Consider the following 285918-nt stretch of genomic DNA (forward strand, 5'->3'; position numbering starts at 1 on the left):
CAGCATCACATTCAGTACTACCTACTAGTTAATAGACTGTTTTCTTAGTTGGGTTTTTATAGATTCTCGTACATTCTCAAGCAGTTACGTTTGGACTGTAGCATGAATAAAGAGTTTGTAGTTGTACTTCTGCTTGTAGTAGAATATTTTTAGGTGAATACCTGCACTTTTCCTCAAGTATTGAGAGTTTGAACATCTATCACAACTACGTAAAATGTAGTAATTTTTACTGCACTACATTAATTTATCACCAGTAGTTGCTTTTCAGATTAAGTATTTACATGAAAAATATGACTCATTTAATTTATGGGATATCACCAGTATGATACTAAACTAACAAAACCAGAAGTACAAGATAAAAGCTTGTTTGCATAAACTATTAACTTGCACAATCCCCCCCCCCCCCCCCCCCCCCCCCCCCCCCAAACACACACACACACACACACACACCCACACACACACAAATTGAGCCTTTGGACGTTATCCAGTAGAATTCAACTATGAAAAATAGCCCATTATCCTAATTTGTATATTACTTTTAGTACTTTAAATCAGAATTTTAATACTTATAACAGTACATGTATATGCTTATTTTTGTGTCTAATGTTTTCAGTATTTTGGTTTATATTGTGCTCACATGAGTGTGGCCATAACCCTTTTAATACTTCCCACAGCCCTAGAGGATGATTTTCACTGGCAAAAATAAACCCACAGTATCATAGATTCAGGATGAACATGTCCCATAATAGTCAAACTGTGAGTCACTGTGTGGGAAGTACAGCTTCAAAAAGCTTTGTGTCAGTTTTGCTAAATGTGAAATAGAGATTTAAACAAATGCTCCTGAGTAAAGGGGGCTATCAAACATAAATCCCCATAAGTGCTGACTCAGTCTGAGGTTGACAAGAAAGAAAGACTGTGCAAGTGAAAATATGAAGAATCAAAAACAAAAAAACTCCAAAGTGCTGTGCTTTGTTTGCAAAGCAATGTGTTAAATTGAGTGATACTGCTCATAAGAAATACAAGCACATAAAAGCTGAAATTAATACACAGTATATCTCATTTAAATAATGAGTATCTTGCTGACACTCTAAAAAATAGCAGCTGATAACATTCAAGTATGTTGTATAGTTATCAAATTCATAATTATCAAAAATGTTTATACTGTTCAACTATGGCCTGCTCCGTTCTGTGTAAAATTGTTGAACTTAAGGGGAAAAGTATGGAGCAAAGATCTGGATCAGAGTGGAGATGTGAGCAGAAAACCCAAGTCTGGACTTGAATTGAATTGAATATCTGGATGTAGGCTAAAAAAAGAAAGTAATAAAAAGGCGTGAGGCAGGAAATTCACCTCCTGCACAGACTCAGAGCAGCATGTAGTACTAGTACAACGCACCAGGGGGCACCACAAAGCAGATAAGACTGTCGAGACTACCACAAATACACAAAGCGATGAAGTGCGTTGTTTACGCCTACGCTAGGTTGAAGATGGCTGCTGGGGACAACAGCGGCAGGCCTCCTTGCCTTAATTTCTCCGGACCAGGTCCTTTGGGAAACAGCCAACCAAGCAATAGCGTTTTCTCTATGTCAACATCCAACGGCGGAGCGGTCGGTGCAGCCGGGGGAGCGCAGGGAACAGCCAGACGTCCTAACCCGCAGCTGGGGCCTGGCGGAGGAGACAGCAACGGTGTTTCGACCGGAGCTCAGCCGACTGCGCAGAACGCCCTGCAGCAACCCGCTGCGGCAGGTGCTGCGGCAGCCGGAGCGATGGCCACTCCGGCGTCCAACATGGCAACCACCGCAGCATCAAATGCGTCCCCGGCCGCTGCACAGAGCGCGACCCCGGCAGCTGCGTCTGTGCTGGTGTATCGAGAGCCCGTGTACAACTGGCAGGCGACGAAGAGCACCGTGAAGGAGAGATTTGCCTTCCTTTTCAACAACGAGGTGCTCAGTGATGTTCATTTTTTAGTGGGCAAAGGAATGGGGGTTCAGAGGATACCTGCACACAGGTAGGAGGATTCCCTGCTGTCTAAACACTTTAATAATTCTTTAGCTCCAGTCTGCAAAGCCTGATGACTGCTGCTTATTGTTGACGTTGTCAGGTTTGTTCTGGCTGTGGGGAGCGCCGTGTTTGATGCCATGTTCAACGGAGGGATGGCGACAACTTCAACCGAAATCGAGCTTCCTGATGTGGAGCCAGCTGCTTTTCTGGCTCTGCTGAAGTAAGAAGCCGAGCATGCACTTTACCCAGTGGTTTAAATGTGCTGAAATGTTGTGCAGGGGAATAAATTATTACATTGATTACGTGCTTACATGACATTTCAGTGCATTTATGGAATTCTTATGCTTAACACGGGTTATAAAATAGATTGTGTTGAGTAATAAACGTGCAATACTTTGTATAATTTGTGACTCTCCTGCAGGTTTCTTTACTCTGATGAAGTACAGATCGGGCCTGAGACAGTGATGACCACACTCTATACAGCTAAGAAATATGCAGTGCCAGCCCTGGAGGCTCACTGTGTGGAGTTCCTCAAGAAAAACTTGCGAGCAGACAATGCTTTCATGCTGCTGACACAGGTCTGCTTCCCTCAGCTCTGAATGTTGACATCTTCTTGTGTATGACTCCATCAAGTCAGATGTGCCGTATTTTAATTAAATAGTTTGTAGAGAAAAGTTTGCTTTAGTTTAATGACCACACAGCTGAAATATGACCGATAAGTATCAGCACAGTGTGCAACATCTCAGTTGATTCAACATAATTCCCCAGACACGAACATCAACATGGAAACAATTCACATGCACATATCCAACAACAACTAGAACATTAATTCCACATATTGCAGTACTCTCATAGGAAAATGGATCACAAAGTGGTTAAGGCTTTAGTGCCTTATATGAAGCTGTAACTAAGTTATCTACATATATAGAAGTGCATTCCTTACACTTTGTTGTAATTTCTTTCCAGGCACGGTTGTTTGATGAGCCTCAGCTTGCCAGTCTTTGTCTAGAAAACATTGATAAGAACACTGGAGACGCTCTTGCTGCGGAAGGCTTCACAGACATAGACTTAGGTAATGTGTCCTTGCTTTCTCTGTGTTCGCTTGGATTGTTGGATTTTGTCTTAATTCAGACCTGCTACTTATCAGACCACTGATTTTTGTCTGTAACCGTTTTAGATACATTGGTAGCAGTGTTGGAGAGGGATACTCTTGGGGTGAGAGAGGTACGTTTGTTTGGAGCTGCAGTGCGTTGGGCTGAGGCGGAGGCGCACAGGCAGCAATTGCAGCCCACACCTGAGAACAAACGCAAAGTTCTGGGAAAAGCTCTCACCCTCATTCGCTTCCCTCTCATGACCATTGAGGAGTTTGCTGCAGGTGAACCTGTAAACTAGCACAGTTTCATTCTTAATCCATTCATCTCCCTCCTAGCTTACAGACTCTGATCTTTGCCTTCTGGTTGTGCAAATTTTCCTTCAGGTCCAGCCCAGTCCAATATCCTTACTGACAGAGAGGTGGTAAGTCTCTTCCTCCACTTCACAGTGAACCCAAAGCCTCGAGTAGATTTTATCGACCGGCCTCGCTGCTGCCTCCGTGGGAAGGAGTGCAGTATTACGCGTTTTGGACAAGTAGAGAGCCGCTGGGGTTACAGCGGGACAAGCGATCGCATACGGTACGTGAAGCACAGAGCATTTTAAAAACGTAATCATGATAGTCTTTTTTGCAAAAATAGACTTAAATTTAATCAGATTTCATTACATATTAATTCAGTTTCATTATTTGTTCACTATAATAGTTGATTGTTAGCCTACTAACATGATATATATATATATATATTTATACATATAATATATTTAATTTTACACATTACATGACTTTCATCATTTAACCTGAGCACAAGAAAATATGAATTTACACATATTCCAACTTTCTCCAGACCTAAATGTGCATAAGTTAAGACAATGATGATAACATTATCTTAGGTTTAGTGTTAAGTTTACATCCCTACAGTGAAAATGCCTGTAAACTAAAAATGGTCAAATAGTGTATAAAAAGAAAGTTATAGTAAAATAATGGCAATAACAACCCCAATTCCAAAGAAGTTGGGGACACACTTAAAAAGAGTTGGAACAGGAGTAGCCAAAGGCTGGAAAAGTAATCGCCACTAATCAAAAACAAATGGAGGAGCATTTGACAAATAATTAGGTTAATTTGCAACAGGCCAGTAACATGAGATCAGTGCAAACGTTTGATATACAACCCCAATTCCAAAGAAGTTGGAAAAAAACTGACAGATGTGTTTAAAAAAAACAAAAAAAACAAGTGCAATGATTTGCAAATGTCATGAACCCATATTTTATTCACAATAGAACATAAACAACATATCAGATGTTGAAACGGAGACATTTCAGTGCAAACATTTAGGGGGCCTGGTGGTGCAGTAGTAAAGCATTGGGTTGGGATGCAGAAGGCCTTGGCTTTGAATCACACCCCATCAGGTGTGGCCCCACCTAGACACTAAGGGCAACCTTAGTGCCAGTCCCAAGCCCGGATAAAAGTGGGAGGGTTGCAGCAAGAAGGGCATCTGGCGTTAAAAACTCATGCCAAATAAACTCTAAATTTAAGGGGAATTCAAACTTTAAAAGTTTTAATTCCCCTTGATAAATTAATTTGAAATAACTTTATTGTCTGATGAAGGAACATTAGTTTCACAGCAAATATTTAGACGTGTCTAGCTACTATTAAAAATGCTTCTGCTCCACTTAAGAACCCGAGTAACCTGTCATGCCTTAGAACTGTTGCCATCAATTTTACTAGTTATACCCCTGCTATTCTTGATAAGTCAAAATGTCTAATGTGAAAATGGTCTGTTTCCCTACTGTGTGGGACAAAATAAAAATACCACTGCACAAACTGTTGTGCCCATCTTAATAGTTGCCTATTAAAACCTGTCTTTTCCTCTCAGGTTCTCTGTAAACAGAAGGATATTTGTGGTTGGGTTTGGCCTCTACGGCTCCATACATGGACCCACCGACTACCAAGTCAACATACAGGTACGCACCCAGGCCCTTCTGAAACATGGTGTCTGGTTTCGCAACATGTGGGAATGGTGTGTATCATCTTTCTGATGTGTGTGTCTGCCACTTCTTCGTACAGATCATTCACACAGACAGTAACACGGTGCTCGGTCAGAACGACACAGGCTTCAGCTGTGATGGATCAGCCAACACTTTCAGAGTGATGTTCAAAGAGCCAGTGGAGATACTACCCAATGTCAACTACACTGCCTGTGCTACACTTAAGGTCTGTGAAATGTTGGAAGTAACACAACCTTAATCAGCAGTAAAATTGTATAATTCTTTCCCTAATGGTAATATTTGATCACATTTCCAACTTTGCAGTGACTTTAACGTCTTTTCTCTGTTGCAGGGTCCAGATTCTCATTATGGGACTAAAGGAATGCGGAAAGTGACGCATGAGTCATCATCCACTGGCACAAAGACCTGTTTCACCTTCTGCTACGCAGCAGGGAACAACAATGGCACTTCTGTAGAGGATGGACAGATTCCTGAAGTCATCTTCTACACATAGTCACCTCCAACATCGCAACAATCTTCCATCTAATGTGACAACCTGACGCGAGCGCAGGGCCACACCTCAGCAGCCGTACTGGGGACTGATCTATCAGACATCCTACTGCTTCCTCCATATAGTGCACTACTGTTGGCCACATGAAAAGACCATGGATGTGAGGCATTGTAGGTCACTACATGGGGCTTAGCTTGTCATTTGAAATGCTGTCTCTCTCTTTCTGAGCACCTTCTTTTCATGTTGTAGTGATGCCAACCTCTGAAACAAACATGACTGTAACCAACAACAGAATGAGAGAGGAGCCTCTCAGATTATTCACAGTATCCAGTTACTGCTGTGGATTGATGGCCTAAGGCTTGACACTGAATTTTACTTAAGCTGTACGGTTCCCCCTCCTGCCCTCCACAGCATTAGTGCAAAGGAGAGTTGTAACTGTATGAATGTACAGTTTTGCCTCATCATTGTTCAGTAGATACCAGCATTTAAGTCAGTTTCACATCATTTATAACTTCCATGAACTCACTGGCCTCATAGGCTTTATGAACTCTTGGCAAAGTCCATAGTAATCCTAATATGATAATGATAAACAACTTTTGGTTTCTACATTACAGCACAATCTGTGATATCTTGTGTCCTTGCTTGGTAGTTCCCTATACCCAAGATACTTTGCACTTCTCTGCCTTGCATATGTTAATTTGTTTGTTCTATGGATGCACACTAACTCTTCAGATATGTTTCTTTTTAGCTTTGTTTTAAAAAGTGTGAGTGAGTGAGCTGTCCCTCTTGGTGCAGAAGTTAAAGGGTTGTATATTAAAGTGGCATTTATTAACATTATATATGTAACTTGAAGTAACTACGATTAAAGAGTGATAAAAAAAAATGTGTCTTGTCTTTTTTTGGAGAAAAAACTTCACAGAAGTAACGCTTAACGTTGAGTTAACATTTTGGGATATACAGTGGCTTTCTAGTAAAGAAATTGACTTAAATGATGGATGGCTACGGATGGATGTCCTCCAAAAACTTGATTAGCTTACCTTAGTGACGGCAACAAAATCCACCATAAAGAACCTGTAAAGCTCACTAATTAATGTGAATTATGTTAGGGACCTTTAGCCATTTCCTTTACTGAACAAACAAAATGCCACAAACATGCAGTACAGGAAATAAAGAAGCAAGAATAAAAATTAATAGTAAAAAATAAATAAAAATTGTATTTTTGTATTAGCCACTTATATATTAAGGCAAGATTTTCTAATATTTTAAAATATAAAACAAGAAATATTGCTTGTGAATTTACATTTACAAAATACTAATAAAATTATCACAAAACATGTTTTTATGGTATATCAAACACAATAGGGATATAACATTCTAGTGTATTTTTGTTATTTGTTTTCTACATGTTTTTAGCACTAATGTACAGGTTGGAAGCTGATTTTCAGGGGGAATATTTACAGTATATAATATGAAGTTTGCCTGAGGTTCTTAGTGGAGGTTAGACTGGTCACTAAAACTTGGGTTTCAGTCTTCTCATCTGACTTGCTGGCAGAAATCAATTACCCATATTTTACAAAATTTAAAACTATATATGTTTAATCTGTACCAGGTAATTAGAGAAATAACAATTCTAGGAGTCACATTTTCATCAGGTGTTTAATGTTTTTATTCATTACATCCATTGAACACAGCTCCAATCAAGGAAGTTTGATTTCTTTATTGTGATTTCCATGGTTTTATCTGGCCATGATCCATTTTAATAAGCATTATTGCAGCAGTATCACAGTGCACTTTACAGGCCCATCCTGGCAGATGAGTGGGGTCAAAAGGGGAGGATGTGGAGGAATAGAAGAAGGAATTGATAATACAACTGTTTTGATCCAATTGTTCCCCAAAGCCCTTGCCCTAGGCACTTGGTGTACTGTAGCTGTGAAATAGAAAAAGCATCACTGCTTCCACTACCCTACAACAAAAGCTTAAGTTTTGTTTCTGCTCCAGACTCAAAGTCAAAACAATTTGTGCAATGTATCTTTAAGCCTGTGCAAAGATTTTAAAGTGCCCACGGGGTTGGGTTTAAAGATTGATTTGGTGTTTCATAATCCGGACTCAGAGTTTACAGTTTGTCCAGGTAGTTGTCGAGGGCGGGTATGCCCTCTTTCAGGCCTTTGCGTTTCCTAATTTCAGCAACAACTTGGAAGGGTCTGGTGGCAGGGTCCTTGGGGTCTCCTGGGAGAATCTGCCAGTGGTCAAAGACACACTGAGGAAAGGCCTGGCCTCCAGTGTTACTGCGCAGGTCAGCGGTGAACCCTGAAAAAAGTCGAAAAAGAACCAATTAATGTAATACATACAACACAACTTAAAACCACTTCTTCACAGTAAATCTTCATGTCAAGAGATTTCAAAGATCCTGTTTGTACTAGTTTCCCCTTTCCATAATCTGTTTAGAATCATGTAACCTCTAAAAGACTCATTCAATATTTATTATTGAGCTACAGATTTCGATCCCACCACAACAGACACTCACCAAAGGACTCGCTGACAGGCAGGTAAGCTTTCACCACAAACATGGGAGTGCCCATCACTTGGGATTCCTCAAACACGTGACCTCGTTTCCTATTCAAAACGCTGTAGATCCCACCGACCACCATCTCTGGGCACTGCATGAACAGGAGGGATGGCAGTCAGACATGCAGTGCAAACCAGCATGTGGAAGTTGACATGAATCAACATCGAGCCAACCAATACAGATGTGACCTTTTCCTGTATTTGTACAGAATCTAAAATAGCTTAGAGACAGTTATTGTAAAACCAAAAACTTTGTAGACTGAGGATCATTTCAATCCTTCTTTTTATATTTTATGGGAATTATAAGATCATTTTAAGGCAACCCCCCCCCCCAAAAAAAGACAGAAAGACAGAAAGTTTAACAATTCCAAGATAGAACATGCAAAATTTGTTATATAATGACTTATAATAAATTTACAATTTACAGAACTTGGTATTTTTCAAATTCTTGTTTTTATTTTTACAGTTGTGTATGCAACAACCCTCCATATATACCTGTATCTCCACCAGATACACAGGCTCCATGAGGCGTGGCTGAGCAGTAAGCTGGCAGGCGTACAGGACCCTACGAGCTGTAGGAATGATCTGTCCTCCTCCACGGTGGATGGCATCCGCGTGCAGTGTCACATCATGAATGTCAAAGCGAACTGCGCGCATGTTCTCCTCACATAGTGCACCCTGCAGGAAGACAGCAACATTAAGCTTAGGACTAGCACAAGCTTTTAAGTAACTACAAAGTTAAACAAATACATTTGAAAACACAGTTACACATCTATGATGATTGCTACCCACCTCCTTAGTTGCCCACTGGAAACCAGCCACAACACTGTCCTTGATCTCATTGAGGTACTGAACTCCCTTTGTCATGTCAATCAGCAGGTTGGGCCCGGTTCCATCTGGACCAAAGCACCAGATCTTCCTGGCTTCCGTCACCTCCCACTCGTACTTGTCAGCGAGGTAACGTGCACGAGCCTTTAGCTCCTGCCGAGAGGAGACGTCGCCCTTCTCGATGTCTTCAGCCAGGCCATCTGGGAAAGGACGAGCTTTCAGGAAGAGACGATTGTGCTTGTTGGGGGACTTGGACAGACACATCTGATCTGATAACTCTGACACTGTCTCTCTATAAGACACGACTGGGTCCGATTTCTGGAAGCAAAGAAGTCCAAATTGAAAGTACAGGTGGTAATTCAACAATGTCAGGTTAAAATAAATTCACAGATTTTTAACCTCCTTCCTATAGTTTCTCATTGGTGTTGTATATAATTTGTTTTAGATTTTTCTTCGGCTATTGTTTATTAAAATCTGCCTGCTTCTAGCAGAAGAACTCCTCCAAAAGTCACCTGAAGGACTTTTCCAGTTCAGATGTTGTCATCTGTCTGCTCTTATTAAGAAGTTTGTAGTCTTTTTGAACCTGCTCCTTCAGAATTGATCCAAAAAAGATAATCTGGAGGAGTTAAAAAAACAAAATGTGAAGTCACACTTTAAGTTCTGGCAGTAGACTCTCACGTAATTAAGAGTTCTGTTTGTGCTTTTGGCTTATCCCGTGAGTTCAGGGTCGCAACAGCGGATCATTGTCTGGCACAGTTTTTACACCTGATGCCCTTCACAACCCTCCCCAATTTCTACCGGGCTTGGACCGGCACTGCACAGCTGGGGATGGGAATGGGCTGTTGGGGGTTCAGTGTTTTGCCGGGACTGGGGATCGACAACTGGCTTTACTAACTGAGCCACAGCCACAACTCTCTGGTAGTTAAAGTATCCTTTCTTATTTGCCTGCCTTTGTGCTCATAATGACTGACTGTATTCAAATGTGACCCATCAAGCTTTAACATTCTTTCAGACCAAACACTTCATGGAAATGGGTTTTTGTCATTTGGTGTGACAGCAACTGTTCCCAGCCAACATCTTGTAGCAGGAACATATGTTCTTGTTGCCTCACCTTCAGTGGAATGCAGGCATGGTCCTCCTCCAGGTCTTTAAGGCAGATCTCCAGGTGCAGCTCTCCAGCTCCAGCGATGATGTGCTCCCCGGACTCCTCGATGATGCACTGCACCATGGGGTCAGATTTGGCCAGGCGTTTCAGGCCCTCCACCAGCTTGGGCAGGTCAGCAGGGTTCTTGGCCTCCACAGCTACTCTGACCACAGGGCTGACACTGAACTTCATCACCCTCATGTTGTGAGCCTGTGGACAGAAGGACTGAGCTAAACAAACTTGTTGTAACCAGATGTCACCAAAACAAGCAACAATGTATTCGAACACCAGCTTATGTCCATACATCAGAAACAAAAGAATACTTTACTTGTTCATAAGTGGTAATGGTCCCTGTCTTAATCAGGAACTGATCTACTCCAACAAGACCCACAATGTTCCCACATGGGACATCTTCAATAGGCTCCACATACCGGCCCATCATCAGAATGGTCCTGAATGAGAGGAAAGTAATGTGGTGAGAAAAAATTTTAATTACACTTTGTTCCACCTACTACTACTGTTTACCAGTTTGTACATTAACATGCTCACCGCTGAATGGGTTTGATGTAGAGGTCCTCTTTCTTGCCAGGGGCGAAATTTGGCCCCATGATTCGCACCTTCAGGCCTGTGGAGACGCATCCAGAGAACACTCGACCAAAGGCGTAGAAACGACCTTTATCAGTAGTCGGCACCATTTTGGAAATGTACATCATCAGAGGAGCTTTTGGATCGCAGTTCTTGATACCTGAGGAGAGAGTTTAGATGGTAAGCCCTCAATCTAGTAAAGCAAAGACAAAATTTCCCCAAAACAAATTCCCCTTTTTGACTCAAAACTAGAAGTATGGTGCTATGAAAAGGTTCCACTAACCCATGGCAGCTTCATCATCCCCAGGCCCTTCATAGAGCAGCTCACAGCGGTATCTCTGTGCAGTAACAGGGGAAGGTAGGTGGATGGTGATCATCTGGAGAAGGGCCTCTCCAGCAGGGAGCCAGCGGCGCATCACAGCCTTCAGCAGGGGCTTCCCCTCCTTCTCCTTGTCCTCTGAGTCCAGTTTGATGTCCAGCTTCTCAATTAGTTTGGCTGTCTCATCCTTTTTGAAATTCATGATGGCATCAAACACCTAAGAGGACAGTGAGAAATAGCAGAAACGTGACATTTTTGTCCTGTACTTTCTGAAACACATTGTTAAATAGGAGTTTAATTTATTAATCACTTAGAAACACATGTACATTTAAACTGTTTGTTGTTTAAGTATAAAATACTTTATCCCAGTCTATTTCTTTTCAGTAACCTTAAAGATGGGGTCCAAAACAAGCTGGCAAAAGGTGCGAGGAAGTTTCTGACCATCAGGGCCGGTGGCAGTCTTACTGAATTTGCCAGCAGTTGGATCAAAATATCTGCAAGGAAAGAATAGGTTAGAGGACACAACATTCAAATATAGGTTAACATGATGATGTGTATGGTGATTTATTAACCGCACAATTTGTATTTGCAAACTAATAAAATCAATTCCAAATTTAACACCAGTTTAAATCCAGTTTGTACTGCCCTCTGGTGGCTACAGTCAAGTAGTAGTGTACTTCAGGGTGTGGTCTGCTCATATTACTTATGCGCCATTAGGGGCAAGACATTATATTTCTAACACCACAAATTATGATTAATGCAACAGCCTTAAAACCAGACACACACTTAAACACTGCATTTCAGTCCAATATTAACTTACTTTTGTACATCAGTTACACACTGTACATTACCCTACAGACATACACCCATCTTTACCTGTCTCCCCACAGTTTTTTCATCATGTCCTCCACTTTCTTGCACCTCTCTGCTGGTCCCAGCTGAGCATCTCCTTTAGCAGTGAACTTGGCCACATACATCTCAGCAAACTGCTTCAAGGTGAACGCCCAGCCGTGGAGCCCAGAGCCGAACCCAACGGTACCAATAACGGGGTCAATCTGAGGAAAAAAAGTCCAGAGTTCTTAGTAACCAAATATGTAATGAGACTTATAAACTGTACAGTAACATTTCCAAGCTATTTCAGTATAACTAATTAGGTGTTGTGGATATGCTGTACCATAATGTTCCCCATGGGTCCCCCCTCATCCTCTCCATAGGTGGAGATAATAACATTGACGTTTTCCACAATACGCTGGAAGGTCTGGTAAAGCTCGTCCGGCTTCAGCAGCAGCTCAAGCAGAGCCCGGTCCATCTTGTTCATCATCAGCACAGGCTTGATGCGCTCAGCGATGGCCTGACGCAGTACGGTCTCAGTCTGCACACACACACCTGTCAGAGAAAAAAACAGGTGAGTCTGGATGAAAAGCAAGAGAGTTGTGCACTGAATAGTGAGGCAATTACCTGAGACACAGTCCACGACCACAAGGGCTCCATCAGTTACCCTGAGGGCAGCAGTGACTTCAGAGGAGAAGTCGACGTGACCCGGAGAATCAATCAGGTTGATGAGGAAGCCGTTTCCATCTTTGGTCTGCTTGATAAATGCCAAGTCATTGTCTGCAAGCTCATAGTACATAGAGATGGCCCTGAGTGACAGAGTAGGAACAGTAAAAAACTTGGATGTGTTCACCATTTTCCTGTCGCCACCGGCTTGTCTTAAAATAAATTATAAGCAGTTTCACTGGTGCAAACTGCAATCACCATGGGTCATCACAATACTGGACTCTGACTTCTCTAACTTAATGAGGCAGACATGCTGTGTGGAGCCTTTCCACTTCAAATGCTGCAGACTGGCCTGACTGAAATCATTTTACTAAATATACAGTAGTGTGAGTCTGTGGCACTGCTGGTAGTGGAATCACACAGATCAGCCTGTGTGGATTTTTTTAACATGATATTTTAACACAGAAACTTTACTAGAAGATGAGACTTTTACATAGTTAGATGACAGTTTCTCTGCTTTACTTAATGCTGAGATTATTTGGCTTTTTTTCAAATTTGTTTAAAGCACACAAGCAAAATGTAGCAGGGGTTTTTAAAGTATAATACAATCTAGTTTTCTGAGTCACAGTCTTACTATGGATGATGTAGTCCTACATACACTTTTCTGTCAAAGTTAACAGTTTTGGTTTGACATGGGCAAGACGCAGTCAAAATAATGTCCTCACATATTTGTTTATCAGAATTTTGTGCGTTTCAATCAAACTGTGGGGTTGTTCATGAGTCTGATCACACCACAGGCAAAGTCCTGATGAAGGAGGTTCTTTATAAATCTGTAGTAATGTATACTTTCTTTCCTAAACCAACCCTATGAGCGACATACGTTGATTTGATGGTGATGCAGCGTTCTTGCTCATCCTTCCGTGTGTCTGTAAAACGGGTTTCTCCAGCACGGGATGAGGCAATGATCCCTGCCTTGGACACCAGTGAGTCAGTCAGCGTGGACTTCCCATGATCCACGTGGGCAATCACAGACATATTCCTGATATTGGACTTCTTGTCCATGATGGCACGGATTTGATCCACAGTAAAGTTCACCTGGTGGGTGGTAAGAGTAGGGAGGTGGGGGATGAGGGGAGGAGTTATAGGGAGAGGTTTATTAATCCAGTTCATTTTATTTGTCAGGTGTCTATTTATTTATGTCCACTCCCAGATCTGTACAGCCGCTTCAAGCAGGGTTATAAAAAGAAAGACATGTTTGAAACTGAACCCTTTGGCCCAGCCAGGACCAGTTTGTGCGCAGCATACACACTCAACCTTCTGGTTTTAAAACAGGCAACAAGATTTACTGAGTCATTACTCACATGCTGATGCTGATTGGGCCTAGAAGTACCATTTCACAATCACAAGAGAACAGCATATCTTAAATGTATACTTACATTTCAATCTGGGGTTTGAACACTGAGTTAAATATGTAATAATATGTATGTAAGTGTGTGTGTGTGTGTGTGTGGGGGGGGGGGGGTTCTCTAAGATTCGAAAGTAAGATCAAAGTCAGGCCATGAATGTAAATAAAATATGTTCAGAAATTAAGGGAATACTAGAGTATCTTTCATAACAGATGTCTGTCTCATAGTTTGATGAAAAAATACAGTATATATTAAAATCACTACAGGCCTTTATGAGATTTAATAAGCCTCTAGCAGAATAACTTACTAATATGAAGGAAAAGCAAATACATAGCAAATATTTTACATAATTCCAGTATGTTAAATGTAATCAGTCCACATATTAAACAATAATTATCCAAACACTTAATGGCACAACAAAAGCTCAATATATGAACATTATAGACTACTTTTAATTCATCTATCATTATAAATAACACTTTCGACCACGGACCACAGGGTCAGTGGTTCGATCCCCGGACCCGGCAACATGTCGAAGTGTCTTGCACAGAGACACTTCGACATGTTGCCGGGACCGTACATGTATTAACAGCCCTTTCCCCTGCCCAGCTGTGCTGTGCCGGTCCAAGTCCGGTAAAAATTGGGGCGGGTTGTGTCAGGAAGGGCATCCGCCGTAAAAACTGTGCCAAATCAACATGCCGTCACTGATCCGCTTTACCAACCCTGAACTCACAGGATAAGCCGAAAGGACAAAACTAAAAAATAAAACAACTATTAAACCTGAATTCCTATGTACTGCAACTCCCTGTGACGTAGGCCCATATGTAATAATATATTTGTGTCGCCACTTGCATGAAAAAGAGTGACGCAATCTCTTTAGTCTTATGTAAATCGTCAATTCCCGGTAATAACAGGATTCACAACATTTGTTTGGAGACTCTCAGGGCCGTGGACTGTCCTTCGCACGGGATATTACCACACGACATGTATGCAGACGCGCTACGGCGGCGCATTAGAGAACGGCCCTGCAGTGGAGGCTACAGCCCTGTTATATCAGCCGGCTACTGCGTAGGTTGGGACAGATAAGGCACGGAGCGCTGTCTGATCACATAACACCACCAGGCATCGGCAACCATGTCACACAGACACCTGACAGGCTCCATTGCAGCTTGTTGCACCGTTATGTCTATACATGAAGGTTATTCGCTCGCTAATTACCTCCTAAAACCAGACTCAGTGCGCAATCATCAGAACGTGTAACTCCAACACTAACTCACCATTTTGTCCGCAGGTAGTCGGGCTCCTTATGTGACCACTTATTGCTGTAAACACTGCCTCGTAGGACGCGCAGTCCCGGTGGTGTGAGGAAAGACGCTGCTTCTGCTTCTGCTTCTGCTCCTGCTGCTGCTGCTGCTGCTGCGTCTACTGCTGTTGCGTCTGCCGTGTCGTTGGGCAAGACACGGGCTGCTCCTGCAGGGGGCGCGGCTGCTGCACAATCCGCTCTCAGATCAGATTTCTGTGGATGTGTGTGTGCTGCAGCTTCTCCGGGGTGTGTTCATGTTTGTGCTTGTAAAGGAGAAAAACTAAAACCGTTTTCTCACTTTGACCATACACTTTTTTTTTTTAAATTTTAAATTAAATGTTCTCTCATGGTTCATTATATTAATATACAGGTACATACAAAGACAAAAAAAAATAAAAATAAAAAATACAAAACATAAAATAAAGTAAATAAAAACAGGTGGCTGCAAAACTGCCATTTACGTGTAAGGAGATGCAAAATTAGCCCTATATCTTACATAGCAATAGCAATGCAGCATCAGCTAATACAATTCTTTCATCTTACACTGTACAATGTAAAGCACTTTGGTCAACACAGTTGTTTTCAAATATCCTTAATAAATAAAATAGATTGGAATGGATCTTCAGGTTTAAAAAAACTAGTGAAGGTACGTATAAATGTCAATAATAGTAATGAAAATTACAATAGTGCACAGTTTCGCATTCATTTCTGTTGAAGGGACATTTGGAGTAATTAAATGTACATTAAATGTTGTGTTTTTTGTTTGTTTGTATGATTTATTCTGCCATCTAATGCAACCACAAGAGACACAAGCCAGTGTCTTCTTGTGCCAGTCCCAAGTCTGGCTAAATGCAGACGTTGTCAGGAAGGGCATCTGACATAAAACACATGCCAAATTAAACATTCAAATCATGACTCCCACACTGTATCTGACTTTCATACTGGATCGGTCGGGGCCCGGGTTAACAGAGACCGCCACCGTTGCTGTTGACCTACAGGGTGCCTGTGGAAATTGGGCTACTGTTGGTCAAAGAAGGAGAGGAGGAATGAGACTTCATAGGCAGAGAGAGAAGAGGAAAGCTAAGAATGTAGGACTGATAGTAGGGACTTTGAATGTTGGACTATGACAGTGAAGGCTAGAGAGTTGATTGACATGATGCAGAGAAGGAAGGTGGATATACTGTGTGTGCAGGAGACCAGGTGGAAAGGTAGCAAGGCTCGAAGCTTGAACAGGGTTCAAGTTGTTTTACCATGGGTTGGGTAGGAAGAGAAATGGAGTAGGAGTTATCCTGAAAGAGAAGTTTGTGAGGAATGTTCTAGAGGTAAAAAGAGTATCAGACAGGGTGAAGAGTCTGAAGCTGTAAAATTCAAGGCGTGATGATTAATGTTGTTACTGGATATTTCCCACAGGTAGCATGTTAGTTAGAAGAGAAGGAGAAAGTGAGTTAGATGAAGATTTCAATGGACATGTAGGTGAAGGGATCAGAGGTCATGAGAATGTAATGGGCAGGTTAGGTCTTCAGGACAGGAACGCAGAAGGACCGATGGTGGTAGAGTTTGCAAAGAGGATGGAAATGGCTGTAGTGAACATGAGCGGAGGTAGAAGCACTCAGGTGGACTACATCTTGTGTCGACGTTGTAATCTGAAAGAGATCAGTGACTGTGTACCCAGACTCTGGTAAGGAAGAAAAAGAGAACTAAGGTAGAGCAGAGGACGAAGTGGTGGAAGCTGAAAAAGGATGATGTGTAGTTTTCAGGGAGGAGATGAGAGAAAACTACAGAGGAATAAACATACAGGTAGAATACAGATAAATACAGATAGAGAAAACTAAAGAGGAATGAAGCTGATGAGCCATACAATGAAGTTGTGGGAAAAAGTAGTGGAAGCTGGGCAGAAGTGAGCATTTGTGAGCATCAATATGACTTCATGCCTAAAAAGAGTACAACAGATGCTGTATTTTGCTTGATGATGCTGATGGAGAAGTAGGGAGAAGGTCATAGAGAGTTGCATTGAAAAAGTGTATGACAGGATGCAGAGAGAGGAGCTGTGGTATTGTATGAGGAAGTCTGAAGCAGCAGAGAAGTATGTTAGAGTGGTGCAGGACATGTATGAGAGCTGTAAGACCGTGGTGAGGTTTGCTGTAGGTGTGACAGAGGAGTTCAAGGTGGAGGTGGGTCTGCATCCAGCCCCTTCTTGTTTGCTCTGGTGATGGACAGGCTGACAGATGAGGTTAGACAGGAATCTCCATGGACTATGATGTTTGCAAATGACATTGTGATTTGTAGTGAGAGCAGGGAGCAGGTGAAGGAAAATCTAGAGAGGTGGAGGTCTGCTCTGGAAATCGGAGGAATGAAGCTTAGCAGCAGTAAGACAGAATACATGCGTGTGAATGAGAGTGAGCCAAGTGGAATGGTGAGGTTACAGGGAGCAGAGGTGAAGAAGGTGCAGGACTTTAATTACTTAGGGTCAACAGTTCAAAGCAAAAGTGTGGAAAAGAGGCGAGTGCAAGCAGGTTGGAACGGGTGGAGAAAAGTGTCAGGTGTGTTGTGTGATAAAAGAGTATCAGCGAGAATGAAAGGAAAGGTGTTCAAGACGGTGGTGAGACCAGAGATGTTGTTCGGCTTAGAGACAGTGGCACTGAAGAAAAGACAGGAGACAGAGCTGGAGGTAGCAGAGCTTAAGATGTTGAGGTTCTCTTTGGGAGGGACAAGGATGGAAAGTAAAGGAGTGTTTTTGCACCCAGCTGTAGCTAATGAGATACAAGACTGTAGTCTGATAACTAGTAATTACTTTTTTCACTTCTTTGAAGTGTGACTATGTACAAGGAAAAGAAAGAAAACATTTTTTTTTTTAAATCTATACCAATGCAGTCCAGTGGAGAGTTTTAATAAGAAGACGTGGTTCTAAAGTTATGGCCACCTAATTTATAATTAAAGAGGTGGCCAAAAGTTTAGAATCACCAGTACAGCAGTACAAACCAGTACAACTCCACCACCCACTTTGACCTCAGTAATAAACAGTAGAATTGTCACCTTTCTGACAGTTTCAACATAAAAACTGAGAAATTCTAACATTGTAATAGTAGAAGTCACAAGTCAGTATTGCATTGCATTAGATTGAACATGTGTAATAAGTGAAAAAACCATCTGCTTTATTTTGTGTCTGTTGGATGACAGAGATTAGTGACTTCAAAATCGATGTATTCAATTAGAGCTTGCAGAGAAAATAACAACATTTTAATCATATCTAGTTGTGGATCATTCTGAGATATGTTTGTGTTATGTTGTTCAAAAATTATCTACTCCAGAGATCGTTGTATGACAAACACTGAACATTTATTGAGTCCCACATTCCAATTGAGCAGATAACAAAGTAATTCTGAAGAAAACGTTTCTCAAATAGATCCACAGAACAACGTAGGAAAGCGGTTTTAACTAACAAGTTATTTAAACTCACAGATATAACAGTAGGTTGCATTTGGAACTCTTATTTTTATTTTCCAAGTTGTGAAATGTGCCATTGACGTAACTAATTTTCTTCTCTTTCCACATTTGGGAGAAAACAAACATACACAACTTTGCCTTGTCTGGTGAAAACAGTAACTCAGCAATGATCAGTGGGAACCAGACTAACTGCCATTTCCCATTGTCCTGCACTGGCCTGCATCACAGTTCTAGCAGTTCAGGCAGACATCACAAAAATTATGACAAACAACAAAAAATGGAGTTGCTCCCAGTGTTAGACCTTTCCTGACTGTTTTTACTTGCTGAAATGTCCTCACCAGAAAGACAGATGTGGACAATTTTGCACAATGTGTCTCAGACAATATTTAAAATAAGATATTGAGTCACAATGCATGTAAATCAAACTAATACAACCCCAAAAAAAAAAAAAAAAACAACAACTAAAAATTACAATTTTAACTGTTAATATTTGTTCCACAAAATAATATTTAACTTAACCTTAAACATGTACCACTTCCCACTTGGTCCATAGTGTTATATTTTAATGATAATAATTCTCAGAGAGAAATTGATCCCTCCAATGCCACCAATGGTTAGCATCTCTTTTCTGTTGAGGCTGTTCTCTTGCAGGATGTTGTGGCAGTTCTGTACCAGCTGAGGGCAGAGCAGGACAAGACATTTAAGGAGGTAGAGAAATGACTACGGGCTGAGGAAAAGTAGTTAAACAAGGATTGTTGTCTATGCTTTCACGTGAACATGCACACGTGGGGGATAACAGGGTGTTTCCTAATACCCCTATTAAACCGAGGGAGAAAGTTACAAAAATCAATATCATGCACTGAGTTACTTTTTGTTGTTGTCCAAATTAACATTCATTACATCCGTCTTTAAAGTATGACTTAACAGAACGTGGCATCGTCTCTTTTTGGTCTCAGTTCAGCCAGAATAAGCAAACTGGATGAAAATTTAGAAGGAAAAATACAATATTAACACACAGGACAAAAGATAGATTAAACTTAAAGTTTGTGGTTTATGCCAAAAACAACTATTATTTCTGTGGTCATTTTAAGTGATGGTAAAAGTTTTCTTTTAATTCTAATTTCACTGGGCTGAGTGTCATGTTTTCACCAGTGGAGCTGACCTACTAAAACAGTGATGCTTGAAGCAGATGTAGTCTGCTTCTAGGTGTCTCCTGTGACTCAGTAAGATGAGAACAGATTAATTCATGTCTAAAACATTAAAATATATAAAATATATTTTAAAAAATCTCTTCTTATTAAACAGATGGTGTTGCTTTGGTTCTTCCCTTGGAGGATGTTGACTGTTGCTCTGCTGCTATGAGCAAAAAGAAGCTTTTGTAAACATCAAAAGATGAGAAACCTGCTCTTTTCAGTCATCATAAGACTTTAGAAACTGGCTCTCAAATTTAACATTAAAAAAAGAAGACAGGCAATAAAACCAGACTGAAACTTCAGCATTTAATAATGACATTTGTCATCATATATTATTGCAATATATTGAGGCCAACTTGTTTAATCTATCTTTATACTCCACAAAATGAGCCACCAAATTAACTCCACAAAGAAAAGTTCCCTTTTCTCTTATGTATGTGCCAAACTGAGAATTTCCTAGAAGATGAAGATATGTATAATATATATAAGATATGTGTATAATTTTGTCCATGTTAAAGCCAATAGACATGCATTTCACACTGGGTAGAGTGTCCGTCTAGAACATGCTCTTTGGTTTTCTAATGTCCATCTATGCAATAATGGACTCGGGCTGACTAATGTAGAAGCTCATTATGCTCATAACTCAACTGCCAATTCAGTTTGCAAAATGGAAATTCAATTCAGGTTAAATTATTTGAATTTAAAAGGATTTATAAAAGCTATATAATATGCATTTCAAAATGCCATGGCTTTTTGCAGTATTTATTCAATTGACAATTCAATTTTCAATTGGTAATACACAATGCAGTTTAGTCATGCAATTTTGAAATGCATTATTCAATTGCCAATTGAGCATTAAAAGTGGCGATTTGATCTCCAATTAGGTTTCAATTATTTTGATTAAACAAACTGAATGAAAGCTAAATCCACTGCATGTTAAGATAAGACCACAATGGTGGAGGCTTCTGGATGTGATGTTGTAGTAGTACTTACACTAATGTTAATAATAATCCCATGTGTAAATTCAGATTTCATACAGTTAATCTGGAGATGCTTTCACCACCTCCTGCCAAAATGCAGAATAATTCTCTGAAAGAGGTAAAGAACCTATAATTGATTGACTTTTTGAATGATTTTTTTTGCTTGTTTTGTACCTCACTTGTAAGTCACTTTGGAAAAAAGCCAAATGACTAAATATAAATGTATTATGTGGAATACTTCATGTATGGACAAAATCTGTTATTAACATTCAGTATTGTATTGTATAACATTGTATTACAATGTAAAATTTTTGTTTGAGATGATGAGGAATGTTGTATTACAGGACTATTTTATTTCGCAGCATTGGTTTTGGTTGAGTGGAAATGATACACACACCATCACATCACAAGTATTTGCACTTTTGATGTGTATACCGGCACAATGGAATTAAAATCAAACTATCACGATGTTAAAGCATAAGATTTTGTTGTCTACTATTGTGTGAACATTTAGCAACATGACATTATAGCATGTTTATGTATGACCTCAAATTTTTGGAGCTCAAGGGGATATGAACAAAATGGAGCCCAAAGGACACAACACCATGAGTGCGTCAGGGGCTCAGCTTGTACAGAGACACTGTCAGCATCCAAAGATTCCAAATGTGAATCATACTGGAACACGTAGCCCTCTCCAGGTTGTGTAGCCCAAGGACGTGAAGCAGTGGTACAAACCTGTAAGGGTCTCTTAGGTCCTCATTTACACATACAATAAGCAATAAACTTACAACACTGATTGCAAAGCCAAAAAAAAAACTAATAAAGAAGAACATTTTTACGTGGGAAAAGAAAATTACATTTAAAACATAAATAATGTTCAACTAGGGCCCTCTCTAACTAAACTAAAATCTGGCATAAGGTGTCATTGCATGTGAACCAAGAACTGAACCATAAACAAAAGTCTCCTCTTAGGTTAGCAATGCTGCTAGTGGACCTCTACTTGTGCCAGTTTGGAAAAATATTTCACATCCAATAAATGACCATTATTGTGCATTTTAACTGTGAACCGGAGGCAACTTTGTTTCTGTCATTGATTATTTAGCCATACTGCTAATGTAATAAGAGCAAGACATATGGCTTCTAATCTGTGGTAAAACTACAGATTCCTATGAGCAAAGCAGGAGGGAAAGAGAATTACTCTGCAATGCGACCGCAGGTGGTAAAAACATCTCCAGAAAATTGTTGCTCCCAATCTGCTTGAGAAGTCCTCCCTCAAGTCCCACCAGTAGTATGAAATCTGAAATTACACAAAGGCTTATGTCTCTCTTTTCCTCCTCAGTCCTGCAGGTAGCTGGAGGATGGAGCGTGAAGGTTGCTTGCCTGTCTATGTGGCATATGGGCAGAGACTCTTAAAGGCGTCAACGACAGCCATTTTGAGGCTGTATGGTTCTCCCTTCTCTGGAGCCTGGCTTTTTCTTCAGTCTACCTCCTTTGTTTGCTGCACCTTTTCGACACTCATCCTCCACCATATTCCACTCATCCATGCATCACATCTACTGAATTTTTCTCGACTAACACACCCCATCAGTTAGCTTAAAATATGTTTGTGGTTTCTTCGATTTAATAAACCAGTTTGGTCAGTATAAACGTGTTTGTGTCCTTTTTGTTGCCTGCTTTGACCCAGCTAATCTCCTCCCCGTTCTGATCTCCCTCTGTGCTGCCAAATCAGTACCACCTCACTTCAGGTGTTACCTGGCCCTCTCTGCCAGATCATCTTCCTGCTTTCCGTGAGTCTAGTTACCAGTTTCCACTGTGAGTTCGGATTTTGCTGCTTCGAGTTACCTGTTGTCTCTAGTTTTTTTTGTTTTGTTTTGTTTGTCTGGTCAGGGGATCAGTTTTCACCTGAGAGCCTCTGCTCTGCCTGACTTTTTGTAGTAAGCAATTTTTAGCTAAACACTGCTCCAGATGATTTTATGAGCGTTGGACTGTTTTTGGATGTAGCATACTGATGGTTTTTCTCCAGACACTTTTAGTTGATCCCTTGTTTTGTTTGCCTGTGTTGTTACCTTCTTCCCTAATTTTCAGATTGGTCTTACTGCTACCTTAAAAACTGCCAACTAAGAGTAGATGTTAGTACATAATGAAAACAATGATATTGTGCTATGATACCTTTTCATAAAACATCAGATGTTTTAAAGGTGAGTAACTAATAGAAATAAAAAGCCGGTATAATTAGCACTGACATTACACACAAAACAGTCCTCTTGTATCTGGAGTCTGTGGCCGCAGCAGTTTTAACAAGACAGTGGTAATTAAATTAATTAGGGTTTTATTCTTTCTTTTTTTTTGACAACAATGTTGCAATGGCGACATTAGCAACATGTGAAGCTGCTCCACATTTACACCTGTCCAGGACTCGTTCATTAACCAAACATTACTCCCTCCCAGGTGTGTCCTCGTTTGGTTCAATGTTGTGAACCCATGATGACCATGTCCGGCTTAAAGTCGGTTATGTACAGTAACTATAGGAGACGAGCTAACATTAGCTTCCTTGGCTGTGTCGATCGTGGTCGGATTGACAGGTTCTCATTGCTTAAATTGTTTAACCTGTTAGCTAAGTTGGCAGTGAGTAGGGGCGCGTCATACCAGGTGCAGCGGTGACGAGCGGACCGACACATTGCATTGCAATTTGAGTGGTGACACCAACAAGTAATTAAATATGCAAACAGAGGGGGCGCTGTTTGACTGCACATTTGAATATGGACACCAGAAAACCATCGCAATATGACGTGCAATTGATTTATCTTTCAGTTTGTTTTATCAAAATAATTGAAACTTAATTGAATTGCAACTTTTAATACTGAATTGTCAATTGCATAATGCATTTCGAAATTGCATGACTAAACCGCATGTAAAATTTTGAAATGCAATTCATATAGCTTTTATGTAAAATATTTATCCAAATAATTCAAACTAAATTTAGAATTCAATTGCCATTTGATTTATGAGCATAATACGCATTCATACTGAGCCAAGCTAATATTTACAGTTTACCTTCTTGTCAAGGAAATGACAAATGAAAAGATAATTTGTGTTACACCTGCAATTATATGCAGGTGTAATAAAATAATTGAAGATTTCATTCCACATTTATCTTTGTGATAATGAGTGATGTAACTCTTCTTGTCCTTCAGTAACATATGTATGTTTAAATGACAGTACAGCATTATATGCAGTTAGATGTGGCTTATTCTTGTTATCCAGAGATGTACTTAAAATGGGCAGATACAGTTAGATACAGCAACACTGGAATGTACTTTGAAACTGTGTAATCTGAAAATAGAACAATAAAGATAACAGAATTTGCTGTGATGGAATTACGCATATTAATCAGTAGTGACATACTGGACACTCTGTCATAAGAATCGGAAAACAATACAACAAATATATTTAAGAGGCATGTGCTCAGATGGCTGATCAAATGGAATTCATACATACATACATACATACATACATTCTTTTTTTAATCATTCATTCCTTTAAAAATGAGATCCTGCAATGTCCTGAATGAATCTATGAAATCACACTGGCTTTGAGCCCTTTCCTCACTTTTTAAAACCTCATATAAAGTTTTCTGAACACTGGAAATTCATAAATTGTATTTCTGACCTGTAACAAATATCAGAAAAGTCCAGCAGAGCTGAAAAATAAATATCTCCACAAACCCCCTATAGGTATGTCAGAGTTCGTTTATCCTCATTATCTGACATGTCTGACACATAATCAGAAAAGTTAGCAAAGAAATGGGTTCAGCTGTCTGTATAATAAACACTGAAAAGGTGTCTGTGGTCTCAGCTGTGCGCCACATAAAGCCCCAGGCCTGAGTGTGACCTGGGACATTTGTGACCTTAGCTCATCTTGTTTTTCTTCCCATTCACGTTCATTCTACTTTTTAACTTTTCAGTAATGGCGACCATGTCACAGGGAAGGGAAGCGGAGAACTATACCATGTCTTAGTCTGCTTTGATCTACTTGATGAAGGTGAAAATGTCAAAAGAAATCATCTGAAGAGAAAAGAAAATGGCTTCCAATTATTTAAGCTACCAGACATAGCACATAGGCTGATTCACTCTCCTCTGAGGCGTAGCAATGCTTTGAAGTTGAGGCAGTGATGGAAGGAATATGCTGATGATTTACATTCTGGAATAGTAGAAGACAGACTGTTGATTCTGCTTTTTCTTAACTGGAGATGGGAATAATTGCTCTGAAAGAATCTATTGCCCACTATAATGATAGTCAGATATGTTTTTGCAAATGTGCATGTTCCTGCTTAGAAAACATTGCATAAGGGCTCTGCTTTATGGTGTATATGATTCAAAATAGAATGAAATGGATGCTCCTAATCATGGAAATAAAGATAAAAAACTGGGAAGAGGGGTGAGGTCATTCTGCTTCACAAAAACAAATAAATGCTGTCATTCATATAAATGCTTTCATTCTCTGAGTCACAGTGTTAGTGTTAAGCAGGCATAATGTCCATGTTTTTAATTTAGCATATTAGTACATTATTGTTGGGTGCAAACATATGTGACTCTCTTGATAAATTATTTAAAAATCTCTTAATATTTTTTGAATTGATACTTGTACTACCTAATTGTCAATTAGCTATTACCCTAATGAAAAATAATCTTTAATTTTTTTGACATTTCAAAATAAGAGTATGCAAACCTTTGCACCCCAATGTATATTTCTGTAACGTCTCCGACTGATGTGTCTATCCATAGAGACATCAACTTATTAACAAATAAGAATACTTGAGTTGGAAACAGCTGTGATAAGGGACTGACTAAAGAGGCAAACACTGATTTTTACTCTCTGATATTCATGATGATTAATTATACACAGCTTGATTTCAAGCTTAAGCACAGGGGTCACTAAAGAATGGACCAATACATTTTTATGTTGTTCAGGCAAAATTCTATTAAAATAAACTTGAGCTCAGTTCACTGACAGTGACACCTGAACTTCATGGTCTGTCTCTCTTCATCTTCTGTTTTGAAAGCAATAAAAATTGTATAACAAAAAAGGAATGTGAAAGCACACAGCAGATCAATCCTGACTTGTCATGATAACTTCAAAGGTCAACTTTAATTAATCGGTAGTCAGGAGAGACTGGCTCTCTCACTTGTCTGCTAAATACCAGATTGGACAGTGATCAGCTGGGTTGGGGCAATGCCGTGTGTGTGATTTATGTGATATGGCATTTCAACTTTGTCCCTTGAAACAGACACATGCATTACTCACGTCTGCTGAGCTGATCGTGCATTGTTTTTATACCTGCTGCTTTGTTTCATTGGAATTTCATCAGGTGCTGCTTAGATGTTGGAATAATGACGCTAACTACTGACAAGGTAAGACACATTTGTAATTGGATCAGTGGGTCCAACTGCGGGTTTGTGTGTAAAATAATAACCCAGACTGACTCTGTGTGAAGCAGACGTGTATTCATTTAAGGAGCCTTTGCCAAGGGCTAGTGTGTGATTTAACTAATAAAGTTTGAAGATTCCAGTCATATTTTACCAAATCCAGCAGTAGGGACCCACAGCTTCTCTGAGAAATTGAACAGCAGCTCACCTTTAAACCCACTCACTGTGGTTACTCATTTCAGGTGCATGGTGGGATGGATCTCATTGACCTCCTGCTCAGTAACGCAGAAGAAACCACTGGTTGCCATAGCAGCACACCTTGGGCTTTCACAATTCGCGACGTGAGTACTATGGCTATTCTGCACAGTCCCTCAGGGGACAACAAAATCACAATTATGAATTAACTGATTCCCTCTCTACTAGTCTCACTGTGGAGTGTGACTGTATTCTCAACAAAGGTCGTGTGTTACTGAGCTGAATATTTGGATGTACAGTTGCTCATATAGAGTCTCACTGTATTCTCACATTTGACTACAACTGGCCGAGATGAGGCATGGGCTAAGCTCAACGAGTTGAATAACCCATGTGTTTAGGTTCTTGTCTGTGCTCGTGTGTGGGAATATGATTATCTGATTAGTGTTAACAGTGACATGTGATGATGAAAGCATACGCTCTTTATCAGACCCTGGGACCTGAGGGAAGCCCTGCTAATGACTTCCTCGATGCTCTGTTGGCTGGGAGAGACACATCCTCAGCCCCAACATCCCCACTGTGGTCGCCCTGCACCACAGAAAGCGACGTCACTGAGGAACACCTGACAGATCCCATAGACAGGCCTTACTCACCCTTCTCCATGGCCTTTCCGGCATTTGACACTCAGACTTCTTTGCAACCTCCACCTCTGTTGCCACTAGATGAAAAAATATCTAATGTCTCCATTGATCTAGGTGAGAATGTATTTGAAGTTCAAAAGTTAAAAACACTGGCATTTTATATGTGAAAAGAACAGAAAATTGCTTCAGGACTGAGGACAAATGTCAAGTTAATATTCACAAAAAAAAAGACAAGGTTGACCAGGGCATTAAACAACTGGGCATAAAATAATGTTAGACGTATCTATTTACACTTTCTGTTGCAGAATTATGATGGTTATCGATTGAGCCTCTGAGACTTAAGCACCCTTTCCCTTTAGACATTTAAATTTGTTTTGTAAAGAACAGCAGGGTGCAGCAGTCACAGAAGTTTCATTTCAGACATGTTGTTGCTCTGTTCTAATGGCACTAGGTGGATATTTTTTTCTGGTTTTATTGGTTCACTTTGCAGGCTGGGAGTCCAATGACATCCGGGAACAGTTTGGGATTGCATACTACCTCGCTGCGAACCAAGGCTCATCGTTATTGTCCAGTCAGGCGCTTACAGTAAAGGACCTGCTGTTATCAAACCTGGGAGAGAAAGTAAGAAGAGAAGAGTGAGAAGAATATTTATGTATAAGAGATGTGTTCACTTTCTAACAGATGGTGGTTTCAGCATTTAAACAAATAGAGATTGAGACAGATGTACAAATTTGAGACCAGATGCTTTCTTGTAACAATCTGTCCTATATACACTTTTAAAAAGAGAGAGACAGAATTCTGTGTGACTTTAAATAGGGTAGCTAAAACAATAAAACCACCTTTTCGACTCTAACCACATAGACCTCAAAAGAGTAGAATTATCACTTAAACTTAAAAAGTTTAATTAATTTCTCAACTTAAAAAGTGAGAAATTATTATTTGTAAAAGTAGAATTCATGGCAGAGCTGCGGTATTGGATTGTAATAGATTGTACAGGTGTACCTAATAAAGTGGCCAGTAAGAGTAGGTCCAACCACATTGAGGCGGGCTGCACAGACAGTTCCATTCCCTGAAATATTCTGTCCATCTGCTTCACAGTCACAGGGATTCCCCCAGGATTGCCTGCAGGAGCTTGTACTTAATGAGGATGAGAAGAAGCTTCTGACTAAAGAGGGGGTGAACTTGCCCAGCAAAATGCCCCTGTCCAAGGTACATGAGCAAGACACACACTTGGATGTAGGGCAGAACTTTCTACGCACAACATCCACATCCACTCAAAAGCTCAGGCATTTAAATCTAAATGTGCATCCCCAGTTACACAACCTCTGCCAGTAGCCTTCTCTAGACCCAGTTCCATCTTCCTCATTCCCTTTTGTCTATCCTCCCATGTGTTTCATCCCCCTGACAAGTTTGAAGAGAAGGTTTTGAAGAAGATCCGGCGGAAAATCCGCAACAAGCGCTCAGCTCAAGAAAGTCGAAGGAAGAAGAGGGAATATGTTGACAGTCTGGAGGGAAGGTAGGAGAGTCAGCTGAACTCAGCATCCTCACTTAACACGACACTATGGCTGCATCCTTTGGCCTAGAAAATTAAACTTTTAACTACAGCCATTTGTTTACTGTGACATACTTTATAATTAGTTTATTTTGTTGCATGCATAGTACGAAGCTACATTTAAAAACCTATTTAAATTCATGAAAACCTTTAGTAATTCATTTGTTTATACCTGGTGTTTATCATGTCTTTGATTTTAAAAATTCTTCTAGCTTACAGCAAATTTACAATAACTGTGGTTTCTTTGGATAAAAAAGACAAAGAGTGGAGCAGCAGTAGCTGTCATGGTTAAGCAAACAAGAAGACAAGTTACAGAGAGTCAAACTTTTGTCAGAGGAAATGCTTCACAGAGCTGGGCACAAAGCAAATTGATATCTGAGGAGTTCAGTGCAAAAGCAGCAAAGGAATAATAGAGATTTGTTACTGAAAATACATAAGCTTTGTAGCTATTTATCCACTAGAATTATACTGTAACCCAGCTCTGAAAATGAATTTTCAACAGAGTCTGTATTGTGTCAGCAAATGAAAGTACTATCTCAGTGTAATTAGTAAAATTCTTGCACTACAGAGCAGATTTTGTAATTACGAATTTAAACAGCTCAGGCTGCAATATAACAAAATTGAAAAAAGTGAAGGGGGTCTGAAAATGTTCTGAATGTTTTTGTCTAAATCTAAATCTGCGCAATGGTTGCCGAGATATTTAAGTCTGGACCAAATCAGTGGCACTGTGCCAAACTCACCGTTCAGTGAGTTTGAGCAACTCCAAGTTTTTCTAGAGGAAAATACATGTTGTGCATGTAAGATGAAACACATCAGGAAATAAGCTTCACTGTCCCTGTCACTGAAATCTTCTCTGGGCTCTATTGTCACATTCATCATAATTAACCTTGTAGTTTGTGGTGTTAAATTTAAACTAACCAAAGAGAAGGATTTAGCCACATAAAACATATATAACACAATATGAGAGAAAGAGGTAAGTATTCTAATAAATGAACCATCTCACAATGTGAAGGGTTATTCACTTCCTGTTTACTCTTAGTGAACAGATCATTGGAACACGTCCTAACCATCACAAACAGCAGTTTGAGCTGTGTGACAGTAATTTCTAATCTCTCAAACAGGGAGTATTGAATTAGTAGTTAGAAGAAGACAAAGGCTTTATTGTTATCATTGAGCACTCATACATGTTGTAAAAACATGTTATAATAAAATTCTTTCTCTTCATTTAACCCTTTCTCCTGAGGGAAGCATTGGGGCCACAGTGGTTGCCCTGCTCAGGGAGCTAGTGCTGTGTGTCTTGCTCAAGGACACTTCTGGTGCATGGGCTGGGATTTGATCCTGCAGACTCCTGCATTGCAGTCCAGCTCTACCCAATGAGCCACCAATCTGCCTTGAGACACAGGCGTGGACACTACTTTTTTTACTGTGGATATTTTGAGTCATTAATTAATGCTTTTGCACACTAAAGCATTTGGACACCACTGCAATATGGCAAAGACACCAGAGAGCGAGCAGGAAGTGGTTTCAGACCCATCCAATATTTCACACAAACAGCTGCTCTGCTTCACTTCTCTGTGTCTGATTTGGGGTCAGTTGGACAGAACACATTGGTCTGTTATGTGATTGCCTGCAGCACAAAGAGCAGCTGAACTGTTCTGTGCTGCAGTTGGAGGGAGGATCACACTAAAGCGGAGGATAACTGTTAGTATGTAGCAACTTCAAATAGAGGAACAGGACGTTTTTACGAAAAGGAGCTCAGTTTATTCTTCCTCCACCTCCCCCTGTTCACCCTCCTGTCCTCGACATTCAGGTTGTGAAGAATGAGCCAGCTGTTGTCACCAAATGTGTTAATGTTGCCTGCCTCACTAACATTACACCGTTGCAGTCAACAGGATGTGGTAGAGTTTGACATTAAGTTTACTGTACATGAGGAAATAGCTTGACAATTTAATGTTTATAAGAACCATAGAAGCACTGGCTCTAAGACTTGATGTCATTAATTAATCTCAGAACAGAGTTGTCTTACCCTTAACTAAAGTATAGACTAGTGTGAGAGTAGAGAGTTTGGTCTCCAAAGATGGATGAGATGAGACAAGGTTTCTACACTTTTGTCAAAAATTAATACATTGCTTTTGTTCCTAAAACAAAGGCTCAACATTTTTGGTCTGTAAACTCATACAATACTGTAAAACCCTCAATTATCTAATAACATCTAATAGTGTGCTATTGACATCTCATTTAGGCTCATCCCATTGCCCCTGGAAACAACAACAAAGCAAAGTTTCATGATAGCAGTGAGATTATCACTCCCACTGATCTGAATCAGCATTTGTTGATAATTAAGCCAGCAGCAAGCGGAGCATATCAACAGGGTCTTATTATCAGTTGTGGTTCAGCTCAGTCAGAGGGCCATAATAGATGGTGATTCACAGTGGCCCAAAGAAACAAGAGCAAGCAGATGAAGAGAGAGAGGGGGAGGGGTGGAGTCATTGGGTGGTGAATGGCGTGTGAGATAACACTCAGCAGACGGATATTGGCAAAAACACAAATGAATGGGGAAAACAGTGTAAAGTCATAACACAGTATTACTTGATAGCCGTCTTTCCTCGTCTTATCTATACTTCCTCCCCCTTTCTGTTGTTTGTTTTCTGCCTCTTTCCCAGGATGTCTGCGTGTAGTGCTCACAACCTTGAGCTGCAGAGAAAGATCCAGCAGCTGGAGGAGACCAACAGGTGAGTCCTACAACTAATAATTGTATTTGTTATTTATTTAAGTATGCATTACGTAAATTTGTATGCTTATTAAGTTACATAATATAGTGATACATGCTTGTCTCAAATTTGAGCAGGATTCTTCAAATACTGTACGTCAAAACAAAAGAAGGTCAAAAACCCAAAGATATTCAATTTTAAGCTGTTTAAAGATTTGCTGCTCAGACTGTAACTCATTGTGATAAATAAAAAGCATAAATAACTTAAAAGAATAACTTTATTAATCTACTCCTTTAATTAATCAGTAAATCAACTATCACACTTCTCTTGAATGACCAGCGTTACTGTCTTTGTCAAAAGCAGGTTGCTTATTTCCAGCAAGCAAATCTGCCTCACTAAAAATGGACACTGAATAATTTATGGTTTGGTTAAATACGATCACATTTAATTTAAAATGCTGTAAAAAGGGCTCTTACCTATTCACTTGATAAGTCCACGTGTGATGATGTGCTAAAATTGCATGATGAATGCTTTCACAATTACAGGAGGAAAGGCTTTTAGCAGGAGCACTAACCAATATGTTTGGTAAACACACACGTAACACCGGCTGGAGCCACTTCGCTCTCGAACACAGAAAATATGCCCAAATAAATATGTAGGCTATAAGCACTGCCGACATTTTAACCAGCTAAATTGTTTGTCTGAGTAATTTTTCGTTCCCTCTTTTTTTGCCTTTGTTGTGACTCTTGGACAATGTCTGTCAGTGCTTCGTTGATCTATATTGATTTTGTCCCCAGCCGTTCCCTTTCAGGACACCAACAGCTTAGTTAATAAAACTTGACACTTATTTCAAATAAGGACTGTGAATAGTCAGTGCAAACTTACCTGAATACAAAGGCCCTCTAATTTAAAACCTTACATGTTGACTTTCAATCCTCTTCATCCTGCCTTTAATTGCACCCTCTACGTACACTTCCCTGCCTCATGCTGCTCTTCTTTTTGTTGTTTTAGTTCTGAGTGATCACAAATGTTGAATTGTTTTTTTTTTTTTTTTTTGCCTATTTCTACAGAAACCTGTGGTCTCTCATGTGAACATTTTAGTCTCTTTCATCTTGCTGTGTGTATGTGTATTGCAGTGCTCTGTTGGACCAACTAAGCCGGCTACAGGCTCTCCTTCCTAACAGCTCCAGCAAAACAACACACAAAGGGACCTGCATCCTGGTGAGAACACAACATCACATCCATTTTACACCATTGAGAATTGACTCAGACAGCATAATCTGCAACAAATAAACAATATGCAAATATACTTATTATTGAAAATCACTGTCTGTGTTCCACTGTTGACTGCTGCTGTGTTTACATTTAAGATTTGATTCAAGACAAATGTTTGAACAACACCTGTGCCCACCTGTCTAAAACTGTATGTAGGTTATACATAACAACTTTTATTTCTCCTTGCAGTGCTTTCTGTCATTTCTTCTGTGCCTATGTTTTGCTTATGTTTGTTTTTCTATTTGTATCTATGTCCAGGTGTTTCTCCTCTCCTTCTCCCTGCTCATCTCCTCAAATCTACACCCAAACCCTCACAGCCTACTCAACCATGGAGAGTACACAGAGACCAAAGGTCTGTAGCCACATATACTCTCACTGTTTCTCTCTTTGACACACATACTAAAACATGCTCACACCTCTCCACCATTTCTCATGCTTCAGTGCCATCCCGCTCCCTGCTGTTGATGGATGAAGTACAAGAAGTTTCTCCCCCTTCTTGTGTCCTCCTCTCTATCTCCAGGGGCTTTGAGAACCTCTGCAGCCTGATGGAGAAGAATATCCGCACAGTAGACCTCTCATTCACTCACCATACGGCTCACAAGCATCAGGACCAACACTGATATCGTTAGCACTTTGGGAAAGATAAGTGCAGGCTCGCTTACAAGCACGGCATCCCAATCAGCAGTTTTATTGCTTTTGAGCATCTGTTTAACACTGCAGAGACTGTGTGAGGTGCTGTGTTTACTACCTGCTCCAACATTCAAAGAGCTAAATTAAAGATTTTTACTCACTCAGATGGAGGCGGGTATAGGTGGTCATCCACACGGACGAAGTTTGTTATTTTGGTGCCTCAGGGATCTGATGCTCTGATATTTTATTACTGATGTACTGAATTATGTATCAACCTATGATCTGTACAACACAAATGTACATGCATTGCTGTATTTTATTATTTACTTTAGATTGTCAAAAACTTTATAAAGAGAAGCTAGTTTCAGTTTGTAATCATGCTGACAAATCACATGACAATAAAAACACTGAGAATTTTGGAATTAAGCTGAAGGATTTATTTATTTGTGTCTAGTTTGGAAGATATTGGCATCCAAAATATGATGAGGCTATATTTAAAAAACAGAAATAATTTGCCCATCACGCTCCCAAAATAAATTACTTTATAAGAAATGTTGCTGGATGATTTCTTACTTCAAAAGAAAGTCCTAATAAGCTTTCATGACAGTATTCCAATATAAGAGGAAAAGCTTTTGTTGTTATTATGTTTACGGAGACATAATTATCTGGAGTTGATAGATTTGTGTGAAGGGCCTTTTCCTAGTTCAGTGTCTAATGCTGATGTTATCTCAAGGATAATGACTGAAGCTGCCATCTGTGGCAGGGAGTCCCTTAAACCCCCATTGCTTTCTTCCTGATCTTCGTTCCTGTCCCTAATACATCACATGTCCATTTTACATTACTGCCTGTGCAGTAGTTCAGCTCTAGATCTCTGTCAGTATACACCAGCACAGATACTGTACATGTAGTGTCCCAGCCAAACAATGAGGACAACATGAAGGTTGCATTTATTTTAATGTTCAAGCAGCATCTAATGAGAGTAAGAAAATGAGGTCAGACCAATCCCATAAGACGTGTTGGACGATAGCAAAATTTTCAGACAGTGCCTTAGCTAAAACTGAGGACACTGTGTTCCGTTATAATATTATTTAGAAATTTAAAGTATAGTGACCTGAAGAAGGATTTACAATCTATTTTCTTCTTCGAAACATGTGCCTCCCATCTAAGCCTGTCCTCTGCATCCTCTTCTCTCACACCAACTAACTTCATGTCCTCTCTCACTACATCCATAAATCTCCTCTTTGGTCTCCTCTAGACCTCCTGCCTGGCAACTCCAACCTCAGCATCCTTCTACCGATATATTCAGTCTCTTTTATGAACATGTCCAAACCACCTCAATCTGGCCTCTCTGACTTTATCTCCAAAACATCTAACATCTGTCCATCCTCGTCACTCCCAAAGAGAACTTCAACATCTTAAGCTCTGCTACCTCCAGCTCTGCCTCCTGTCTTTTCTTCAGTACTACTGTCTCTAAGCCAAACAACATCACTGGTCTCACCACCATCTTGAACACCTTTCCTTTCATTCTGGCTGATACGCTTTTATCACACAACACACCTGACACTTTTCTCCACCCGTTCCAACCTGCTAGAACACACCTCTTCAACTCTTTTCCACACTCTCTGTTACTTTGAACTGTTGACCCTAAATACTTAAAGTCCTGCACATTCTTCCCCTCTGCTCCCTGTAACCTCACCGTTCCACCTTGCAAATAAAATGGTTTGATATATAAATACAGCTGACAGAGCAATGTCCGATTCTGTTGAATGGGACATTTCAGCAACATCTTAATGAAATTTCTTTCACATCCACCTGGACTTACTGATTTTGGTGGTCAAAGTTCAGTGGAGATAGCTCAAGCTAAAAGGGGATCACAGGAAAATATCATTATTTCAGATCACCAGTGAAGAAATAAATAATTAATCCTGTAATCACAAGCCATACGTGTTGCTGCATCGATGACAACCACTATTTTTTTCAATATTTAAAAGTTCTCCTTTTATAAATGATCTTTCTTAAGTGATTTTTTTGCACACCCTCATACTTCCAACAAAGTCCTTGCTTGAATGAAACCATTTTTTTCATCCCCACTTGTCACTACTCTGAGTCAGGGACACAGTTAGAGATGGTGATTAGATCTCTGCCTTCTACTTCTTCTGTGTTGTATAATTTGCAGAAATGAGGAGGGAGCCATTCAGGCTGCGAATCAAATCACTTTGTCTGTAAGATGCTCTCTCCACCAAGGACTGACAAAGTGAGAGAACAGTGAACATCCTGATCAGCCACGAGTCCGAATCTGAATAAGTGAATGCAGGCTTGTGAAGCTTGAGTGTCTGATGACGAATGGTGCAAATAGAAGCTATTACAAAGAGCATATGCGGTTCAGTCCAGACCACTCTCATTCATAACAATCTCATATGAAAAAGTCAAACTGGGCTCTGTATTTCCACCTTAACATCCTGAAATGCATCTGTGATTTGCATGTTTTATGTAGACTTTAAACAGAATGGAAATGAAGAGGAGGGTCACTCAGTTCAAGTTGGTGCCCATCGCCTTAGTTTTTTAGGTTTGGAAACAAAGATAAATGAATGGAAATTAAGTTAGACATTTTTAAGTATATAAGAAAATGTCATTGGAATGCAAATGAGCAGCTTCATGAAGGCGATTCAGGTTCAGAATCCAACCAAATCTTTGTTTCCATCCATCTCAAACATTAAAGGGAAAAATACACTGCCAACAAATTACTGTTGTTTTTATTTGGACATGCCCCTGAATGCTCATATAATCAAACAAAGAAACAGTAATGAGAATAAACTGTCTTCAATTTTCTTGGTTGGACATTCAATCAGCAGTTCAGAGGAAACTGGTGAGGCATTGCAGTTTCCTTAGGGACAGGATGTGACACACTCCCATTTTGAACAACTTCTTTAATAAATCCAAAATGGAAGCGAAAGGTTTGTGCAAAATGCTGCTAAGTTTAAAAAGTTAAAAACTTTCAAAGTTAGTCTACTGTGGCCTGTTTCTAAAGCTTCACTTAAAAAATGATTGAAGGTCTTCTTTTCCTGCATCTGCTTCTTTTTTCCTCTCTAATGCACACAGCAGCTCACTGTGTGAATACCAACAGTGACCTATAAAAAATGCAAATGAAAACACACATCTCTCACACCTTCACTCTCACAAGAATGAAAGCCGTTTGAAATCTAATTTATCACTCCTCCGATATGCATCATTTCATATGCACATTAACAAACCCTTGTAGGCTAGTGAAACCTTTCTGAGAATACCATCCTGTATAATTTTGCTTCATATCATATGCAAGAATATAAAAGGTGATGTTTTGACATAACATCTGAGAGTGCAGCTCCATCAAAATTAATAAAAATTACAATAAAATGCAACCTTATGGCATACAAATAGACTACAGTAGACATAAGATGGTAAAATACCTGCAGCATATTTAAAGAAAGCTGAAACATTGCTATTGGCCTACACGTTTGATTGCTGCATTGAAAGTCCATTAGGAATTCAATTAAGAAATCACTGAATGCTTTGCTGTGTATCAGGCTGCTCATATATATCCCCACTATACCCACAGCCCAAGCCTTTTCCTTTTTGCTCACCCAAGATTTATAAGAATTGCGCATTAAAGATTTAAAATGCTTTGATATTATCTTTTAATGGAAACTGAAAAGATAAATTCCGTCAGCTACACCTTCAAACTTAAACTAGAAGTTGGTGTGGTCATTCTATGCCACTATCGCCTGTAATCATCTGAGTCTAGTAATTCGATTATTTAACAATAAAGCCTGCGCCACCGAGCGGCGGCGGAGAGCGTCAGCCAGTATAAAAGCCTCCGGTCTCTGGATGCTGTCAGCATCACCGAAAGAAGAGGCGGCTGCATCATGTCAGACCTTCTCCTGGACACTCTAAAGTAGACCGCTACAGACTTTTCAGCCAGAAGCGCTTTTCGAAATCACAAGGATAAAATCTGTAGCTCGGATCTCCACCTGAGACTTTGACCTCTAAATTGCCAACAGGTCGAGGATGTTGAGGATTTTATTCATCCGCCCCTGCGCGCCTCAACTCAGTAAGTTAGCCTAAGAGACCAGGGGACATCTGCGCAACTTAACTTTGGAGAGTAACTCGCCTTTTGAGCTGCGGAATCATGCAGAGCAACAGTAGCGCCTCCGGACCCGCGACCACTGCGAGTGTGTGCGGTGGAGAAGAGGATGAGCGCGAAATCTCAAAACTCGTCAGCCCCACAGGAGCTGCCTCTAATCTGGCAGCTTTTAACCTTTCACTGAACTGCTGGCTGCATATCCTCTCCGAAGAGTCCTCACTGGACCTGCATGGAGACAGCGCGAATCTGGCGGTAGGTTCAGAGTATAAGTAGCCTACAAACCCAGACAGATAAATACATTGTGAGCATTTAAAACGTGCTGTTTACACTGCAGAACATGTGATTGTATGTACCTGTGTGGCAGGTGCGGGTTCTCATTGCCCTGGTGTACCTAGTGGTGTGCGTCCTGGGGCTCGTCGGGAACCTCCTCGCACTCTTCCTGCTCCACTCCCGCCGCCGGGGCCACCACCACTCCTCCATCGACTGCTTCGTCATGAGCCTGGCGCTGACAGACCTCCAGTTCGTGCTCACTTTGCCCTTCTGGGCCGTGGACACGGTGCTGGACTTCCGCTGGCCCTTCGGCCGGGTCATGTGTAAAATCGTGAGCTCGGTCACCACCCTCAACATGTACGCCAGCGTCTTCTTCCTCACGGCCATGAGCGTGACCCGTTACCGCTCGCTGGTCACCTCCCTGAGGATGGAGAGCCCCAGGATCGCTGCTGCTCGAGCCAAGTGGGCCAGTTTATCCATCTGGGTGGTGTCACTGGTGGCCACGCTGCCTCATGCTTTCTACTCCACCACGGTCCAGGTTTGTTCTTCTTCCCAACATTTTGTAACTGATCTGTAGATCACAAAATCTCTCCAAAATATTTTAAAGAGAAGTAATTTTTTCACATCTACACCAGCCCTACAATGCACCATTAGAGATGACTGAACAGCTTTGTGTTTGTTTTTGTGCCATTCAGAAGAGGTGAGCTAAACAGCTGCTGCAGCTGTGAAGTGAAGTTTGTTGTTAAAAGATAATTAATTGCATTATCTACAGTCAGCACACAGATGGTAAAACCAACACGGAATCTTTTCTACTGCTTGTGCTCTCAGCCTGCAGCCTGGATTAGCCATAGACCTCTGTTGTACAAAAATATGAAAACACAATCAGCCAGACACAAAGCTCTGCTGGGAGATGACACATTTATTCGTGATCATTGTATTTTTAACAAATGTTGCCCCACATGCTCTGAACCAGCATTTCCTTGATTTTGAAGTTATCCTCTAAATGATCTCTTAAAAGCAGGGTTTGAATTGGGAGTGTAAGCCTTTTTACTCGTTTTCCAAATGTGCATTCCATCTTGTGTGTAGGGGGGCCTAGTCAGGTCCCCCTGTTAAAAATGTCTAGGCCCACCCTTGATTGAATCACCATCTCTGACTTGATATGATTTCTGTTGTTGTGTTCTGCTGTGCGTGCAGCCTCTGATACAGTTATTGTTCTGTTAACAGGTGTCTGTGGATGATGAGCTGTGCTTAGTGCGATTCTCTGACTCTGATTCAGGACACTGGGATCCTCAAGTCCTGCTTGGGTTATATCAGACACAAAAAGTCCTTTTGGGATTTGTAGTCCCTTTGATTGTCATCTCCGTGTGCTACCTCCTCCTTCTGAGGTTCATCCTGAGCCGGCGCGTTGTAGGCAGCATGGTCAGTGGGGTTGCCACTGAAAGTTCAGAATGTGAGAGGGGGCGACACCGCCGCCGCTCCAAAGTCACCCGTTCTGTCACCATTGTAGTTTTGTCCTTTTTCATTTGCTGGCTGCCCAATCAAGCTCTTACTCTGTGGGGCATACTGATCAAATTCGACATGGTGCCCTTCAGTAAAGCCTTCTACAACGCCCAGGCTTATGCCTTTCCCTTGACTGTGTGTCTGGCTCACGCAAACAGCTGTCTCAACCCAGTGCTCTACTGCCTGATTCGAAAAGAGTACCGAGCTGGACTGAAGGATCTTCTGCTAAGAGTGTCTCACTCTGCCCAAAATCTTCTTACTATGGTTCTGCGAGGGAGAAGGGTGAGGGAAGCACCATCCAGCCTGGTTATGATACACAAAGACACAAACATGTGATTTACTGTGTTAAAGGAAAAATTTAACATTTTAGGAAATATTTTTTAATGCTTGCTGAGGGTTAAAGTAGATGAGATGCCCACTTTCATGTCAGTATGGAGAATAAGTTGAATACAAACCCACAGCCAGCAGCTGGTTAGCTTAGCAAAGAGTCTGTGAATAGGAGCCTGGTTTTATATAATGCAGTCTGCACCTTTAACATTCACTAATTCTGGCTCACTAATTACTATAGAGCTTGACTAAAGCTACAACATGTAATCAAAATCAATGTAATCTGATACATTCAGCCCTCTCTCTTCCTGCATTGCCAGGCCCTTCAGGTATAGGTCATATAAAAATGTAAATGTACAAAAATGCTACAAAAGTTAACTGGTGAGGACGACATAATTAGCTGATCTTTGTGCTGGCAGAGGTTTTCAGAAGTCACAGAAGCCTCTTCACATTAAGAATTGTTACCCTGATCACATTCACACAGTTACACACACTCCCAGTCTGACCTGTGGCCACTCAGCAGCTCCATGGGGGAGTTGGAGTGAAGCTGGATTCATGCTCGATAGGGAGGTCGATGCAAACCTTGGATGCCCCGCAATAACTTTATCCAAGCATTTGTGGGGCCCTTGCTAGGATGACTGACCTCCTTCCAATGCACACCGATAATAAGATAATTCATGTGTTTCTGATGACCAAAAACAACACAAAAGCAAGTAGGACTCAGCACACATAATGTACAGTACTATGCTAACATACTGAAACTAAAGTTTTGACAAAGTACTTTAACGCTTGCTGTCGTCTTCCACAGCAGCCTACTGTGTGCTCCATTGACTCATCCACACAAATGAGAGCAGCGCTTGCATGAGTATTGATGCTTTGATTGTTGTGAATGGTGTGCAAAACCCCCATGGAGCGAGCTTGCAAGCAATTTATTTGCACCAAGCATGTACGGCTCCTTAAGGGCCTCACCGAAGGGCAGCATAGTGGTGTTGGCCCTTAGGAGTCCGTGATCACGCTGGCATGATTAAGACACACGCTCTCTTTAAAGAGAAGTAGCAGGAAGATGAAACGCTGATTTTTTACATGTCAAAAAAGCAGATGTCAAACTCTATAGCAGTTTTTGAATGGTGTTGAAAATCCAAACAAAAACAGAGTTTTGATAAATTGTTCATGTGTGTTCAAATGCGCAAATTAGGATCCATCTAGCGATGCTTCATCTCAAATATTCTCCTTTTTTGGAACATGGTGGTGAATCTGCTGATGTCAAACTCAGCAGGAAAAAGATTTCTTGTGCGGTTGTAGATCTAACGTGTTACACAATCGTCAAAACAATATGTCAAAATGAAAAAACTGTTACACAGGTAACCTCACCTGTGCTGAAAAAAACATACACCAAATATTGGCATGGTAAAGTAAAAAGGTGAAATACAAATATAAATATAAAATCAAAAGTATTCAAAAACAAGCAGATACAGGACAGGGTTATGCAGGGTTATACACTGGACTATTTCTTGATTGGGATCATTTAGTTCATAGAGGAAATAGAGGCTGTTTTCAGCTTGGTTTAGCTACTACGTTAAACGTGGTGCTTTAGAGGTGATTGTCACTTTGGGATGAACCTTTTTTATGCTAAGCTAAGTTAGCCATCTCCCGGGATGAGTATTTAATATTCTCATGTCACCTTAGCAAAGAGGCATACAGCTTCATTTCCCCAATTGTTACATTTTTCCTTTATTTTTTTAAGCTAAAAAAAATCTTTGAACATTGTGTGCCATATTTTCTGTGGTGCCATTTTTGACCACGTGTCTTTTCCGACCCTGTCATTCCTCGAGTGTATTTCACACACACATCAGTACATTCGCTTGATGCAGACAACAACTATATTTTAGCTTTTTTAAACACTTTTCGTGAAACACTTGCCTAACTCGCCTTTGGAAATAATTGCACATGGTATTTGTTAGTACACTGTTGAAGAGGATCAAACCCTTCAATCAGCTGGCTCTGAGTTACACTGTGGGCTGTCAGTTTTTTTTTTTTTTTCTCAAACAATTAAGAATTAAACAGTGTGTTGTTTGAGCAAGTCAAATTGTAAAGTGACTACTTTATATCTCACAGTACACCGACACACATTAACAAAGACTGTAATAACTGTTTAATATTTATTTGTATTACTGTTGCTAGCAGTGTTTGAGTCGAGCATGAAATTGTCAGCCATTTTCATGTGTATGTTTCTGGCTTGCTGTTCCACTGTAAATTGCTTTGTGACTGCACGTATGTTCTGTGAGATTAAATAAAGCAAGAGGACAAAAGAGCTGAGTGACATCTCAGAAAAGTTAATCTCCCCTCTAATGGCAACAGCCACACAACCACAAAGATGAGGTAAACGAGTCAGCTGCACAAAAGCCGCAGCACGTTTTTTCCCCTTTGCAACCTTTAAAATCTGAACATGGATAAACATCTTCACCTGCCCACAGACTGGGGCTGACATGGAAATACCAAACACACACACTCCACCACAGTCCCTCCATTGTGTGCCACTCTGGATGTAATTACTTCTCCAATCAGAATCACAAATGTATTCAGCAGTTCTCTGTGTGGGATGCCACCTAAAACACAGTGGGTCACCAAGGAAACTGGCATCTTCCAGCTGTGAATGGAAAACAAAGTGTGATTTCAAAACCGGCATTTGTCTGAAATTTCAGATAAGTTCTGTCATTAGAATTACTGCCAAACACTTTGTTATCAAAAAAGGCTCTTGTCCCTAACACCTGTCCCTGTTTTCTTTGGATTAGTGTTTTTCCTTTGGTTTACTACATTACTTCAGTTTTTTCTCATCAAGCCAAAAATGGACCTGTACTCACACCCAGGCAGCCATTTTTATTTCCCAGCCAGGCTACAGAAAACAAGCAACATCTGACCGGTAAATGTTTTGGAGTTTTGTATCCACCTCGCTATTCACCTTCATATACAAAGAGCACTTTCACTGAGCACCACTGATGAAAACCACTCGAGAAAATTGTCATCCTCACGTCATCGTATGGCCGTCTATGGATCACTAGTTTAAAGTAATTACAGTCTCAGCATGAGTATTTTCTACAATGAGAATATCAAACATGACAAGCATGGATTGCATGTAAAAAGGTAGAGAAACGGGTCAAAGTCAATCACACATGGAGGAGATATGGCAAGCACATGGTTTAAGTAATTAAACCATTTTGCATTTAAAATTTAGCAAATTTTAAATGCTACTGCTGAAGAAAAGTACAACAGAGTGTCTCTTTTATGTGTCTGCTGGTTGACAGTGCTTGTGGAGTCACAGCTGTTTGTTTGAGTGGTGCATTTGTGAAGAAACTCCAGTGTGCACATGATGGTGGGGTGTGTGTAACAAATACTTCACTAAGTACTACTACATACTACATAATGTAATCTGTAACAGTTCTCTTCCAGCTTTGCTCGAAAACTGTAGATGCTTGTTGTGGACGCTAAACCACTTCACACGGTATAAATCTTCAACAGCTCTGAACTACTACTCGTGGTGTTGAGTATAAACTTCGTCACAGTTTTCTTCAGCTGTGTTGCAGTGGTTATCTCCTGATCACCCCAAAGCTTCTGTAAGTCAGCATTACAACTGTACTTCATGGGGCTTTCCATCTTCTTCTGGACTGTTTCAAGTAAGTATAGACTTCATTGTGACCGCTGTGAGATGCTGATGAAGCTGAATCTCTCTGCCAGACATCATAGTAATTAGTTCAAACTGACTCCAAACAAACTCCAATCCACATATCCTATAATTTAATAACCAAATGCTTCTTTCTCTGCAGTTTTATGTGCCTGCTAGTGCTGGTTTAACCATTTGTTGAAATCAGAGAATAAGGCGATAAAATGTGTAAATGGTTTGCACTGACCTGCTGGGTACTGCTAGTTTCAGACAAAAACTTTTACTGGCTGGCAGCAATTTAAAAGTAAATATTCTGAGCATGTTTTGGACTGAAGTGCACATTTTGCTGCTGCACAAGCAAGAAGAACAAAGGCATGTCCCTCTCAGGAGAATTATTTCCATTGGTGACTGTTGTGATGAATCTGAATGTAGCTGTTAGCACTGAGACTCATCACAATTAAAATGCAAGTGTTTTTAAAGGAGCAGAGGCAGCGTCATGTTCTTCTTTCAAGAAAATAAAAAAGTGCCTGAAATTTCTGGGAGGTGATTTTTGGAGTAGCATGGGGTTAAAATGTAAAATAATGGGTACAGAAGGAAAGCTTGTGACATAATGGCTCAATTTTGAACACTTTACTTCCCATTTATGGGTCAGTTACCTAATTATTTTTCATTTTCTGAATTCAAATCTTCCTATGAGTCTGGCTTTGAGCATAGACGCTTCAGCTCAACCAAATTGGTTCTGAATGTTGATGCTAACTTTCTGAACTTCTGGCTTTATGCAAGTTCAGTGCAGTTCATCAGTTTGACGTAAGAGCAAAATAACTTGTCAGTAACTTTTTGAATCTGCTGCTGCCTTCATCCCAGACTTTGAGCACTGGTGTGATTCCACTTTTTCAGTCTCTGGAAGGAAATTAAGAGCTGATTGTGTGAAATTGAGATTGGATATAGAGTACACATTTTTTAAAAAGGAAATCTCACATTGAGAAAAAGTGTTGACTTAAAATTATTGCTGACATTGCATGAATGAATGACAACTCCATATAAATTTATTGAGATCTTTTTTGAGAAAAAGAGTATTTGACAAAATTGCATTTTTAATACTGAGACATCCATTTTAAGTAATAACTATCCAAATTGAATACTGTTTATAGGTTTTAAAATGTTACTGTGGATTCCACTTTTTTCTATCACGTCATCTGTCTCCTCATGTTTAAGCTGATCCCAGTCCAGGAGGTCTGTGATACTCACTGACCCATAACTCTCTCTGCACAGTTCAGGTTATGTTTTTGTTTACGCTGTCTGCCATCTGCTTTGGTGACAAGTTCTGGGAGCTAAAGTTCAGCACTGCTCAGGAATGAAATTAAGTTCCAGGAAATTTGCAGAGGGCAAAAAAAGAAAGACAATGGAAAAGCAAACCATACCTCACCATCTCGGCTCTACAAGTTCAGGTTATGAGAAGCCCCAAGTTATGAGGTCTGTAAGTTCCCACAGTTGGGCAGAAGAGCTATCTGTAGCAGTTTGGACCCTTTAGCTACATTCATTGTTCTTACTTTCTTCAAAAGCATCAAAGAACAGCCAGTGAAACGCTCTCCAACAGCATGAGCCCACCACCCCAGTGCTCAACTGCAGGGTTTGTCTTCAATGGTTAATGAGCTGCGAGACTCTGAAGCAGTCTGAATTACAGCTGAAGTGTTTGATTCTGGCTGCATCAGGAAAGAAATCTCTGATGCATATGTGTTGCTGCCACTGACACTCACTGAAGCCATTCTGCCATGTAACACAGACTGATGAAGTACTTGGTGAGTTTAGGAGGGTGAGCAGCTGCAGACACAGTCTTTCTGGTGCTATACAAGGTTTCTAACTTACAACGATAAAGTATGTGAACACGTCACAGTTTAATGCTGTTTTTCATTTCTATAGTTCCTCATTTAGAAGTACATGACTCAGACCTGGACATGAGAAACTTACTTTGTGTATTTTAAAACATTTCCCATTGTTTGAACTGAGCAGGTGGGCACGAATCAAGGAGACACTTAACCTTCATTACTGGTTAATCTGACAAAACGTAAATGCCTTTGTTTTACTACTCCCTAATTTACCTGAGTCCTCTGAGTAGAATGTAAGTTTTTTTTGGGACAGTGTTGAATGCTGATGTTAAATCTAGTTTCATTGATACACCACACTTACATTTAGGTATTTGGCAGATGTTTTAAACTAAAAGGACTTACAGGTGAAGACCCCATACACACCAAGGGCAACTTGAGCCAACATATTTGGCACGTAGACCAGGGGAGCCAGGGATGAAACTACAAACCAAGCAACTGGCAGACAACCTGAGCTAATTCCAGCCACATCCAGAAAGCAGTTAAGTCGGGAATCGTGTGCAACAAAGGAGTCGTGACAAGAACTTTGAAAAAATGTTCTTCACTTACCTTGGCAATTTTAATATATTTTGCGTGTCTAAAATAAGTCCTGCAAAAATGTCCAAATACATCCAAAATAAGTCATATCTAGAAATCTGTGTTTTGAACCTGCGTTGTACATATAAATGTGGGACATGGACCAACCGAAAGGATATAGACATCACATGTCTCTCTCATGTTTGGACCTTTGCTTGGTCAGTGTTCTCTCTGTGAAATTGTAAACATTACAACATTATATATAGTTTCCATCTAAAGTCATCAGACTGCTCCTCTATTAGCCTGAACCTATAGCTATAAATGCAAGCTATAAATTTGTGCAGCTTTGGACAATAAATAAATAAATAAATAATAAACATTTTTTAATGTTGATCTCATTTATTCTTCTTGGGATATTTTCTACCTCCAAGATGTGTGCACATCTTGCTGGAGACTCTTTTTTTTTTTAACCAAACACAAATTGTTATGCACTTGTATGTACTGAACGTGCCTTAGTTGATATTTTAATTTCCCCCCCAAAAAATTGCAATTTATAAAAAGACCAAACAAAAACATCTTGCAGTGTTTCTGACTTTGATGTATCTAGACATCCATGTGCTGTTTAACAAACAACATGCTGTATTTAAGGGTTTAAAAACTACCAAATCATAATGATGTGAAAGCAGCAGACAGAAGTCTTCAGTATTAATTTTAGCAACAAGATGAATATTCTTCTCAGCTCACAAACAAGTACAACCATGACAATAATACACCAGTGAACCTTTTGGCTTTGTTGCTGTGGCTTATAGTTGCTGCCTTAGTGTAGAGTTAGAAATCAAGTTCAAAGATAATATGACTTAACTTGGCAAGTATTTAAACACAGGGAATTAGTTCGATCTATGTCTATTTTTCTAGCCAAAAAATCTGCAATTTCTAATCTAATTATTGTAAACACTCTAAAAGTTAGGAAAAGATTTATTTGGATTAGGGGAAAATGAAATAAAAGGATTGATTCAAGACAAAAGCATTACAATAGAAGCTCAAATAAATGGGGGCAAGAAAAAGTATGTAAACCCTTTGAAATGACTTTGACATTTATTCATAGATTGTGATCGGATCTTCATCTGCTACAAGTACAGACAAGTTCAATGTGCTATCACTTGTTATTAAATCTAAACGCATACTCACACATACTTGGCATTATCACGTACTACTGTTACAGTTCTTACCACAGTACACTGCCCTGTCCAGTAAGATACTGTTGGATTGTTGTTCTTTAAATTACTTGAATCAAATCATAGCTATGAATACTACTACTGCTTTAATGAATAATATATCAAAGAAATATTCTATTTAAAATAATTGAGGGGACCAAAACCACCTCTTAATCTAATGCACTCTAGTACAACTCCACCACCTACTATGACCTCAACACTAAAAACACATGGTAGAATTATTGCCTATCTAACAGTTTAGACATGAAACGAAGAAATTACATTTTAAATGTAGACTTCATGGCAGAGCTGCCGTTCTACAATACATTAGATTGTATGGGTTTACCTAAAGAAATGAGTTTGTATAGATTTGCATATGATATGACATATCATGATATGCATATGACATTAACCATAACTGACACTGCACTTGCATCACTTGTTTGCTAACAAATAACAGAAGATAATAAAGATAGTTTTGCACACTATGTTTTACACTGCTCTAATTGGAGCCTGTTAGTTTTGATTAAGACAAAAAAAAAATTTTGTACAGGTCTATGTATGTTCTATTTTATGTATAAAGAAATGTCTGTACTTGACTAAACCAGAAATTGAAATACCTGAGAAGCTAAAGTGCCGCCCTGCAAAAATCCAGTACGGCCAAAAATAAAAGCCATTGATTTATGCAACCCATTGATTTACAGCTCCCAAAATAAAGTTTTTCTGCTGAAATTCAGTAAACTACATCTCTTCAGACTCATACAATTCTCCATAAGAGTGTTTTATTTTCAACCTTTTTTTGTAAACTGAAAAGGAATATTTAAGCACTTATAGTACAAAAGAATCTCTGAGAAATGTATATGACATCATATCACCCTCAACCAAACACTACAACATACTGAAAAAGAGGCTGAGCACTTTCCAGTGGCTATGTTAAAACACATAGCTCATTAGCACCATAGTGAGGAGACAATGAGCCCAAATTAATACAGATCACATCGACAGCAAGAGCAGTACTTAGGACAGTGTAATGACCCACTCACAGAGAAGAGAGTCTGACTCTCAGCATTTGTTTCCGTTGCAGCTGTTCCTTATAGTCCAGGTGCTAAACTTTAAATCCATATCGCATTGTCTGTGCTTCAAGCACATCAATTTATATAGATGTAAACCTACTAAAAATAAAAGTGAGACTGGGCATTTTATTGCACTGCCCATTATTTTGTTTCAAATTGAATGTGAAGAAGAGAAATCTACAAACACATCAAAAACAAACATCTGTCTTCTATTGCACAGTTGCAGCATCTGATATAACTGCTCATGTTCTTTAGTACCGTTTGTTTTTTGTTATCTATTAATGGTAATAAGTCTGGAAATAAACAACATAGTGGGACTTTTCTCCTCTCTTCAAATTGACATTAAAGTGAAAGTAGGTTTGATGACCACTACATCATTGGATGTTGACCTGTTAATGAGGGTTTACTGCGAACACAAGGAATCATACCACTATGACAAATTAACTAACACGCTTTTTCCATTTCCCTTCAGGGAACTTGTTTAATGACTAAACGTGTAAAGAAAAAATCTGACATTTGAGTACAATGCTTCTCTCCTGAGATAACAAGAGAAGATATGAATATGGTCCATTTACAGCCTATGAGTAACAGGTACTCTATTATCAAAAAGCCAGAAATATTTTTTTTTTTTTTTATGAGAATAACCATACCACAATATGTATGAGGACAGTCTTTTTATGGTGTTGGAGAAAAAGTGGACAAAATTTATTCATTTACCACACTAGAAAAATAAAATTCTGGTGCACCCTGGAATATCGAACATGATGTTTTTAAAAGGCAGGATCTGGAGCACATGGTTATAAATAAAGCTTTAATAATAAAAAGGTGCAGCAACCTTACTCACCTTTTTAAAAAACTTTATTTATAACTGTGTGCTCCAGATCTCATCTCCCCTTATCCAATATAGCACTGGCTCTCAAACTAAATTAAAAAAGTTGGATCATGCAAAAAGATCCCCTTATATTGTCCTTGCTCTGGTAAAAGGCAACAATTACATCACATGCAGTGTATTGGTGACAGAACCTTCTACAGGCTTAATTCCTAATGATACATAATCATAAATAAAAAGAAGATTTCCATGGAAACCACCTAATGTTAGGAGGACAGTTTGTGAGGCTGCACTGGGAGGTTTCACATCACTGAAGCGGTGATTTCTGTGAAGCAGACTGTAAGAAAACTACGATTAAAAAACTATTACATACAAGAAGAGTCTCTGCTACACCGAATGATAGAGGAGAAGAACCTCAGTCCTGTGTCAAACTGATCAATCCCAGCCTCCTCAGTTGTGAAGTTTGTTTCTGGATGGGTTTTTGCAGTGGGAAAAAATAACCTGAGGTTAATTCTTTTCATTCATGGTCACAGGGGAGTCGGCTCTCTCCTTTTTCACTGAAACTGACTCCCCATTCACACTCTCATCCGGTGTTAGCTGCGTTGCTTCTCTTTTCCTCTGCTCTGTAATGATGTCTTTTTTAATCTTCTTCACACCTTGTGCTGGTTTAACATCGGCTTTGGACTCAGAGATGGCTGCAGAGGTCTCGCAGACAGTTGGACCCTCCCACTTTGGGATGTCCAATCCCAGCAGTTCCATTAGCTGTTTCATGACCTCGTCCACGTAACCATGGATACGCAAGTATGCATGCTTGTCCTGCAAGACCGCAAATTATACTTATGAAATAATAAGTCTCAAAGATACCAGGCAGAGTTGGCATTTTCTTTATTTGATTTGTGCTGAGCAATACGAAGTGTCATTCCACATTTCTATAAATATGCGTGTGACTCACATGCTTCGTAGACTGCAGGTTGACAATAACCACTTTGCCTCCTTTGCGCTTGGTGAGGAGTGGAAGGTCTCCACTGGGTTTGATCTGCATGGATGTGCCGAGCGTCAGAGCCAGGTCTGCTTGCCTGAGGTTAACGTTACAGACATATGTCACACACAGATAAAAAGCTGTGTCTGTTTGGACATTCTTATTTACCTGATTTTGGGGGGATTTTTAGTGGTGAGTTAAGGGTCTGAGCTGAGGTACATCTCAGTGCTGGTCCAAGCATGATAGTGTTTCAATTATTAGTTGAATAATTTATGAGTACACTGAAAAAACATTTAGGATAAATCAATATATCTTTTCTACATAAACCAAAGAAAAACACAAACCAGAAAGCCAGTTTAAAGTATTTCCACATTCTGTGTTTCTTAAACTTCTTGTGTTCCTTTTTTCCCGATGTTGCTATCACTTGGTATTGGTACCATATACCTCCTCGTTCTGTTTGTGTCCAGTTTTTTGGCCATTAACAGTTTGTCAGTCAGTATTTCGAAGTCCAACAGGATCTTCGCTTTTCCATCACATTTGGAGGTGAATCCCATTTTGACTACGATAAAGGACTATTGTAGACACAGAATAAAGCTTTTTGCAGCTGAAAGACTGAAGGGCATTACTAGCACAAAAGTGACAAATGGCGGCAAATGGAAACATTAAAACTGACTGTGATTTATATATAGAGGTAAAACCTGAAAAGGTTTTCAAATAAAGGGATATATTTTGCATGTCCAGTTGGGAACAAAGGAGGTGAACGCATCATTTTACATTTTCCAGTTCATAGAGCATGTAAACAGGGACAGATAAGACAGACACAAAGCATAACATAGAAATAGAGCACTAACTGTTAGTCTGTCTTACCTGCTGGCATCATCTGCTTTATTCAGGTCTCTGTTAGGAAGCGCGTCCTCCCAGTCCAGTATAGTGCTGATAAGCTTCCCTCTGTTGTTTTGAAGTACACACAAATACACTGATATATCTCTGATGGTTTACTGTTTGTAGTTTCAAAATGCAGCATGTATGCAGGTGTTACCTGCAGGCTCTGAGTCCTCTGGAGCGAACCACATCACAGTAACGGCCTGTTGGTTTCAGCCCCATCACACCAATAACCTTATCTCTGACATACTGCCTGAAAAACAGTTTCAGTAACACATGATAATCTAGGCACAGTGGTCATTTTAGATAACTAGGTTATTTTAGGGGCTCAGAAACATTTAATCCCCCTGGTTCACTTTAATCCAAAGGTAATGGTTACGGTGCAGGTCACTGGACTAAAATGGAGTGTGTAAATTCCCATTTGAACAGGAGCAATTGGTGCAACTGGTGAGCAACAAAGCCATATCGTTAAGGCAACTCAAGTAAACACTTGAAATGAAATTTCACTACAGACCATTACCTTTGACACAAGGCCGGGGGGGATCAGGGATTCATACTGTTACTTAGTTTAAATTCGGACTCAGATTATGCTGTTAGACAAATCCCACCCAGTGTACTGAACTTGGCTTTTAGTGATCACATGTCTACTGTTGCATCTTCTTTTGCAGTAAATATGTGAATTTCTTTTTCTTGGTCAACTGGAGTGGAAACCAGGGATTTCTGGTGGTGCAGGGCATTTACTCAATACCTCTGTGTTCAATCGCTCTTATAGTTAATGCTCTTCTGGACATCTGAGTTGGCATCTGTATGCATGCAGCCTTCCTGTTATCCTAAACAAGCCTGGCCTTTCTTCTCTGACCCTTCCTTCTTTATTGCAGAACCTCTACAGGCTGCATATGATTCAAAAATAATTCTGCATAGAACCTGCAATGTGAAAATCCCAGGTGGGTGCTGGTTTCTGAGATGCTAAAAATAAACATTTGGCAACAACAATCATACCAGATGCACTGAAGTACTGTGAACAGCAACTGAACCTATTTGTCTGTTTGGACAAGTGTCAGCAGATCCGTTAAAGGCAGTAGCTCGTCAAACAAGACCTTAATGTGGGAGGTTGATTTGTGCACATACCTGCCACACTTCTCACACTCCTCCACAAACATGTTTCCGTGAAGTTCTGATAACATATCCCTAATAGAGTGGGAGGAAAAAAGATCACAAACATAATATTCATTCAGATCGTTGTCTCTAAAGTTATTGGTATTGCCGGCACTTTGGAATACAACTTTCTCCACAGTCTGTCTTTATGACCCCAACTCAAATAAATATTCTGAGCACATGTATAAACACTTTCCACCTGCCACCTGCACACATTAGCGTTAACAAGTTTACTTTACCAGTTTGCTTGCTGTGTCAATTATTTCCCCAGGGAACTACTGCAGAGAACTACTTTGAAATTTAAAAAGAAACAGACTGATGGAGGGTAGAGGGAGAGCAAAGGATTGGCTTCCAGGCAAAGCAAGTCTTCCGATATGTGGTGGATGTATGTACTAAATGAAAACTGGGTTCTTGGCCTTGGGTTAGTACAATGTGATTGGATATTCCAGAGTGGGACCAAATACTTTCTTTTATAGTGAGCATTATTTGAGCAGTGTTAAAAGACTTAGTCATTTCTGGTGCTGTTTGATAAAGCAGCAGCTTTAAATGATAAAACACTGACTCAAAACCCAACATGGCACAAAGTGGAGTGAGTATGGTTATTTCACGTAACTTATAATGTGGAATCCATTTACACTTTTTACACATTTACACGATATTACACAATAATGCTCTATTCCTAAAATGTCATTTATATTTGCATCTCGCTACTGTAGTTAATTTTTTATTTACTGTAGTTAGTGATATGGTATGTGGTAAAATTATCTAAATCTTATTATCCGCAAAGAAACATACACTTCCACACCTAATAATTATGATTTCATTAAAGATACTGAAAAATGTTTGTGAATGCAGGGCAGCATTACCTGGGAAAGCCAGATCGGACATGCAGTCCATCCACATTCTGGCTGATGAGATACTTGAGGTACCCAGCCCTCTGCAATCCCACTAGAGCCATGTGTGTCAAACTGGGGCGGGCATCTTCAAATGTGGTGTCAAAGTGAGGTGACTCACCCTTTTCTTCCAATGTCCACACACCCTTCGGACCCCTGAAACACAGTGACGAATACACTGTATCATTACGGATCTGCAACTGTTGTGTAGGTGGGTATTCATGGTATGGAGGAACAATAAAAACTGTGTAAATATTTACTTCTTAGACATTTGCTAAAAAATATTTATTAAATACAAATATTTTCAGTGACAAAGGGCAACCCTGACATAAACCAACACAGGAACCTGTTTGACTTATCACAAGAACATCTGTAAAGCTGGTAAATTCACAGTTTGGTTAATTATATTACCCAAAGGCATGAATTTCTCAGTCTCAGGTGGAGCAAGTGTGTGTATTGGTGTGTTCACGTGTGTGCAACTTGCACTAGAGGGGGGTATAATTTGCATAAGTGGACCTGATGGGTACTTGGAACTCCTGGCTTTAATATATTGGCATATTAAAAAGAAAAAAAAAAAATAGGAAAATTATTTAAGCTCTGTATTTGACGTTTCACAGCTCAGCTAATTGGGGCTAAATGTGCATTAACAAAGGAAATCCATGTCCTCTGATAAAAGGAAAGACAAAAAGGCATGATTAAATTCAGTGTGTTAATGTTTTCACAAACAGCTGGATTTATGGTAAGCGAGTACCACCCTCAGCTGCTCAAAAAGTGGTACTACAAGAGAACCAGCAGACTTGAGGTCCCATTTATATTTGCTAAAACAGCGAAATAATGATCAGTTCTGGTTCAGTGACAATGCAGCTTCATGCAGCACCACTAAACTGTGCTAATGAAGACATAAGGAAATGTATTTTTATATAATATAATGCTGGTAAATAAATAGTTACCATTTTTAACTTTCATAACATTACTTACATACTTATAGCAAGACTTCATACCAAATCACTGTACTAACAGATGTAGCCTTGTACCTCACTTGTAGGTTGTTTTTGGTAAAAGCATCTGCTAAAATAATACATGTATATGTAAAATTCACAGAATATAGATTTCCAATATAAGATCATAAATATTGTTGCCAAAGCTGGCAGAAACTCAGAAATGGCACCACGCAGTTACTTTTTTCTTCTCCTTTTTACAATTTATCAATTGTTTCTTCTGGATTAACATTTGCAGTAACAGCATCATATCATGTCCTGCTGTTGAGAGGCAGGACAATTACACTATTGGCCAGAATTCATACAAAAAGATTAATATACAGAAAATACATTGAAAACCTGCTCATGTCCATAAATATATATGAAATAGATAAGCGGTGTGTCTTTGGAAAAGGGTGATTTAAGATTTTTATATGCACTACCTGAAGTCAGGAATTCCTGCCGAGGTGCTGATTCCAGCTCCAGAGTGGACAACCAAGAATTTCGATTCTTTTATCAAATGAGCAAGGGTCTCCACCTTTGCCTTCACCTCATCAGCACTATCAAACACCTGCCACAAAACAAAATACAGCAAGTTCAAGAACAGCAGAAAGATATAAGGGCAGCATCAATGTCACAATGGTTTATACAGATTTCTAAATTAAAATGTGGCATCAAAAACTGGTGTAACTGGTTCAACAATCTTAAGTTGAAATATGTTTAGTTGTCATTAAATTACTTTTTTGACGGGGATAAAAAAGGTACTTCCAAAAAAGATAACATTGATTCAATAACAAATGAAAAGTTCTGAATAAAGCCATGATGGGAACAGATAACACTGTGAATTAAGATTTGAAATGTGAAATGAAATGAAATGTTAAGCTCATAACAGCCAGGGATGCCCTGGAGTGGCAATGGCTACCCCCAAAGTCTAAATGGCCACCCCAGTTGCCACCCCTGCCAGAGTGACTAGTTGGACCTGCTGTAGAGGTTTTAGCACAAGGAAAACTGGAAAAATCTGAAGCTGAAATAATCTACCATCCTCATAAATCTATAATATAAAATTATATTATGTACATTTAGGGTGGTTTCATATTTTGTTAATTCAGTTGCATATAGGCAGACTACTCAACAAACACTTGATTAATACTCCTGGCTGATCATTATAGTTTATGTTATTATTTATGTAAAAACAAAACTTTAAAACATTTTCTAAATGTGCTACACTTTTAATGAGTGAGTGGCCCAGTCTGGTCTCCCCAACAGAAAATAAAACCATCAGATTTTCACTAATTTCTTTAAGTGACTGGATATTTTAATTTTTTATGTGAATGGCCCGTTTGTGCATCGTCCATGATTACAAGTAATTATTTATTATTTATTTAATTTATTGACAGCAGAAAACAAATCCATTCCGAACAAATCCACTTTGCCTCCTCAGATTAACAAATTATCCATTTAAACAAAAGGTGTTAAAACGTCAAAGCTCAGCCAAGACACATGAAGATGTTTGGTTTGACGTGAATACAGTAAAGACACGTACATTTAAATATTCCTTCCTGCTACTGCGTCCTACTGTAACTATATTTACGTGCTTTTAGGATGGGATTAGTTTTCCCACCAAGTTACATCCTAAAGAAGCTCTCGGCTAACATGCTAACTAGCTAGAAACCAGAGTAGCCGTCTTTTACCTCAGGAAGTCCGCAAACACCTTTGTCTGCGTAGGGCGAGAGACCGGCAGCATAATTCACAGACATGCCTGCTGTCGGTATCGTATCTTTATTCTTTTTGTTTTTTTTAAATCGAGCTCTGTGTTGTCAGTGATCGTCCAGTCGGATTTTAACTGTTGTTTGTATGACGTCATCCCCGAGCGACGACACATACTGCATTCAAGCAGGTGGGAAATTGTTCAGTTCGAATCCCAGCATTTGTCTTTGCTTTAACGAACAGAAACCAAAATAGTCTTCTATGTTTTTTTTTTTTTTAATAAAAACGTGTTTATCTTAAATAAAATATGCCACAGAGTTTTGAAGATTTTGTGAGCACTGCTAAGTTCGATATAATAGCGTGGCTACCATCTTGAAGGGTTTTTTAATAATTTATTGGAAATATATTGTTAACATGCACTCAAGAATGTACACATGGGTTTGTATAACAAAACAATGTGATGTTTACATCTTCTGAACGATTGTACGAGAAATATAAATAAATTATACAACTCAAAAATGAAAAAGGTAGAGAAAGTAGCACAAGATGAATAACAGAAAAAAAACAAACATAGAAAACACTCTAAAGTGAATGATTAAGACTGAATAACATTTCCATTTCTTTAAATATTTTCCAAGATTTTGGATGTCTTAAAGGCTTTTTACTTTTTTTGACCATCACTAGGGAGTTAGCTAAGTTATTAAGATCAGAGTAACTCATTACTTTTAGCATTTGGTTTTAATGAAATAACTCTGGGTTTGTGGATGTGGAATTTACCTATTATACAGATACATTTCACTGCATTATATAAAGGATGGATACCAGAATTGCAGTATAAAAACAATACCATTTCATCTCTAATATCAAGTAACTTATACATGAAGAGTAAACTAGATACCGCAGCCCAAAATGACTTGGAAAAGAGGCCTTTAATGAAGAAATGAGAAAGAGATTCATTTTCAAGCCTGCAAAAGGACCAATCAGGGGATTATCTTTAATAAATTTACCTGAAAATAAATTACAACAATAATAATTATAAAAAAATTTAAGGATATAGTATATATATTTATATAGCATTTATTGATTTCAGTCCAGATCTTTTCTAAGCTAAAAATTGGAAAAGATTTGATTGTTATCTTCCACACATTTTCTGTAATACATGGACATTCTTGGATACATGGATGTGTAGTAAGAATCGTTCAGCATGTGAAGTTATTTACTTGTGACAATAGAAGAAGTCTGTTGTAAAACAGTGAGACACTATTGTGGCCACCTGCACCACTATAATACATGACAGACTTGTTTCTATACAAAACATATTGATTATTCCTAATATTACATTTATGGGGTGTAAAGTTGTTCAATGAGTGCAATGCCTGTTTATGGAAATTAACTAATTTCATGGGTAGTTTATTACATGTAAAATCACAGCTTAATGAGAAATGAAGACCACCACATTTGTCGAACACTACATTGGGGATAATAGACGAAGGAGAGTTGTCGCCGTCCTGTAGAAGAAAATGTTTAATCCAGTTCATTTTGAACATCAGATTAAAGGTTCTTTAGTCTGTAGCGTTGAATCCACCTTCTGAGTAGTTTCTTACTAGTGTGTCTCTTGTAATATATTGTTTTATTTCATCAAATAAACTTAAATAAAAGGGAATTAATTGAAGATGTTTATGTCAACATGAAGAAATAAAGCAGGGTACACCTCTCTAGAAAATCCTTCAGCCTTTGAGAGCAAAATGCGTCCTTGTATGGTGAGGTCTTTTTTTAAGCAAAGTGTTGAGGATCCATTTTTCCACAATCTTAGAGGTATTACAGTGCTTTTCAAATGCTTAGCCTAACAGGAAAGGCATCTGCACCCTCCCTTGCCCCTACTCCAAATTTGAAAACTCTGACCCAATTGTTTTTATTATTGTGATCTTTTCAAAACTCTGTTAACTGTGTTGATTTTGGCTATGCTTTAGTGCTTATGTGTAATTTTATTTCCAATAATAATAATAATAATTATAATAAATATACATTTTTAAAAAATGGCTTAAGTAGGGATGACTGCTACTATAAAATGTGAGAAAAATCCCATGTGACGTGAATGTAGCAATCTCTACATTGCTAAATGACTCCTCACCGTGGATTTCAACTGTAAACAAATTTAATATGTAATTTCGACACAGATACATAAACACTAACTTGACCACGTGTGATCAGTAACTATTGACAATTTTGAGTAGTATTCAAAAGTACACGTAACGTAAGGCGTTTTTATTTTGTGACCTTTTGTCTACTACAATACTGAAAATATTGTACGTTCACTGCACTACAAACGTTAAGATACTAATTAAATTTTGCTAATGTAGATATTACTTATAAAAATAAAACTGATTAACAAACCCCTGTATATTATTGTTGATTAACCATCTGTCTCGGATGAACGGATTTTATTCAGCTAAACCAGCCGCTGTTTTTGTCCACACCAAGTCTCAATAGTAAGGTTTGTTCTTATATTATTTACTATAATTACATTTCCCATAATGTTCACTTTCAAGTATTAAATCTGCGCTACACAAACATTTACATTATTAAACACAGTTTCTTAGCAAAGAACTTGAGATTATAAGTATGCACTTGGTACTACAACTTGTGTAAGGAATCTGAAGTGGTTCTTGTATGAGATACATTTTTATGTATGTGTTTTAACTGGAGTATTAAGTTTACCTCCACAGAAATACAAACATGACTTTGTGGTAGATCTACAGTATGTTGGACCCCCATATGTATTATGTATAATAAGTCAATTAATTAAAATGACCAAATGAATAACCAAAACCCCTTCAAAACTGTTTTTCCAATAAATCTTTATTTTTTTTATTTTTTTTAAATAGCCAAAAATAAAAAAATAAGCACAGGTGAATCAAACAATATGGTGAACGCCCATACAGCTACATGTGCATATCAGTTATGGATCCTGTTGACACTGTAAACCAACACTGAAGACCACCTAAACAGAAAACTAGTTGCTTGTCTTGTTTTGTCATATGTAATTCGTTATCCTGAGAAATTCAGCATGAAGTTCCAATTTATGTAAATGAAACAATCAATATTGCTGATGCAACAACAACAGAGTACACCCATACACACACAAAAAAAATTATATCAAAACTTGTCCCTTATAAACTAACAAACAAGAGAAATGAGAATTAAACATGTTGGCCTTTTTCTTCCCGTCCAAGCACTTCCGGGGTCATAACACTTCGATAAACTCAAGTCATACTGCAACAACATCTTTCGGTGCACTTTCCTACAGCAGCAGAACTACTTATCTTGTCACATAAATCTTCCTCAAGCAAAGACTGCAGGCATGTCTAACCAAAGACTAACATAACGCTTGCAAACAAAGACAAGAATACAACATATGTTTTGGGCTTTACACTGTTTTAGGTCTTTGGCTCCTTCAGGCCACTCAGAGAGCAAACCTGAGGAGAAATACAATTCTGATCAATACTGGAATATCTTGGTAATCATACAAAACCCTTGAATCTGAGCTACTTAAAATAACAGAACCTTACACTCAAAATGCCAATAAAAAAAAAAAAAAGAAACACATTCAACAGTAATCAGAAGAAACACAACACAGATTAATTTCATCTTAGGAAAAACGCTCACATGGAGATTTTCACCCACTGACTCAGCTTGGGCATTGAGTCTTCCATCGTCAAGTGTCTTTGTCATTAACGAGCTGACAACGGATCATGATCCAGGACAGTTCCCCAGTAAAATTGACAAAAAAAAAAAAAAAAAAGCTTCCAAAGATGTTCTGTCATGCACAAGAGAACACAGTCCTGTGACAAAGCATGTCCTGTCCTATTCAAGCAGGATAGACTGTGAAACCTGGAATTGTCAGATTCAGTGTATTTGCTGATCACTGCTTGAAGTCCTCAATTGTATGTCTGCCACTAAGACCAACCACAGTTGAGACACCCCCAGTTACAATTAGGGAAATACAGATATGCAGGAGCTAGGCTAAGAGAAGTTTGGAAGTGTTTGCACCAGTGCAAATGTTGCCATTTTTGTGGTTTTAACCTCTTTTACTGTAGAAGGAACTAAACAACTCAACAGGATTAAAAAGTTACATAGTTTAAAATTATTCTGTTTATGTGATGATGAAAAATGTAATAAAGAAATTTGTGACTTTTTTGCTGGTGCAAATCTCACCTTCGGACCCTCCCATAATGGTTTTTAACGCCGAAGAGAATTCAATGGCAAAGGCAAAACAGCTTTCATTGGTTTAGAAGTGGGAAGCGTCACACCTTCTCTTGGTTGTAGACCTAGAATATCTGACAACCTGGGCAGAAAAAAGGGCCAGCATATGTCAGCTAGATTTGTGGTGTTATTAAAAAGCATGTCACGACTCATCATTGCCCGAGTCGTCCTCGTCATAGCAGCAGTCACCATCCCCTCCCTCCACATCGTTTTCGTCATAGTAATAGTCATAGAAGAGGTCGGAGCCTTCATCTGGGGCTGGAGCACGTGTGCGGACGCAGTACTCTGCCAGAGTAGTGGGAACTTTCACACCGTCACGCTCTGCTTCTGCCTTGGTGGCCAAGACCTGTTTTCTGAGGGGAAACATAAAGAACATAAACGTCACTGACAGTAGAAAAACAACTTCTTCACATCTCGTGTGCTTTTATAAAGTGTCATTTATGATGATGTGGTGTGACATTTTACCTAATGATCTCCACATATTCCCGGTCCTTGCCCTTGCTGTCCCTCCATTTGCGGTACATGACGGAGGCGTCCACATTAGCAGGAGAGAAGGTGTTTGGTTCATTCAGCAGTGATATCACACTCAGCAAAATGGTCCTAGAAGTAACCACAAAATTAGAAAGTCAATATTAAACTACTTTGTCATCACAAACACACACACACAAACACACACCCTCCTGAAATTAGCATTACAGCCATTTTAAGCAAGGAATAATTAAATAAATAATTAATGTGTCCACCCTGTGGTTCAAATTTCATATATAATGTGTTTTACTAGCATTAAACTGAGCTGGTGAATTAGAGCTGCAAGCAAGGATTTTAGTCACTGTTTTTTCACTTAACGTTGTAGTTATATTATAGTCTGGAAAATCTTAGTAACTGACATAAAATTTCCCCAAGCCATTTAAATGTTTTTTAATGCCCATTTAACAATTCAAATCTCAAAAACATTTAGTTTATCATAGAAGATAAAACAACAATAGATATACACATTTGAGCAGCATAAACATAAAAATGTTTAATTGATAACCTTAATTAAAGATTCATTTTTAATCAACTAATCTTAACATTTTACTTTAGCACTTATAAGCAGTATATAAACAGAAGATGATGATAAAAAATTATAAAATAGAAGTAACAAATTTGCAATGTAAGCAATTTATGTTTTGGGCAGTGTTGTGTTGCAGTGTCATTGGATAATGTAGTTGCAATTAACATTTTTCAACAGTAATCCTTTTAATTGGTAATAGTGGTAATAAAACAAAATTAATTTGAGTATAAAATAGGTAAATTATTGAGGTGGCAGAGAGAAGTACAGCCATATGAACAGAAATAATGAGGGAGAATGCTGACCGGACATTCTGAGTGGGATTCCATCTCTCTGAAGGCAGCTCTCCACTCTGGGGGTCGTCCACTGGAGGGTGCAATATAGAAATACACACATCTCCATTCTAAAGCAGAGTACATAAGTTAAAATATCAGCTGCATTGGCCAACCACTGTAGTTGGTATATTAATTTTATACATTAATAAGAACAGGTACACAGGTGTGTGCACATGCACACAAACACACACTCTGAGACAATATTATGAGTTCAGCTACGATGCTATACCTCATAGATGTTCGGGTGCCACATCTTTGTGAGGAAACGGAAGGCAGGTGGAGAATATGGGTAGTCTATAGGGAACTTGATTCGGGCCTGGGAAGAGAAACAGGCCTTTATATGAAGACTGTGTTATTTTTAACAAACACTTGTTAATGCGGGTGTGTGGCTGTGTAGCTAATGCCCTTAACAGTAAACTTTGTTTTTCTTGTCAGTGTTGAATGTACTACACTACTGAACGCCTTTAGAGCAACCGCTACAATGTATAAGTAATCTCATATCACAATACGGTATAGTATGGCAACATAGACAGGAAATACAGGGGTCACCAGAAAACTAACTGCAGAAAACAGATTGCAAAAGAGGCAAGGGGAGGACAGCGGGTTAGCAAGACGGCTCTGTGCATCATCTCCCATTCTTCTGATTTGATAGGCTAAATTTTGTACAGAAAAAGTAATTTTTCTACAAACAATTTGCTTGCACATTTTAGAAACCAACATTTCCCTTCTACTCATGGCATTTTCTTAATTCTTGCAACTGACTTCGATTATTTGGGGTCCCACTATCTGTCATGTTATTATGTGCTGTGTGTTTTAATCACCTTACAGATATAGCAAAGACAATATACCACCATGGTGGACAACATACTTTTTTTTAATTTTATTCTATCCTTACCTTAAAATATCCCCCTTCATAATGAGTGTTGGGGGGTCCAAAGATGGCCACTTCCCAGTTGTATAAATCAGCTTCGTCCACCAGTGTGATTTTGAATCCCTCGACAGGCTCCTCCTGAAGGCTTTTCATTTCCAGCATTAGTGCTTTCTGTGAACTAGCTACATGAGAGGGGTCGTGCTGCGCCATATTGGAGAAGGTGGACAGCTGACGATTGTATTTATACGGACACGGATAAGTTAGCTTAACTAGCCAAACAACCCACAGACACTCACAACAACTTGGGATTTCAATGTTCGGAAACAATAAAACAGGCCAAACCAATCTTGCTGCGCATAAACCAAACAAAGGTTGCGTTGATTTGTTACCAAATCACATTAATTATTTACCAATGTCACTACTCAGAATGTGCTGAACTGACCAAACCATTGTGACTAACCAGCCTCTAGAGCTTTAGTTGATCTATCTGGCAGGTCAACCACGGATAGAAGTCGTAAATCTACTGATAGCTGCTAGCCAAGGTAAGCTAGCTACAAGCTGTAACGTTACTTTATCGACCAGCTAAACCCGTCGGACCGTGGCGCAAACTGTTCCTAGTAACCATTAGAGCCTGAACAGAAAAAAAAAACAGCGATCTGAAATGCTAATAAACAAAAGTCCTACCGATGACAGAAATGTTGCTGATAGCGCCCTAACAGAAGACTGTGTAAAAAAGAATATTGCTAAAAGAAGTACCTCAAAACAGGCAAAGGCGCCGTGCTGCGTGTGGTATTTGTAGTCTTTTTTTCAACCGCAAACGTTATCTTTTTAATGTAATATAAGAAAGAATCCTCATAATTATGTTTAAAAATGTTTGATTATATCAGGTTCAAATTAAAGTGAAACCGGTTAAGTTGTGACAGTTGTTTCTTGAATATATTCTAAAAGAGCTGATTTTAAAAAACTACATTTGCCAGTTTCCTGACGTCATGACGTCGCCAATGTTGTTTGTATAAAGCTGCTTTGACCTAGATTGACTTTCATATTATTTTAACACAGTAGCACATATAACTGTTGTTAATTTGTTTGTATATGCCCAATGTTATATAAAAACTGTAGTTAAACAAGCATTTGCTTTTTCATTTTTTTGCCTAGTTTAAGTTTTTTGCTTTTGCTCATGACGTCACGAATAAGCGCCATGAGGTAGAAAGTCCTTTTAGGATGGCCTTTTGCTGCCTGAGATATTTTGAAATCAGACGCTTTTAAGTATTGTTGTATTAAGGATACTCGATATCAAAGCACGATATGAGTATTTATGTGCTACATTGCAAATTTTATAAATCACAGAAGTAAGATTTAAACAGTGAAGACCTTAAATACTTTTCTTTGTTACCTCTTATTTACGCGACAGAAAACGATTTGGACCCTGTATCAGAAAGTTCGTGATGGATTCGAAATCACGATGTCGGTCCCGCTCCAAGTCCAGAGGTCGGAGCAGCGATCGGCGCATTATGTCCAGAGTGAACAATTCTCGATCTCCGAAGGAAAGGAGCGGTCGGTCTGCAGACGCGAAGAGAACAACCGGTGGCCGTAGACGCTCCGGCAGTAGGGACTCCAGCGATGGCTCTGTAGACCACCTTCGACTTCATCATAAGGATCGTGCAAGTTCAAAAAGCGATTCGGATAGCGACAGGAGGCAAGGAAAAAACCGCCCCAGGAGTAAGGCAAGGGGTCAATCATCCAGGTAACTGCATTTTGTTTCTGGAGTTACCTGATTAACGTTATAATCCTTTCACAAAGTTTTTCCTTTTTCCGGTTTACTCAGTTTCACTAGGATGTCATTAAAAATACTGCAGATGTATACAACATGTAACTATACTTGAATGTGGCACCAGAATACTGGACCCTGCAATTTTGGTCCAGTGTTCTGTGTACACTGTAGTCTTACAGTGCGTTCACAAAAATTGTTGCATTGTAATTGGGCTGCGAGCCAGGCCACATCAATTCAGTCGATGAAAGGGCAAAGCATTACATGTTTAGAGTGATGAGGACTTTCTCACTGACTTATATTGCTGCTCTGCTTATTTTGCTTAAACTAGCTTCCGGTTTTTGATGACATAAGTGTGGTGTCTCTTCCACTGTAGGCAGCAAACCAGTGTTCAACCTAAAATGATCAACTTGTAAACATTAACCCTATTGCTAATGGTCGGACAAGTGATGGCATTTAAATGATAGAGAACAATATATTCCTTTAGTCTGCAAAACACAGCTCACCATCAATTAGCAGAAATGTACTAAATGGCTTTCTTTTTCAGTTCTGATTCAGATGATCCAAAAGTGAGAAGGGAAAAAAGAAAGGAAGTGGAGAGCCGAGGAAGAGCATCTCAAGAGAGGAGGAGGGGAAGGTCTCAGTCCTCATCTGACTCCCGTGGAACCAATGACAGAGAAACAATACAACGAAGAAGTTCTAACAGAGGGAGTCGAGACAGAGAAAGACAGAGGAGGGATGGCGACAGAGGTAGAGATAGGTGTAAAAGTGGTAGCAGCGATAAAGACAAGAGCCGAGAGAGAAGGAAGAGGAGTAAAGACAAGGAGCGAGGAAAGACTGACCGAAGCATGGAGAGGGCCAACAGAGGAAGACAGCGCTCCATTTCACCTGAGTCATCTGATAGCTCAAGGTCTGGTAACGGGCATGGTGCAATAAGAGAAAAGGAGGAGAAGAAAAAACAAAAGGACATGTTGAAAGCTCTGGAGATGCCAGAGGAAAAGAGGGCCAGAAGATTGGCAAAGAAAGATGCTAAGGAGAAGAAAAGAAGAGAAAAGATGGGCTGGAGTGAGGAGTACATGGGATACACGAATGCAGACAATCCTTTTGGTGACAACAACTTGTTGGGCACATTCAAATGGCAGAAGGTGAGCTGAAAAGCAGCTTTCAGTAGCTATTGGTAAGGTTAATTCCAGAGGTTTGTATTTACTGTAATATTTGACTACTCAATAGTTTTGTGTGTGTGTGTTTTTTTCCCCCAGGCATTAGATAAGAAAGGCATTGGCCATCTTGGAGAAAAGGAGCTTAAAGAAAGGAACAAGTGCATACAGGAGGAGAACCGCAGAGAGCTGCAGAAGGTAGTTCCAAGGGGGTCGATTTCTGTGGCAGTGTAATGTTTGAATTAAGTGAAACACACCTTTTATTAATTGTCCTGTGTTTATATAGGTAAAGCAGCTTCGTCTGGAGCGGGAACGTGAAAAGGCCATGAGAGAGACAGAGTTGGAGATGCTGCAGAGAGAAAAAGAAGCGGAGCATTTTAAGACCTGGGCTGAACAGGAAGACAACTTCCATCTGCAACAGGCCAAACTGCGGTTAGTTTCAGAATGGGTTAATGTTTGTCCCTATTGACAGCCTCTCATTTTTATGTCACAGAACATTTCTGTTATGGTATGGTTTTATCAGTTAGTTTGCACATTTCCACCATAGGTCCATTGTTCTACAACAGGCCAGATCTCTAAGCAGTATCTGGTAAAAACCAGCCACTGCTTATTACCCGATCAATACATCCCTGTAGTGGACCATAGTTGTGTCAGGATCATTCAATTCAACTTTATTTACATAGTGCCAATTTACAACAAATGAATTTCAAGCCAATTTACACAAACTGTGTTGTGAATTGGTGTTATATAAATAAAGTTGAATCGTGCTCTGGTGGTGCATCTTATCAGAACTGAGAGAGGGATAAATGCAGCCAAATTGTAGGAAGTTCTGCTCCAGAGTGCATCTTATCACACACAGAGATGCCTGGAGTTAGCATTCTCTCCTATTTGGTGGCGATTGAATGGATCAGCCAGAAAGAATGGAATAAAATGCCCAAATACAGGCTATTAGAGAAGAGGTCTTAACTCTATTCTGAAGTAACTGCATGTTTCACACTGTTGTATTGTCTGCATAGGTCTAAGATTAGAATCCGTGATGGTCGTGCCAAACCTATTGACCTTTTGGCAAAGTACATCAGTGCAGAGGATGATGATCTTGCTGTTGAGATGCATGAACCTTACACCTTTCTTAATGGGCTAACTGTTACCGACATGGATGACCTGTTGGAGGACATTAAGGTTTGTTAGCTACGCTCAAGTGAAAATATTGTAATAATCCAATTCCTTTGTAATAATGTTGTTCAGTTGTATTTAATATCTCATTCTCTTGGGGATTTTGATGAAATTTGACTTGCTTATTTTAATAAGAAATTTTGAACAATGTGCATGTATAACAATTTACAATATGGTTACATGCAGATAACCATTGAGAAATGGTTCGGCCCCAAAAAATAACTGAGGTCATGTGTTATTAGTTTCTTTTTATTGTTTAAATGAACTCCATCTGTACATGGTTTGCTGCATGTGAGTGTTTTTGTACGGTCAGGTGTACATGGAGTTGGAGCAAGGCAAGAATGTGGACTTCTGGAGAGACATGACAACCATCACTGAGGACGAAATCACTAAACTGAGAAAACTAGAGGCTTCTGGGAAAGGACCAGGTGCACAGTTGGTTTTATATTAGCCTCAGAGAGTCTTCTGCTGAAATTATTACGTGTGAATTAACATTTGCACTTATTCTCACATAACAAATCGTATTTAATTTAGGAATAACTAATAATAGTAATATAATAATAGTAGCAGTAAAAATACTACTACTACTACCACTACTACTACTACTACTAATAATAATAATAATAAAAGCTAATAATAGGAAAACTATGATGGTCCATAGGTGCAATACACAACAACAAAAGTGAAAATTAATTTCCTAAAATGCAATAGGCAGTTCTCAATACAGAGTACATAGAGTTCACATTGCTTCTGTGGAGTTCTGTTTATATGGCTCTACATGTGTATACTTATATTGATTTGTGGTTCACAGGTTTTTAATATCCAATAAAATGTTTTCAGCCACATTTCAGCTCTAAACAGAGTTTTTGTCTTCCAAAAAGAATAACAATATGATTGTTAGTATATCGGTAGAAGTATGCTGAAGTTGGAGCATGCAGTGCATTCTGGGATATTTACATTTAGTGATTTAGCAGATGCTTTTATCCAAAGCAATTTACTAGTGAGGTACAATGCAAGGAAATATGTGTCACAAAGCATTTTCAATAAAATAGGCAGAGCAAGAAAAACTCTAGTTATTTGATCTGTACTTAACTTAATATGTATTTTGATTTAGCCAGTAATTGTGCTGTGACTGATGACATGTCACCAGTCCACCAGAACCCAAAGCACAAAAAAGAAGGCGTGTTGAGAAATGCATAATGACATTTTATCAAGGCATTTCAGGAAACTGGTTTAGAAAATATCAAAAATGCTTTATTTGGTTTCTGTGTCTTCTGGGATGTCAGTGTTTTGTGAAAAAAAATTTTAAAATTTGTTAACCGCTTGTTTTAAATTTTATCTTCAGGGGATCGTCGTGAGGGCATCAACACAGCTGTGAGCACTGATGTGCAGAGTGTGTTTAAAGGAAAGACATACAGCCAGTTGCAGGCGCTGCATCTGAACATTGAGACAAAGATTCGGGCTGGAGGATCCAATCTTGACATTGGTTATTGGGAGAGTCTGCTGCAGCAAGTTCGGGTCTACATGGCCAGAGCCAGGTATGAAAGTGGACACACCCACAGTGTTTCTGCCCTTGTCATAATTTAAATCTCATTTGAATGTCACTTTAGCATGTATCTAATGTAAATTTACAAAAAGGTTACACAGGTGGAGCTGAATGTATCTGGGCAGCCAGTGGTGGTGCACATATTAAAACTATAATTTTTATGTCCAAGGCTGAGAGAGCGACACCAGGATGTACTGCGTCAAAAGCTGTTTAAGCTGAAACAAGAACAAGGAGTGGAAAGTGAACCTTTGTTCCCCATCATCAAAGAAGAGCAGAGGAGTGAGGAGGATGAGTAAGTTACAAAGAAACAATGCTGCACATCCTGTAAGAGTGAGAGTCAGTGACTTTTTTTGGCTGTGATGTAGATTCATATTTCACATCATACTGACATCCATGAATTCTTTGTGGATGTATATTTATAAACTAATTGTGTATGCAATGACTTCTTACATAAAGTGATTGTTTTTGTGACAGCAGAGACAGGCCAGGGGAGCAAGCTTCATCCTTTACAAAAAATAAGAACAGAGAAAGAGAAGATGAAGAAGTGGCAGGCACATCCACATCTGCAAACCAAGATAAGGATGGAGAGGAAAAGGGGGAAAAGAAGGACGACGAAGAGAAGGGTGAAGTGGTGGAGGCCGTGTTGACAGAAGAGGATTTGATTCAGCAGAGCCAGGCCGAGTATGACTCAGGCCGCTATAGCCCGAGGCTGCTCACGCCCTCTGAGCTGCCGCTCGACACGCACACGATCACACCAGAGGAGGACTTACACAGGCTGCAGTTAGCACGACGTCAACTTCAAGTCACTGGTATGAAAATAAGAGTTTCTAAATTAGTCTCAAACACACATTGAAATACTTTCAGTAGTTTTAAAACTTTAAAATTAAATTGAATGAACAGCAAAGACAGGAAAGCTTCCAGACTTGTTCCAGATATGTTAAAATAAAAACATATCTTGAACACATGGTGCAGATATCTTGCCTCACCGTTGCTTCTTTTACATCTTTATCTGTCAGGTGATGCAAACGAGAGCGCAGAAGACGCCTTTGTACGTCGTGCCAAAGAGGGCATGGGCAACGACGAAGCCCAGTTCAGCGTTGAGGTTCCAGTCACAGGGAAAATGTACCTATGGGCGGACAAATACCGCCCCAGGAAACCCCGCTTCTTCAACAGGGTGCACACTGGCTTTGAGTGGAATAAATACAACCAGACACATTACGACTTTGATAACCCACCACCCAAGATCGTCCAGGGTTACAAATTCAATATCTTCTACCCAGACCTGATCGACAAGCGTTCAACCCCTCAGTACTTCCTTGAACCCAGTCCAGATAACAAGGATTTTGGGATTTTAAGGTTCCACGCAGGCCCTCCCTATGAGGACATTGCCTTCAAGATTGTAAACAGGGAGTGGGAGTACTCTCATCGACACGGCTTCCGCTGTCAGTTTGCTAATGGAATCTTCCAGCTGTGGTTCCACTTCAAGAGGTACCGCTACAGGAGATAGACCCACAGACCCAACACACATCAAGATGGACCAGGAGCCCAGTCGCCAGGGCTGTTATTTCGCTTATATAGTTTGCTTTGTTAAAATGTTTTAGCTGCTCTCACTGAAAAAAGGTAAACAAAGCCACAAATCAATTGTCTGAAAAGTCATTGTTGTTTGAAAATTACACATTAAAGATTGTTTTTTCTTTTTACTCTTGCACATTTGTAACATAAATCACATTTTCAGAGTTAGACTTGAAATGAAAAACAAAATGAGACCTCTAAAACTTGATCTTCAAGAGGAGACCAAATTTCCAGACCTGTGCAAAGTCAGTGAAGAATTGTTTATTTGTTACATTAAAAAAAATGCATGTACATTTTAGGCGACATTTGAAAAGTAAAACTTTGCAGCTAGTGGTTAGAAAATGTCTCAATTTGTTATTTTAGATTCTTAAATCAATGTTTACAAAATATTTAAATCTATAATATTTACAGACATTAGGAAACTAATCTACACGCACAACATGACAGTAGAAAAACAAATTTTTTTTTTTTTTAGAATATTTTTGGTGTGCCGATACTAAAAATTAGGTTTTAGCCACTTGGGAGGCTTTTATATTCCAACATGCTTCAATATTACAGCTAACCAATAATTCTGTCTAGATACAAATACTTTAGCTTTTACATTTATCTGTTAAACTGCACTCAGTTGGAACATTAATCAAATTACAGACTCATTATTAACACACTGCAGTGAGGGCAAGTTTATTCTGGGGGCATCATTTTCCCCTGCAGCACTGAAAGTTGCCTCCTCTGTGGTGTGGTTGTTATTACTACTGCCAGTTCCCAGCACCAGGGGCTTTTCCTCTACCACTGCAGTCCTCAATGCATCTTGGTGGCTGACATTGGTGTTAGGACCTCCGTCCTCATTGGCCTCCTGGCCCTGTTCGCCGTTTTTTTTTCCACACTTCCAAGGGATAGCTAAGTGGCCTTTGTAACAGTTCCAGGCCAAGAGAGCAAAAAGACAAAGCACAAGCAGCACGACTATGGCCTGCAGACTAGATACATAGTGGCCATCCGTCAGAGAACGGGGCAACACTGTCTCACCCTTGCCTGACACTGGTTGAGCTATTCTGACCTGGTACTCAGCCACAGTTGTTTTGTACGCTTTAGTTTTGGAGTGCTCCACAGACAGGCAGCGGTACAGACCAGCATCACTGTCTGAAGCATTGAAGATAAGCAGTTCATCCTTTAGTAGCTGAAGACGAGCTGAAGACTTCAGAAGGATGTTTTCCAGCTCCCAGCTGGTCTTTGCCAAGCTAGAAGGCAAAGGGCAACTGAGCCTCAGGTTTCCACCTTGCCAGACAGAATGATTCTTAGGTTTAACAGGATCTAAAAAAAAAAAAAAAAAATCCTTTCCATGAGCATTTGAGACAGTTGTACTGACCACAGTTAGATTCTCTGGTTAAACTGCAACTCACCAGAATCAGGGCAAAGAGAAGCATTTCCGTCTTTCACACTTTGGATTAGTTCTCTAAAGAACAATGTGTATGAGAGAGACTTAGTTAGTTAGTTTGGACAGAACTAACAACAGCGCTTGGTCTACAGGTTATTACAGCTCCATACCTTTGTGAGCTGGAAAGGACAATGCATTTCCTAGTAACTTTGTCCCAGCCACAGTATGGATCTCTGGCTAGAACACAGTCCATACAGGAAAAAGACCTCTCACAGGTGGCCAGTGATACCTGAGCTGCTCCATAGTCTGAACCTGCATAGAGCTGACCCTACACACATTGGATGGAGCAGACACAGAACAGTGTGTTAGTGTAATACACAATAAACTCACTGGAACAGTGATTTATTTAGTTGTACATTACCGTGATGTTGGATATTTTTAAAATCTTTATAGGTTTTGGAGGCTGGAAAAGTTGTATTTCTTCTATGATGAACATCTCTCCATCGTGGTTTAGTGCCTTCAATAAGGTGCCCTCAGCTTTTTGGATAAAACACAGAATCGTGAGATTTATATGCTAACAAATATGTTCGTATACATAACACTGATGTCTGTTCATTAAAATCACACACAGCAGCTGTGTGGAGCTTTGATACAGCCCTGCACGTACCTGTGCCTATAAACATGACACGGTGCTTCTCACCATCTGCAGCCATTACATTATCAACTATGATGCTTGTAAATGTGGCTCCCCTTCGCACCAGCAGAGGTTTCTGCCCTATTGGCTGGATAGCTTGGTCCATGAGGGGCCTATCTTTGATAAACTGAAGGGTCCGGTCTGGAAGGTCCAGAGTTCGATTTATATTCATTTTACGAGCCTCATTGTTTATACACTGGTGACAGAAGAGAGGAAGAAAAAGCGAGAAGAACAGAGTCAGAGTACAAAAGAAATCAGCTTCCTGCTGAGAGGAAAAAAATGGCTTTATTCCACCCACCCACCCAAACACACACCCACACACACACCCACACACACAGAGAAGAGTTGGAAGACTCACAGCTCCGGGCCTAGGGACAGGGACATCTCCGCTATACATCACCCACTTCACAAATGAGGTTTCTACAGGCACTGGGGTCTTGTATTTCCCTTCTGCAAAAACTCTGCTGATGTCAGAAACGCGGTAGGCACACACTGCAGACAAGTCCAATGTGCCCCTGAAACACACACATAAAAAGTGTGAGTCAAGTGGTACACCAAAGACAGAAAGTAACCCTGCTCACTCTAACACTCATTTACTGATTCAAACATACGACTGTGGTGTGAAGATGGCATAGAACAAACAGTCCTTCCAGTGCCGCTGACGGTCACACCAGCGGTAAGTGTCCTGGATAATGAAGGGCAGCTGGGATTCCAGTACTGGACAGTCCATTCTGGCCTTCAGGAAGGATGTCCACTTCTTCTGCAAGGTCCTCTGACCTCCAAGGTCCCCCTGTGTGCAGACATCATAATGCCACAAAAATCAAATGGAAAAACCATGTAGATAAAGGGGATATACAACCGTGCAGCGGAAACGGCGGCATGACTGCAACTGAGGAAGTGTTTTTTTAACAAATAAGCATTTGCAGTGTGAACGTCTCACCTTGCAGACACGGGCCACTCGGGAGACCACTAGTTTATTGTAGCAGTCACACTCCACAGCTGTCTCACTGAAGAAAAGGTAAATCTTGTCATCATCCCCGTCCTCACTTTTCTCACTTTCTGGCATCTGTGCCATGGAAACAAAGGTGGGCTCTAGCATAGAAAGAAGAAAAAAAAAAAACTTCAACTTTGACTCATTTACTAAGCAATTCACGGTTAGTTCACCTCAGCATAGAAACAGCAAGGTGTTTCCATGAATGTAGGATCTTAAAACATACATTGCATACTACTACATCTTACCATTAAGCCAGGAGCTCTTGAACTCAGTGCGTATGGCAACTGGAGAGCTGCCCATCAGGACAGGTTCAGAGCCCAGGAAGTTAATTGAAGTGGCTGAGTACAGGACATTATCTGATGAAAGGAAACAGCAAACAGACTTTGGTCATCTTATAAATTAAGATTTGGAAGGACAATTCATGTCACCTAATGGAGCAGTTTGTTTGGCTGATGTGCATTTGATTGTTTTGGGCAGATGTAAGAGAACAGATGAACAAACTACTTGTATGTAGAGGCATGTCATTGTTGAAACTACCATTAATTTCAGAAACGTGCATCCTTTACCCTTTAAACATTTAAGCAAGGTACCGTATTGCCACTCACCAACCATGATGGAAGCATATCTTTGGAAAGGATCAAATGGACACTTCCCTTTGCCATCCTCTACTTTCTTCTCAAGAGTCAGGTTTCCATCTGCATACGACTGAACAAAGACATTGTTTAATGCCAGAATAACTGGAAAAATTATACAGCAATCGATTCGGATGAATTGGTACAATGTGAGATATGGATCTGAATTCTCACCATGTAATCACACACTGGGTCGAATGCATGGGTTCCACACACATACATCCTGTTATCCGTCATCTTATGCAGGATCCTTATATAGTTCTTACACTCCAACTGAAATTGCATTAAAACAAAATTAAATAAAAATGACTCCATCTGATTAATATTTCATCAACTCTAAGTAGCACAAAAGTTGCCCACCTCAGAGTCTTTCCCTTTCTTTTTGCATTCTTTTTTTTCATCTTCCGTCACTTCCCATTTCACCTAGAATAGTAACATCAATTCTCGTGAAACACTTCACAGCTGTTGCACTCAAGTGTTTTTTGTCTTACAGATGGGTAAATGTGACTAACAGTTAAGAAAGCAGAGAACAGTTGAAGGAAGGAAGTACAGTTAAAAAAAACTTTTTAACTTGTAATTGGTTTTTATGGCCACAATGTGCTTTAGTCCATAACACACAAAAAAGTATAAACATATTTTTCAAAAACCAAACTTTTGAAGTTCTTGTTAAAGATGTAAGCGAACCCTTGGATGTGATGTGACAACTGATTGACCCTCTTTTGGCACCAATAACCTCAAACAAGTTTTTCCAATAGCTGGAAATTACACCTATTCTGACAAGGATCATATTAATGCCATTGATAACATTTCACAAATAATGTGTGTGAATGGGGAGCCAGTATAACTGCCCTTTTAACTTTTCAATATATGAGAACATTAACAAAAGTTCCATAGTAGCACTTACTGCTTAACAAATAAAATAAAAAATCCTTATTGCTCTGCTCACACACACAGCTGTTGTGTTGAACCAGGTTTATAATCACATATTTAGTAACTGGAGCTATTTTTTATCTGAAATATTTCAAATTAGTAACACTAAATGTATTAAAAGGGTTTAGGGGGATGTCCAGTACTGAGTAGTGTGTTTGGATGGGATACATGCCTGAGAGAAAGTCTGAACGGGTTCAATTAAAACAAATAAAATTGGTAATAAATTGGCAAAGCTACATCATAACTGGCCCCGATGTAAGACAGAAGTGAATTTAACCACATTTCTAACTAAAAACGTTCTTACTGAAGCAAGTTTCTTGGTGATATCTTTGAGGTCTAGAGCATACAGTGCCTCCCGGGCACCCAGCACTAGCAGGCCCAGGTCTTCTCTCAGTAACATGATGGAGTAGTTGAACACACCCTCCTCACGAAACAGGTGAGCATGATCTCCTACAGACCGTGTATAAACAAATAAACCATGTTTTCCAGTGAGTCACACTTAAACTGTATTAAGCAATGTGAGATGGCACATTGTACCCAAAGCCAAGGTTACACAAGATGTAGAGCAACACTCACCGTCAAAGGGCACAGATTTGCGGGGAACACAGCCCAACCGTAAGTTTTCTTCCAGCATCAAGGCCAGGGGCAGCAGCCAAAAGACACAGAGGGACAGCAGCGGATGCATGGCTCCTTTGTTCATGTTAAGGGGAATCTAAGGTTTATTGTTTCCCCTAACAGTCACTTATACAGGGATAGAACAGCAAATAGGATCTATGACGTGATAGAGTCTGCACTGACTGAAGGGTTCTGGCCCCTTTACTGGCCCCACTCAGCAGGTCATCCATGATAGATGGCACAGACCAAAGAAACAAAGCTGAGGAGAGCTGAAAGAGACAATGTTTTATGAATATCACAATCAATTCACCAAACGTGAGACTTGACAGAGAAAATGTTTAGCGTAAAGATGGCAAACCACTAAACTAACAAAGCAAATGAGAGAAGGGGACAACAAAGATGTGTTAAACACACAGTAAAGGAAACAAAGCAAAAAAAAGGTAAGGAAATGGCCAGAAAGGGCAGAGTGAGCTAAAGTCAGCAGTGCAGTAATTCTGTCAGAGCCATAGTGATGTTAATGCAGGGCCATGAAAGGCATTCAGCAGGGTGCAGAGATGTCAACTTCAGCACCAAACACAAGCACACAATGAGAGATTCACATCGAGTGCCAAAGTCTGCTGTAGACGAGAGAAGCTCGCACCACGTTTACACACGCACACACACGGAATAGAGACCACTACCTACTACTCATTTCCCGCTTAACCGAGGTTAAAAAAAACGGCACTTGCAAAACTCAGTATCTTCCTGTTTGAACAACAGTTGTTGATTTCAAAAAGTTTGTTCGTTAGTGTTACTACCACCAGTGATGTAGGTGCTCATTTCTCAACAGAGGTGTGCGGAGTTTTGCTGATGAGCCGTAGCATGTCAGAGAATGCAGCTCTGATAAGATGTTTCACATATTTGCCTTCCCCCCCCCCGGCCTGAAGCTCGCTACAGTTGTTCTGAAATCTGTATTTGCGTTAATAATGCAGTAGTGAGCGAGGGGTACTAGTGATATTTATTACTTTACTCCGCGTGCCTGGCTTTAAGTTTAATCTGGCACAAACCCACTGGCAAAGTGAAAAAAACGGCGGGTAACGTCAACACATTATCAAAAGTTTATCACTTACCTGAGCACCGACACGCCCAAAGCTGCGGGGGTTTCCATTTAAATACTCCAAACACCTGTTTTACCCTATTTCTAACACACTAGCTCTTCGTTAACTAGCAGGTTGATACTTAAACTCAGACATACTTTGTCAAAACCACAAGTAACGCGACGATCCGCGGACACGCGTCGCTGCTTCTTGACGCGCTACTTTGTCTCGTCCTTCAAGTTCAGGTTTGTCTGCACAGATTCTGAGCGGCAACTTCTGTCAAGCACCAGATAAAAAGCGCCTCTGGTTGTTGGGTCCTCTCTAAAGACCCAGCGGTTATTGTCCAAAGCCCCTCAGCGCTCACACCTCGTTGTATGAAGGTTCTGAATGGCTGCTGCTGCCGCACCTCCGGTGTTTTTACGCCGCAGGGTTTTTTTTCTATTACCTCTCTCAAAGTGACGCACAGACCGCGGACGCTGCTGATCTTTGGTCTGAATAAATTTTCATTGTTTCCTCACACTTGGATGTGTCTGCGGAGGACGCAGTTGATCCAAGAAGCTGGGGGGAGACCACGGTACGACCCGTCTTTTGTTTGGTTTAACTAAACGTGTCAAAACAGGAGAGATGAAGTAATGTTATAGTCATGTGGAAACAACGTCCCTCCACTTACTGACAAACCCGACACAATTTTTGTTTTGTAGTTTGTCTGTATGATTTTAAGTTATTTTTTTAATTCACGAAAAAAAAGCTCAAATAGAAGTAAAAATAAATTCATACACGCTCTAAAAAGGACTGTTAGCTCTACGCTCTTAGGGGAAAAATAAAAAGGATATTAGATAAATAGCTAAATTGCTTAAGGGGAAAAAAACCTGGTATCTCGTAAAAATTTATTTGGGCGCACTCCATTTCGCAACGCCGGTGTTCCGATCATTCAGTAGCGGCAAGGGCGGGGAAAGCCTCTTCAATTGAATGCAGGCTGATAAACAGCTGATAAAAGTGGTAGTAGCGCTTCTTTTGAGTTATAAACATAATAAAATTATTTAAAATGTGATGCTTTGGCCTTTTATTCAATTTTGATTTACACAATCGTTAATAACTGAACTAACCGACTATTTCTAAATAAAATGTGTTTGCTTAAAGTATTACTAAACTATATAAAACATACAAATGTTTATCAATTTCCGTTGGGTTCTACCCGACGTCGTGTGGTTTTTTTTTTTTTTTTTTGGCTTTCCGCATTGTGCCGTGAATTTAGGTCAACAGAGGTGGTATGTGCCAATTTCAAAAGTGTCGGAAACCAAGTAAAGTCAAGCCAATTACAAGTGAATCTATTACTACTACTACTAGAATGACTCATTTCTATAATAATGACTGTTATATATTATTAATGCAATATTCTGCGTTTAATGCTGCAGCTCGCAAATGTGCTAAATGTAATACTTTGCTTAATACTGAGTATATAAACTCTCCTCCTCCAATTAGTCCATAATATATACTTTTTTTATGTTCTTATAATGATTTTAATTGGCAGAGTAACAACTGTCAGATATATTTAGTGAAGTATAAAATATCATAAAATACTTACCAAAACAAGTGCCTAAAAGTACTTTACTTGAGTAGATACTTTTAACCACTTCTTATTGACTTGTAAATAACGTGTCACGCCACCCTGAGCACTTTCTTTGATAAAAGGTAAAAAAAACAACAACTTGAAGTAGTGCAAACCTTTGCTGACACAGTGTCTTCTATGTGGATCATCTTTAAAAAATAGTGAACAGACTGGCATGCTCGCTAATCATCCACTCACAATATCGATTTCTTTCATTCTAATATCCCCATTCTTCTATTGTCACAAAGACCTTGGGTTTTCAATTAAAGGCAAGGAAGAACAGTGACTCATGCGAAACAATTTAATACCCTTTATATCTAACAAACACTATTCTTTGATAGTGATCAAGTAGACACACAACACATCATGTACAAACATTCAAGAAACTGTCCACTGTATTTGACCAGTTTGCCAGCAGTACCCAGACGCTTCTGATCAGCAATGACTCGCGATCTGAAAGCAATGTCAAAAATTTGTTTCCCATGTAGAAATCCTTTTTTTTTTTTTTTTTTTTTTAGATCTGTAGTAAATTGTAATTTTGTTATTAAACAGTAGAGAGGTAGGGTGTGGAGTAATGCAGTAATAAACCAAAGGTCTACAGGTTTAATCTGCAACATCAATGGTTGATCTATGACAAAGAGGAGCTGTTAATGCCAAAAGACTGTGCACTGATAAGGTTCTACTGTTTAGTTGACAGCTTTTCCAATAGAGGGCACCCTTGCATATGAAGGCAATACACTAGTTTCCTTGAAGAGGAACAGAAATCATCAGGAGTTTCCACAAATGGGAGTACCATGTGCACAGAGAACAAGGAAACACTTCAAAATAAGCACCAAGAGTAACAGTTCAAGAGGTCAGTGAGCTGCATCAGTGTCAGTGAATAAACAATAGATTAACAGACTGCGGTGAGGGCAGCAGGCAGAGACTGTGCCCCACTGTCAGTTTCTGGCCTACTTGATTGTATTTAGTCAATTTCTTTTTTTCAGCCACGTAAGATGAGATGAAGTGAGCGTAGAGAATTATGAAGCTGAAAACTGAGCACACCTGGCTTATTTTACTTTCTGAGTAGATAAAGTGTCTCAGGTCAGATGTTAGTTACATTCTCCAAGTTTGTTTGTTCCTATAGTCTCCAGTTTCCCTGTGGGAAGATTAGCAGCTCAGCACAAAGACATGGGCTCAGACAAGAAAACATCAGGCTCAGTTGGTGGTCCGGTATGTGTCAGTGGTTCTTTAGGTTTTAGCTGCCAGTCACATCAGTTCCATGTTCTTGTAGGCTGTATTCTGAAGGAATACGATTGTTGTGGCAAATTTTTTTTTTTGCTCACAGGCAGTGTGTAAACAGCTTTACGTATGTGGACAGAGCACTACTGGATCGTTATTTAAATCTTATCCAGTGTTTTTTACCAAACAGTTTTTCTGTTAAAAAGCTATTCCAAGTCCATTTATGTATGTCAAGTCAAACAACCATATACTGAGACAAATATGAAAAAACCCAGAACATTACATAGCTCCTCTTGTGAAAGCGGCATTTGTAGTCCTTTGTCTTTCAACTAGAAGAGACAGGATAAGTACATAATGAGATGGGGTCTGGCACTGAATATGGAGTATGCTGTAACAGGAAATTGTTCCTTATGAGTAAGTCACTCCTGACTGGCTCGTCTCTTCTCCAGCTTCATTTTGAGCTCCTCATTGAGCGCTGTGGAAAGACAGAAAATGCTCTTTAAGCTGAAATAGAATGTTTCAACCACGCCTGACAAGATCTGCACCATCTACTCACACTGTGTAAGAGGTGAAGGGGAGAGAATCAGTCGTCTCATCGGGTTAGTGGGCGAGGCCGGCACTGGTGAGGTCAGGATGCGGCGGTCTGGAGCGGGAGACCTGGACAAGGGACTGCTGGACCAACGGTCTGCACCAGAATGAAAACAGTGATCATTATTGCTGTGTGTCTGTGACTGTGTGTAGTCTAGATGAAAGAAACAAACCTTGTTTTGGAGGCAGGGCAGGAGCCTTTGGCAGAGGGCTGGAGGGGGCAGTGTGCAGGATCCTTTCTCCATTTTCATCGTTGGCAGAAACATACGCTGTGGACACAATTAAAATGATATGGTTTGAATTACAGTTTGCTTGCAAGATTAAAAAAAACATAAATGGACATATTGTGCCTCACTGATGTTCTCCTCGTACGGCTCCTCTAGAAGAAAAGGCTGTAGTGTTCCTGCTGTCTTCTCTACCAGGGCATCAATAACCTCATGAAGTGAAGCACAGGGAATCTACAAAAGAAAAGTTATTGTTTTCATATCTAAAGCTTACATACAGTGTTCAGCATTGTTATGTCAAGGGATGAAGCAACATTCTCAGTTCTGCATTTCCCAAAGATCCCAAAAACCTCTTGAGAGATAAAAAAGACTTCAAAGAAATTATGTAAATATAAGAAGCTTAATCTGGATTTGTTCCTGCCAAAATTCTTTTTTTTTTCTCTGACAGCAAAGTAAAGCTGATGGAAAACTTTACCATTCTGTTAAATGTAAATGGTCTGCACTTATATAGCACTTTGCTACCTATTAGTGTTCAAAGCGCTTTACACTGCTTCTCATTCACCCAGTTGCTCTCACTCCTTCTCACACACATCCCGAGGGGGGAGCTGCTATGCAGCTGGCCAACACTCACCTGGAGCAACTAAGTTAGGGTTTAGTGTCTTGCTCAAGGACACTTCAACATGAGACAGGAGGAGCCAGGAATCCAACAACCATGGGATTGGTGGCGGATTGGTGGCCGACTGCTCTACCTCCTGTGCCACAGTTGTCCCAATATTGTCAACATCGTCCCTTAGAACATTTATGCATCAATCTAAAATGCCAGCCAGTTACAGTGCCATTAGGCCATCATGATGTGAAAAAACTATAATTACAATATTAAAAAGGTGAATATATAAATCAAGTATTGTAAAGATTTGGCCTGAACATTGTACAAACACACATTATGCTTTAGGATTAAACACTTACAGGATTTTCTACATCAATGATGTAACCACCTTGGTCCCTCTGAGTCACACGGTAATGTCTGAACACTGACCTAAAGCAAAGGAAACAAAGTATGTACAGTATGTTCCACTGAAGAGTGTGTATGTTTGTGGTTTTTGTAGCTGTGGTGACTGGAGGCAATTTCAGGAAGCAGGCTTAACAAATTGATGTTAAACCTGAACTCTGGGTTTAACAACACAGTCCAAAAAATATCAATGTGACATTAACGTAGAAAATTTTATTCAGAGTCATTCATTTTTTATTTAGCAGACTTGGATAGATGATAAAGTGCCTTTATCAAATGTCTAAATATTCAACTATAATCTAATAGGGACAAAATGCTTGTGACAGCAGACAAAGTAATGAATACCGCATGTATTTATATATAGATTACCACTGTCTCTGAGTAGGGCTTAGAGACAGTGGCACTGAAGAAAAAGAGGTTGAGGTTCTCTTTGGGACTGACGAGGATGGACAGGATCAGGAATGAAGACATCAGAGGGACAGCTCATGTTAGATGTTTGATAAAGTCAGAGAGGCCATATTGAGGTGGTTTGGACATGTTCAGAGGAGAGACTGTGAATATATTGGTAGAAGGATGCTGAGGTTGGAGCTACCAGGCATGAGGTCTAGAGGAAGACCAAAGAGGAGATTTATGGATGTAGTGAGAGAGGACATGAAGTTAGTTGGTGTGAGAGAAGAGGATGCAGAGGACAGGGTTAGATGGAGGCACATGATTCACTGTGGTGACCCTCGAAAGGGAACAGCTGAAAGGAAAACAAGGCAGATGTGTGTCATGTTTCTAAAGCTTAATGCTTTTTTGTTAATAAAAGGAATTTTTCATGTTTCAGTGCAGTATAGCCAACTGACAACCTGACAGTTTTCCTATTGTCCACAGTCACAGCAGTAGACAGATGGACAGTGTATGAATTTTATTGTTAGCTTAGGATGAGTGCACACTGGTTAATATTATAGCTGGTTTAAACTTGAGGAGGATCTATGACTTTATACTGGTTGATTTATCATAAAAGAGGTAGTCTCCTGACGTAAATGTCTGAAATCTGAATGCTTTCAGATCTGCACTCCAATATGAACAGTATGAATGAGGAAATGAAACGTTTTCAGATCCCACAGCAGGGAGTTACTGTGGTAACTTACTCAGAGTGGAAGTAATCTCAGTTTCCCTTAACACAGGGTGAACAAACTCAGAGCTTTCCTTAAACTAATGCTCATTTATTGTGCAGGTGTTTACCCATTAAGGTCTTGTCGAGTGGTAACAGCCAGAGAGCATCCATCTCTGCCTGGACGGAGCAACATGTTGCCACAGTCTGGATGCCTCTCTAGGAGGACTTCCGCCTCTGTCCGGGACACAGGTCGAAAACACCTAAATGCCACATGCATATATTAGTGATGGTATCATTAGTAACTTTTTCACGTATATTTACACTCTAATGGAAATTCAAAGTCACTCAGAGGAACACTCACGGTGGGATTTCTCCTACTAAAGGCACAGAGAGAGGTGAAGGAGGAGCTCGAGTGGGAGTGCGAGTTCTCCGTCTGGACTTCTCTTTGTCGACTACCTCCTTCAGCATTTGCAGCTGGCCCGGCAGCAGGGTCAGACAGGATGGAACATTGAGCTGTGATTGGACAGAATTTGTTATTAAACAGCAGAAGAGAGACAGACTGGTACAGGGACGTATGTGTAGCATGTGTGCAAAAGAACAATAATTACTTCTGTGACAGAATACAGGAAGCCTTTCCACAGCTCCCTTGATTCTAAGTTAGGTGCCTGCAAAAGACAACAGCAGGTTTAGACCTTGTGAATTTTTTTTTTTTTTTTTAAATGTCTGTGTGATTGTATTGAGTTGCATTACTGTAAGTTTGGTCTCTCCATCCTTCATGCGTAGGATGAGTCTGGCTGCCTCAAGATTTCGGTCCCGGCTGCAGTCATCCTTCAGGGACACAAACCCATTGAGATCCAGTTTTTCCACATACTGGAACACACACACACACACAAGTTTCAGCATCAGCACGCTGTGCTGTACATCCACAAAATGTGTAGTGTGAAACTTACATGAGTGTCCTTGGCATTATTAAAGAAATATAAAGAATTCCCACACAGGCAGGTCCACATTCTCCTGGATGCCTGTCACATGTGAAAATAAGCTGATTTAAAACAGAGGTGTAATGGACAATGAACATTTTACTGTAACATATACTGTCTCAAGACAGACAGAATGTGCTCAGCTGTTGTCAATCCGTGGCCATGGATCACTGCAATATCCTGCACCTGAGCCACGCATTACAATGAGGCTGAGGGTGACGGGGAGGGGGTCTTTAGGGGTCTGGCATTCTTTAGTTATCACCATACATAATAATAGAACTCAGTTTCACTACAACCATCTATTTTAGATATTGAAAATGCTCTTCTGCGAGGCTATCAGCATAATTTGTCAGTAGAAGAATGTCAGAGTCAGTACTGAATTCGGGAAACAAAATGCTTAGCAGAAATACTATTGTGATACATACTATAATTCTGGCCGTTAAAATGGGATTTACACGGCTCGTCATTAAAATGCACCGGTTTCCACAATCCATAGGTTCATTCATAAATTGTTACATAAAGCGACTCTTGCAACCCTAGACCTAACTGGACTAAAATTCCATGATCTGCTGTGTAAAAGTCAGTCATCACTAAACACTGTCGCCTCGCCCATTCTCACAAAATAAGGAAGTTGACAGTTCAATAAGAACGGGGAATCAGCCGGTGTGCAGCGCGCGCGCGCGCACGCACGCACACACTGACCACCCCCTATCTACAACATGTATGGGAACAACATGGCACTCGATCTGCACCCACCGCACCTACCTTTTCTTTCGGTCCTCGCTTCTCCAGGTAACCTTCATAGTAGCAGGGCGGAAGCTGCGCCCGGGGTCCCCCTGACCCGGAGCGCTGCCTCACGGATGCAGCCGCCATGAGTGTTGCTGGCTGGGCACCGAGCGAGGACAAAGGGGCGCTGAGTAATTCGGGGAGTGACACGCCTTCCCCGATGAGATAGTGCTGTGGCAATAATCCAACAGCTGGCTGATGTAGTCTGCAGTGTCTTGGGGGGGGGGGGGGGTCATGCAGACGGGTGGTAGATTTTACAGATTTTAAATGAATGGTTGGGGGATAAATCGTAAATCAGACTTTTTTTTTCTGGAAGTGATGTTCGATTGTGCATACAAAACTAAGAGTCGGGTTGCAGGCTGTGATTGTCCGTCATGACACACTGGGCTACAAATGGCTTAACATTTATTTGAAGAAGCAAAGTAACAGCATCCATTCCCCTTTACATAGTAGCAAAAATATACAATACATGGAAGAGTACAATTAATATAGAGGTAATCCACACATCCTAAATATAATCCAGGATAATCCCACTGCTAGTCTCCCCAGAGTCACAGTCACAAAAATAAGGCATGAGATAAGAGATGTAAAGCAGCTACATTTTAACATAGAAAATCCTATTAAGGTTGTGCATAAAATAAAGATCTAAATGTTGATAATACTTCATGAATAGTATAAAGTTAGGATACTTATGGGTATGTACGCATTATGAGCTATTACAAAATGTAGTGTTAAAAAATGTCAGATGCAGCACTCAAATTCAGCTGCAGCACACAATTGATCTCAGCCCTTTGTTCCACAAAATCATTTATCATTAATATAATGCACACTGCATAATAGCTCAACCTGAGCCCCTGACCCCACCTGAGCCCCTGACCCCCCCTAGAAAAAAAAAACAAAATAAAAAACCCTGTGCTTTTGATTAGTGTAATGAGGCATGTAAATCCACACCTGAACCACAGTTATTACTCAGCACAGCCAACCCCCTGCCCCTGTACATAATGTGAAAAACATAGCATTAATAGGCACATACTATTGCCTACTACACTGAAGAGATCATTTCTGGGATGGACAAAGACAGTGAGCTCCAGAGCCACCAAGGATTGGCATGGGGCAGATAATGAGGATGAGGGTAGGGATAGAGGGGCAGCTGGTGAATAATGACTAATGGGGGAGGGGGGGGCATAATCTACTGATGGGTGCTCTCCCCTACTGAAAAGACCTGTCTGTTCCACTCCTAGTTTAAAATAGAGATGGGAGAAATGAGTAGGACAGGAGGCGGTCTAACAAGGGGATCATGACAACAGTAGAAAGCGGGAATTTTAGTAAAGGTGAACAGTACAAACCCTCACGGTTCGTAGTCTGCTTGTATTAAGCTTAACTGAATTTGAAACCAGCCATTGTGTACAGACCCTCCTCCTTATAAGTAAACTCTGAACACAATAGTTGGGTACTAGCATCTTCTGCCACTTGTTTCCCCCTGAAAACTGAGGCACATACAAAACACCTAATACATATCAGATTGATTTCCATGCTCAAAATTAGAGGCTAGAATAATAAAGCTAAGCTGACCCTTCTGCTGTGGTGGGAAGAAATAAAATCACTCGTTAATGCTGGGTAAACCCTGACAAGATATTGTGACACTGCCAGCAGTATCAGTAGTGTGTAGAGCCTGAGAAAATCAGAAGAGCTGGAGGATGTTAAAGTCTTTGGTGCAATGCTGAGTAGCACTGTAGTACTGGGTAAGAAGGATAATCATGCTGAATCTTTGAGTTACAGTATGTTAATAAGAAATGACAGCTTTGGTGAAGTATATTAAAGGGAAAACTTGAAATATTTAACTTAATTTTCCAGCATTGAGTAAAGTAAGCTGTACAGTCAAGTATATTCTTTTTAATGACAAACACTCTTGTGCAACTGAGAATTTGTGCAACCTCTCGTTAGCACTTGTTTAAGAGTGTGGTGAAATACAATAAAAGAAGTGTTACAAGGCAGGGAGATAAATAGAATAACAAAAAAAATTGCATTTGCAGTTCCAATATTGGAAAAAACGTTTTGGCCTACAATAAATTAACATAAATTAAGTTTTGCCTAGCTCCAATTATGTGGTTAGAGATAACAAAGTCCGAATGATTTGTAGCACCACCAGATGGCAGTGGGTGACAGTCTTGAACATTACCAAACAGCAGACTGTCCTCCATGTTGAATCCAACAAGTTCATGATTACAACAGTACTAAAGCTTGAACATACAGAGGGGAGAGCTGGGAGTGTGCTAAACATTGCTTAGTAAATGCATGCATACTGAACACATGTACATATTTAGTACCAATATGAACAAGGTATAAAACAATAACCATTATACCTTTAATTTAAAATAGGGTAAGGAAATAAGAATAAAAAGTTTAACTTCTTAAGGGTTCTGTATACTTTTGGACATATCCCTCTAGCCGCAATGTTTTCAACGTCCCCCCTCCAATTTTTATTTTTTACCCCAATAACTTGTAGATAAAAAAAAAAATGTTGGTCCCTGTCTTGAGATGTTTACTCTTTGAATATAAAAAAGATTTACCAATAGTTGATAATCCTTTAATCATTCCTCTTTCCCCTGTGCTTTCCACTCCTTGCCCTAATGTTTTCAATGTGGCAGAGGCACCATCACTTCAACATAGTTGTTGGGAAAGTATCCTGATTTTCCACAGAGTTTTCCCTCAAACCAGTTCTCATCAATTCGACTGACCAAAGTGATGATGTCACCCTCGTGGAAGCCCAGCTCTCCGTCGTTCTCTGGCTCGAAGTCATACAGGGCTTTACAACATGGTTCAGCTGTAAAACAAGACACAGACATATGGAGGAAAGAAGAACAAACAGTCATTCTGTGAAGAATACATGTGACAAAATCCCTTCAACCAACCTAACACTGTATATACCCATTTAAAATGACTGCGAAAGAAGCAGTGTGTCACCAGTGTGTTTTTCAACAGCACTCTGGAAAAGACCATAAAACTATAGTAATTTAAAAAGGAGAAATTCATAGGTTAGTTATCCATGTGATAAGGGTGATTCCTTCTGATGCTTAAGATCAATACACTCATAGGCTACACAGCATTTCATTCCAACTAAACAATGTTGAGGTTTTACACCAAGGATTTTTACATCATCATGCTGTGGAGATTGTTCTTGAGATTCAGAAGTTTCATCAGTGAACAGGCTGCCAGATACATACAATTCAGCAAAGCAATAACTGAAGGGAAAAAACTTTTATAATATACAATAATACCAGAATGATTTGCTAAAGTTTGTAAGTCTCTGCAGCCTTGGTCAGACAGAGTACTATTCAAGCACCACCTTGCTCCTTGGGATCTGACAGATGGGACAGAGCAGACCCAACAAACACCATTCAACAATGTTGGTCAAATACTTTACCATCACAAAGACATGCAGACACGACTCTGCCATATGTCTGTGCAACAGAGTGGGTAAAAGTAGTTCTATTTTCTACTTCGGTTTAAGTGACACTTTAACTTCATCAGTCCACTCACGGTGTCTGCTTCTGATGGAGTTTCTCTGGTAGACTGAACCTTTATATTGTGCTGGGGGGGCTGGTTAATGCCACAAAGAGAAACACACATCACTATTAAAAATGACATTTACACACGCCTTCTTGGGAGTACCTGCACAAATACATACACGGTCATTAAAGCACAATGCTAGAATAAAATATAAGTTTACCTGGAGAGTAGGATGAAGGGCTTGTTGAAGCTGGTGTGTATCCTCCATTGGACTGTTCTTCATCTTCATAGTCAAAGGACGGTCTGGGTTTAGGTGTGTATTCACGCCTTGGACGATTCTGGGCATCATTCACTCTGCACATATTCAGAATAAAAAGCATCATCTCTAAGCACAAATGGGGGATGAACTAAAACAGGCACAGGGAGATTAAATTAACTGTGTTTTTCCAGCACATGATACTGCTGCAACTTAATTCAAATCTTCTACTTGCTTTTCATACCAGGTACTTTGTTTTCCACTGCAAATATATAAGTGTATCTCAAAAAATTACAATATATCACTGCACAGTGGACCAATACCAGCAGATGGCATGGCATCCCAAATCATCACCAAGATACTGGAATTCAAGCAACTTCGATTCTGTGCCTTTATACAAGTGTCAAGTCAGCAGTCTTTCCCATGGTTGTGTTTGCATGTACTGAATTTGACAGAGAAATACAACTGAAGTTTCATCAGTGTTCATACAATATGGATAGTAAATTTACTCAAACTCAAAAATAAATTCTTTGGATTGGATTTTTGATTTTCATGAGCTAAAAGCTCTAATTATCAAACGTAAACTTTATGTGCCTTTATGTGTAATAAGTCTACAATAGACGAGGTTAACTTTTTAAATTATACTACAAATAATTGTAGTATTTATGCTAATACATGCTATTGTAGTCATAATTCAAATTTTTTAGAAATCCATCTGTAGTACCCCCCTCGGTCTAAATGGTCTCAACAGTGTCACTGCATCATCAGTGTAAATAATCACAGGAACAATGGAGGATTTTCAAGGTATTTTGGTCTTGATTCTTGGTATGTGGCTGTTTTTCACAGCAAGGAGACAAATTTTGTTTAAGAAAAGGTTATAGCCAGCAAGGAGAAAGACCGACAAAAAATAAGAAAAGAATCAGAATTTAGGTGACAAGACAACTGTTTGCTCAAAAGCTACAGGACAGTAGTGACACTGCTCTCTGACCAATGAGTAGTCTGCTATGTGTAAGGTTTTAGAATCACCACAGGTCAGTTAGAATTCCAACAAAATCACCAAAAAACATTCCAAGTACCAGGTACAATCTACAACTTTAGCATAATGTTAAACCAAAAGAGGCAAATAGAGTCAAGTTAATCTAGTACCATATGCTGGAAAAACAAAATTAGATATCATCCAGTTTCTTGTGGGCTATAATTCAATTAATAAAACTGAAAGTAAAATTATCCAAGTCTACAAAACCAAAGAGTATGATCTAATCTACATTTAGTAAAGATCGCTGATTAGAACTCTGCTGCTGCTGCTTGATATTCATTACTTATTATAGGATAAAAGCAAAGATGGCATAACTGAATCATTCGTATTTACAAGCCAGAGAAGATATATCAACATACAAAAAGATTATGGTCTTCTACAAATAGTCATAGTTCTGACCTTTGGCTCAGTTTTTCTGAAAGTTCCTCCAAGATCTCGGAGGCCTGTCTGTGGTACTGCAGCAGAGACTCCACAAAAGAAGCGAGCTGACTCACCTGCTCCACCTACACAAACACAAAAAAAACTATTTGAGACACAGTCTAAGTGAATTCTTTACTGCTGATAAGTGTTTGCATTTCTGTCTCTGATCATTCCCATTTGTTTCACCATTCACGCATAATGTGGGGATGATTCACCACAATAACACTCTTGAAACACAAGTATTATGAAAGGTATAAAAACAGGAAATACCAAACAAAACTGGTTTGACAAGCTCACATGACTGCAAGTCACTGAAAAAAAAAACCATCATGATGCAGGTTGAGACATTCTATATGTTGGAAAATAACATGTCTTGGAAACTGGGGATTGTGACTTGCGATTGTGATTGTGATTGTGACAAAGATACTAGCTTAAAAAATATTAGCAGTATATAAATTCAAAATGATGCAATATTTTTAAGTTAGTTTGGCTACCATTTTTCATCTAGGGCTAATGTTTATCAAGGGTTTTCTAATTTCCACTATCATTTCAAGTTTTTAAAAAAGTTCTTAAACCTTATAATGAAATAATTGCTTTAAGGTACCAATATGCCAACTCATAAATGCTTTTAATTAAAAAAAAAAACTGAAATTGCATTAAATTCATTATAGTTCATCAACATGCAGATGCCATTATGTAAAGTATCTTCATTTGTGTCTCACAGATTGTCACACATGAGAAGTCTTGACTACCATGATTTTCCACTTCTTCCAAAATCTTACAGACAGACACATTGATACAATTTGACTCCCCCACCAAGCACATCTTAAATTTATTCAGCATTTCCACTGGCACTGGCTAAATAAGATGGCTTATTTATTTCTTTAAGCCTATTATGGATGATCATCCATCTATTCATTCATCCATTATCTGCACCCACTTAACCTGTTCAGGGTTGCAGGGGGCTGGAGTTTCTCAGCAGTCACTGTGTGTGAGGCGGGGTACACCATGGACAGATCACCAGCCAACACAGAGGGACATACACAGAGAGATAATCATTCACACTTACACCTCTGGGTAATTTAGAGTCACCAATTAACCTAACATGCATGTCTTTGGCCTGGTGAAGAAACCGGATTAAAACCCATGTAAGCACGGAGAGAACATACAAACTCCACTCAGAAAAGCTACAGAACATTTTAGCTGCAAGGCAGCAGTGCTAACCCCTCAATAACCAACCTGCCTAAACTTGGTACATTACGAAAACACGGCCCCGAGGTATTAATTCACCCCCTGCAACCTGAGTCATATTTAGTCTACAGACTACTCACATCTGTTTCCAGCAGGTTATGCATGGAGCTCTCAGCCGTGTCTTTTGACTCGTGGAACTTCTCCAGTGCCTGCCGGATCTCTTCATCTTGGATTTTACCTTGACGTTTCTTTTTATAATCATAGTCTAGACGCCGGCCCTCCAGCTTCTTAAGGTGATGCTGATGGGGTGAAACAGTTTTGGAGGATAAGGTTTCACAGATTATATAATGTTATATGAATATCACATGTTTATGATCGTTTTGAGAAATGTGTTATTCCATTAATGTGATTAAAAAATTTTCATGCAACTCCAAAGTTGGGTTTAAATAGGTATCCCCATATTTTTAAATGTCAAAAAGAGTAAAACAAAGAATTCTGTTTCATCAACATAAAGGTTGATGCCCAGTTAGCTTAATCTACATTAAATATGTTAATGGAAAAAAAAAATCTGTTTTACTTTTTTGACATTTCAAAATAGCATCAAATATGATGCAAACTTAGGTCATTAGTCAATGCCCACCCTGTACTTGCAGAAGCAAAATACTTGTTTGAAAGTACCTGAATGTCTTTAACATCCTTATCAGCAATGGCCTGCAGTGGGTCAATAACATTCTGCTTCACATCAATATCCAGAGAGTCCTTGACCTCGGCCAGCCTCTTCATAGTCTCCCCTATATCTATGAGAGCCCCACCTGCAGAAGAGGCAGAATTAGAAGTGTGGGATATTTTGAATGAAGAAATGGGCAAATTTACACTCACTCCCTCTAATCTGTTCTCCAGTCATGTGTTGTTTTCTTAAGATATACAAATATATAAATACAGTATTTCTTCCACACTGTATCCCATGTTAATTCTGTGTATCTTACCAAAGTTAGTATCCTCGCCCATATCCCGTCCATATTTAGTCATGCATTCCCCCAGGAGACCCTCAGGTTGGGGGTAGCCTGGACTCTTCACCTGTCCACGAATCTTGGACACTGTGTTCAGCATAGAAAGCTTAGTTCTTGATGCTGGGTTGGGCTGGAGGTACTCTGATGTTTTATTGATGACTTCGACCACTGCTTTGCTGGTAATATCTGCCCTCTTGTGACACAGGTTACGGAGAAGACTTTAGTGATTTGTATTACGTTGTATGTCTTTAACAGTTCTGAGGGAAATAATCTTGGCGGGACATGATTTTTTTAGTACAACATATGGAGCTGATGTTACTCAACAAATCAAGTGTGAGTATAATGTTTAAATGGAGAAGTACCCTTTCAAGGTCCTTGAAATCTTCATCCAGTTTGGTCCCTTCTGCACCTCCAACCTTCTCACTCATCATCTGTGACAAGATAGCAAATACAGCATTTTTGCTGACTGTACTCTGCATGTTTAATGGTCCTTAAAAAGGATTATTTATAAGATTACACACATTGGGTTTATTTAAAATTATTCTATGTTTAGTTAACTGTATTGATGTAATACATATATCTGTTAACTGTCTTTCTGTTACCACTTATCCACATCAAGTGACCAAATGCAGTGACCAGTAACCAAATGCAGAACTGAATTTGTGGAACTGTAGGGGAAGAGAGGCTTATTCAAGGACAGTTGCACGGAGCAGGACTGTTAAAAAAAAAAGGTTGTAACAAAAACATAAAACCTCCCTGATGCAAACATCTTCCCCCATTTTATTAACACTGCTTCTCAAAATCCAAGGCATATCTATTTTTTCCATCAGATACAGAACCTCCCCCACTATGCTTCATGGAAAAGATCATCAAATTAAACTTTCCTTTGTATTGAGAGCACTTTCCTTTTTTCCATCGGATCAGCACACACACTAAAGTTTCCTACACTACGTCCACATCCATCAATACTCTAGACATGCTAACTTCATTTTGCTCTCCCTCACCAATTCAAATCCTCACTCGCAGATGGTCTACATATTCCTTTTTTCCCATCCAGAGCTGCAAACTCGAAAATCTAAACAAGAGCCATTTGTGTGTGGGTTAGTGCACTAACTCAACTATGTGCAGCTGTCAGCACCACACTGCACATTAAACTCTATGACCAGATGGATCAATCAATCTCTCTAGTTTACATAATATATAAAATATTCAATACATTGGCTCTGAAAATGCCCTGAGTGCCCATTGCCAAATGGTTCATTGGATATAATTGAGGCCCACGCATTCTCTAATTATAAAGACTAATATATACTTAGCAGTTAATGAATCTCTTGGTGCCAGATGGGATGTTGTAGCATGTAGATATATGAAATACAAACACAATTCACATGTAGTGCCCTATCTGGCAGTAGGTCTGGGAGATTCTAAATTATAAAGCATATCCCAATTTTTTTTTACATTTTTGAGATACCAAAATTATTTTTAAGGACTAGTCCACGGACAGTCATAACAGCTGTTCACTACCACATTACAGTGGCAGGACTGTTTTAAAGAAATAGGCTATTTCCTTTGGTGACTTTTAACATTCACATTCCATTTTTGATTATTGGGGGGGCTGGTGGCTCAGTGGTAGAGCATTGGGTTGGGATGAGCATTGGGTTGGGATGCACCTTGGTGCCGGTCCCCAGCCCAGATAAAATGAGAGGGTTGCGGCAGGAAGGACATCCGGCGTAAAAACTCATGCCAAATCAACATGCCAAACATATTCTGCTGTAGAGACCCCAAAAGGAACAAGCCAAAAGCCATTGATTATAAATACACTTTTGATCATTGGCCGGGCAAAATGCAACTGCCTCAGTTACTTTGTGCTGGTGTCCACTTTTTTTATTTGTTATAGTAAAGAAAACCACTAGCAAACATGCTAACAATAGATATATTTATATTTTTGTGCTTTGGGTTTTTTGCCTTTTTTGTGCTTTTTGGTCCTCCTCCAGAATCCTTATATTATTTTTTGGGGATGTGTGGGCCTTTTTCTGCTTCATGTGTGGCGATAATACTCGTGTGAATTAACAGATGTTGCTTAATTGTTATGTGCATAACATCTGCAGTGTTCTCGCACCAGTTTTCCTAATGTTCCAACAGGTGCTTTTGCTTTAAGTGGTGGAACAACTTTAATGTGTTTCTACCCTTTGTTATTAAAAGCTTCCAGCATACTTTGGAAACAGATTTTAGACTCATATCTGATCTCTTGTAGTCAAACCATTTCCGAACAACAGAGGAAGGGTGGCTGTATTAAGACATCATAATGTTACTAGTGAGTAAGCGCCACTTTCTGCCATGTATGGTTTGTTTATTGCCATGCGTGAGATGTCACATTACACCATGACCAACATGTCATTAAGAAACTATTATTAGTGTTGCAAAATGACAGTCTTATCAAAGGCTGAAATTATTTTAAAACATCATCATGGATGTTTCAATATGACACAGCTATATTAAATAATAACCTGCCCTTCCATACTTATTCTTTTCCCCTGGAGTATATATCGTGATATATATTTTACTTAACTTGATTAGTTCTTGTTGAAAAGAATTAATAAGTTTAAAACCTGTGGGAGAATTTTATAACTTAGTCTAGAAATACACTAATTGTTTCACTTCATTTTCACTTTCTCCCCATTTTCCTACATTTGTTTTATAATTACCATGTAGTACAAGTGGGCATATAATACACCAGAAACAAGTGCTGCTTGAATTAGTAGATAAGACTAGAGATACATCTCTTACAGTTTAGTGATGGAAGAGAAAACAGTGTATGTTTTTCTTTTGTATCAAACAGCAAAAAAAGTTGTATCATGATGTGTTGGAATTAATTTCCCTTACCTGACCTCCACATCCTGTGACTATAGTGGATGCAGAAACCATCATGACGATGCTGAAGCAAAGTATTGTGCAGCCCTTCAACCTAGTCAAACTATAGAATGTATTCTGATGCATGTACAAAAACTAGAGCTATGAGTGCACTAATATAACATTTAGCCCCAAATTAGCTAAATGTTAGATTCATAAGCCCATTTTACAGAATTCAAAGCTTTTAAAAGTTGTTGCATAGGCAAAGCTAATGACTTGCCTTAATAAGAGGCAAGAGAAAGAGCATCTAAGTTTAGTCCTGTTGATGAATTGCGAAACAATGAGAGTTGGCCAGTTACACTGCACCATAGTGTCCACCTGCTCTGCCTGACTTTTCAAAAAGCTAAAATGGAATAGAGAATTTCTAAGCATTCACATATGGTTTGTAATTAATGCTCTATTTTTAAAGGTACTAGCCAAATCATTGCTACTTGTTTACTTAAAAAGGTGGAAGCTGGTTCGGGTAGAGTATTCACATAAGTAGAATTCCATTACCCATAGTACAGCACACACCCACTGAGCAAGGAGTTGTCACTCGCATATCACATAACGTTAGGTCAAAGCAAAGACCACCACAAACCAGGTTTCATAGAGCAAAACATAAGAAACATACCTTATAGACTCCCGTGTTTTTGTTGGGGAGTTTTCATTTTAATTACTTCACGACCAAACATTTTTGTGTCGTTAAGAGGGATGAGAGCTACGTCTGCTTTTAAGGTAATGGCTGAATTAATCAAAGCCACACATACAGGGGCTGTGACACTAATTCCAATGTTATTTACAGAACGTGGCAGTAATTTGCCTGACATGCTATCAAGTCACTTTCATTTTTTTAAACACTTGGCTTGTTTTTCTAAGCTTCCAGTGTCTTCTGCTGTGTTAACTTGCATTTGACGATGCCATTAGCTAGCTTACCTGTGAACTACAACACATTTAGCAGGAGTTGAAAAGTTCAGTAACAGTGTCAGCTAACTAACGCTAGTTGTGTATTTAAATAACAGGTAAAGTGTTCGGCATAATATTAACGTTATTAAATAAATCGTGTGTTATTCTTAACAACACTTTCCATTTTAATTAACTTTGACAGCTTGCTTGGAGTTAAATGGTTCACTGTACTGTCAAATAGCTGTTAGCTAACGTTAGCTACACTTCCCGTTAGAGAAGTCGCGTTCAGCGTTACCTGGCTGGCTTTGTAAAACTGCTTCTTGAAGCCTGCGACGGACATCTTGCACCCCCAATGTGGCCACCCGGATCTCGATTAGGAAAAATGTGTTACAAAAATAGTTTCAAGTGTAAAAGACAAACAGCAGCCTGGAGCAACACGTCTCCCAACTTTGCACCACAGATGTAAAACTTGCTAGGCAACCACAACTTCCTGGCGTCAGCTTCAAGTGGGAGGCTCCCCGGTAAACATTATTTAGTTCCCGATGATCGGGAGATGGGGGATGTTTCTAATCAGGGGGTAAGGTACGAGTGGCGTAAAGTTAAGCATCATAAAACACGACTAGCTGGGTAAAGATCATGCGAATGCACAAATATTCGTGTGTGTGAGCGTGTAAAGACATCGCCTAAAGCGAACAACCAAGACTTGGGATCTAACGTAAACAAACAGTCTCCATCCCGGTGGCTGCAGTGGGCCAAAACACATACACGCTTATTTTATAGTTGTGAGAAAAGTCATTGACATAATCCCATTCCATAAGCATTTACACTGAGCGATACAAATAAATGGCTTAATCTAACCCAAATCTATGTGTAAACGTAACCCTAAGAACTCCCTAAGAAATTGGGGAACCACATGCGCTGTCCACATGCTTTAGGATTAAAGTATAGAAACATCCTTGAAAAGTGGTTAAATGCGCCAGTAGAAATAATTTATGCTTTTTGGGTCAAAATCCTGCTTTCAAGGTGAAGAAAAAAACTTGAAATATTAAGAAACTTATTCAATAAGGAATATATAATGAAAAAATAAATGCAAATACTCATATGGGAAAAAGCTGGAACCAGAAAATGTGATTTGATTGATTAAATGACAAACGCGGTTGTTTATTTAGTTGATGCCTGTTACTTTTTGTTGATAAATTAATTAGTGTTTTTCAAAGTTAAATTTATGAACATTTTTAAGGTACACAGTATTACAGTTTGTGAGATCACTGATTTAAGATACTGTCTGATTAGTAAACTATATGTACAGTTCTGTTCTAAGGTATATGCAGTGGAGCTGTATACTGTGTCAACATGAAATTACAATTCGGTTTATAATAAAACACCACAAACCAATTCAAAAGAAAAAGAAACCATTTATTACATTCTTAAAACCACATATAATGTATCCAAATGGACAACAATATATAGCGAGCTGTGCGACTCAGTTACTCTTGAACTAGTGATATACCTCTTGTACATTTTGTCATACAGGGAAAGAAAAGGGAGACAAACTGTTATATTTTAGTTTGCACTTTTCCCAATCTTTTTTCAATTATAAAAATAGACCACTGACTTCACAAGACAAAAGTGGAGACAGGTAAAGAATAAGATGAAAAATAGACTGACATAAATGAAAATCACAGCAAAAGAAACATTAAATCCCAATAATGAAATTTATTTTCAACTAACAGATTTTTTTAAATCCTATGTCTTGTAAATTTACTGTTACAATATTAGGACAAACAGGAAGGGCTTTGACACTTTGTGAGTAACATTCACAAAAATCGAACTTACGTCCACAGTGATTATGGTTATGGGTCTCATCTTAGGTGCAAAGGTGTGAGGAGTACAACGGCTAAAAGACAACACTGGTAATAAAGGGACAAGAGATCACAGCTAGCACCCTGAGTGGCAAAAAACAGGCCCTCGAACTCTGCCAGAGAACTTCACAGCACCCGCAGTAAGACATTATCATCTCAATGTGTTACAACCTTCAGAAAGGGAGTAATTTATGTACATCAAAATTAAAAAGTTATGGTGACCTTGTATGACAGATATGGAATAAAATGCTAAAATAATAAATCAGACTGATTGAAAATTGTTGTCTTACTGGCACTGAGGCCTAACTCAGGGCGCAGCTGGTACCTCTGTCTGGCCTCAGACTAGTGTCCAGTGTGAAACAGGAAAATATAAGTGCTTGATTTGTGTTGGGTTTGGGACTAAAGGAGAGAGAACAGGAAATGTACAAAATAATACAATTGCTCCAACCAGCAAGGAGGGTTTATGATACATATTGTCGACCATTGTTTTCATGGCCTTTAACCACCTGAAACATTATGAGTGAAAGACAGTTATAGTACACCTACTGCTCTGAGTGCTGGTTAGAAACAGGTTGGGAAATGCTGGGGGTCCCCTATTATTGTACAGTTCAAAAAGTCATCTTTTGCCTTGCTTTCTCTTTTCCTCAGAGTGCTTTCTGTCCTTTTGTTTCTTTAGGTGGGGGGGGGGAGGTGGGGGCAGCAACATTGCAGACTGAAAACGCTCAGTTTACATAGTTAATGCAAAATGACAGCAATGTTTTTTTTGCTTTTGCCCCTGCTGTGTCGCATCTGAAACAAGTGTCCACCCAATTGGCTGCCTGAAAACTGCGCATAACACAGCTTGGCTTGCTGCTGGCGCACAATAGGGTCGTTGCCATGGAAACCTGAGCATACTGTCAAGAGGGGAAAAATAGTCCAGAAAAAGTTTTGAGTCCAGATTTCTCCAAAGTTTTTCTTACATATCCACCTTGTTTTCTTCTCTTCATCTTACCATCTACCTTTCTCTCCCTTTCTCTCTGTACTGAACTCTCACGCGCTCTCATATAATCTATTATATCTCTATTGTGACTATTATATAGTCATCTATTTACATTCTTATTTAAAATAGTTGTTTATAAATGTGTATATAAATTATAATTTTATCTTGTCCTGTCTCTAAGTGGCATTTACAAGGAAAGGGGGGTGTGGGACTGAGGTTTCTCATTGCATTACAAGAGCCTACAAAAAGGCAGCACCGAACACTGTCTAAATGTGTGTGAAACTGGTTCATAGCTGAATAATGTCAGCGTAAGCTGTGAGTCATATCATAGCTGTGTTTTTTTATATCAAGAAAAATGACTCATGATCTTGGTCCCTAAGTGATGGTCAGTAAAAGAATATTGTCTGTATGAATACGCAAGGGTTCCATACTGAGATGTATTAGTTTACACAGTAATATTGGATGAGTGCTATTTTCATTGTGAGACCTATAAATCGACACAACTTGAATATAATACTATATTTGTAAAACTCTGCATCAGGGTGGCAGGGTTGTACATTCATTGTTGTTAGGTTCTGGCTTGTGCACTGGTGCTTATCGATGAGGTACATTCATTACTGGTTAGTGATCCACAGTGGATCTGATCTTAAACAAGTCATACAGATTGCAGCTGTTACATGCTAAGTGGCCTACTGTGTTTTTTTTGTAATGCTCACCTGCTTGTTGTTAATGCTACAATATGCAGATGACCATAAGCATGTGTGGTCTGTAGTGTAAGGTGCTTTGCCTGCTGGGAAAGTGGAGGACTACTTTGGGATCATGGGAGATGGAGTATTTAGTCTGGGATTGTCTTTTAACTGCTGGTTGTTGAGCTTCAACATCCCTTATCCTTCTCGGCCTCTCCTCCTGCTTCCCTACCTCTTAACACACTCTCTCCATCTCTGTTGTTTGTCTATCTGTCTGTCTAGCTGTCAGTGGAGTCCGGCAGGGACAGCTCGCTGCCAAACACTTCCCGGTACAGTGGTGGAAAACTGTAGGCGGTCTCTGGGTGTACCAGACGGAAAAACTCCAGTTTGTCAATGTGAAGGTTACAGATAGACTTCATTATGGGCAGTTTGGACACCATCTGTGGAGGCACAATAGATTCAGAGGTAAATTTATGTGAGCGTGTGTGTGCGTGTGTGTGCATTTGTTGTGGCTGCTTATCTTTACCTTGTCCAGTTTCTCTTCAGAAGCACCACTCTTATGTAGACTGTGTTGCAGAGCCAGGTAGACTTTCTCCTGGAGTTTCTGAACCTTTTGGCCTTCTGATAGCCAGGGCCGATCTAGCAAAAAGAAAATATTAAAACTCCTTAACATATTTTTTTCCAGCTTTAACCTTATTCTTTGCAAACTGTTGTGATATAATGTTTAAACTGAGTGTAATAGACAGTGAGTCGTAGAATATTGTAGTGGACTGCAAATTCATTATCTGTTAAGCAATCATGTTTTGAAGTCATTTAAACTAGCCCCAAAGCTATGAAAGTTACGTACATACCCACAACATTTAGCTTGACATATTTAGCATTTTTAGAAACGAAAAATTAAGTTTTGTGTGATGTTGATCTTACAAATGTTCTGGGATGTCAGTGTAGCCTTCTACACCCAGGGCAAACCAGCTCTAAATAGACTACCATGACTTTGCAGTCCTATGTGCATGTCCACATAACCATTTTTGGGTTTGTGAGCAAGGAAGAGAATAACAATAATCACCAGGTGACAGAAGAACGGCAGCACTAAACAGAGCCATCTCCTCATCAGATAGCTGTAGACGACACAGTCCTTTTCCAAGCTCAAACACTGCATTGACCAGGTCATCACAACCTGTACAAACACAGGAAATTATTTCAATGTCAAAAGTCATAATGGCTTAAATACACCACTGACCCAAGAGACATAAAGGAGGACTGATGGTTATTGACAAAGGCCTGCCTTTCTCTATTGAGGAAAATGTCTCAGGGTCTTTATGGAAATAACACCAGACTTTCTGACATTGCTGTCTGGCTTCAGTGACTGATAATAATTTAAAAATTGAACACAGCTTACTGAGATGTACTGCTGTGCTGACTGAAAACTCCATCCTTTAAAATGAGACGGCCCAGGGAATATTTCCTTTAATGAGATCATCATGCTGCTTACAGCTGTGTTTAATAATGATTGTTTTCACCTTTTCCATTACAGTGCACTGTTTCATAGCTCTGGTGATCATGAAGAGGCAAAAAGGCAAAAATAGTTAAGGAGCATTCAGCAAGAGGATTTCAATTACCTCTTCTTGAGCCCAGTTCTGGCTTTAATTAGCTGCTAACAAGACTGAAACGGAAACGTCTGTGTATAAACACAGTTACAGATAGGATCTGTAACTAAAATAATGAAATGGCATTGGCAATGTAGAGTTATATCTGTAAGCTGTCAATAATGAATTGAGAACAGCAGGTGGCATTTTCCTACCTAGTAGATTTTCCATCTTACATAAGACATACAAAGATACTATATTATGTGACACTGCCAATTATGTGTGTGTTAAAGCTTACACAACTACATTTGTGTCTGATTCTCACCAAGAGCTTTGAAGAACTGAGCCGAGGCAAACTTTCCATTAAAGAAAATAGTACTGTTGTTGACGTTGAAAGCCCGGCACATGCGTATCAGAAGGACCTCCAGGCAACCTGAAGGGGTAGCCACAAATAGAGGCAAAAACATGGAGAGATGGAGAAAGAAGAAGAAGGAGGGAGGGGGAATACAGAGAAGGACCAAGATACTCCAACATGCACAAAACACATAACAAAATGTAAATAAATTTGATCCAGATTGGTGCCCAGCATATATAAGACATTTTTGAACCATTTAAAAATAAACAGAATATCCTCCAAGATTTTTTTTTAAAAGTTCAAAAGATTTAAACATGTAAACACATTGTCAAATATATGCATTTATGTCACAGAAAGATAAAAATATGTGTGTTAAGAATACAACATAATTGGAAAAAAATTTGTTTCCAGAATCATGCAATTCTCCCCAGTGTTCACACCAGATACGTGTAATGTATTAAAACACAAGACAAAACAGATGGCAAACAGGTAGAGAGTTGGAGACAAAAAGAGGAAAAGAGAAAACAGGAAGGAACTCATGTTAGCAACTTTTAGACTCTGTTTACTTTACTTTAGAAGGGTTTTGTGAATGATGTAGATATGAATATATCTCTGCACTGACCTGCTTTCAGCAGTATAATCTGGTCATTCTGGCATAGGTCCATAAAGCCAGCAATGCGTTTTGCAAACTCCACCACATATTGGATGGCATTAGTGATGTGGTGCGCACACTGCTGCCACATCCACTCAGCTGACTGAAAAAGTGACATAAAAACCAGATGTAAGTATTATTATTAGTTAGAATAAGCACAAGTTAAAATACAGTTATAGAAACTGAGCGTCTGACTACTAAAAACCAAAAATAGCAAAGTAAGTAATGCAAAGTAATTATGTTTTTATAAATATCTGATAGTATTTTAGAATTGATAACATAATATGACCAGCTTGGTTTAGGCCGATACTGAGATACAAGGTACTGTGATCTTGTATCAGTACATTGTGTTTCCAACAGCTATGGTATTAAGCTATGTGACTTAATGACTGTGGAGTACATTATGTACCTTGCTCTGAAAAGTGCGTGTTTCCTCAGGTGTGTACTGTACCCAGGTGAATCTCTTCATGTCTTCAGTGCTATACTGGCACGTCTCCAAGTGAGACTTTACAATACTCTGAGTAATGCGCTCTGTGAAAAAAAAAAAAACACATACAGGTACGTTTAGTGTTATATCACTCGGTGGTAGCAGGTTTGTGGTGTGGTGAGAGAGAGAACAGCAATCAAGATGCTCTACACCTCTTTGCTGTTACAGAGTGCTAATGGCTAATCTGCTCTGCTCCTTTCCACAGCTGTTAGAATATTTTCCACCTCCTGCACTTACTATATCAAGCAGTCACAATAGTTACTCTCTGCTTCTTTTAAAAGATCCCAGACCCTCACTTTAAGCCTCTTTACAGTCTGTTGTTGCTAGCACCTATAAAAATGTAAAATAAATACAAATGTGTTCTTGGTCAAGGCCTGTTGTGTGTTTGTATCTTAAAAAATGCATTTGTTTCTTCTATGAAAATCACTACACCATTATCCCCTTTATCCATTCCTGGTTTTGTGAGATCACTTTGTACTGTTGTACATCTTTAGCCTATTTAATTTTACTTGTTTACCATGTTTACTTTCTTTTTCTAATTTAATCTTCTCCTTTTACCGCACTGTTTACCTTGACTTCTCATTCTTTTTCTTTGACAACCTGTTTATAAGATGTGTCCTTGGGCTTTATCTTTGTTCATATTGAGTCTATTTACGCTTTTTAAATTTTCTCCTATTCAATTCAGCTTAATTTCTTTCACAGTACTATAATTTACTCAAAATAAAGGCCTTTAGCTAATGGTGGAAATAAAGAAATAAATGAACACTACATGTACTACACTTTAATGGAACTTTAACCATCTTCTTTTTTATGTTGCCAGATATACTGTTATTACTATAAATATATTAATTATGATCCAGTCTGTTTTGCATTACTTTCTTAATGCAAAGTGCTGTTACTGAAACAACAAATATTTCACATTTGATAAGAACCAGTGTTTAGGCTGAATTAAAAGCACAAATATAAATACAATAAATACAATAATCATAAAATCCTGTAACAAATACACACACAGACAAACACACACGTTTTTCCTTTTTTTTTCCTTTGTGATAGAATTTCACTTACTAATTTACTCACCAAGGTCTGTTATTGAGCAGTCATCAGGCAGGTGGTCCAGCAGTGCATTTGTGTGTCCCAGCAGTGGATGTGTGTGAGAGTGTGTATGAGGGAGCTGGATCCCATTGCTATCTGCCCCATCAAGCATAGTCTGCTGCGGGGAATTCTGATTGGATAAGGATGAGGAAGAGGAAGAAGAAGATGATGAGTTGGAGGTGTTTCCCGTGCTGGCTCCTCCACCTCCACCGAGCAGCTCCAGGCTGCAGTACTCGCTGGCCTCCTCGGGGGTCAGCGGTAGGTCAAACAGGTCGGGCAGTGCTGCAATATCATCCAGGTCGCTTAGAGTAGAGCTGGAGCCCCTGCTGCTGTAGGACCGACTCAGACCCTCTTCACCATCCTCCCCACTACCACCACAGACTCCATCATCCCCGGTTAAGGAAAGAGTTGTAGAGCTTCCGACTTCAGAGCCCACACACTCCTGGGACTTCTGGTGTTTCTGAACCTCAGCATAGAGGCTGTCACGCTGCTTCTTTGACATACGGCCAAACTTCACCGCTGTCGAAAGTCAATACAGTACATTATAGAATGACTGTCTTTATTGTATAACACTAATTAGTTAGTGCATGGATAAGGCAAGTAAACAGTTATACATTTGTGCTGACTGGCCGAAATTGAAGATCTTAAATTTCAGTTTTTTAAAACTGTTACCTCATTAATTTGTAAGATATTTCTGCCTCACATACTTTTTTCTCCCATGTTTTCTATAAGCGCTCTATGTTCCTGTCCCTATATGCAGTTTGTATGTTCATAATCTCAGCAGTTTACATATTTTAGTATTTTCGTTTTCTCTATGCAGCCTAAAGAAGAGAGGAACAAGTGGTGAGCCCATAACAATACCTGATTACAATACAACTGAGCAGTTTAAACACGTAGGTTCAAACCCTTATGTAGGTCAAAATTCACGTTTAACCAAACTTCAGTTTGCCACTGAATGTCCGGTGAAAGGAAGCATGTACAGGGGGTGATTTGCATAATCTATGTACATTTACCATCTCTGCTCATGCCTAAGGCCAGACACTTCTGTAGACGGCAATGTTGGCAACGGTTACGGTTGGTTCGGTCGATCAGACAGTTCCTCTGGCGGGAACAAGAGTACATCGCGTTGTTCTGCTGGCTGCGACGAAAGAAACCCTGGAACCACACAAATGCACGTACAAATACCATAAATGACTGCACGTATATATCAAACAGCTTAGTTCAGGTTTAGTTTGGCAACCTCAATTACTATCTGTTCTTGCTCCTCACCTTGCAGCCTTCGCAGGTGATGACTCCATAGTGGATTCCGGAGGACTTGTCCCCACAGATCTTACAGGGGATGACCTCAATCTGAGCTGAGGGCAAAACGAACAGTGACAAGAGAGGTCAAACAGCTGCTGTCCAGTGTGTTTCAAACTTCAAGCTACAATATGCAACTATGAGTACTGTGATTCCACTCCACCAAGCCCTCCATGTCTCTGTGCTTATTATAGTTAATTAAAATAAAATTACATTAAATGACAACGCAAATGTTCAATGAGTCTAGGTCACAGGAGGCTTCAATAGCACGCTTCTACATTAAGATAAGTATTGGGTCATATTTGTTATAAGAAAATAAGTAAAAAAAAAATACATATCTTTAAACTGAAAGCAAAGCGCAGGCTTAAAGAAAGTCTTAAAGAAAGTCTTGTGATTTTTTTTTTTTGTTATGTTATGCTAACGTGTATTCTGCAGCTATCAGCCTTGGCCAACTTTAGGTGTTTTGTATATTTTTTAGACCTCGAAAAAGTTATTAGCAAATACTAATACTCATTCTATCACATTTAAGACAGCTGTAACTCTCTGTACTGTGGTTAAATTAGAAGGCCGTCTCCTGATACAAAATGCTGCATGGAAAGCAGTATTACTGATATATGGACACTGAAAAAGATGACAGCATGAATCAAATCCTGTATCCTTTGCACCAGCGTGGTAATGCAAGAAAAAGAAAACATCTAGGAGTAGTTAATGTGTTCGATGTACAAGCTTAATTTAAAGCTTTTTTTTTTTTTGTTTCGTTTTTTCTATTCACGGTAAACTACCTTGTAGACAAAGTGTCCCACAACAAGAACACACAGTACAGGAGAAGATAACTTGCAGTGAACTATGTGTGCACTCTGCATGGGGCCCCCATAGGGAACAGCATACACAAACAGATAGGGAATCACATGACTCTCGAGCATATGACACATACACAAAGACTCCTGTCATGACTAATGAAAAACAAAAACAACTATATCATGAGGTACATTTGCTCAGCTTTGTTTCCTTTACTACCTCAGACTGCTAAGTTTTTACTGCTGGAAAGGGGAAGATAAAGTGTATGGAAAACCACTTAGGTCAATGTAATTGAGCGCGAATTGTTAAACTCTTAGGTACTGGAAAACACAGCTTTCAGCTTCTTTTCCCCTTTTAATGACACAGTCGTCTGTCTCTTTTCTAAGACTGTTGACTAAAATACTCCCAACTGATCAGAGCAGCTGCAGGCGTGCAATGGAAAGATATCTCCCTCCTCCCCTTCCCTTCCTCTCTTTCTCTCAGGTTCCCCTCCACCCCTCCCTCTTCTCTCGATTATATAACTCTTGTCTGTGAGCATTCCTCACAACACTCATTCAGTGGGCTCACTATAGCAACACGGAAACCCCACCCTCTTTGCACTCTCTCGTTCCCACTGGCTGAGTGGCGTTCGCATCCTGCTTGCTATTGGCTATAACATCCGTCACTCTGGCGATGTAGCCTGTCAGCCCATGTGGACGTTCTGTCCTACTGACACACTTTCCCACTGCAGGGGGAGAGGGAGGAGTGAGGCAGGCGCATCCAGGCTCTCCGCAGACCAGTTTTAAGGTGGAGATGAACAATGCTCAGACTTCCCTGTGTAACATTTCCCAGAAGGCTTTTAGCTTGCAATAAAAAAAAAATCGTCTTTGTTACATAACAACAAAACTTAACGAAGCGAGACAATGATTATAAGCCTGGAAAAACTGCAGTTACCAGTTAATATGCAATCTGCTGATAAAAAAACAAGCCTGTTTTTCTATTAAGAGATTTTATAATTCGGATAATCAAACACTGGCACTTTTAACAAACATACAAACAAATAAAATAAAACTTATTTTATTATCTTATTTGACTAACAGCCCATACTGTACTTGACTACAGTCCACTCAAACCAGACAAACTCTGAACTTGAATGTCAGCTATTCAGCCCCCACCTCTCTCGCCAGTCTTTGACATTGAGCTTCTGCTTGAACTCGTTCTATTCTCATCCTGCGCTGAGAGCCAGAATTACACAAATACCAAGCCACCCACCCCTGTTGGTACAACCACACACAGATTCACACTCCTCTACTCTGACTCTCTGCAGATACTCAGCCAACCTAGAGACAGCAAGAGATTTATCTCCTTAATAATCTCCCATTTAATATGCCTCATTCACTGATAAATGGAAATGTACTTGCAAAGAGTTAATAAGTACAATTACTATTAGTTATTTGCTCTAAAATAATTAGGTAAAAACTTCCAAGGTATTTTTGCTATAATATAAAATAAAAATAATACCATATGCACAATCGAGAAGCTGTACTAAAATGTTGCCTAAAAGTCACTTTCTGTGTCAAAAACACCACTGTTCTTTTTCAACTTCAACTTCTCCTTTTCAAATTCAACTGACAATTCAATGCAAACGATGTCATACTACACTAAGTATCCTGATGTTCACACTAACATTTTAACCCTGGATATCATTGCTGACCTGTGGTTAAACACCAGTCTGACATGTCTGACCTCTGTGTCTCTAGGGAGTCCTGGTATTTCAAGTAAAGCAGTATGAGTACTGCTTTTTGCTGATTTAATACATTATGACTACATAATGGGGGACTGGTGGCTCAGTGGTAGAGCATTGAGTTGGGATGCAGAAAGCAGTGGGTTCATATCCCACCAGGTGTGGCCCTACCCAGCCACCAAATACCCAGTTGGTGCCAGTTCTGAGTCTGGATAAAAATGAGAGGCATCTGTTGTAAAGAAAAAAAAACAAACAAACAAAAAAAAAACTGCCCAATCAATGTGTGGAACACATTTCGCTGTGGAGAAGGGACAAGCCGAAAGCTGTTGATCTTTAATGTAATAAGACTGCATGAAACATTTTACATTTATCTTCTACTGACATAATCACCACATGCTAGAGTGAAAAGCAATAAATGAGGTGAAATTACGCAAATGGCAAACAAAGAACACTGTTTGAGTACGGCTTGTGTTTGGGCTGTAGGGCAGCTACTTTGTTCGGCACACCCAAGTCTTTTCAAAATAAACTGGGAACAGACACTTTAACAGTGCAGCTACAAACACGCTGGCCCCAGTGTGTTTATCAGCCAGCTAAATGTGTAACCCTGTTATCTCTACAAAAGGCTAATTCAGTAGGGGTGGGGCAGAGGAAGGCAAAATCACTGACTTTGTCCTTTCAACAGTTTACTTCTTGGTATCTAATATGGAACGAACAGCCAATAATTCACCAAGAGGAGCGTCCTGGCTAGTGTGCCAAACAGTTACTATGTCAGTGTGTCAATAGCGTGACAAAAAGATGAAGTTGGCTTTCTTCACCAGCTAACATGCATAGTTATATATGTCCAAAAATACATTCATCCACACACAGCACTTCTCCATTTTACAATTGTATAACCAGCTTCAACAAAAGTCCAGGTTGTTGATGTTTGCTAAAGTGGCAAGTCACAATGACACATGGTCTACTAACTGCCCTCAAACAACAGACTGACAGGGCTAAGCAGAAGATGGTGGGTTTGAAGCTTTATCATTACTGTCTCATAAGAATGACTGACAGAATGAGAAGAAACCTTCTGCAGGTGGTGGGAGGTCTTGTGCTCGATCTTACATATTAATAATGCTGAAGCACTTGTTTTGCCATGCCTCACAGTTGGGTGTAGGCCCATGGTGCAGCACAGAGCTGTATCACAGCTGAACTATATTATGTTTGAGTAAGAACGTTTGCCAAATGTCAATTGTTGCTGTAAGATAAGAAAACTACCTCTTTTACAACATGTAACCAAAAATTGCTTTAATTTAGTCTCCAGGTATAAAACAGGATGTGCTGGGGCTCAGCATATACTAAATGCATATACTACAAATTCTGGCATTGTGACTACTGGTACATTCAAATTAATGGACTCGATTGTAAAAGATGCAAATACCAGTGAATGCTAAGCTGAGGTCCAAAGAGAGGGAGGATTAGAACAGAGCTAAGGATTTCATAGGTCTCATCCAGCAGCTGAGACACAAGACTCATGGTCTTTCTTAGTGTCTGTAAAACAAATACATATGCACTCATCTATCCTGTTCTGTGAAACAGAGGAAGTGTTAGAGGTGGAGACACGACAACAGGTCACAAGTCAGTCAGCATGGGAGACCTATAGGGGTGACTTAACAAGTTGGGCTACAATGATTGTAATTACAAATATCCCAGTCTTGATCAGTGTTCAAACTGGGATAAAACTGCTGACATGCTATTCTAGTGAGGAATCGGCTGGTTGAATGACTTAACCTACATTTCCTAGTGTGTTGAGGGGTGAGCTAAGAAAGGGCTCTGGTTTGTTTACATTTGGATATCCTGCCAAAGAGGGAACCTCCCTCCACCAGAGCCCCTCTCCCACACAAACACACATCACCATCACCTCCAGTGCAAAAATAATATTCTTTCCTCCTCTGCAAAACCACTAAAGTATTTGCAACTTATCTACTGTCCTACACAAAAAGAGGGTAGTAAAGTCTTGCTCAAAGTAAAAGTACAGAAACCAAACAACATTGTTTACAAATGTGATCTGTACACACAATTATTGGAGCAGACATAGATGCAGGTAGTTTTGTGTTAATAAATATTTTGAGAGGTTACACAAGCTGTGTTGTGACTGTTATACATGCACAAGAAGAAACTGTGTGAGTGGGATTTGCATGGTAGCTACATTACATTTCATATCCATATTAATTAACAATCTTTTCAAATTCACAAGCTGCAAAGCCAAACTCGTCAACAGCAGTAGCGCTGCCCCACTGCCCAAGTTCAAGCTCAGCCTGTGTTAAAGATCAACCCTGAGTGCCGTGATTCACGGCGCGCCTGGAACCGCACATGGTGCTGCACGTCCGGCGGCACGGCGCTTCCCAGTGCCGCACCCCCTCCCTCCGCCACCGATGCTGTATAATGTTGGATGACATAACTAGGTCAGTGGAACAGCCAGGTCCTCTGTACACTTACGCAGTCGGCCATGCTGGCAAAGCCATCACACCACAACATCACAAGCACAACACTGCTCAGATTAATCTTGAAAAATAATTACTTCAAATAAAAAGACTTTGTGATAAGAAATCATATAAAATGACTAAACTCATTGTTTTGGTACAACCCGTACAATTTGAGTTTTTAATTCACCTGTTCAGAAACCTGATAAGGTCGAGTAAAATCCTGATTACCTAATTATAGTTTTGGTTCACAACCTCCTCCTCTCACCCCCCCCCCCTCCCTCTCCCGGCTTATTGCATAACTCTAACATAGAGCCCCTGGTAAAGTATATGTGACTCCCAGGAGAGATATGACTCATATTTCTTTAAACGTAGACGAACTTGACTCCGCCGTTAAATTATAAAACAAAATTACGCTTATGCACAATTACTATCCACTGGTGTTCCAATTAAAGGACTTTAAAAAGTGCTAAGCACGTCCACAGCAGTTGAGTAAATTCTCATGATTGCCTGCAAGTTCTTCATCCTTGCATGCAGTGTGGAGCATGCAGCGCCGGGCTCTGTGCAGCTGGAACCCAGTCAGGAGCGATTAATACGCACTGGAAGGACAACAGGCGCACTCAAGTCCGTGTGCGCACACATGTGGCAGTTGCAGCTCGTTCAAAACCACAATGCGGTCCCTACCAAGTTCATGCATTGCTTTGCTAGGATATCAAATCCACTTACCTCTCATTTCGATGTTGTTTTATTGTGGGTAGAACGAAGAAAAGTCGACTACATGTGGTTACTGTATGTGACAGAGAAGAATAAAGCGATAAAGCCAATGCAAAATGGCTCTGTAAATATTAACTTCGTCCCGTCTGCAGACAGCTCTCGCAAAGCACCAAAAAAAAAAAAACAAGGAGAAAGGAACACACGAAACTCTCCTCCTTTATCGCTCGGCCAATTCTAAGCGAAACGGAAGAGTGAAGAAAGTCGCTTTGGATCTCATTGTAACCGTCTTTGCGCACTGCCGTATAGATTTGGCTTAACTTTTTTTGACAGTATAGTCCCACGGTGGACGAGCGGTGTTCAGACCCCCCCCCCTCTGCGCTGTGATTCTCTGCCCGCTTTCCTCTCAGTCTACCCTGCTAACCTACTTTCTCCAAGCATGGGCTCTCACATGATCTCACTGCCGACAGCTCCTTTCGCAGCGCACGCGGGGACGCGCAGTCGAGAGCGCGTTTAAGGTGGCTGGGCAAATGATTGACTACTGCTCACTTCTTATTCACAGTTATGACCAGCAGTGAGACATAACGTTCAGGTCAAAGGAAGGTAATTAAACGCACTATCACTTCTGCATTAAAACAGACACTTCCCCGGTTTAATATAATTTACAACTGTTACTGTAAATGTGCACAATGGGGTCAATAAATCTCCAGTCTAATTAGCTGCTGCTGTATTCGCGTGATTGATGGTGACACAGATGACTTAATGTAGACATTTGGAGTGAGCCTTCGACAAATAAAAAATGAAAATGAATTTTTACAGTACACTACAGAAACAGTTACACAGTTTAGAGCAGACCTCTGATTAATCAAGTCTCTTTGGTAAAAAAAAAAAAAAATGCCATTCTTGGTAAATGTTCTGCTTACAGCGCTTTTATCCAAAGGTCTTCACAAAGTTGCTTCTCATTCACTAATTTACACACACTCACACACCGATGGCGATGGGGTCACTGTTTAGCCCAAGGACACTTCCACACATAGGAGGGACCAGGAGTAGAAGGATATTGTTTTGTTTAGACACTTGATTATTTATTAATAAGGGAAAAAATGATTCTTTAGTTGTAGGGTCAGAAAGAATCACCCACAACGCTTTTTACACACCAAAAACATTTATTAAAAACAACAGTGTTTTCTCCAATGAGGCTATGAACTAAATTTCCCTGTGACACCTGCAACAGTTTTTGTGCTACACTGTGAACGAGAACCCTTCTTTTCAAAAGAAATGAAAAAACCCAATTGAATTAGATAGAAATCTATATAAAAGATGGAGTTGCTGCATAGACTGTGTAGACCTTTAAAATATTTATTTCAGCCTGCATGCTCAAATGAGCTTTGTTTCTTAGCAGTTCTCATCTGTGCTAGGACGGATAGGCTTGAAAATATCCCTGGCTGCTCTCCCAATAATTGCTCACCAGCTTTCAATTTATCCTCTGTGGAGTAGTTCCAGAGTTTACACCCGCTGACCTCACAGTTTGATTCATAGCAGCCTGGTTCCGGTTTAATGTTGACATTTTTTGTACTAGACATGTAGGAACATATCACAGTAATAATCCTTTCTGATTTATTTAATTTATTTGAATGTCAGTGCTAATGCTAACTGCTTTGCAGCACAAGTACCAAGTGTAATATCTTTCCTTAATGAAACCTATTTTTTCTAATACAAGTTTAACGCTCATGATTCTGATGTAAATGTGTGCTTGGGACAGTGTGTGACTGTGGGTGCTGATGAGGAGGTGGGTGGGTGCTGGACTGGCCTTATGATGCAATGCTCTGGCAGTGGTGTTATGAAACAGCATGAAGGCAGAGATTACTCAAACTAGGTTAGTGGAGCAGCTGAGCATAGAGCACCTACAGTACACTCACTGATTCTTTTTGGATTTTTTTTACACACACACTCACACACACACATGCATATAGTGTTCACAGTCTCCAAAACTCTCCAAACTCTGCCCTCTACCTCATGATTGTTTTTCATACATGCTTATCTGTTTTATGTATACACTTTCTTGTCACCCAGCATGAATTAGTTTCTCTGCAGCTTTTGGTGTTTTCCTTTATACACACATATCCAAATACTTATTTTTCAAGTTTTTACTGCACATCTTTACCTCTCAGTCAATTGTTTATGACATTTTTACCTCCCTGCTCATCTCCTCTAATTCTCCTCTCTTCTGTGTCTCCCTTGACAACGACAGTGACACTTTGACCTTAGTTCTTATGTAACCGCTGTGTGGCTCAGTTAGACAGCAGGCGAGAAAGAGAGATGGAGTGGGAGGAGGGCTTCAGCATGGCTGCGTAAATGGCAGACATTTTGTTGCCCAATGATCAAGTAAGAGGTAAAAGAAGAGGCAAGGAAGAAGAGCTTAGAAGCTGGAGAGCCTGGAGGATTTTGAAAGGCTGCCAGCAACAACATAACAGGATGAGGGAACAGATGGAGGAGGATGGCAGAAATGGTACATAAATGGATAGGTATTTACATCACAGACCATGTGACAACATGCAGAGCTGCAGCACACACAAGGAGGGGAAATATCCCATGTCCACATTGCCTTGAATAGCCTCCTTGAAGCACAAACGAAAGGTCGCCCCAGCAACATAGTAATTTAAAGTGACAGCCATGTGGAGCTGGTGATGGACAGAAATGATCTCTGCCAAGAAATATGACGGTATCTTTCCAGTTCATATCTCCCAGGACTATTTTGGGCCCTCTGAGATATAATATTTTTTATAGTTCAGCCTATAATAACAAATAAATTATTTATTCAACTGTCTTTAAATGCTCTGCATAAGAAAAATTGGGTGAAATGTGCAGCAGTTTAAGATAATAACAAATCACACGAACATCATATAATATAGACGTCTAATAACAATTAAGATAATATACCCAATATATTTATGTTCAATACTGTATAATACTTAGTTTCAAGTCAGTTGGCAACTCATGAATGTCAGGCAAGCAGCCATTTAGTTGTTGTTAGGAATGGCAAAAGGTTTCCTCTGACTCAGATCAAAGCTGCTGTAGCCTTGTGACTCCCCAGGGTTGAATTTAAAGGCCTCGCTCACATCAAAGACTCTTTGTAGGGATGAGCGACCAACTGTAACTGATTGGCTGCACATGGTTTCAGTGGCAAGGCCTCATGGCCAGTCTCTCTACTTTAGCAGCATCAACATTCACCAGGTTTTCACATCATAGTTTGTACATCACATCCACAAAAAGGCAACGACACAAACAAGCATGCGTGTTCACACCTCTTTACATCGTGCTTTTCTCTCTTTCAAACACACACACACACACACAGCCTGGACCGTGCCAGTCAGTTTGTTGAGATTATTTCAGGCTCCTGCCATCCACAGTGCTGTAATCCCTCACTCCCTCTTTCCTCATTCTATTAATCTCCCTGTTTTCTTCCCCCTGGAGGCGCCATTAATCATCCTCTCCCCCTCCCAGCAAACATGGTGCTGTAATCTGGTGCTGTGAGTTTTGCTGCGTCACTGGGTCAGTGTGTCAGCTAGAGCACTAACATTGTTCCCTCCTGTCACTTCCACTTATCGTCCTCCACTTTACATCATGTCCTACTTCCATCTTCTCTATACCTCATTCCTCGACTGTTTTATCTTTTCAGCTTCTGTTACCACTCCACACTCTCACACATCTGTTTCGTCTTCACTCCCAGTCCCAGCTTATCAGTTCCATTTTTCATACACTGTCCAGCTTTTTAAGTTTGATAAAGCCTGCAGAATAAATAGTATATGAGTTCAGTTACAGGTCATTAGCTGCAGTTTGTCCTCACTGAATATATATACTGCCTCAACTCACATGTCTTGCAGAAAACACATATTCTTGACTTGCATTATACACAGTTTTGCTGCTAATGAACTATTGTGAAGGCACAAAATATGGTTGTGCAATTTATCACAGCATTCATTTCATCTGTTAAAACTGCTAATATTTCATAACTTGAACCTAACCCCTGATCACTGCATGGAAACCAAATAAGGATTTCTGGGCATTAAAAGCCCTGAAAATTAACGTCAATCAGCTTTTATTCTCATTAATGTGATCCTACATGAGCACAGTGCTTTATGCCAAATTATGATCACCTTTGCTTTTTTTTACATGAGATACTTCTGTAATGTTATTTTTCTCTTTTTTATTGGCGGCTGTAGCTTAGTTGGTAAAGGGTCAGTGGTTCAATCCCCAGTGCTGGCTATATGTCGAAGTGTACTGAACCTCCAAAGGCCCTTTCCCATCCCCAGCTGCGCAGTGCCGGTCCAAGTCCGCTAGAAATTGGGGAGGGTTGCGTCAGGAAGGGCATCTGGTGTAAAAACTGCCAAATCAACATGTGGACAATGATCCGCTGTGGCGACCCTTAACTCATGGGATAAACCGAAAAGACAAAAAAAAAAAAAATTGCTGTAAAAGCTCAGGTGGAAAACAGCAATGTAAGTTAAATCTCTCCTGCACAGACTTGATGAGGACAATAGCTGAGTTGAGTTATTGAGTGTTAAATAATTAAATGACTGAGGACATTTTTAACATTTTTAACATTTACAATAACATTAACATTATCATTTTTTACATTTCTTAGTAAATATTGAAATATTTGAAACTAAATGAAACTCAAATAGTTGTGTTTTGTCGTAAACACAATTACTGACACTCTCTTCCGATTTGCACAGGCGAACCGGAGCATTTTACTATTAATGCACCTGAACATCCAGTGCCTGTTCAGGAGCACTTCATACTAAGTGACCAGCAGAAGATTAGTTCTTCTCCATTTCCTCTGTGCAAAAAGAGTCAAACTGGAATCGAGAAATTACATTTCTATGCCTCCACAACGTGGGTTAGGGTTAGTAAACACAATATTTCCTTCTCAGAGGACGCAAAAGTAAAAATATTCTCTACTTAAATAGAAGTAGAAATACATGTGTAAAATAAGGAGGTAGGTAAAACTAGAAATACTGATTTAACTTTACTCAAAGTAAAAATGTACAGTATAAGTATAGTATAAAAGTATAAAAGTACATTTCTACCAGCTTTTTATTTGCAAAGCTAGGTGGCCCTTGGTGGCTGGGTGGGGCCACACCTGGTTTGATGAGACTGAGCCACCGGGCCCCCTTTGAGAAACAGACACATTGTAATCAACATTGTAATCAATACGCGCCCGGTCTACTTAAACCTTAACTTTAACACACACCCCAGACCACATCAAGAAGTGCCTTTAGATGTATACACTCAGAAGATAAACAAGTACACAGTTGAAACAAGGTTGTTGTCAGCAAAAACAAAACATAACAAGAAGAAAGATGCATGCATACACACACACACACACACACACAAACCATGGGCTGCATCCAAGACACATAGGGTAAGCAAAGTTGAATTTTTCAGAATTTTTCATTTTCAGCTTATCCTGTAAGTTTAGGGCCGCCACAGTGGATCATTAGTCCACATGTTGATTTGGCACAGTTTTTACACCGGATGCAACCCCCCCCCCAATTCCTACCAGGCTTTGGACTGGCACTGCACGGCAGGGATGGGATGGTCTGTTTGAGGTTCAGTATGTTCCCAGAGACACTTTGACATGTGGTCAGGAGGGGTGGGGCGTGAACCTCCAACCCTATGGTCGGTAAGCGGCCACTCTACCAACTGAGCCACTGCCGCCCCTAAGGTACAGCAAAGTTAAACAATATTACAATATCTCTATCACTGACACACTGACAACAGGTCTGTCTTTGAGCTTAAACACTGTACATAACAACTCAAGTCAATAACAACTGTTGATGCAAATTATAATTATTTTAAAAGACCACCATCACCATCAAACGCATTCAAATTAAAGTAACCGTTTTGAAAATGTAAGGAGAAAACAAAACACAAATATTTGTGTTAAAATGTAGGAAGCAAAAGTGTAAAGTTGTAAGTAAAGTTCCTTTTTGGAACAGAGGTGGGAAGGTAACAACCTGAATGTAGACAGGTTGTTATCTAATAGGTAATAGAAATGTTCATGATTGTTTGCGTAAAAGGTTTGCCGGCACGCATGCATAGAGTTACACCTATGTTTAAATGTCTCGGCCTATGTCAAGACTTGCCTGACAAACGCAATCAGCAGCAAATATCTTGCTTTTTCCATGGCTTTCTCCATTTCACTTTCACCCCCCCCTCTCCCACATCTCTTGTTTGTTCTTAGCAAAGCAAGTTCAGTGTTCACACCCACAAACGGCTCACTAGAAGTAAGACTCTGTTGTGCTGAAACATTCACAGTACTGAACCTTTAATTTAGGTAATATGTGATCAAAACAAAAGACGGTCATGACTGAGTGAAGGGTGAACCTGTTCACTGTTGGCTATAAAATACAAGACAAACTGCTTGAGTGTGTGTCAACATTAAAACAGAAATCTGATGCAAAAACAAATATGCAAAGATGTGGTAAGATTAGAAGGGGGTTGCCACAGCAACTGAGCTGTGTGTATATCTCCAGAGTGAATCCACTTGCTTCGCCATGTGGGCCTTTCCGCTACACCCAAGTGAGTATGAACACACACACAAACACACACACACACACACACACACACACACACACACACACACACACACACACACACACACTGGGATACACACAAGACATGCACAAGCAATCAAACATGGATGCCAACAAAACTGTGATACTTCTATTGGCAGTAAAGAAGGACCAGTGAACGCAGCGAAGGGGAAATGTTTTTGTCTTTCTTCATCTTTGCCCAAATGACTTACATCTTTTGTGTTACCATCTGCAGTGCACCACTGGACAACCAAACACTCATTATCGCTTATCTCTCTGTTCTTTCATCCTCCAATTTTCTTTTAATTCTCCTTTATCAGATGCTTTCTTTCATTTTTAGTCAAGTCAAGAATGCAGTTTTAATCTAATCCTCAAACCGCCTTACTTGATCTAGTTATGGAAGAATGGATTAGCAGAATGATGCATTTTGTGATGGTCATTTTATATTCATAGAAGACATATCATTGTAAAGCTTTTCTTATGTTTAACACATACAATACATGCATCCACATATCTCACCTCAGATCAGCGTTTTCTAAGATGAACAAGCATGGTGGAGATTTGATCGTTCAGTTCATATATAACCGCCTAGATGACTCATCACAGCACAGACAGCACAAATAGAGACATCTAGTGTTGGGATTGTGAAATAATATGCTGGGCTTATGTAATACCTTGAGCTTGGTCTTTAACATGCATATTTTATGATTTTCAGGACCTGATATTAAAAGAGTGGAGAAACACATGATAAATCACAAATTAAGTATTCTATGGTGTTTGAAAACTGCACATCAGCTATTGTTCTCTATGACCCCAGACACACTCACATACAGCCCACTGAGAAAGTATGAACCAAAGTATATTCCAAAGCAAAAACGCAGTGTGCACAGTGCCACACTTTCTGGGGCCACGCTTGATTTTGCCTCCAAATGTGCCTGATCCCAGATTGACAGCCTCCACAGACATCCTGCTATGACAGAGCATTACGTAATCCACCACAACAAAGAGTTAGACTAAATCATTCAAATTCCAGCTAATTCCCAGTGCATAAAATGCAGCTGGTTCATCAAATTTGACTGGAATTTCTTGAAGGTCTTAGTGAAGCTGATGCATTCTTGATGGTCGCTGATTTGGAGGATGTATCACTGTCATCAAGAAAGTGAGAAACTGTGCTGTGCTTTCCACATTCAGAAGGAAATAGAGGAGAAAGAAGAGGCCTGTGAGGAAAGTCTGCATTGCGTCACAGCAGAGAGCAGAGGAAAAGGGAGCGAAAGGAGACAAGACGGGGAAGAAGGGGGGCACAGTGAGGGTAGAGAAGGGTGTGTTTTTGCTGACCTAGTTAGAGCAATTGAAACCCTCCCTCTCTTGTCCTCCCTCCACCCGCCTCACTACTGACGTGTAAAGGGCACTTTCAAACAGTAGCAAGCAAACAAAAATAAATCCAAGGAGGCAGAAAAGACAGAAATCTATGATGTTAGAGAGACAGGCAGGGGGGGAGACTAACAGACAGGCAGACATAAGTTAAGAAAAATGGAACTGAGACTAGCAGACAAATATATCCACATTGATATACACCATATCCGGGTAGATCTGGGAAATATCTGTGAAAACAGGATAAGCCTAGAGGGATTTAAAATAAATTAATGATAACAACAGGCTGCATCCGAAATACTGAACCCCTTCATATCCTGTGCAATATTAGATTTCTGCTTTTATTTTCAGAGAATAACATCTCTGAAGCTTAAAGTAGCTTTTAATAAAATCTTTATTGGACTAAAATCCAATAAAACTGCAAAATACACTCAGTAATTCTTATTAAACAAGATCTTATCTAAAATGTCTAGTGCTTTTCATGATTCTTGATGTACAAATCTGCATTTGCAACGACAGTGACATGCAACATGTGTTATAAAGATTCACAGGTGTATTTCACATGAATTTCACTTTTATTAAGCCACTAATTCTACAGAACCAGGTACTTTTCACAAAAATAACTCAGGCTCAACCACACAACTACACCAAACCTCAAGTTTTTTTCTCCAAACACCCAAACCCTTCACATAGTCACCATTTCAGTTCATAGGCCATAGACTAATGGAGCAAGCTGACTTGTATGGCTCAAAAGGTCCATGCCAAAGCTTTCCTCAAGTTCGTCTAAAAATAGATTTAATGATATAAACCAACAAATAAAATGAAAGCTTCATACACCAAAGCTTTGTGTTTTGTCATCTGTTTTTTATGTCAAGTATTCTCAACTGTTCCATTTACCCCATCCAAACCTTTTTCCAGATCAGGTTTTCACATTTCCACCTCAGTCTTCCCGACTACCCCTCCCTTTCTTTTAAAGGACCTCATTTGGCCTTTTCCTGTCAATCTTTTCTTCTCCTTTGCTGAAATCCTTTTCTTTAGAAGAGTCTGAGGCTAATATTTTTCCCAACCTTGCAATTTGATCACCTGGACGATGTTGTGAGTGAAGATTAATTGAAAACACTGGACATTTTTAGTGACAGTCATTAAAAACGGACAAAACACAAAAGTTTTATTCTAGTATGAACACAATATATATAACATTAATCTTTATCCCCTCTTTTCTTTTTATTTCTCTCCAAAAAAACTGTCTTTCTATTATAAAAATAGAAGGACAGTGATACAGAGTTGTTTGTTCTTTGTTGTTCCTTTTTTGAAACTGAGACCTTGTTCACCCATCTAAAAATTAGGTGCAGTGTTGAACCACAGCTGCAAAAATGGGTTATGTGCAGACAATAATTTATCAATAATTATGTTTCAGGTTCATGGTGATGCCAGACAAAGCAAAGTTTATTTTAATAATTTTTTGTCCTTTATTCTACTACTTATTCTACTCCAGTGTAGTTATGTCCTCTGACTCTTTCAAAGGTTTTTCAATATAGAAAACTAATAAATCTACAATATAGGTCGCAAACTAAATTATGTTCAGTCAAAACTCAGGATTTGTGTATGTGACAAATTCAGAACAGTGGTCACTCTGGTGAACACACACCCTCTGTCATAAACAAGTGAATCAGTCCCCAGAAGATGAGCAAGTACACAGTTAAACAACAATAGAAATGCACGCACGTGCACACACACACGCAGGCACGCACACAAGCATGCATGCACATGTGTGCGCGCGCACAAACACACACACACACACGCACACACACACAAAATAAGAAATGTCAGTTACATAAGTACACAAACAATGTTTCATCGAACTGCTGTCTGGCATCTGCTTGTGTGCGTCTAGCATCCCCCCGTCTGCTCAATTGGATAGAAACTCTTTGATGAGGACATGTTGACAAATAACTCATAACCAACTCATGTTGGTCAGAGCTGCATGATGCTTTAGACTGCACGTCTCAGTCAGTTTCAGAGTTCTGTGTAATGAACCTTTATAGGGGATTCACAGATATAAATAGATTTTTAAGCAACAAGTCTGTCTCCATATTTGCAGTTCACTTTATATTTGTCAATGGAAATAATGTGTGTATGGCTGATACACTGATACACACAGCACAAACGAAAAGTGCACTGTCTCCTCTTTTCAGGCAGCAACGACTAGCCTTATTTTATTCACAGTGCAGCTGTAAAAAACGTCGCCTCTTGCACTTCACAAGTACACGATCATTTTTGTAAGGTCCTTTTTTCCGTTTGACACTTGTCATTGCAGCGCTTGGTTTAGTGCTGTGATCTTGAAGCATGACCTCTGTTTTCTACTTTCTTTAGCTGAAAATTAGGTTAAGAAAAACTGATTTTCTTATTCAAATGTGATAACAACAACACTGACTAAAAATTGCAAACTTTTAAAAATATAATTCATTATGGACAATAAATACAAAGTTGGCACTTCTGCTAACTGCAGCCTACAGAAATCTAATATTACACATACAGCACTTACATCTTTATCTTTACTTTCCACCATAAGAAAATTGATAAAGGTTACTGTAAAACCTAAGAGTGACTATATCCTGGTTACATCTCTACCAGTCTACATGTCATTTGCCTTGTATTACACTAGCCACAGAAACTAGTGCACTGAAGAGTCAGAGGAAACAATGCAAATGGAGAAGAAAAAACAGAACAGCCTTTATGCGCAAGACACAGATGCTGGTACAGCTGCTTTTTAATACGTTTTATGTACGAGATTACAGCTTATGGTAAGTTTCCATTTTTTTTGGCAGTTTCTAACTTTAATTCTATATACTTGCGTGTGATCAGAAACCGTTGATATCTATTGATATGTGCTTAATTGTTGTCCTTGGGTACCATAAAGAAAGAAAGATAGTTTCTTTCTTCCTCATTTTTTGCAAAAATGTAAATACAAAATTTAAAATTATTCACAGCCTTTAACGCTCTAATATAGTGGGACTCACAGGGACACTAACGATTTGATATACAGTAGGTGGAGTGTGTTTCCTTTACATTGATAATAGACTAGATGGATGAAAGACACTTATTAGAGATTATAGTAACAAGGACTAGTCATTTTAAATGGGGACTTGTAGCCCCCATTCTAAAAGGGCAAGCCACAGAAACTATAAATAATGCACTACATAATATGTTCTGTCTCATGATCAGTAACCACAGCCTGCATGTGTGTGGACCTGTGTGTTTCCCTTTTCTGTGTTTGTGATCTTGCTTTGTGTTTAGAATATGTAAATAGGGTAAAGATTTTTTGTAAAAAAAATTCCTCCTTGAGCTGTAGTGAAGGCATAGAAGAACCTGGCACCATGGCAACTGCAACATCTACAGTTTGGGCTGTTGACCTTTTTTATGTGTCGTAGCATCATGTTTTCTGTTTCGCTGTCAAATAAAGACAAAGAGCGTTAAGAGAGTAAAGCCACTGGATTTAGTCTCCCAACATTATGAGGAATTTTCTTCAGGGCCAGAATCAAAGGTACCCTTCATCAGCTGTACACATCAGGGTCTATCAATTTTATACAAGTCTCGATGTTTTACATAAAAGCTAGCGCAAAGCTCTTCGATGACGAGAGTTGAAATAGTGGTGTTGGAGTTTAAGACCACAAACATTTTTCTGAAATGAAACAGAAAAATGAAAACAGCCTGTGGGTGTGGAAACAAACAATCTCACCCGAACTCTGTGGCCTGCTTCTTGTTTCTCCTCAGACGCGCGGATACATTAGCTTCTACTCGCTAAAAAAAATCTGAATCTGAGTTGCAGTGTGAGTGAAAGACAAGTGTCTGATTCTAGATTTTTAAACCTAAAGAAAAAAAACTGTTTAATGTGAGTCTGACAGTGTTCTGGAATGTACAATCCTCAGTTTGGTACTGACATCTTTCTCTGGACTGTACTTACTGTATTAATACTTTTTTATTCTGGCTCATGACCATGTCTTCCAGATAAACATGTGTACCAACACCAGCAATGCTACTTGCAAAGTGGAGATCCTTCACGGTGTAGCTTACAGCCCCTTGTTTTTCCTGGGACTCCTCGTCAATGCTGCTGCTCTATGTGCCTTCCTGGCCAAACGGGATTGCTGGACAGACACGTACATCTACATGTTCAACCTGGCTATAGCTGATATGGCCCTAGTTCTCTTCCTTCCCTTTAGGATCTATGATGCCTTCTTCTGCCTGCCTAAGACAACTTTGTGTACTTTTCTCATTAACATACACTTTACAAACATGTATGCCAGGATTCTGACCACAACAGTGATCAGTGTCCAGCGCTACCTTGTCATAAGGTTCCCTCTGCAGGCCAGATCATGGAGGAAGAAGAAAGAGACCGCTTTTGGTGTGTGTTTGGTTATTTGGGTGTTTCTGGTGACAACATGTGCTGTTTTCCGAAAGGACAATTACCCTGACAAACTGTGGAGATGTTATGAAAGATGTAAAAACCATCGACTACAAAAAGAGTTTATTGTGATTCTGCTTTTGTTAGGGTTCTTTATTCCACTGATGATCATTGTGTTTTGTACCAGTCGGATTATCTGTATTCTCTCAAAGGCAGAAAACAAATCAGAGGAAAAGAAAAGCATCATTGGATTAGTTACAGCAAATATGATTGTGTTCATAGTCTGCTACACACCCATCCATACTGGCTTCCTTGTCAACTACTTTTATATTCCACCTTCACACTGGCAGTCACTGTACATACCTGCACACGTATATTTTCATGTGTCTGAATGGATTGCTGCTACAAACTGCTGTTTTGATTCCATCAGCTATTATTTTTTATTGAAACAGAGTTAGTCCTAAGTCAGTGGGAGTTTGGTGTTTTGTTGTGTATACTGCACAATATTAAAATGATAAAGAGGTACATCTGGGATTTTAAAAACAAGTTGTTGTTTTAAAGACAATCTGTTTGGGCCTTTTAGGATAATCATATGTAGAAAAATGGAGATATAGAGTCGAAAGCATGAAGTGAAAAACTAATGAATAGTGCTGCTTAGTTGAATAGTGGGAATTGCAGGATTCAGAAGTTGTTTACCTTTTTTGTTATAAATTATTTTTACACAACACAGAGAGACATACCGACAGACAGCTAACCTAACATGCATGTCTTTGGACTGTGGGGGGGAAATTTACATAAGCACAGAGAGAACATGTAAACTCCACACAGAAAGGCTGCAGGTGACCAGTGGAATTGAAGAGGGGACCTTACTAACCGCTCCACCACCTTGCTGCCCTTATAGTGAAAACAGTTGGTTATTAATCTAACACGCTAAAAACACAATATGGTTTTCAATGTTTTCATACTTATAAATCAAGTCTTCTCTGTTCATGTTTCACTTGGTTAACCACATAGACTAAAGTTCACCTTCCTCATACCAGCTCCACTTGACTAATCACCATAAAACAGCACTTGATGAATTGTCATTACCTTCAGACACAATTATACCCACAACTAAATTTACTACTAAGTAACAAATCCACAAACACCAAACTAAATGACTACTAAATATACTATAAACACACATTTCAACAAAAGTTATGCTAAAATCCCTGCGTTTAACTAGCCTGATGATTTCAGTTCTTTTTTGTTTTCCTCCTGTGTACATTGTGTCTTTCAATATCGACCCCTCGACTGCCTTCATGTAATAGGTTTTAAAAAGAAACTTTTAAACTTTCCATTATTTTCTACAGGACTCCAGATGCACTTGCCACAAAGTAGTCACAAAACCAAAAATTCTGCTCAGTTCACCCTGACCAACTTCCTGTCACTGTTACCCTGCATGCTTGTTTCTTTGTGCATTGCTCTAAATTTCTTCTTTATTTCTTTTTAATAAAAATTCTTTAGATTTATGTCAGATCCTGTGTTGTTAACCTTATAAAAGGCAGATTAAGGTAAGTTACAGATTAAGTTTTTAAGAAATAAAACATATGAATGTCAGAGCTGAGGTTGCAAGATGTGTAACAATGGCGGCTGTGGTTGCACATGGGAGGCAACATCGGATGAATGAAGGCCAAAAAGATATCCGGCTCCCTCCTGTGGTGAGAAAAAGTGATGCTTGACACGTTTCCCACTGCCTCTCTGAGGCTGCCAGTTGAGGATCATCCACATGCCAATTTGATAAAAAATATGTCTCATTTACAGAAAATAAACAGCAATAATGACATACACATTACATAAGAGTGCTGTGAGTTAATCGAGTTACATTTTGCTAATGTTTGAATTTGTGTGTGTATGCATGGGCACATTTCTAATGATATGCATTTATTTCAATGAGTGAATTCAGAACATAACGCGACAACATTAGCAGTCAATTATATAATGCCATTTAATAGCAGTACTCCAAAGATTGATGGTTATTATAACAGCAGTATCTTAGCAACTGCAAAAAGTCAGCAGGCATCAGTCAAATGAGAAGCCTCAGTTCTGGCTGAGATCAGGCCTGCAAATCTACTCTAATAACAGGAAACAGCTGAACTCAGCAGTCAGCCAAAGTCACGTAAATACTGTACATACATTTTGTTCAAAAGGAAAAAACTCACATTTCAAACACACTCCGGTCTCAGAAGAGCTTAAATGATCCCCCCCAAATCCAGACTGACACAATATACCTTCAGCATGATTATTTACACTATTCACAAATGATACAGGAGAGCTCCTTTACAAAATGCAAAAAGGAAAGAAAACATTTGTGCTTTTCCTTATTACTGCACGCTATAATGACCATGAACAAAAAAGAAGGAGTACATTCATTCAGTCAGGATGCTGACCAGTGTTTTCAAAATCCTGCATTATGGCAGTTGGTAGGCAATGACGGGCAGAGAATCACTACACTACAGAACAAGACAATCATGAGATACACAGTGTTCCCTCACAGTTTTTCAGTCAATGTGAAGGTTTGCTTATAAACTACTCATGGAAAACTGTTATTACACATCAACTATTCTGAAAAAATCACAACTCATGTCATGGTAGCAGGGAAATCATTACAGTATAATTGTGAAGGGCATGACAAAGCGGCTGTATTCGTTCTTACATATTTACAGTTCATAAGTATGGTATGTTGCGTGTCACAGTAGTTTATAAACTGACCCTCAAACATTATTGGTAACATTTATTGTCAGTGGGGTCTGCACATACAGAGGGAGCTGAGAAAATGATAACAACAGTACAAGCCAGCATCTACATAAAAACCAGAAAACATTCGGCATGTAAGGTCGAAGGCATTCATATCACAAGGATACTGCAGTATGTCCAATGCCACAGTACATGAAGTGTCCTGTGGATAGGACGATCTTTTTATGGCACTCTGAAACAAGTTCAACTCCTTTTTTCCTTAGTAATCAGGCATTAGTAAATCATTCATCACTTGGGTTTGGCACACATGTAAACAAAAATACACTAAATACTGATTTCAAACTTGGAGCAGGCTGATGCAAAACCTATATGAAAACAGATTTTCTTACATTAGTAGCTATAATGACATGATAAATATTTATTTTCTTTTACAAGTCATCGCCTGATATCATCTTTTGGAATTATTGTTTGCCTTACAAGTTTACTATGTACAGATAAACCATATATTGCTGCTCATTAATTAGTCAACACAAAAGAGCATTTATTTGCTGACTACTGAACTGGGACTGAAAGAGAAAATCAAGTCATCAGATCAGCTATGAAAATCCATATTCATAATATTTTCTACAGTTCCTCAAGTTCCTTTTTGCTTCTGCTTCTTCCTTTTTGACCAGCTCTTTTATGACTTTTACTTGCTAACATTCTCAAACCATGTTGTGTTGAGCTAAATACTGGCCAAATTCATGGAACTGGACACTTTGATAGGGCTGACTAGATACTGCTAATAGCCTGTGGGGAATATTCTCATTACCCCTATAGGCCCAGAGTTAAGCCAGAGGTTTCAATCATCACCACAATGTTACTTATTGTCTATCACAGCTGTGGGACATTTATCCACTGGGGGCACAGGGAAGGTTTTGCCCAATGAAATTGGATTCTGTTCTATAATGCTACATTAATAAATGCAAGTAGATGTGTGGACAAACCCTAAGGTGACAGCAAACGACAAGGTGTTTATATATTGCAAGGAAATTCTATAAAACACTTCTCTTACATTCCTTCATTCCGATCTTTATGTCCTGGTCTGATTTTTCAGACAGTCCAGTGTGTATGTGCAACCTCTCCCAATGTCCCTGTGGAAGTCTTGGTCATTAAAGAGTACATGGAGTAGAAGGAGGCCAATGAACGGTGCCATGTGTGGCTTAGATGCCGTCATTTCAGAGAGCATGCAGCTGGCAGAAATAGTGCTGACATTTCAGTGCTGCACTGTGCTCTCTAAAGACATGAGTTATGGTCCCATATTCCTATGAGATAGGTTAGAGGCATTTGGCACACACACCGTCCCTGTCATGTACATGGAATACCAAATACCCATCTGTACAAATACTTATTTGCTCCCGCTATGTCTGTGCAGCAAGGAAAAAAGACAGATACCAGAGGGAAGAAATTTATGTTGTCAGATTCTCTGTTAGATTTGTGTTTATAGTCAGAATGACTTCAGTGTTTCACTGATGAGTCACATAGAGCTGCAGATATTCTGTAAAGTATCCATTTATGATGTTCAAAATTTGCAATTTTACTTGAAGCACCTAGTTGGCAATCACACCAACAGGTAATATAGTTGAGAACAGATGGGTGGCAGCCTCATTATCCAACTGGGAAAACGCATCCCACTCCTGCAGCAGTATTTGACTGGCTGTGCAGCCTCAGTTAATCTGCACGGAGAAGACAGCCTCTAAGTGTTTTGTCCATCTTTGTCTCTGTTCACATCCTCTCTGCTCTTCATTCAGCTTTCTTTCTTTCTTTTTTCTTCCTCCTCACTCTTCCTGCTGCCATGGAGCACCAGGAGAAAGAAAGAGGCTCTGCAATGCAGACACAGCAACAACCTCGGTCCATCTGACCAATTAGTGTGAGCCATGATATGAGTGGCAGACCCAGCAACCAGTCATTGGGAGAGACTGGGGGTGGAGGGTGGCTTGCCTGAGAGACTGACAGAGGAGGCCAGAGGGGCTGAATGACTGAGTGACAAAAACATGTAATATGAATCGAAGGGAAGGGAGAGCAGGATGCACAGAATGAGGAGGAGAGAAGGATCTGTGTAAACAAAACAGCTCTGGACATCACTGGCCAGCCTGAGTCCTGTCACTGCAGTTCTTCTTGCTCATGAGCTGGCTGAGATCCACCAGCTCGCCCAGCTCTCCTCGCTCCAGGGCCCCTCTGAGCAGAGCCCTGCTCAGGCCAGGGGTGTGCTGTGACACATACGCCTGGCTACTGGGAGCAGGCATGGAGGGTGGAGGCAGGGGAACAGGAACCATGCCATGGCTGCTGAGAATGTATCCCTCCTGGGGTGGCCAGCGCAAAGGCAGTGGCTCACCATACTCCATGGGGGCGCTGGGTGCTGAGACGACCCTCCGACGCTCAGGTGAGTCCTGAGGGGTCATGGGATACACGTATTCTCCTGCAGACTTCCTGAGGGGGGCTTTGGGGGTCCCCTTCCCTCCTTTTTCTTGCTTGCTCAGGCAGACGTAGTGCTGGCGTGGTGTGTCATTCCCTCGGCCCTCACCACTGTGCCTTCCTCCTCCTCCTTGCTGGAACAGTCTGGTGGTCAGGTAGACAGAGGGGGGCATGCGGCAGGGTGAGCCCAGGCCTACAGAACCTCCTCCCAGGTACGTCTGGCTGGTGTCCCACCCTCCGGAGTTGGAGTCAGACAGGCGCAGGCCTCTGCGTTTCTGCTGGGGTGTGTGCTCTGGGGTAGGAAGGAAACCAGGGTCAAGCTCTCCTGACTTCACCCAGCCGTTGGGCATAACAAACAAGGTCTCCCCACCCTGAGAGCAGGGATGCTCCCCAACTCCCTGCCGCGTCACGCTCAGCACAGAGCCTCCCATCCCGCCACTGTTACTCAGCAGGCTTCTCTCACGACGCTGGATAGAGGACTGGGAGGTGGTGCCGTGCCGCCGGTTGGTGGGCTTGTGCGCCATAATCCAGCACACGGCAAGCCCGGAGAGCGCCGCCCCGATGGTGAACGCTGAGATTGCAGAGGCTACAAGCAGGTTGAGGGAGACCATGCTCTCTGGTTCAATGAGCAAACTTTGCTGCAAAATTCCTAAAGATTAAGAGACACCATTATAAAAAAGACATTTAGTAGAACAGAACAGTCTTAACGTTTATCCACTGGGTGCATTTTAAAATTGTTCTCCTATTATATATAGTGCTTTTCCTCTCACAAGGAACACTGTATCATAATAAATCAATAACTACAATAACAATCATAAGTGGTGATGATTATGCTCAGCATTGTGCATTTCTTTTCTGTGATGACTTTAACAGGAGCTTCTCTCCAGTCTGGCCTTGAGGCTCCACAGGCTCCAAGTTCAGAGAGGTCTGCACTTGTCATCAACACAGCTCAGACCACAGCAGCTGACTCTCCTCTCCTCTCTTCACACTTTCCATCTTGCAGCCCGGTCAGAGAGTCTCTTCTCCTCTCCTCGCAGCATACCATTACCTCAGTGTTTCCCTCATGCTTTAATCACTTCCATCTGCAGACACAGCAGCACATGCCCATCTCTGACTCTGCCTTTTCTGCACTTTCACTGCTCACAGTAGTCTGTCCGGTCTGCAGCGTGGCATCACTGACTTCTGGTGTTTTCAATTTTAATAGTGGGATAGAAACTACAAGACTACATCAGTTTAAAACAAATGAATGCCCAGGATGAGGGCTTGGAACATTTTATCTACTCTTTTTCTAATGTTTTTGGAAAGTTAGATCTAGCTAAATTGATTTTTATGACTTTGAAACTGGGCTAAAACAAGTGGAACAGTTCAGAAAGAATCTGCTGGAAAGGAAATGACTTATTTTGCTTTCCACTGACTGAACATTTTAGAGCAAGGTTCAAAGAGGCCCTCTGTGGTGCTACTGCAGCGACATCTGAGCCTCTTAACAGAAGTGACAGCGGTTTTTGCTAAGCTATTTTCAGCTTGTTTATTGGTTACCCCCGGTCCTTCCTGTCATAGATGCCAACACAGTGGAGGATGTTGCACTTTTCTTCCTGCTGTCTCGTACTGTCTATCAACGGTTGCAACTATTTCACATCATGTCAAATTAAACTCTCTCATGCTGGAGTGTTTTGACCTTTTAGAAGTAAGACTGAAACCAAAATCCCACTTTTTTTCCCCTCTCTCGGCTGATTCATCTCACTTGATGTCTCAAAGACACCAAAATTGTCTATGTTACTAATATCAAGGCTGAATGGATCACATTACATCCAGTATAAATGTGCTAAATTACAAATTCTCTCACTCGGTGGCTTCAGTTTGATTTCTTTCAGAACACGTTTGGTGACAAGGAGACAGGTGTAATGAGGGATTAAGCCACTAGGCGGAGCCCACCCTAAATCCACTGTTCACAGGCAGAAGCATCCATGTCAGAGTACTGCAACCTACCATCACAGTCCCCTAGATTGGAGGTGGTGTTTCCATATTCCACATCTTGTTGAAAAGGCAGCCTGCAGCAACATCACAGGATTACATATCACAATATTTTTTGTAATACACAAACACATACCACTCAATCATGCCTAAAATTATTTTGTTTTATAGTCATTTATGCATAAAAGTCCATAAGATTCAAAGGAAAAAAAACTCCATTCATATTTAAGTAATAAACACAATCTATTAATCTATTATTAAACTAATATAAAACATGTTTTATCTTGTTCCTATCAAACAGTCGCAGGAGGAAAAGTACTTGAAGCCCTGGGCAAAATTGATAAAAGGAGGCAGCCAGGAGTTTGCAAACCTGAAATTCAATCAGTTTAAAAGGGTTTTAGATTAGATTTAGATCAACAAAAGATTTTTTTTAGATTCTAGATACTACTCAATCCATAGTTAGACAAATTATCTATAAATTAACATGACTGAGACCTGTGGTTAAGATGGTGCACAGCAAAGATATCTCAGAAGAAAAAACAAATGAGGTCAAGGAAGTTAATGGGTCCCAGAGTAACAGCTAAAGATTGTAAAGGACTCATGCGTCTACCATGAACAGAGCACAGATATCAGAGAAATCATGTAGCTCACACTAGTTAACACCCCTTAAAACATCACTGTATCCCTTTATACTTGCCACTGACCCCTTTGGCTTCTCACTGTGGTACTGGAAAAATATTTTGTTCACCAAGGAAACAACATTTGAATTGTTTGGGAAGAACATGCATCACCCCAGTGGTGAAGTAGTGGTGAAGTCAAGGGAGCACCATGATTTGGAGCTGCTTAGCTGACTCAGGGCCTGGACACCTTGCAATCATCTACTTTTCTACATGATCATGCAGGATAATTTCTTTTAGTGGTCATCCTCCAGCTAAAGCTCAGTCAATATAAATCAGGTAAAACATCAAAGTAAAGCTACTTCAAATTGACTCTAAACAAAGAAAATCCCAGAGTGTGTCCACAAGTCAGAGCCCAGACACGAACCTATCAGAGATGCTGTGGAATGAGCTCTGAGTGAGTGTTATGACCATAAGCACATTCTGCTTTAGTTTTTTGTTACAAATGTTTTTTTATAGCAACATGCTCACTTTTGGATGTAAAATGCATGAAAGTAATTAATTCATTAGGGTTTGGATTTTGCTACAAAATGTACCTTTGATTAACATTTTAATTTTGTATGGAACAATTATCATTACTGAGTATTGTTATTAATAATGCAAATTGAAATCGTGAAATATGAATAAGATGAATTTACTAAAACAATAATACAGATCCTCATTTGCTCTTTCGTATATTTAATTAGTTACTTCTAGTTTCCTTTTTAGAGTCTTTCCATTTTCTATAAGTTTGATCTGTGTTACAGAATAAACAATTAGTCTTTGTAATTATTTGTTTGGTTTTCATAATGTTTTTGTCCATATATTTCCTTGAAGAGGCATTGTGGAAAAATGAAACTCTAAAGATGTGTCCAGTTGCATTTATGTGTCCCCACCGTGTCCCTGGTCTGAGAAAGGAGCAGGCGCTGCCTCTGGTCCAGCCACAGTAAGGATCCCTGGAGGCCAGACAGCTCCTGCATAGGTTCATAGGAACATAGGTTCATTAGAAGCTCTTATATTGACTTGTCATATGTTTAAAAAATGTAACATCAGGTATTCACCTTCATTCACAGCAGTCACACACATTGTCTATGAGTTTTGTGTAAAGTTGCTTCTTGTTCACAGTTTCCTATATCCATCTGTAATATATGGCTGCTGTGGAAATGAGGCTCAGACTGTGAGGTTGCTTCAAAACATCACATAATACGTTCATGATTTATCATCAATACCTTGGCATTCATGATAAATCATAATCTTGAAGCCTCTTGAAGTCAAATACCATTCCACTGGGAAACAATTTTTACCATAATAAATATTAAACCAAACAAGTGAGCTGTAGTTTGATAAACACATATGCCATCAATCTCCTGCGGTTAAAACAAAAACAGAAATGTAAATTGTTTCGGAATGCCTACAGTAACAGAGAGCGAGAAAGCACAGCCAGAACAAAAGTTGGCCAGTTGGCCAACAGCCACATTTACCGTAAACAGACTTACCTTTCCTACCTTCAAAGATACAGAGAATTACAAAGAAGTGACTCTATGTCACTTACTTCATGCAGTGCGAGTGCAGGTGGCAGCGAGACGTGGGCAGTCGGACCAGACAGGAGGGGAAGGCCAGCAGCAGACTGTGGCTGGTTCTGTCCAACATAAGAGACAAGAGCTGACGAGCCTGAGGAGAGTCCTCACCACACCTGGAGACAGTGACACACAGCAGTGTGAACACAAGAGGCAGGGGGTAAAGATCCAGCAGGGGTAGGTCAATCTACTCTTTTTGGCCTTCAATAAAAATCTGTGACGGGGTACTTCAAGACAGACAGCCCTGTGCCTAACCCCACACAGCAGTCACAACATTAGCAGAGTGAAGTTTTATCTGGGCTCAGAGTCAAAGCTGTGGGGTGCGAAGAAATCTACTCTTGTTTGAGTTCGCTGCCAGTGAAGAAGGCAAAAATCACATTTTTTTCTGTGTTGTCAATGACAGTAGTACACAGAGTGACAAAGACAATAATTAAACCTACTAAAAGCTGCAAATATTTTCCGGTGCCATATAAAAAATCAGGAACACTATTTATATATCTATATATATAATTGATATATAGATATATATCAATTATATATAGACATATATAGATCCTCTCCAGTCTATCAAACATTCACTCTCACATTCACACCTACAGCAATTTAGTATCACTAGTTAGCCTAACATGCATGTTATTGGACTGTGGGAGGAAACCTGAGTACTAACCACTCCACCATCGTTCTGCCCCTAAACCTAATCTCTTTGATTACATGCGTGAATATACCTGCAATAGATATGGTCAAGGAACTAAATGAAGAGGCTTTGATTTTAGGCTGCAGTAAAAAACAAACAAACATTAAAATCAAATTTGTAAAATAAGCTACAAATATTTAAATAAAAACAGCATTTTCTTTGGTTTCATGTTGCCTGTTTCATGGCAACATGGAACCTGATCAAATGTCTACTTTATTGGAAATTACTGCAAAGACAAACGTCTCTTGACTCCTACTCACTTCTCTGGGTTAAATCCTTCCACTTCCTCCAGAAAAACGCTGCTGTGGGAGGCAGAATCTCCACTGGGAACCATTAAGAACTTGAGGATGGTTCCTCTGGTTGAGCCCAGAAATAAGACTGTACGATTCCTATGGGGCCCAGCCTCTGTGTCCACCACCATGGCTGTCAGCTGATACCTACACAGATAGATCAATTGGGTAGAGTAGGTTAATATATAGGCATATTTTCCTAAAATTCCTTTAGGTGATATATATATATATATATATATATATATATATATATATATATATATATATATATATATATATATATCTTATATCCATTGAATTAAAAGTTCCCCATAGGCGCTATTAGCCCGTGTACCGTCCCATAGTCTTGACCACCCAGGGCCGATGTCCGAGGAGTGGAACTGTCTCATCCATAAGTGGGTGGGTCTTCACAAAGTTCAGCACCTCGTCTGGCAGTGTAGTAGAGGAGCTAAATCTAGATCCCTGCACTGCGCATCCCCCTGGTCTACAGATGAAGAAGGAAACAGAAAAAGAGAAAGTGAGATAGATGAGAGAGACAGAATGAGAGGGAGACAGTAACATGAGACAGATGACCACAGAGAGCCAGAAGAACAGAGCCAGAGCAGTTCTTTGGCTGCTGGAAGCTGTATTAGAATTTGCTGAATAGCAGTGAAGTCGCAGTGTGACTGACAGTGGGAGCTTACTGCAGGGGGATAAGGCTACAACATATGTGGGAAAGTTCTTTTAACATGGACTTTACATAACCACACCTCGGTTTAGGCACAGCTTCGTCCGGTACAGGAGTCCAGATAGACTCTGGGGATTTCTGCTCTTTAAACCGACCCTCAAAGACATGAGCGAGCTGCTGCATGTCAAACACACACACCGCAGAGCCAGGGATGCTAAAAAGAAGAGAATACAGTGATGAGGAAACAACATTGTGCAGGTGCTTTGTGTATATGCTGTGTGAGTCCCTGTACCTGTTGGGTGGCGTGGAGAAGAGACCAAGGATGACATCTCTTCCCTGCATGTGGATGATGTTGCTGGTGGCATGTAAGAGGTTGAAGTAAAAGTGTGAATCTCCGGGGACAGAGCAGTTGAGGCGAGCCTTTAGAAAGGTTGTCCACTGTTTCTCAAGGACGCGCTGAGAACCACCCAGGTCTGCCTTACATACACGAGCCACACGAGACACCATCACCTAGAATCAGAGAAGGGAAGTGAAGATGAGTGATAATAGCACAAAAAAGTTAAACGTTAAAGAAAGAAAGAAAGAAAGAAGAGCACCTTCTCTAGATGATGAAACTCCATGGCCATCTCTCTAAAGAAGAAGTAAATATGAGGTCCCCACTCCATGGCACTTACAAAATAGGGCTCTGGAAAATATTAAGAGAAGGACATTTTTAGACTAACACATACTCTCTGAATACAAATCAGTAACAACACAGTGCTTGGGGGCAAACGTAACAATCCACAGTCCCTGACATGCCGCTGTATAACATTCACATCTACATGGAAGTCTGCTGTTCACCCACCTCGCTCATTAAATATTCATGTCCTGTTTCATTTATTACCTTGGACAAGAGGATGCACATTATTTATCATTTATTCATCCAGCACTGTTCTAACTTCGACCTGCCCCAACTTGTTTTTTCCTTTCTGGAAAACACACTTGACTCTTTAGTCAAAGGTTTGTTAAATTTGAGTTTGTTTGTTAATTTGACCCAGAGTGACCTATGAACATCCCAATGCCTGAGCGTGTTCTACTAACTATTAAAAATAGGCTTAATCAGTTCTGGTTTTGCTGAATGACGCTCCAAACTCATCTTATTCACCTGTGATTCACTCATGAAGAGACAGCCACAGTGAATCAGTTCTCCTTTAGTCAACTACAGAAGGTGCTGGTGCTGGTTATTCCCTCCCTGTGTGGTGTGTCTTTTGAAATTGTCTGAGGGTCATTATAAAATATCTATTTCTAAAAGTACATCACCTCTGAACCATTTGGAGTCGTGCTTTACTGTACGGAGGGCGGGGCTGTCACCAAGGCTTCGATAGATCACTGCGTCGATGGCCAGGAAGTCTGTCACAGTACCAGTAAAGAGACTTCCATCTGAGAGGAAGATGTACAGAGAGAAGAGGAGGGATTAAGAGGAAAAAGGGAAGGGAGATGCAGATAGCACAAGGTCAGGAAGATTAAAACCAAACAAGCATTGCAGTGAGAGGTCTGACTATAAATCATTTGTAAAGGTAAACACAAGGACACAGACATTTCTGTGTCTGGAGCTGGAAACTAAGTTTGATGTCTTGCTTGAAAGTCAAATTTTTCCGAACTTAGTGTCCAAACTTAGGTCATTACCTGCAAATAATGCCACATTGGCATGTCGTGGATCATATGGGCAGCGTGCCATCCCACTGACAGGCTCCCCCACCATTTCTAGAGTGTCTCTCTGCAACAGGAAAAACAATGGATGAACAAGCTGGCGGATACACAGAGAATGACCAGCTGACAGATAGGTGGATACTAACTGTGTAGTTGGCACACAGTGGGTTGAACGCGTTCGTTCCACATACAAACAGGCCAGCATGCTGGCTGAGCAGGACCTTGATAAAATTACGGCACTCTCCCTGTAGAAAAAAGTAAAAAAACACAAAAAAAGAAACTGTTAAGGAAGAGGAGAAAATCACAAGGTAAAAAGCAACGTGAAAAAGATGGTGTGGAACTAAAGTTAAGCTTAAAATTATCAGTCAGAGCAAGAACACTGTGAAGTTTGAAGAATGCAGCATCAAACAATCCTTAGAAGAAATAACACCCTCCACCACACTCCATCTGGAAGAACAATAGGACAGAGACTTTATAGCTGTCTTCACAGTCAAGGCTGCTGATTGAACTGAAACTTGAATCTGCCATCAGTGAATGCGAAATGTGATGACACTGTTATCCCTTCCCTCTGTAACAGTCTCTTACAACATGCTTTTACTGTAGCTCCAGATTTGTTTCTCAGAAGACAAACTCCTTCCTCATACTTAGCGATGCTACTTTTACTAGAAAATAGTAAGTTATTATTGTTGTAGGGGACATTAACAACTTCTGGGACTAAGATGGTAGTTTGCATAAAATACTATTTTTCAAACATTTTTGTTGCAAATGCAAACAAAACAGTACTCTTACTTGGCAATGAATTATAAATGCTAATCAACTAATTATATTCCTGAGTGTGTTTGAACTGCAGAGGCTAATCTGTGTTTAGTGTGTATTATTTTAATATCAGGTTAAATGAGACTGAACAGGCAAAACAGTTTTTCCTGTCAAGTGTGGATTCATTTCCTGATAATGCTGCTAAATAATTCTCCGGATTGTGTTTTGAATGGATTTGTTAAAGGCCTCTTCACAGCAGACTCTTTACATATCATGGTGAAAAAAAGCACACATGAAAGTAATTAAAAGAGAAATAAAGCCTTTTCAGTTTTTTGCAGAGAAGATCATACCACTCTAACATCTGTATGAAAAGCAGCTGTGGTCAGTTAGTGTAAAGACTGGAAACGGGGGAAACAGCTGATCTGACTTTGTCCAGAGGTGTCAAAGTCCATCGATCAGCACCTCTAACGCTATAATTAACACATTACATATAGATTGTGATTGTTGGTTATAAAGTGTTAATTTCGGATTTCGTCACAGGACAAAGACAGACATGCTAATCATCTGCTCGTATATTTATAGTGCAGTACAGGCCCCACAGGGGGGGCTGGTGACTCAGTGGTACAGCATTGGTTTGGGAGGCCGCGGGTTTAAATCCCACCCCACCCGGTGTGAGTCCATCTAAAATGAGAGGGTTGCGGCAGGAAGGGCCGAATCAACGTGTGGAACATGTTCTGCTGAGACAACCCCTGAAGGGACAGGCCGAAAGCCATTGTTGACAGGCATAGAAGCCCAATGACCCCTCCCCCCAATGTCATTTTCTTTTTTTGTTTTTTCATTCATTGTTGGAGACCAGAAAGGTAACCTGGTTTCAATAGTCAAGATTCAAGGTTTAAATGACTGCATTAATGCCAGAGGGACATTGCTTTGCCTTGTTAAAGCTGCTCTCTTCACCAAAAGAACCTCACCCAAAAAAGAGCCACATCAACTCAGTAAACTCTGACATTGGTCTGTAAGAAGAAGAAAATCTAATGATGTTGAAAGTGGGGATAACTAATGACACTAATACCAGTCTTTGGCAGTGCAGTTCCACAGTCCAGGTGTTTGTAATACTGGCTGGACTACAGGGCTACTTAAAGGAACCTGTCAATCATAATTATAGTATTTTCACCTGCAGATTCTTGCTATAACCAGTCAAAATATCTGCTAGGCTGAAAAGCTCTATTCTTGGACTGTCATAAGAAGCGCTGGTCAAGTGGGCACTGTAATGAATCAAGGTAGCATCAATAATAATTTTTATCCTGAGCTTTGTAATTTGACATCCTAATTTTAGGGCTTTAAACCATCTATCATCTTCCTCTCACTCACTCATGTCACCATTCTCACCTGTCTTTTTCCTTCTTTCTGTATTCCTTTTTTATTCACAGATATTCCTTTTCCACTCTTATCTTTACTTCTTTCATCTGTGTTCTTTGAAGCAATTCATCTTTTCCTCTGGTTGTGTCTTTACCCTTTTCTTACTACTTGGGGGCTGTGTGTTTCAGTTTTCCTCCACCTACGCACAACCCATCCTTTACCTCCTTGCCTCAACTGATTTCACTTACTGTTTTCTTCCCCAGGCTTTGTCACTTACTCTGCTCAGTTTGCACTATAATATTCCCCATTGCTTCTTTTGCTTTTTACAGAATTTCTGCTTAGATTGGATTTTCTCTGTGCCCGTTGGCACTGCTACATTTATACAATTAAACATATATTGTAGGTTACACCCTTTCCACCAGGCCACATTGCCTTCATTTCTTTGTCTTTCTTAATGTTGAAGTGATAGCAACCTTGTTGCTGTCACTTCCTATGATTGTCCAATTTTCTTGCACTGCCCAAAGACCATGAATGAGACATATGTATGTAAATGCCACAGTGCGGGTATGCAAAAAAAAGGCCTTTCATAGACAGCTTTTGGCCTGGGTAATGTTTCCCTGACTATGAGATGTGCAGATTCTGTACCAACAAGATTAAATTTGTGTAAATACCAAACGCAGGTGTACCCAAAGGGAAATAAGGTTTCTGTAACAGCTGCTGTGTCTGTCCATGCGTGTGATAGTGTAGATAGTGATGATGCACGAAGGCATGGATCTCAAAGTCAGAGAGCTGTGGACTAGCACCGTACCTCATGTTTGCCCTTCATCCTGCACACTCGAATGTCATTTTTATTGGATTCCCATGTTCGCTTCTGCAAAAGGAAATTAAACACAGTCAAAATGCGTTGGTCTATGTCTGAATAGTAGTTACTCATGCATGTTTGGATTTGTGTGTATGCAAGAGACTTACCTTGCTGTAAAACATCTCATCTCCTGCCATGTTGTCCAGCTCCACTCTGTATAAGTCATCTCTAGAAAATGAATACACAGATTAATCAGCATTTAACTGAAAACAGAACACTATATTTGTTGTGTTGTCTAGTACAAGTTTATGGTTAAAACTCATTTTTCAATAATTGACATGCAGTAAATATGTGAATGTATGATCTGTTTTGTCTACAGTAGTCTGCTTTATTTAACAACAACAACAACAACAACAACAACAACAATAATAATAATATTAAAAATAAATTTTAATTATAGGCACCTTTCTCAACACTCAAGGTCATCTTAGAGACACAAGATAACTTGTAAATTCCTATTTTATTACTGGTAAATTGCTTTAGTGTGTTATTTCTGTTAGACTGCCATGTGTCCTGGTGAAACGGGCAGATCAAACAATGTTTGGACTGTGGAATCTGTCATTTAAATTAAGTGAATTATATTGTTTATTTATGTTCATGTTCAGAATTATTTGGTATATTTCTTTATTTCAGCATGATGCACAGTAATCTTGCATCTCTCTTCCTACATCTTTTTTATTGTAATATACAGTATTTGAGCCTCAGGTTGAGATTGTTATATATGGTAGTTTAGGAAAAAATATGTAAAAGAAAGAAACAATGTAAGAGAACACATAGTAAGAGCTTTAATCTTGAGGGTCAGATTTGGTTTGCAAGCTATTTGCTTATCACTGGTATAATGCAAGTCTTTTCTTCTATGGATCATGCACAATAGTAATGAGAACAAACAGCTTTCACTTGACATTTAAAAAACAGCACGGATTTAGTTTTCACTACAGCAAACTGAAAATGTCCTCTGCAGAGTGACAGCAGATGGAAGCTGTGCCATCAAATGAAAGCAAAAACATATTAATGCAAACACGTCAGAAACACACAGTTGGGGGCGGTTGCTGTTGGTTACCTGGCTCCGATGTAGAGTGTGCGGTTGACTTGGAGGACCGTTTGGATGTGCAGCTCCTGTCTCTGAGCTGAACGATGAGGTCTGCCTAAGAACACTGGATATCTCCTCACCACTGACATGCACACACAGACACACAGAGCATGAAATGGTTACTAAAGAGGCAGAAATTAGGTGTCCTGCTCAAAGATACAGTACTTTGACAGTTAAGGACAGCAAGAACACTTTATTCATTTATATTTACCCTAAAGAACTCAGGCAGCCCGCACAACAGCTTCTCTAACCTTCACTTTAATAGTGTCTTCACTCATTCTTGATGCTTTTGTCCAGGACAACAAAGATAATGGGCAGGATGGATGGTGAAGCAGTTGCAGCAAACTGAAACAAGTTTATCCTCTTAGTGCTTTTGCTGCTGTTGGTGTTTGCAGCTCCTCAATGAGAAAAACTGGGTAATCACAATTGTTATTATTTTGCTGTAAAAAAGGCTTTTCCTTCCTCTTCTCCCTACTTTTCAGATAAATGAGATAATACAAAAATGCTGTAAGAGGTAGTTTTGAAGAAGGTGACAACAGTCTCCATGGGGTGCTCTCATCATTAGCAGACAGATTGGGAAAACGTTTCATTGTCCTTGACTGCAGGCGGGACAGAGGATGTTGCGATCCATCTCCACCTGTCTCCTCCGTTATACTCCTTGTCATCTGTATCATCCATCCAAGCCAACTGTCTCCCACTATGTAATCGTCTTGTGCCTCTCAACATTTATAGCCACTTGTTCCCCCTCTATTTTCTTTCTTCATATCTTCTTTTTTTTAGTTTCGGATATTTGTTAACATACTATTGCATTCATTGAGGGAGGGATTAAAGTCTTTTAATTTATCTGTGTCCAGGTAGCATGAAAGCTACTCCACACCAGTGCTCTGACCCTTGAACCCAGATTTCCACATTCACCACAGAGTCATTCATCAAAGGAGAACATATACTTACACACACCCACACAGTGGGAAGGACACATACCCTCTAAAGGGACATAGCTGAGTGGACTGGGTTCCTCTGGGAATGAGCCATCTGCCAGTTGAAGCAGCAAGAGAAGAAATGTGAGGGGAGGCGCCATGGTCGCCATGGTAGCAGCGCACATGCACTGTTAACAAAAAGAGATATAAGAGAGGAAATTTTCATTGTTGTGCACTGTATCTGTCTTTGTGTATTTGTGTGCATGCATGGACAGGGGTGCATATGGGCGTGTCTGTGTGTGTTCCCATTTTCACTGATTTCTCTGGAAGAAAATTACCAACAGGTTTCAGCATGTGTTTGTCATCTGTGTGTGTGTGTGTATGTGAAGACAGGGTCAGAAGGGCAGCAGGGTGACTGCTGGCACCAACCTGGCTTCAGCTGGGAGCTGATGTGTGGCTATTGTCTGCTTTAGTGGCGTAATTGGGATCTATTGTCAGAAATGTCACTCCATTGTCAAACAGTTTGAATGGAATGGGATTCTCACAGCCATATAACTCACCAAATAGTAAAACATTCCCAAGATTACAAAGCCACATTGGGTGGTAATGTTTCCTTCTAAAATTGGGTTTTTATATGGACATATGGGGGTAATTAGCCAAAATACTGAAAGGAGCAGGTCTTCATAAATCAGAGAGTTAGTGGAAAGGGGAGAGATAAGGGGAGTGACTTGGGTGAGCTGGACAATGTCTTTTTAAAGGTCACAGGTTAAAATGTTCTAAATCAAATGCTGCAAGATAACGAGGAGGATGCCATTTTTGATCTATATAAAAAGTTAAGAGGCCACAAAAGGGTTGCAATGTGCAAGATGCCTGCCTCCACACAAACAGATTAAACAAACCAGGGCTAAAAGTCTAGTCATGCTAGCAGGTCTGTCAAGCTCTGCAGCTAACATCAGCATGCTGACATGGTTTTAACGACATTGCTAAAATGCTCATGTTTTTTACCTCAGAGGGCTGCTGGGAGGCTGGAGCCAACCCCAGCCAACATTTTGTACTGAACAAATAGAAAATTTGTCCAGTGACAGTCTCAAATCCACATTGTAATTGATCTGATAGTTAATCAAAGTGCAGACAAACTGACATTTGAGATGGAAAAGAAAGGGGTCAGTCAAAAACCAGTCTTAATGCTACTTGCCAAATTCTCTTGCACCTAAAAAGGTTCTTACCAGACATACATTGATGCAACCACACAATTAAACACATGTTTAACACATGAGTTACTCATGACACATCTAAAGCACACATGAAGCTTTTCTGTGCATTTACTCAAAATGCCTGTGGCTCTGCTTGCATGGCAGAATGAATGTGTGTGTCTTTGATGTGACTTTGAAAAGGAAGAGGAGACATAAAGGTAAGAAAGAAAAGGACAAGACAAATGAGGTGAGGAAAAAGGGGGTACTCAGGTTTTGTATTAGATTGCTGAGAGTGCTGCTACAATCTTGGAAAATGTTTTATAAAGCATAAATGAAAGTAAAGGTTTAGACCCTGAACAAAAGATCTGAGCAACATGAGTGCTGTTCCTATTAAACCACCCTGAATGTTTCATGTTACCCCCAACCCCCCCTTATTTCTTCTCATCTTCTGGCTCTGTATCTCCATCACCCTCCAACTCCCTTAATTTCTATTTCTCTGTCTCTCAGCTTGTCTGTTCCAGGCCTAAAAAATCCAACCACTGTTTTCAGAGATAGAACATGAGGTAGAGTGGTATGAGATGTTTTAGTTGCTAAGGTGATGACAACTGCTATTTGAAGCACACAGATACCCCCAGATGTAACTCACTTGTATACATAAGTGCAGTCACCTGTGTTGTCAGACTGTGCATGAGTTAGAGTGAGAAGTTTGAAGACATCAGCGAGGCAATATGGGCTACAAACTATACACTGGGGGCCACTTCAAATGAAATTCTAGACTAGAGATTGCAGGTTTGACACCGCTAAGCCTTTTCCTCATCAGATGCAATTGGAGGAGCCCAGAGGAGGGGTGGAAGGTTTGTTTCATCTGGCTCTCCACTGGGATTCCCTGAACTAGAACTGATTGAGTCAGGTTTAGGCGGAACCTCATTTCATTATGGCTATTTCATAAGAGGGATCCAAATTTGATGCTCAAACCTAAAATGAAATTCTGTTCCCTTGTGCAGACTGAAAGGATGGATAGATGTCATTAAATGAAGAGGGAATTTTAGTCAGACTAGAGGGTGAAGGTTACAGCCTCACATTAACCCTTTTCCAAAGAATAATGCAGTTTGTGCCAAACATATGGGTATGTTGCAAATGGAAACTATACTACTGGCCAATTTCAAATTTGTTTAGAATTGTATGTATTAAAAACGGGATACAGATGAAAAAATTAATTTTATAGTCAAACACATTCTGAAAGCAACATATACAGTATGGCCTATGTCTCTCTAATACATGTGGTCATTCTGCTAAAAGCCTTTGAAAAGGGAGAGAATAAAAGCCTGGTGGTCAAAGCTGGGCATCCTTACATCATGCTTTTCTCTCTCTTTCTCTCGCTCTTCTGTGTATGTGACACACACACATACAACATACAAAAACCCTGTGGCTAATTATTAATTAGGCCTATTAGACTGTGTATTGATTAAGGTTGTTGATCTTAAAATTCCATCTGATCTAGGCCAAAGGCAACATATCGGAGCTTTGGTACTGATCAGTAGCACAAGAATATATTAGTAATTGTAATGCTCTGGGCTACAAAAACAGATTTAGAGAAGTGTTTTGACATATGCTTTCAAGTGTTCTGAGTTTTCCCTGCTGAGCCAAAATACAGACTAGGGAGATGAAAGATAAAAGACAGAGATGGTTTGAATAAAAGAAGTTTCCAGCTCATCAAGCTATAAAAAACAGACTGCTAGTGACAGAATGAGTACCAGGAAGCCAAGGAACATAGACAAGTGAGTGGAAAGTAAAAGGTATGTTTTGCTTTTTTGTGTCAGACCATCTTGATGTGATAGCATTACATGGTGGGACAGTGTTACATGGGAAGGATGCGGTGGTGACAGCCACACAGTGTAAATCTAGACACATCAGGTAACCCATTAGGGAATCACATGTGAATCGTCACATCATTAACCAACCAGTAGGTCATTAGAAGAAGCATAATTACCTGCTCTCACCTCTTATCAGTTTTGTCCATATGTTTTGTACTCACTAGCTGGTGCTGAACTCCATTTCATTAAATCTTTTTCTCCTGCGTGCCCTTGTTCACCTGCCCCAGCTGATTTGACAGGAATGACAGGGAGGAAACAGCAAGCTGGGACCCATATGTCAACAAATGCCTCAGTTGCCTATAGTATATATTGGACATGTTCATATTTGCACAAAGCATCTCAACAATTAGCATTTACTGACCAGGGGGAAACACAGGGACATAAATAAAAAAGCCTCAGCAGTCTGTCTAAATGAACGGACACACAGCCAACCAAACCCAGTGCCACTGATACTGAAAGGGCTGAGATGCTTGAGCCGCGGCCTGTGCTGCACTCAACTATCGCACAGCACAGCACATAATTAATCTTTGATCTGCATGTGTGTGAAAGAAATTGGATGGCTGAAAGCCAAACCTTTCTGCGGTGTTGACGTTTGACACTCTTCACTGTGTCTGAACTGTGTTTTCACAAGCTTTGAATCTGTATTTCTGATTACATCTGATCGGGCAAAATCTTTATTTCCCTCTCTTTTTCTGTCTTTCCCTCTGTCTCTCGCCCTCTGTTTAGCTGCTGCAGCCACTCCACTTTGTGCCTTTGTTACCGTAGCAACCAATAGCAAAGCTAGGCAGAGATGTTCTATTGCAGTAGATGTTAAAGCGAGGAGGGCGGGTTCGCCCTCTAACACGTACGTGTGACAATACATGCATACACACACACAAAACACACACACACACACACATACACATTCACAGACTGCATACACTTAACCATGAACCCGAATCCATATAGATTCATATCATGTGCATGGACACATACAGACACCAATATAAGAAGGAGGGCGTCCCCCCTCTCATGAAGGAGGGGGATGGGGGAGCTGCAAGCATTTTGTCTCCTCATTATTAACACACTAGCAAGACAGTCTAGCTTATTTGAAATCAATAGGTCAACAGTGGAATATTTTTGCAAGCACAATAATACTGTACATTTCTTTCACATTCACATAGAAAACGTGTTCACAGCAAAACATTTTCTCATGGGACTTTACCTTCAACAATCTAATGTATCAGCTAAATCTATCAATCCTTGTGAGCTAGCTGTACCCCCCCCCCCCCCCCAAAAGAACCACAAAAGGTCAGTTTTATGTGACACAAGTTCTAATTTTGATTTTTAAAGACAGAATACCTCTCCTTGCAGCTCTAAGATGTCCTTTGTGGGATTATCATGACAGATTGATTTACGATTTTAAAATAAGATGGGTCAGGAAAGTTGGATTCAAAACTGTAAAAACCATGTGCATCAAAGAAGACACGAAGAAGACAGTACAATCCTTAATGGTGTCTTCGCATTTGAAAAACACTTGCTCCTTGAAGACACTATGCAGGCTGAAGCCCGGAATAAAGTAAGATGGCCTGAGGGTAGAGACACAGACACGGGCTAAACTGGGAGAAGTGGGTCACCTTCACACTTCAGTACTCTACCCTGCAAACTTCATTAACAGACTTAAGAGTTTTTCTGAGAATGGAAAAGGGCGTGAAAAAAATGTAAGTGTGAAAGATTTTACAATGCTCTTCTTACAATGGTATGATGCTAATGTCAGATAACAGGCAAACATTGTGTGACTGAGCAAAATTAATCTCTTATACCTTGTCCATTATCCAAAACCAATATGTGCACCATGATTGTTTAACAGATGTTACCGTCAGGTGTCAGAGTTGCCAAGGACCAGTTTAATGTGATTCCCTCAGCAGAAATTCCACATTTACTTCACACTCATGTTGTGACTTTACTATAGAGAGCACAATTCAGTAGTAGCTCTTTAAATACCAAGACGCATTTCTTACAAGCTACTGTAACTGTGAATAAAAATCATATTGCTAAACACTTCACAGATTCTAGAAGAAAAAACACAGTTAATGTGGAAGGAGCATTTCTAACTTCAGCTGAGTCTCGGATTTGGAATTGCTGCTGCTGTTGAACCACTTTTTTTAGGCCACTCTGTATCTCTCTTTCCATTTCTATATATAATATATACATACACCTGTGTGTGTGTGTTTTTTTAATAAAAATATCATTCGGATCTCAAAATCATTGAGATGCAAATTGAGTTGTACCATTTGCGTATTTTTATAGCATATTTTTAATTCACAACAAAGACATAATCAAGAAATTTACATCAATATTCAAAAAACTACGCGAGCAAAAGGGAACATACTTAGATCATACAGAGATCAAGTTTAAAGATTTGAAAACTTTTCTGCCTTGCTTCTAAAGAAAGCAGAGTGTAAAAATGTTTTATTGACATATTTTTGCCAGTTGTCTGTCGTGACCCCAGCAAATAAACTGCCAGATAATCAACTCTGTGCAAAACTCTTTCCATGTGTTATACAAACAAGATGCAGTATTTTAAGTAGCGAAATGTAGGTGCTAGTACATGAATTTGTAAAAATAAATGGAGCATGCTAGCTGTTATCCCCTGTTTCCAGTTTTTGTGCTAAGCTAAATTTATACACTAAGAGTAGTGCAATTAACCTTCTGACCTAACTCTCTAATAAATAGCTAAAGAACAAAGACTTCCGTTATATCTTTTTTGATATATTATGTAGAAATATTTTCTAAAACTAATCTTGTTGCATAGAAGTACTGTTAACACTGCATGTAAACTAGGACTCACACATCAACACTAACAGATGCACAGACCAAACCATCAGAAAATTTCAATGATTTCTGTCTCATTAATATGTTTTTCTATTTATTTTAAGTGAAATATGATGCAGAGCATGGCAGAGTGTAGCAGATGTAGAAGAGCATGGTGAACTGGGGAGGGTAGGGGCTGTGTGGAGCAGAATGGATTGATTTTGTGTGTCATGCTGCCACTAACTTAAGTTGCAGATTGTAGCTTTAAATCCAAACAGAACTTTGAAGGCAATTGTGCATTTTTGGAATTTATGAATTATAATACGCAAGGATTGCTGGCTTTCAAACATTCAAAACGGAGGCTGTGGGGATAAATATTTGTGGCATCATAAATCTTCCATAACAGGTGGGAGTTCTGGTGTCAAAGCTAAGTACACTGATATTTATTCAGATGGACATACATGTTACCATGTACTTATCCTTTACTACTTATTTTAAGTGATATTTATTATGTGATATGTAATTTGATCACGCTGGTGTGATCACGGACTCCTAAGGTTTATTTACCAATACAGGGAAGAGCAATTGTGCACATAACCATCACATTCCTTTCAGTAATGGAACCACTGTGTCAAGTTCTTATCTTATCAAGGTGGAGGTGATATTAACTCAAGTGGTTGCCTGCCTTGTCAGAGCAGGTCTAATCAGAGTTAAGAGAATCTGTCTTTTTCTGTATCCTAAAATACTATTCAATCTACAGGGTCATTTGTATGCTAATGTAAAGGTTACATCTACACAGGCCTTTGACGTAGCTGTATGCTATTAGGTTATGGGTGAAAAAGAAAAAAGCAAGAGTGAGATTGTGTCATATTGAGAGTGAATGAGTAATGAAAAGGGAAATGAAAAGAACTGAAGGTAGAGAGGTGGAGGTGGAGAGAGAGAAAATACAGACACAGAGAGGAAGAGAGAGATATTCCCCTGGGCAAGTGCTATAGGTAATTAAAATAGGATGGACAGAGCTGGAGTCTAGCCAGAGAGAGCTCCATCTCCCCTCAGACTTCTTCCCCAATCAGGCCTTCTGCCTAAAGCTAAATTGGTGCTACTGACAGACACACAACAGTCCATGGATGCAGCTATCAGCTTGTGGATAACGAAGACGAACATCCAGAAGAATAAACACACAGCTCAGAAATGCAGGTATAAAGCAATCAAACACTTGTAAACAGCAACATCTTTGCAAAACAGGTAATGAATGTATTTCTGGTTGTGCACTGAGACAAAAGTGCACATGAAAAGAACACAGACACACGCGCGCACACACACACACACACTTTGGTGCTCTACAAAGCTGCAGCAAGGGCAAACGTTCCTAACCAGACTTTGACTGCAGTAAGCACATATACATTCACTGCACAGCTCTGAGCTAGAGGCGAGCACATGAGTATGCAGTGCACTCGCTCAGACACACTCACACACACACACACATACACACACACCACTACATACAACAGCAATGAAGAGGCAGTGTAATTACACAGCAGAATCAAAAGGTTTTTATATAAAAATGACCTATTTAAAAGCTGTCATTATTCTTTTTTCCCACACAATGTTAATAGCATATTGTACTCTACAAGTTATGTGGGACATTATTCTCTATGTGGTCTCTCATTTTTTCTCCTTAACTGTCTGAAGCTAACCTGTGTCATTTGCTAATATGTAGGACAAGGCAGAATCGCCTTATTGCTCTACACTTTTTGTGAAACTAAACTGTCTTGCCAGTCATAAATAACAGATTTCTGTTATATTTCTGTTTGTTGCTTTGTGTGTTTCTCTGCCCACAACTCAGCACTTTCCTGTCTTTAAATCTTCTATTTTTATGAGACTATGCTAAATAGGTGCTAATGTCTTAATGTGGCACCCATTACCATGTATCTCATCCCCCTGTCAGTAAGTGTCCTCACTTACACTGTAGAAGCAGGGACAGGCTGAAAATGATCTCATATTCTCTCATGTTGTACTTTGTGTACTGTGATCACCAGTAAAGGTAAATATAGCTCTTTTGACGGATGCCTGTTAAGAGGAACCTGCTTGTTGATTGACATATGCACGTATGCACATGATGCACACACAGACATACAGAACTACAGCAACCCCCCCCCGAGAGCCTTGTCTCCACCTCACAGGTATAATTGTGTTTCTGCTATGCTTTGCTACTCTCCTCTCAGTTGTGACTGGGCCCCAGATGAAAAGCAATAATTAAAAGCGAAAAGTTGTGTTTGTTGTGAGGATAGGATGGGTGTGAGAGAAGACAGATTGAAGGGGAGAGAAAGCTCTGCCTGAACAAAGCTTCATCAGGCTACAAAACCATCTCGAGTAACTGGGAGACAAAGGAATCCGATGCGCCTTTATCTCCCAATAAAAAAGTCTTCCAAATCCCTCTGACTAAGCTGCCATAACTAAAGCCTGCCTTCGGCTAAGGTGCTTGCTGAATGTGTTGGACAACAAAAGCAGCAAAATATGTGAAGACTGACCAAGTTTGTGAGAAATATCCCCATACATTCTGTGCAAAGAAATAAAAAGTCAAGTGCCTCACTGGTGGCACTTTAGAAAAGGTTACATGGTTGTTTTCTAACTTTGTGTGTGTGTGTGTTTGTGTGTGTTGTGAGTAACTAAGTAAAAGCATAAAGTGTATGGTTTTCTTATCGTTTTGCAATTTAGGTGTGTAAATGAGATCAGATGAGAAACAGATGTGATATTACTCACAGCAAACTTGCTTGGCAGTTAAATGGGCAGGACCAGCTGTTTGCAAAGAGATGGGTTCATCTGAGACACATACTAACTTATAGGTCTTATCACTCCAATACATACTCTAACACAAGCAGTACACAAATAAAATACGCAGGCCACCATTGATCATGCATATCCACCAGACCCCTGGCTGAGAGAATATTAGAACAGTTGTAACAATGATACAGGACAAACCACTGCAAAATGAACACATACTGTATGTTTACATGTTGTAGCATGTGCAGAGACCACACAATGTGCACAGAGATGCATAAAAATGCACCTGCTCCTCAGGAGAGGACTGACTAAAGATGGAGAGTCATAAAAATGAAGATGCATGAGCACCGTAAAGTATATGAGGGATTTTTACATTAAAAACAACTACAAAGGATTATTACGCGGTATATGTGGCTGATGCAGCAACAAAATCCACTTGAGGCAGCCACCTTGGCTGCCTGAGCATTATTTATCTTCGAGAGTTTAGCGCACCATGGACAATTTACAGTTTGCCATAAAGCTCTTCAGCCTGTGTGGTAACCATCATCTTTGCTTTTCATACATCTGGAAAGACTTTTCTGAAAGGCCCATTTCAGCACCAGAAAACCTCTGACATCAACACAGAAAATGTTTTGCATGGGGGATTGTTTAAAAAAAAATACGTGTCTCAGGATAAGAGTAAATAAAGAAAGTATCCCTGTGTAAACTATGACCTTCTGCCTCCCTAAATCCTACACAATGACTCCCTGAGGTCCCTGCTCTGAGGCCCCAAGTGGAATAGGTCACCCAGCAGATGCCAGCACAGCTATGTCCTTCTGATCTCATTGCCCTGTGGTCTACAAATTTTAACACCATTTTCAAGAGTAGATTTTATTTTAAAGAACCCCACCAATCCCTGCCTCCAAAGAAACACTCTATGCTCTGTATGAAAAAAGAAATACTGTATGTCGTTGCTTTGGTAGAAAATAACCATTCCTTTAAATCTCCTGACACTAGTTGTAAGAATTATGGCTGTATTTTATAATCAGATTGGTGAGTACAACTTTTGAAGGTAGACAAAGGTGATTACAGTTATGGTCGATAGAAGGTGATGCATGCAAGTTTTGAAGTTCATCTAGATACTAGAACAGTGTAAATTGGTATTACATTATACATAAGTTAAGCAGTTCTGCGAGGACATGTCCAGCCTGAGTAAAAGGTAAAAAAGAAAATGTTCAGTGAATGTAGGTACAAAGCAAAACAAAGGGAAACAAGTCAAGCCCATTGTCTAATGCAAAACTACAGCTTTAGTGGCAGCTTTGGGCACAGCAGTGTTAAAACCAGTAGTGTTTGAGTCAGTCAGTGTTCGTTTCTTTGGACCAGAGGTAAAAAGAGGCAATTTGTCGCCGATTGCTTGATGTATTCTCTTGGCGCTAGGAACAGAGAAGCTGTTAGGTAACATCTCTCTCCTTCCAACATCTTCTGTCTGTTTCATCTCACACTATGTAACACACACACACACACACACACACACACACACACACACACACACACACACACACACACACACACACACACACACTCTCTCTACACATTTCTAGAAACGTGCTCCTTAGCAACCCCACCACACTAATCTGCTGTTCATTTACCTTCTTTGTGGTTAGGCTGTATTATGCTGCAATCCAATATATTTTTCCCATGCTTGAGATGCTCTGTTTGCGGCTTAGCATGCGTGATTGAATAGGGTCCTATGTGATCAATAGAGCTCATTAAAGGTCCCTGTGGGCAGTTGTCCCTGTGGGCCCCCTGAGGCTCTCTTAGATTGCTTTTACCTGCAGCTCTGCTTTATTGCTTCAAGTGCTTCTAACTTTGTTTGCAGCATAATTAATTTTATAATTGAACCACTCAGGCCTAGCCTTTTCTAAACGTTGGTTCCTATCATTGTGGGATAGGGTTTAGAAGGTTTTGGTATAGCTGTATGTTTGGGATGGAAGGGCGTTAGACGCTTTCCAAAGGGAGACTGAAGGATACAGTGGCTGCACCTGTTGTTCCCTGCAGTTGCTGTGTGGTGGGGTTAGCACCTGCTCACACGGCTGCTGTGTGGCTGTCTGTGTGGACAGCGGGGATAACAGGGAAACCATTCACACCCGCTCAGACTGCTGTCTGCAGCTCCTCACTCTCAGCTCTAGTTCACTCTGAGCTTTCTGCTCTATCATTTCTTTTTCTGCCGTTTATATCCAATGGCTATGCCCAAGTAGCCTATATGCCAGATTGCTATCTGCCACACTTTATCCTTTGTATCCCCCAGTCTGTCTGTCTGTGTTTCTCTCTCCACCCCTCTCCACCCCTCCTCCTTTTAATTTTTTTTTTTTTTGTCTCCACCATCCCTTTTTGCCTTTCAACTCACACAGAAACCCAAACATGAACAGCAGCAGCTGGTAGCACATTGTAGTCCATCTGTGAAACTCGATGGCTTTTAGTGTGAAGCATGAAGTTGTAAACAACAAATTACATATGACTCCTAAATCACCTCAGTAAGAGCTGGGACAGCAGTGAGTGAGCATTAAATTTAGACCAGAGAGGTTGTGAGTGTGCAAAGAGGTTATGGGACATTTAGGTGGCAGGTTGCTGTAAGTGTACAAGACACATAGTGAGCTAAAGATTGTATTCGCTTGAGAATTCGTCAGTTGTTGCCAGCCTTCTCTGGATCTGTAGTTACACAAGTTGTCTAAAGAAAAAAAAATACTAACGGACATTGTCTATGACTAAACACTAATAAATATGCAGTTCTTTTTCTGTTGACATGTCAATAACAAGGTGCCATTCCTGTGACTCTACTGTGACTAAGTACTGACATAATCAACTGACTTTATGGCTTTCAAATCATCAGATTTGACCTTTGCTCTTGTTAACAGGAACCCTTGAGGAGATCTTATTAAAATGTAATTAAATAACACAGGGGACCAATTAAACAACATTTGGAAGCAATAAGGTTCATTTAGATCACGACCTATGATACAGGTTTAAATCTAAATAAGAATGTCAATCAGGCTTTGTGCTCCTCCTTGCAATGCAGTATTGTAATCTGTAAGTATTTGGAAGCTCTTTTTGCTGAGACATCACTTCAAAGACATAAAGAATAAGCACTGTTAGATCCTATGCAACACGTGAAAAAACAATGGTATGCATTGATATACAGCAAACATATGCAGATGATATGCAAATAAAACATCAAACTTGCAGCAGACACAAAGAACAGTTCATGTCCACAGTGATCCAGACGGTGCCAAACAGACATCCACTGGCTAACCCGGAGGAGTAATAATGCAGCATCGCGTTTGGTGGCAGTGATAAAATTGCGCACATGCTGTACAGGCTATACCTGTTCTACCCCCCCAACCCCGTCTCCCACAAGCATATCTATCGCTCAATCCCACCATTTGGCACACTCACCGCACCAGATGGCCAGGTAGGGAGGCTGAGGCAGGTGCCAGTCGCCAATTCGCCCTGTCCGGTCGCTCTTCTTTCTCTCTGTGGAGAAAAGGGTGATGGATACCACGGCTCTCGGTATCCAAAGCCTCTCTGAAATAACAGCAGATCACCAGCCGCACCTCACCTGTCTCTTCCCTCTACGGTTCCTGCGCGTCGCCGTAGCATCACCGTTTAACGAGCACGTAATCCAAAACGCCCAGTCAATTCCAAATGTTGTTTTCCTCCGGAGAGAAAGAGTCCGCAGTGTAAAGGTGTAAACCGCAGCCTATTGAGTTTCTAATCAACAATGCGTTTTCTTTCGCGATAGCCTTGTTCAGAGCGTTGTAAAATCCCAAATCCAGCAACTGTATTAAGTCTTCTGTCAGGGCTACAGGGGGTACCAGCTGTCTGCACTTGGCCAAGCTTGAGATCAGCAGTCAGCAAAATGTAGTTTGCTTTTTAAATTTACAGTAGCGAGGTGAAATGCCCAATGCAGAGCAGGCACAGTGACACCAGGGGCCCATAACTCACACCCCCTGAAACACAGTCCTGCAGTGGATCAATGGTGAATGAAGGACCCCCCCCCCCCTCTCTCTCTCTCTCTCTCTCTCTCTCTAGCTCAGGCTCTCTGTTGCACACACACACACACACACACACATTTTACTGTTAATGTTAGAACATGTTTAGGTTGTGAGTTAAAGGGTTTAAAAACACCGTTATCTAGGCAATCCTGTTTAGTTATTTATAAGGTATTGCAGTAGCATAACACATTTTATTATGTTAAAAATTGGTTATAATCTTCTTCTTTTCCTTTCAGCTGTTCCCTAAAAATTGGTTATAATGATATATTTAAAAGATGTCGAAATGCACCAGCACCCATTTAAGAAAATACTTCATATTTGTTGGACAGTGTTTTTTTTTACTTTAGTACTGGACTGTATGACAGTAATGCCTGTCTCAAGTATTTTGGGGATGTCCATACTCCATTTGTGTCAATTATTACCATTCAAAGCAAAATGTACAAAATGTATTTCACAGCTCACAGCTACAGTCCTGTGTCTGTGATCGAACAGCAGTAATATCTTGAGTTGATTGAATGACACATTTAAATAGTTTTAAAAAATATTTTTCTGTCTTTCATGACTTAGGGGTGAACAAGCAGAAAGGTGTTTTAGAGACAGTGAATAGAGAGTTTCTAAAATCTGTTTTATTAAACAATAGTACAGTATTCTATAAATTTGACAGTGGCTGCAACTTAACCAGCTGTAAAATTAAAATGCTGTTTTCATAAAAAAATATAATCTATAATAATTTCTCTTTAAAAAGGCCATCCTCTTGGATATTTAATGTCTTTACTTTTGATTTAAATTTGCTGAAATTAATGCAATTATATTTCATATTTGGAATACAGGCCAAATGCTAATAATGTATTACTTTAGCACTGATAACACACGAGAAGCCTATTTTACTCATTTAAGAATTAGCATTTATGATGTGAAAAATCACTGGTAAGCAAATATTACCTGTGCTCTCTTGGGAATAAATAATCTTTATTATTATTATCTCTATAAATCTATTTATAGATAGTCCTGTATAGATTTTTCCAATTTTTTATATCCGTAGACATGTAGCATTATATGATTTAGGTAATAAAAATAATGGCAACGTTACATCGTAATAAAGTTTTGAAAAAGGAATACGTTTTTGCGTCACTTCCGGCTGTAGTTGGCTAGTAGTAAAAAAAAAAGTCTGATTGCCATGAAATTGAGCTAGCTAGCCACCGACAACTGTCACTACACTAGAATCAGACCATCCATGTCAAGACACAAGAAGGATTTTCGAAGTCTCGTGCTGCTTGTGTGTACATACAGGGCGCACCAGTCTGCCTGCCGACCTACTGTGAATCGGTAAGTTGATAGCTTTGAGACCTGCTGTGCTAGCGAGGTAGCGTTAGCCGCCGCTAGGTGCCTGCTTTGCTAACGTAAGTGATGCTATCTGGACTGTTAGCTGGCATTAACCTGCAGTGGCTAGTGTCCAATAGTAATGCGTCGCTTATCGAAATGGTTATGCTTATCCAGTGGTGGGTTTGCTTCCAATAACGCAGGTTCCAATAACGTTAGACGTTAATATCGCGTTAAACTATAGCGCTGTGTTAGCATATCAGTCACTCCCTGTCGCTCTCTGTTGTGGGGGTGTTGTAATTAGTCGCTAGTGTCCACGATCACACCAGGGCATCTGAATTCCTGCTTTCTTGCAGAGCGATGTTGCTGCTTCACCGCATACTTTATATAGATTTTCCTCTAATAAATGTAATTTGGTTATAAGAGAAGCAAATGACCATCAGCCGTGTAACCATTATAATAAATATGTGTTGTTTATGTGTGAATCAAGGTTGAATTTCGTATTCTTATAGCTGTGATACCTGCTTACTATTTGAATATTTTTTTAATGCGTGTGTATAATCGTGTTTGCTGCCACATTCTCTGGTAAAAAGTAAGAATTGCTAACATCAGATTCCTGATATTGATCATATCTCTTCTCATATGAGCACACATAAGCTCTAGAAGGAGCTACATTAAAACAACCAAGTGGTCATGCGTTTGTGATTATTCAGTTTTTGTACAGTTTATTGTCGCATGGCAACAAGCCATTTTAATGTGTTATCATTTTTTATCTAGATCCAGCTGGCTCAGTGACTAGACCAGAGGACATTGGCACCATCGTGTGCCAATTTATTTCAAGATCTTGGGATTTCTGAATCCAGGTATGTTCACAACTGGATTGCTATGCAGGGTTTCCCACAAGTAATCGGTTAGGGGAGATGGTACGCCATTGTTAAATCTATCTCTGTTTTTCTTTAAATTAAAAACTATATTGATCAAGTAATCCACCTGCATGTAATGTACTTATCAGTGTAGTTCTTAGATGACTGATTAAACATTTGCCTTAAGTGTCCTTTGAAATGATGATATATAGAGCAACTATTAATTTTCTCTCAATTTTCAATCAAACATAATTGTGTTATTTAATAAATGTAATAATTTCTTCTGAATAGAGTGGGGAGGAAAACTGTGGGAAGCCCTGCTGAATCGAAAGATTTTGCTTTTTGAATGTTACTATTCTCTTTATCTGCTGCCTAATTGCTTCCTCTTCCATGTTTCTTATACCAGAAGATGAACGGGCTGTCCATAAAAGAGCTATGCTGCTTGTTCTGCTGCCCTCCTTGTCCCAGTCGCATTGCAGCCAAACTGGCTTTTCTCCCACCAGAGCCCACCTATGCCCTTCTTCCTGACCCAGATCCAAGTTCTGGAGCTGGAACTGCATCTGGATCCAGTTCCGGGGCTGCTCTGCCATCTCTTGGAGCACCAGGACTGCGTTCCCGCCTGAACACTGGTAGTGGAGGAGGAGCAGTAGGTGGTGGTGGTGGTGGTGGTGGGGGTGGAGGAGGAGGAGGAGGGGGTGGTGGAGGAGGAGGAGGTGGAGTAGCAGGTGGAGGAGGAGGTGGTGCCAGTGGAGGTGGGGCCGAAGGCAGGTGGAAGCTGCATCTCACAGAGAGAGCGGAGTTCCAGTATTCGCAGAGAGAGCTGGATGTGACAGATGTATTCTTGACCAGGTCCAGCCGAGGGAACAGAGTTGGATGTATGTACATTCGCTGTGCCCCCAATGCGAGGTAAGAACCCAACCACGCACGAATACTTTGAGACTGGATGTGCCTCCACACTCATACAAATAATATAATATACAACCCCAATTCAAAAATGGTTGGGACGATGTGTAAAAGGTAAATAACAGAATGCAATCATTTGAAAATCTCATCAACCCATATTTTATTTAAAATAGAACATAAACAACATATCACATGTTGGAACTGAGATATTTTGCCGTTTCATGAAAAATATGAGCTCATTTTGAGTTTGATGGCAGCAACACATCCACATGACTTGGTATAAAAGGAGCATTTCTGAGCCTCTCTATTGTAAAGATGGGCAGAGGTTCACCAATCTGTCACAAACTGTCTAAAATTTGTGGAACAATTTTGGAAAAATGTTCCTCAAGGTAAAATTGCGACAACTTTGAAGATTCCACCATCTACAGTATATAATATCATAAAAGATTCAGAGAATGAGCAAGAATCTCCGCGTGCAAGGGACAAGGCCAAAGGTCAAAACTGGATGTACACGTATGTGATCTGCAGGCCATTAGGCAGCACTGCATTAAAAACTGGCACGATTCTCTACTGGGCATCACTGTATGGGCTCAGGAACACTTCCAGAAATCACTGTCTGTAAACAGAGTTTACTGTGTAATCCACAAATGTAAGTTAAAGCTGTATCATGCAAAGAAGAAGCCATACGTGGACACGATCCAGAAATGCCACCATGTTCTCTGGGCCAAAGCTCATTTAAAATGGTCTGAGGCAAAATTTAAAACTGTTCTGTGGTCAGATTAATCAACATTTGAAATTGTTTTGAAACCATGGACGTCGTGTCCTATGGACTAAAGAAGAGAGAGACCATCCAGCTTGTTATCAGCGGACAGTTAAAACGCCTGTATCTCTGATGGTATGTGGGTGCATTAGTGCTATGGTGTGGGCAGCTTACACATCTGGAAAGGCACCAGCAATGCTGAAAAGTACATAGAGGTTTTAGAGCAACATATGCTCCCATCCAGACAACGGCTCTTTCAGGGAAGACCTTGCATATTTCAGCAAGACGATGTTAAACCGCATACTGCATCCATCACAACACTGGTCTGCCTGCAGTCCAGACCTTTCACCAATAGAAAATAATCGGTGCATCATAAAACAAATAATCTGGCAAAAAAAGCCCAGGACTGTTGAGCAGCTATAATTCTGGATCAGAAAAGAATGGGACAACATTCCTCCCTTAAAGCTTCAGCAACTGGTCTCCTCACTTCATATGTTTACAGACACTTGGTAAACATCACCCTGTTCCAACTTTTTTTTAGATGTGTTGCTGCCATCAAATTCATAATGAGCTCATAGTTTCCATGAAATGGTAAAATGTCTCAGTTTCAACATTTAATGTTATATTCTATTGTTATAAAATAGGGATTGATGAGATTTGCAAATCATTGCATTTTATTTTTATTTATATTTTACACATTGTCCCAATTTTCTTTTTTGAATTGGATTTATATATGTATATGTTCATATGTTCCCAGGCATATACTTAAATACAACAATTTGCCGTCAGTAGTGTCCTTGCTTATTCTCAGCCAGCTTTCTTACTTCCTTTTTCTTTCTTCCTCCTTCCTTCTTTGTCCCTCAGGTTTACAGTGTTGTTTTCACATGGTAACGCTGTAGATCTGGGCCAGATGAGCAGCTTCTACATTGGCTTAGGCACACGCATCAACTGTAACATCTTCTCTTATGATTACTCTGGCTACGGTGTTAGCACTGGGAAGCCTTCTGAGAAGAACCTTTATGCTGACATTGATGCTGCCTGGCATGCCCTGCGCTCCCGGTAAGCAAGCAGACATCCGCACAAAAACACCAAATGCCAGTTAAAATGTCTTAAGTAGATGAATTAGTAACAGTCACTCTCACCACTGGCAATTAGCTTTTTGTCAAAACAACATTTAGTTGGGTCTGTTTTATGCAAACCTAGTCCGTACTGAGCACAGTAACCTATTGCTGACTGTCAGCCAGTCAAATCAAAGCAAACCATGGCTATATATCAATCAGACAGTAGATTGGCTGTGGTATGCTCAGCTTCACATGAAGCAGCAGCATTTAAAGTTCTCTAAAACTATTCCTCTTGTTCATATACTGCCACTCTCTGAACCTGAAGGTGTGGTGACTGAATACAATCTGAGTCTGACAAGTGCCTTGTATTTTATGTCTAAACCTGACCCAAGCCTGATCCAGCTGAGTTTTTGCACTGTTTTTTCTAGTATGTAACCTAATCAGAAGGAACATGGCCATTATGGGCACATTTTAGTGTTAAATAGAACTTTAAATTAGAATAAAGAACAAACATGAATTAATGTATTTTCTTTTTTTTTTTTTTATAGTTCAAAGTATTTAGAGTTATGCTTATTTATCCCAAGCTGCGTGACCAATCCTGGCCCAAACGTAATTTCTAAACTTCTGTCACAACCAGACCCTAATTCCTTTCACATGGAAACTGTAGGTTTCTAATGTGCTCTCTCTAATATGTACATCATGTGCAGAACACAATGCCTGCAAATATGAACCTACAGCAGAATGAAATGCTGAATGAGGGAGAGAAATTTAAAGGTCGATGCTGCCTCATTTTTTTAAAATTGAAGTTTGCACAAAGTCAGACTGAAATTAAAGTAATACAAAGTGCCTTGTAGATTTTCAATAAGTTGCTTTTCACTGCTGAAAAGCAGAGAGTGAATTCAGCTCTGCTTTACTGTTAAAAAATAATTCTGTTTGTTATGTGTGTTATTAACTGTCTCTCTCCCGTCTCTATTGCTCTCGCAACTGGCACTGTCACTCTGCAAAGACACTAACTAAAAAAATAAAAATAATGAAAATTCACAAAGCAGCATTTTCTTGCCACTGCAGAGTAAAAATCTGCGTCAGAGGTATAGGAGAAATCAGATTTCTCTTCTGCAGAATGTATATACAGATTTCCAGTAACCAGATTACTTGCATGTAATCTTCTCCTGACATTTAATTCTGTAATCTGTGTGTGTCTCAGGTACGGCATCAGCCCTGAGAATATCATTCTGTATGGGCAGAGCATTGGCACAGTGCCCACAGTAGACTTGGCATCACGATTTGAGTGTGCTGCTGTGGTCCTCCACTCTCCTCTCACCTCTGGCATGAGAGTGGCCTTTCCCGACACCAAGAAAACCTACTGCTTTGATGCCTTCCCTAAGTAAGTTCCTCAACTGAGAACATATCTTAATTTTATTTTATATACTATCAGTGCTTCTTTTTTAATATTAAATTTAACACCTTATAACACTTAAAGCCTTTATTTTTAGTATAAAGTATTGTGAAGGTGTATGTTTAAAAAAAACAAAGCACAGCTGAATGTAGTCAATTGCAGGAAACTAAAATGCTGATGATTTATCAATGTGTACAAACAAGAATGAAAGTGTCTGTTGAAACAATCCTGGGGTTAGAGTCCAGTGCTTGGTATTGGGCAAAGACAATTGGTTGAATTTTAAGTCAAATGCTGGTTTATTGTTCTTAGAACTTGTTTTAAAGAGGTGGAAATTAAATGTGCTTCTAGTTGTTAATGATAAGAATGGTTGTTTGAAAAACAGGGTTCTAACTGCTTCAAAGTACCTGGCTCAAACTTCAACATAGCAAGCTGATCACAGCTTTGTAAACCGTGTACATGTAAGATTGCCTGTCTCAAAAAGTAAAGTCCACTTGGAAAGAAAAAGGAAAGGCATATTAATGAGTAAGCAGGTTTCACTCACGCTAGGAGCTGTACCAGGCTGTTGGAATTGGTTCTCTACTGTTTTCCTGTATGTTGAAAAATTGTCTAGTTTGCTAATGAGGCTTGACAACATCATGATACACTGCGGGATAATATAAATGTGCCCACCATTGGTGATTTTTCCACATATTTCTATCAATTCATTTACTTATGTAATATCTCACATTATATCAGAGCATTGTGGGCTGTGCTGCATGTCATGGAGCAGGACTGTAGTATGGAGAGAAAAAAAAAAAATTGCATTACAAAATTATATTGTATTATTGCTTTGTTTTATTTGGATCCACATAGGTTGTTACCTTGGCAACAGCTGCTCTTCCTGGGGCTTTTATTGTATCTTTTTGCTTCAGATGTGATAAAGTGCCTTGATTATTATTTTTTTTTTACTTTCTTACCCATAAACTTTTTATTTGCTATTTTATCTATAAAAGGTGTATTTTCATAATGTATTCCTATAATGTAATATGATGTTGGGTGTTTTGCCTACTTAGCATTTGGATAGAAAGCAATGGAAACTCTAGGCTCCTTACAGCAATTGTTTAAACCAGCAGTAGAGATGCTCTAGAGACAGTGTTTAGCTTTAACATCACTTTAAAGTATCATCAAACACATGTTGACTCAACTGCAGATTATCAGTATCATAATTGTCTTTGTTCAATATTGATGGAAAATGTAATCGTGAAATCAACAAAACCCTGCATTGTTAACAATTGAACTGCTTCCACTGTTTTCCTGCAGCATAGAGAAGGTGTCAAAGATCCCCTCTCCAGTGCTCATCATTCATGGTACAGAAGATGAGGTGATTGACTTCTCTCATGGCCTGGCCCTGTTTGAGCGCTGTCCTAAGGCTGTGGAGCCCCTGTGGGTGGAGGGAGCCGGTCACAATGATATTGAGCTTTACAGTCAGTACCTGGAAAGGCTACGGCGCTTTATCAACCAGGACCTGGCTGCACAGCATGCCTGAGAAACAAACATCGCCTCTCTGCGTTTTGTATGAATGAGACCGCGTGTGTGCGCGTGTGTGCGCATGCGTGCGTGTGTGTGAGTGAGACTGAATGAGAAAGAGGACGCCAGCATGTTTGCAAAGTATGGGTTAGAAATTAATGTTTTTTCACATCTGTGTGTCTTTAAAGCACCACACCTTTCAGGTTAGTTATCATCACAACCTACAGGATCTACTGCTTCCTGTTGTAAAGGTGAGAATATTTTTTTAATCTTATCATTTGCTGTAACTGTTTGTACGGTGGATTGTGGTGAAACGCTAAAAACTGAAACTGAGATGAAACAACTTCACAAATGCATTTTTTTAATGTGGGGGGGAACAAAATTATAAATTATAGGAACAACAATGTGTTTTGTCCAAAAAGGCACACAGATATTCTTTTTAAGTATGAGGAGTGAATGTAGTGAGCATGTTAATGAGTGAATCATGAACGTATGAATATATCCATATTTACATGCACCTGCGGCATCTGCATAATGTGTGCACGTTCGTGTGTGTGTGTTTCATGAATGATCAGCGCTGAAAAAAATGAAGGACATCCTACAGTCTCGGACAGCTGCAAGTGGAGGAGGCACATGGAGACTTATTAATATTGATGTACTTTTGTTTCTTTTTTTGTGTGAGTATGTATGAAGAATACCTCCACAGCTTGACCAGTTCCCAGCTACAGTGGACAAACACTGGTCAAGCATCCTCCTCCTCCTCCTCCACTCCCTGTTTACCTGTTATTGGACATTCATCTGACTGCCAGGGCATTTTCCAAGTTGTTGTCCAGCTAACACTAACCTTTGTTTTTGTGGTTTGGGGGTCCATCTCTCTTCCTTTAGTGTCAGTTATGGCTGACACACAAGGTCTTCTCTGGAAGACTGTCATAGCTTATACGGCTGTCTCATACTTTCTCCTCTTTCATTTTCAGCTCTTTAAAGATCCCCAGAATGACCACCTTCCATTTTGCTGGTTGCACTGTAGTTTTAGCATTTTACTGTCCACAGACTTTACAGAGAATTATTTTAATTTTCCTGTTTTTATTATTTCCAACCAGTCCTACATATTCTGAACAAGAAGCATTGAATGGCTTAAATGCAAACAGGCCAGAGAGCCACTCTTAGGATGTGTCTGGTTATTTGGGTATTGCTTTGGCATTAATTAAGCAGCAGTAGAAGTGCAGGTATATTCAGTTATACTCACAAATTTTCATGTCACATTAGATCAGTTTACTGTAAACAGAAGTCGGCAGCCTTTAGTGTTTAGTGATGTGACATTTCAAAGGCTGGACGGGCTGTGATGACTAAGTAACAGCAGTAAGTAAAAGAAATAGTTTGATGTGTGGGGAATGTGCTTATTTACTTGTTGCTTGAGTAGATTTATAGAAGTCTCATGTGGAGAAGCTAGGATGTGACTGCAAACATATCGCTCAGTAATATATAAAATAAACAAAGAAATATTTAATTATTGAGCTTGCCAGGTCAGTTTTTGTTGCCTTTGAACAAAAACAGGCTAATTGTTTCACTTGTTTTTAGTCTCTGCTAAGCTAAGCTAAGCTATCATAGGCGCTTGCAGCAACATAATTACCTTGCAGACATGAGAGTTGTATCTATCATCCCATCCATCTCATGGGGCAAAAAGTGAACAAATATATTCCCCCACTGTCAGACTATTTCTTCAGGTTCAGTTATTAAGGATGAGTAATGTGTAATCTCCTCTGGTGAACCGACCTTTTGGAGCCATGTGCTCTGACTGGATTTTAACAGGACAAAATAGCTTCTTATTTCACAAAACTAATAATAATTACATCTGATTTATTAAAATAATAATGTATCATCGAAATCCCACTCAATTCTAGTGTTTATAACACCAATCTTGTTTCGCTGGTGCTCATGAGAAGAGCCAGACAGCCTCCTGTTCATGTTTACCCTCTGCACCTTTTTGTCTTGCTATTACACAGTTAAAGATGTTTTTCATGGTGAAGGTCCATTAAGTGCGTGTTTCAGAATGGGGTACCAGGATGGGAACCTACCATGGCTCTGTTTATTCTCTGTGGCCCTAAAAGTACAGGAGCTCTCTTATGGGTGGCAGCACACTTCATGTCTGACACAAGCCATGTTTGAGCCTCTCACTGTTGGTGTGGTGCGGGTTCCACCACACACACACATTTGCACATCATCACACATACAGCATATACATGCATACACTCATTATACACATACTGTAGTAAACAGTATATTTACACATTTATATATATCAGATAACGCATGAAAAAAGCAGGTCTTAAGTTCAGCACTATTGTACAAAGCATCCAAAGTGTAATAAGGGTATAAAATGTAAGTGTGTGTGTGTGTCGTCTTCACTATTATTGAGTCTTCTACAGACTGCCAGTGTCACGGATACTAGCACCCCACCCTGTGTGTAGACCTGACAAAGTACAAATACTGGTTTGTGGTGACAAGCTAGTACCGCATTTCCAATTTACACAGAACATCTGCTGCACAGGAGACCCATCAGTATCAGCGACAATAGCTACGTTTTTGTTTTTTTTGTTTTTTTTAAGGAAACTAAACTAGCACTAATCTGATCACTCCATTTTGGGAGTACAAGTGGTCTTAGCATGCGGAGGAAAGGTTATCAAACATCACTGGCTTGCTATCATCATTTTGAACAGGGAATCTTTCCATCTTTCTTGTCCTGTGTGTCTCTGATATTTAAATAATAGGAACCAGTCACGATCTCCAACCCGGGATCCAAGCTGTCAAAAGAATTAAAGTTATCGCCTCTCTCTTAAAATAGAAGTAGGCCAAAGTTTTTCCTGGGCAGATCGTGTTATCAGGGAAACCACTAGATCAACATTTCATTCTTGGGGTTTGGTTCAAAAAAGAAAGGGGGTGGAATCATGCCATTTTATCTGCACCACTAAGGTTGCCGAACATTGTATAATCTTGTCCTGAATGTTTATTGATTGGGGTGGGGGGAGGGCCAAGCAGTGAAAACTGTATGCATGTCTATTGTGTTTTGATGAGGAAGTGACAGGGTGGGATGTTATCTCTATTATGTATTCTATGTGAGGGTAAAGCTGAACTCATAGCGTGGAACATTGAAGCGCTTTAAAAAAAATGGGACATTTGAATTTTTTAAATTGCTGATACTAACTGATGTATTGTTGAGTTTTGTGCTAGAGTTTGACTGGGGGAGTGGTGGGAGGGGGGGTCTAGACAATATTAATGGGCTGTTTATATGGTGACTGTACTTACCTATACTTTGTATTATTATTTGTAATTTTGTTGCTTTTTTGAACTGAGAATATGTTGTAATCAGATTAATTCATGGGACTGAATCTTGACCTTTTTATTGACAACAAAATAAAAAGATCACTTATGTACAAAAATATTACATTTATAGCTTTGTTTTTTTAAACAGTTTTTGTATATTGTATAAGTTACAAATGTTTACCAGGTCTGGTTGTCCATAATATTAAAATACCCATGTGCACTGCATCAGAGCAGAAATAGAATCACTTATTTCAACACAGATTTTTTTTTGACACAATGTGTTCTTTTTAATCAGGAAAATTAATTTGGAGGCAGTTGATCAAATGTGTATCAACCACAGATGTTACCAATTCTCTAGCATTTATTAAAGTGACTTGTGTGACAAAAAGTCAGCAGCCAAGGGGCTATGATTATATTGTTGGGAGTTTTTAGGGCCGGAATTTTTGAAGTGTGATTGAATCCAGGTCTTAGTATTTCATCAATCACTAAAGTTTAATGGAAGTTACTGCCATCTGCTGGCCAATGCTATCATTAACAGACTATTGTTACCAGACTCCATCAGTTAACCGTGAATCATGGGACACAGGTCCAAGAAATCCAAGAAAGTCATGGGAAAAGTCAGTCAAGCTCAGCTGTTCACTGGTCAGAACACATACAAGGCTTCAGCAGGCTGCCTCCATATGGCTCAGCACAGGAAAGACACCCATAACAGGGAACATTGTTCTGGTGCTTCTGCTGAGGCCTAGTTTAAACATCCCAAAGGAACTTAGTGCTTACCTGTGTCCCATGTATGGCATAGTGCTGGTACAGGTGTGTATATATATGTTGTGCAAGGGGACTTTGAGCACAATATTGTGAATGTCCGTTAAAAAAAAAAAAAGAAAAAAAAAAGGACTTGCTATATATCAATAAATGAAGTGTTAGGATGCCTCTCTGAGTTGGCACAGAATTTTATACAGTAACCTTAATAAAGTGAAACATTGCACAGATTCCTTGAAGGATTTGTTTGCTCCTGTCCCCTGCCACTGGCTACCTTTCTTGAAACCTGCAAAAGAAGAAGTAGTAGTGGGTTGATGTTTAATTATTAAACACTAAATTCAATGTCATTGAAGGGAAAAAAGATGCAAAACTTCAAAAAGCACATGCTTGATAACATGCGACGCAGCTGGAATGTAATCTTTTGTCCATGTGGCAGTTGTGAACCCGTAGAGCAACTTTGTTCAGATCTGCTCTGATCTGTACATAATGGTTTAAAAAGTCACCATAACCGGTTTGCCTCCAGTTCCCGTCAGAATTCTTTCTGTTTTTTGTCCTGATGACTTTGTTTTTTTGTTTTTTTGTTTATGGTTGTGTGTCTACTCACTTTCTTTATGGTGGAGACCACTCAGTCAGTGCTCCCAAATAGTTCAGCTTCTCCTCCAGTGCTATGATCCGCAGTCCAATGTGTCCTAATGCCAACAGCAGCAACACCATCCTAGAAATGCACACAATAACATCCTGAATGTCTAAAATGCTCTGAAAGTCTCAGTTTTTCCACTGCAATTTGCTATTATTCAGAAAGTAGAAGTACAGTCGAAGATGGGTGTGTGCTTAACAACAACAACAACATATCTGTAAATTCAATCTGTGTAGAGCCTGGCTGAACACTGTGTGATAACACTTAGTTACAGTAAATCACGAGGATGAGATCATTTTCTTTCCTTAAGAGCCATTCCAAAGTGCGTGTAAATGTGTACTTCATAGTGCTTTAGTTTATAAATTTTGATGTCGGGTCGAGGGTCATGCCTGGAAACACGGGTTCGAACAAAGGCTATATGAAAGCCCTTTCTCAAAGAATAAACCTATTGTAACACTTGTTTTTAAAATGTCTAGGTCATTGTCTTCTAGCCATTTTTCACCAACTGAAATATTAGTGAAAATTACTAACGTGTTCAAGCAGCAAAAAGTTGGACATTGATGGAAGGTGATTCAGACATATTACTTGATGGACGTAGTATAGATGCAGTGACTCTGAGACATATACTCACAGCATCATGTAAATGTAGAAGAAAATGTGCAGATGCCCAATCTCTCTGTTGAGGAAGATGGATGTGATCTTCTCAATCGCCCTCCAAATCCACGATACAGCTGGATGGGACAGAAATCATCAACTCATTACTCTGCAGTGAAATATTACGCATTGTGACAGAGTCATTGTGACTATGTCTTTGTTTTCTGAGGCCTCACACACACCTGTGTCATTTTCATCAGATAAGCTGTTTTGACGAGTGGAATTGCTTCTTGCGTAATCTGCGAAGGCAGAAATGTAGAGTGTCGTTACATTCACTGGTGTTGTTAATATATTACGTAATCCAGTCATCAATAGTATTATATCAAGTAAAAGAATACAACTTAAGCACCAAAATCATTATTAAAAAAGGGTAAACACATTCACCTTCTAAGTTTTTTCTTACCATCACTGGACATCTGGGGAAAGCTGTGTCCAAGATTAATGGTGCTTTGTTGGCTCAGATCATAATCTATGCTGTCCTCCAAACTGGAAGAACTAAAGATCTGTGGACAAGGACAAGTCTTTATCCTCATGACACATTAAATCACTGAAATTCCTGTTTTTTTGGAGGCACATGAGTATCAAACCTACCAACTCATTATCTGCTTCATTCTCTGCAAAGGACAGATGAGGGCTGCCACTTGAGCTCTGCTTTAGACAAACATAGAGAAATAAACTGTTGTTGTTTGGGAAGATTACTGGCATCGTGTGCATGTAATTGAGGGGAACAGCACCTGGGCTTTCAAACGGATGGTTTGGAGGAGTTTGTAACACGTGTCTCGGTTCCTCACAGACACAAATAAGTGCTGAGAGAAGGAAAAAGGAAGAAGGAAAAGGATTAAGTGTGGGACAATACTATGTATAATCAGTTTTAAGAAGATAATTTGAAGCTTTAGTTTGATGCATGACTGTTTTACTGGAGTGGAATTTAAATCACATTTTCCTACTTGCTTTGTTTTTTTCATGTCTTTCCTTTTATAGAGTGATAAAAACCAGTGGAACCATTTGAGTTCAAGTGGATTAACTGTAAAAATCTTAGAAATAATATATTTATACGGGAAATTAATTAATTCAAACTCAAAACTCTCAAAACTCTTAACTTAAACCTGAAATGATCACATTGATTGGTTCTGAGTAAGGTTAACAACATACTGTAGAAAAATCACAAATTTGTGTAAAGGTGTTTTTGTCATGGTAATTTCCAAGATCAAGCAGCTGCGCTACTGAGGTAGAAACCTCAAGAGGATTCTCAATGTCACTGAGCACCGTACGTAGACATTTGGTTTAGTATTAGCAATTTCAGTTTTTATCGACATCCTCTCATCAAATTTCCCTGCACGATTATCTGTAATGCAACGGTGCAGTAAAGTAAACAGAAATCCTTCAAAGTGTGTAGTCTGACCTTTTCATCCACAGTCTGAATAGACAAAATGGACAAAGCTGAGTTATGGTTCTTCACCTCCTTGATTGTGGACACAGGAATCACTACCTGCAATGTGTTGAGAACTTGATTGTTGTTGCATTCAGAGCATTAAAGATGCTGTTACAATACAGTCATATTACACTGTAGATGTGAGCTGAAACTTGATCCTGTATTGATGTTACTGAAATAATTTCCCCTATGCAGAAAGCCTCTAACAGCCAATGCTAATACTGACTGCCTCTTTTTTAACTTCTGGAATATGTGAGCTTAAAAACTGTTATGTTGAACTGAATTCTTACTAGACAATATAAAATATATTGCTTGAATTCAGCAAAAATTGTGAATCTGAGAAAATCCCTTTGCTGCCAACACTGCCATCGTAAATAAATGTTACTAATGTGAATATTGTTTCACCTAATGCCTCTCAGTACCTTACCTTGGTGTCTTTGAGAAGAACCGAAGAATAAAAACACACATAGTTGGATGAAACAAAAAGTCTTCCATGATACAGCACCTCCTTCTGCAAGGCACAGGTGAAGGCTACAGCAAAGAGTCAAGCACATATACAGTTATACAACACTGACATGAAAATCTAATGAAAATCTAATGCAGTTTCTTCTTGTCTGTTGAATCCTTCACCAACATGTTCCATTTGACTATTCAGTGAATCCCACTTTGCAGAGAACAAATACGAGGCAGCAAAGGGACCAAGTGAAAAAGGACACAGTGTGATGTCATTTTCATGATCAGTATAAGAAATCCATTACAGACTCTGAACCCCAGCTCAACTCACTGTGTGTCATTTTCTCTTCCTCAGGAATCTCTTGGAACAGTTTGTGAAATGACTTATTGTGCTTCAGTAAGCTCTGTGAGGACACAGTAGTGAAGTGTTAATAAAAACAAAACATATTACTAAACTGCTTTAGTTCTTACTGTAGCAAACAGAAAAACATGTGGGAGACTTACATGGTTGTTAGGTTCATCTGATTGCTCAAGGCCGTCCTGCGTTACCGCCTGCTCCCTGCAGACACAAAGAGGTCACACAAATGAGATAGGGATGTTATCAGGACTATGTCTATGTGCAAGTTTAGTGTTCTGGTCATACCTGAGGGACACAGTGGAGTTCAGGCTGTGATTAAGCTTCTGAACCTCTGGTTGGGCATCGTCTAGACTCTGTTTAGATTTCTTACTGCTAAACCTGCTGCTGCCTCTTCTCCCTCCAAGGACGTTTCCATTTCCGTCCAGACAGCTGTCCCAACAGAGCAGCAGATAAATGTCACTGCTGATGAACCAGCTTACGTATGACGCACACAGGTGAGATATATTTAGAACATCTCGGAGTAAAGCAAATATACCAGCAATAAAATAAATACAAATAAATCAGATAAAATAATAATACATACAATTGAATACATGTATTTCTCCCTGGTGGGAACATCAGTAAATATGTAGGATTTTAGAGTGGATAAACAACTCCTCTGTGCTGATGGTAAACATTTCATTAGCTTCACTTTTGCTGTTGCATCAGGTGACGTCTGATTTTCACAGACATAAAAAGCTTAAAATGAGGGTTTAATGTCAGCAGAGTATCAACTCCAACTCCAACGTCAACTGAACAGTAAATAGCTCAAAGGAGTGAATATACTGTTCTTGTTTGTTTGTGAATACTATCTTTGTCAATGTAGGCGTCTGTGAAACTGACTTATTACAAGTCTCAGTCTCAGGGAAACCTCCCCGACCAGCATTGAGAATGATTTCACTTATGCAAACCAGCAGCTACAAGCAGGTGACAAACCTGATTAGCTGCAAGAAGTGTGTAACTTGTTGCACGTAAATGCCCCAGGATAAACTCTCCATGTGTTGGACTGTATCACAGAGCACCGATATTAACTCATTATTTTTCTGCATATAAAACCACTCCCGTATCTTACTGCAGCAACCAATCCCAATCCCAGGTACATATTTCTTGTATATTCCTAAGGTGCAGACAGAAATGGAAAAAGGTTTGTTTTCTCTGCCCCAACCTACTTGAATCTCGGATACACCCCAGTTCATCCTTGGAAATTAGGTTGGTAATGTCAGTGGAATAAGGTTAAATAAAGCTTGTGAAACGAAATAAGTGTCAATAAGTGTTTAATAAATGTCAAACAGTGAAACGTGCATACTCACAGAAGGGTGTCCAGTGACAATTTCCTGCTTTTGAAACTCATGCTGGTGATGAAACTCTTCCAACTCACACATCTGAACACATCTACACAACTCCGAACATTTAGTGCAAAACTCCGTCTGGATCTCTTCAGCTTAGTAAAACATGTTGAGTGTGAGTTTATGGTTTCCTGGTGGCAACTCTAAACCTGCAAGGGGCAGGTGAGAAACAATGGAAACGACAGCCTACTTTAAGGATTGGCTCTTTAGTGTTTAGTCAACCAATCAGCTGTGAAAGGTGGGACGTTATACTGAAACCAAACCGCAGAAAAGGCCACACTACACGGCTTTAGCTCCCCAATGGCAACTGCTCCTCTGGGTGATGCTACAAACAGGACATGTTACAGTATCTTTTAGTAATTGTCCTTAATCTAAACAATTTATTGTTCTTCCCTATTGTTAATATGCTCAAATCTTAGAACACAAACAGCCTGTTGAAGTTGTGAGGATCTGATCCAAAATAACGCCACACTAACCTTCTTTAACTAAACCTTGCTTACAATAATAAAAAAGACAAATGTATTCAGACACAGTGATCACATTGTTGAGGTTTGACTGTAACACTGTCTGTTGTGTTGCACCTAGCTCAGCTTGCATAGATAGACATCAGAGATGCTCAGATTGCAGCTGTAACATTTCATAACAGTTTGCAGAAACTGGCTTACTCCGGTTCTGACAGGTTTACAGAGCTTATTATTCACCTTTATAAATGCACATCCATAAATATATAAAAATATAACCATGTTATCCACTTACCATGGGCCAGTTTTGTGTCCTGATGGACATGCCGTCAAAGTGCAGGTGATCATATGTTCACACAATGTCTTTCCAGATGTTGCCTCTCTTTGCTCTCCCTCCACATTATATTCTCCCCTTTAATCCATCATGTGCAGCTCAAAATACTGGGCTGACCTTTATGGTTTTTTTAATGTATTTATTTTGTTCATCAAACTGCAAAATCTTTATTAATAGTACTTTCTTCAACCCCAATACCAAAAAAGTTGGGAGGAAGTGTAAACGGAAACAAAAACAGAAGGCACTGATTTGTAAATCTCTTCAACCCATATTTTCACATCTTCTTGCTGAAATATACAAGACCTTCACTGAAAGAGCCGTTGTCGCTTTAAAACCTCTATGTGCTTTTCAGCATTGATGGAACCTTTCCAGATGTGTAAGCTGCCCACACCATAGGCACTAATGCACCCACATACCATCAGAGATGCAGCCTTTTGAACTGATAACAAGCTGGATGGTCTCTCTCCTCTTTAGTCCATAGGACACGACGTCCATGGTTTCAAAAAATGTTTTGATTCATCTGACTATAGAACAGTTTTCAATTTTGCCTCAGACGATTAAAAATGAGCTTTGGCCCAGAGAACACGGCGGTGTTTCTGGATCGTGTTCACATATGGCTTCTTCTTTGCATGATACAGCTTTAACTTACATTTACTTACATTTACAAAACCGGAGATTGGTGAACCTCTGCCCATCTTTACATTCAAGAGGCTCTGTCGCTCTGAAATGCTCCTTTTATACCCAGTAATGTTACTGACCGGTTGCAAATTAACCGAATTAGTTGTCAAATACTCCTCCATTTGTTTTTGATTTGTGGAAATTATTTTTTCCAGCCTTTAGTTTCCCCTCTTCTGACTCTTCTGAGATGTGTTGCTGCCATCAAATTCAAAATAAGGTAATATTTTCCATGAAATAGTAAAACATCTGACGTTCAACGCCTGATATGTTGTTTATGTTTTATTGTGAAAAAATACGGGTTAAGGAGTTTTGCATATTGATCGGAGTTCGTGAAGAACTTCTATGATACATAATTTACAGCTGGAAAATATGGGAATAATTAAAAACTCTTGTAATATTGTAATTAATATTGTAATTTCTTCAAGCTTGATTTAGTTAATGTCAGGTTTATTGACTAGTTTGACTTGGTAACTAACAAATTATATATGTAATGTACAGGATATTAACAGTAAAGCAACATGTTCAGACAAATTTTAATCCAAAGTACTCTGCTCAGCAGCCTTTTGGTCGGAATAGAATCACATCGAGCTCTGTGCCTTGTCTGTGTGTGTGGTGTGAGGGTGAAAGAAAGTAAAACAGCTACTTGCATCAAACAAAAGCTTTACAGGTGAATGAGTTTCATAATGACTGACTCCCTGACTTCAGTTGGAAATAGTTACTAAACCTGCTTCAACATTCAGGAAACAGCACTGGCTATTGTCATGACAGCATACGAATAACCATGCTGTGATTAACAGAACAATACATTCCTCTCATCTCCACTCACTCAATTAGGCCTACAGCGATAAAGAACATATAGTGATCTTCACTAAAATGTTGTACCTCTTCAGATTAACATCAAATGTTGATCACTCAGAGCAACATTCCTTCTCCCATAAGCATAGTTTTGATTCTGATAAAAAGAAACTGAGAAATGGAAAGCTAATATGCCGGGAGTCGCTTAAAATCATTAACGAAATAAAGGAAAGTAGTTTTTTCTCGGTTGCTGTACAGTTTATGTGAGTACACTTTTGGAGCAACTGAATATGCTGAGAAAGTCTAAGCTCCTGGAAATGAAAAACAAAAACAAAAACAAAAACAAAAAAGAGCAAAAAAAAAAAAGGCTTGTTTTACTGTTTCCTTTGTGCTAACCAGCTTTGTCTAGCAGACAAAGTGATCCTGATGCAAAGATAAAAGCTGCCTGCCACAATATGTACAATACCATACTATGTTTTTGCTTTTTATGACTGTTTCAAATGTCCATAATTTAGTTTTATGCTCAAGATTAAAACATGTTTTTTTCACGTGTCTCAAAGCAGTCTGTGTATTTGGAGTACTGTAATAGTAAACATATCCTACTTTGCATAATAATTACAAAGAATCTGGATAAATAAAAAAAATTATGTGCAGACAGATAGTTAATAAAAGTTGATGGATATTCACTTATAGGACCTTTTGTCAAAACAGTTTTATCTTGTTTTTCTTTAATTCAGCAGCTAATATTACAGTAGAACTAAAATATCACCTTACTAGTGGTAGAAAAGAGGTAAATGTTGATTCAAATTCTGAACTATATTGTCAGGTGTGGATTTGTGTCAGGTGTATGGAGTAAAAGCTTAGCTAGGTGCATTTTGCTTTACTCTTCCTGTGTTTGGTCCCACCTAGTGGACAAGGAGTGAATAATACAAATGAACAAAATACCCACCGGAACCAAGCAGCTCATTGTGCTGTATATTCAATCATCCTGCTTTTAATACAAAGTCAAGATACAATATCTACATCCATTGTTGGAAAGGAAAGGACAGGTACATAAGTGAGGGGATGGCGTCATCAGAGCTGGCCCTCAACATACTTGATAGGCTATTATGTTTCATGTGTGTGCCTTTTATATTTCTCTTGACACAATAATCATAAGAAATTGAAGGAATAACATATTTCATATATGCCACACACTGTCAAGACTTCTGGACCACACAAAAAGTTGAGAATATCAGAATATTTTGATTTAAACAATAAGTTTTGAGAGTGTGGATAGTTGGACATTTCTTGCCCATTCTCTGTCAAAAATACACTTGCTACCATGTGCTTTCCAGCAAAGTAAGTACCAACAGCTTGTCTAAGGCTTTCACCAACAAGTCTGCTATATAAACATAATTCATTGGATGTCCTTAAACGTATCATGGTGGGGTAGATCATGCCTCTGTTGTCATCATTACACCACTGCTGCAGCTAAAAACTTCAGGTGGGGAGGGCATCAGAAGGACATCACTGTAAACATAAACTAGGTTTGTCTCTAATGTACATCTCTAGGTTAACTAGTCAGACATCAGTAATCAGTATCAAATAGCACCCTACACAGAGGGCATACTTCATAATATTAAAGCAAATTAAAAAAAGCACCAAAACCGACCGAAAAGTAAAAAACAAACAGTGACAATATCGTACTTTAACATTGGCTTGCCAAAGAAACAAATAAACAACATCTTATTGGTTATACTTGCTAGATATCCCAAATAAATAATTAAAAACAAACATAAAAAGTAACAAAATAGAATAAGTATCTTAAAAAAAATCATGTGAAATAAATATGACAACGTGAACAATAACAATAAGGCTTCTTTTGCGACAATAAGAACTACATCACATCCAATCCCACGTTATATCTTGTGCTCAGACATATGTAACTGTACTGTATAGGACTTCAATGCTAGACTGTATGTACAAAATCAGTGACATTGCCCGAGATGTCTGATACACTGGAAATTTGCTGTGCTCAATCACCACGTGGGACCAATTGTATGTCAAATCAAGAAAATATATATTTATACCAAGGACTTGTGCGATTGAACTGGAGTTAGCGGGAGAGGGACCCGTCAGCGGGTTAGGCCGTTCTGTACAATGTGACATAGGAACAGAGAGGGTTAGTGGAGATGAAGGTGGAAAATGGGAGGGGTCTTTTGAAAGTGAGCATATTGACTTGCACTGAATGTTTTTTTTTTTATTTCTTTCAATATCTTTCATTGCCTTAAATAGTAAAATATTAGTTATCTATCTGCAATTCAAGTAGGTAAGCTTCATAGGAGGAAGATGATCAGGAAACAACTTTCATCCTCAAGTGAAGATACTGTATGACAAAAATGTAACACACAACGCATGAGTATAAAGCAGCATGTTGTAACACAAGAAATAAGACAGCATAAGGCAAAGACATACAGTAAAAACACAAAAATCTGCAGAAATGGGCTAGGAACGGTTCTAAATTCATGAAAGAAAGGGACTGAAGTTCAATTCACTGGTTAGCATCTCTTTCGTTATGCCACTGCTGAACTGACACAATGGGACTGGCAACAGGAGTAGCTGAGCTGGAGGGGTGAACAAGGACTACAGCAAATAGCAAGCAAGATTTGTGGAAGGAAGAATGCATTGGACTACAAATCTCAGCCCAGTTGAGGATCTGACGGGCTTTAATCACTGTTCTGAGGCCGGCTGTTCGGAGGCCAGCTGTTACTCGGCAATGACACGTCTGGGGAGTGTGAACTGATCCTTGGCCAGTGTTTAAAAGCGGTCTCTGGTCTGACTTTATGATCTGCTGGATAAAAGATGGAGCCATCTCTCCTGGTAGGCCACAGCTCATGTTCACGCTGCCTGGTTTCTCTTGGCACTGTACGTCGAGCAAATGAGCATCCACATGCTTCATCAACAGTCCTCAGTGTGTTGAGTCCGTACTGTAAGCTTCTGCTGAGGCATAGCCAAGACATCTGCCTTAAACTAGAATCAGAACTACCGGTGGTAGAAGTAGACACCTTTGAAATGGACTCACGAACACATAGAAATGTTCACCTTTGCACTTTGTTACCCCTTAATACACCAAACCAATAGATACAAAGTTGAGGATAAAAAGCCCATTTAGGGTGCAGCAAATATCCAGGCTCTTTGTGTTTTTTTTTTAGTTTTTTTTTTTTTATATATTTTGTTGTATTTTATACACACATAGTATCATAAATCCATTTCAGAAGCCATTTGTATTTCACTGGTTCATATTGAAGATAGCGGACCACAACACACATGTAATATACGTCCTTCACACTGGAACACTGAGGTAAGTATATGGATTACACATGGATACTCTCCACACCCACCAGCTCCTCAGGGAAGCTCCTGATGAGTGTGAATATTAGACTTGTTGCTGTTTTCTGTTGTTGCGTTTTGTCCTTGTTGGTGTAGGATTCATCTGTGAATCTCCCTCCCAGAGAAGGTTCAATGTTCATGTTATTTTAGGCAGTCTTCCTCATGTTTCACTTATTGGTTTGTTTGTGGACCTCGAAGCAGAAATATTGGTGGGTAGTTGTCTCTTCACTTACGTTGCATAGTGGTCAAAGCTACCCAGGTACTCCAGAGCAGCCTGGTAGCAGAACTGGTACTCATCCTGGGTCAGAGACAGACACAACAATGTGCAATTATTAATAACAGTGTTCATTTGGCCTCTTCCAACACTGATCCAGTCTTGATTTTCTTATCTAAAACTATGGCGTTAGTACCAAAAAAAAAAAAAAAAACTTTACTACAACCTTTACCTTGCTGACTGACTTTGTTGGGAAAGTTGTCATATCAAATTGATTGTTTTCAAATTTACTGGTTTTCAAATTTGACTGGAAATTTAGATTTTAGTGGTGAGATTCAGGTTAGACACTAATAATTAGATCTGGCATTGTATAACAACAATATAATATTCTCAGTACGATTAAATATGAGTCCAGTCAGCTTATAAAACAGATGGTCAAAAAAAAAAGTGGGAGTGCTTTTGCTTTAAAGTGCTAAGTGTTAAGTGTTTTTTCCTTCCTTTTACTCCTACTTCTCTGTGTGTTTTCTATCTGTTCTTTCACTGAGACTGAATAGTACACACTGTACTATTGTGATGATAATGTACTGTAACACGCGCGAGGCTCATACTAATATTTCTACTTTAAGGGCAAGAAACAACAAAGGATTTACGATGACATTTACACTGGCTATAATATTGCAGTTTTACTTTATCCAGTGCTAACAGCGAGTAGTTTCAGCACTTCTCTGACATGCTGCTTAGCGTTTACCTCAGTCTGCACCATGGCTGGCCTCTGTGTCCGCAGCATTTTGACAGTTTGGAAAATATCCACTGCCCCTTCATAACGCATCCTCTCCAGGACAATACTCAGAGTGATGAAGACACCTGTCCGCCCCACACCAGCACTACAGACAGAGGAAAACTTTTAGTGTGGTTTACAACATGTCAGGGCTCTAACAAGAGCACGCTACATGTAGACAATCCTACTGAGGATGCAATTAAAAGTGACCCAGCTGCTCTCACCTGCAGTGAACTGTGATCGGTCCATCCTGGCCAAACTGCTCCTTGGTTTTGTGAACTTGGCCAATGAAATCAATGAAGCCCTCCCCAGATTTGGGCACACCTTGCTCTGGCCAATCAGTGAACTGGAACTGACGGACTGTCCGTGACTGGCCATCCTGAAGTAGTCAGAAAGTGATGAGAGGAAAACCACAGAAATGTCAACAGAAACCCTGTGAGCCGAGCTGGTCTGAAAGCATATCTGATACTATTTTCCGCATATCACAATGTTTATTTTAAAGTGTGTAGTCATTAGCTATGTGTACACTATTTTAAGAGCTTTTTGCTGTATTGACTGAGAAGTGAGACTCTGCCAGGCAATATAAGTTTTTACTCTGTAATGATTACTGTTATGTAACCCTGGATCAGTGGCTGTGGTTAACATCAAGCTGTAACACCACTGTGTCTACTATTGTCAGCCAGTCAATAGACAATTGCATCTTTTCTCTTCTGCTCAGCCCTTCTGACTCCCCTTTAATAGAGATCAATACAGCATCCTGTCGATGTGGCGTCAGTGCAGGACAGGCTTGACGGGTGTTATCTATGACTGGCACATAGTAAGTGCACGAGGAAACACACACACACAAGCTATCAAGGTAATCTGGAGACAGCATGGTTGAAGGATAATCTAGGGATGCTTGTCGATACTGCTAACCTGCTGCGTTACACACATTCAAGTACACAAAACACACTAATTCACACATATCACAGGTCGATATGACACACTTGGCACCCGTACTTTTTAACAGTACTGATTTATTGAGTAAGTCGAGGAGTGTGGTGTCTCACCGCTGTTTAAGTACAACATACAACAGAAAGACACCTTGAACCCACCCTGGCATCCGTAACTTTGAACTCCCGAAGAATGTACTGAGGCATGTTGTACTCTGCCATAGGATCCACCACAAAGTATTGGTATCTGGCTGAGCGCTCAGCAGGCCAGTACTGGTGACACTTTTCCTGTGCAGAACAGAAAAAAAGGTCTGTCTTGTGCAGGTCTGTTATTCACTGTTATAACACTTTGTGTCTGCATGTTTTGTTGTCCATACCCGCCCCATTTCTCTTAGTTTAGTGAGCATGACAACTATGGTGGAGTTGTGTTCCCACAGCATTCTCCAGAAGTCTTCTGTAGTCTCAGCCAGTGGACCCTGGGTGGCAATGTAGCCTCTCTGTTGCCTACAAGCACATACACACAAAGACCCATTACAAAACCTCCCTTTATTCCACTTGTTTCATATTTCTTTTTTCTTATTCAAGCATCCGACTAGAAAGGGGGTCAGGCTTCAGGCAAGCAGAGTGACAGTCAAAACATGTGTGCACAACCTCTCTGAATCCCTGAATCATCAGAAGCTCATCAGTACCGTGCAGTGAGACAAAGAGTTGGAACATGTATACAGATCTGACAGAAGGTGACAGGTGAGAGCCGTGACTTCAGGGTCGCCACAGTGGATTATTGTCCGCATGTTGATTTGGCACAGTTTTTACGCCGGACGCCCTTCCTGACGCAACCCTCCCCAATTTGTACCGGGCTTGGACCGGCACTGCACAGCTGGGGAGGGGAATGTGCTGTTGGGGGTGGACAACTGCCTTAGCAACTGAGCTACAGCCCCCCACAGAAGGTGACAGGTGAGAGCACTGCGGTGAAAACCTATCCAATTCATTCACTCATCAAGTCATCATAAGTGAACAATGGGGTCAGGTCTTATTAATGTTTGTTAGGGAGAAACATACCTGTATCCGTCTATGTAACTGGCGTTGACGTAATCGGAGCCTTCCAGGCCTCTGATTGGCTGGAGGCAGACACGGGTGGTTTCATAGGGCATGATGTTAACCAGTCGGTTTTTAAATTTATTGCAAGGCAGGTTGGCTGTGACAAACCGGGACGTGTGGGCTTTGGTATTAGCCAGCCGCTGGAAGAGAAAAGAATTTCATTTAATTTCTTTTAAAACTTCAAACATAATTATGTAGCAAACCAAAACTGATCTCCTTTACTTTAAACTCCAGTTCCATGCCAGTGACATGTTCTCCACTCTCCACCTTGGAAAGTTTCTGCATGTAGGAATACAGACTCCTGGCGGCGACCTCAGTGTTGCCACAGGCTACGGCTTCCAGCAGTGCCTCGTGGATGAAGCTATACTGGTCCTCCGTCTGCACCATGTAGTTCCGCTGTGAGCGCATTAGGGTCACATGGCCGTAGATATCAACAGTGCGCTCGTGTCGAATTCGCTCCAGCATGGCATCGATAACAATAAAACAGCCGGTGCGACCGACACCAGCACTGAAGGAAGGAGAAGAAAAATTAGAACATGAGTTACTCATAGAGACAATTTTACTTTCAACTATTTTATTAAAAAGAATATTTAACCATTTTTGGTAATGTGCTCATTTGCTTTTAGGATAAATAAATGCTTTGACACATCTTTCATCCTTGCAAGTCAGTTTATGAAGCTACAGAGAGAAACTGGCTCTGTGTCTGTAATGACTCCATGTTAACAATTTACTGTATGGAATTGTGTCCATTGCTGTATTAAAAGTTCTTTTAAAAATTTGCATTGGAAAAATGCTGCAAAATCAAAGTAGTAGCAACAATCCAATACAATGCAATGATAGCATCTTATAGCAGTGACTCCAGAACTTCAGTAATGACGCACAGTGATGATGACTGATAGGTGTCTAAAATCCAAATATACTGCCCACTACTTATAGTGGGTCTATTATATTGGGTGCAGTGAGTGTGTGAACACAGATACAGCCTAATCCTTGGTTGGACACAGCGACTCCCTGGTGTTTCTGCTGGCTGCTAGCTATTTCCTGTGTTTGCTGTCTTTTTGCCAAGATATGCTGTCTCCTGGCTCTGGTTTCATTTATAGCAATAAAGCTAAGTGAGTGGTATCTCATCTAAGTCTCAGCAAGAAGTGAATAACCATATTTCCTCAATTGTCAAAACATTCCAATAAGATAAACATGGGGACAATACCTGCAATGCACAATGATGGGTCCAGCATCAGGGGGGTTGCACGCTTTGACCCTGCGGAGAAAGTTTAGGAACGGGGTGGGATATTCTGGCACACCATGATCTGGCCAGGCTGTAAACTGGAACTGCCGCACTTCTCGCCGCTCACTGCTTCCACTCTGACACACAAAAGAGGAAGGAATAAACATCTTCACTGCCAGTGAAACACAAGCTTCATTTTTACTACATGATTGAAACTACCATCAATCTATCCTTTTATCCATTCATCCATCCATCCATCCATCCATTAGCTTAACCAAATCGTGTCTTCCTGGGTTTTGGCATTCAGGCTGAAGTCTGTCTAATCTGTCTTTGAGTAAGAGGTGGAGTACACTCTGAGCAGGTCGTTAGTCAGTCCCAGAGCCAAATCATTCACATTCACACCATTCAACAGTATGGACTTATGGATTTGGTGCAATAAATATTTGTATCTGTAATTTGTATTTTGTATCTGTATTTGTATCAGTATCTATAAGCACAAATTTTGCATTTACAATGCATCTAAAATGGTAAATCATAAAATATAGATACAAATATTTATTGCACCAAATTAACAAAATTAACATACAGAAGTTACCTTCACTGCTCACCTTTGTACTGGGAGAGAAAACTCGAATACTCAAAAAAAAAACACATACAAGAACAAGGTGGACATTTAAACGTCACACAGCTGGATTCGAACCTAGGAACATCTAGCTGTGAGGCAGTGGCACTAAACAACTCTACAACAGAACTCATAATAGTGACATTTTCATTTGGTAAAGAGAATCACAAAATCCCTTCAAGGGGGTAAAAAATAAATAATGATTTATAAAAATAACAATATAAAAATAACCACTGATCTAATAGACAAAAATAATGAAGTAGATGAAGGCACTTTTATTCCCAAATCCAATCTAATTTCCATCCCAATATTACTACATTCTAGCAGTAACAGTACTACAAACTACACTGCTTAATATTTCCTGTGCATTATTCTTTACTGTATGACATATCTCCTAAATTGATGTTTCACAACACATCAACTAAAATTCAGAGAAGTGGTGCAACACTTGGAAGCTACAGTTGCCCTAGTTTCTGTGTTTGTAAGTAGGCCACAGAGACACACTAGTCTGACGGTCCTAGATTAGCCCCGTGCTATAAGAAAGTGCTCTGCCTCCAACAGTGATCAAATCTCAACGCCTGACACAGGGAGGCTGGCCTGATTTGAACACTTCCTGAAGCCCAGACTAATCTATTCTCCTCTGAATGTCCGCATGAACAGCTAATTCAGTGAGGGCAAAAATTCATGATTATTGCAGCTGCTCCTCGTTTTTAACTGTAAACTCAAGAAAGCAAAGAAGTTTTTTTGTGAATGTGACAGGAAGTTTAATAGAGGAAAGAGCAGAGAGGTGATTCATGGGAGAGTACAGGAGGACAAGAGCAAAACAATGTACCTTATGCAGGGAAAAAGTGCGAACGCAGAAAGTGGCCAGCTCCATTGTGTCCAGCAGGGTGACCTGGAGCATCCCGTAAGTATCTGTGCCACGACTTGGCCAGTACTGGTCACACTTTATCTAAACAAATAAAGTAACCTTCAATGTTAATCGATTATTTTAACCAACAGCACAGAATGTTAAATTACAGATAACCTAAGAAAGACCGTATAGTTCTAGCAAAGCTCCATATAATAAATATGGTTGATAAACTCAGTAGGCAAAGGCCTCGTCTCTAACCCGTGACTTCTCCTCCAGGCGTGTCATCATGACGATAGAGGCAGCTCGCTGCTCCCACACCATCCTCCAGAAGTCCCCGAACGTCTCTGCCAATGGGCCTTGAGTAGCAATGTAGGCATTCTGCTTTCTGTAGCCGTCAATGTAGTTGGCGTTGATATAGTCGCTCCCCAGGATACCTGCAAATGATATACTTGTAGGTCTCTTGCTAAACTGCAATCTGAATCGGTGACATAATAAATTAACCTCCGTGTATCGCATCAAACAGCCTAATGAACAGTTTGTTTCTGGCAGCCATGGCTTCCAACAGGCGGCTGCTAGATGACTAGTGGACGACAACAAACAAACAAGACTCTGTCGGTGTAAATTCATGAGCTCCAGATCAAATCCACTCTCCCCCTTCTTGTTCTGAAGGAGCTCTGGCTGCACTTGAATGCACCCGTGCTGTTTGTCAGTCTCATGCCACTGCACACAGCCGGTCTTGAGCACTGTTTGCAATTTCAGATTTCATCCATCACACAGCCCTCGCTCTCTTCTTCTGCCCTCCTCTGTGCTCACACCCCTGACACAAAGACTCTTCCATTACAATCTTTACCAAAACATCTCTTTCAACTTGCTATTTTTTTCCCAGCTGGTCCTCACCTTCTATGGGAGCCAGGATGACTCTGGTGTGGTCGTAGGCTATGACGTTAGCATATCGGTTTTTGGGCTTGTTGACCTCCAGGTTTGAATGCTCCCAGGTGAACTGCTGACTAGGGTCGATGGACTGAGAAGAAACAGAAAATACACGCACATAAACAGAGGGTGGTGCATTTGAGGATAATGGAAAGAGAGTGCTCTGTAATGTAGACAAGTTACAGCAATAAATTGCAGTATTGAATAAATCGTGAAAATATAGTCTTTACACACAGAGAAAAGTTACAAATGTTAAATAAAATTTGCAAGTTTAAACAAGTTTAACATCTCTAAACAATAAGGATGTGATCTACTTATTCATATGGAATGAAAATACATATTTCTCACTTCGTATTCCTGGGAAAGTCTCAGGTTATCGTTAGCTTTCAGCAGCTCTATGTGCTCAGCCAGCTCGCTGATGGGGATGGGAGGATGGCTCATCATTCCTAAGTGACAACAAAAGGGTCAGAGGTGACACAGGCAGCAGCTGAATAACCGAAATTACATCACTCATTTGCAAAGATGTGAAAATAATTATACAGTCAGAGAACATCACATGTTATTAAGGAGCACGCTGAGGCAGAAAATCAATTTTGATCCGTATGCAAGGACAAAGTGAGGCGAGTTGTTTTTGTTTGTAAATTATTTTTCTTTGATAAATTGCTTTCTATGTGATCAGAGGAGCAAAATCCAAGAGAAAACAAACAGAACACTAATTAGGAAGGTTTCACACACACACATACACACAAAGGAAGCAACCTATGCCTCTTCTTTGCTCAGCTGAAGAGATAGCAATCAATTTACCATTCAAAAGGCAAATAGCTACAACAATAAATCAAAGTAACACTGGTATGTACACAATAACCTCAATCCACTTAACACCAGTGTCACAAAGCATTCTCAGTGTTTCTTGAATTGTAATGCATTTTGAAGCACTATGTAAAGAATTTAAGTCATTCTGCTGCTATTGCTAGGGCTCATATCATTGGTTATTTTCTTCTACAGCCTGGTGCTGCAGCACCCACAGGTAATCACGACAAAATGCTCCTGTCTCGACCAAAATGACCTCAGATAGCATCAGCTGGTTTTGTTGGAAACAAATTTCATCTTTGCTGAGCGTCTCAAAAGCACAAATCTCAGGGGAGGAGAAGTGGGTGAGCTTCAAGGTTGCTGGCACATGAAAGAAAAAAATGTCTAATGATAGAAGAGCTGAAGCACTTTATACTGTGGGGTTTATTTCTTTTCCCACGAACACGTAAGCTATTTAAAAAAGGCTTTAGAGCTTCATCTGTGGATGAAATAATATGTGAAATTATTTGATTTTACACTGTATATCCTGGCAGGTAAAGACTAAACCTCCATGTGGTGGCACATCAATGTACCAACAATGACCCCGTGAAGCTTCTATAAACTGCAACCAGTAAAGTGCAGTGTGAAGTGATAAAATCCATTCAGGTTGTATGTTTTTGGATGCTGTTAATTGAATGGAAGAAGTGAAAGAGGAGCATCATTGGCCCGGTGCCACAACCAAAACAGCTGTGCTATTAGATCTCACACAGTGGGAGGTGGGGAGCAGCAACATCCTACTTCACAGTGGGGTTTTACTTACGCTGGTGAGAACAGAGCCGGTTCCTTGACAAATGATCACAGTTAATCCACGACACACCTTTTGATCATTTTCACTCAGAAATGTCTTTTTCTGTCTAATTTCTGTCTGTTCTAATGTCCTATCTGTAGCAGGGCATGTGGAAGGTGGGCGAGCGGAGATGATTCGATTTTGTCACACCATTATGACTCAGACGTGACTAAGCACTGACAGTACTACCTGGGCAGCGGCCATTTTGATCTCAGAAACAACAGGAAGCTGCCAGGTACATGCTGGTTGTGATGCGGAGGAGTTCTTCCACAATCTTGTCTGCATAATCTTACCAGGGTTAAAATTAGATGCATGAATATTTCAGTATCAAATGATGAGCAATCGGAAGTATACTTTATTATGCAAATACAAACTGTGTGTCTGGATGCCTGTGTGGGTACATGCTTCATACCAGGAGTCTGGAAGTTGATACGTCTCATCTCCACAGGGTCTGTTGGGTGATGGGCCATCATCTCTGCATTGCTCAACAGGCTCTTGGTTCCCGGTTCAGAGTCCTTGCGCTTGCTGCTAAGATGCCAGTGAGTCAAATGAGCAATTAACACATGCAAACAACCAGGGAGAGAAAACCGGACTCAGTACTGAAACATCATTAGCATGGCAACTTGATTTTAGTAAATAGCAAATTAACAGATGTGCTGTTTTACTGTTTTGTACAAATACCTTGGTAACATGTAATTACTGTGGGTTAAAATGAACAAAGAGGTTGACATTGGTTTAATCTTACCTGTCAGGCTTGCTGTTTCCAGTAAATTGGGAGCAAGGGAGGGAATAATTAAAGGAAGAAAAGGAAGGAAACAGACAGATTGTTAGAGAGGAAAATCAATATTTTGCATTAGTATTCAAAAGCTTGATGGCTTGCGGCAGATATCACAGGCCTGCAGCAGGGTCAGCCTGTTTGATAGACGTCTGAGGGGAGAACTAACTACTAAATTGGAGCAAATTTGATGAATATCAACCTGAAATTTGCGCATTTGTGGGAGGTCATCTGAAAATTTAACAATTCTGGTACAAGAGATCTACAAGAATGACCAGAGAATGATACACAGAAGGCTAATAGGAATATTGGCTGGTGATGTTCAGATTTTTCTTATTGTACAGCAAAAAGCTGACCAAGGACCTCCATCAATGAGTTACACTTTGCGTTGATGTGTGCACTGTAGCTTACTTTGAGCCAGTAGTACTTCAACCATTCTGCTCATCTGAACATCAAGTCCACCACTGGAAATAATCCCTAACAAATGCACCAATGTCTCAGTGCATGTTTGAGTTATACCTGCTAACAACAGTACTGTGTCCAGCTGTTTTAGGAAATTACTGAGCCTGTTTAAAAATTAAACTATATAACACATTTTAAACAGATTTAAATCTAAAGTAATAATGATAATAAAAAACATATATAGAAAAAAGCCAGTCTTACTTTTGGGGGCTCAACCCCACTCACTTTTTGTAAAGGAGGATAGCAATGACGATGCAGATGATGAAGACCACAGCCAGGACAGGTCCCACCACCCAGATCAGACCATCACCTGCATCAAGTGGCTGAGGATCTGAGTCTGGAGCAATCACTGGATCTGTATAGGGGCTGGCTACATACATTTTCTGAAAACACATAGGCAAATATTTAGGAAGCTGTATCTGTCCATTTTAGAAACAGCCATGATTAAATTATGTATATAATGACGACAAATGGTTATTAAAATCTATTTATTAACAAATGTAACTCTGCAATGTGTACTATGGCAGAAGTGTTCTAACATTCTGACCAAGCTGCACATGATTTTAAATGCACACTGTATGTGCAAGAGACTACATTTAATTTCTGTTTGAATCTTACTGATGTCTGAAGTGTTTTTATAATTAATGTAAACCGAATGAAGTGCATTTTTAGTAGTTGTGTGATTTCTTTTGAGAGCATCCCTTGGGCTAAATGTATTCCTAATCATAAATTTAATCTACCCTAATTCAAGCTGTATATTTACCAACTCAATTGCACCTATATACCAGCAGTGCAGAAGGCAACAGCTCTCCTGCTGCCACAGTAGGTACACTCAATCTTTATTAGCAATCGTGATGGAAATATGTTCCGGTTATTGCCTTTTTTTTACAACACTTTGACTGACATGAATTTTATTGTTTTAGCACCAAGGCCATATTGATTACAATGTACAGTGACAGCCTGCGGGAGAAAAACACGGGCAGCAAGCGAATGAGGGAGGGGTTATAAACATTGAAAGGAAAGAGATGCGGCAGGGTAGCTTGCGTACCCCTGTTGTGGAGTTGAGCTCAGCCAGGATGAAGAAGACATACTCCTGCCCTGGCTCGAGAGCTCGGTTCTCAAAGCCTCCATAGTCCAGCTGATCCCCCAGGGTGAAGAAGGCAGGTAGGGTGGCAGGTGTGAAACGGGCTGTGATGTAAGCCCGTCGCAAGTCCACCTGCTTCTGCTGCCGAGAATCCCTCTGCCTTTGACTGATGTCTTTTAACAGCTGTGAGAGAGAAGGAAAACAGAGAGAGGGAATTCACACAGACAAGAAAAACTAGATGTTCCAATATCTATGACTAATGTTTAAACACTGATATTAAATTAAAAGGGGTAAGCATTGCCAGGAGTTTTCCGCTGTGGGATCGTGTGTGTGTGTGTGTGTGTGTGTGTGTGTGTGTTTGTGTTTATAAGTTCTTTCCTCCTTCCAGGCACCAATATCAGCATGCATTGTCATTGTTGTAGTTCTCACCTCCTCTAAGTCCATTTCATCTGGGCTTTTGAGGTGTCTGATGACGCCGCGGGTTCTCCTCAGCGGAACCACAACCACATAAACATTCCTGTGGGAGCACAAAAGACAAACAACACAGCTGTACACTACAGTAACAAACACATCTGAAAATATTTTCATGTTTCCTTGTTGATGTGTAGAGACTGTATCTTGAGACATTACCAGCGACTGTCAGGTAATGTTACCATCATGCCCCACACCTTAAGAGAGTGCCATCATTTGACCTCTCACTCCCCCTGTCTATGAAAGTGTGTCTCTTTTCAAACCTAAAATCTCCCTGTCAGCCTTACTTGACAGGACTACGGGACTCCAGCGACGGCAGAATTATGGTGACGGTGGTCTCTGTGTCGCGTGTGTGGTCAATCTCAGGGCGGCGGATGATGATTGGTGGGGAGGTCTTGGCAGTTATGCGGTGGCGAAGGCCTCCCATATTGCCCTCTGGAGCAGTTATCTTGAAGTCATAGCTAGTGTTGGGCTGAAGGTTTGGGATGACTGCCTTTTTAAGACGAGCATCCACCTCCATCTTTTGGCGATTGTACTCCACCTGCAGGATAGGTCAGGCAAAGGTCAAACAGGCAAAGAGGCCTATTCATTTACTGTCTGGTAACATTCTATCCTTTACAGTTCAGGCCTCTTTTGGGAAGCGTCTGCACACATTAAACCCAATTTCTCTGTATATTTTTTGGCCCTGTTTTATTGGTTCTGGAAATGAAAAGGATTTATTACACTGTTGGACTGCCACACTGCCCTGATTTACTCCAGATTTGAAAGAAAATGTTCCAACATTTTGGAAATATGCTTATTTGCTTTCTTGTAGAGATTTAGATGAGAAGATTGATACCTCTTTCATATCTGAGCCAGCAGACAGCTAACTTAGCTTAGCATAAAGATTTGAAGCGGGAGGGCTATGGGCGACTAAATTCCCCCACCAGCGCCTCCAAAGCTTTTCTAATTAACACCATATAACTCCTTTGTTTAATCCTTACAAAAGCCGAGGTACAAAAACAACAATTTGTTATTTTATGAAAGATTATGTGTAAACTTCTTGGCCATAACCAGTTGCCAGGCAACCGGTGGAGACTCAAGGCCAAGAAAGATGTGGGTACACAGCCCCCTGTAAAATGTTTGTGTCTGCAATAAACAAACTAAAGTAGATATCTCATGTTAATTAGCGAGGTTGAGAGGTGCTGTAGGCCCCTCTTATATGTGTCTTTTTTATATAGCCTTTCATAGCACTAGTTCGTAATGCAAACATCCTGCAGGTGGAACAGTAGGTGTTAGCTCTTCTAATTCAGGTGTTTATTTACACTGGGCTCACATATATTAAAAATAAAACAATTTATGGTAATATATTATACTATTAATTAAAAAAACACCCAGTAAACCCAGACTTCTTTTCATTATCACAGCTATTGACAGACTACGCATTTGTCACCACACATGTAGGCTACAAGTTAATGGACATACAGTAAAGTGATACGGGTTGCTGCTTTCTGGAAACTCCCAGGTCAGAAGAACACTGGTCTTAGTGGCCAAATTGACTGAAAAATTCCTCGGAACATCTGAAAAACAAGCAAACATACAAAATAGCATGACTTATGATGAAGCATTTTATTCATGTCATAGGTTCCTCGGCTTTCCCACTGCAAACCTGTGTAAACGGAGGAGACGTCAGTCAGATCTGTTACTGGGGGAAGAATACATGATGCTTAGGAGGATGGGCAGGTGATGAGGGAAAGAGTGGATGGCAAGAGTAATAAGTACAAACAACAGACAGACTGGCTGCGGGAATGTGACATGCCACATTCTCAACTGTGTAAGGTTTGTTAGACTCAAAATTCAGCAGGTCAGCAAAGGCTTTGGAAAAGGTGACGGTGGAGGTCTATCAGATAAAAACGGCTTACCTGCAGATACTGCACCAGATGCCCGTTTTCACTTTAATGCAGACTTACCTTCTGTATTAGATACTGTATATCCGAGCTCGATATTGACTTTTACCTGAGGGTTTGTGATAAGCAGTGCTGTTGAAGCAAACATCCATTAACATTCAGCCTGCTGCCACTGGTGAAGGGAAGGTGATGAAGGTATAAGTGAGTGAGTGGCAGAGATTGGGGGGAGTACTTGTGTTCCCCTGGACTTTGCAGTTCTGAGCTTCTCTGAAGTGCACAGGTGAAAGGCTGACCTATAAGAACTGGTCCAGACTTCATTTAGTTTTGTGCTTTGGAGTGAAATCCATAGTAAGGGGAACGGAGATGTAAAGCTGAACCAGTGCTTAGAAGGTGAAGGGTGTTCCTGAGGCCTGAGGCTAGCCCTACCTGTTTCAAAGGCCAAGGTTTGGCACACCAGAGGTGGGCTGAAGGGGCCTGGCCCTGCCTTGTTGTGGGCTCTGAGCTGTAACTCATAGGCTGTGCTGTGATTTAGGCCCAGGACGGTGTAGCTGGACTCACTCGCTGGTAGTATAATTAGCCATGGGGGAGCAGGGGGCACTATGGCAGAGGATCCAGGATCAGTGGATGGTTTTGGACCTGCAGCCTCCTTATAAGCTATCGTGTACTCTGTAATGACACCATAGGACTCCTCTGGGGCAGGGGGAAGCCAGGAGAACTGAAGGGAGCAGCATGTGGCATTTACCAATTCAGATATTTTGGGATATCCCAAGGGCGGGAACATGGGAATTGTTATTTCCTGCTGCACTGCATCTCCGTAGCCTGCTCTGCTCTTAGCAGAGAGGACAAAGATGTAGGAGGAGCCTGGGGAGAGGTCTTTGACAGTGAAGTTCTTTTCCCGATTTGTGAAATCCACTGTAGTATCTAAAGAAGTATTCTTGAGGCCAAACTGTAGGCGGTAGCTCTGGATTTCCACAGGCACCCCTCGACCATCAGAGGCTGATTCAGAGCACCCCAGTGGAGGAGCCCATCGCACGACCACTGATGGACCTGATCCTGGACGGAGCCATAGGGAGGGGGGACCAGGTACTGCACATGACAGTGTAGCCAGTGAGATATATATTTATATATAAACATGTATAATGTAAATGATGTAGAAGAATGTGAATTGATTTGATGCTTTATTTAGTGCTTTAAGCGTGGTGCAGCTTACTGTAAGATCAATTTTTGAGTATGTTACTAAATCCAGTGCACTGAACTGTATACTTGGCATATGCTTACCAATCCCTAGGGTCTGCACCAGTTTGGCTTTGCTGTGCGCTCCATCCCCTTTGGTGGTGTATGCTGCCACTGATACAGAGTACAAAGTCTCTGCTTTCAGACCTCCCAAAATCAGCTCCTGTATGAGGGGAAAAAACACCATCATCAAACTTTGCAAAGTATTTTTTTTTTCAAAATGACTCAATACACAGATCTCTTCTTTCACTGTCTTAAGATTTATGCATATGTAGGAAACAATGAAAAAGTAATGTAACCCAGGCTAATCACATTTTTGGTGGTCATACATAATGAGAATTTCTAACTCAGTGTAATCTATTTGATGTATTGTGCTGTACTTATTAATAGTGACTTCATTTATAGTGAGATGAGGATGGCTTGTCTGCACTCACATACTGAGTTGAGTCATCCTCCTCCATCTTATCCCACAGACAAGGCACACCCCGCAGGAAGCCAAGACAGATGAGAGAGTGAGTCAAAGGACCAAAACAAAAAGGGGGGAGGGGTGTCTAATAAAAAATAAATGAACATCATTTAATCATTTAAATGTTCGGTTATGGTACAACCTGAGACTCATCCAATAGGAGGTCTTTGATTCGGCGAAGGTTGCGCGATTCACCGCTCTCTGCATGGCTGAAATGCACCTGGTAACCACGGATTTGGCCGTGCCGTAACCGAGGTAACACTGAACGCCAAGTGACTCTAAGTGCTGAGGAGTTGAGCGGCTGGACATCCACTTGACGAGGGGCTGCACCAGGAACTGAGCACACATACAGTACACGTACAAATAGAATTAATGAACTGAGCAACCATCTTCTCGGACGGTTAACAATCAACAAAACAGTCAACACTGTTCAACGCTTGATCTGCAATGCTCACTCTTACCGTCCTCATCAGTTCTGCAAAGCATAGCTGGGCTGTTGGGTCCAGTTCCCTCTGCAGTGGAAGCCGCAACAGTGATGTTATACCAGCTCCATTTCTCCAGCCCCTCTATCAGTGTCTGCCCCTGCTGGTCTGGGATAGGAAGCCCCTTTACCTCCTGGTCCTGACCTCCGCCTCCTGCCCCAAAAACTCTCTGGTATCTCAGCTCATAACCTGCCAACTTGCCATTCTGTCCCTCCACTGGAGGAGGACTCCAACTTACTCTCAATGAGGTGGAGCTGGCACTCTCGCAGGACACACCCTCAGGTGCAGCTGAGGGCTCTGTTTGAACATAGGGGAACGAGGGCAATTGGCAAAGAGTTTAGGAAGAGACCCAAGAGAACAGGGTTGCAAAAGCACGTGAGGGGAAAAATACAAGTAAAAGGATAAAAGATAAGGATAAACAGGAAACAAGAAACTAAGGTAAACTCAACTGTAAGACAAAAATAATTTCGGGCAAAAAAAGCGGAGCAAGCACATAATGTAAGCATCATTTTTGGCTTAGAACCTAATGAAATAAACCAGAGACTATCAGCCCTGAGTGGACAACTTAATTACACCCGAGGAGAATGTACATCTGATACCAAATAATTACGTTTTATCCTTTGGCCATAGCTAGTGGCATTAAAGGATATGCATTTATGAATGAAAAAGAGATCACGTTCTTTGTAAAGCCGGGATGCACAGCTCAGTGCACAGCAGCACAGACAAATATATACATTTCACAACACCAACCCTCATGGTGGCATAATCCTCGAGTCCTTGGGATAATAGAGTGGTCTGAGACCTTCCCCTGCTGGATGGGGGGAGGAGGAGGAGCTCATATGCTTCACAGGGAGAAGAAGACAAAGTGTAAACCGATCTCACACAGTGCCAAAAGGATTTAGAAGGCGAGTTAAAAAAAATAAAAAACAAAACAAAACAAGGAACCCGGAAGATAAAGGCACTCAGACGGATATTGAAAGTCAGGCTAGAAAGATGAATTTCAGACAAGAACTGAATCAGAAGTAGTTTGGGATATTTACTGTAACAAACACGAATACAGCAATAGACACAGACCCAGCATCACACACCTTTAACTCCCCAGGTGTCACTCACCCCGTATAATGTTTTTTAAGTGGAAATAATTTCAAAAAACACCTAATGTAAAGAGTTGCTGTCAAAGGCTTAAGTTAACTTAGGCTCAGTCAATGAGCAAGCATTGCCCTTCTCGCCAATTGAAGAAGGCCAAAGTCAGGGTGGAAGCTCCCAGTTGTCAGTAAAGAAGTGAACACACTTCTGGTCAACTAGCTAGTTTTAGCTGCAGAAAGATGTTATTGTCGCTGAATCAGGGGCTTGTAAACCCTTAATTTCTGCATTAGATGAGACAGTGAACATCTTGAGGGCGTAGGTGAAGAGCTGAGCGGCACACTCAGTGGGGAAAGGATGGGGTGGGGGGGGAGTAGTGGGCAAAGTGCTACTGCAAACTTTTTTCCAAAACTTGCATATCATAGCTTTAAAGGGCACACTCACACACACACACACACACACACACACACACACACACACAGCGGTTCTCATTGTCGAAGCGTCTAGGCTTGTGCGTGAGTTTGGAGTATATAGAATGTGTGTATGTGTGGGAATGTAATAGTCATAGCTGACAGGTTCAAGTATCTATCCACTCAGCCGTACAGCCACTGTTCTGTTGGCCTCGGGGGACAATCTAGATGTGCACCAAAGCTTGGCGATAACAAAGCGCACACAACCTCCCTGGGAAATGAATTCTGCTGCATGAAATAGTCTGCTTATCTGGCACCTTCCCTTTTTGTGAACCACCCCCTCCAGCTTGCCACCTTGTTCTTTCTTTCTCTTTGGAGGTGAAAGGAAACCAGCTAAAAACGTTTAGCACATTCTCTACTCAGTTCTAAAAAAAACAAAAAACGATCAGATTGTGAATAGACAATGCATTTTTGTGACTGCTGAGTAGCTGAAAATACTTAACAAAAACTTACCACAGAAGTGATACAGCGCCATGAGCCGCAAGACTTTTTTGACCACAACTACTTGTCTAATTCTTTTCCTTGAGCCATTTTCTCTGTTAATTCAGCATTTTTTATTTCAGAGCAAATGTGAAATAACGTATGAGAAAAGGAGGCAAGGGAGAGAACCTAAGTTCCACTTGAATAAAATACAGACTGGCCGGGACTTACCTGTCAACATAGCAGGCCAACCACCATCCTTTAATGCTCCTCAACACTGGCTGCTAGCCAATAAGTGGCAGACAGTTTCACCCTTTCAAAGACATTAGACACTGATAGAGTGGAAAAAGCAAAAGCAGGGTGAAGAAGAGGAAAAGTGAAACATTAATCGGTGCTCCATCTCCATCTGTCATGATGTTTTGGCTGTGTAAGAAAGCAAGAGGCTGAGCGGAGGAAGAAAGGCACAGTCAAACGTAGATGGATGGATGAGAGGGGGGTGTTGGACAGATAGGTTGATAAACAAGATAGACGAAGAGAGGCAGACATGGTTCCCAGGTTTCACCAGGTCAGGAGCTGAGGACAATATCATTTCATCTGTGTGTGTGTGTAGAGCATGAAACATTTGCATGAGATTTGTGTGTTTGATTGAAACAAAATACAGTCAAAATCTGTGGGTGCCTGCAGGTACAGAACCCAGTCAAATTAGGGACGTACTGGCTTGTGAAGTCCTCTGCACCAATTCGTTAGTGAACGCTCCGATGCCTTTGTTTGAGATGGCAGCCAGGGAGAAGGAGTACTCAGTGTTCGCTTTCAGACCCTCCACTGTGTAAGAATTCCTTGGCCCAAAGGTCAGCTTCTCCTTTGAGAGAGAGAGGATTGAGGAGAAGGAGGAGGACAAGAGGTGGCATAAGGGAAGTGAAAAATAAAACATTAAATGAGTGTTGGAGAGAGGCAGAGATGAGACTGTAACCAAAAGACACAGTAGCAATTGTCTCTGGGGTTAATCTTTTAAACTCCTTCTGCTGTCCTTTTATCTCTCAGTCTTGTTAAGAAATCCACTGAGCAGACAGATTTATTAAAGAGTATGAAAGGTCTTACCAAGGTGCCAAACTTGACAGGTTTGTAGAGCAGCTCATAGCTGACAATTCCCTCCTTGGTGTAAGCAGGTTCCCAGGTCAACTCAATGCTGGTGTCTGTCACCTTACCAGCCTTAAACTTCCCTGGTTGGCCTGGGACTGAACAGAACAACACAGAGTTAGTCCATCCCTTCCCACTCTGTCCATTTATACCAACATGGCGTTTTGTTTTTCATTAGCAAGTTTCTTCTTTTCATTTTTATTTTTTATTTTGATGCCTTGTTATGTGAGTGGATTTTATTGTTTCCATTGGTTTTGCATTGTTGTTTTCACTCTATCATGCTGAATAGAGCTACAGAAATTACAGGCATGATTGTTGGTATCATTAAACTAAGAATATGAATGTCAATGTCCATCAAATGTAATGCAACCACACCCACACACTTTTCAAACGCTTAAACCATGATTAAGGATGTTTTGTTTTCATATCAAAAATAAAAATTTTAACGATTTTAGTTGATTGTGAATATCCTAAAGTTAAACACACAACCACATTTTCTAATATACCTCATATCTTTATTCTTACCCCTCTCATGTTGTAGCAGTAGCTCAACCTATGCAGAAGTTTAAACCACTAATACCATCACAGATTTTGGAGTAATCACCTCTTTGTACCTCCCATTACATAAAACCTGCAACTTCACAGCGGCTGTCACAGCAACATGAGCAGCTCCGAGGTACGAGGGACATTTCTGGCTCTTAATCCCTGTTTCCTTTTCATAAGTCCCCACAGTTTTGTCCCAGTAGGTAGAATTCTTTTTGAAGAAGTCATATTTTCTGACAGGTCAAGCTTATTTGTAAAGCATTTCACAGTGGATTGCTTCTCAAACTTTACATAAGTCACTCGAATAAGCTACTTAGCAGTTTGTACACACACACACACACACACACACACACACAGACACACACAAATAATGACTCATTTATGCTCTGCGGCACATGCACGTCTGAAAAACAACCTCTACTCTCGAACGCATGAATAAATGAAGACCACTACTTAGCTCCGATCTATGCAGTGGCATGCATGATAAATTTACTCACTCGCACAAAAAAATCTACCAATAATTGTTTTTATGCAGACACACACACACAAACAGGCACTGACCTCCAGGCATGACTTTAACATGTATTGGGTCGGAGAAGGGTCCGTCTCCTACAGAGGTAAAGGCTAGAACCTGAATAGTGTAGGTTTCTGATGTGACAAGGTTTTGAATGGTGGTGATCACGCTGTCCTGGACGTTATGGATTTGCCACTCATTCATAGGCTGGGATGGATCCATGGTGTAGTACACACGATAGCCTTTCACCTGGAAAAAACAGAAAGTGAGAGAAATGCAGATTAATAAACAGTAAAGATCAGTTTGCTGGATAGGGATTGGACTTTAAAGTCATTGTTATTAGATGGTAGGTATATGTTTGTATTTATGAAATGGTATTTGTATGTTTGCCTTTATGTTAGAAAAAAAACATTCCCTGAAATGCTCTCTCCTTTTCTTAAAATAATAAACACAAAACCCAAACTTCAATCTACATTCACAAACCCCTTCACTTGTCTGGCAAAACCCAAGTATTAACAAAAAACGTGTTAAATTATGTTTGCTCAAAACTGAACACTGTTGTCAGATGACACACAAAACCAGCCAAGGCAAACAAAAAAACAAAAAAAAGGAAAAATTTAACAAACACTGAACTCTTAGCAGGATAGAAAATCTTTACTCATACATTCAGCATGTTTTTGTATTTATGACGATCTGCGTTATTTTATGTGTACCAGAAACCCCACAAAAACAATTATATATTTATGAGTGGTAGTTTATCTGTTTACATTCACAGTGGAAAATGTTAATAACTCATTCTGCATCAGGCCTGTAAATGGGCCACAGAACTTCTCATCCCAGTCTTTTTACAGATAAAGTTCATTACACGTTCATTAGGTTTTTATACTGTAACACTACATTGACAATTTCATCTAAATTGTTTTATCCTGTTCCCTATCTAGAGACATCCTACTGTGTACTTTTACTGTACTGTAAATTATACATGTATTTTTCAGCATGGAGGCCAAAGAGAATGAGACCAAACACTATTTATCATTGTTGCTCTTATGTTATCTGATATGCCTGCTCATGTTCTTCCTTGTTCTCCTCCTCTTCCTACTCATCCACCACCTCTGACACATACAGTAATCCTCTTCCAACTAACACAAAGCCCCTAACCTGGCCTTTACATTGTGTACATTCGGGGTTAAAGCACAATAAAAAACTGTGTGTACGGTTTTGACTTGTAGTGTGTTAACAATGACAATCTTTTGATGACCTTTGTTGTGTAAGTTAAATTTAATTTAATGTCCCTGTCCTCCATTCAGTGTAATCCATAACACAATCTTTGAACACGACAAGTGTTTTGTGCAGCCAGATTCACATATGTGAATTATGTGATGCCCTCACATATTGTACACTGATAAACAAACCTTACTATAAGAATGACCCAACCAGTTTATCTACCATCTCCTCCTATGGGGTTTGTTTAGAGCAGTTCAGAGTATGTAATCCCACTGCCATGACATTGCCCTAACTCTGCATCTTTCATGTTATTACACTTTCATATCTCTAATCCTCATATGCTCTCAAACACTTTTTATGAACCTACTCTACAGTTAGGTTGACTAGAAAAAGGAAATAGGCCTCAAGAGGGAGGGCGCTTAACTTAGAGAGGACAGTCCGATTGCCTTTTCTTTCTTTAGAGAGAGGGTAAGTAGCAAGGGAATAGCAGGAGGGAAATCTGGCACAATCCTCGCAAAGTACACTAACCTGCACGCTGGAATAAAACTCCCAATGGTGAGTTTTATTAAGCCTTTATCATTTTAACCTCGTTTGGCTCAGGGAGGGTACAGTAAATGCAAGTCCCACCATTTAGCATTAATAAGTACGTTTAGCAGAACATTTAATAAAGCTTGCATAATGCACTATAATGAAAGTCTAAGCACTTATATTACTCAGGCACATTTTAATAAATAGGGTATTTTTAGCAATAACAATGTCTAGTTTGCTAGAGTTTGTCCCATGTGATTCGGGATTGGATGACAGCTGAACCTACATAAAAGAAACAGGCTCAGGGAAGGATTATGATGCATTTAACATTTTTGAGTCAGACAGGGAGAACATGTTTAAGACTACAACCGGTTGGCAGAAAACCAAAAGAAGCTTTTTCCATTTTTCTCCCACCTGCCCATTGGGTTCCTCCGGCTCCTCCCAGCGGACCATCACAGTGCTCTGCGAAATAATGTGGGCCTGGACATTTCGGGGAGGGCTGGCCGGCGCTTGTTCCCCTGTGCGAGCCTCCACGCGTGCAGAGGGGGGCCCCTGGCCAATGCTGTTAAAGGCTGACACTCTGATTTCATACTCAGTGTTGGGGTACAGTCCCCCAATGCTGTAGCGGGTGGTGGTGATGCTGTCCACCGTCTCATACTTGCTGTCTGGCCCTTTGGCTCTATATTGGATGATATAGTAGGACACGGGATCTGGATTGCCGGAGTCCCAGGTGATGGTCACACTGGTGGCGGTGGTCTCCGTGACAATGGGTGTACCAGGAGGTTTTGGCAAAGCTTGGAAAGAGAGGTGAAGAATGTTATACAATTTATTATCTATTGGTTTCTGTCCATAACTCACATGTTATGGCCTTATGTCATATGATAACTGCAGCTACTTTCCTTTGTGCTGTTAATCTTGTGCATAGTTTTGTTCGATTAAAAGTTGCAAGTTTACTCTAATATAGTTTCATTTAAAAAAAATCTCAGCATATAAAAATATTTTGAATTATATTTAAATTGACCTTGCACGATGCTATGTGTAAGGCTAAACAGTGTTGAGGGTTTTCTGAATTCTACAGTACTTATTATGTATTATTTTTTCGGATGAAAACCCAATCCAACTGAATCTTTTCTTCAATAAAGCAAAAAGACATTGTCCCACTATTCTTTCCCCTTTCTAGGAGCGACAACGATTAATCTTGTTAGTAGAATGTCCCTTACTCTTGACTAAGACCTGTGCAGTGGCCTCGATAATACCCAGGCTACTCATTGCCACACAGGTGTAGTTCGCTGACTCCCGGACACCGTTGAGCTCCAGCACGTTGCGGCCAATCGGCATTTCATCCTCTGGGGTCAGGTCCTCAGTGCCCAGCATCCACTTGACATAGGGCATGGGAGAGCCCACGGCCACACAGGTGATGTTGACGCTGCCGCCCGGCATGATCTCATGGTTGGAGGGGAGGATGGAGAAACGAGGGGGCACACGGCGCACTGGGAAAGGAGGAGAGTCGGGGGTAGAAAAGGAGAGGGGCATGGGGGTTGCAGGGTGGGTGAGGTGGGGGAGGAGAAAAGAGGGTAAGGGAATGAGGAGAAGAAAGGCGGAGAGAGAGCAGAAGGAGGGGGAAGGAGTAAGGGGCAGAGAATGAGAGAGAGAGGCAGAAAGCAAGATAGAGATTGAGAGAGAGAGAGAGAGAGAAGGGGTCAAGAAAGATAAAAAGAAAGAGAGGAGAGGTAACAGGAAGGGGGAGAATGAACTTCAGGGTTTTTACAGAAAATTACAAAGGGATATTTCAAGCTTAGTCCCAATTACTTTATGGCACTGATGACTCCAACAGAAAGACACAAATCTTGTGTTGAGCTCAACCAATCAGAGTGAGCTGCCTACTCAAAATAATATTGTGACAAACTCTTGAGTATCACTTCAACCAGGACATGATACCTATAGTCAGTTTCTCTGCTTTAACAGTTTTCTTATTAGTTCAGCAGAATATATGAGGCATAAAACTTTGTAAATTAAGGTATTGATTTTTAGTTTATCATGATTATATTTCCCCCTTTAGGCATGCTAAACTTTACCACAAACTTCAGTGAGAACTTTACTTCATTGAGATTTCTGGGTCTTAAGGTGCCTCTGCAATAGATGGACTCTTTTTTTAGAGGGTGTATGCATCCTTGGGGCCGATCAATAGGCCCCGCTTGCTATTTACGTCCCCATGAGAAGAACAAGTGAAATGGCAAGTTACATCTAATACTGCATCTGTCGGAGCTTGGTTGACTACATATCAGCGAGAGATGCACCGAGAGACTGAACTCATAGGTCACTTGCATGCCTGGGCGACTCAAGAGGGATAGTATGGTGAAGAAACACAAAGAAGAGAACGAAGAACTGAAGCCTGAGAGGGAGACAGAAAGAAGCAAGACAAGAGCAGAGACACTGGAGAGACAGAGAGAGGCATAGAGGAGGTGTTAAAGAGAGAGAGACAGAGACAGAAAGAAAGAGAGAGAGGCAGCTCTGCTTCTCTTCCAGACAATGACAAGCAATGTAGCAAAGGACAGCCACATTGTACAACAAGATACTGTACAATACATAGGATTCATAACTGATACACTGTGTAGTCAAATGAATTGAAAATGTGGACAGGAGTGGATCGAGGGTTCTAATAGGGTGTTGTGGCAATTACAGAGTGATCATTGGACACATTAAGTAAAGAACACCAAGACAGCATGAAAAAGGCAGAACGGGAAAGAACGAGTGCGAGCAAAAAGAGCGATATGTGAGGTAGTATGTGCATGTTTATAAGTTAATAAACTTATGTACATGTGTCTGTCGCTCCTACACATCAGGGTGCAGACAGAATGCAGAAGAAGAAGAGAAAAAAAGGGGGGAGGGAAAGGAAGGGGGAAAAGACAGGGAAGTGGAGATAAAGAGAGGATTAGAAGAGGGTTTTGGGGAAGGAGGGAAAAGGGGGGAAGAAAAGAGGAGCGAGGAAGAAGAAAAAAACATGGATCTATTTAAAAACACAGCTATAAACCAGAGTCAGGCCCATTCAGAAATTAGGCTTCTTCAAAAGTGAGAAAAGAAATAAAAGGACTATTAGAGATCGGATGTTGAAGGAACAGAGAAGAAGAGGGTACCCCAGAGTCACAACACAGGAACACAAAGAGACAGAGAGAAAATGGACAAACATCTCTGGATGAAAGGAGAGAATGAAAGGGAAGGCAGACAGAGAGCAGAAACATTGTTGAAAAACTCAACTCGTAGGAAGCTTATACGTGTAATAACAACATGATTATGTAAACCAACAAATGCTCCAAAAGTAGACAACTAAAAAAAATTATTAAAATAAAATAAAAAAAAACTAATCTGCTAAAACCAGTAGGAAAGCAATAAATTAGTTTTACTGAAAAGATTTGCAAACCCAGAAGCAATTCTAATTCATAAATATATCAATATATGCAAAAGGCAATTAAAAATAAATTAAATGAAGATGGGTACATTTGCTGCATAACCTCGACTCCTTAATGTGTAACATCATTACTTGGAATCTTCACGGGCCTCATCCCCCTACTCAAAGAATCTAGAGACAGTTGGATAGAAGTTAACATTTTTGCATGATTTCAACAAATAAAAAAAAAAAAAGTTGTTGTGATGTAACTGTCATTTCATGAACAGATAAAAGGGCAAAGCATCTGCAAAACTTTGTAGGGAAAAAAAAGGTGGAAGATACCCAGAATTGGATACAGATGTTGAAGACAAGAAAGGGACAAAGAGACAAAGACAAGTAGATCTGTTAGAGACAGACATGATTAGGCAGGCATCTCCTCATCTCAGCATGCTGGAGACAAACAGACACCTACATGCATATGACAGACACAGCAGGTGCGATGCAGCATGAGAAGAGTGTCAGTTTTATTCACTCAGTTTTAGTTCTTGTAGCTGTATGAACCATGTGAAAAACAAACAAAAGAAAACAGTTAATCCAATATATGAATTAGTTTGGTAATATGAGCTTTGATGGGATGAAGGTGAAGGGGAGGTGAAAAAAAAAAAACGAAAATTCAGTCAGAACCAGAGAAGACTGAAGATTCTACCTCTGAGACATAGCGGAGTACTCTACAATGAAGTGAGCTCATAACAAGGGATAATCCTTCACATGCTCACAGAGCCTCTAGCTTAAAGTTAATCGAGCTGGGTCGCATGACACCCCTCCATTTTCTATACAGTTTGCAAGAGCCAGGAGCTTCAATCTTTATTAGTGGAGCTATCATTAGTCCTGTCCTCTGCAGGGAGTCTGGAGGCTACGGACTAGGGAGACCTTGGCACAGCCACAAGGATTACTGCTGTATCTCAGCGCTGCTATATAGCCGTTCAGGACGGTTGGTGGGCTGACATTTAAGGAACACCACCATGTCTGTCTCAAGGACACAGCTTTTATTAACCACGGTAATAAGAGAATTATTAATATCCTCTAGATATATAAAATTGTGAATGGATATGATTAATTTCAAATGTCAGTCAACAGAGGTGTATTGGAGTGTTTGCTGGAGATAGCAACAGTGAGGAAAAGTAAAACATGCAGTTGGTCTATGAAACACTGAAGTCATCATATTCCTGCACCTGTAAATACTGTATAGCTTACTGACAGTGTACTGTCAGTATGAATTATAGTAAAAATTATCTAGATCCTTCATTTAAGTACAATTTGTAAATTAATATCCCACTGAAACCAAAAGTTCAACACTGAAAAATATTGTTTAAGGAATTATTAGCACATATACCTATTGTTGAAAGTGGCAGTTGTGGGCCTGTTAGTTAAATGCTAAAACAAAGCAACAACACACATTTAAAAGTGTAAAAAAATGTGAACTACGTCAGTAGCATCAGTTAATGTAGCTATATAAGTGTATAAGTATTTTATCTAAGTATTTTTACTGGGTATTAACGAAAATTTAAATTATTTAGAAGAATGTGTTACTTACAAAAATGACATATTATTATATTAAAATAATTATATAAAAATAATATTTTTAACCCAATCTTTAAACTTTATAATATCAATTAGATGATTATATATTTGTATGTAAAACCCTAATTTGTTAAAGTTACCACGCAGCTTTTGGGAATGAAGCGAGCAGCAGCATGAGAATCTAAATCCATTTTGCTCCACCCAGGCAACTCCACTCCCTGTTCTGTTTGCTCTGCTACATTTGGCTACACCCTGCCTATAGCTCTTCAGGTATAAGTCTTATGAAATTACAAAAGCTACACATAAATGCTTTGACAGCACCTCTCCACACTAAGATATGTCTTGGAGCATGTTTTTACTAACAAATATTTGAAAAAGGTTACACACTAGAGGTTTGAGTAAGGATAGCTACTCATTAAATGTAATAATAATAATAAAAAAAAACTTAATGAAGTAGGTAGCAGTAGCAGTGTTCTGGAGTTGAAATACATCTTGGGTTTATGAAATGAATTCAGCCCAGTAAATGATGCTGCTCCTACAAACCTGCACAGCACATGTAACATCAGATCTGAAGCGCATGTACGAGCATGACTGCAGGTGCAAGAGTTCCACTCAATGCAACAAGTGCAGAATTGGAGCAGATGTGATGACATGGGAGCTGGGACACCACGTTATCCAAGATGATACAAAAACCCCAAAAAAAGAGAGAGACAGTAGCAAGACATGACAAGACAGCAAGTTCAATAATATCACAATCCGAGCATATCAATAGGCGTGAACACACATTGTGCCATGCTCTTGTTTCAGTCCATCAGTCAACAGACATGCAAGCAGTGCTCCTTTCTCTTTCTCTCTCACTCCTTCCATGCAAACATCGCCTCTTTTTAATCTTCCAATTCTTGGGTCTCCATGACAACAAGATCATACCATGCAGAGGAACATTGATCGGGGAGTGAAGGCAATACCAAAGGTTCTGCACACAAGGCCTCACAATGCAGTCAGTGCACTCTGCCGCGTAGGCAGACCACTTCATCATCGCAGCAGCTTTAGAGAAATCAACTCTCTTCATGTCGGAGACAAAATCATTTCACTTTAAATCTACTCTGGTGTCCTTAAAATATTTTTTTTTCTTTTTTGTTTCTCTCTGTTTCAATAAGTGAAGCTTTCTGAAACAAAGGAGTAACAAAAGAAAAGAAAGAGCACACCAACCTTCTCGAAGCTCTGAGGGATGGAAGGGGGTTGATGCAGAACACAATGACGTGAGGGGGGAGAGAGAGAACGGGGAAACACAGAGAGAATAAAAACAGCCAGCGCAAAGCCACTCGTTCCACTGCACCATACACACATGCACACACACACACACACACACACACACACACAACACCTGCACCACGCTTCACACATTGCATACACTTTCCTGACATCCCACTTAACATAAAAACTACAACTTATAAATCTGAACAATAATCATGGTCTAAGCTTGTAGTACAGCAGCACCCACAGACCAGAGCTAGAATCAGTTAAACAGGATAAAGTGGGTGCACAGATACCATTGTTTAAGAGTTCATTATGTCCTATTTATCTCCAAATTTCGTTCAATCAAATCTGTGCAGTTTTTTGTGCACACACAACATTTTCCTCTTTATCTGCCTCTAGTACAGAAACAGTTTTAGTAAACAGACGTTGATGTCTCCATGCAGTTAAACCAAGGTGTGTTCTCAACTTTACTTTTTCATATTGAATATACTGTAGGAGCTCGCACCAAGGTTTAAGTTGGACTCGTTAAAGGTGGTTGTGGGAAATACCAAACAACAAGGTCAACATATATTGTAGACAATGGATGGGTTAGTAATACTAATATAAGGGCACAGTTATGGAAAAGAAATAACTTTACATTAATACCAAGAGCACCTCAATAGCTGTGGTTCCTGCGTGTGTCTGTGCATGTGTGTGCATGTGCACGTGTGTTCTGTGTTATGGTCCTACCTCGCACATATAGGTTTGCAGGGGAGGAGTAGCGTACGCCTTGAGAGTTGGTGGCCACACACTCGTACTTCCCTTGGTCCGTTTCCTCGCTGTTCTCGATTTGTAATGCTCCTGCAGGATGGACAGGGAGAGATGTTTAGTGTAGAAAACATTTCTGCCGCTGTCTGGTTTCTTTTGCATCCTGTCCTTTTTATCCTGAGATGTTTGTCAGTTGGTCTTTTTCGGTTTCTGTTATGTTCTGACCCCGGGGTATCCTTTTCTCCATTGCTTCAACATCCAACAAAGGCAGCTCTGCTGTTATTTCTGTAAGGCTCCCCATGAATGGGCCACACTCTTATATACCACCAGCTGTATTTTTACTCCACTCCCCCTTCTCCTAAAAAGCCTGCACATTTAAAATTCAGAGATTCCTTCCAAAAAGTTTAGAAGTCACACGCAAGTCTCAAAATGACTTTTCCTAAACTTGGATGACACTTAAAAAGGCTTTTGATGTATACCTCTGTATACATCTTTACAAACTAGTGATTCCTCTCCTAGCAGGCTCTTTGCTGACGCGAACAAAGCCTGTTTCTGTCTTGACAGGTAACTGGCAGCAGCTACGAAGCTTTACCCCACAGCAATGACTTGATGCTCTTTAACTTCTCATCTTGTTCCTTTTTTTTCCTAAACTGTTATCATCCTACCCTGATCCCACCGTGATAAACAGTGTCTCCCAAAACATGCTGTAACTACACACAACGCTCGTCGGGTATTCTTTTGTTTTGTTTGTTTCACAGGTTTCTATTCTTACTGCTATTTCTTTTTTTTTTTTTCGCTAATGGCCTTTTGAATTAGCAGCAGAGATTTTTTTTTCTTATTTGTGTCACTTTGAGCCTGCTCTGTCACATTCAGTCTGTCATCTGAAACTGACTTTAACATGGAGCCTGAGGAGAAAGCACAGAACCATGGATTACACAAGCAGGAAAAAGACACAACTGAAAACGCACACAACATACACATTGATGACACAGACACACACGTCTAATACAAAGCAGTGTTGTTTTGTTCAGAAAACAAAAAGTGAAAATAATAGCTAATTAATAATAGGGTAACATTTATAGTAAGATGTTCTTTACATGCCCAGGCTGGCCGTGGCCTTTCTGTGTGTAGTTTGCATGTTCTTCCTGTGACTGCGTGGGTTTCCTCTGGGTGCTCAGGTTTTCTTCCCACAGTCCAAAGACGTGCATGTTAGGTTCATTGCTTATTGCTTATTGCATTGCTTATAGGTGGGAATTCTGGGGGTCATCATCGACGACCAATTGAGCTTTAAGGACCCCATCTCCTCAGACTCCAGATCATGCAGATTTGTCCTCTACAACATCAGAAAGATCCGACCCTACCTCACAGTAATATACAACCCAACTCATTGTGCAGGCGCTGGTCATATCTCGTCTTTATTACTGCAACGCTTTGTTAATGGGGTTACCAGTATGCAAACCGTTGCATATAATTCAAAATGCAGCAGCACGCCTCATTTTTAATCAGCTAGAAAGGATGCATGTCACACCACTTTTCAGATCTCTACACTGGCTTCCTGTAGCATCAGGTTCAAAGCTCTGTCTCTTGCCTTCGGGGTGGTGAACTCAACAGCTCCTGCTTACCTCAACTCCCTCATTCAGGTCTACAATTCTATGCTGCGCTCTTCCAATGAACAACGTCTGGTGGTCCCAGCACCACACAGAAGACACCAATCAAAACTCTTCAGCTCAGTGATCCCACGATGGTGGAACAAGCTGCCAAACTCTGCACGCTCAGCAAACTCACTCCCAATATCCAAAAAACTGCTTTAAACTCTTTTGCAGCTTCCTATGCACTTAAATCTATTTTAAAAAATATAAAAAATTCCTTTCTGCTCTTTCTTGCATCTCATGAAATGTAAACACCTTTCTGATAAGGCTTGGCTTTGATGTTTTCCCCTTGACTTAGATTCTTGCTTGCCTTGTACCACGCTTGTAATTCGCTTTGAATAAAAGCGTGTTGGCCCAGAAATATACTGGTGACCTGTCCCATGTGTACCCCTACTCTTGCTCGATGACAGCTGGGATAGGCTCCAGCACCCCCCCCCTGCCCCCGCGATCCAAAGATAGGATAAGCAGTTACAGATAATGGATGGGTAGATGTTATTTACGTCTTCATATTACTATGTAAACCTGTTATTCATATTTTAAAACATAACATTGTTGTAAATGTTCTGTTATTGCATGTTAAAATACACTTCAACATAAACTTTGGCTGAACTAGATTGAGTAGCAATATCCAGCACAGTGGAGGTACCAAATAGCAATAAATGGAAATACTTAAGTGGCAAATAGGATTTTTTCATCACTGACAAATTAATTTGTCATGAGAATTTGTTGCTGTGTTCTGTATTATACTGCTGTAAACTATTTTTAGGGCGTTAGCGTGGGTGGTAGTGGTGATTGTGGGGACCTAGAAACTGCCTTTTTTCTAAAATGTAAGACCTAACTATTTATTAATCAAGAAGAAAACTAGCACATTAGAATGAGGATAATCACCAGTTGCAGCTCCGTATTCAAAGACAGCAGAAGCTGCTTATTAAATCTTTCAAACGTGGCTGTTCAAGCACTAAAAGAGATGGTTTGTCTCCAAATGACACAATATCTGATCAGTAAATGCTGAAGTTACACAGTGTATTTTAAGGCTCAGAGGAGGGAAAGTTTGACTTGTTATAGTCAGCACGGGCACAAGTGTATTGTGCGTCTGAGTGTTTTTAGTGAGCTGAGGCTCTGCTAGCTGAAGCTGTCATCCATTTGCTTCTGTCTTCTGCATGTACATGAAAGGAAAACAGCTCGTGCCCTCCTCTTTTTCTCCATTTCTCCACTTTGGATTTCCCCGCGGTACAGGGCAGAGTCAGGAGATAAACAGGAATAAATTATCTGCTCTACGAGCTGAGTCTCTTCTTCAGAAAGAGAAGCGAGAGAAAGAGTGGAGGAGAGATGGAGCTGGGCAGGTGGAGCTCAGCAAATGAGAACTCATCTGACAGCTGGAAGCAGCTCATATGGCTAACCATCAGCACAAATTTGAAATCTGGAGCTGAGATGTTCTTCTATGCAAAATATGTCATTACCATACATGAAGAAAGAAAGGTGTTCACTACCGTATATACTGTGCACATGTAAAGGTCACCACACACATACATAAACATACGAGGTGTCTGCTGGTCTGAGGCTGATCAGATGACAGCAGATAGACCTAACCTGATACCTCTGTCAGAACATATAGGTCGAACAGTTCACCTGGACTCCAGTCTCCCATGAGGTGAAACATTAACTTTTAACTGGGGCTAAATATTATATTCTAGGCAAATGCTTGCTATTACTTAATATTTCTTTGTAATCATCAACCAAACAGATTTAAAAAGACACTGCTGAGAGATTGAAATGTCTGATCGTTGAACGTTAACGAAGACCTTCTAATATTAATAATAATAAAATATAATAATAAATAATAAAATTATTTTTTTTAATTTTTTTTAATAAATGCCAAAACTTATATGGATCTCCCTTTAAAAAAAAATAATGTTGCTCTAAGATAACAACTTCAAATCTTTGCATTTTGGAAAGTTGGTTGGAGAAAATAAGCATTTCTGCTGGAACTTTTTCAGCCGATTCAGCATTAAAATCAGCATCTGTCCCTTTGGTGAAAGAAATCATTCGGATCGACTCTACAGCAAACAAATCAGTGCGTGAGAAGAGACCATGGTAATAACATCACCACTAGAAGTTGTAACTGTTCCAGTTCAAGTGTCATTTGTTGGCACTGACAAAAGGTGATGTGAGGTGCTGCAGCAGCTAAAACAAATCTTAAGTGTTCTGTATTTTGTGGCTACTTTAAATATCTCCCTTTACTGTATGTTTTAATCCTTTCCTTTGTTTGCTCTCGATGAAAATGACCTCAACCTTTACCACAACCTCTTAGGTGAGACAGGTCCATCTATTACCCAGCAATCAACCTCAGGGTCTGCACGCCATCTGTTAAGAGTGTAGGCCTACAAGTCAGTTAAGTGCTTAGGTAGATTCTTCAGATTTCAGTACCAAATGTCAGAGACAGACAGATACTTGTTATGCTTTTCTTCATGCACATCTAAAATCGTGCAGCAGATGGCATAAAAATAGATTAGATGGGACTAGATGGCTGCCTTGGTTGAGATGTAAAGATGTCAGGAGAAGTTCAACTCTATACTGTGCCATATGTTTCGTCTCTCAGAAAGGTGATAGTGTGTGTATGCGCCCGTGTGTGTGTGTGTGTGTTTGTGTATGTGTGTAGGGGGGGTGTTCACATGGAGTTGACATTAGTTGACGTCCATCGTTTGGACAGTTACCTGCAGTGGAAATATACTAGAGATGATGGATACTTATAGGCTGCGAAATAGCTCAGAGTCGTCGTCTGTGGGATTTGAGTGCGATCACTCTCAATATCATTTTTCACCCTGACCCACATGGGCCATAAAAATGTTTCCCAAGCCCAACAAAGAAAAAGAAGACAAAAACAGAAAACAATGTTTGTGGCCCAAAACAGATTACTGGCTGCCATCCAACGAGAGCTGGCAGACGTCCACTAAATCAGAGGCATTGCTTGGAAGGTGCCCCCATTAAACAGATCTTAAAGGAGTGTTTCATCCATAACATATCTCGATGCTATTTTGTGCACAGCTCAGGTGTAATTGATTTCCTTCAAGTCATTTCACTGCAGTGTTTGGTTCATTATACAGTGCATTTTGTTGTTCAGCTTTGTGATGCTTTTGGTGATTTGAAATCCTATTAAACCCTGCAGTGAATCTCACGGAGCCATTTGTCTTGCTACTGTTTCATTGATGTGATATGTGGCCAAACATACTGTAGCTGTGAATCAGTGTCATCTCTATGTGACACCCTGCAGATGACAAAATGAATCTCAGAACAGTCAAGTTAAAGTTATTAGGACAGATTATTAGATAATTAACAAATGTAATAAATCAGAAATAAGTGTTATACTGTGTACCCGTGAAAACAGGGGAAAACAGCAAAAGCATGAAGAGGTTTAGAGTCTGCAGCATTTTTTTTTAAATTATAGGTAGAAAATGTGAAAACATTTGAAGTGTGTTAATTATAGCTATGAATCTATAAAACAATAACTACTGTGCTCTGGTTGGTTTGTTTTATTGTTTTGTGAGTGAGTCTATTGTTTTTTTTTTTTGAATCCATGCAGCAGCAAAGCTGGTCTCACACCACATCCCACCCACGCCTGCACTGCAGAATAGTTTACATAAAGGCAATTACACCTTTCTATATATCACAGGGGGAGCTATCCATTTTTACACATTTGTAGGTTATTTGGAAATTATACTTGAATTGGCTCTTCGATCTAAAACAGGTCTCTGCTTACACAAGAGACTTGAGCATCTTGCACACGCTACAATTGACCAAAGCAGTTCCGAAAACATGCGATTACAAACTAGGGCTGAATGAATAATAGTTTTCCAATTCATACTGCAGTTTAACACATTTTTAACAGCAATGCAGCAATTTAAAAATGCAATTTTAAAAAAGTGGTTTTGAATGAATCAGATACTTGTCACGTCAGGCTTTACAAGAGACTCTTGCATTTAATACATTTTGATCCTTAAAGTTTTTTTCACTTTGGCACTTTTTTCAAGAGTTTTATTGGATGGCTTGTACCTGTAAAAGTACTTCAACCATCTGAGAAGATCTGAGTACTTCTTCCACCTCTACTCGGTGATGCCAGAAAATGGGATGGTAAATATGGTAAAATGTTCTCCCTTCTTGTTACTTGATAGTAGTGCTGTTTTTGTTCCAGACCATCTGTCTGAATTTGACCTAGACAGTTTATTTTTTATTATCTAGTTAATAGAAAATTTTGTTTCACCTTTGAAAGTTTTCTTATAGTTTGCAGTGCAAAACTTATGCTTTTAAATGTTTTATTTCAAAGGAACATTTCCTTTTGATTACTGCTAACTGAAACGCACATTTCAGAATCGAAGAAATTAAATATATATTGGATGAACATAATTGTCAGGAACACAGTTTATAAGGTCGTCCTCTTCATTAATCCTTATTTATTTTTCATTTCTTAAACTGATAAACATATTAGTATTAATATACAATTTTTTACACCCAAAAAATATAAAATATATTACCAGGTTTAAATCTTATATTTAATATAAGATTTAAACCTGGTAATTTTTTTCCCACAAGTGCCACCTACTTTGAACGTGTGCCCAAGTCTGGCCACCCCAATAAATATTTTTAGATCTGCCTTGAAAGTCTGTAAAACATAAATTTGTTTAAATGCATAATGGCAAAGTTTCCTAATGAAGACGTAGACACAAGGTTGACAGAGGGCACTAGTGATCAGTGAAGGATTCTAGCTGACAGCAGGGAGATATCAGAGCTGGCAGGACGGAGGAGCAAAGAGAATATGGATGAAGTAACAACAAAATGGTTTCGCCTCACCATCACTTTCATTCCCCCTGAGGATGGCTGAGCGGGAACGGCTGAGAAAATACGTGTCTGCCTGCTTCAGGAGACAGTGTATCATCTATACAGAAGAGCATAAACAAAGCTGAACAAACTGTCTAAAGCACAATATGTGATTCCTCTGTATTTATCCCTCGATCTGTCTTAATGCACAGACTCTTTTCCCGCTCTCAGCAGCAAAAACTCTTCCCTCCCTGTTTGCCTCTTGCTGTGTTGTGCAAAGTTACACTCACAGTTTAAGATACTGAGGTCATTTCACACACTTTCAGACCGGGCCATTAAATGCATTCTCTGTATTTATTGAGTCTGAGATCTGAGGGAAGAGAATTATGGTTACTTTAGGGAAGACTGATTATTAAATTATTATAGCATAGTATTTTTTCCAACTGGATTTACTTTACAATTCTGTGTGAAATTCTTCCACTTGTAATAGGGCCTATATGTTTTTTAAATTGAATCCTTTCATGTTTTGTCAGCAGAAACCGACTTTGTGCCTTTAAAGTGTCTTCTAATAATAATTTCCTCCAAATGTTAAACAGCATTTTTGCCTTGGCTTAAGAACAGCACAATTATCCTTTTATGAAATTGGCTTTAAAAAGGTTTTTCACTCCCAAAGAATGTAGATAACACAGACAGGAGGATGTAATCCCTCAATCACCAAATTTAGAGCAGCAGGGACTTTACCTCATAGTGATGCTAAGCTCTAGATGAGCCATTGTTTATTAGTTTGCAAATTAAATAATCTGACTGACACGTGTCTATCGCACCTGATCGGAGCTGTTTGATGCGACCCTGGCTGGTGTTGGGATCAACAGGGAGGAAGTCTTTGAACCAGGAGATCTCTGGGTCGGGAATGCCGCTCGCAGCGCACAGCATTGTGGCTGTCCTCGTCCGCTCGACCACCTTCAGCTGGGGACCCATGTCTATACTGGGGAAGCCGAACGGCAACAGGTCCTCTGTGAAAGGTGGAAACAAATAGTGTTCAGGTTAAATAAAAGCAGGCTACATTTAGAACTCAACAGCTGAGTTTTTGCTAAACACAAACAACTGGATCACAGAGTGATTTGAGAGCCACTAACCCCCCTTGAACCTCTGTAGAAAGTTTGGATAGTGCTGAGGATGGCAGAGTCACCATATCTTTCCTCATCAAAGCTGTGTGTTCCCTCCTACAGCAAACTAGTCATTAGGTAATCTAGTAGGCGGGCAGAGACACAGCTAGGTTTAAGTGTGTGTGTGTGTGTGTGTGTGTGTGTGTGTGTGTGAGACAGGCTGTTTCTACAGGAGTATAAACATACCGCCCAGTCAGCAGGAGTTAACTTAAGTGCTGACACATGCTCGTACACACACATATAAACACAGCCAAACACACTGTCACACGTACAGTGCATTCCTAACCTAGAAACACAGGTGTTTGGTGGCAGTGACATTGAACTGTGAGTTTTTTTCCATGGCATGGCTTTGTGTTATGTGTTGGTAATGATTTCTGTCTAATAACTATGCAGAGAGCTGCTCAGAAACAGCAGCAGCAATTAGAAGCTGGGATCAAGAGGAGGGGCAGGGCACTGGGGGTAATAAGGACTTGTTAGCAGTAATTGTTAAAATGCACCAACGATTAGAGAGGCCGATCTGGGATGTGTCTGCATGCGTTTGGATATGTCTTATTACGCTGAAGGGGCAGTCGATGATGCCTGTGTGTGTGCATATATGATACCACATCTATGTTCTGTTTTTGTGGAATGATGCATGGTGACACGTCCACACATGTCCAGGAAAATGAAGGTGCGCGTATGCTGAAAAGCAGTTGCTTTCTATTTCACACACACACAAACACATTCACATACACTTTCTGTGGTGAATGGGATTAAGCATCTCGGTGACAACAGTCCAGATGGCCAGACACGTAATCAAGCATCTATCAACCCTCCTGCGTCCTCCTCTCCTTACCCTTTTAACCACTCTATCTCTCTAGCACATACGCGCACACACCTCCCCCATACCTGCAACCATAATTATATATTTCACTTTCCTACAGCAGCAAAGCAATTACCTACATAGCAATTTGCTAGGCTAATAAATCAAACCTACAGGAGCCTCTTGATTGTCAAGCAGAACCAAACAAACTAAAAGTTTTCTAAGCTTGATCCCAGCATCACTGACAAATCTGGAGCCAAACACAGTCCGAGACGCAGACCGTGGCCACGTCAACTGTCTGTGTGTTTTTCCTCTGCTTCTCTCCTTCTCCGGGCTCCCTGCTACCTAACCACATGACAGACGTGTGCCATCTGTTTCCACACACTCTGCGATAGGGTTGAGAGGCTGAGTGGAGATAGGATCTATCGCTCCCTTTCTCTCTTTTCACAGTCATCAGCTTTGGAGAGACCTTGTCAGAGAGATATGCGGATGGCTTGGCTGAGAGGTGGAAGGAGAAACAAAATGCCAAAAATCAAAAGAGAAGAATCATATTGAGAGGCGAGATTGGTGACAATGTTTAGTCTGAATGCTACAATTTGACCTCAGGTGGCAAACAGGCCTCGTTCCATCCTTCTGACGTCAGCCAACAGAGAGCAGAGTGTTTGTGTGTGTGTGTGTGTGTGTGTGTGTGTGTGTGTGTGTGTGTGTGTGTGTGTGTGTGTGTGTGTGTGTGTGTGTGTGTGTGTACATGTGTTTTTGTTGTGGGGGCTCTTTCATTCCCGGTGCCTCCTTCCTCAACTAAACTGACTGATCAGTGCTAATGATACATACGAATGGAGGCTAGTGGTACAGCCACTGATGAAACAAGAAGAGAAAAAAAAGAAGAGGGTGGAGATCGATAGGCAGGTCAAGGAGTGAGCTCCCCCGGGGCAAGGAATATGCAAGGCCCACATCTGCTCCCCTTTGCCTTCCCCCAACCCTACCCCTCTCCTGAGAGGGTTCAGATGGTCTTTTTATCACCCCGCCGGCTACTAGTACATGGACTCCCTGGCTGTTAATTAGAGCACGCCACTGCAGTGGGGCTCCTAGGGTGTGCATGCATTTGAGTATGTGTGCGTATGTGTGTTTGTAGGGATTTTGACTCTGCATTCCAGTCAGGTCTTTATCAATGCTGCAAATATAGAGTGAATGTGGACCTTGGATTAAAACATTAGTGAGTGTTAGGGGAAAATGAGAGATGGGGATGGATGTATTAATGGATGGAGGGATGTATGAGTAGAAAGACAGACAGATAGAAAAATAGTAAGATTATAAATAATATAAAATATATTAAAGACTAGATTTCCCTAGGGCCTTGTTTTGTCCAAAATCTGTTTAAAGCATCAACGTATTCCATTTACATGGTTTTAACCTGGAAAAAAAATCACATTTGTGAAGCTAGAATCAGCAGATATCGGGCATCTTTGCTTAAAAAATTAAAAGTTAAAATATTAAATCTTTTCAGTTATTTCTATGATTTCAAGATAATCTGTGCTATTAATATTGCACTTATCTAAAAGGTGGTATGTTTAAGTCTAGCATGAACTACAATAGTCAGATCTGTGGTAAATATGGGAGATTCAGATAAACTGCAGTTATCTTTTAATCTAATTGAACTAATTATTACTGCTTTACTCAAAGGAAGAAGTCCACAGGCACTGTTATTTTACTGTTAATGAGCAAAGCCAACATTTGTAAAACTCAAGCAAGCAGCATATGTTCACAATGCACAATTATCATATACATATTATAATAGTCTGACTAATGAAGCACAGTTGAAATATAATGAAGACCAGGATGATGACAATAATATTCAGGAAGATAAAGGTGTCTGTTGTCAGAGAGCCTATGTCCTGTTTCCAGGAGAAGCTCATTAATTGGCTACCAGATGTCTTGGCTGGCTTTGTATTTTTCAGCATATGCGTGTATGTGCTTTTTGATGGACTTCTAATCATTTGTTTTATTGAGAAATGACTAAATCATGAAAGCCGCACTCAAATCTAGATAGATAAGCCAGCAGACAGAAACTGGTCCTGGACATTGAAACACAGTTCACTTGAGAGGAGAGTAGGGAGCTACAGGTATTCTGCCAGGCTCCTGGATGAGTCAGCGGGTGCTTGAAATAGATACTGCGGACATGGCCTTGATCACTCTTTTCAGCAAATGAACCATTTATCAAACACAAACACTGCTGCACAAATGTAGCACTTATTTTTCATCTCCTGGTTAAATTGATAAGATAGCCTATGGAAAAATGCGCCCTGTGTACATAAACACTGTGTGTGTCAACACGGTTTGGGGGAACATTGGCAAGGACCAACCCACATTGTTCCCTGGAGCTTTGTGTTTGTGTGAATTTGTGTGTATCAAGAGGTTGGGAGCGCACATTTTGGCCTGGTTATGTTTGCAGAAGGGCAATCAGGCCTGGTGCCCAAAACCAGTCAGTGGAGCCAACCAGATCTGGGCAAATATGCAACTCATGCGTCAACACACACACACACACACACACACGCATACACACACACACTAGTGCAAAAAGACACACACAAAGTCAAACACATAATGCATATGATGCAAACAAACAAATATGAGTCCAGGTTTTCTTTCCCTGTTGCTCTTTGTATTTCCTTTTCACACACTGACTTACCCAAACACAGATGCACTCACATACACACCTTATTCCACACGAAGCGCATTTCTGCTGGTCAGGAAACAGGTTGCATTTTCATTTTTTTATCTAATTCAGTGGGGAATGACCATGTCAATGATAGGAGCCAGAATTAAAACCTAGAAAGCCTAATTCAGGTTTAATCTGCCAGGGCACAGAAGTTGTCAGACACTGTAATGTCCTGACTGCTATAGACTGCAGAAAGGCTGAAGGGGAGCACTTTAAATGCTAATGGACCTTTATGATAATAGATCGCAACATAATGGAAAATCAGACTTAGCATTGTAGATGTATTCCACCAAAAACCAATGTCTCCCCACCTTCCTGGGCCCTACTTTGCTTCTCCTCACAGATCCAGACTAAACAAACAAGACAACATGATGCCACACAAATTACTCTATAACATACAAACATGTATAAAGCATTGACTGCAAGAATCAAATGGGAGGAGGAAATAAAAATGTGATAAAAGAGCCAGTTCTCCACTGAAGGAGCGTAATCCTCTTGCAGGCCGAGTTGATACTCTCAGTTGTTTCCAGACCGAAATGCTGCTTTAGCCGCCGGCCTGTCAATGGAGCAGACGCCTGGAGGGAATCACTGATCTGACTCTGTTGTTCATATGAAGGGTGTTTGCCTTGGTGGCAGAACATCTCTCCTCCCCCTTCTCTCTCACTCACCCTCATCCTCCCCCATCCCTTGCCTCCATTTCTCCTAAAATGGGACACTGGGAGGTGAGTATAATCAGGATTACACTGCACAAACCAGCAATATACACGCAGAGATATGCCCAAACCTACACACCCATAAATGAAGGAACCCACACACGCGCATTCACACACACACGCGCACAAATGCAGACACACACACACACACACACACACATAAACACTGCTGCAGTGATGAAAATCTCTCGCCCACCAGAGGTTTTCAAACATGCAGAACTGCAGATATTCACATCTCCTGAAGGCAGAACAACACAACTGCAGTGTCCATAGAAAAGAGCAGTTTGGGTAGAAAGGGGATGGGGTGGGTTGTGGGGGGGTTTAAGCACCAGAGATCCTGTTAAATGCAAAAGGGAGAGAAGAGAGAGAAAGAGTCCAGATAGACAGTGAGGGTCAGGCAGAATGGATGGCTGAGAAAATGAAAAAATGAATAAAACAAGAGAGAAGAAATTAGACACGGACAATGCTGCGGGCCAAAGACGAGGCTGCAAGAGTCAAAGACAGAAAGATTTAGTGAGGAAAAAGAGAAACGAAGATGAAGAGTAGGTAGTGGGATGGTGAAGGCACAAAAAAGAAACATGTCCCTGACCATAACCTACCACATCTCCATCCATTAGGGAGCCTATAGCAGCACTAGCCCATATCCTGTGGCCAACCACAAGCCCTTCACAGTATAACACTGCTATTAGTGTTGGTCAACCATTACACAAAATGACGAGACGAAGCACATCAGTGGATGAAAAGACTTTTCAGTGAAAGGATTTGGTCAGTAATGGAAAGCCTCCTTTCTACTTCAGTGGTTAGTGGATATTTTCTCCATTGACCTGTTTTTTCAAAAGAGAATAACCTAAACACAGTCTTTGCTGGCTTTTGTGCATTTGACAGTATTCTTGGGTCATTTATCACATAGCATATCGCTCAGCCAATGGTAGATTGCAGGCATGTGTGGCTTTGGGAGAATACCGTTAAATAATCAGAAGCATTTAGTCATATTTTGTCAGGAAGAGAAATGTGGTATAAGAAGTCATTATTTTTCCACATATGCTGAGGGACTGCATTTGGAGCATTTTTAGTGCTTGGAAATAAATTCACCGTTACACAAAATGAGCAGCTGCCTCAGATGATGTCTGGGTCCCTAAATCTGTAAAATGTCAAGGACACAGGTCTTTTTCATATAATGTACTGTAAGCAGAGGAGACAATTTTGACTTCCAGTTGTGATGAGATGCAACGATTTGAGGGATTGAATCCTACGTATAAACAGAATTAAAGAGTAACTAAACCCCTTGGTCTGACCCTCCTACTGACTCCAAGCACTGCCTCATTTAAAAAAATGTCAAAAAGGGGGCATGGGGCTAAGGGTAAGACGCGAGGAGCTGAGAGGGGGATAGGGTGCGGATGAGCACTAAAGGAGTTGGTCAGTGTAGGTCTTTTGGGGTGGAGGACCTTTCCCCTCCAGAATCCCCTGAAACAGGAGTAGCCTGTTGGAGCCAAGAACCCCCATCCTTGGTAGGGTCTGCACAAACTGACATGACCAACCCACTCCTGGTCGGAAGTCGGCCTGCAAAACCAATCGAATGTGAGGATCTATTTGTTTTTTCCGTCATAGGGTGATAAGGAAATGCTATGAAGGCCACAGCAGGTCATTCTCCAATACAGTACACATTGGCAGTCCAGCTAGAAGGTTAACACTAGCTAAGATTCAAACACAGTATGTTGTACATTTCTGCAGTCTATCTTCTCTGTCTCAATCTGTGATGAGGTCCTCACTCTCGCCACAGTCTGCATCAATAAGGGAGGTCATTTGTTGATGGCAAAAGCTGGAACTGATACTGTACATCACCTGCCACCAGAACAGATTAATATTAAAATAGCCCTTCAAAAAAAGAATCTACAGTAGGTGGGAAATATGGATTAAATGGTCTATCATTATATGGTAAATGAATTTAATACAATTTTAATTACATTTTTGATATCATGACATCAGATTTATAATAATAATTTAGGAACAGCTAATCTTGTAGAGTATAGCAAAACGTCACAGTGTATGTGTGTATGATCTAACAAGTATATAAAAAATGCTGTTTTGTCTGTTGTAATATGTCTCCAATCTGTCTGCGGGTACTCATCCAGTGCTGCAAAAGATTTAATTATTGTGGCTAGTCATGTTCAGAATCTGGTTGGTGTTTTGCTTCCAAAATTGTTGTCATTCATTGCAGTCCAATAATCTATTTACTGCACAGAATACATCAGCCTATTAGGAAGAATCAAAGACAGCTGATTCTATTGTCACAGAGGGGACAGGGGAACTCACGCTACACAGATCTCAGTAGGAGAAAAGTTTACACAAACAGAAACAGGCACACACAGCCACACACACACTGAGAGGCTCGCCCTCGAGGTGTAGTTTATGTCGTAATGTGCTTTAGATTGGGGCTGTGTGTGCAGTGATGATGGGCTGGGTAACAGATGGACAGGAGTCTATTCCCTGGGCTAACAGCCTTCTGCTTCCCACACAGCCCTGCCAACTCCACAGTCTTTATCCATCTCCCACACCCCCTCCAACACTTCTCCCACGTCCCCTTTTCTTCACTATTGTTTCACACCATTCTGCTGTGTTACTCAAATTACCCCCACCTCCCCATCCGCTATCATGCACCTTCTTACCTCACCTTGACCTTTTCCTCCCTCTCTCCTTCTCTTCGTCAATTCCCCCTGGTAGAAATGGGTTGTCTGCCAAACTGAGTCCTAATCCCCTGATTTTTCATGTAGCATTTGCCTAAGCAGCCATCCCTCTATTTCTCCATCCTTTCCTGCTGTGCTGGGCAAATGGCCAGTGCTCAGATTTTAGGCTTTCAGAAAGTTCATAGCATGTTAAAGCAGCACATTAGATAAGTTCCCCCTCCAAGGAAACAGTGTACGTTAGATTAACACCCAACATGTAACTCTGGCCAGGAAGTGCAGGGAGTATGGCAACCTGGGATGCTGAAATACCCGTTAGCAAGCACACAAGCTAGTCCTTTTTGTGGCCAGATCACGCTCGGCTGCACTCAAGAGGGACTATAAAAAGAACAGTTCACTGCAGCCCGCTGTGGAGACAGGGTGTGGCATGGCTCCTCTGTCACATCTACAACCGACAGCATAAGGAACCAGGGACGATGTCTGAAGCCAGATGTTTGCGAAGAAAACTTCACTCACGTGGAAAAGGATGGAGATATGGTGTGTGTGTGTGTGTGTGTGTGTGTGTGTGTGTGTGTGTGTGTGTGTGTGTGTGTGCGTGTGTGCATTCTTTTTGTCTCACCTCTAATTATGGCCAGCTTTGCGGTGACAGACACCTCTCCCTCACTGTTGCGTGCCACACACTCGTAGATGTTCTCATCTCGGGGTGCTCTGAGCGGCTGGATCCTCAGCACAGCACCTGTGCCCTCATCAAACTCTATTGTCTAGACAGCCACAAAACCACAGGAAAAGACACACCAGCCTCAGCAGAGGAAACAAATGGATCACAATGATACAACAAATGATATTGCTGCCTGTATTGCAATTTAACAACAGTAAAATACTCTATCAGCCTCCTAAAGAAAAACCCATTAAGCACAGATACAGAAAATGTACCTGTACATACAATTCCAGAGCAGGTAGGGAGTCAGTCGCAAGACACTCCAGCAGTGGAGATACTTACAGTACCAGGTGGCAGATCCTCTGATTGAAATGCAGTATCTCTAAGCATTAGGTCACATTACTGCATCGACATACAGTCAGGCCTCTACTGAGCTGTAGGACGGAACAACTCTTTGCAATGGCCTGCTTCATAGGATTGACTGTAGCTTTTGAACAGTGATTGTAGTCACTATAAAGCAAAGTATCATGCACTCTATTAAGTGTTTAGTATTTTTATGTCTAAATTGTGCTAAATTGTGTTGTCTTGCCTGATTACATTGTAAACGTAAACTGTGTGAACTATGCTTGAAAAGTGCAATTGAAACATTTGTCATTTTTTTTAGCTTCACACATCAACTAGAAATGTCAATAGTCTTTATGGTAAGTTAAGCTAATCAACTCCTGGCGGTAGCTTAATTTTTAGGACATGATTTAATGACTTAAATTTTGTCAGATAAATCTCTAAAATATTCATAAATAAGGAAAGTACATTTTAGCACAACAGGATCTAACAAGTGCACACTATTCCTTATGTTGCCAAATGTATATTACTGGACATTCAAATGTGTTATTTGTCTTGCTACTACAGATGGAGATGACCATTGTGCACTGTGACAACCACCTCGATACGCTGGGAGTTGACCTTCTTGCCCTTCTTGTTCCAGTAGACAACAGGTTTGGGATTGCCAGTGGCCTGGCACACAAATGATGCCACACCCCCTGACACGCCGATCTGGTCTGTGGGAATTTTGGTGAACTTTGGGGGAGCTGTGAGTTGGAGAGTGGGGAGAGATGATGAAAACAAAAGTCAGAAAGCGAGCATGAAAATTGATACCCATACACCCAGAGGACATCAATCCGACTCCACATCCAGCAGCAACCCCCTGCTAACCACGGCCCATTTTACTGTCAGTGACTGGTCAGGCTGACTTGTGTTTTGATGGCTGCAAGTTGTGCTTACTTCCTGGGTATCATCTAGAGGACACGCTGAAGGACTTCCTGTGGGTCATAAATAAAAGATAGGGCTGGGCTTCAGAGGAACAACTCTCTCTCTCTCTCTCTCTTCTTCCTCCACAGCAGACCCTCATACTGCATGCAGCACAGGCTGTCATGACACATGAGTGTTTCACAGGTAGGGGAAGTGTTGGCTGCAAATTCACAGCATATAATTGGTTTAAATGTATTAATACCAGAGGTGTCATTTAGTGCCTGCACACCCAAACACCTATAGGGGATGTGGACTTTCAGATTCTGATGATCTTAAGGGATACAATTGCCTTCAACTTTGCTTCCTGGGAGAACAACTCCTGTTTTTATGTCTCTGATGTGGGAGGTATGAGTGCAGCAGTTGCCCTTCAGAAGAAAATAGCAATTTCCAAGTTCAATATTGGGCCAACAGTACTGAACCTATATTTTTCACAGTGGCTGATTTAGATCAATCAAAGAACTTCATGCACCCACCCTTTGCTATCTGTCTGTGGCCTGTTGCCATGGTGCCCAACTTAATTCCTCCTCAGCTGCAAAATCGCTGCCATCCATCATTGTGAAGTCAGGATGACCCTTACCATTGAAACCTGGATCCCTCCTCCCACCTTCCCTATGTCTGGGTAGATGAGGTCCTGCTGTGTTGATTCACTTCTGCTCTGAAGACATAACAGGAACGAAATCTGCCTTTCCAGTTTCACTACAATGCCCTGACGCTAACTGGAATAACACAATTTAAAAAGACTGCTCCTTCGCCGGCTGCACTGTGTTGTGCCTCTAAAAGGCCCACTCATAACGTCAGGAATAAAGTGGTTTCATTTTATGCTTGCCATAATCCTCTACAGGAAGAGGCAAAAAGCTGATACAGTATAGTCAATCAGAACCATTTTAGGGCTCAAGAGCAGGATATTTCTTGGCAAAAATATGAGAACGTTAACCATCAAATGTCCAAAAATTCTCACGGCTAAAAACTGTCTTCTCCTGGCTATGGGATTATGAACAAATTTTATGTGCTTCTTAGGGTTTGAACATGGGTTTCAATGGCTTTATGTTGAGGTCAAAATGTTGTCAGTGTTCTCTTTAAAAACCAATCCTCGAGCAAAACCCACCCCACTGGCAAAGTTACTACTTAAGCTTCTTCTGAAAGCAGGGGAACAGCTCTGTGAGGCACTAGCTCACAAACATGTTATGATTGGGAGATTCTAGAAATCTGTGGAATGAGGAGCTCTGTGTCTTTGTCATTGCTATCTGTTGCACTGGAACAGGTAATACTGTACCTGTGTAAGAATTTAGTCAGCATGTCATGTGACGCAACTCTGAGATTTTAATTTGTCATTTTAGAAAAGTTCTTTTGGGAAAATTAGTGTAACTCCTGTTGAGTTGCTGCATTACAAACTGCCTTAAGACACTACTCATCAACGAGCTATGGTCCGACAAGCCTTTAAGCCGCTTTTAATAATGCATCTCTTCCTGTTTGTGTGTCTTTGCTGTCAAATCTGTTTGCATCTCACAGCCAAATGTATGCAAAGAAAAAACGAATCTGTTATCCAAATATAATGGCAGTTGGTAGTTACACTGTGTAGTTGCAGGCAGGAACATGGTATTTGGTCTGTTACTGATTTTGGAGACCGGCTTAAACAAGAATGTCAAATATGGAGACAATAGTAAAATTGCATAGCTGTTACATTGTCTTTGAAACTTAAATGCTGAAAAATTTTGTGAGGGAAATAGTAAAGATGTTTTGCATAAAAATCAAAAAAGGAATATTTCAGAATCATGGTCTGACTGAATTAATACATTTTCCAAAGGAAAAAGTGACTTGATTTTAGTCACTGAACACACACAGATACTAAAGAAATTTTAAGTTTCTGTTGGCTGTTAAAATATCAGCTGTTTAATAGCTGTTTAAATGATCAGCGTATCTCATTTGCTTCACTAAAGTAAACCGAAGACTTAAGGATCAAAATTTTAGAGTAGAAATAATGTTTGAATTCCCATTGATGGCTCTACACCGAGGCCTTTGTTGAGACTAAATCTTTAACAATTTGCAGTACAAACCTATAAGAACCTGTCCTGAAGGTACACAACTCAATCAAATTTTAAGGATATCTCGTCCTTCCCAAGTGGCCACATTGTGTGCAAACCATTTGGCTGTTCAATAAGTAATGTTGCAATACCTTATGAGTACAGTCTCAGAGACTGCATACACTGTGTGCAAAAATGATTAGACTGGATTAGCTATAGATGAGAAACAAAAATATGAAAAACTAAATGGCACAACAAATTTTTTTTTGTTTTAAAAAATGTAAGATTTCTCTACCAACTAGTCTTTGGAATAGATTAGATCAAACTTCTTCACAATTCACAATTCATTAGCTGCAACTATTGGTAATAAAAGAAAAAACAACACAATTGGGTTTTTCTTTAGGTTTTACTTTTGTCTGTTTTTCTTTACTGAGACATGATAAAGGAGCTTTTTTTCACAGCACTATCTGTTCTTCACAGATACGCTGTAGGTGGTCCACAGGCCGAGCTTTTCAATCCCACAACAGCTCATCACAAAGTTGTTGTGTAATTGTACCTCCTCACTGAATATAAAACTCTTTCAGATATGACATCATACTTCTCAAAGGATTGTGGTCTCAAATTGGTTACACAATTGGAAAATGAAAAACACACTAGACAATTCCCTTTTCCATCTCCATGTTTAGCTGCATCTGCTTTCAAAGAAATCAGCTGGTTATATTTTTTAGAGCAGTGACAGCTGAGTGTGTCTGAGCATGTGTGTGTGTGTGTCAGCGTGTGTATGTGTGTGTATGTGGACCACTGAGGCAGGAAATCTTGAAATGTTGTAATCAAGGAGATGATGAGGAACATGCTGATGGGACCTCCCGGCTTATCAAAACACATTAACAACGCCACCGTCCAGGGCTGATGTACTGACAGGCCCAGTTTCACTTCCCTCTCTCTCTCTCTCTCTCTCTCTCTCTCTCTCACTCTCACACACACATAGATGTAAATGTATACATGTGGTCAGATATATTAACACCTTTGTACATTGCATTTATTGCTGAAAATAAACCATCTGTCAACTGAGAAAAAGAGAAAGACAAAGAAAAGTAATGTACAGCTAGCTGGTTAGACAGACAGATGCTTTCATATGTGGATCCAAAATATTGAAACATATTTCATCACTGTACAAAATGTAGAAAATAAGTTTTTAAATAAGTTTGTCCCCACCTCTATTGATAAAAGTATAGATAGGACTGTCTTACTTAGTGCTCCACACAGGCTGTTCAAAGGGCTGGTTAGCAGGATAATCAAAGGCAGCAGCATACGCAGAGGAGAGGGGCTAAGGCAGAACCCCAGGATTGGCCTCCTGGACTGGGCTAGAACTCCACTGACCCTGGGCAGAGGCATGGCACCACCTTAGGCTGGTTGGAAATGACTGAGATATGGGTAGGGCTTCACTCAACAGGGGTAGGCACTCTGAAGATTAAAAAAAATATATATATATGATACATTAATAACAATATTAAATACACACACACACACACATATATACACAGATAACAGTAAGGTCAGCTAAGGCATATAAAAGAGAAGTTCCTTTCACCTTTGATTCATCATTTGCTTGGAGTGGTAAATGAAATGTGCATAATGACACGAAGAGAGAAAGCATAGTACAATAATTCACACATATGCAGAGAAGTTATTCTCATAAAGAACATTAAAGACAAATTCATGCTAATGCAGGATTAGGTGTTTTGATTTAGCAGAGCACTTCTGACTTGGGATTAACAGCTCAAGCAGACCAGCTCTGACTGAACTAATACCAGAACAATGAAGCCACAGCTCAACAACTAAGACAAGAAACAGACGAAAATAGTTTTCAGCATGCAGCGTCTGCATTAATAAGTCTCCTTTTCCAATGAGCTGTGAAATGAGCTGCAATGATACACTTTTAAGAGTTTCTTTTTTGTTCCTGAGACATCCTAATTATTTCATTTTAACTCTGGCCTAATTCCTTCTTAGTGTTCAGTATTTTAGTGTTCTGGTGGCACAAAAAAGTGTTAATACAATAATAGATTCAGTGGGTGCCACAGTAATGGAAAGCACTTAAACAAAGAGGATTGAGGGGTCAGTAGAAATGCAGTAAAATTCAATAACACCAAATGTATCAGAAGCTGCTGCTGCTCCTCTTGTTAATCCCTAGCCTTGGGGGGGGAACTCCATCAGTATTTTGCTCTTTTTCCTCTCATAAACACACAGTCACACACATCTGGAAGTCTAAACATACAGTAAGTCAGGCCTGACTGCTTACAGAAACTTACACAAGCTGTGCAGAAGCTCCCTGTCTGGAAGTCAATAACTCCTCAGTTCTACTGAGCTCTCCAAGACTCGACCCTTCTGCTCTTTGTGTCAGAACGCAGCTGGGGAGGCCAACTGAGAAAGGAGCCTTAGTTAACCTGTCGTACATCACACATAAAAATGCCTCCTATCAAGCGGCGGCACAGGATGACATATATGCTGTCAGGAAGACACGCAATGTATTTACAGGTGACAGGCCACGCTGTGATCAGCACATACTGTAAATATGCACACTAACACCTATAATCACACTTTGACCCTGACGCCCCTGATACATGGGCAGATGTGGAAAAGCAGAGATTAGGCCGACCTTTACTCGCCTTTACTAAATGAAAAAGGCATTTCTGGTGAGTTACATATTCAAAGACTCCTCCAACCACTTATTGAGCTAATGACCTGCTCAAACACATTACTGTCTGCCAGTTCTTACACTAAAAATAGCTCATCTGAAAACATGGCTGTCTATCTGATCCATGGCTCTTTTTCTCCCCACTCTGCCGTCTTCTTATCTGAGGCTGTGTAATAGACGAATAGAAAAGCTTTCAGCATCCCCTTTTCAATTGAACAGTGCGATAAGAAAAATCTGATCAGAGCTCATTCGAGCACCATTGGCAGCATGTTAAGTAAATTCTCCTCTTACGGAAACTCAATTTGCCATCGTTAATCTAACTATGACGGCTGCTCTGTGTGGAGCCACGCGGCCACTGAAACGTTAGGTACTGCTCGTATGTAGCAGTGTTTACGTCCACTGTCCTGTGTGCTGGATTTGCCGGCTCCTTTCTATCTCTCTCTGTGACCTCAGTCTAACCTCATCTATCATTCTCAGTTTATCCAGCCCTCCCCGTTGTCTTTCACCTGCTGACAAAGCCCTGCCTGCACCACTATATTTTCTCACCCTCTACCTAATCCTTAATCTTACGCTCATCTCATCCCTCTTTTAGTATCTATATGCCAGAAATCTCCTCCTTCTCCTCACCCCTCACCCCCTTCAATTTCCTACTCGCCTCTCTTGTTAACGACTCCTCTCTTGATGCCATCTCCTCTGTGGCACTCTATCATTCATCTCCATCTCTTTCTATGCACACTCTAACCCCTGCGTATCCAAATCCTCTTCCTCTCTCCAGCTGCCCTGCACCGGCTGCTCCAGCTGTTGTTGGTCCATTGACACAGTTCAAACAAAAGGGCTTAGAGCATCCTACAGCTGTGAATTTTGAGGGAGCAAGCCAAAACAGATACACAGATGCAGCAGTACACGAGACTGGTCTGGGCATGCCTGCACTTATTTAACACTCTCAAACATGTGTGTCTATTGCACATTGCTTGAATTTAAAGATGTGAGGCTTGTGAGCATGAAGAGTTTGACAAAAACCATACATGCAGTTCCTACAGCCCCCTCACAGATATCACAAACTGTTCTTCCTGATCATGCAGCTCAGCACTCAGGGAGAAGACAGCAGGGGTTGGTCTTATTACCTTTTCAGTGTAACAACACAGATGGTCAGGTCAAATTGATTGATGGAGATACACATGCAATTTATGGTGGGGGAAGCAGATAATGACAACCCAGCTCAGGTGGTGAAATGTACACGGGTTATTGTGCTCCACCAGGCTGATGAAATAACATTGTTTAGGTGGCATCCAACCTGTCTCTACTCCGCTGGGGCCCTTGGAAGATGACATGTTTTGTTTTTCTCACCTAGTCCCCGCCCTGCAAACTCCCACCCCCTCTTCCTCCTCCGTCACTTTTCACCCATGATGCCTTTCACCACAAGTGGGTTGAGATGGTCTCACAAGGCCTGTCTCTATGACAACGAGCTACGAGCACTCAGAGAAAAACCAGCTCTGTTTCACCATGCTAGCTGGAAGATAGTACACCTGATGTGGACGCCCATGTTCTTTTTATTTCTTTTAGATTTAAATTGGATTCAGTGCTGTGAGCAAGGCTTGGTTTTGTGTTGAGATGCTTGGGGGACACACTACAGCAGAAAAAGAAAAAAACAACTATCATCATTGTTTATAGTTTAGTGGAACACATGGAGAGGAGAAAATCCATGGCTGTGCAATGCACCAACAAAACTATTCAGGGTTGTATAACAAGATTACTCTCATTTGTCCTTTTTCAAAATTTTACCAGTGATACTGAAATAGACTTTTATTTTCAGCACAAAAATAACCTTATATTCAATTATGCAGGGCTTTGTGTGTCTACTTGGGAATAAAAAAGTTTGGAGAAATAACAATGTATTAGTCTGATACAAGAAGGCACTGGAGCTGATATTAACTCACATTTCATATGACCCTGGACCCTTTTGGCACGCAACACTTAAAAATGCATGCACACCCACAGAACCACACACACAAAAGCACAGACACAAACACAAACGCACATACACATGGCAGATGGCAAAGCATCATGGGGGAGATTGGCACACACTCTCTCACACTTCCCCTTCTCTTTCTCTGTTTTAAACACATAACACAAAGCCACATGCTGGAACATAGACACACACAAACACACAAACACACAGACACACACACACACACACACACATACGTACACACACACGTTGAGGATCAGAAGCACAGGATGAGGCACGACTTACTGCAGGCATGAGCTGCACCACCCTGGTTACATTTCTAGCAGTGAAAATAAAATATCTGAGGCTCTTCTCTAACAAGAAAACACACCTGTCACTCAAATGCCACGATTATTTGCCCTGAATATAAATTAATCTGGAGACTTGGGTGCCCCAGCTCAGTCTCTATCAGTCTTGCTTAATGCTGCAGGATGCTGAAATTAGGATTGTGAATGCCCCATACAACACAGCGTTATCATGGGAGATATTGACACATAGCAATAACATTCCCAACCAGAAGCAGCAATTTTCATCGCTGGTAGGAGGCTATAAACAAGGTTTCCACTAGAGCTTTGAAACAAGCTGCTGAAAGTAAATATGAGTCATGGAAAATCACATCAAACCTGCTTGAAAAGAAGGAAAGCCCATTCAATTATTTACCATTGTACTGCTGAAATTTCTTGGTGGGGGTGATACCTGTTGGTCAAAATTGTGAATTTAAATTGCATAATTTTTCATTTTGAAATTAAGAAAATTATGAATGAATGATGAATAATAAATGTAATCACTAATTACACATGGAATAATTTATTTACTTCAAAATAGCATTTAAAATAATAGTGCAAATTATTTTGTAAGGTTGATAAAAGTGTAAATGATGTGTGATGAAGTGTCCTCAAGCCTTTTCTCTGCGTTTTTTTATTTAGTATATAAATATGGTAATTGGTTAATAGATATGTATTTTTCCTGTTTTTGATTTCCATGCTGTGAAAATGTTTGTTTGCACATGTACAGTAGGTGTTCAGTTGTGGAGAAGAGTGCTTTCAAACTTTGTTTGTGCTAAGATCCATTTTACCACTGATTTATCATGTGATCTTCAAAAACACTGCATGATTCTCTTATTATCAGAGCAATATTATCTGAATCATAAAAATAGCTTTCCTGGGATCATGAAAAAATTTAAAGTCTGTGTCCACCCACATCTTCTGCCTGGCTTTAGCAGGGCGCATGAATTGTGCTCGAAATGACATCTTAATTACCTTATCACCTGCAGCTAACAGTGTAGAAGACATTAAGTATTAAAATACTAGAATGACAAACTTCTGCTTGTGTAAGAGTGTATCATTTTCTCAGTATACGTTTCACAGTTTTTTAGTTCCTCTTTCCACTCTGACCTATCTATCAAATCTTAGCAGAAAAAAAACAATTAACTTTTTACACTGCACAACATCAGCACGAGAAAAAAATGACACACCGTACATGGATGGCCAGTTTCCCACTCTTTCAGGTGTTAAACTGCTGTTTGTCACGAAAACAAAATGTGGGTATGCTCAGTTTTTGTTAATCACTATACCGGGTCATAGCCAAGACAACACATGGATTCGTGATGAGAAACAAAGGGAGGGGTGGGGACAGAAGCGTGACTGAAACCTCCTCCTTTCCTAGTCCTAATATGCTAAAATAACCAAACTAAGTTTCCCTTTGACCTCACTCTCTGCATGTCTAGGACACAGCGAAGATGCTGTAGCCTGACAATGGTGGGGCAAATGTACACCCACGCATCTTAAAGGGGCTTCAAGGTCAGGCAAACCAACACGGCTAGAGAAAGGCATCCAGTAATGGATGCATCACGCTTGGATGATCCCAGCAACAGATGGAATGGCTCCTGGTAAGCAAATGGTATAAAAGTACATATATGGCAGATTATCACTGGGGTCAGAACAGGGGAAACACAGTCAAAGTGTTTATAGGCTAAGTGAAGCTGGTCAACAAAGGTTACTGCTCTTGAAATCAAATGTCAGGCTCAGTAAACCTATCGTTTCATTTCATGAAATCAATCAAATAACCAAATCCGAAATTTGCCTCAGTGGGCTTTCAGTCTGTATATAAAAACATCCTCTGTTCTATTATAAAAATTATATGTGGTCTATGATGGTAATATTTAAATAAAATCATGTTATTCATATCAGTTTACATTATTTTTCCAACTACTGGCCCTTTAATCAATCTCTAATTTACTGCCACCTCTTTTCTGAGGTACTACTTTCACCCACACATTTAAAACAGATGTTAGACAAGACATTATCTAATAATGAAACAAAGGCCCAAAGTCTTCTCAGTTGTAACATTAGTTGAATGCTCAATTTTTAAGACATTGTAAATGTAGGCACAGTCTATATGCTGTAACACACGTCTGTAATTTGGTTTGAAAGGGAACTATGTGTCATAGCTTTCCAGCTTTCATTTCAACAATTTTCATGCTTTCAAATAATTTAAAGGTTTATTTGCTCCGTCATGAGCTGAGTCAAATTTTTAACCCTTTTGGTTTGTAAACCTCTTTCAAAGCCCGTACAGCAATTCCAAATATGTGTTGCCTTCAAAAAATTGACATTTTGCAGATACGGCTTCACCTGACAGGTGAAGCTTTTCACCTGACAACAGCAGAAGAACAGAATGCGTTCATGTCCAGATACAGAGGCCTGTGCAATGTTCACTCAACTAAAACAACAACACGCAGCTCACAAACACTCAAACATATTCTGTAATTTCTCCTAGCGACCCCTCTTTCTGTCTCTGCTGCTTGCTCATCGGAAGCAGCCGATCTTCTGTGCAGCGGCTCATTACGCAGGCTGATGGTTGAGTCCTTGTCAACTCACTGTCCAATTACCATATCTAAGGCTGGCACAGGCTCTTATCCTAGCGGGAGAGAGAACTGTATATACATACTGATGTCCACATAGTTATGCACTTGCATGTACATCTCTAATTGTCAAACAGCTCTGACATATCAGAGAAGAAGAAGTAAATTATTCCATTACGAGGCAAATTCCTAATTCACGTAAGTGACACAGATGCTTCTTAACATAAATGCAAAAAACTGTTAATTTGGAATAAATTATCACTGGTTTATTTTTGTTCATGTTTGTACTGCTCATGACACTTTGTCTGGAGATATGAGTGTGAAAAGGTGCGAAAACCTTATTTCGTTTTGTTTTTCATTGTGTGTCTGCTGTCTGTCGACAGTAAATATCTACGTATCAATCACTTCTCAATACAATGAATAAATAAAAGTCGATGGAAACACGTACAGACTTATCCAAGAAACACACTCCCAGCCAAGACACCTCACAGCCAATTAGTGAGCTTCTCTTAGAGCAGGACTTAGGCTCCCTGACAACAGAGAACACCTTCATCTTCCTGGATGTCACTGTCCCGGACATTATCATATTTCAACGGCGCTTCATTAATGAGACATGCCAGCCAGCCCACTCTCTTCCTCTACTCCCTTGTTTTAGCTATTTAGCGAAACCTACATATTGGTCCGAACACAAAGTCAGGTCGTGAAAAACAGGTTTGAGGGCTCGTTGAAGCTTATCGTGAGAGTGATAAAAGTAGCCTGGGGAAACACGGCGCTCTAATAACTTCATATTGATTGATCATTCATACACAGTTATCCAGTGGGGATGTCATTAATGTAACTCCATAGACAGTCTTCAAGTGAATTCATCCTTTTATTGATTTAGATTTATTTATATCCTTTATAGCAAGCACGCTACAGACATTACAAATATCAGCATACACCTGGCACAAATCTATACATTTACAAGCACTGATTGCTGCTCTTACCAATGTGTGTGCTATAATCGTGAAGCAACCATTAATTCATTCTTTGCTTTTGTAAAATATATTCTGTTACCTTTGGGATGTGCTTATAAATTTTCTGGAGACTCACTGCTATTCTTTGCCTGGGATCCAACTCTCCTGTGTATTAATGCTGTCATGGTATCACCTGTCTAGCTTGGCCACGTGATATGTCGTCCACTGAGAGCTCATTAACTCTATTAACACTATGCTGCAACAACAGTGAGATCATCTATGGATAACACATATTTCACACTTATTGCTTGGTATTTAGTTAAGTCCATTTATAGCTCAAAGAAATTCAGCATTAAAGTAAATAACATTAAATAGCATGACTGATTTCTGAGTCTCCATATGCTGGTGAACAAATCCTATTTACATGCTACACGGGCGACCAGCCTTCAGAGTTCTGTCACTAACCAGCCATTGCATGACTTCCTGATGGAGATGAGATTTGTGACGCCAAATGAATTTCTCCTTGAGGGACGATAAAGTTGTGAATAGAATTGAAAACTGGAGTAATGGGGTAGAAAAACTGCATTTGTCCCCCGTCTCATTGCTGAAATCACACGGAGAGTGTGTCTCGGTAAGTGAAGAGATGAAATGCTTGTCAAGGGTAACAGACTTGCACACGGATGCTTTCCACCAATGACTAGCCATTACTCTCACCTCCATCAAACGAATACTTTATCCCACCTGGCATCCTTCAGCACTGTGGAGACAGAGTTACCATGAAATGCCACAAACAAATCTGCGGCTGTATTCAAGGGCTATGTCAATCGGTACCCACCACAAGCATCTGCACGTACACACACACACACACACACACACACACACACACACACACACACACACACACATACGGACTAACACATCACAGATTGCAGAATGTTCCTGCTGACCCCAGAGGGAGTCTAATCATCAAGCTATAAAGTTTTCTATATGTGATTTGTGACCATGGAATGGAGCTGTAAGTTTCTTGGACATTGTCCCTTTTCCATTCTGCAAGATAAAGGTCTTTTAGTAGAGCACAGCTGTTCCACTGATATAATAAAGATGTTATCTCACTAACTGGCATATGGGGGTCTGCCAAAACCTTTTCTTGGATCTTTAGAGTTGACTATAGAGCCCAGTAGGTTTGGGGATGCCAAGACAGAGGCATCGGGTGTACGATTTAGGAAATATCAAAATGTTAACTGTCTTATAATGTACAATTTCTTACTCATTTTTAACCAACCACCTAAAAGTGGCCCTAGCAGCTGTGTGAGGCTGTTCTTAGGCAGTAGTTCTTTGAGCTGCTCAAAATGACAAAGCTTAAGTAGGCTGATCATGAACGTCGGTGATCATGCTTGTTATGGCAATAATTTCAATAGTATTGGACACATACGCGTCCGGACCAAAGAGGTGACCCAACTGAGCAACACTACCATCTCTAAAGTCATGCCTCTAGCATGGTAAGTACCTGCAGACAGGTTCATACCCAGGGCTATGAAATTAACTTAGACAAATTATAAACTATCTCTTACCACAAAATGTTTAACACAACCCTGGGAAGTAAAAGAATTAGAAAGAAAGGTACATTAAAAGATAGATACATGGATACATTAGCATAAAAATAAAGCAAAGCCAATTAAAAATCTTCATATTTAATGTTTTGCAATACCCCTTTGACTGTTTTGGCACCTATCCAGCCCAAATGAATTCATCAAACCCTCTACATGCACTGAAAACAGGCTTTTCACTGCAAGAGATGAAAATACTCCTGAGAACTTGTCAAGTGCTTGAAGCAAGGTGCATAGACTATTCAGGCATTTGAAAATGTATTGGCGGTTAACTGTACACATCAAAGTAGATGGTGCCCACTCTTCTTCCAAGTTCTGATTAGGCAGTTTGTCTTATGCTCCGTCAGCTCTCTTGTCAGTCAGCCCTAACCTCCTAATGACTGGTGTCAGTCAGGGATGTAACTGTCAAACCGAGTCAATGGCTGCACTTCCTACAACCATGATTGGATAATGAGCTGTGTTCATCAACACATTTAGCCATTTTCAGTGCAAATGTCAGAAAAGAAAGGGCTCAGGAAATATTTCTTTCATCATGCAATGTGCAGAAACTTGAGAAGAATTAATTTTTATCTAGACGAGGGTTGACCAGAGGACAGGAAGGTAGCAGCAGCCGGGGGATGGGGGGTGGGGGGTGATGCCCTTTTTTGCATACAGGAGGAGATGGAGAAGGAGAGGATTGAAAAGGAAGGCAAAGATGTCTTCAGATGTGGCAGTTGTGATGAAAAGAGCAGCAAATGAGTGAAGACAAGAGACGAAAAGAAGAGAGGTAGTGAAGGAGTGTGCATTATTCATCCCTGCTGACACATCAGAATCTCTGATTCATCTGGAGAAGGGCATCAGTCAAGTCACAACCTATCTCTTAGCCTTCACTCATATGCACACATGTTGAGACATGATGAACACACACACAAGCATACACATAATTGCAAATGACCTCCTGGTCTTGGCAGCAGCAGGCTATATTGGAGTTTTTTCCAGGCATAGGTAATCTCCGTACATGTTTGTGTAAATCTAAATTACCTGTAGACATGTTATCTAAGAAATGAATATATTTCAGATAGCTAATGAGGAAAATCTGGCACAGGAATGCTGCATAGAACAGTTGCAATAAGGGCAAAAGGTTGACAAACTACTGTATAGCTCCAGAAACTAGATGTAAATGATAATTCAATGTACACTGTTTAGTGCACAGAATTCACTGCCCTTGAAAATAATTTAATTTAATCATGCTTAGAATTTGCCAGAAGGCATGTGGGAGACTTTGAAGTCAACTGGACCAAAATTATTTGGCATCAGTTGGATGTAAGCCAAACACTGCACATCATGACAAACACACCATCCCCACCGTGAACCATGGTTGTGGTAGCAGCATGTTGTGAGGAGGCTTCTCTGCAGTAGGCCTTGGAAGACTAGTGAAGAAGGAGTGTAAAATTAATAGAGTGAAATTTAACGAAATACTGGAGAAAACCTGATGCAGTCTGTGACTTGGGAGAAGATTTGTTTCCAACAAGACAGAGACCCGAAGCATACAGCCAAAGCTACAAAGAAATGGCACTCAACTTGAATAAGTTGAGTGGCTGAGTCAAAACCCAGACCTCAGTCCAGCAGAGAATTTGCTGCTGGAATTGAAAAGGACTGTTGACTCACAATCCACATAACACCTATCAGAGATTGAGTTGTTTTGCAAAGAGCAATGTGGACAAAATGCAGTGTCCAGAAAAACATATAAAGCTGATTGAGGCCTTTCCACAAAGAATCGGTGCTGTAATTGCAGTCAAAGGTGCATCTACTAAATACGGACTTGGGGATTAATATTCATGTAATCATTTATATTCTGTCCTGTATTTTTATTTATTGTAGTTAATTTGGTTTGGGGACAGTTAATTTGGAAGAGAGCTTTTTTCTGTTGATAAGTAATAAAGAATTTAATTAATAACATTTGTAATGTATCTTGAATAATTTGGCAAATGACCTTTACTTTTTGTTATTTATTGTATACTTTCCATTTAGGAAGTCTTAAATTAACAAAATATTTTTACTGGAAACAAAGGTTCCATTTAATTTAACTAGACAATCATTTACTGATTGTCAGATATAATCAAATAGGTATATTTATACAAACCAATGTCCAAAAAATAGAAAAAAAACAAAACAAAATGATGAATTAGTTTTTATTTTACAATAAATATCTAATGCAAAGGATTTCATGGTGCAAACAAATGCTCTTTTTGTGAACCATTTTGAGTTTTTACTAACAGACGTTATAATTAATGGTGGAACATAGAATGCAACTTTTGTTGCATACGGTGCCTTATTGTTATTCCTTGACTTTGTATGCATTTGACAACTGTATCTCTGTTCTAACAATGGATGTTAGAGATGGCTGATGTGGTCGACATCAATATCACAATATTAAATAGTTTTTTTTTCTCAAAACCAATACACATTATTATATCGCTAATGTTTTTGAAATTACACATAAAATATACTACAAAACAAAATACAAACAAATACAAATTATCAAACATTTCTAGATACAATTTGCTCATAAATACTCATTTGGCTTTCGGAATTATGTAAAACAATACTACATAATACATTGATAATATGAAGGCCATAAACATTAAAGTTGATTTATTGAACAGCTCTACAAAAGGTGACATATCTCAAGTAATTCCCTGGTTAAACAGGGTGGATAATTGGATAATTTTATTGTGCAGCCTGGAATTCAGGGATCAATCATCTATTTTTGTTTGAAAGAGAGATTTCGATTGGGAATTTAAATAAAACTGATTCGAGATTTACATAACACAAAAAGCACCGTTCTCAATATTGTAATAATAATTTGTCATATTGCAGATCTCTAATGCTTCATTCTGCAGCTCTGTGCACTGGATTCAGCAATCTCCTAATATACAACAGAGAAATGGTGCAGACAAAAGCTCACTGTTTGGAAGGCTTTGAAAAGGTCAATTAATATCAATGCCGAGACAACAACAAAGTTTCTGTTGCTTGTAACACAGGTGGTTACGCTCCCAGCATCAAAGTTGCATCCCTTGATTTTCTACTTTCAGCTGACGGGTGCAGCAAAGCTAATGCAGTGTACACAGAGACAAAATCCATGCATGGGGATAACATGTAACCAAGGGAGAAAAGCAGAGAGTGGAGCAGTTAGGGCAAATCGGCTGCGAGGATCTGGGAATAAGACTTCAGTGATGCCTTTGACGGGAAAACCAAAGCTGTTCCACTGGGATTGCATGTCAGAAAGCATATTTAAGTCTGAATGGATCTTACAGCGGTATCTGCTTGGAAAGAGCGAGAAGCCATTGAGGCCTATGGTTGAACCTATGGTAAAATGCCATCACTGATTTTACAAATTACTGGGGGCGGCTGTAGGTCAGTTGGTAAGGTGTCATCCACAGACCACAGGGTCAGTGGTTCGATCCCCTGTCCTGACTATATGTTGAAGTGTCTTTGGGCAAGACACTGAGCCTCTAAGAGCCCATTCCCATCCCCAGCTGTGCAGTGCCGGTCCAAGCCTGGTAGAAACTGGGGAGGGTTAGATCCGGTGTAAAAACTGTGCCAAATCAACATGTGGACAATGGTCTGCTGTGGTGACCCTGAACTCACTGGATAAGCCGAATGGACAAAAAAAATTATTTTACAAATTACTGCTTCTTACAGTTCCTCGATGCGCCTCATTGCTCAAAGAGAGGAAGGACAGAGGAAATTTGCCAGTTGAATAATTCTGCTTCCACATAATGAGTTTTCCTGTCAAAATAATGCAAATATCCAGGGCCCTGACCGATATAGCATGAAGGTGCAGTGCATGTGAATTCTGCCATTAGGCTGGGAGTGAAGCTGAAGAGACAGGGGAAAAAAATCAAGGTATCTACTAAAAAGAGGAACCCATGTGAAAAAAATGACAGATTAAAATAATTAGGGATGTGGAAATGGTCTGGAACAATAACCGGCAAAAGCACGGTGCCCCAGGGAAAATCTCCCATCCGTGTTTGAGGAGGAAGACCTCCCTAGGATTCACCGCGACAGTGTGATTTTCCAGTTTACACAAGCCACACAGCAGATATACAGAAAACCTAAAGAGGCATTTGAAGTGCACATGATGAAATCTCAAAGAAACAATAGCCCTTGGAAAATTTGTCAGGATGAATGGATGTATCATTAAATTACACTCAGTCTGAGTGGCTGGTTAACAGCAAATACTGCGTATAATTATAGACATATGGGAGGTCTGGGGACTACAAAACACTATGTAAATGTGAAGGTTCGCTTCTTTTAAATAGTGCTTGAACTTAGCAGATGCGGAAGCCACTATTGTCTAAAAAACAATTGTCAAATAAATTACATTTAAAATACCTTCACCTTTCCACCTGGTCCCTTCCCCTCCAATAATAATAGTCATCTTAGCACATTGGCTTATATGGATTTGTAATGTGTCAACACTGTGTTTGTGATAGCCTAAGTGTTCTGAATGACCATATTATAATACAATTTGTAGTTTGTTGTGGCAGTACTGAAATATCAATACAGAGGGAGCAGCACTAAGAGCTTCCTCTTTCTCTTTAATTATATTTGACAAATCTAATGTGCTCCATTTATTATTTCATGAGTGATGACATGTTATAGTCTAAAATTTCTTTTGGTTGAAACGTAAAAACAACAGATTCAACATGACTCTTTTTACCTCGTGAGTGCCTAATAAAGGGCTCCAGGAAAAAAAAAGCCACTTTAAAAGAGAGTGGGTGAGGAACAAAGGCTTTGCCAGTCTGCCCTGGTCCCTCATGCTGCCCAGCACACAATAATGAGGGGGTGAAGGGGGACGCGCACTCGCAGCGCTGTTGCCAACCAGCCTGATCTGCACAACCCCTCGGTATGCTTTTCCCCCAAACGTTTGAAACTAAGTCTCAAGTGATGCTGAGATGAAAGAAAAACCGCAAAAGAGAGACCGGGCCCCAGCGAAAGGCTAAGCGGTGAAATTTCACCTCGGCACGGGTATACTCTTACCTCATTAGTTTCCAAAAGGCTTTTCGACAAGTGGAAATTGACCGTCTGGGTGGGGTGCACGGCTGCAAGCATCAATTGTGTGAAGATGTATACAGTAGGATGGTGGTTACCTTTATTAGGAGTGCTCCGTCTTCTTTTCTGTTTCGTAGATTCATGTGGGTGGATTTGCAGCTGGAAGCCTCCTCGGAAACAGCAAAGAGAAATGTAATCCAGTGGCAGCAGAGCTCCACTCAGAGAAAGGTCTGTCTTTGTGGGGGATGCATGTACACATCGCCGGCGTTTCCCACCCTCCTGGATGTCGAACTGACCACTCGGGAGCGCAGCGGGTCACGGCTGCTCCTCAGCCCTTTTGTCGGGAGAGCATTGCTGGTCGGGCAACCTCAGATACTGCTGGTTGATGTCACTGATACTCCCTGCCTTCTTCCTCAATGCCCTCCTCCTTCCCTCCCTCTCCTCTCTTGTTCTGTCCTGTCCTTTCCTCCCCCCTCCCAGCTCTCTCTCTTTCTCAAGCACACACCGGAGCGCCCCCCACCCCTCCCCTTGCACATGACGTGATGCAGGCAAGATCTCCAATAGCAACCGTATCCCCCATCACCCCTATTGCCCCCATTACCTCCCCCACCCCCCACCATCTCCTCCAGCTCTGGCTGGATCGCTGACTGGTGCAGAAGAGGTGGCTGCTGAGGTAGGTTGGTCTTGTGTATTTGTGACTGATTTTTCCACTGTGCTCCCTGGGGACCAAAATGAAGGTAAGCACCTTGACACCCCGTAGAGTCCCGTAATATAGTGTCTAATTATAGCTGGTGGCAGGAATACTGAGTCAGAACATCATATCAGCACCTAAAGAGCAGAACTCCCACACTAAACTATAGCTGGACACTTTAAAATATAATAGCCTGCTGTACCTACAATTCATAATGACACCATAAACAACAGAAAAGCTTTGGAATATGAAACCACTTATTTCATGTTTAAGACAAGAGTTTAATAACATTCTTGTTATTGGTCCTAATGCAGACCCACACCTTGTTGCTATTTTTTCACCTATTACAACTAATATAGTCTAATATAATAATATTAGATAATAATAATAATGATGATGATGCTTATATGTGCATATAAACTGAATGCTTTTTTATGGAAAAAGTGTGTGTAACCCTTTACATACGGTTTGCTACAATAAGAGTCTCTTCTACAATTATTATGCAAACGTTAACCCAGTGATTTTGCTTAAAAAAATGAAAACAAACTAAAATTAAACTGAAAATTCTATGGTTTGTATCCTGAAATATGGCACATAGACATAGGCCCTTTGTTTCTTAAGATTTAGTGTTATTTAGGTCACACAACTTGACACAAACAACCGCCACAAGGGCGAAGTATGAGGTGTTGGAGCTTGGCATGACCCTCCAGGACTGTATGATGGGAGGCTTTACTCTGGCCTCTCTGCTGACATCAGTGCAGCTTCCTGCAAACAGAGTCAGCATCAGCAACTCTGCCAACCAAGATTTTTGTTCATCCAGATACATGCATCTGCTTTATTAGCCTGCTGAAAATCACTCTCAACAGCTCTTTCCCTCTTTCTCAATCGCACTCTGACACAAAGACTTGCTTGACAAGAGTGTGAGAAAAAGCCGGGTAAATTAACCAACTGACACCACGCGTGATGATAATTGAAAGCTACAGCTTTTGAGCCCATCACATGGTCCTAAAGGGACAAAAGCTAACAGTCTTATTTTCTTTGTTGCTAGTGACATCTAGTGGGAAGTTGCTACTATGTGATGTTGCTCTTACTTAAGGTTTGAAGTTCCAGCACATTTGTTTAAGTGAAGGGATGCAATGGAGTGGATGAGGCATGTTCTCCAAACAGTAGTCCTCTCTAGTCTCTTGAAATACTTCAAAGTGAATATTATAATTACTGTTAACAAATCATTACTCAAACCAATGGGTTTAAACTTCAGAGAGGTCAGAGGTCAAATGAGCCAGAGAAGAAAGAAATTCATCACTAACAGATCCAGGGCATTAGAACTGTTTTTTCTCATCTTTAAATCTGTGGGGTAATGCACTGAATAACATATAAACTACTTTTGTTTTTATGAGGGCACTATATAGAGAATAAAGTCACACACTCAAAATTTGGACACTTAAATAGCAGTTAGTAAATGTATTGCACTGTTTACAGTAATAAAGCGGGAGTGATTCTGGACACATTGCCTGAGTGGATACATACTGTCCCGAGCACTTAAATCCTCATTTACTAGCTAATGTTTCTCCACAACTTTTAACATCCCACCTGTCATGTTTATAGAAACAATGAACAGCAACAATAGCAGATATTGTAGACTAGGCTAATGTTCCAACAATCATCTTGTTTAAAATAAGTGATATCTTACTGGGTCTGTTCCTTGTTGGAAACCTGCAGTCTCTGTTGTCTGCACGTCTCTGGAAGTCACCCTGTGACCTGCCTGACTGTATAGCGTTACAGTATTCCCATTTTCAGAGTTGAAGCTAAAGCAAAAGATCCCTAAAATTAGCAGGGTAAGTGCCCTGTCTCTACCACTGCCCTGCAACCGTGACGTTAATTGCACTCTATTTATACTTTAAGAGTGCAGGCCTCAGAAAGATCGAGTTTCTGTTATGGTTTATTTCGGTATCTTCACGTTTATGTGAACACAGGAGTGTAAGGCCCATGTTTAGTATAAAGAGCTTAACTTTGTGGGCACAGGGGATTATTTTTTTTAAATATATATTCTGCTAATGTAACACTTAGTATGCACTCTAAAATAATGTGTTTTCCACTTTTCAAATAAGATCTTTTCATGAACCTGGCTGACCTGATAGGCTGGTAGGTATTTTATGTCTTGCTATTGCAACCTTTCACTCAATCTAAATATGGGCAATGATGATGTAAGACTGAAACTGTCAGCAACAGCTCTTAAGATAGTGACAAATCAGAGCACAGAAAAAATAATAATACGTAAAAATTATTTTCAAAATTAAAATCAGTTCAGAAGAAGGTGCACATGAAGAAAAGAGTTAGGTCACCCACACGCAAATACACAGATGCTAATACTGTGATACTGAATTTTATTCAAGTATCTACAACACACTTTTGTTCTTGAGTTATCGTCAGTTGAAGTAATCAGTTGAGAAAGGCAGCTACAATTCATAGCCTGAATGTAAGTTATCTTTGTTGAGCCTGTCAGTGCGTTTTCAACTTGGTGGTTAGCACAGGCAGACAAAACATTCATGATAACACAAGATAAACAAAAGACTATTAAAAATAAGACTAAGATGCAAGAATGGCCAGAAAGCCATCTGTTCCATTTCTGCGTATATGAAGTTAAAGGGAAAATTCACCCTGAAATGAAATTAAATCACAATCTTAGGCAGTTAACCTGCGACCTTTCCTATTGGTACAAACAAGAGGGAGCAAATTCTGTTGTTATTGCCACCAACATCCCACTTATGAAGATGCTTCCTTGACAATGAATTGAACATATTTGCTGATGATGACAGTGTGTCATAAACAGAGGGATGTAGGCACATTTTAGCTTCTAGAACGAAATTGTTCATTTGATCATAGGCAGAACTTTCCTATGAAACATTCTCGGTTCATAGATTCAGAAAATACCAACTCAATGTAAAGGAAGCAGCCCCAGTCATTTGATTTATTATCCTGTTAATAACATAATATAAAATGTCTTTATGCAGTAGATGTTTAGTTAAAAAATGTTGCCTCTAACTGGATAACACAAACTGCATAGGTTATAAATGTGTGCAGAAACTGGGGAAGTGTTAGTCAACAATGGTACCAGCTATTTTTACTTAGTGAAAGCTAAGCTCATTTGTCCTCAATTTTACAACGGTCTATCGAACGATGCCTCACGTCAGTCTAATTTCAAGCTACCTGAGTTACTCATCTTCTGGAACTGGGGATTTTATAAATGTCCCAGCTTCAGGTTATGATTTATGCTTCTAATTAGGAAGATTTAATTTTCTTCATTATTTTATCAGAAGATAACTTGGTAAGTGACCTTTGGCACTGTAAATTCAACACCTTCCCATTTCAAAAAAACATTGTAGATGGTACATAATGACCAAAAAGAACCAGTCCAGCAACTTTGGGTTGTGAGTTGTTTTTAAAACACATCCTTTCTGAGTGAATATTCAAAACAAGTCATTATCATTTTCACTCTTCACAATCATGCACGTTATCCGGCTAGTGAGATCAGATCCTTCTACTAACACATATCTGTCATAAAGTCTACACCATCTAAGACACACACAAGCACCAACATACAGTAACTCTCTTTTGGGAAAAACTGAGGGGCAATGCATTCAAACCTGTATTGAGATGGTGTTTCAACCAGCCTTGAATACCTTTAGAAACAACAATCACCCTATAGTTTGGCGGGACACTTTAGTACAGAGCAATAACTGACTAGATATCAGCCAGAGCCATTTCAGCATAAATGGTGGATGTCGTTTGGTCTGATACAAGGTTGGTAGGGCCAGGAGTGAAGCAAAAGCCAAAGAGAGAAAAAAATGTTAAAAACAAATGTTGTGGAGGAAGGAAGTTTGTGGCAGGTCATAATAAAGTATGAGGGACAACAGGAGGAGTAGTGCAGGTTTCCTCAGCAGGGGAGAGTAGTGGAAGTTAGTGAAGCTCAATGAAAGCCTCCATCTCCTCAGAGATGAGTCCTCTGTAGGGCAGTCTGTGCTTTTCAATCGCACGTGCCGCTAGGCACTGAAGGGTGATGAAGTTCAGTGGGTAGAGGGCAGGGTGCCCGCTGCTCTGATCATCCAACAGCTCATATGCTGTCTTCCTCTGTGCATTTGTGGCATCAAAGTGAGCCCCAGCCTTCATAAGTAGTGCCATAATTTCCGGACAACCATTGTTAGCAGCAATGTGCAATGGTGTGTTGTTCTCACAGTCACGTGAATCAACATCTGCACCGCACTCTAGAAGCATCGCTGCCACCGCCTGTGAGGGGAAGCGGCCAACAGGGTAGCGGCCCACAGATGTGGTTTCCTTGTCTACGGACATGTGGAGAGGAGTAAAGCCGCTCCGACCTCGAGGGTTCAGCTTTAGGAGGCGGTAAACGGTGTGCTTCTTCTGATGCTCCTGTTCTGGGCTGCATTCCAGCTTCTCCAGCAGAAAAATAAGGTGGAGGATAATGGAGAGGGCTTTGGTGAACTGAGGAGCTTCTGGAGGGTTGTCCCTCTGTGCTACAGCCCTCTCTACCTCCCTTACACTTTTTCCTAGCACAGTCATCAGATCATGGAACGTGATGTGTGTTGACAGGGTACCTTTGGCCCTGTCTTGTAGAACAAAAGAGAAGAGCTCTGCAAAGGACAGGAAACTGGAGGCTGTCATGGGACTAAGAGGATCCAAGTTATTTTGCTGCATGTCTAACGCATATTTCCACAGGCTGATGCATCGCTCAAAGTTTCCCGAATCAGCATACACAGCTCCTCTGTAGCGGATATAATAAGAAGTGTCTGGGTGGGATGGCCCTAGGATGCGCTCCCGAACCAACAAAGCCTGCATCCTCATTTCATCAGGGTCCGTGATTAGAGCCTCCAATTCCTCTGCAGTGCTCACCTCCTGTGCACAGCCATAGGCAGGGATAGGGGGACCAGGTGGAGGTTTGGCCAGGGATCCAGCTTTTTCACCTGGCTGCCTCAGGTCCATTGCCCTTCTCCAGTACCTCATGGCTCCTAAAAGATCTCGCTTTTTGTCAACAAAAGTAGCCCCAAGGAGTTCAAGTGCATCTATGCGTTCCTCTCTGGAGGTACGAGGCTGGTGGGCCAGATACTCCACAATGTTGGTGTGACCTGTTACACTGGCAGCGAGGAGTGGGGTCATTCCATATCCATCTCTCTCCATGCGAGCATTGCACTTCAGCAGCATCTTCATGATGTCCAGACTACCGGACTCAGCACAGTCATGGAGGGCTGTGTTTCCTTTCACACTCTTGCGGTTGACATCAGCTCCACAGTCCAGGAGGAACTTGGCTATCTCTTTGTGGCCCTTGTAGCAGGAGATCATGAGGCATGTGTGGCCGTGGCGGTTGGCGACCTCCATGTCGGCTCTGTGCTCCACCAGGTAGCGGACGATCTCCAGATGGCCATCGAAGCAGGCAGCTCGGAGCGGCGTGGAGTTAGTCAGTGTTGCGTTGTTTACTGAGGCACCGTGTTTCAAGAGCGACTTGACCACTGACAGGTGACCAGCTGCCGAAGCCGCCCACAGCGGCGGTGCCCCCTCAATCGTCTCGCCGTCAAAGTTGACGGACCCCCCGACTTCAACATTGGCTTTACAATGTTCAAGCAGGTAATCTACAACCTCCAAATGTCCATATCGAGAAGATATCAAGAGAGCGGTGCCCCCCTGAGTCTTCTCGTCAGCTAAAGCCTCCAGCTCCTCGGGACTTTTGTTGCTCAGCAACTTCTGGATAAGTTTCAGCTTACCATCTCTGGCCGCGTTGAAAACCGCCGTCGTTATATCCATTTTACAGACGCTGTGCTGCCACGCTGGACACCAACCCCATTACCACTCGTTCCTGAAAAGACTGTCGAGTCTTGTTTTAAATAGCAGAGAGCGAATATCTTATTCTACACTCGCTTTCTACCTCACATCTTTCTTCCATTTTGAGGGTGCTGTCAAGATGGCGTTTGTGTTGTTTGACAGATCTCGGTTTACGATTTCAGTGAAGCATTCTGGGTGACGTAGTTTTGATGGAATTCCCATATAGAAGAGTAGGCAGAAAACTACATTTCCCATGATGCAAGAGACTTCGGGTTTTCTATGACCGACCAGCTGATGGGCCGGAAAGGCACAGTTTCCATGATAAACCAGTTTAAATGATAAATTCCCTTGAGACGTGAAAAAGGGCGAAGAGATGTCTTTGGGGGCATAGTGACATTCACATCCTACAAAAATTGTTGCCTAACGATTAAGACACATCTTTTAAGACACATCTCTTTTTTCCATGCAATGTTTTATTGATTCTATCAATAAAGTATTGGCACCAAGTTTGCAGACATCAATAGGGTCCCGCTCTTATGCCGTGTTCCCAAAATGCAAAACAAGGGTGATTTTCATGTAACATTAAATACAAATGTAAATATTTGTTCTTTACTTTCGGCTGTTCCCTTTCAGAGGTCGCCACAGCGAATCATTTGCCTCCATCTAACCCTGTCCTCTGCATCCTCTTCTGTCACTGAATCTCCTGCCTGTTAGGTCCAGCCTCAGCATCCTTCTACCAATATATTCCCAGTCTCTACTCTGAACATGTCCAAACCACCTCAATCTGGCCTCTCTATCTTTACTTTACTTTATCTTCAAAACATCTAATATGAACGGTCTGATGTCCTTATTCCTGATCCTGTCCATCCTCGTCCCTCCCAAAGAGAACTTCAACATCTTAAGCTCTGCTACCTCCAGCTCTGCCTCCTGTCTTTTTTTCAGTGCCACTGTCTCTAAGCCGAACAACATCTCTGGTCTCACCACCATCTTGAACACCTTTCCTTTGATTCTCGCTGAGGCTCTTTTGTCACACAACACACCTGACACTTTTCTCCACCCGTTCCAACCTGCTTGCACTCGCTTCTTCACCTCTTTTCCACACTCACCGTTGCTTTGAACCGTTGACCCTAAGTACTTAAAGTCCTGCACCTTCTTCATCTCTGCTCCCTGTAACCTCACCGTTCCACCTGGGTCCTTCTCATTCACACACACCTCAATCTCTCTAGATTTTCCTCCATCTGCTCCCTGCTCTCACTACAAATCACAATGTCATCTGCAAACATCATAGTCCACGGAGATTCCTGTCTAACCTCATCTGTCAGCCTGTCCATCACCAGAGAAAAACAAGAAAGGGCTTAGAGCCGATCCTTGATGTAGACCCATCTCCACCTTGAACTCCTCTGTCACACCTACAGCACACCTCACCATGGTCTTACAGCTCTCATACATGTCCTGCAGCACTCTAACATACTTCTCTACCGGTCCAGACTTCCTCATACAATAACACAGCTCCTTTGTCAGCACCCTTTCATACACTTTCTCTAAATCTACAATGATACAATGCAACTCCTTATGACCTTCTCTGTACTTCTTCATCAGCATCCTCAAAGCAAATACTGCATCAGTTGTACTCTTTCTAGGGCCGGGCCCCAACCGTTCCGGTATGGAAGTCAGATACAGTATGGAAGTCATGATTCGCATGTTTAATCTGGCATGTGTTTTACACCGAATGCCCTTCCTGACACAACTCTCTGCATTTATCCAGACTTGCTGGCACAAGAACACACTGGCTTGTGTCCCATTGTGGTTGCATTACAAATGTAAATATTTAATTATGGTAATTGTACAATATACCGTTTAGCCGCTTATAGTACATATTCCTAAAGAATGATCTGTTTAAATTTGAAGTATTATTTCAGATCATTTCAGATCATCCACTGCTAATATCATCAATAAGTCATTGGGCACCTGTGTCAAATTAATAGGGTAGAAAATGTAGGTAACACTGTATTTGATCATTTCATTTCACAGCATATTTTGTGTTTGTGTACTGTACCTTCCTATACAAAGCCAGGTGTCAGAAAATGAACTTAAACACAATTTGACATGAATAAACATGCAGAACCAAATTTGTTAGATCGTGATAAGTGATTTATTTTCTGTATCTCTCACAGTGTGAAAAATCAATAACCTACTTCTCTGTGAACAAACCCAGTGTGACATGTAGTATTTTGAAGCTGTTGATAAGATCAAAGCAGTAAATGGCTGTATCTAATAGTTTTAAAGAATTTAATCAATTCAGAACTTCATTCCTGAGATTTGAATACTGGTCTAAAAACTTGGCACCTGTGTTTATTGACAGAGTCACGAAGGTTATGACAGCTGTCATCCCAAAGGAAAAACAATTGCTATTAATCTCCCGATCTTTATACAAATGAAAACACGGCTACATTTGAATTGTAAAACTTGTGGTCAGGCACAAAGTAAATTCAGCACACATCAAAGTGCCTGAGAATGATTTTGTTGCTGGCAGTGAGACAGTGTGAATTTCCACGACATATGTACATTGTTAAAAAAACAGTTTAATTAGAATTGATCAGTGAATTTGAAAGAGGATTAATGTAACCTTAAAGTTTAGGGTCTCCATCACTTCTGCCAATATCACAAGGAGAGATGTTGTTAGTGCCAAACATCAAAAAATGGTATGCAAAAGTAAAAAACTCAAAGTAAAAAATAATACTACTAAAATAGTACTCACAAATGGATTGTGATAAAATGGGTGTCAGGGAACAGATGGAGGATGGGCCCATTTTAAGTTTAGTTTTGGACATTTTATGTCTGCTTTTGGTCAACTCTTTGTCAACTCTTTTGGATAGTTGTATCATCCTTTATAATTTTTGAGTTCTGTTCATTTTTTTTTAATAGTACCTCTCTTTTGACACAGCACAATAACAGAGTGGTTGGCGCTGCTACCTCACAGCTAGAAGGTCTGCGGTTCAAATCTTGGCCAACTTTGGCCTTTAACATGGAGTTTGCATATACTCTCTGTGCTTGCATAGGTTTCCTCTGGGTTCTCTGGTTTCCTCCCACAGTCTCACAAAGACATCCATGTTAGTTTAATCAGTGACTGTAAATTACCCTCTATTATTGCCAGTCTATTCTTGTTGATTCTGGTGCATGGAAAAACCTTTCTGCTTTCCTGCTTCAAATAACTAAGAGGTGTGCAGAGTAAAAACACACACACAAAAAGTACATCATTCATGTGAGATAACCAAACTTGGTCTAACATTGGCAGGAAATTTGGTTTCCATGAAGGAAGGATCCCATCACTAAAATGCCGAAAGCTGAGATAACAAGCAGAAAATATTAATTTGTACAATATATCTGCATTTAGCCTATTTATTATGAGTTTATGGAATTATGTTGCTTAGTGATTTACCTTATTCAAAGATTATGAGACAGTTACTTTTTAATAATTTGCCTTACCAAGTTTACAGAAAAAAAGGATACAATGGAATAATTACATTTAATAATTTAGCAATAAAATACAAATAAAATCAAATATTTAATAATTTTTTCCTCTCTCGGTTTTATGAGAAACACGTGTTCCTCTGTTTTATTTTAAGTTTCACCAGTAGAGGACGCATCAGATCCACACTTGGAAATTGCTCTGTCTCGCTCAGTGGGACCATGTCTGACTACCACAGAAATACTTTGTATCAGTGTCAGTCATTGTATTAGTAAGTTTTTTATTTCTTTTAAATCTCTCTAATAAGAGCCTTTTCATTGACCCTAACACAAGTTCTGATACATAAAATCACAAAACGACCTCACTGTACAGATAAAACATACTTAGAGCCGAAGAATTTAATCCAGTATTTGTTTCAGTAGTGTTTAGTAGAGAGTGGTGAGTGAGCCATGACTCTTCCTCCTGCAATCCTTAATAACTATTTGAAAATCACTGGAGGACAGCCTGAATAGGAAACGGGTTTATAAAATTAAATTGGGAGTTTGAATGCACACAGAGACACTATTACATGCAGAGAACTAGGATTAAAACCTTCACAAATGACATCTCATTTGTGCATGTCTCGGAGGACTTAGCTTCATACTTGTTTGCAAAAATAGAAAGGTTGGTGCAGCAAAGGAGAGTTTATAATCATGTCTTATGCTCTTGATCCTATGCAAATATTAGAAGACACAATTACTGAAACACAATTACCGTGTTTTATTTAAACTCAAAACCATATCACATAACAAGAGTCATTTTGACATTACATCTAGGAACAATTAGAATGTAATTTCCAAATATAAATGATTTCAAGTGCACAGAGAGATTATTATTTTCCACAGGAACATGCAAAAACTCACATTTCATATTAGTGCATAATTGCAAAAATACAGCTCTAGCTCAAACAAGATCATCATTGCATCACAGCGGATTCCATATTGCACCACATCACAATGTTCATCAGTGAAGGCAACACTTTTTGTAACTGAATACCTCAAGTGAGATTCACAATAATAGGACCACAGATATACTGTTGGAATATAATTCACATGTAAACATTTAATTAAAAACGATTTTAATTTGTTTTAACTAGTGTGTCCTCTGAACAAAAAAATCTAGTGATATGAACTTAGTAAAGGGGGACTTTTATTTTTAAAGAGACCATTTTTTCACTATTCGCAGGGCTACCACAGTGTGCAAAGTATTATTTCTCTGTTCTTAGCATGCTATAATTGTCCACTGTTCATTAAATTTGTGAAGTGGGACAAAATTTTAGCCAGAGACAAAAGCGTCCTCAAAATTCGGGGCTGCTTGTTTCCACCCAAGTCTTGACAGGGGCTCCCTAGGGGCCTGCAAGCAGCTCACTGAGCAGTACCTCCCTTTCTCCTAGAAGCACATCTCTCTTCAGACTGGTGCCTTTGTTTACTACCTTTATCTTCATGGCCAGACTCTTTACTTGCGCCTGAGGCAGTGCGTCGAAAAAAAAGTCCTCATTGAATACCGGATTCCTGCTATTCTTGATGATGGTGCTCCTCTGTTTCTGCTGCTTGCCAGGGTTGAGGTAGAGAGCTACACAGCAGTTGATGTTTTTAATGTCTGTCTGCCTGTCATAAAGGGCCTCAGCTGTGAGTACACGCACCCTCAGTCGAGCTGCCTCTGGGTCGTAGTGAGTGCTCAGCCTCAGTGTCCCCCCCTTATGGAGATTGACAGTGTGATTGCGCTGCAGGACATCTGATGCTGCGTTCCTTACGCCACTGCTCTTACATCCACGGAAGGCGGGAGAGGGAGGACAGCGCAAGCGACGGCGCTGCATGTTGGGGCTGTTGTCTGCTGAGCTGCATTCATCAGTGGAGAGCGAACTGTGCCGTGCCAGGGAGCGCTTGGCACGAGACACCTAGAAGGAGACATAAAAACTATTTGGTAAACACAAAAAGGGGGACACACTTTATAACACGTTTACTGATAACTTTCTAACAGTCGGTCCGTAGACACACTTATAAACATAAATCCTCACCTTGGCATGTGTCTCCTGGGCAATGGAGCGTATAAGAGAGGCAGAGCGGGACAGGAGAGGGGAGTTAAAGGGGGATGACTCCGCTGAGGAGCAGGTGTCACTCTCCCCACCGCTGAAATAACGGTAGGGATTAGGGTCTGCTGGGGCCAGGAGAGTCCCCCCTTGGGACCGCCTCTGTGAGTTCGGGGAGGTGAGAGGGCTGCTGGGGTCACTGTGGAAAAGACTCTCCTTGCGCCGGGTGTGCGGAGACTCCATGAGGGTAGAGAAGCCATATGAGGTCTGAGCTTTTGGGACATATGGCAGAGACATTGCCGTCTGTGACTGCGGGTCTGCATTAGTGTTGACTTCCACACTCACTCTGTCCAAAGACCCTGCACCTGGCTCATCAGCACTCTCTATTTGGATGATGTAACGGTTGGCTGACTTCTGGAGATTGCGTGTGTCCCCTCCCAGGCGGGAGAAGAGGCGAGGGCTGCAGGGGTTCTTGCTGCTCCGAGCTCTTGGGCTCTGGCTACAAATGGCATGATCAGAAGAGGAGGGGCGCAGGGAAGAGCTGTGCTGAGGTTCTGGGCTAAAAGACTCTTCTGGTGGACAGCAGATCAGTTTGGGAGGGATGAAGAAATCGGGGATTTTTTCTGGAGTGAGGACATTGGCATAAACAGAGACAGGAATGGCCTCTGTTGTCTGTGGGGGCTGGGATTGTTTCCTACTTCTCTCCACAGAGCTACGGAGCTTGTCCAGTAGCCACATGCTCACTCAGATGCCTCGGTTCACAGTTTACCTGTGATAAGAAAAGTGATGCATGAAGAGGAGACAGCATATCCAATGACAACAAACAAAATGAATAAATCACATCTTTTTGATGAAGTTTATTTAATTTTATTATTAGTAAGACGTACTAGACTGAGCATGTGCTGCATTTTACACCTCAGAAGCAGAAACATCCTTCTGAACCAGTTCAGTGAAGCAAAGAAATGAAGATGAAACATTCAAGTTGCAGCAAATAAGCATTAGAGGTGGTTAGGAATCTATAAAGAGCACTTTAATTAAAAGATTAAAGTCATTGCGCAAAACATAGTGTGATGCAAATGTTAATCCTCTAAACGATATGCATGCGCGCTACAGAGATTTGTATAATCTCAAACAAATTCAGCTTTTTTTTTCAAAATATAATCATTGAATTAAAAAAAATCAAATCTTTGAAAAAAGCCAAATCTAAATAACTTTTCCTCTTCAGAGCAACACGTAACAGCCGTCGCGGTGCACATCTAACATCAAATAAACCTACCCTCTGGCCGTATAAAACCCCCGGCGTGCGCTTCTCTGCAACCTCTCCAAAGATCCTTGTGCGTAAAAGGATATTATTCCGTAAACTGGAGTCCAGGTGTGATCCAAACCGCTTGCCAGTGGGAAAAGGCTGCTAGATCACGCACTCTCTCTTTTTATGATGGGGTCTCTGACTTCTGAGCCAATGAGGAGGTTGTGAAACCTTCCCATAATATTTACCGTAAATCAATTCCCTGAGCAGGCACGAGGGGGGAACAGTCTCATTTAAAGTCTGTTTTTTTCATCACCTACAAGGTGTTGCATGTTATGTGGGTTTCATATCTCACGCCTCATTGACTTTTTTTTTTTTTTTAAAGAGAACGTCACTGTGATTTCGTTTGCCGTTCACGTGAGAACTGTTCTCCTTTCTGTTGTTGTGGGATAGTGCATCTCTCCCTACACGTACAACTCACCGTAATTGGACTTTCTGATGATAATGTGGAGCCACAATATGCTGTGTTCGATACACCATCTGAACTCATTTATCAGTAACACTCAAAGACAAACTTCGTGTTTTTGTTTTTTAGGTTTTTACCCAACGTGGAGAAAATAACTCACCGCGACAATGAAAGTAAAACTTTAATTACAATCTCAAGTCAAGCTACAGATATGCATCTGTTCTCCGCTCTCCTCAATAAACCATTAGAGTTTGTGTCGGCTGTGTAGTCGCTATATTTGTTTGGAGTTGTTTTTGGAGAATTTCTTAAGCTACTTAAGTTTGATTTACTGCCAGGAAAAGTTGCTCCTTGATTCCTTACATACACACACACACACACACACTTCGCTACTTGCTGCACCACAACCCTTCAATCTGTGGTCAAATTAGGTGTTTAAGCTGTTGCAAATCTCACTTAATCAAATTGTAAATTAATTGAGATAATTAACAGAAAATTTAATGAATAAATTGACATTTGCTTTACTTTGGGGATAGTTTTGTTTATCAACCAAATGATTAATCAATCAAGAAATAATTGATTTATAATGGATATCCTGTTAGTTTCAGCCTACTGCTTCCTGTTTGTGGCTTCCTGTTTAGATGCATAGATAGTTTAATCTTAATGAATGACAATAGAGTGAAACATAGCTTTATAGGACAAGCTTTATTAGATGACAAATACTGTAGGCTAAATGCACTTTAATTGTTCTTGGTGTGCACATTATTACAGTTGGACTTAAAGAGTTAGAGTTACTGTAATGTAACTCTACGGCTTTAGTTTGAGGCTTAATGTACATTAATGCTTCTAAACATCCATCTGACATTCCTATATTAAAATATTTCTCTGCCTCTAGCTAAAAAAGTCCTCCGGATGACATCACCCGGAGGAGTTTTTCTTTATTAGGAGTTCAGATGATGTCATCAGGGAGAGCTCTGGAAAGCATATTGACTGTGATTACAAACTATATAGTATGAGCAACAAGATGACATAATCTCAACTGAAGGTTTCTTCAAGTGATGTCATCTGGAGGCATTTATCGGCTAGAAGTAGAAAGTTATTTTAACATAAGTAAGTCAGGAGGAAGTTATTATTGTACATGTACTACCTAAACTAGAACCAAAAGAAGCTCAAAATCCATAAAGGCATCCTGCACACTGAGTTGCATCTCTTCTGTGAAATAAGACCTGATAGTCACTATTTTACAACAGAAGCCAGCCCAAATATGCCAAGCCTGGATGGCAGCTCTGATCACTAAAACTGCAAAATTACATAACACTATAACGGGGGAAGCCTAAAAATTTTTTAACAACACACAGAAAAACAGAACACGACACTAACACTTCCAAAGACGTAATTTCAAATACATGTAACCCTTGCTCAAAAAGATCACGGGTTGAAGGGCATACGATCTGAGCAAGTAATATGGACTGATGAATTATCTATTTCTGTTAAAGTCAAAGAATGCCTTCAACCCACAGTGTCTTTTGCCAGGTGTTAAACATGGAGGTGGATCTGTCATGGTATGAGCAGCCATCTCGTAGGAGTCATTTGGACCAGTCTATGTTCTACAGGGTTTTAAAAACAGCCAACAAATGTGGGGCCCTTACACTGGACCAGTTGCACCCTGCTGGAAACAAACGGGAGTCTTCATGATAGAAATATTTTACAATCCCCCAAACCTTGCTCAATATTACTAATATTTGTAGTTTTCATGTTTTTCCTAGTTTATGTCAACTAAATTCTGCACATGTTTGCAAACTACAGGTTTGATGCGAAAAGTCAGACAGACAGGATAACTATTAACTATTTTCAAACACATTGTTACAGAGACTCATGGGCTGACAATTTTTTGTTTGGTTTTAAACTTTGATATTTTCAGGCTTATTTCTTAATTTGCTTAGAGTCTGATCGGCTTGGTCGGATTCACAATGTCTTTTCCCTCTGCAAACTATAGTACTGAACAGGGATTTTATGCCAGTGCAGTGTTTGACATCACTGCTACCTGTATTCATTTGCTGTGCTCATAGTACATGTAACATGCTCAGTATAACTATAGTCAGTTGTACTGTGCATGTGGGTTAAACAGGTATGAAAATATATGGCTACTAGTTACTGTCTTTATTTTAAACAAAGAAGTTACTCCTTTTATCTGATAATCTAAGAAAGTTATTAGCAGAATAATTTTGAATAATTTAGTGTACAAAATAATGACAAAATGATATAATTTTAGAAATCAGAAAATACTCATTCACTCGCCACAGCCAACCTAATGGAACTTGAGGGGCTAAAATGCAGGTGTGTGAACCTGGAAGACAATTACTCAAGACTCTCAACTGTAATTGCTGCCAGTGGTGGCTCCACAAAGAGCTGATTGAAGGTTTAAAATACTTATGCTAATGGGATCCATTGGTGCGATTTTTCTGAAAATAGATTGCAGTCATTTATAGATTAGTGATGAACCATTAGATTAGTACATTAGGGGTATGACTCATCCACTAGTCTGGACATCCATTTAGACCAGTCGACCAGTCGACTGTTTACTCTTGCTATAGAAATGCTTACTTCTGTTGACAGCTAAACCAACCTGGAAAATTTGATATAACAATGCTTCAAATCTATAGCCAGGAGATCTGTGAGACTAAAAAGTTTATTAGAAACTAGAGCTTTCCCAGAATAAAAGACTGTGGTTTCTAAATAAAACCATGTGTGGTGGGGGAAACAAGATTGAGGAAAAGATGAACAAATAAGACTGCTCATCTTTTATGTCCTTGGAGAAACATATTTATTATGTGGGCCTGCAATTGTGTTCAGATTTTTAATGTTTTATACCCACTGAACCCAAAAAGAAATAAAATCTAGTTTTGGAACAATTAATAATAACTAATAGCTTGCTCTTAGTGAGAGAGAAACAAAGGCCTATTTTTCCATTATAAATCAAAGAAATAAAGCACTACAGCTACGTATATAGAAGTGTTCATTCGAATTGTAGAAAATTATTTGGACTATTGCCTGACAAAGAGAACTTGCAATAGTGTTATCACACCCACAGCTGACAAAGCCTAAGAAATGAGTAAGTAAGCAGATATGAGTGCTGGCCATTGTTAATTTGCTACTCTATTATTTATTTATTAAATTGTCTGTTCGTAGCTTGCACATCAAATTCTCAGATAATGGAAGTGCCAACAGAGTATATTCATCATGTGCTGGTGTAAATGTTTGAACTTGAATTGTAAGTTTCTCTAAAACATCTCCTAAACACATAACCCCACAACATATGTGTGCACACAAACACGTGAGGATATGTGAGGACACATATGAGCACTCAGGGTAATGTGTCTGTTGTAAGTGGAGCGTGGCTGGTGTACGTCTGTTGAAAATGAGGTCTGACTCTGACTCAAACTCCACATGTATTAGTTTCTTGATAAAACCTCTCCTGCCCAGGCTACAGAATCAAACACATCAAATTTTGCTCCAATCCAATTTCTGCCATATACCTAAAATATGGACACCCACGCCGATCACCCACAGGTTTTAATATTGTGGTGGCCATTGGGTCAGTATGGATGCTCCGACTGGTCTGCAGCTACACAGCCTCATCTTCGGCAAGCTGTGTAGTCTGATACCAGTCGATTATGGCCAGCATTAAACATTTCCCATGCTGACCACCACAACATTTACACCACCAGATGGTATTAATGTTGTAGCTGAACTGTGTATAGCTGAGTAGCAATTGATCCACATAATAGTTACGTGGCAAAATCATGGACTGAAAGCCTAAAATTCTTCTCTGCTGTTTTATTGTATTGGTTTTTGCTTTGTTGGTTTCATGCTGCAACCTGTTGCTGACTCATTTATTCAGAAATCAAGAATTTTTTTAGCCTACAAATAGAAGAGAAATATTTTTAGTAACAGTTCAGCAACCAGAATAAAATATCTTGGTTATATAATATTAATGATGTTGTATTTCCCCGACTCCTATGCCTCAACCACTTGTCTGGTGAAATATCTCAATATGTGATATATCAGATACAGTAGATTAGCACAAAACCTTCTACATACAATACATGAATTGTCCTCAAGGGATCAATTCCAAAACTTTGGTAGTCTCTTTCCTTTTTCTCAGGAGTTACCATGAGGTTCATTTCTATGGTCTTGAGTGATAAAACATTGTGGCAATTTCATACAGAAATGCCATGACTGAATATGTAGGCTACCTGCAAAACTAATGACACTCCCATTTGCCTTAACTGTACTTTGTATAGTATATATTGCAAACCAGCAAATGTCAACATGCTAACATGCAACAGTCAGGCGTTCAACATAGTAAACATTTTTTGCTAAGCATCGGGACGTTAGAACCTAAACTCCAATAAAAAGTGCCTCAATAAAGCTGACTGTAGCTGTGTTATCTTAGTGACATAGTCATTGGACATTTTTAAAGTTTAATATGCTCACCTGGAATGACTGCTAGACATGTCATCCTCTTGACATTAGTGGCGGAAATATAAAAACCAAAAAATAAAAAAGTCAAACAGCAGTGATTTCCTTGGTTATGTCACAGAATAAAGACTAAGTCTAAAAACAGGACACAGGGCACAATAGGTAGAAAAGTCTGCCTACGCATTTCAGCAGCATTGCCTTCATTAGGCTGCATTCACCACTGGATGTTCTTTGGCTGTTATTAGGCTTTATAGGCAAAAATTGATCCCGCTTCACAGACAAAATAGCTGCTCTGACTGTTCATTTTAGCTCATTTTTTTGTACAGTGTGTGCCAGAAGAATAAGGGAAAGAGAATGACCTATTGATTTTGGTACTTATTACTTACATAGCCAGTTTTGTGGTGGTTGAATTCTTCTTCTCTAAGAAACAGTACTGAAAATCAAAGGGAAATGTCAAATGAAATGTCATAGGGGTTATTATCCCTACATTACTATGCCACGAACAGCTATGCTAGAACATTTCCTTTTCAGCTTTTTCGAGACACATAAAGACAATTTTCACTTTCACGACAGCTACTCATTTACCCAGCGAAAAAGCAAAAATTCACTAACTTATAAGTTCACTAACTTTAACTGAATGCAGAACAAAAGATGTATTCATTTAATGTAATTTGAGTACAAATTCTGCATATATAATGAATAGGCAAAGGAATTCGTTGTTGCTAAAGACATTTGATCAAAAGATGTACATTAGCTTTTGTTTATTGGTAATTGTACCTCAGTACATTAAACAATAAATAGGGCAATAAATAGCCACTTTTGTATCATATGACTCCAAATTTGTCTTTAATGTATCAGACAGTTTTAAACTTAATTAAAATAAATAAAACATATTACGTGGTTGCAAATCCCTTGTTTGCAATAACTGCATCAGGTTTGTGAAACACACTTTCAGTTGTTGTTTATTTTGGGGGATTGCTGGAAGTGGCCCTGAGAGCTCAAACCACTGCAATCTGAGAAAACACATGCAAATAGACAAAACACACTAGAGAGTCGCTAAAAAGTGACCGACATTTTTAGTTGCTCCCTGAGCCATTTCTGTTGTTTTGTGGTTTTTGCAGCGCTTTAATGCTGCACATGAGTTGTTTTTAAGTTAAGTTGTTTTTTTTTTGTTTGTTTGTTTGTGTTTTGTCTCCTTGCATGTGTTTTTTTTAGGAGGCAATGCTTTGAACTCTCAGGGCCACCGTAATTGCTCCTTCATTGTCCTCATCAGACACTGAAACTTATGTTTAATTGGGTTAAGGTCTAATGATTGACACATAATCTACAACTTTCCACTTTTTCTGTCTTACGAAGCCCTCTCTTAAGTTGGTAACATATCTAAAATTATTTTCTTGCTGCATGATTGCAACTACTTTTTATGCATTTTATGCATTAGCTGTCGTCCTTTGCCAATCTTTTGTATATGTTGCTCGATAAACCAGTGGTTTCTTTCTTTTTTAAGAACATTACAAACTGTTGCCATGTCTATGCCCAGTGGTTATGCAGTGCTTGTCTTTCCCTCTTTTGTCTGGTTTAAAATTAAATGTTTTGCCTTTCCCCTATAAACAGCTCTCTGGTATTATGGTAAGTTGTCCTTTTATCCTTTTACAAAAACAGTCACAACCCCTCTTAAATATAAAGATGGGCAAACTTTCTTCAATCTATAAAAAAATGCATAAACAAACAAAACTATTTCAGAAAAATGTTCCTCAACATAAAATTGTGAAGTCTTTAAAAATCCCACCATCTACAATATTTAATATCATCAAAAGAATCTCTGTGCGCAAGGGACAAGGCCGGAGATCAAAACTAGATGCATGTGATCTTTGAGCCCCTCAGGTGGCAGTGGATTAAAAAAATATAAATATTCTTTACTGGACATCACTGCTCAGGAACACTTCCAGAAATCAGTGTCTGTAAACACAGTATTCCGTGCAATCCACACATGTAGCTTAAAGCTGTATCATGCAAAAAAGAAGCCATATGTAAACAAGATCCAGAAACGCTGCTGTGTTCTCTGCGCCATAGCTCATTTAAAATGGTCTGAGGCGATGGTCCTCTGCCCTGTTCAGAGGAGAGAGACCATCCAGCTTGTTATTGGTGCACAGTTCAAAAGCCTGTATCTCTGATGGTATGTGGGTGCATTAGTGCCTATGGTGTGGGCAGCTCACACATCTGGAAAGGCATCAACAATGCTGAAAAGTACTTAGAGCATCATTAGCTGATCATACATAACAAGAGATCTCAGAAGACCTATGATTAATAGTTGTTGATTAGCATCCAACTGGAAAGGATACAGAGTAATCTTAAAGACAAACTCACTAGATATTCATCAGTCCACAGTTAGACAAACTGTCCGTAAATTGAGATAATTTTGGTCTGTGGTTGCTCTCCAAAGGAGTGGGCAACCCCTGAGTAACAGCTAAAGACCAAAGGTAAAGACAAATCCAATTTGCTCTGTTCATGAGTCAAGCATGTACAAAACATAAAACAGGCATAGCATCTAGGGCAGGACACCATAGAGGAAGCCATTGCTCTCCACAAAATACTAAAGCTGCCAATGACCACCTTAACAAGTTTGGGAAAAACACACAGCATTACATATGGCATAAAAAAGACAACATGTACCAATAAAAACATCCAAATAGTGGTGGAGGGAGCATGGATAGTTTAGGGCTGCTTTGCTGCCTCTGGACCTGGACCACTGGCCAATGTGGAGAGGAAAATGAATTCCCAAGTTCATCAAAGCATCCTAAAGGATAATGTCAGCAAACTGAAGGTTGGCTCACAATAAGCTGTGTGATGCAGCAGGACCCTAAACACCAAAGTAATCTATAACGGAATGGCTGCATCAGAGATACAAAATCCCCTTTTTGTAGTGATCAAGGCACAGTCCAGATCTCAACCCAATAAATATCCTTTGGAATGACCTCAAGAGCTGTTCACATCAGATGTCCTAAGAATATGACTGAGCTGAAGTAGTTCACTAAGGAAGTTTGATCCAAAACTCCATCTGAACATTGTGCAGGTCTAATCAACAGCTACAGGAAGCGCTTCCTCGATGAACCAAATGTGGTTCAACCAGTTAATAAAACACTGTTGCCATTACCTTTTCCACTACCAGTTTGTATTTTTAATGGGTGTGTTCAATAAAGATATGAAAGATCATGACTGCATTTTACAAGCTTAAAAATATTGCATTTGTTGATATTTGTGACTTTGGTAAAGATCAGGTTGCATTTCTGGAACAATTTATGCAGAAAATTGTAAACAGTCCCTACAATGTCCTGGCAAAGAGTTGAACTTGATCTATGCTGTTCTATTCTAGACAGTTAGCTAACATGTGAGTGTGAAGTCCTCCAGTAAGCATGTGGCGTAACTTTTCTTGGATGTTTAATGAAGTCTCACTTTTCTCTTTCTTTATCTTACTCACTCTAAAAGGACAAAAATTGCCCAAGACAACAACATAATAAAGTCGTCGATCAGTCACGCTCTGTCCTCTACCATACTTTAGTAGCACTGAGAGGATTTCCCAGTTCTAAAACTACTGCTAAAAGGGGAGACTACAGTACACGATACTCAGAAAACTATTTAAAGGTTTTTAGCAGTTGGAAATGCACTCAAACAGAGGACAGAACAGTTCCATTACTTTTTTTTTACTGTATATGGGAGTCCTTACTTGTCTTTTAAAGCCTGGCCTTGATCAAATGTTACCTTATAAAAGTGGAATTCTGTTGCATCTGTTGTGCTGTGGGAAAGTATTCCAGCCCCTCAACCAACCACCACCAACCCTTTCTTGTCTTTTTGTTTGTATCCCATACAAACAAGACCTAGTTTTTAGTTTTTCAGTTTTCAACCTGCTTTTTTTAGACTGCTCTGGGCTTAACCAGGTTTATTTACTAATCAACCTCAATTCAATCCAATGACTATGAGTGTTTAGGGCAAAAAGATGTTGTGAAATTGGCCTTTTAACACCATTGTATATGATATGGTATACATATGATATAGTATTTACAACTGTTTTGCCTGGTGCCAAAAGATGTGCAGTGTCAACAGACGCCTGCCTCTTTGTGTAGGGGCGCTATTTCATTAAACAGTCCTGTTGATTGTGTTACAAGATATATAAACACAGGACTTACTGTATATGGGCATTTAGGTTGGAGGACTTGCTGGATAAATGGCTCTAAGTGATTTTCATTGAGGCAGAATTAATGACTATAGGTTTAAAAATTAAACAAATGAAAACAAACATGGAGAACAAACCTGAATCTCGAACCTCGCTATCTGCAGCCAGGTAGCAGTGTGAATAATAAAACTTTTGACAAGGAACAAAAATAACTTAATTTTAAAAATATAAACTCTGCTAAATCCATGTTGGCTACCACAATACAACTTTACAAGTCTTAGTGTCTAAAAGGAAAGCAAATAGGTAGAGAGGTCTATTAGCATTAGAGTGATTTGCTTGTTTAGCTGTAGCTGGTAATTCTGTATGTTTCTATAGTGACTTTTTTGCATGTGTTCTGTTTTTCTTCAATACTGTATATACTTTCTCTAAAGCTATATAGAATCAATGCTAAATGTATTTCCGTATATTTGTAGTAATCTGCCTTTTTAACAGTGTCTACAAAGTACAACGGACTGCTTTTAATACCTGGCCACAGTAATCATGGTTTATAACATATAGTATATATAATAACGGGAGATAGGATAATAGTCCATAATGAAGTCAAAAGCTTTCAGTATGAGTCATGGCCTCTACTCAGGCTGAAATGAGAGGATGTTGAGGTGTTGAGTCATGTTGATACAAGAGGATTTGACTGAGTTTGGAAAGATTTCAAGCACTTCCCACTCCTGTAGTACACTATTCAACATGATTTTTAATTTTACTTTACATAAAATGTACCCAGACTGCAACAAACCTACTGCACAGAAACAAATAACAATTTAAATAACATGTGAGTGATGTATGTGGTTGTAAAAATAGTATATTAACAGAAAACCTTTGTTGTACTGCAGCAGTGTTACAGTGCCAGAACAGAACATTGTAAATTAATTGTTTCATTTCTTTCTTTCTCAGTTTAGGTGATATTCGATTCAAGGAGGATTTTGCTTTTAACCTACTAATAAGTTACTGTCTCAGCGAACAGAGAATATAGTAAGTGTGTTGGTTGGCATTAAGCCTTTTTTGTTGGCGCACTGATATCCTCTTTATGGCTTGGAGACAAATGACCCATCTGGTTAGGGGCTGCTGGGGACCAATGTAAACAAACACAGAACACGCACAGCTAAAGAGAGAGTGGATCCTGTGATGCTCTGTGTCGGTCTTCCGAGTTATGATGATGAATTTGTTTGAGCAATATCCCATATACATGTACAGACCAATACACCAGAAGTCATGAGTGTGCAGAACAAGTAAACACGACAGACAGAAAAAAAGGCTAGACAGATGGAGAGGGGGTGAAGATGGTACAAGATGGAGTATGTACAAAGCGAAGAGTGGACCTATACCATCTGTAAAACAGTTGGGAGAAATAGCATATAAGAGAATAAGAACAACAAAATAAAAAAGGGAGTAAGCCATTTAATTTTATTTTTCCCTTAAGTGCAGTCAACGCATAAAGCAGATGTTCTGAGTCCTCTGTGCAGCAATGAAGACAAAACCATCTCTGTTTAAAATCATTAAAATCCTCTAAAGGCACAGCTTCTAGCAAGTTTATTTCACTATTTTTTATGAAATTGCTCCTAAAGTGCAGAAATTAAAACTGCTTTAAGCACAAATTCTCTGAACATTAAAAAAATGCAAACACAGCTTAACAGTTTTGCCTTTACACTGAATGGATGCAGTCTTCCAATAAACAAAATGATTTAGAAATATAGATTATTTTATGGGAGTAATAAAGTACCAATGCCACATACTGCCAGAAATTTATACCCCCAAATCACATTCCAGATAGGGGAGGTGGCTGCTTAAATATTTTTTAAAGCACAAATATACACCTTAATGATAATGTCAAAGCTGACTGAAAAAAATTAAATAAATGAGAAAATATTCTATCGATCATGCTATATTTTAACCCAATTTGTCATATGCATATCAATATTATAGCAATGTGGAAAACATTTATGGTATAAAATTAAAAGGTGATTGCCAAATGTACTATGCAAACAAAAAGTGTGTTTTGCTTTTTTGGACCTTGCAAAGAAACAACAACAACTCATATATCAAATACAGATAAACTATGGAAATGATGCAGAGCAGGACCTATCAGTGTACATCCTGTGTGCATGGGGCACTCACAGTTTCCCCTTTGTTCTATACTCATCTTTGCTGCAGTAAACAGTCATAATGAATGCATGCACATTCTACACAACTTTAGGATGCATCAGCTTTGCTTTCTCTAATTCTTGGCAGAATCATTCAGTCACAACACTGTAAACTTTCACATTAAATTCTCCTCCACTGTGCAGCAAACAACTGACAACATCTGTGCATGTTCCAAATTTAAATGTAGCAGACATTTTAGATATTGTGATAACAATTTAATATTTCAATGCATATGACCAGGTATAGACAATACATACGAATGCTTGAGTCTGCATTTTCCTTTATTGCACAGCACGTGCATAGTCAAAATAGAAAACTTTAATTAAAATGATTTTCTTGATAGTATTTATGTAAACCTAGAATTATAGTTTAATCATTTATTTTTGAAATTCATATTGGACACAGTGTGTATCTCAGCCCAGGCTGCAACGTTTTATTATTAAAATAACTGCTAATATCATGATAGGAATTATTTTTTGCCAAGACATTGCCTGTCTTGCTTTAATGAAGCAAATGCTCCAAAATAACTTGTACATGAAAAAATAATTTTTGTTATGTGGGCAAATTTAATAAATAATTGTTAGAGTTAATAATATCAAATTATTAGCAACACTAACATAAAAAGCACTTCAGAAAGCCTCTTAAATTATTCATTACAATCTATGTCTAAGTTCTGCAGTCTTCTAATTTCAAATCATGCCAAGTCATCATTTTTACATAAACAAAATATATTGTAAATGACTTACAAGAGTCTTGCTGAATTTCCTCCTCCCGTCAGTCACTTATGTGAATTATATACAAATGTACTTTTTAAATGTCAAAAAGACTTTTTTATTTGATTTGTGCTGCTTTCCATCAAGAATTTCTGTCTGACAGACAAGCTGAAATAGTTCAGTTACTGTACTTGGCTACTTTAGATCTCCTCCCCCTGCAGTGTGTGCGTGTGTGTGTTTTGTGAGTGTATTCTCTCCATCCCTTGTGACAACTTGGCATTTTGACAAGTGTGTGACAGTCAAATCTGTCAACAACGGCAGCATGATGAATCCTTACACAATATGCTGGCAATGAACAGTGTCTCTCAAACAGACAGAGAGAAAAGAAGGGAGGACCAAATGGTACACTGTATATTTTTGACAAGAAGATAAACACAACAGCCTGAGTTCATCAACAGTACAAATAAATCAATGAATGAATCATGAAAGATGCTGACTGGCTCAGGCACAGGAGAAACTTGACCGGGTCCTCAATCAGCAGATGTAAATACTTCTTGAAACTACTAAACTATTTCTTTTTCGGGAGTCAACATTTCTTAAATAAGAAAATGAAAGACCTCACTGTTTACTGAGTAAAAAGAGAGCATCAAAGTAGGAACATGCTATTCACCACACAGATTTTTGTAAAGAGATATAAAAATGGTGGTAGAGTAAAATTGTAACACTATTCCAAAATTTACTCTGGTACCAAACTACTATTGATAAGAATGTGATGACTGGTCATTTTTTACACTTTCTTTGCTGTTTTTAGGAGGAAAATATTTTGTTATGTATAAAGCCTATTTTTAATTCTCTGTCTGCAGCAGGGAGAAACATCCTGCTGTGTCTGAATTGGTGAGGTGGTTGCTCACTTTCAACACAGAGCCCAAGGGGAGGAAAAGGAAATGACGGGAGTGAAATACTCAACTGATAGAAAGAAGTAAATGAAACAAAGACCCTTTAGGCTCATTTATATAGTCTCTCTTGACTCAGTTTGTCTTGCAGAATTTCATCAACTTTTTATAAGGGCAACATGTGGATGACTCACGGCCCTGCTTCCCCATGTGTACATGTGAATGATTGCTGGTATTTATGGTACCGCACAGAAGTAGTGAAACGTAAAAAGGTAGAACATACCGAGCTGCTCTCCAGAGCACTTTAAACCCATAATTGGTGAAGAATAGGATCCTGGTTGTGGCTCTGGGAGGTCAGGAGGTGCTTGCAGATGACTGGACAACTACAGCTAATGTGATCAGGGAGACAGGTAGGAGGGTACATAGGGAGTTGCATTGTGTCTTTGTAGATTCAGAAAAAGCAGATGACATTGTGATCTGTAACGGTGAGGTTACAGGTAGCAGAGGTGAAGAAGGTGCACGACTTTAAGTACTTAGGGTCAACGGTTCAGAGCAATGGAGAGTGTGGAAAAGAGGTGAAGAGGCGAGTGCAAGCAGGTTGGAACGGGTGGAGAAAAGTATCAGGTGTGTTGTGTGATAAAAGAGTATCAGCAGTAATGAAAGGAAAGGTGTTTAAAATGGTGGTGAGACCAGAGATGTTGTTCGGCTTAGAGACAGTGGCACTGAAGAAAAGACAGGAGGCAGAGCTGGAGGTAGCAGAGCTTCAGATGTTGAGGTTCTCTTTGGGAGGGACAAGGATGGACAGGATCAGGAATGAGGACATCAGAGGGACAGCTCATGTTAGATGTTTTGGAGATAAAGTCAGAGAGGCTAGACTGAGGTGGTTTGGACATGTTCAGAGGAGAAACTGGGAAAATATCGGTAGAAGGATGCTGAGGTTGGAGCTGCCAGGCAGGAGGTCTAGAGGAAGACCAAAGAGGAGATTTATGAATGTAGTGAGAGAGGACATGAAGTTACTAGGTGTGAGAGAAGAGGATGCAGAGGACAGGGTTAGATGGAGACACATGATTCGCAGAAAGGAAGAGAAGAAGTCACTTATTCATATTTTAATCAGTTTCATTTATGCACATGTGATAACCTAATCCTAACCCATATGAATCCATAATGAGTCCATGAAAATTCAGTGAATATGACCTAATAACAATGAGACACAGATCATTTACAAACCTATTTTTTAAAAGAATTTTGCTGATTACCAGGTCATTTGCACCATGAGGCTCTTTAGCACCAAATGCACCAATCTTCCAATTATTCACTAAACCCCTGACCTGAGCTGCAATTGTCCGTTTATTTTGTTACAAATGTAACTTTATGTGTCCTTCCCCGACAAGTGCCCTAATTTGTAAGGAGAACAAGCCAGCCACTGAATTGTACTTATAACGCCAGGTGTCATTTGTCCCAGCAGGTTATTTCAACCAACACTTACAGTATGTGTTATAGGGAGGCAACCTCTAGCAGTCATTATAGTAATGAAGGAGAAAGTTAGGTGACGTACTGTTTGGAGCTGTCTCCATAAGTCAGGCTGAGGATTGGGGTGGATGTATGTTTGTGGCAGCACGATTTAGAGTCTCTTTGCTAAAGCCATGTTTGTGCCTAAACCTAACAAAGTGCCACCACTGTATAGGAAATGCTCTTGAGTAAATAGAGAGGTTAGGGACAAGCAACGTACAGCCATATGGTTGCTTAGTTTTTTTGTGATGCTAGAAGTGAAACATCTTGTTTAAATATACAACAAGTAAAGCAGAAATCATGTCGATTTTAACCAAGCATCTTAATCAAGATTCTATTATTGCCATGTCGTCTACCTAAAATCAATTTGTGAAGTGGGAGATGCTCTCTTTTTTTGGACATTTCACTTTAGGCTCAGTGTTTTATCGTTCAAAACACATTTGTTCTCGTTGCTATTAAAGCTGGTTAAAAACTACCAGCTAATTAGAAGTAACAAGCAGGAATTAAGCAAAAGCATACAATTTTTCACCAGCTGGTGTTTACTTTCCAAATGGAGAAGTTTGAACATAATTTCATCATCTTCCCACTAAGGGACATTGTACACAAAGTTGTAATTTTGTTTCATATGAAAAAGCCCTTCAGCTGAAACCTGAAGCATCTCTCTTGACACCGTATGCCAAAACAGAAGTGATCATCTTGTTACAGAGAAATGTGACACCTATCTTATTATAAGATGCACTTAAAGAACCAACAGAGGTGAAAGGCTTTGGAGAACAATGTCAAGAAAAACCTACACACACTTGACAAATCTCAGCAAACTGTCTGGCTTTGACTGTTAGACTATATTTCTAGCTCTCTGGCTGGTTATGTGCACTGACTCATTCACATTAAATTTGTTCTTAGTTGTACATGAATCATCGCCACTGAACCGTTATTTGTGACTTAAAAACAAACCTACACGCTTGGTAAAAGTGACCAGCATGCCCCCTGTTACCTTGTTAACCCTTTTTGTATAAAAAGGTTCAGTGTCCTGTTGTCTTTGCCCTGTTATAGTGTTTTTCTTGGCCCACCCATAAGTGCTCACAGTGGCAGCCTAGCGGTGAGGGCGTTTGGAATGAAGGTGAACCTAGGGTGGTGAGACAATAACAGACCACTCTTTGCACCACACGGTCGACATTTATTTATATTGTTAACACTCCCACAAACTACAGTTGGAGACTTAACAGCCTCCAGCTAGCTGAATAAAGTGCCTTGGAAACTTGGATGTCATTACAAAGCCATTGTTGGAATTTTATTGGATTGTGTTGGAATGAATTGTTTACTACTAGAAAAGCATGCACATCATGCGCCTTTGTACAGGTCTTAATATAAATAGATATTATAAGTTATACGTTTCTGTTACGGCTTTAACTCTTATCTGGAAGCTTTGAATATCAAGAGTGTGATTTAAAGGACTTGTTATTGTGTTATTCTTGCTGTTATGCAAATTATCAGTGTTATGAGCCAATAAAGGACGGACTTCATTGGTGACAACCACCCACATAACTCCCTCAACACTAATCACAAAAAGATTTTTAATCAAATACACATTGGCATAGCCCTGCTGGTTTTCACACATGCCTCTGTTTATGTAGAACTTAAACAATAAATGTGATGGTGTGGTGGATTGGTATGAGGGTATTTAACCCAGAGGAAAAAATGGGAGACCCTTTCTTTTCTGTTGCTAAAGCAACAAGGAAATGTCATGCCCATATACAGCCTACTGAACTGAAACTGAAGGGAAGAAAGGAAGATCACATTTCCATCAGCCATAACCCCAACACCTCCACCTGTCAAAAATCTCCATGTGTCCACACTGCTCTTCTCTATAATGCCAGTTGTGGACAGTTACAGAGAAAAGTCTTCTGCAACAACATTCCAATGAAGGGTCTGCATGCTCACCAGGTACTGTTTTTTTATTTGTTAACTGTGAGAAAACTCCCCTCCAAACAATTATCCCTTCAATCAAATTGTATTTATAGCATGGCAAATATATGCCTCCTCACTTGGCTAAGCTTCATAGCCACAGGAGTGGGTAATTACTTCTGTCTTGTGGTGGTATAGGTTTAACAGCTTCTGTGGCAATCCTCATTTCAATCTAACCTGAAGGGATGACACAGACACATTTATCTCATTAAATATACAATATAAAGGTGTGAAGACAACAGAAATATTGTGTCACTGTGATCACTGAAATAGACAAATGTGATCTTTATTGCCTTCGAAGTGATGTTATAATAACAAAGTTATTACAGTAAAAAGTAATAACACACAGTTCTACAAAGCAATTTTTTTATAAGAGATACTAAAGTTTGTTAATCCACTGCATCAATCATGTCAGTTCTATAAAGTTTCTATCTTTCTTCTTCTGCTTCTTCTTCTTTACCCTCCTCTTACAGTGAGAGTAGGTTTTCTGAATAAACTCGAGACCCTGTAAACCACAACATGATAAAACTCACAGGTTCTTGCTGCTAACAGGGCCTTAAGGCTCTTTTTGATATTTTCAATGTTATCGCCTAATATCTAAAAAGGTCTTAGAAGGTCGAAAAGGCCATGAGTAGAGGTGAATGATTCAGAATCTACGCATCTAAGCAAGCAACAGAATAAGAAATATTCATTTTATACAGTTCTTATAACATGGGAGTTTGTTTAATTGCCTTAAGAAAATTGAGAGATAACAGGAAATCACACTGTTACATTATTTTCAGCACAAAAACTAATATGTGCGTGTGACTTGTATGTAAGTTGGGAGGAAACATCACACAGTAGTAAAGGCAAATTTGCTTGAGGGAAAGACAGGAAACACAGCAGGGCATGGACCCCAAATAGAGAAAGTGGGAATGGAGAGAAAAAAGATTGATGCATAGGAAGAGATCAAAAAAAGATAAGCGTCAACGATAAAGAAAGCAAATGACAAATAATAAATGGACAAGAGTAACAAAGGTTTCTTTTAAAGGAAGCTGCAGAGGTCAATATATGTGTGAGGCAGGACGTGAACATAGGTCTCTTATACCCTTTGCGATATTACTGATCCACTCAAACTCCTTTTAAAAGCACATCGCAGTGTAAAATGACATGAATCCTAACAAGCATATTTCCAACTGAGGCACCTTCAGCATTGTTTATCTGACATGACTCATGTCCTCTTATGCCTTTTGAAACACTAACACTGTGTCTCTTCAGACTGCAAACCCCTTGTTGAGTAGCCATATTCATCTGTTCATTGACTTTAGGGAAGTAAATGCAGCCTCTGTTCCTTGAAGTCAATTTTCCTTAACAAGCTGTTGCAGCGCTTTTGACGTAGCATGTTCCAGTTATATTGGTGTCATTTTGCCAATGTTAGAAATGAGGCCTTATCTGCAAATCAACTCAGGAGCCAGTTTGTGTCAGTCCTACCTTCACCTTTGCCAAAGGTAACAATGAGAATCAAGGCAAAACATTTTTGCCTCTATGTTACTGAGAGTACAATCTCACTCACTCAGCTTGTTCGAAAGAAGTACACAATCACAACCCCTCAGGATCACAAAAATAACATTTTATCTCAAGGAAAAGGAAAAGACTTTCACAAAATCTTATAATGGTGTATATTACCACTGTGTCAATTTGTTCTTTTCTTTTTCACAACTGAAAAAGTTGTTATGGACACTAAATTGTTAGCTGCCACACCTGCTGGGTAAGTGTCCCCATAAGCACTAAAACATCTTTTATGCTCCTTCTAAACAAACCCTGTGTTCAGAAAGTTAACGCATTTGACAGGCATTGTAAGTTTGACCTGCAAATACATGTCAGCCTTGTGTTTTTATGGTTTTCTCCTCCATGTGTAAGTCTGTAAAATGACTCTCTGCGGTGTCAGGAGACAGATCTTCAACATAGCTACACTAACTGTCGCATACATCCACTTTTTCTGCTTATGCATTTGAGTACAAACAGTCCCAATGTCTCCGGCTTTTTAGGGCTGTTCACATTCCCCATTTTTACACTTGGTTTGTAAATGTTAAATAACCACCTGTATAGCACTTTTATGCAAAGCGCTTTTCAGTGTTCTCCCTCGTCATTTAACCATTTACACACACACGTTCACACACCGATGGCAGTGGCTGCCATGTAGGTGCTAACCTGACCCACCGGGAGCAACTTGGGGTACAGTGTCTTGCCCAAGGACACTTCGACACGGAGATGGTACGGTGGTTCGAACCACTGCCCTTTGGTCTGCCTTTTTTTCAACCCTACATACGCAACTGAATCAAATTGTTTGCAGTATTTCTAAATTTTACACACTCTAGGCTGCATCCCCGGCTTTTAAGCATTATGCTTAACTAAATAATCACCTCCTGTCTCACACACAGACATGAATCTTGTATCAGTCTTCTCAGGACAGGAAAGTGAAAAATTACATTTCTCAACATTTGAGTTGGTGGCCTAGTGTTGTCATTTAAAGGACTAATAAGGAATAAATCACTATGTTTTATGCAGTAAAAACACATTAATGCGTCGCACAGTTGGCTGTATGTCCAGGACCATATAGTGTTGGACAACAAAATGCTATTAAGGTCAAGTTCCATTCAGGCTTTTTTGTCTTATTGCATTTATTTGTTACCTCCTATTCCAAGTGTCCCAGTCCCTGCTGCTCAACACCAGCTCCTTCCCAGCATGATGGTGCCACCTCATTGCCTCACAGCAGGCATTGTGTTAAATGGTTAATGAGCTGTGCCTTCTTTCTTTCAGACATAACACTTCCTATTACAGCCGAAGACTTCAGTTCTTGTTTCATCAGATCACAAAATCTTTTGTCTGATGTCTGACACAAAGTTTTTTTCAGTGGTTCTGCCAACAACAGGAGCTGTTGCTGAGTGTATTTTATTGCTATTCTTTCTTGTGGTACAGATTTATTGAGTTCTGTACTGATTTTTGTTCTTCAGGAAGCAGCTGCCTCTACGTCAGAGTAAAATGTGCATTTGTGTGCATTTTCTATCTTGTTTATAAGTCAGTGTCTAAAATGTTACATTCATCGTTTTCTATGAGAAATGTACTTTAAACCCATCTAGTAAAATTGTAACCATTTAAATTTGGTTGACCAGTCATGTACCCATGTTTTGTAAGTGGCATTTCTTTCCCTGTGACAAATACATTGTATTGTACATCAATTCGAAATACTTATACAGTGTGGCAAAAGTACAGTAAATCCTCACTGTCATGTGAAAACCACGTGTCTGCAAAAAAACTTTAGTCTTTTAAATTGTTATTTACAAGTTGAATTTTCACAACCAATAAAGAACAACGTAATCCTTTGGTATGGCTGAAAAAATCCAAATCATCCAAATTAAGAACAATTTGTAACAAAACTTTAAAACACTTCTTCCATAAGAGCAACCTGCAACAAATATTTTTTAAACAATTTTTACTCTACTCTTAAATTTAGAGTTTAGGAAACAACATCTTTGGGGAACTTGAGAACAAAACTCTTGGAAGGCAGCTTGAGGTTTCTCACTTAACTGAAATAAAATATTTGATTCATTTAGGGCTCCAATGGTTACACGCAGGTTTGACAGTGTCAGCTTAAGCTGCAGGTATTAAATTGATCCTGAGGATGGATTTGAGAGATATGGTTGAAGGATGAAGTGAGCGGGCTGCCAATTGCCTGTCAGCATAACACTGAACATTTCAACACATGGCATGCCTGCCTAGTCTTACTTGTGTTCTCTCAAGGAAGATGGAGGGATACGGAGGCTGATCTGGACTATTGAGATGCAGTCATGGGAAACAGACTGCAGAATCTGTTGCCTTGCCAACCAAACCCCTCAGAGTGCGAGGGTTAAATGTAAAGGATTCTCTGCCAGTGAAAATATAGGTTGCCATCTGTTTTTATGAGAATCCTTTTGTTATGTATTCGAAAACATGCAACAGTGTGGCATAGTGGTGTTCAGATCAATGGTCTTGAAATAAAAGAGAGAAAAAAATGATCTCCCACTACTTTTTTAATTCCCAGTTCGCCAACCCAGGTGATGCCAATTTCTACTCTGCTTCAAAGCAAACTTCTGAGAAATTGCTGAAGTTTTTCGATCAGCCTAATTTCTGTCTCTGACTATTAATCTCCAGTCGAGCCGACAAAGATATGGCCAAGGCAAGAAAACAGCAAACTTGTTGCTTAGGAACAGTGAGTAATAACACTAACTTTTCTTGAAGCATCTGATTTTATCTCCCATGGTGCGCATAGCTCTGTGTGTGTGTGTGTGTGTGTGTGTGTGTGTGTGTCGTGGGGGGTGCTGGTGGTGGTTAAGGGAGTCAGGTTTAGCAGAGGTTGTTTCTAGGCAACTGTTTGTTTTTCCTATAATTTGAAACTTGTTTGTTTCTCTCTGTTTTTTGTCCATCCTTTTCATTATGGACCTTAGCTCCCCCCACAAATATGATTTCTCATTATTTAGCCAGGGTTAACATGCTCTCTGGTGTATGAACTAAAACAACTCTTTGAACATAACGTTGCTTTGTAGTGTTCCAAAAGGATCCTGAACACTAATTACATTATGATATATTTGCAGCTATTATACTGTAATGCAGTTCACATCCTAAACAGACCTTTAGATTAACCATACACAATATGAACTCTCAACTTTAGGTGTTTTGTTTCTGTTGTTTTAGTTGTTTGTTTGTGATTTCTTGAATTTTGTTTTCTCATTTTTGTTTTACTCTATTGCCAAAATTATGCAATAAGTATTTTGTTTCAACTTGTCCTAATTTTCTTCAATCACATCCAAGTTTTCAAAACATGCCTGCAGTGTAGATAAAATGATGTTTGAAAATTTGACCTATAACAGCATTTGGTTTGCTGCCCAATTCTGCATCTGATGGGAGCAGTTCATTAAATTACTGCCTGTGAGATGTGGCAAAGTAAACAAACAAACCAAGAAATAAACCTCTCAATAACTTTGCAAGACATGGAGCCACTTGCACGGTTATTAGGATGACATGTGTGACATGCAGCATTTTCTTTTTTTTGACACTCATTGCTGTCATCACTTTAAATAAACACACATTTGTGAGTCTGAGCACCAAATCCTTTAATTTGGGAGTAACGCGTTAGGTCAGGGGAAGATTAGGTGTAAGTTAAGGATAGGGCAAGCGTTTAGGTTACGCAGGTAATGCTTATGGTTAAAACTGGGATAAGTTTCCAACAAATGAATTAATGCAAGTCAATGTAAAATCCCTGTTCTGTGTGTGTATGCGTGTATGCAACAGGTGCAGATACATTTTAACATTATTTCAGGGTATTTGTTCAGCCTCACATGTTGTATTTAGCAGAAATGCATTAATATTAAGTAATACTTACGTGGTTCTGTGGTGAAATCATTAAATAATCATTAATGTGAAAAGCTGAAACAAGAAAACACATGCACAGCAAAAAAACTACTGCACTATTTCATGAACACTCTGACAGTAGAGGCAGAGCAGAAACTAATTACAGCATACACCCAACTCCTCCACACACACACACACACACACACACAAACACTGCATCAACTGTACTGATGTATTTTACGATAGAACCCCCCAGATTTGAGTTTTAATTTGATGTGTGTGTGTGTGTGTGTGTGTGTGTCTGTGTGTGAGACAGGTGTTTAATTAGTGGCTTTAAACTGGATGGTTCAGGTGGACACCTGTGGTGAATTCTGTGTTTTGTCATTCCCTAATTAAAAGCCTCACCCTCAGAAGACATGACCTCCCCACCACCCAAACTCACTTAGTGTGTCCATGTGTATGTGTTGGAGGACAGTTGGAGTTTTTATGCAGTATTTCTTTAATTATTCTTTGCCATCAAATCACTTTCTTTTCATAAAGCTCATTATGTGATGATAGGACCGAACAACATGTAAAACTGTACTGAATAAACCCAGCTGAAACAAAAGTTTAATGCCATCTCATTCCTTAAATAACTATTACTGTAACTGTAGGTAGGTTGTTTCCACTTATGTGTCCCATGTAACAGAGATTAAAAAAGAATACTGCACTTTCATTTCATCAAATGCAGCAAATAATTGAATGTGATGTAATAAAATAGATGAATAAAGGTTATATGGCATAACAATGTGATTGTGCCCGGGGTGGTTATGGCTCAGTTGGTAGAGTGGCCGTGTACCAATTATAGGGTCAGAGGTATGCACCCCTCTCCTCCCGGCCACATGTCGAAGTGTCCCTGGGCAAGACACTGAATCCCCAACAGCCCATCCCCAGCTGCACAGCTCTGTTCCCAATCCTGGTAGTAATTGGAGAGGCTTGCGTCAGAAAAGGCATCTGGCATAAAAACTGTGCCAAATCAACATGCTGACAAAATGATCTGCTGTGGTGACCCTGAACTCACAAGATAAGCCAAAAGGACAATAAAAAATATTTCACTGTAACCAACAGTGGCTGCTCAATAATACATGATTACTTTTTAGGACACTGAACATCTTTAAATATGTTACACAACTATTGTCTTTTATGAGCACAATTTATGATGATCCTGATTATATTTTGGGGTGTCTATGATATTTTGCCTATTGGAAAACAAAAAAACATTTTCAAGTGTGAGAAAACAAACTTAAAATGGTCTGAAATGTATATTTTCATTTTCAGTGGTGAATGATTTCCCATAAATCTAAATGTGACCTGTTTGTGCTATGTTACCACTTACATTAACCTTCTTCTACAGCTGATAACCTTTTAGCTTACACTTCTGAGTAATTCCTTTGTGTGTCACACCCCCCCTCCAATTTCCAATATTCAGTTTCAGCAGGGAATACATCCAATTAAAGAAGAAAAATCGCGTTTCCTGGGGACTTAAATTGTGGCACCACTCTGACGTCAGACCACTGCTATTTCAAAGCCGAGTCCCAGAACACGCATGTTATGAGGAGTAAAATGCCCTTGGCCTGATATGCAGTAAAAAAAAGAAAGACAGAAAGAGAAGAAACATGGTTTTGATGGTATAAAATGAAATTGTTTATAAGAGGAAAGCAAATTAAATCAGAAGACTGGCTGGAACTTTATGTGGCCTTCAGATAAGCAAACGTCTATTCTATCATCTCTTCTGAACTTTCTGTTTCAACTGAACCATGAGACAGAACTTAGTTAGCAATACAAGATGCACACATCAGTTAATCCCTCTTAGAAAGTGTGCATTAGTTTAGCATTGTCATGTGCAGTAAACAGATGTCCGTGGTCACAAAACGGCATTCAAGCCCACCTTTCCTTAATCCGACTGACGTCCTTTTTTCTCAACAGAAGTTTCATGTTACATCCCAGGGGTGTGAATGTCATGCAGATTCTTAACAATCTTTACTGCAGTTGGACAGAGACCTCTGTTGGACAACCAGTAAACTACTTTGAAACTACTAAACTACTTTGCAGCTGATGATGAACTACACTTTGATTTCTTACCATAGTTGCCAAAGTAACTAAAAAGGGCAGATGTGGAGTAAATTGAGCCATATCCATCATTACACTCTCTTAATCTCTGCATTACTGTGTATATCAACACGCTCACAAATTAGACAGACTGGAAGGCTATATCATGATACTACTCCCTTTTCACTATGTCATTCCTAATACTTCAAGTATATATTGCACAAAATTAATATATTACATAATATCATATCATGTCAGTTGCATATTTCAGTAATATTGCACATATTACAGGCTACTTTTTAAATCTCCTTTTGTTGTGTTCTGTTATCATTTAAAAATGTATAAAATGCATACATTTTCTATGTATTTAGGGGATCACAAGCATATTTCATAATGCATTCCATAGAACAACAATGACTATGAACCTGACATGGGTGATCTGGGTCACTGCAGTAGCAATGGTTGGAATGTATATTGTTACAGTATAGTCTATAGATTTAATATTCTCAAGTCCTATTAGATAAACACACTTGATACAGTGTTGCATCCCTCACTGTCAACTATTCATTCAGGAGTGTGCTATCTGAACCTGACAGTACCTCCTGTGCCTCCACCATCCTCAGCAAACAAGCCTAAATGATAGTGCACACACCTGTTCTCTGTTGCTGCACTGTGTCTCCAAGGCACATGTCAATTTTCCATTGCACAAACAGGTTTAGACAGGAAGTCAAAATGTCATATTCCCATGTAATCCTATCACATGGTTCCTCCCCGGTGAATGAGCGAGCACACATCTCCCTCGCTGAAGGATGAAAGCGTATTTTATGTGGAATTTGTTACCTGCTAAAAGTCAGGTGCCAAAGTACGATTTTTAGAGTTTCGGGCTTGTGTCACTTGGTGGTAACCCCCTTGTGCAGCACTTTATTGTGACACTGATCATATGCAGAGTAGACATCATATCTTTAATATACACTCCCCTCCCAACTATTGGAATAGTGAGGCAAATTCCTTTAAAATGGTTTGGTTCAAACAAAAGGTGCTATCTTCTAAGCTGTGTATCAGATCCAGATGTAAAAACCTGGAAATAAAAGCTGAAATGTCGATCTCCTGTGTCATATTTATCTTTTTGATGTTTTCAGTCTACAGGCAGAAATAAAGGAAATGGTCTTTCTGTTCCAATACTTTTGGACGGGATTGTATATATATATATATTTTAAAATAAATTGCATTAAAGAATTTGCCTTAAGATCAGACATATCAGCAATCTGTTCCTCTTGAGATTACCTGCGGTTTGCAGCGCATTTAAACTGTTTTTTAAGGTGATCACAACTTGTTTCTTCTGACCCCAAGTGGCCGAAGTATGTTGTGGCAGGTTATTCTGTGATTGTTGACATTAAACATTTAAACATTTTTTTTTAATTTTGATTTATTTTAATTGTATTTGTAATAATTCACAGCAAACAATCTACATTTTAACTCATTAGAAAAATTAGGATCTTTATAGCCTTCTAAATATTGTTCATTTGCGGAACCTTACTGGGCGGCGCTATAGACCATGTGATCAGTAGGGTCTTAATGGGGTTTTGGAGACCGTCAGTGCTCGTGGGATTGTTTGGCAGTAGGGGTGTATTGAGAAGTATGGTAAGTTAATAGATCACCATAGTGTTTGTTTTACCTATTATGTTTAATAATGTATTTTTCTGATACTCGTTTGTTGAACAACGTGAAGGTCACACTCACGTCTTCTATTTTTAAAAGCGGTGTAACAGATAAATGTGTCCGATGTTTATGGAGCGTTAGCCACAATCATTAGCTTCATGTAAATGACTGCAATTGACCGTTATTTAGGCCCATGGACGGAGTTTGTTTAAAGTTTAATCCTTCTAGTCAAGACAGATCACCGAATCCAGCTAATTGAAGTCAACGTTGTCGTATTTTTGATTTCTTGTTTCCGTGGTAGCTTGCGGGTTGTAACTTTAACGCAAGCGCTGATTTAAAAGTGTTTGCTCATAATCTGCTCATGTTAATCTAACGTTAGCAGGGTGATTCAAGACAACGTCAGGTCAACACGAAAACCGTGTTTCGCCTAAGGTTTTTTTTAAAAATATATATATATATGTATAGAGAGAGAGAGAGAGAGAGAGAGAGAGATTTCGTGCGCAGTTAACCTGCATTAGCAACATGAATCTGCAGATTTCCTGCTGTTGGGGCGGGCATGCAGGCAGACATTCAGCGTCTTAAACTGGGATGATGTAAATTATGACACAAACGGGCCAAACTGCACAGTGTCCTAAGATCATTGGTTAACTTCCTTTAATTTCCCCCTGTTTATCTGACTCAACCTTTGGTTTGCTTTTAGGCACTTTGTATTAGATGACGCCCTCTCTTCAGCTGTCACAAAACACTCATACAAATGTGGTTTTCCCTGTTTATGCAGTGTGCTCAGGTGGGGGACTGGCAGAGTGCCAAGGCGATCTATCAGTTCTCTGCTAAGGACATCGATGGCAATGAGGTGTCTCTTGAGAAATACAGGTAAACTATGATATAATAATCTTTATACTCAGATAAAGATTATGGCTTAAGGAATTCATTTATTCCTCCAGGGGGATTCACTTTGTACCTTTTTTTTGTAGAGTTGAAAGTTTGGAAATATTGCTTGTAGCTGTCATGAGTATATTTTACTAAGGTGACTGTTTTTGTTTGTTTGTTTTTTCTTTAATGTCAGAGGTTTTGTGTGCATCATAGTAAATGTTGCCTCTAAATGAGGAAAGACCAGAGTAAACTACACTCAGCTAACGGAAATGCACGCGACCTATGCTGAGAAAGGTTTACGAATCCTAGGCTTCCCGTGCAACCAATTTGGGGGACAGGTAACAAGCATAACCACACTTTGCCTCAGTCTCAATGTTTTTGGTAGAAACATGGTTTAAACAATAATTTGTCTTTACAATATTCAATTCAAACAAACATAAGCTAAACGTTTGCAGTCGTCTTGATGATCTTATGTAAAATTTTCTGACTTGGATTTTTTTTTTTTTTGTTTATCTTATTAAGGAGCCAGGAACAGACCCAGAGATTAAAGAGTTTGCTAAAGGTTTCAATGCTGAATTCGACCTCTTCAGTAAGATTGAGGTGAATGGGGACGGTGCTCACCCTCTTTGGAAGTGGATGAAAGCACAGCCCAAAGGCAAAGGGACCCTGGGAAAGTGAGTTATAATCTTGTTTTCTGCTTACCTAACGTTACATTTGGCAGCCATTTTTATTCAAAGAAACATACAGTTGAGCCACAAAGCAAGCAAAAGACATCAGGGAGAAGACATTAGAGCACAGTGCTGTGAAGGGGGAAATGAAATGTTTAAATTTCATGAGACACAAGTGCAACATGAGAGGGATTGGGTTGGTAAGTGTTGCTGTCCATTGATCAGATTTTAATGTCAGTTAAACGCGGACTGTTTGTAAATTTTGGCACCAGAATTTCCAGTAAAGACATTTTTTCAAGTTTGAATACTCCTATTGGCAAAGAAGTGGAAACGTGATACTGATAGAAATTACTTCTCGTGCAAGTAGCTTCTTCACTCTAAGGAGGACGTGTAGATTATGAGGATTATGAGAAAAACTTTAACAATTTTGCCAAGGTTGGAGTGGTGTGCTTCTAACTCTGAGAATAAAATTGTACATTTTCTACCTTGTTAAATGTGTCAGTGGCAGCCTGTTGTGACTTCAGACTGTAATTTGATTAACCCTGGAATGGGAACACTATGTAAAACCTATCCTGTCATTGTTGTTGATTCTTCTAGAGTCTTCTTCTTTGTTTCTTCTTTGCCTTGGATTAGAGTAGAAATATCTCACAGTCCATAAAAGCTTGTAAGACAGTGTAATTAGCACTTTTGACTGAGGACTCAAGAACCAGGTAATTTATTAGTGTTTTGTGGAAAATGAGTGATCTATACTGACGGAAAAAACGTAGGAAAGAGGCAGACTGTGCTGCAGGAGTGGGCTCCGATCTTTTTCTCCAGTGTAATTTGCTAACTAGCCCATTGTACCCACTTGATTAAAAGCTGTCTATGCATTGTGTTCCACATTAACAATGACACAGCAGCCTGTTTACTGCCTGCTGATTGGGTTTTAATGTTTTTTTTTTTGTCTTCTTTTCTCGTCACAGTAATATCAAGTGGAATTTCACAAAGGTAATTGTTAATATAGTATATATTGTCCTGTTAAAGCATCTATAGTAAAAAAAAATGTTCTTATTTATTTGCCATAACTGCATAAAATTACATGTTTGTACTAATATTTTTTCAAACAGTTTCTTATAAACAGAGAGGGGGAAGTGGTGAAGAGATATGGCCCAACAGATGATCCCATCGTAAGTGCTTTTAAAATAGTTCTCGGTGCTTGAAATGCTGCGAAGTGTGACACCTAATAAATATTTGTTATCTGCTGTTTCGATTTACTTGTATGCGGTTTTACACATGCTAAAGTTTATTCACCCAATATTAATTTAGGCTTGTCATAGTTTATGGTGAATAATGATGCCTTTTTAAAAAATGCCTTTTAAAATCTTTTTGGTGTTTTTTAGTTTTTCAGTAAAATACATTTTCTGCTCATTTGTTTGTGCAGGTGGTGGAGAAGGACCTGCCTAAATACCTTTAATACTACACAGTCTTCCATATTTTTGACTTCTGACTTCTGAACTTCAGTGTATTGGTGTGTTATGTGTATCTGAACCAATGATGGCCTGTCTGTAAACCCAGCACTGGGTAAGGCGGGCTTGATTATCGCGTGCAGCTAAACTCCAGAGCACACCCACACCAAACCCTGTAGGAACAAGTGGGAGATCATCGCAACTTATCCAAAGTAGACACTTGTTCAGCTTAAAAACAGCCATTCCTCCTTCTTATTACAAACACCATCTAGTCCTCTGAATGTTAAGTCAGACGTTTGTGCACCTGTCAATCTCAAAGTTTTCACAAATATCTGTAATCCTGCTGATAGTTGTTTGCACTTACTGATGGGCCCAATATTGTACAATGGCTTATCGTATAATGAAATTGGAAAATAAATGCTGTCTTGAATGCTTGAACACTTATTACAATTATTTCACATGAGTTACAATGTTTAGATGTTGTAATTGTTATTTTAATATTAGTTTATTGTAATAGGCTTTGTGTTTATTCCAATATAAGATTCAAAATAAGCGAAATTTTAAAACTCAATAAGATTAGCTTTGTTTGTAACTTTAATGTAATTGCATTAGGTTTCCATCTTTCCCAAGTACCAGTAAATATACTGTTTTATAGTTGATATTAAATTAGAATTACAAATGTTATCCATCTTGTATAGATTTGCATGCTTACATTTAGGCAAGTTGATAACTCTTTCATACGTGCTTGTGCAGATAACCTCACCTTTAGGAAAAGATCTACAGCTTACATGAACTAGTTGCTTCAGTATGAATGTATGTCTTTCAGTTTTTGCACATTTTACTGCATTTTAAATTTAATTTCAAATGGGGGAAAACCTATTTCCGTTAATAGACATGCAATATTCAGAAAGACAAAGTGAAAACAAAAATCAGCATATCATTTTTATTTTTTGCTAATAATTCCCACTATGTTAATTCAGTACTGTGCAGACCATTTAACAGCTTCAGGACTAAGTCTACAAGCTTTAGCACATTCTTCCTGACAGATCCTCTCCAGCTCCATCAGACTGGATGGAAAACATCTGTGAACTTTGTCTCATTACCGATGTTCTGTTGCTTTAAATTACTGGTTTGGCTACTCAAGAACAGTCAGACGCGTCCTGGTTACAGTCTCCTGCATTTATTTATTTTTTTTAATTAATTTCTGACTGGTAATTTTACTATTGATATCCGTGACATTATGCTTGATGTTTTTTTTTTTTGCGGTATTTCCACTTAATTAGATTTATTGTTATGTCCAAAGAAAAGGCTTTTCCCATCCTGGAGATATCCCGTATTTTACAAATACTGCATGTATTCTAAAGACAAACATTTGCTAGATGGTGAAACAGCTGTGATGCTGTAGCGGCTCACGCACCAGCCTTTGCGTGACAGTGATGACGCACAGCAGCGGCAGAGATGATCAGCACCGCTGGCAGCGAGTGAGTCACAGCATTTGGCAACATACAGCCAAAGATATACCTACATTCTTTGGGCCATGTAGTCTTTATCAGTAAACTGAAGAAGATGAAATGACAGGGTTTCAGGACAGTTTCATGACCCACACCGCAGCATCTACTTCTCGCTGAGGAAGAAAGACAAGGCAGCGCGTCGCCGCCAGAAACCGTCCGGCAGATGGAGGGGAGCACTGCGGAAACCGAGGCTGGCGGGACTACAAGTGAGGCAGCGGCCGCCGGCCTGTGTCTACAGCTTGAACTAGGGGACATCGGTTTGTATGTTTCTTTTAAAGTCAGTCATTTATTTGAGCTAAGCGTGCAGTCGTCCCATCATTGTAGTGGGTTTATTCCTACCCGACAGCACGCGCACGGAAGATGGGAAGGTGGACGTTAAAGAGAAGCTGCTTTAATGTAAATAGACCACATGTGGATGCATCAACACAGGCACCGAAAATGATAGTCAAATGTGCCAAAGCTGTGGAAAATGAATAATAAAATGCTTGGCTGCAGTGTCTCGACTGAAGCCACTGCTACTCTGTTTTAAATGGATGGTCGTTACACAAACACAAGGTGCAGCGGTGTGACTACATCCTCAGACCACGCAAGCACCTGTGTTTTGTCCAACAGAAGCAGGAGCCGCACATGCACACCTGGATGCTCAGCGTCCATTCTAGGACACATACTATGGTCTCTAAGGTGTCTCTTTACTCCTTGGCTCATCAGTGTCCAGAAGAGGGTTTTACATAATCTCATATGGAATTATAAACCCTACACTTCATATCCTGTGGATACTGATGCAATGAATTGATGTCATGGCTAAAAAGACAATAGGTTGTGCATAATTGGGTAGAAGGCACCTGCTCTTCTCAGTTACATTGGTCAAAAAGGTTTTATGCTGCTGAGTTTGGTGTCACATTAAAGTCAACAGCCTGCTATTTTGTCACCTGATAAGGAAGATATCCAATCCGCTTTACTATGACACCCACGGGCTTCAGAGAGACTCCGCTGACACTGACACAAAATGATTGATTACACAAATAAATTTAGTAAGGCAGCTTCCATTACATGCACATTTTTTGTGTGTGTTTTAACACTACATACAAACTGTCCAACAGTTAAGAGGCAGGAATCGGAAATAGTGCAAAGAGTTTGTTCTGTCTGTAGCTTACATATCAGTGGCACATTATTGTGACCTGACCCTAATCCCACAAAGACTCTTTGTGTGAGCCTGCCCAAGGATACTCTTTCTTATTGTTACCTGACAGGTCTTGATGTAGGTTATATGTGTGGGTAGCCATATGTATTCTGTCGCTGCACGGCAAGTCCCAAAAAGAAGAAGTTAATTTAAATGTGGTTAGATTGTTTGCAGTTGCATAATGAATTTTGGTACACAGATGATGTCTTTAAACACTTTTCCTGTCCTGTTTGTTTGCCTCTTTTCTAAAGTGCGTTGCATGCATTCAAATGTTCTTCAGCATGTTCCTTTTCAACCCAATTTGTTCTCCATCCTGGCCACATTTCTGTACAGTGATGTAGGTGCTGTCTGCAGGTCAGTCAGTAAGTCCACTACTTTCGTTCAGGCTGAAGTATCTCAACACAAATTGGTCAAAGTGCAATGAAATTTTGGACAAATATTTATAGTTCCAGAGTATGAGTTCTGATTACTCTGTTTTTTCCTCTAGCACAATTTTGAGGTTTTCATTTGTTATTTAAAGCAAAAAGTCTTGGATGATCAAATTGCATTTTTTTCCTACTGAGCAACCAGTGACCTGCCATTAAGATACAGATCATATTGTAGATTAACTGTAGTCTGTGGTGCCTTAGTGACAGCAACATCTGCTGCACTGTGTGCTTTAACACGGCTTAAAGATTCATTATCGCAGATCTGTCAGCAGCACTTTCTTAATCTTCACCCTCACACAGCCTGGAATTTGCCATGGTGATGAAAAACACGTAGTATCTAGTACTGTGAACTCGCCACACTCTTCAATACACAGATACATACTATACAGCTACAGCTATTTGTGTCCTTCATGTCTTTAGAAAGATTCTTACTAATCCTCGTGTGTGATTGGCTGGTGATGTGATCTGGAGAACTCAGCCAATGACAGCATTCAGATTAGGGAGGAAGTCAATCCAATAGAGTTTTTACCTTGACAGTACAAATCTACCTAATCCAGGAATAGAAAACACTGGCTACACACTGTAGTGGTTTGACTGCTGAATGTCACATTTTGGTTTTGCCAGAACTTTTGCTGCACGCTTTTTTTCTTCCCATTCTGGATTATCTGACATCTGCTGGTGAGTTAACCACCAGTTTATTTTGAACAAGACTGATTTGTACAGATAGCTGTATCTAGTAAAGTGAATGTATTGTGCAGTGTCCCGTTTAGTTTACAGCCTGAGTTGAGAGATGCATATGATGATTTCCATTAGTGGCAGTTCTGGAGAACATACTCTCTCACTATCCCTTGCTCAGCAGGATGGGCATTTCTTAACTCTATGACTTAAATTTACGGCTAATCCCAGTGTGAGTGTGATGCTAAAGTTGGCATATTTGAGTAGATCGTGAACTGCTAATGTGCTAAATAATGACAAGATCTAGATCCTTTTCACCCTTGTTCTTCTCTCTTCTCTCCGCAGATTCAGCCAAGAAGGAGGCTCAGATAACAGAGGTGAGAAGCTCCTTTACACTACACACCTGTCTGTCTCTCCTGTCTCTGTTGCTTTCATGTTTTATTCCCCTTTTTTCATTGGGTGGTTTTACTTTCCTCATGCCAGATGCCGTCCCCATTCGGAGTGGGCCCAGGCCACGAGAAAAAGATTGGTCACAGGAGGGTGGATTCCTCAGGAGAGACAACGTACAAGAAGGTAGGCTTTCAGCTTTCCTCTTTTTCTTTTCTCTCTTTTTGTCTTACATACTGTACGTAGGTTTGCTTGGTATCACGATTTCATCAACTACTTTCCACCTACATCTGCTGTTCTTTTTACTGTTCTCCACCTCCAGACCACCTCCTCTGCCTTGAAAGGGGCCATTCAGCTGGGAATTGGATATACTGTTGGCAACCTCAGCTCCAAGCCTGAGAGAGATGTGCTGATGCAGGATTTCTATGTGGTCGAAAGCATCTTCTTTCCCAGGTGTGTTAGTGAGTGTTTGTTCCTGCATGTTTATGACCATATGTGGTTGGTAAGTATGTAATATAACTGTTCTTCTTCTTCTACACTTCCTGTTTGTCCCACCCTGCTCCACACAGTGAAGGCAGTAACCTCACGCCTGCCCACCATTACCCAGACTTCAGGTTCAAAACTTACGCCCCAGTGGCTTTCCGCTACTTCAGAGAGCTGTTTGGGATCCGACCAGATGACTACCTGGTGAGATATTGATTTTCTCCTGTGACTCATGATGCATTTTGTGTGAAAGCTTATAAAGTGCAGTCAAATATTACCGTTGCTTACTGCTTAATAGAGTATTAGTAGTAAAATATTTGCACATCACGTAGCATAAACACCTATTGGTTAATCAACTGTTCTTTTGCTGTTATATTATTGAACTCTTTCTTATATTTGTATTGTATAATATAACATAACATAAATTAGATAGATTTGTGTAAAGTGTCCTCAAAGCATTTGACTTATACACATACAAATTAAAGCGTGTACACACAAACACAAAAAAGACTATTTCACGTCCCCTTACTTGTCTTGCTTGTCATTGTGAACACACAGTACTACACAGCTACACATTTAAGCTCTCATTCTGCCTCTTCCAGATTGAGATTAGCTTTCTTTTTTTAACTTCAAGTAGTGGTAGCAGACAGTGACAGAGAAGTTCGTTTTTTGTCTTGACATGTTCTTCTTGGTGGAGTAATAAAAATATGTAAATATCATTACTTGGATAGACAAATTAACACGATGTACTGGGTCCTTCTGTCTCGTCTTCAGCTTTAAATTTCATTAAACTGATTTCATTGTTTACAAAGTTCCAGGGTCTTTAGTTCAATGATAGTGGGTTTAAAATTAAATGATCAGTGGTCGGCACTTAGTGCTTCCCTCCTTGACAGTACCAGAAGTACTTCACACTGCTTCTCATTCACTTATTCACACTTACACTCACACGTGCTGACGCTGAGGTGGCCTGACCCACTGGGAGCAAATAACTTGAAATTCAGTGTCTTGTTCAAAGACAATTTGACATTTGACAGGAGGAGCCAGCAATCGAAACACCAGCCTTGCTTTTGATGGATGACTGCTCTACCTCTTGATCCACAGTTGCCCCGAATTTTAAGCACACTATTAGTGTTTAGGCTGAGCTGCTCTGAGTGCAGTTTAATATAATTTACTTTAGTTTGACTCCTGCTAGTGCACTTAACATTCAGCACCAGCATGACGTGGGTGAAAGCAGCAGGTCCAAAGAGAATTTTGTAACTTTACTGGAAGTTACTGGAGCTTTACTGTTCCTAATACTATACTGTGGTATACACTGACTGCTTATGATTGTATATATTATATGATTGTCATATAATATTTTCTAATATTAATGTTGACACTAAGTGAACAGGAATCTTTACAATCTGAAACAACATGCAATGATTTACTCATGCAATAATCTAAATACTTTAAAATGTTTTGCCTTTTTACAATAATTATGTTACTTATCTTATCATCCTTTTTGTATTCAGACATGAGTGCACATGTGCAAAATTTCTGTACAGGATTAAAAAACAAAAAGTCAGTATACAGTACAAATACGTATTCAATCAACCAACAAACAGTTGCACTAGGGTTGATGTTATTGCACAGTGTTAGAATCTTTAACAAGAATGCATATTATAGCGAGTATTTGTTCACTGGGAGCAGCTCTGGGTTTAAAGTCTGAGAGTCTGTCACTGAAGGAGCTGCAAATCCCACCCCGTGTATCACTGTGTCATACATGGGGTGGGATTTGTTCTCCAGCTAGGATGATAGCTTGACTACCATCCCCCTTTCCCCCACCTCCTGTACTGTATCCAGGGGCATCCCCAGGCCTGAGCCGGCCTTTCTGAACTTATGTAGTCTCTTCCTGCTGAACCAGCAGACAATGCCATAAAAAATGTCTGAGGCCACCACCGAGTCAAAGGACTTCAGTAGTGCTCCTTGCACTCCAAAAGACCTTAGTCTCTTCAGCAGAAAGAGTCTGCTGTGTCCTTTCCTATAAAGGGCATCATCTGTCCATCTGTGTTATCTGTCCAGTCCAGTTTATTGTTTAGGTGAACACCCAGATATATTAGTCATTTAGTCATTTATATGGCTATTTGAAAACTCTATTAGATCCGATATTAACAGTGATGTGTAATCCTGCAGTAGTTGTAAGGCTTGATTTACAAATTTGGTGAAGCAAACAACATTTCACAGGTGACATATAATGACATTTAAACAACCTTATTTGCCAGAGGGTTAAACTACTCATCCTAAACATAGAGTGTGATCTTTAAACTGTACTGTATTTTGAAATCGCCTTTCTAATGTTTTATGTCAAATTAAAGCCTTAAAACAGAGTTAACTGAATTCTAATCTGTTTTTATTCTTCTGTGTCTCTTCTCTTTCCAGTACTCTCTATGTAATGAGCAACTGATTGAGTTGACAAATCCAGGAGCTAGCGGCTCCATATTCTACGTAACACGTGATGATGAGTTTATTATTAAAACTTTACAGCACAAAGAGGCTGAGTTTCTACAGAAACTGCTTCCTGGATACTATATGGTAAGTCAAACATACTCTAAATCATTATGATAAATTCAAATGCACCATTTTGATATTTAGAATAAAGTAGCGATATAGCCATGGATTTCAAAAACGAATAATTTTGTTTACAGCAAAAGTTTATTTCTTCTTAATTACTATCTTCTATCTTAATTACTTTATTAATACTTTGTTTTCGGGTGGAATTGTAAGATTTAAACCTCTGCCGTAAGTCTTGTAATAGTTCATCCATTCAAAGATTTGGATTTGGGGGGTGTTTGTGTATTAGCAGCTGAAACATCTTGTTATCTTTATCCCCATTATCCTACCCCATGATGTTGACTCCAGTCAGCAGTGACAACAGCAGGTGGCCTTGTAATAGATAGGAGCAGAGAGGTTGTACCTGACTGAGACCCAGCAGTTGCACAGAGGAGACACATATGGCTGAGATGAGTGCAGATCATTAGGGCCCAAGCACCACAAGCTAAGTTTTAAACAATATTTCTATATTTCTCTCTGTCTTTTGTCTTCCATTTTCTGCTGTCCCCAGAATTTGAACCAGAACCCACGGACTTTGCTGCCAAAGTTCTTCGGCCTGTACTGCGTTCAGTGTGGGGGCAAGAACATCAGAGTTGTTGTGATGAACAATATTTTACCACGCTCTGTACGTATGCACCTCAAGTTTGATCTGAAAGGCTCCACATACAAGAGGCGAGCGTCCAAGAAGGAAAGGGAGAAGTGCAGACCCACTTTTAAAGACCTGGACTTTCTCAGTGACATTCCTGATGGTCTCACTCTGGACCAGGATACATACAACGCTCTGGTGAAAACACTGCAGCGAGACTGTCTGGTGAGAGAGAAGTAGAACAGAAGTAGAACAGCGTTTTAGTTTTGTTTGTTTTTTTAAGTAGCAAAGGACATGAAATATTTAACATCTGGCTCTGTATTTGACTTCTTCTGAGTGGATGAATAACACAGCAATTAAAGAGTAGAGCAAAAATCCCCTCTGTGTCCCTCTTAAAAATTAAGTAGATATATATAAAATGTCGCAAATTTTCTTTGAAGCTCAGGACATGTTTTGAAATGATATGTATACATTTGCAACAGGTTCTGGAGAGTTTTAAGATTATGGACTACAGTTTGTTGCTTGGGATCCACAATAAGAACCAAGCAGAGAGAGATCATCAGCCTCAGAGCTCCTCAGCAGGAGGTGCTGATGAAAAGAGGCCTGCAGCCC

General features: G+C 39.9%; 20 protein-coding genes across 32 annotated transcripts in view; 8 read left to right on the forward strand and 12 right to left on the reverse strand.

Moving 5' to 3' along the window:
* The first annotated feature begins 1434 nt into the window (after window positions 1–1434).
* LOC137098881 (BTB/POZ domain-containing protein 2) lies at window positions 1435–6472 on the forward strand. Its single transcript, XM_067475572.1, has 9 exons — window positions 1435–2006; window positions 2100–2219; window positions 2421–2577; window positions 2966–3071; window positions 3177–3374; window positions 3477–3669; window positions 4963–5050; window positions 5154–5300; window positions 5427–6472. The coding sequence occupies exons 1-9, from the start codon at window positions 1450–1452 to the stop codon at window positions 5586–5588; spliced, it is 1728 nt and encodes a 575-aa protein (XP_067331673.1). The 5' UTR covers window positions 1435–1449; the 3' UTR covers window positions 5589–6472.
* A 750-nt stretch (window positions 6473–7222) lies between these two features.
* LOC137098879 (elongation factor 2b) lies at window positions 7223–15386 on the reverse strand. Its single transcript, XM_067475570.1, has 14 exons — window positions 15207–15386; window positions 13404–13618; window positions 12485–12666; window positions 12201–12412; window positions 11903–12081; window positions 11415–11520; window positions 10991–11243; window positions 10672–10867; window positions 10451–10574; window positions 10090–10332; window positions 8943–9296; window positions 8646–8828; window positions 8110–8242; window positions 7223–7892 (listed from the first exon to the last, which is right to left on the reverse strand). Exons 1-14 carry the CDS (start codon window positions 15207–15209, stop codon window positions 7699–7701), a joined length of 2577 nt encoding a protein of 858 aa, XP_067331671.1. The 5' UTR covers window positions 15210–15386; the 3' UTR covers window positions 7223–7698.
* A 10642-nt stretch (window positions 15387–26028) lies between these two features.
* Window positions 26029–33812, forward strand: LOC137098929 (cyclic AMP-responsive element-binding protein 3-like protein 3-B). Its single transcript, XM_067475679.1, has 10 exons — window positions 26029–26260; window positions 26518–26616; window positions 26958–27222; window positions 27599–27729; window positions 28207–28317; window positions 28518–28624; window positions 31324–31392; window positions 32508–32592; window positions 32905–32998; window positions 33088–33812. Exons 1-10 carry the CDS (start codon window positions 26240–26242, stop codon window positions 33264–33266), a joined length of 1161 nt encoding a protein of 386 aa, XP_067331780.1. The 5' UTR covers window positions 26029–26239; the 3' UTR covers window positions 33267–33812.
* Window positions 33813–37148: 3336 nt separating this feature from the next.
* On the forward strand, window positions 37149–42447 carry LOC137098927 (relaxin-3 receptor 1-like). The gene is made up of 3 exons (XM_067475672.1): window positions 37149–37648; window positions 37761–38204; window positions 38891–42447. Exons 1-3 carry the CDS (start codon window positions 37442–37444, stop codon window positions 39500–39502), a joined length of 1263 nt encoding a protein of 420 aa, XP_067331773.1. The 5' UTR covers window positions 37149–37441; the 3' UTR covers window positions 39503–42447.
* Window positions 42448–46626: 4179 nt separating this feature from the next.
* sirt6 (sirtuin 6) lies at window positions 46627–55417 on the reverse strand. 2 transcript variants are annotated; one of them, XM_067475153.1, is made up of 8 exons: window positions 55244–55417; window positions 53996–54123; window positions 52549–52731; window positions 51656–51715; window positions 50685–50780; window positions 50513–50593; window positions 49619–49742; window positions 46627–49482 (listed from the first exon to the last, which is right to left on the reverse strand). In XM_067475153.1, exons 1-8 carry the CDS (start codon window positions 55307–55309, stop codon window positions 49174–49176), a joined length of 1047 nt encoding a protein of 348 aa, XP_067331254.1. In that variant the 5' UTR covers window positions 55310–55417; the 3' UTR covers window positions 46627–49173. The 2 variants fall into 2 exon arrangements, with proteins under 2 accessions (XP_067331254.1, XP_067331255.1); XM_067475154.1 differs by lacking the exon at window positions 51656–51715.
* Window positions 55418–58100: 2683 nt separating this feature from the next.
* On the reverse strand, window positions 58101–62008 carry LOC137098113 (ubiquitin-conjugating enzyme E2 R1-like). The gene is made up of 5 exons (XM_067473953.1): window positions 61804–62008; window positions 61138–61224; window positions 60879–60976; window positions 59988–60122; window positions 58101–59875 (listed from the first exon to the last, which is right to left on the reverse strand). Exons 1-5 carry the CDS (start codon window positions 61987–61989, stop codon window positions 59665–59667), a joined length of 717 nt encoding a protein of 238 aa, XP_067330054.1. The 5' UTR covers window positions 61990–62008; the 3' UTR covers window positions 58101–59664.
* Window positions 62009–62183: 175 nt separating this feature from the next.
* cactin lies at window positions 62184–69123 on the forward strand. Of its 2 annotated transcripts, none has more exons than XM_067473949.1 (11): window positions 62184–62321; window positions 63191–63523; window positions 64095–64692; window positions 64807–64902; window positions 64991–65136; window positions 65721–65883; window positions 66191–66305; window positions 67223–67415; window positions 67593–67715; window positions 67898–68232; window positions 68440–69123. In XM_067473949.1, the coding sequence occupies exons 2-11, from the start codon at window positions 63225–63227 to the stop codon at window positions 68928–68930; spliced, it is 2559 nt and encodes an 852-aa protein (XP_067330050.1). In that variant the 5' UTR covers window positions 62184–62321; window positions 63191–63224; the 3' UTR covers window positions 68931–69123. The 2 variants fall into 2 exon arrangements, with proteins under 2 accessions (XP_067330050.1, XP_067330052.1); XM_067473951.1 differs by having other exon boundaries at window positions 67901–68232.
* Window positions 69124–69236: 113 nt separating this feature from the next.
* sema4e (semaphorin 4e) lies at window positions 69237–76027 on the reverse strand. Its single transcript, XM_067473952.1, has 15 exons — window positions 75342–76027; window positions 74194–74501; window positions 73922–74067; window positions 73048–73110; window positions 72862–72960; window positions 72661–72760; window positions 72301–72411; window positions 72002–72153; window positions 71673–71851; window positions 71420–71576; window positions 71035–71257; window positions 70789–70904; window positions 70538–70695; window positions 70393–70445; window positions 69237–70303 (listed from the first exon to the last, which is right to left on the reverse strand). The coding sequence occupies exons 2-15, from the start codon at window positions 74315–74317 to the stop codon at window positions 69633–69635; spliced, it is 2352 nt and encodes a 783-aa protein (XP_067330053.1). The 5' UTR covers window positions 74318–74501; window positions 75342–76027; the 3' UTR covers window positions 69237–69632.
* A 1720-nt stretch (window positions 76028–77747) lies between these two features.
* stap2a (signal transducing adaptor family member 2a) lies at window positions 77748–83079 on the reverse strand. Its single transcript, XM_067529390.1, has 11 exons — window positions 82804–83079; window positions 82009–82080; window positions 81809–81928; window positions 81667–81723; window positions 81420–81571; window positions 81187–81318; window positions 79917–79986; window positions 79082–79184; window positions 78900–78995; window positions 78695–78823; window positions 77748–78613 (listed from the first exon to the last, which is right to left on the reverse strand). Exons 1-11 carry the CDS (start codon window positions 82909–82911, stop codon window positions 78558–78560), a joined length of 1095 nt encoding a protein of 364 aa, XP_067385491.1. The 5' UTR covers window positions 82912–83079; the 3' UTR covers window positions 77748–78557.
* Window positions 83080–83216: 137 nt separating this feature from the next.
* Window positions 83217–94556, reverse strand: LOC137140775 (endophilin-A2-like). Of its 2 annotated transcripts, XM_067529388.1 has the most exons (9): window positions 94338–94556; window positions 90610–90678; window positions 90224–90440; window positions 89916–90049; window positions 89378–89536; window positions 88026–88129; window positions 86555–86688; window positions 86365–86424; window positions 83217–85648 (listed from the first exon to the last, which is right to left on the reverse strand). In XM_067529388.1, exons 1-9 carry the CDS (start codon window positions 94380–94382, stop codon window positions 85461–85463), a joined length of 1110 nt encoding a protein of 369 aa, XP_067385489.1. In that variant the 5' UTR covers window positions 94383–94556; the 3' UTR covers window positions 83217–85460. The 2 variants fall into 2 exon arrangements, with proteins under 2 accessions (XP_067385489.1, XP_067385490.1); XM_067529389.1 differs by lacking the exon at window positions 86365–86424 and having other exon boundaries at window positions 94338–94551.
* Window positions 94557–95437: 881 nt separating this feature from the next.
* rorcb (RAR-related orphan receptor C b) lies at window positions 95438–109201 on the reverse strand. The gene is made up of 10 exons (XM_067529392.1): window positions 108753–109201; window positions 103014–103099; window positions 102758–102899; window positions 101730–102263; window positions 100572–100693; window positions 100133–100265; window positions 99481–99588; window positions 98636–98746; window positions 98096–98208; window positions 95438–98009 (listed from the first exon to the last, which is right to left on the reverse strand). Exons 1-10 carry the CDS (start codon window positions 108757–108759, stop codon window positions 97848–97850), a joined length of 1518 nt encoding a protein of 505 aa, XP_067385493.1. The 5' UTR covers window positions 108760–109201; the 3' UTR covers window positions 95438–97847.
* Window positions 109202–119375: 10174 nt separating this feature from the next.
* Window positions 119376–122297, forward strand: gpr35b (G-protein coupled receptor 35 b). Its single transcript, XM_067475112.1, has 2 exons — window positions 119376–119511; window positions 120716–122297. The coding sequence occupies exons 1-2, from the start codon at window positions 119509–119511 to the stop codon at window positions 121565–121567; spliced, it is 855 nt and encodes a 284-aa protein (XP_067331213.1). The 5' UTR covers window positions 119376–119508; the 3' UTR covers window positions 121568–122297.
* A 781-nt stretch (window positions 122298–123078) lies between these two features.
* On the reverse strand, window positions 123079–151483 carry LOC137098647 (semaphorin-6B-like). 4 transcript variants are annotated; one of them, XM_067475108.1, is made up of 18 exons: window positions 151064–151483; window positions 150901–150978; window positions 138859–139012; window positions 137878–137989; window positions 136925–136985; window positions 136764–136826; window positions 133990–134088; window positions 133820–133910; window positions 133454–133573; window positions 132751–132839; window positions 132447–132664; window positions 132237–132368; window positions 131822–131971; window positions 131458–131634; window positions 130479–130619; window positions 129823–129900; window positions 128286–128347; window positions 123079–126948 (listed from the first exon to the last, which is right to left on the reverse strand). In XM_067475108.1, the coding sequence occupies exons 3-18, from the start codon at window positions 139007–139009 to the stop codon at window positions 125966–125968; spliced, it is 2727 nt and encodes a 908-aa protein (XP_067331209.1). In that variant the 5' UTR covers window positions 139010–139012; window positions 150901–150978; window positions 151064–151483; the 3' UTR covers window positions 123079–125965. The 4 variants fall into 4 exon arrangements, with proteins under 4 accessions (XP_067331209.1, XP_067331210.1, XP_067331212.1 ...); XM_067475109.1 differs by having other exon boundaries at window positions 138889–139012; window positions 150901–151483; XM_067475111.1 differs by lacking the exons at window positions 150901–150978; window positions 151064–151483 and adding an exon at window positions 138119–138381 and having other exon boundaries at window positions 138859–138877.
* Window positions 151484–152625: 1142 nt separating this feature from the next.
* Window positions 152626–162747, forward strand: LOC137098311 (alpha/beta hydrolase domain-containing protein 17A-like). Its single transcript, XM_067474442.1, has 6 exons — window positions 152626–152825; window positions 153597–153682; window positions 154089–154588; window positions 156210–156404; window positions 157611–157790; window positions 159102–162747. Exons 3-6 carry the CDS (start codon window positions 154092–154094, stop codon window positions 159325–159327), a joined length of 1098 nt encoding a protein of 365 aa, XP_067330543.1. The 5' UTR covers window positions 152626–152825; window positions 153597–153682; window positions 154089–154091; the 3' UTR covers window positions 159328–162747.
* On the reverse strand, window positions 162691–168446 carry LOC137098312 (GRAM domain-containing protein 2B-like). Of its 2 annotated transcripts, none has more exons than XM_067474443.1 (13): window positions 168272–168446; window positions 167208–167351; window positions 167069–167123; window positions 166896–166968; window positions 166539–166642; window positions 166082–166168; window positions 165414–165485; window positions 165271–165330; window positions 165083–165182; window positions 164862–164918; window positions 164657–164756; window positions 163993–164103; window positions 162691–163674 (listed from the first exon to the last, which is right to left on the reverse strand). In XM_067474443.1, the coding sequence occupies exons 1-12, from the start codon at window positions 168310–168312 to the stop codon at window positions 163998–164000; spliced, it is 999 nt and encodes a 332-aa protein (XP_067330544.1). In that variant the 5' UTR covers window positions 168313–168446; the 3' UTR covers window positions 162691–163674; window positions 163993–163997. The 2 variants fall into 2 exon arrangements, with proteins under 2 accessions (XP_067330544.1, XP_067330545.1); XM_067474444.1 differs by having other exon boundaries at window positions 165271–165327; window positions 168272–168443.
* Window positions 168447–171538: 3092 nt separating this feature from the next.
* LOC137098305 (receptor-type tyrosine-protein phosphatase S-like) lies at window positions 171539–236124 on the reverse strand. The gene is made up of 38 exons (XM_067474425.1): window positions 235771–236124; window positions 221760–221973; window positions 218123–218268; window positions 217142–217283; window positions 209269–209457; window positions 201966–202076; window positions 201189–201200; window positions 197831–197845; window positions 196234–196503; window positions 195428–195807; window positions 193309–193510; window positions 192166–192302; window positions 191782–191926; window positions 189074–189391; window positions 188755–188948; window positions 188581–188607; window positions 188192–188309; window positions 187340–187999; window positions 186492–186586; window positions 185315–185568; window positions 184986–185073; window positions 184521–184739; window positions 183698–183855; window positions 183530–183532; window positions 182981–182992; window positions 182648–182760; window positions 180948–181045; window positions 180567–180690; window positions 179928–180103; window positions 179649–179768; window positions 178177–178331; window positions 177192–177477; window positions 176931–177109; window positions 176249–176375; window positions 176034–176159; window positions 175164–175318; window positions 174910–175045; window positions 171539–174245 (listed from the first exon to the last, which is right to left on the reverse strand). Exons 2-38 carry the CDS (start codon window positions 221902–221904, stop codon window positions 174177–174179), a joined length of 5904 nt encoding a protein of 1967 aa, XP_067330526.1. The 5' UTR covers window positions 221905–221973; window positions 235771–236124; the 3' UTR covers window positions 171539–174176.
* Window positions 236125–238727: 2603 nt separating this feature from the next.
* Window positions 238728–242353, reverse strand: fem1a (fem-1 homolog a). Its single transcript, XM_067474952.1, has one exon. It carries the CDS (start codon window positions 242172–242174, stop codon window positions 240321–240323), a length of 1854 nt encoding a protein of 617 aa, XP_067331053.1. The 5' UTR covers window positions 242175–242353; the 3' UTR covers window positions 238728–240320.
* A 4052-nt stretch (window positions 242354–246405) lies between these two features.
* LOC137098871 (C2 calcium-dependent domain-containing protein 4C-like) lies at window positions 246406–261139 on the reverse strand. Of its 3 annotated transcripts, none has more exons than XM_067475562.1 (3): window positions 261034–261139; window positions 247718–248498; window positions 246406–247597 (listed from the first exon to the last, which is right to left on the reverse strand). In XM_067475562.1, exons 2-3 carry the CDS (start codon window positions 248465–248467, stop codon window positions 247046–247048), a joined length of 1302 nt encoding a protein of 433 aa, XP_067331663.1. In that variant the 5' UTR covers window positions 248468–248498; window positions 261034–261139; the 3' UTR covers window positions 246406–247045. The 3 variants fall into 3 exon arrangements, with proteins under 3 accessions (XP_067331663.1, XP_067331661.1, XP_067331662.1); XM_067475560.1 differs by lacking the exon at window positions 261034–261139 and adding an exon at window positions 249006–249350; XM_067475561.1 differs by lacking the exon at window positions 261034–261139 and adding an exon at window positions 248617–248721.
* A 13225-nt stretch (window positions 261140–274364) lies between these two features.
* Window positions 274365–277905, forward strand: LOC137098296 (phospholipid hydroperoxide glutathione peroxidase-like). Its single transcript, XM_067474400.1, has 7 exons — window positions 274365–274463; window positions 275260–275354; window positions 275548–275692; window positions 275877–276028; window positions 276985–277009; window positions 277129–277188; window positions 277443–277905. Exons 1-7 carry the CDS (start codon window positions 274398–274400, stop codon window positions 277473–277475), a joined length of 576 nt encoding a protein of 191 aa, XP_067330501.1. The 5' UTR covers window positions 274365–274397; the 3' UTR covers window positions 277476–277905.
* Window positions 277906–278849: 944 nt separating this feature from the next.
* The window catches only part of LOC137098293 (phosphatidylinositol 4-phosphate 5-kinase type-1 gamma-like), a 14120-nt gene continuing 7051 nt past the window's right edge, over window positions 278850–285918 (forward strand). The window contains exons 1-8 of one of the 4 annotated variants that reach the window (XM_067474396.1): window positions 278850–279235; window positions 281607–281638; window positions 281745–281834; window positions 281971–282101; window positions 282218–282335; window positions 284550–284702; window positions 285232–285531; window positions 285789–285918. The exon at window positions 285789–285918 is cut by the window's right edge and continues 79 nt beyond it. In XM_067474396.1, coding sequence (XP_067330497.1) covers window positions 279142–279235; window positions 281607–281638; window positions 281745–281834; window positions 281971–282101; window positions 282218–282335; window positions 284550–284702; window positions 285232–285531; window positions 285789–285918 — 1048 coding nt within the window. In that variant the 5' untranslated portion in view covers window positions 278850–279141. Of the gene's footprint in view, window positions 279236–280633; window positions 281265–281606; window positions 281639–281744; window positions 281835–281970; window positions 282102–282217; window positions 282336–284549; window positions 284703–285231; window positions 285532–285788 lie in introns of those variants that run through there. The other 3 variants (XR_010910596.1, XM_067474397.1, XM_067474398.1) reach the window with 3 other exon arrangements.

The sequence above is a fragment of the Channa argus genome, chromosome 14 (genome assembly GCF_033026475.1).
Source record: "Channa argus isolate prfri chromosome 14, Channa argus male v1.0, whole genome shotgun sequence".
Classification (NCBI taxonomy): Eukaryota; Metazoa; Chordata; class Actinopteri; order Anabantiformes; family Channidae; genus Channa; species Channa argus.

Coding starts and splice junctions, on each gene's coding strand:
- LOC137098881 (XM_067475572.1), top strand. CDS start 1,450: ATGAAGTGCGTTGTTTACGCCTACGCTAGGTTGAAGATGGCTGCTGGG. Junction 3,072..3,176: donor CTTCACAGACATAGACTTAG/GTAATGTGTCCT, acceptor TAACCGTTTTAG/ATACATTGGTAGCAGTGTTG. Junction 5,051..5,153: donor ACTACCAAGTCAACATACAG/GTACGCACCCAG, acceptor TTCTTCGTACAG/ATCATTCACACAGACAGTAA.
- LOC137098879 (XM_067475570.1), bottom strand. Junction 12,667..13,403: donor TGCATCACCATCAAATCAAC/GTATGTCGCTCA, acceptor TCTGTCACTCAG/GGCCATCTCTATGTACTATG. Junction 11,244..11,414: donor TTTTGGACCCCATCTTTAAG/GTTACTGAAAAG, acceptor CTGTCCTCTTAG/GTGTTTGATGCCATCATGAA.
- LOC137098929 (XM_067475679.1), top strand. CDS start 26,240: ATGACGCTAACTACTGACAAG. Junction 32,593..32,904: donor ACAAAGGGACCTGCATCCTG/GTGAGAACACAA, acceptor ATCTATGTCCAG/GTGTTTCTCCTCTCCTTCTC. Junction 32,999..33,087: donor AGAGTACACAGAGACCAAAG/GTCTGTAGCCAC, acceptor CTCATGCTTCAG/TGCCATCCCGCTCCCTGCTG.
- LOC137098927 (XM_067475672.1), top strand. CDS start 37,442: ATGCAGAGCAACAGTAGCGCCTCCGGACCCGCGACCACTGCGAGTGTG. Junction 37,649..37,760: donor GAGACAGCGCGAATCTGGCG/GTAGGTTCAGAG, acceptor CCTGTGTGGCAG/GTGCGGGTTCTCATTGCCCT. Junction 38,205..38,890: donor TCTACTCCACCACGGTCCAG/GTTTGTTCTTCT, acceptor TTCTGTTAACAG/GTGTCTGTGGATGATGAGCT.
- sirt6 (XM_067475153.1), bottom strand. CDS start 55,309: ATGTCTGTGAATTATGCTGCCGGTCTCTCGCCCTACGCAGACAAAGGT. Junction 50,594..50,684: donor AGAGGACTCAGAGCCTGCAG/GTAACACCTGCA, acceptor TCAAAACAACAG/AGGGAAGCTTATCAGCACTA. Junction 49,483..49,618: donor ACCTGCAGTCTACGAAGCAT/GTGAGTCACACG, acceptor GCGGTCTTGCAG/GACAAGCATGCATACTTGCG.
- LOC137098113 (XM_067473953.1), bottom strand. CDS start 61,989: ATGGCGCAGCACGACCCCTCTCATGTAGCTAGTTCACAGAAAGCACTA. Junction 60,977..61,137: donor GGCACCCGAACATCTATGAG/GTATAGCATCGT, acceptor ACTCTGCTTTAG/AATGGAGATGTGTGTATTTC. Junction 60,123..60,878: donor AATCCCACTCAGAATGTCCG/GTCAGCATTCTC, acceptor GGTTACTTCTAG/GACCATTTTGCTGAGTGTGA.
- cactin (XM_067473949.1), top strand. CDS start 63,225: ATGGATTCGAAATCACGATGTCGGTCCCGCTCCAAGTCCAGAGGTCGG. Junction 64,903..64,990: donor ACCGCAGAGAGCTGCAGAAG/GTAGTTCCAAGG, acceptor GTGTTTATATAG/GTAAAGCAGCTTCGTCTGGA. Junction 65,884..66,190: donor ACCTGTTGGAGGACATTAAG/GTTTGTTAGCTA, acceptor TTGTACGGTCAG/GTGTACATGGAGTTGGAGCA.
- sema4e (XM_067473952.1), bottom strand. CDS start 74,317: ATGAACAAAGGAGCCATGCATCCGCTGCTGTCCCTCTGTGTCTTTTGG. Junction 72,154..72,300: donor CAAGAGCTCCTGGCTTAATG/GTAAGATGTAGT, acceptor TTTCTATGCTAG/AGCCCACCTTTGTTTCCATG. Junction 70,304..70,392: donor TTCTCTTTGCCCTGATTCTG/GTGAGTTGCAGT, acceptor TTTTTTTTTTAG/ATCCTGTTAAACCTAAGAAT.
- stap2a (XM_067529390.1), bottom strand. CDS start 82,911: ATGGCGGCTGCATCCGTGAGGCAGCGCTCCGGGTCAGGGGGACCCCGG. Junction 81,724..81,808: donor ATGGAGAGACCAAACTTACA/GTAATGCAACTC, acceptor TGTCTTTTGCAG/GCACCTAACTTAGAATCAAG. Junction 78,614..78,694: donor CCCTTCACCTCTTACACAGT/GTGAGTAGATGG, acceptor GTCTTTCCACAG/CGCTCAATGAGGAGCTCAAA.
- LOC137140775 (XM_067529388.1), bottom strand. CDS start 94,382: ATGTCCGTCGCAGGCTTCAAGAAGCAGTTTTACAAAGCCAGCCAG. Junction 90,679..94,337: donor AGTTTTACAAAGCCAGCCAG/GTAACGCTGAAC, acceptor ATCTTGTCACAG/ATGATGAGTGAGAAGGTTGG. Junction 85,649..86,364: donor CTCCATCAGAAGCAGACACC/GTGAGTGGACTG, acceptor CTTGTTTTACAG/CTGAACCATGTTGTAAAGCC.
- rorcb (XM_067529392.1), bottom strand. Junction 102,264..102,757: donor CTTAGGCATGAGCAGAGATG/GTAAATGTACAT, acceptor GACTTTCGACAG/CGGTGAAGTTTGGCCGTATG. Junction 98,747..99,480: donor TCAGTTCTTCAAAGCTCTTG/GTGAGAATCAGA, acceptor GTGTTTGTACAG/GTTGTGATGACCTGGTCAAT.
- LOC137098647 (XM_067475108.1), bottom strand. CDS start 139,009: ATGTGCGCTGCTACCATGGCGACCATGGCGCCTCCCCTCACATTTCTT. Junction 132,665..132,750: donor AGTTTCATCATCTAGAGAAG/GTGCTCTTCTTT, acceptor CTCTGATTCTAG/GTGATGGTGTCTCGTGTGGC. Junction 128,348..129,822: donor TTTCTCAGACCAGGGACACG/GTGGGGACACAT, acceptor ATGTTGCTGCAG/GCTGCCTTTTCAACAAGATG.
- LOC137098311 (XM_067474442.1), top strand. CDS start 154,092: ATGAACGGGCTGTCCATAAAAGAGCTATGCTGCTTGTTCTGCTGCCCT. Junction 154,589..156,209: donor CGCTGTGCCCCCAATGCGAG/GTAAGAACCCAA, acceptor TTTGTCCCTCAG/GTTTACAGTGTTGTTTTCAC. Junction 157,791..159,101: donor TGCTTTGATGCCTTCCCTAA/GTAAGTTCCTCA, acceptor GTTTTCCTGCAG/CATAGAGAAGGTGTCAAAGA.
- LOC137098312 (XM_067474443.1), bottom strand. CDS start 168,312: ATGAGTTTCAAAAGCAGGAAATTGTCACTGGACACCCTTCT. Junction 167,352..168,271: donor TTGTCACTGGACACCCTTCT/GTGAGTATGCAC, acceptor CTGTTGGGACAG/CTGTCTGGACGGAAATGGAA. Junction 167,124..167,207: donor AACTCCACTGTGTCCCTCAG/GTATGACCAGAA, acceptor TTGTGTCTGCAG/GGAGCAGGCGGTAACGCAGG.
- LOC137098305 (XM_067474425.1), bottom strand. CDS start 221,904: ATGCCTCTGCCCAGGGTCAGTGGAGTTCTAGCCCAGTCCAGGAGGCCA. Junction 217,284..218,122: donor TCAACTCCCAGCGTATCGAG/GTGGTTGTCACA, acceptor GTGGCTGTCTAG/ACAATAGAGTTTGATGAGGG. Junction 176,160..176,248: donor AACTAAGAGAAATGGGGCGG/GTATGGACAACA, acceptor TGTTCTGCACAG/GAAAAGTGTCACCAGTACTG.
- fem1a (XM_067474952.1), bottom strand. CDS start 242,174: ATGGATATAACGACGGCGGTTTTCAACGCGGCCAGAGATGGTAAGCTG.
- LOC137098871 (XM_067475562.1), bottom strand. CDS start 248,467: ATGTGGCTACTGGACAAGCTCCGTAGCTCTGTGGAGAGAAGTAGGAAA. Junction 247,598..247,717: donor CCCAGGAGACACATGCCAAG/GTGAGGATTTAT, acceptor GTCTCCTTCTAG/GTGTCTCGTGCCAAGCGCTC.